Genomic DNA, 243,793 nt, shown 5'->3' with positions numbered 1-243,793 from the left:
GGAGCAGGGTTGTCTCCTCCTGATGCCTGACACCCGACATCCTCATGGGAGCATGGCATGTTCTAAAGAAAAATGCTGTGCAGCTCTGAAGGTTCTGGAATCTCTTTTGAACATAGGTAGTGTCCCAACTAGCTTTTTATCAAAAAGAAAAATGTGAGAGTATATAAATATGTGAATGCCTTCAAGACATTTTTCAGCTTAAGGTATCAGGGGTTCTTCACAAAATATCAATACAAGGTATTCTAGAAGATGAAATTGAATGGCTTTCTCCTGTAATCCTTCTTGGAACCACCATAAGTGCCCTAAATGACAACAAATTACTTGTGCTTTCAAACACATTGGGCAATTAAAAATTGCTTGCAACTCTAAGGCACTGTCACACACTACAAAGGAAGTTTGCATAATCTCCTCTTGAAAGATTTTAAAAGAAAGTATTACTGTTTCTTTTTAGTGATTGTTCAGATGTATCTTTAGATGAAGGGGGACCTTCTGTAGTGTTTCAAAGTCCTTCCTTACTCAGGAAGCCCATGTTTAAACAATATATCTACAAGTTGTGTCATGAAGAGATCAGTCTTCATCGTCTTCCCTTTTTTTAAACAGTAAAGTCTACAATAGTTAGACTACTCATTGTTCTATCACATTCTAGACTTTTCTATTTACATACTTTTTTTTCCCATGCCTTTCTCTACATCTCTGCCCCTTAAAATGCTACTAATTCTTCAAAATGCAGTGACCGACCTCTTAACTACACTTCTCCCAACAACAAAAACAAAATTAAAAAACCATTAACAACGATTTTTCCTAAATCTTGAAGCATTTGGCTTGGACATTTTAATGAAATTTATTAGAACATTATCTAAATAGTTATCTTTCCTCAGATTTAGTCTTTTCTTAATTTAGGGCCCTTCAAGGCAGATAATTTTAAATTTCTCACAAATGCTTAACAAATGTCATTAAAATAGATACTGACAAACTATGTATTTCCAACATTGGGAATTCAGAATAAAACTTTTGTCAAGTCTCATGAAATAAATATAATCTGATTTTATGATGAGTCAGAAATAAACAATTTGACAATTTCATGGGTTAACTAATAAAACGACAAAAAATTACCAAAACACATTGTAAGTCTATAGCAGATAAAGAGATAACTAGTGATTTTGTTGATCACTTCATAAAAGTTCTAAAGGATGCTGGTTAATATGGTGGGAGGTTGGTTAATTTCCTAAATGCTTTCTGTCTTCTACCCAATGTTTAAGATTCTAATGTTGTACTTCATTATCACTTACTTTTTCTAACAGTTATGCAAGTTATGATTGTGCTGTGTTAGTAAATTTCTTTCCAAGGAGAACTAGATAGAATTTTAGACCTTAAAGATATTTAAATTTTGTGTCTGAAGCAATACCATACACAATTGTTAGACTTTATCACTGTATAAAAATGTACAGTGGTTTATTGACATGTACATTCCAATGTTTACAGCTGCAAGATAATGAGGCACACTCAGTATTGCACTTCATTAAAATTTCAGGCTCAAACTTAACCTAGAAGTTTAAATGAAATTGCATTTGTAATTTAGTAATTCTTATAGAGGACAAACATTGATATCTTTATATACAGTGTGATACTTATTACATTTATATGCTGTCCTAACACAATTTTTTTTTTTTTAAATAACAGTCTAGGAAATAAACCAGAATATTCCTCTTTTTATCCCCACCCGTGATGCAATTGTACAGGATTACAAAAAGGCAGTATACAATAAACAATGATTATTTTTCTTTTTTGCTTGAAAGCCAGCATCATTCTTAGTCCATGGGCATGGCGATTCTTTTATATCAATTATCTATACATGTCCAATGCTTCACAGGCCAATGACGGTAGTGGCCACATGCAAACACCTCACAAGTTTGATGTCTTGGCTCAAAAAAAATAAACCGAAATAATGAGGAAACTTTCCATAGCAAGAATTATGTACATGGTATTTGGCATCCTTCTTGCACTGCGAATGGTTCATTTTCATGGATGTAAAAATGGTCCCGTCCTTATCCTGAGCAGAGTTTAAACTTCACCACATCCGCTGGGGATGAAGGCAACTTTCTCTCTATCGACAAAGGAATCTGAGTGTTTTAAAAAGTGTGAGCATTTCTGCAGACTCCACAGCCCAGAGCAAACTCCTCCCCAGTGGGCGGGTGAGCAACATGGAGTGGGCATTCAGTTCCTTCTAACTGTTTGCCTTTGGGACCTGTATAAATTTTGAAGGAGGCAAAAGAATATAATTTAAAAATATGTAATCACATAAACCTAATATAAATAAAAATCACTGATAAGTTATTGATAAAAATAATGACTAATGGCTATGCAAATATAAAATTAAAATTTATTCTTCTAACCAAAAAAGTAAAAATGTTCACCATAAAAAACTCAACATACCAGATATATATGTAGAAGAAGGGGACATGACCCCTTACCCATAACATCCTGCCTGAAGATAACCACTAGGAGCTAAAGATCTTTTTCTATGAATAAATGAAGCAAACAGCAATAAACAAAAATGGTCACAAAAATCCCTCAAATTAGTCAGGCAGAAAGTTTTTCTGGATTAGAAAAATATGGAGACTTTTGTATAGAATGTTTTTCTCCAGGTAAAAACAAATTTAAGTGTAAATAAGCCATGTTACCTTTCCATCTTCTTTTTAGAAAAGGCCCACTTTGGTAAAATGGGAAGACTGATTATTAGTGTTCTTTTGAAAAGTAGATAGGAGGGAGATTAGTACAAAAATAAAAATCGATCAGCTTAAAATATGAGCAGTAAAATACATGAAGGAATAATCTAGAAGAAACGCTTTGGGAAAGATAAATTTGTACATAATAAATAAACCAGGCTTAAAATATACACAAAATTGTAGCTTTCTATTCTTTAAAAGACTTGTTATGCCAGCGTGCTTCATGATTTGTGTTTATTATTATTTAAAAAGGGTTTTTAGTTCTTCTGCAAGCGAGGAGCTTCACCATGTAGGAACAGGCGGGGCTGAGCCCTGAACGCAGAGTTCCTGTTAACAGCACAGGAGGAACGGAACAAAGTGTTAATTTCCCACAGCAAGTTTCCAAAATAATAAATGTAAATTTTGATTTTGTTTGAGAGAAAAATATAAGACTGAATGGAATGAGTGTATCCATATCGATGGGGAATGTGGACTCGTTTAATTTACCTCTTCTAGGTTTAAAAACTGCTCTGACATAAAAGGAAAACAAGAGTGGAAAAGGCCAGTGTTTATGAAGCTCTTAGCCTGGCACAGTATACTCTATACATGTTAGTTATTATTACTAACGCTGAACAACAGCAAACTGTGGCTTGATCTAGAGAATAAAAAGTAAATTCCATATAAGAGGGAGACCAAGGCACGAAGGAGACCAAGACAGCCAGTGGTCTCCGAGGGAGGTGTTCGTGGCTAACTTCTGCTAATAGCCTCAAGAGCGGCAGTTGGTGCTGCTGCAAACAAAAGCAAGGCATGTGACCTCAGGAAGGGTCAAGATGGGAGGACCCCAGAAGCTTATTAAAAAGGTAATTATGTTAAAAATTGCAAAGTAGATCAGTATCTCCCACCGCAAATCGCACTGCACATTGATACGGTGGGGAAGAGTGGGCAGAAGGGGGCGACACGCAGTGGCAGACTCAGCTCAGGTCCACGACACCATCAACGGTGGGGCTCCTGCACACCGCGGCCTTTGTGTTCTTTCAGGGAAAAGGAAAAGGGGGTTATTTATTCAACAGGTATTTACTGAGCAACTGTCATGTTAGGTGCTTGGGATGTAAAGGTGAATAGTGCATGGCTCTATCTTCATAGAGTTCATAATCTAACGTGATGGTAAAAAATAATAAGAATAAATACAAAAGAAAAATCACCTACAGTCGTTTGAGTGCCTACTATTGAGGAACTATTTTAGTATATCAACCTACTTTATCCGCTAATGGTCAGGGAGGCAGAAAATATTATCCCCATTTTGCGGATAAGGCAAAGTTAACTTAATTTTCTGATTTATAAACCCTTCATCTTTAAAATAGTCACAGCAATTACTAACTCACAGGGTGCTGTGAAGATTAAGTATCCTTGCACCAAGGTGGTCATCAATAAATGTTTTAGAAAGAAAGGGACAGAGAGAGGGATTATCGCCTTCAAGTTCTTAATCTGGACTCTTGTTTTCAACCACATATTAAAAATTAAAATTAATGGGCTGATAGTGGTTAGAGAATCGACCCGTCTTTCTAAGGAAACTGCATGGCCACCTTCCTTGCTGATTCCACTGCGATATCTCCTTTAATTCTCTTCCAGTTCTCCAAATGAATGGATGAGTTAGAGGAATGTATGGAGCTAGGGGGGCACACCTCGATATAAGTGTATGATCTTAGGCAAAGTATTTAGACACTCTGGGCCTTAATTTTCCATGTGTGAATGTGGGGGATAATACTATCTACCTTTTAGGTTGTAAAAATTAGGTAAGAAAATACATGTGAAAATGCCCAGAATCAAGTTGGTTCCTTCCTGCTGCCATCTCCCTAACTCCTTGGCTGCTGCATTACTGTGATTCACAATTATTTAAAGGGGTAAGTCCTTTTTGGTGGCTGACCTGGATGATAGCGTGATTATGAGAAAGCCTGGTTTGGCCTGGCCCCTCCTCCTTCCCTCAGTGACCACCCCGCCACTGTGTTGTCTGCAACACTTGTTTCATTACCAGCTAAATTCCTTATTGTTTTTAGTGTTTTTTGTTTGTTTGTTTGTTTGTGTGTGTATTTTTTTTTTTTTAATGTAGAAGAACCTTTTTTTCATTGAGTAAAATTTAGATTTTCCCTGATGACCTTGCTCATTACCCTTAAACTTTCTCAACCAGAAGCTGGTTAGCTATCTCCCAAGCTCCTCTATGTCATAAGGACAGGAGACAAGACTGACTTTCCTGGTTCCCATTTATTTCCAGGCCACTCACCTACAACTTTCATTCAGTAACCCCTCTCCCTTGAAGTTCAAATGACCTACAGCACTGTCTGCCCCCTTTTCACTCTCTTCATTTGCTCATCTCCTTCCTCTTGCTAATGATGGCTTATAGCTCTATTCTGGCCATTATCCTAAACATTCTCACATTATTTCGACCTTGTTTCTTTCAATGGCCACTACTTCTATTTAAAAAAAATTTTTTAGAGGTGTAACACTGTAACAATTTTTATGGGACAGGAACAAATAGCAAAAAGTAGTCATACTTAAAAAAAAGATTTATCTTATCTTTGTTTTTGAACAGGTATCCCAAATAGTTTAAAAAATAAAATGTTAAAAAATTATATACAATGAGATGTCACAGCCCCCCTTTTCTACCCCATCTTCCTTGTTTCCCCCAATAGTTAGCCAACTTTATTAATTTCTTATCTACCTTTCCAGTATTTTTCATGCAAATATAAACAAATACAAATATATAATTCATTTTCTCCTTTCTTACAGAGGCAGCATTCTATATACATTCTTACATAATTTGATTTTTCATTTAATACTATCTCCTACAGATTTTTTTTATATCAGTACACAGAAATTCCATCCTCGGTCATCTTTTAATTAAAATTTTTATTTATATTAATTTTGTGCATAGAGCACATTGGTTATACATTTACATAGTGTGTGAAGTGATCCCCCATTGCTCTAGCACCCATCTGGCTCATCACAATACCATTGAGTATATTCTCCATTCTGTACTCTACTATTTTGTAACTATGAATTTGTATTTCTTCATTCCTTCACCTTTTTCATCCAGTCTCCCAACCCTCTCCCCTCTGGCAATCAGTAGATTACCTTCTGTATCTGTAAGTCTGTTTTCACTCAGTTTGTTTCTTTCATTCCTTATATTCCTCATATAAGTGAAATCATATGGTATTTATCTTTCTCTGACTTATTTTAGTCAGCATACTATCCTCTAGGTACATCCATACATATCCTTGCAAATGGTAGGACTTAACTTTTTACGAATTAGTGTTTTGGTTTTCTTTGGATAAATACCCAGAAGAGCAATTGCTGGGTCTAAGGTAGTTCTATTTTTAATTTTTTGAGGAACCTCCAAACTGTTTTCCATAGTGGCTGTACTATATTTCAATCCCACCAACAGCGTATGACGATTCTTCTCTTTTTACCGATGTGTATTACTTGGTGTTTAATCATCCCCTTACTGTATACTTGTATTGTTATGACAAGCAATGCTGCAGTGAAAAACCTTATACATTTTCCCTTGTTTATTTTCTTCACATATGTAGGTCTATCCCCAGAAGTGGGATTCTTGAAGGGTAAATGCATTTGCAATTTTGAGAGGCACCATAGGGTGCTACCATTTGCACTTTGATAAGCAATGGATGAGTGTGTGTTTCCTAGCTTTAACATCGTATATTGAGGTGTATGTACTTCTATATGTATTTTCACTCATTTCAGATATATCTATATAAAATTCTCCTCTATGGTCACATTTACCTCTCCTTCCACTTCTCTCACTTACATTAAGCCACCTCGTTGTGATCACCAGACTTCCGAGCTTTATCAATTTTTCAGTCTCTTTTTGGTTTCATCTTGACTTTTTCTCAGCCTGACCTCCATAGACAATTATTTCTCCGGTATTCTCAGTGGCTTCCTTAATTCCTATGGCTTTCTGATGCTCACTACACTAACAATTCCCAGCCATTCTAGAGTAAACCACCTGTCCATTTTATAGTACTGGCTCCAGGCTTAAAAAAAAAAACCAACCACAAAATCCCTTTTAATAGTTCTATTATTCATTTATAATTTCAGACTTCACGTGGCCCATTAGTACTGAACAGCAATCCTTTCATTAAGCCTTAGCTGACTTCCTTCTCATTCTCCAGGCAATTGCTCCATCACAGCTCCTAACGCTTCACCATGGGGATCTTACTTTCTACTTTGTTCAAAGTTCACAAGAGCCTAGGATCCTCTTGGATTCTTTAGGATAGTGTGAACTGGGTTTCTGCCACTTGAAACAAAGCATTCTCATATAATTATGGACTAAGGCTAAATACCATAGATATCATAATTGTATTTAAAAATATTAAACACATACCTGCAGGACAGTGTGGTAGTTCTTCTTTAGGAATGCTAGTCATTCTTTGAAAATCATCATGACAAGCATTACAAAAATGTGTTGTTCCGAAACAGAAAAAGACAGCCACTGAACAGCAGTAGCGACATTTATATTCCAAGAAGTCTGTGCCATGTTTTGGACACATCTAGAGCAAAAGAAAAGAGATGGATACAAGATTATAGTGAGTCTATTTCAATTATACTTAAGCTAGTCACATATGTAGCTCAGTGATTTGTATTTAAGAGTATAAAAAGCTCTTAAAAAGTTAATGATACACGCATTTAAAAAATAATGGATAAAAATGTGGCTTTGCCCAAAAGATCTTGACAAAGTACCAAGTTCTAACCCTAGCTTCATCATAACTAATCTTACATAATAAGCTACCACTTTCCCTGTGAATTCTTCCTTGCCAGCCATTTAAAAAAGTTAATATTTCGTCTCTCAATTTCATAGATGTATTATGAAGATTTGATTGAAAAAAGGAAAATCTAAATGTGTGACTGCAGGTTTAAGAAAATGAAACAAGCATTCCATTTTTTTTTGTTGTTGTAATTGTGAAAGGAATTATTTTTTCTACCTCTTTTTCTGTCAATTCATTATTAGGATACAGCAACACTATGGAGTTTTGAACACTGATTTTGTATCCGGTTCACTTATTAATTGTTGAAATGGAGTGGTTATTTTATGGAAGAGAAAATTATAAAATGGAAATCCCATCCAAAAGAAATAATATATATGAAATAATTTAGAATGCGGTACATCAGAAAACACTAGGGTAAAAACTTGCTAGGCCATTCTCACCATACTGATGATATTTAAAACAGACAGACAGACAGACAAACAAACAAGTTTAATATAATAATTCCTTTCTAATTCTAAACTGTCTCTTCTAATAAAATGTGCTACCCACCTGAGCCCTGGACACGTCAGAACAGGCACCACAAATGAGCTCTCTGGGATCATAGTCATCTCCCTGTCCAGCCTCAGCATCGCAGCGAGCTTCACCACCAAAATATGCCTAGGGAGAAAGAGCATTTAGACGACAGCAAGAAAAGAAAAGAAAAAAAAAAAACCTCTGCCATGGGAGATGTAATTTGGGCACAGTGAAAATAAGATCAATACCATTGTTTATTAAACACTCCTTTGCAATGCCAAGTGGGATGATGCCCCTATAGCTGCCTGTAGGGCAGATCAGGGTAAGAAATAAAGCTGCTGTCCTTCGATTGGAATAGATTCACACAAACACTACTATCAAAGCAAAATAACAAAAGAATGCATAATATTCAAAATAAATGTCAAAAATGGGATATTAAGTAGTAAAGAGAAACTGCTTTTTCAGGGCAAGGTTTAAATAGTTTTTCGTCATTTTGAAATAGTAAATAACGTATTACTTTCTAGTGCTTTGAAAAATATGCTTAGAAATTCCAAAATTTTAATACTGTAGGAAAATATGCCTAGAGTATTAGTATAGAATTATAATCCTCATACTAATAGGACAGAAAAAAATCATTTTAATCATACAAAAATTTATTAAAAGAAAATTTTATAATTCTGTTCAGAATATTGCTTAAAGCTATACTATATGCAAGAACTCAACAGAATCTAATACAGATACCTGAATAAATGAAATTATCATAACATATGATTTTTCTGAATTTGCTCTGGGCACAAAATAAATGAGGCCAATTATAATTGGAATAATCTACATGTAAATGTCCCATAGCCAGGAAGTTATTTCCATAACTGAGGATAAACAAGATGATTCAATATAAATCTATTATTTGTACTGGAAAAACAGGTCAAAAAACAGGCTCCATTGATACAGAGGTTATTAATGGTCATCTACCAACTAAATTTGGCCTGTGAAGTATTTCATTTGTCTTGGGGCCTATTCCAGTTGTTTTATTTTTCTAGGTTCCCTGCTTGGCCTCATGAACATTTGACTGCCATCCCGTGGTGACACAATATTAATTTATGATATTTAGTACATTAAATACACAGAAATGATATTTTATTATTTGTAACAATACAATTCACAAACATACACAGCTGGTCTTTCCTTGCACATATGTACAGTCGTTTGCCTTTTTAGCTATCGTCTACCTGTTTAGCCTTCCATTCATTATCTATATTTTCTTTTTGTTACACTGGGAGACTATGCAACTTTCACTCATTGATTCCTTCATTCATTTATTCATTTTCTAATTAACTTAGTGTCTAAAAAGTGCCCAATACTAGAGACAGAGAAATGAAAAAACATAGTGTTTATCCTCATGGGACTTATCAAGTGGGGCAGAGAGAGAGAAGTGAACTGGTAATCATAATGCAGAATAATGAGTGCTATGATGGATGTATGCAGGATATCAAAATCGCGTGGTGGGGGTGATGCAGAGTCATGGGCACATTTCAGAGGAGGTGGCACCTAACTAAATCTGAAAGTATAATCTGACAGATTTGGCTCTGCACCTGAGCATAATGAGTGGGTGGCAGGTGAGAGTAAAATACAGAGTAAAACACAGAGGTAGAGAAGAGCGTTTCATGAAGAGAAATTGCCTAAGTAATGACACAGAGGTTCTGTAAGTGTGCGCATATGGCCAAGTTTTGAGAATTGCAAGTTGTTCATTAATTTGTAGCATGGAGTGCAAATGGGAGCTTACTGGGAGATGAGGCTGGAGAGTAAGAGGGCTACAGGATTATAAGCAGTACAATGACAAAATCGGATTTGAGATCCAGAAATATTAACCTACAAGTAGCAGTGTAAGTGTAAAGGAAGACATGGAGGGAGTAGGGGCTCCACAAACAGAGCTCAGGAAGAAGGCTGCTGTAACTACCAAATAAAATGATTAGGGTTGCTGAAGACATTATATATATATATATATATATATATATATATATATATATATATATATATATATATATACCTCAAGAGAGATTTTGAGACAGAATTGACAGGACTTAGTAAATAAAGAAATAAAGACTGGAGATTGAAAGAGTCAAAGTTGAGAAACATAATGCTGGACATTTAGACTTTGAAGTATCTGTGAGAAATCCAAATGTCTTGAAGGCAGCTGGATATTTGTATCTAAAAATAAAAAATGTTGGATGGTCAGCATGGTATAGGTGGTAGGCAAAGGCATGGGTGTACGGGGGGTCACCAAAGGGAAGGAGGTTATTATTAGGCAAGACAGGAATGCTGGAGAAACAAATATGTAAGGGGTAGGGGAATGAAAAAGGAACCCATGAGGGAGTTATAGATAAATAGCCAGAACAGAAGGAGGATATCATAAATAAAAGGTTGTCCTGGAAGCCAAGGAAGAACTTAAGGGGGAAACAGTCAAGAATCAAGAGAATATTTTTCAAGAACCAGTGGATTTGGCAAAGAAGAGGTTACTGTTGATGGGAAACTGCTTGTGTACAGAAATATTTCATGTTTTGGAAATAGTCTGTATGAGTTAAAAAAAATCTAAAAACAAGTAAATAAATCCGACTTGAAACACAGTACCAAGTTTTCTCGTTTTTAACTTCAGATGTAAGATGTAAGAAAAATTGGACATCGTTATACAATTCAACTTCTTAATCACATAGGTGATCTCTAGTTCTTAAATATTCTTAGGATAATTTATAACATACCTTTCTGCATTTGTAGCAAACATAATATGCGTATCTGTTCATGGCATAACCAGCTGGGTCATTATAAAATCTCACACCAGGAGTGGTGATAGCTTCACTCTTATGTAGACCTTCGTACTCCAATCTCATTAATGCTTTTCTTCTGACATCCTCATAAAGTTCTTTTATTGGATCCAGCAGGTCTTTTAATACTATATGATTTATCTTGTTCTGAAATTTTAAAAAATGAACATTCTTTAACAGAATCATCATTTATTAATTCAACAAACTGTGTGCACCAAGGTGCCACACTATGCTAAGAAGTAATCAAACATTTTAAAAAATAAAATGCCATTTAAAAATAATCTTGTAATGTCCTCACAAGCTCACGTTTTCCCAAGAGCAGAGAAAATGGTGGAAAGTGGGGTACAGAATATCAAAAAATTTCATTTTATTAGCTTCGTATTCCTGAGTATGGAATATATCTCCTACTGCTGTTCTGGGAATAAAAGGTTACCTTGCTGCCACAAATAAGACATACTCCTGTGTGTGTGTGTGCACATGCTAGTGCACAATATCAGGTGGTGGAAATGAGTAGATAGTATTTTCTATACAACGTTCATGTATCATTTCTTAAATATAACCTTTTTTGTGGTACTATAGGAGACAAGAAAAGTAAATACAATTTTTTGATTGTTCCTCAGTCTAAGCAATCAATGATTGTGCTAAGTCTTTCCACAATAAACCCGTGATTCTAGTCTACAAATCTGAAGATAAGAGGGAGAACTAAATAGAAAAAAAAAGAATAGAAAAGGCAACTGTCAATTACATTCTTAAATAAAGGGTTTTTTTTGGTTAATCATTATTAGCTCACCAAAATAACTTGCTACTTTACTTCTTACTGTCTTTGTAGAGATGTGTCAAAAAATTTCTCCTTATTTTATCTGGGCTCTAAAGGAATCTGGCCTAATGGCACTGAAAATTCAGATTTCACTTTTTAATTGCAAATATCAGTATCTACATACACCATAGACTTGTTGTTTTTGGTAGTCACCTATTGTAATATTACATGATCTGAACTCTAAGGGGTTCTGAAAGTACCTTTAATGCATGATGATATTTAAATGAATTTTATGATGCAATACTTAATTTAACTAGCTTTCAACTGTCAGTTACTATTTTGAAATGCATTGTAATAGAGATACCTATAATATTTTCAGATACCACCTAGATAAGGAGAGCAGGAACTGATGAGGGCTGTTGGTAAAAAGTAGACTGGGAAGGCAGATGTTTATTCTGAAAAATGAAAGATAAAGAGAAAGATGAAAGACGAAAGATGATTCTTTCCATACCTTGCAGATGGGACAAGATATAAATCCAAATGTTATCCTTGGACCAAGCCATCTGTTTTCCAAAACTCGTCGACAGCACTGTAAGTGGAATACGTGACTACAGTCGAGCTTAAATAAAGAAAAGAGAAGGAAATAAGCAAATGTAATAATGATAGAAACTGGCAGATTATTCAAATGAAAGGTACTACTTAAAGCAGGTATGAGAAAAATCAAGAAATTTAGTATGACGAAATTTCAGTACTTTTCTACTACTAATGGAGCATTATTAACTAGGTCTTCAGCTTCTAATTTTTTGCCATTATGTTTAATGTTACCTTACAGGGAGTAAACTGGGTTAGGGAAAATGCAAAATCACTCAGTTTGTAGCTCCCCAAAAGCAGAGGAAACTACTGACTTAAAGCTTTAAGACTGATTTTTGAGGACATTATCTTGGAATTACAAGAACTGGAAATAAAAATAAACAAGTAAAAGTTAAATAAGTATTTAGCAAAGAGTAACATCTATAATATTACTAATATTATAGATATATGTATATATTATAAAGACGTATGTATCATTGTATCATTCGGCATAGGTCAGTTACATAATGTTATAAAATGCCATTCTGGATTTTGAAAATTAAGAAAAGTAGCTCCTGGATAATCTAATTATTTTTCTTCCCTTATGAAAATTTTATACATTCTATTGATTATATGGGCTCACATAAATCACAAATTAAAGCTAAATACACAAAACGGAAACAGAACATAAGAGACAGAATTTCTTTTTAATAGACTGGTAGGTCTTAATGGGACATTTTCTCCCAATGATAATCTAGATACATTTGATACTTTAAAAACTGAAACAACCTGAATGGCAGGTGCTGCCGAGAGTGCTTCAGTGAAACATATCATGCACATGTCATCAGCATCTTGCTTCAGTGTTGTGGCATTTTTATCACAGCCGTGTAGACAGGGCAGACAATGCTCTTCGTTCTTAACACCTCCACATGGATGGCCACAAGGATGCGTCTTACTACAGGCTATCTTAGCATATTCCTGTTAAATTACAATGGCACACAAAATATCAAAAAAGCACACGTCCTGGTATTATATCTATTATATTAATTTTCCAAGATATTTAACCACATGAAATAACAACAAAGTGATTTTTGTTCTTTGTTTCAATTAACTTAGTTTGAACTATGAAAAAATTCTATTTTTCTTTTAATGTGGTTTTTAAAAATTTCACTCCACATAAAGGGAATGCTGATAAAAAAGTAAATTACAATTTTAATCTATTTATTATCATGCATAGCCATCAAGCAAAAAAATTCCTGACATGCAATCTCTCAATCACTACCCACCCCCTTGCCAAAATAAGGATTAAAAAATATATAGGTATTTTTCATCATCTAGGTACTATCCAAATACTTGTTAACTAAATTGAAGAACCAAAAATATCTGGATAGCATGGAATGTATATAGATGTCAGTACTAACGAACTTTCAGATACATAAAGTTTCTTTTAGGGGAATAAATAAACAAAATATGTAAGAGGCAAAGGAAATACGGTCCATAGATTTTTAACTGTTTCTAGTACAAAAGCAAATGTTAAATATATGTGATGATGGTAGTTTGGAAACAGACAAAAAGAGCCTGGTTTGGGCTTGAGAGCTTTGTCTGATCTACTGTCCAGCTTTAATAAAGCATTTAACTCCCGACATGAGTAAAACACTAATTTAGTGACGCCGAGGTTGTACTCTTCTTTACGTGAAGGCGTCATGTGGGAATACGTGCTATCCTTTCTGAAATACTCACCTGGCAATCTGCATCAGAACAAACACTGCCGACAGCAGATAACTCTGTCCCACTCCTGGAACCACAGAAGCGGCATGCTTCTGAGCTACTTGTGGTGGGTTTGCCTAGGTTCAAGGAGGAAAAGAGAAAACTTCTTAAGAATGTTTTCTACTTATTTTCCTATAACTAATTAAAAACAAATAAACAAACAAGGAAACCAGGTTTGCATCAGTTGCCATCACTGGGAAATCAGCCCAGCAGTTTTACAACTGAAGGGCTGTAAGCTGCCCTAATTTCAAAGTAAACAATTGCACCAAAAAAGGGATGAGAGACTAATGACCTATCTAAAGCCAAATGAATTATTAACTGATTTACTTATCCTTTTTCACTAAAAAGAAATAGACTAGACTTCCAGTCAAGATAACAGGTTGAGCAGATATGGCAAGGCCCCCACTACAAAAGCACAATATCACATAAAATATCACAACAAAAATTAAATAAAAATACAGAGAAGAAAAGGAAAGCTTTAAGTACCTTTCCACAGACAATATAAAAAGGCATAGGAGAAAACCTCATCAGAAAATATAAAACTTGAAAAAGAAAATTCCCACCCAAGGAACTAGAGATAACAAAGCAATCTGAAAAAGGAATTTAAATGTTTTAAATAGTTAAAGAAAGAACTGAATACATAAGAACAAGGACAGGAAAATACAAAACAAGAACAGGAAGATTTGAAAATACAGATGAAGCTCATTTTTAAATAGAGAAAAATACTAAATATAATAGTAATACATTGAATTCAGCAATATTTACAGAAAATGGTTTTCTAAAAGAATAATTTGTATCATGAATATATATTATTAATGTTAGATACAGCATGGGCAGATTTTAGGAGAAAATCAACCATGAGAAAAAAGACTATGCACTTGTAGCATGAAAAGCTACTCACATTTAGAGTTAAATCTGTTCAGGTTTATACTTAACTCCAACATCAGAAATTTGGGTCAGACAAATATCAGACTACAGAGGTGCTAAAAATTGAGAATTTGTAAGATTTAATGTAACTCTAAGCTAGGAATATACCAGACTTACTCGAGAAAAAAAATCAAAATGAAAACTACATATTTTGGAGATAAAAATGACTTGGTTACACAGATGGTTAGTGACAAAATAGGTTTCCTGACTTTTAGTCTGATGTTCTTTCTGCCATAGAACATTGTCTAGTAAATATAATAATGTAGACAGTGATCAGTGATGTCCTAACCACTTACCAGAATACATTCAGAATTATTCACATTAAATAATTAAAATAACTGACATCAAGTTTAATCGTAATCAGTAGGCATTGCTCAGTCTTAAGTCCTTTTTTACCTGTGTGTTCTCGGAATTCCACCATTGCTTTCATTGTTTTAGAATCTGCTAGCGCCATCAACCAGAACAATTTGGTTCGACCACAACCTTCATGAAGGTCAACCTTTATAGCTTCTTCTTCTTCTTTGAAGACCTACAGTATTATTAAAGAAAAGGGAAACTATCACTCTGAAAGGAGAGCATTAAATTTAATTATTCAATAATAATGGTTTTTATCTTTATGACAGCCCTCTCTCTATAAGTGTAGAAACTAAGTCTTAGAGAGGTTCAATGACTTGCTTTATTTACACAGTTGATAAGTGCGACAGCTGGGAACCCCACCAAGGTCTCTGAATCCAAAGTCCATTTTTTTCCCATTACACCAAGTCTCCTTCTCATATTTATTTCAAAATTTAGTGAATATACTTTATGTTTCAGATGCTGTTCTGTGCGTAAAGACAGAAGTCTTCACCTGTCTTTGATGAGTTTTGGTTCGCCGATGAAGATGAAGGAATCTGTCACAGTCAGTACATAAATTTCCACATACATTGCATAATATGATTGCTGCAGTTTCACCATCATCATGGTTATCACACATAGGCTAAAATGAGACATTTCCACAGGTTGCATTAGATTAACAAGAAAGCCTCAATAATCATATAAATTGAATGTAATTTATTTACAACAATAAGAGACAGTTATTCCGAAGTCTATTAAGAATTTAGCATTGAACATTAAACAGAATTAGTATACTTAACTATAAAAATCCCTCAAAACTCCCAATTCAATAAAATAAACATGTATACTTCACTTAGTGACTGAAGAATACGTCTTCATTATATTCAAATATTCTGTATGCTAAATGAACAATTATTCATTTTTGAAACTTGAACATTAATAATAAAATGTTAAAAGAGCCTATATAAAATCTTCTAGAGAATGCAGGGATACCTATCAAACCTACTTTAATTACATTTGTGAATAAATGGTATGCCATATTGCCTCTCTTCCTGGTTTATTTCCTACTTATCTTAAGACTGATTACATTTTTAGTACAAAATCTAGATACAGAATCAAAGTCTGGCTAATAACAAATTTTGATATGATGTAAACACAGCTCAGAGAAGAGGAAAGCTCTTTTATATAATTAAAACCACTAATATATTATAAAGAGGGGACCCTTGTGTGATGAACTGGGACAATGTGACGATTTTTCAAGAGTTCCACTAATTGCGTATTTTGACTTGCAGCATACTTTTTAAAGCTAAGCTAGAACTGATTATAAAGAAAAAAGAAGATAATTCTACACAAATCTGATCTTACCATTTGTTTCTGTTGGCCATCCTTTCCCATCCATCTCCCTGAGGAAAGACGATCTACATGGTCCTGATCGAGGACGCACAGGGATGCTAGAGCAAGCCAGAGCTGTTGGAAGGAAAAGCTGTTAACACTACTGAGTTTCTAGGAAAGACATATACAAAATCGTGACTGACACATGCAAACAGTTCAGTAAATTGACAGCTGGATTTAAAACTTTGTACATACCCAGTGATACCAAAATTTTCCTGATGTGGTACCAAGCACCAGGCTCACTGCTGTATGTGCCATGCACATAGTACTCACTCAATATTTACTCAATAAGTGTTGCTCTGATGGGCCATTCTACTTTCTCTCTGATATACATCCCTAATGGCCTAGCACCATGCTTGGTGCACTTTGCCAGAAATAAGTAAATGTCTAACAAACTTTAGAAAATTGTCCTAAAAACAGTTGAAAACTTTGAAGCTTAAAGGGTAAGCTTTGGTTTTACAAAAAATGATATATTTCTTCATTACTGAAAAATATATTTAACTGTCACAACTCTAAGGAGCATACGTGAATATGCTGGAAATGAAAAGAGAGGGAAAAATAGGAAAAAAAAAAAGACCAGAAAAAGAAAAAAATAAAAATACAGAAGGAAAAAGGGGAGTGCAGAATGAAAGAAAAGAATGCATTCATGGTGGGAAAAGGTTCCTGTGAAAATAATTACTTCAAATGTCACACTCACTAATGACAGCATAAATTGGCTTTTTCTGTGCTAGGAAAATATAATTTATCTTCTTTCTCAGACCTCTTGGGATTAACTTAAGCAATTTCCACGAGAGTTTATGAGATTCTGCTCTGTCCTGCCCTGGGCACAAAACTTTTGGTTTTTAAAAGATGTGAAAATCCAGTAAGGATGCAACAGGGCTCTACTTTAGGAAAAGTGGGCCATAGCAAGGGAGTAGGAAGGAGCCTGTCCTCCAAAGACCTTCAGTCTATCACAGGATAGTGCTCACAGACTCCAAGAGATTAAATTTACTGTGAAGCTCCAGTAAATACACCATTAGAAAGACAATACACTGATGTTAAAGGCAATTTTGACTCTTCTAACAGGTATATCTTTAGCTTCCTAAACAATAACAAAAACAAGTGATAAAGAACACATAACAGGGGACAGTAATAACCACTATGCTTAATTCATAATTCTAAAAAGCCTTTCATGCTTTTTCAATAAATAAAATACTTGGTAAAAAAAAATGTGGATCAAGCTGACTTATTGATTCAAATTCATTCAGACCTAGTACTGAAAAAGAACATGCAATGATACAGACCAAATGAAAAACTTACCCTAGTTGTTGCAATACATCTCACTGGAGATCGAAATTCTTCCTCCATCTTGGTCAGGGCGATGATAGTTTCTGCAATGGCATTTTTTGTCACTCGGGACCAAGCTTCTGACAGATGACCCTATTGAGCAGGATGATAATTTAATAAGCAACCAGAAATGTATAATCATAGTAGTAAATTCTATTTTCTTAAATAACATCACTCACCGAAAAGGAAAGATTTAGTGAAATTTTAGATCAAGGGGCATACTTTTGAAATAAAAATCCTTCTCAATCCTATGAAAAATTCAACTTCTAATCACTATTTTGATGAGTCAAAAGAAAAGTAAAAAAATTTAGGTTCTCAATACTCCTTTTTTATTGAGTTGAAAGGAATTTCCTTTTACATTGAGATAAAAGCATAAAAGAAATACTAAGGTGTCTATGCTTGAGAAATTCTGATTATGAAACCTTGTTACTTAATACGAATATTATATAGCTAACCTAATTGCTTTAGATGAGTGTTACTGAAGCCCAAGAGTACAAACGGGTTCAAATTGAAACTACCTTAATTTGCTAACTTGATTTTTATTGAACATCAACCCTTTATTACTATAGAATGTAGATGTTCTTAAACCTTTTTCCTAAATATTTTCATCCAATGAACGTACTGAGAAAGCCTATTTGAGAACTGGAAAAAATTCTCTGTTTCTCTGACTGAGGAAATGTCCATGGTGCTGGGAATAGTGGTAGGGCTTCATGTTTCCAGAACATCTCCCCCCTTCTCATAGCCGCATACAATCAATCTTTTAAGAAGCAGCTCAAATTCTCCCTTCTCCTACTCTTCCTCTCAGGAACCTATAATCCACAGTATCTTGCCCTCCTTAGGCTGGACTCCTGGAAGGAATGGAATGAGAGGAAAGCAACACTATGGAGCACCCAATAAGGCTAGCCACTCTGATAAAAAATTGCCTTTCTTCCACACTCCCTGGAAAGCCAACACCTAGAGACAGTGGTATAGGACATTAATAAAGAGAAGTAAGGCTTTATAAACCATGAGAACTGAGGAGGATGAGAAACATCCTTTGGGGAACTCCTTTTTTCCTTTCGGTTTTTAAACTCAGGCTATTTTTTAGGGTTCGAAGAATATATACTCATTATTTTTTAAGCTTTTAAGTCTTGGAAGACTTAAAGTAAATTAATGGGGAAGCTTGAAATAAACACAGTTTAGACGAAGGACAAATTTATCACTAAATGAAAAGATAAATGGTGTAATAGTTAACCTACCAAACAAAGCCTTAAGTAAGCAAAGTAACACTAATGCACGTCCATCGATTCAGCAGAATAAGCTCCTTGTTTTGTTAATCACATTTCTATTGCACTTCATTGACATTAATGCTCAAGAGGATGGGAACTTACTGCTGCCATGTCCTTAATAAGTTTAATGATGATCTCTGAGATCTGGGTAGGAGTTGAACCCTTCATCCACCAGTGACTTTCACCTCGTCGAATATAACTACAAAAAAAGGTCAGCATATGCAAACTAATCAGTGATAGTTACAAATGAATAAGATGAAACTGCTATTTCAGCAAGTAGCATTTTAATTTTTAAATGAGTCAATCAACTGAAGCATTTTAAAAGAAAATCAAACATTATCCATTATTTATCTTTTCAACCTCAAGAGAGTAACAATTCTGATATCTGCTTCTTTTGAAATACTTCTGTTTCTATACTATCTTTGTATGCATCTTCTAGAACGGTGCTATTCAAAGTATATCTGTAGACCATAAACTATTTGTTACTAGCCTACAGAGTGATAACAAAGAGCTTTCAAAAGAATATGTCAACTACATCACTGAGAAAACTACTGTTTAGTTCAGTTGAAATTGTTTCTCCCCTAGCAATAATAGTCTAGATGGTGTTATTTGCTTAATATTGTGAATTGTCTCTTTTACTAGCATTATCTCAAATGTCTCTAATTTTTTGAAGTTACACACAATTCTGTAACAAATATCTTTGTATATATATCTCTGAGCACATGTATGAACTTTTTTGAGGGAAATAGTTGTAGAAGTAGAATTGGTAGTCAAAGGATATAGGTATTTTAAATGTAGTGAAAATGTATCAAACTGACGTCCAAAAACACTGTAGCAAGTTACACTTGATATCATTAAAAAAAATGCCTATATCTTCACAATGCTGCCAGTGCACAGATATTTTTCTATTGTTGTAATCTACATTTCTCTGATAACCAGTGAATTTGTTTACCGGCATTTGTAATTTTTCTTCTCTGAACTAACTTTTCTTGTCATATATTTTTCTCTATCACTTGTTTTTTTTTAAATTGACTTGTCATTCTTCTAATATTATGTGTAACAATTCGTTGTCTACTATATAGATGTTAAATATTTTTTTCAAGTCAGTTGCATAAAACATTTTAATAATACGGTCTATCAGCTAATTTTCATTTTTAGGTAGTCAAATCTGTGAACCCTTTCCTTTCTGACTTCTGGGTTCTGTGTTTTGCTTAAGGAGGTCTTCTCAAATCGAAAGTTACAAAAATATTCTTCTATAATTTGTCCTAGTAAAGTTTAAAAAGAAATATATATATGTATTATACATACATATATAGATACACATACGTGTATCTACATACGTGTATCTATATATGTATATGTGTATATATATATGCATATGTATGTATATATACAAATATGTGTGTATATGTATATATATGTATGTTTATATAAAAAGCTTTAATTGATTTCAAGTTTATTTTTGTTTATGGTATGAGGTAAGGGATTACAATTTTTTTTTTCTGATTCAAATTGACATTTATTATATACAGCATTCTTTTCTACATATGGGTCAAATGTTTATGGATTCTATTTGGTAAATAAGCAAACAAGGTGGAATTTGAAATCCTGTCTTAATTCTCCAAAGAGTCACTCATTCTGTTCTACTTTTGTACCAAAATAGCTACAATGACCAACCTGGAATTGAAAATCATTGGGAGGGTAACTGTGGTAACTCCTTTGCCCACGGTAGTCCCAGCTGTTCCTGTGATGGTGGTTCCTTTGGCTTTTAGCTGTACTGTGAGTGCTTTGGCAATGCATCCTAGAAACATGTCCAAGATACCGAGCTTATTCCAATCTCCTTTCTCTGTTGAATGAATGATATCACTGATATCTGCTGGAGGGAGGGATTTCACTCCTATGATGCTGGCCAGACGGTTAGGGGTTACTTCAGGCAAAACTCGTCTTAGTAAAGAGGTTACCTAATAAAAAAAATAAAAGGGAAGAATTCCATTTAAAGATCGGTATTTTAAAGTTTTCATTAAAAAAAAAAAAAAAGGAATCTACCTGCCATTCTATGACTTCAAAAGCTTTGAGAAGAACAGAAATATAATTTATTTTTAATTTCTTAAGTGGTAATTACTACTTTAGGGCAGCAAGACAAAAAAGTCTTTTATTTGGTTAAGATTAAAAGAAATTACATTATATATTTCAGGGCAAAAGGACAATCAATAGCCAGAATACTCTACTGTGACAGCACATTAATAAAATAAATTTCCTCTTCCACAGTCTCATTAAGATGAGTCAGAATAAAAAACATGGAGTTAAAATACAATCCAAAAACCAAGACATAACAAAATAAAATAAAAGCTTATATTTAAGGCCTTACACTTTACTAGTTTAACTTTCTTAATGATGTTTCAAGTAAAAAAGTAAGCCAAAAGGTAAGTGGCATGACCCATCAGTCACCTGTCTCTGGACTCGAGGTGATGCTGTGTGGAGAAGGGAGAAGAGATCCTGGAGCAGAGTTAGCTGCTGAGCCAGGTACTGCCGGCCCACGTTAGAGCCACTCAATGCTAAAACCATAGAAAGCAGCTCAAAGCAGTATGCGTCAGAGGAGGCATCTTCATCATTGGGCTGAGAATTGGCATTTTCTTTACTTGAGATGGCATGTTCCCATTCTTCACGAACTCTGGTGGCTTCCATGCGAATAGCCTGGACTATGTGAGCACAAACCTATTTAAAGGCAACGCAGGCAACAAAAAGAAAATGTAAAAGCATACTTGTAAGTCTGATTTACTACTCCTAGTTAAAAAAAAATGCAAGAATATCTGTTGTTACTCAGTTAATTCTCCATAACACCCTTCTCTCAACTCATCTTAAAAAACAATTAAGGAAAACCAGGGGAAGCATCATTAAAAATCTGAATATTTAAATCGACTACTATGTAGAAACTCCTTAAATACAAGTTACCAATGCCCCTACCTATGGTTTAAGACATCAACCAAAAAAAAAAAAAAAAAATCATATTTTCTCACTTCTAAGGCACATTTTCCCCCACATTATAACATTTCTATTCATAATGTGCTTTCTAATTGATGTCATTCACAATTTAATTAGCAGCAACTATTTCTTTTTAGTGATATGTAAAATAACAGCACATTTTACAAGTGGTAGAGTCTATGATTCAATAAATTTCTCCAAAAGGTAAAGCACAAATAAATTCATATTATTTACTTAAAAAGATTCAGTGGTGTTAAAAGTTAAAATAATGGGCTAATTTAAAACTAATATTTCATTTGACTTTTGAAGGGCTAATTTTAGTTATGTAGGCATTCTATTATAGGAACAATGTAGCACTACTCCCCCACCTTCTTATAATTAAAAATATTAACACTAGTTTAGGTAACATTATAATCGTTCAGCAAAATAAACCAACCAATAACAAAGACAAAAAGTGAGAAAAGAAACACAGGAGATATAAATGAATCTGATATAGCTGGAGACTTGACACTAAAATTAAACAATCTACCTGAAAATAAAAAATAAAAAAGAGCAGTAAGGTAAGAAAGTTAACACTCATAACAAATCTTTAAAGTGATGCAGGTATCCCAACATACTCCTTCCTAGAAAAAGGCAGAACCTATAAAAGAGTCAGCATAAAAAAGCTTCTTCAAATTTTTGAAAACACTTTGTACCATAAAAACAAACAAAAACTGATGAAGATAACGAAATCGCTATTAACCAACCTGTTTTTGTAAGTTAGTTAGTTTACTCCTGCTGAATATGATTCCAACCATATGTTCTTTCAGGTCAGCATCTGATGTTGCCTTTACATAGAAAAAGGAAAAAAGAAAAGAAGCAGGCTCTTTGAATAAAATTCATACATGACATTTTAAAGTATCAAATATTAACAAGTGGGACTACATCAAACTGAAAAGCTCTGTACAGCAAAGGAAACCATCAACAAAATGAAAAGGCAGCCTAATGAATGGGAGAAGATATGTGCAAATCATATATCCGATAAGAGGCTAATATCAAAAACATATAAAGAATTCATTCAACGCAACGGGAAAAAGCAAACAATCTGATTAAAAAATAGGTATAAGATCTGAATAGACGTTTTTCCAAAGAAGACATACAGACAGATGGCCAACTGGTACATGAAAAGGTGGGTGCTCTACATTATTAATCATCAGGGGAATGCAGATCAAAACCACACTGAGATATCACCTTGTATCTGTTAGAATGGCTACTATTAAGAAGGCTAGAAATAACGAGTGTAGGTGAGGATGTTGAGGAAAGGGAACTCTCATGCACTGCTGATGAAAATGTAAACTGGTACTGCCACCATGGAAAACAGTATGTAGGTTTCTCAAAAATTTAAAAATGGAACTACCAGATGATCCAGTAATCCCACTCTTGAGTTTTTTTTTTTCAAAGAAATATATATGTATATACTTGTGGAATATTATTCAGCCATGAAATAGAATGAAATCTTGCTATTTCCAATAGCATGGATAGACCTAGAGAGTATTATGGTAAGGGAAATAAATTCGAGAAGAAAAACAAATACTGAATTATTGCTTATATGTGAAATCTTTAAAAAATTATATATATTATATATATACCTAAACATACATATAAAATAAAGCTCATAGATAAAGAGAACAGATTGGTAGTTGCCAAGGCTGGAAGGAGGGTGGGAAAAATGGAGGAACTGTTCTTGTTTATTTTGTGTTTAAATAAATTGAAAAAAAAAAGTATTCTGAGAAATAATTATGCAGGTATTTTAATAAGGCGAATGGATTTTAAATTGAGATCAATAACACTAAGAAGCTATGATTGGGTAGAAGAGGAGATAAAACACTTATATAAATAAATATAACAGTAGAGAAACCATGAAGAGATGTCTAGAAATTACTCTGAAGGTTAGCCGAGGGAAAACGGCTTTCGTTTGAGAGAAAGCATACAGAAGGTTCATGGAGATGACAGTATTTTTAAGCTGGGCTATGAAGGACAGAGAAAATGGAGAAAGGAGAAGATATCTGATGGTGCACAGCCCAGTAAAAGATTAAGCTAATTTTGCAAATGCTAACATTTGAATACAAAAGCCCAAAGTATACAGATAATTTTGTTAACATACTAGATAGATCACAGATGAATAATGAATTTGACAGTTCCTTTATCTTCTTTCTAACTAAAGTAGAAATATTAACTGTACATAACCTAATATCACACATCTATTAAAATACATAGCAACACGTGAACTATTTCAATGAACAAACGTAAAAAAATTGTAAGGGAAAAGAAATATTTTTAGAATACAAATAAATACATTGTATACTTTTTCCTCTCCTTCAGGTGATGACAATAGTGCTTTTTCCTCTTGTTCTGGTGTAGGTTCAGCATCTCCAGAGATGAGCTTTCCAAATACCTGATGAAGACAGGGATGTGAGAAGGAATTAACGGCAGAAATTACCATTGTGAAAGTTAGAGGACTCGTTGGCTGATTCTGCAGGCTTTACAATATTACCATGTTATTCTTGCTATACACCACTACTTTTCAGAAGTATGAATGAAACACTGAAGGTTAGGGCTATGAAAGGAAGAAAAAAATGGGCCACATCTTTAATTAGAGATTAGAGTTAGCAATATCTAATAAGTTCTACAAAATATTATTCTCTTGATGCTACTATTGAAATAATATATCCTGTGCGAAGATGTGTAAGAAGGGCACTCACTTGAGATGTAATAAGTCTGAATACTCGCAGAGTCTCAGCTTCGCAGTTCCTCTGCTGGGCCATGCTGGCTGAAATTTGGCCAGCAATTTTTGTGCTTTCGCCATCTTTCCAGCCTAAGACCTTGACTTGTCGAACTCTTAGTGTATTTTCTGGGCCCTTTAATTCAATTTTGATAATGTGATTATCCCCTCCTGGAAGTTCACTTGTTACCCAACCAATGTGCCTGGAATCCAGATCAACCTGGCAGAGTAGAAAAGAGACAGAAATCTGATACAGCTCTATCACTATTTATCACTGTTCTAAACTTAGCACTCATAACGACAAGCTCAAATAACAAATAATTGTACAGAGAGTAAAGTTTACTAGGTAATTTCATACTGATTATCTCATTTTAACTTGGTGAGGATAAGTAATACTTTATTAGCTATTAAACAGATGAAGAAAATGAGGTTAATACAGGTTGAAGGATGCAGATCTGACTACTATATGCTTCCAGGCACCAGTTACAAAAGTGAAACCCTTACAAACAATTTATGTGACTGTACTTTACCCACACTGACTATAAGTACACTTACCAGATTAGCGATGAGGTTCTGTCTTGTGCATTTTTACATAAAGTACCAGTTAAAGATAATCATTTTTGATGTGTAGTTATTTAATATGTTTTATCTTTTAAGAAAAATTATGTAATATATAACTTTACATTTGTGAATCCCTATTTTACTGTATTTCATTGGGAATGTAACTTTTTTCAAAGGTTATATTTCAATGAACTGTGAAATGGTTTTTGACACTATACATTTGATAAAATGAAAATTGCTCTTATAGCGTTTGATGTTCAAGAAATGATCCAAGATGTCTATATCATTTATATAGACATCTAAATCGATATTATTTTAATTGATAATGTTAACTTTCTAAAAAAGACTATTAAGCATAAACACTATTTCACAGAAAAAGATTATTTCCCCAAATTCTTTAACAATTTAAACCAAATTTGTTTAATTCAAAAATCACAATTCATTCTTTCAATAAGATTTGAAAAAACACCCCAAAAAACAAAACAAATAAGTACTCAATATTGATGGGACAAAGTAGCTACAGAAGAACAGTTTTGATAAAGTTTCATTAGCACCAGTGAGTTATACAGAATCTCAGAACACGCCCAGATGGAATCTAACTTTTTCTAGAGCTGGTCTGTGAACTGACTTGTAATCTGGACGTTTGTTGCAGGACTGTAAGTGATAGGTTTTTAGGATAGAGAACAACCTACATATTAACCTGAAGTGTAAGTGAATTAAGGTGTTAATTATTAACTGGATCTGTTTTGACAAATTTTAAGGTATCTAGAATCTTTGTAGGGAAGCAGGAGGCACAGAATAACTGCTCACGGCTAGAGAACACTTAGGGCCATAATGGACCACCTGTCAATTGAGTATTTTTTAAATATATGATTTCCTATAATACTTTGGTAGCATGACAAAATTAGAATTCAACAGTGGAGACTGAGAAGAAATTTCTCCCTAGGTAACAAAACATTCAATGACAAAATTTTAATTACCTGCTTTATTCTGCACAAATCTTCTACTGCTTTGCCAGTTAAGAAGGTCATCGAGGTAACTTTATTCTAAAAGAGACAATTTAAAATAGTTATTATGCCATATTCCTGTTCTAGAACTTAAAATGTTTTTTTTAACAGCCTATGAAGATTACATCAACCTTCTGCCTCTCTTTAACGGTCCTTCCTAACTGATCTCGCTCCATCTGCCTAACCAACCATAGTACCTATGACTCTACTCTTATTCAAACTCCATTTCAGCCTTTCTTCATGGGCTCTGAGGGAACAGCCTGGCACTCTCTCTTTTCATCAAAAGTCTAAACATTTTATTTCTCTGTCACAAAGTCTTTCAGGAACTCTACCTGTTCCTCATGTCCCACTCTCATTGCTATATTCTCATTGCTTTGGAAGTAAAAGGAAGGAAAGTAATTAGCTTAATCGACAAATGTCACAAAGCACCCAGACTCGACTCAGAGAAGGATATGTGAGACTGATGAGTTCAATTCCTTCGAGATCCTTGACAAACTAGGGAAGAAATATTAACACACAAAGGAAATATCAAACAGTATACGTTCAATACTTTTAAGCACTGAAAAGAGTCATGCTAATATTAGAGCCATAGACCTTAAGGCTGAGTAAATTTTATGCAAGGTACATCGAGAAATAGATTAACATTAGTTCCTTGGAGAGCTTCATACTTTAAGTGCTGTAGACTGTTCTCAGTTTACCATTTGCAAGGATATGTGTGGATGTACCTAGAGGATATTATGCTGACTAAAATAAGTCAGAGAAAGATAAATACCATATGATTTCACTTATATGAGGCAAAATTTTCAAATTGATTAGAATCATTATTCTGAGGAAGAGCATGTCCTGGTTTAAATGTACCATGAATCAAAGATAACTTTGTCCTAAGCAGTGAGTTCTAGCCAGAAAAATGTTTTGATTTATTACACTCGATTTTCTGGTAAAATATTTGTACCAATTAATACTCTTGGTCATGAGGAGAAGATAATAAGCTCATGATATATTAGCTAAGCCCCTTTTTCTTATTCAACACCAGGGCAGAACTGAATCTGCACTGATGGACAGGAGTTGCGGGTGGCTATGGATGGCAAGGAGCACTCTGCAGACTGGACTTCTGTGGTCACGTTCCGTGTCCAGGTTATCTGGGATCCAATATCACCTCTATTATTCTTCCTGGGAAAGGAAATATGTGAATGGGATGGCAACGGCTTGGCAAAAGTCCAAAGTGATCTAGTCATACTATATCTGCTAGCAAGCCACATCCATTCTGAGGGAAAAAATTCCAAGAAGTATCCTTCCCTAATGGGGGTGGAAGCATGGGGGTTTGGCAGTGGTGCTTTCTTCCTGGTTCTTAATACTCAAGTAAATAAGACTCTTTTTCCTTTGTTTAGTGTTATTTCAAAAAGCCCTTAATTCATTTGAAATGTGGATAGGCTAGGGCTAGGAGAATATAAACTATGATTACCTAGGTTAGTTGAAGAACTCCCTTCACTCTCCCTACGATGGTTGAGGGTGAGGATTAGAAACTGAAAGCTAATTATAGTATAGATCAAAGTGTATTAAGTGCCATCAAAGTAATACAAAAAACAGCCCAGAGAAGGGAAAGAGAAATTTTTATAGAGGAGGTATTGTGAAAGGATTTCTCTGCCGGGTCATACAGAGATATGGGGAGAATATGACAGGCAGAGTTTAAGAGGATGACTTCCAGGCCAAGAGAATAGTTTGAACAAGGGCAAGGAGGCAGATAATTATAGAGTAGACATTTCTTTTGCTTAGCTGTAGCCATGATATATTTGTAATCATACCTCTTTTTTAGAATTACTTATTTGGGAAATATAAAACTGCAGTTTGGTTGGTGAAGTTCCAATGAAAACCTTTTTTGCTAAACTCAGAAATGGGAGTGCACGATTACTAACGGCCTGAAGAGAACTGCTGAGGTACAAATTAAGTTTCCTTTCTTACCCCAAGATCTCGGGAATTGTCTACATGAACAGATACGTAGCGGGCGTTGATTCCTTTTACACAGTTGATGGTGATGTTCTTAGTTTTGTTTTTATCTTCATCTCCTGATTCCCAAAAGGTTTCTGTGGAACCGTCTGTCAAACTTCCAATCATGGCAGGTCGACTTGAAGTTTTTATGTCAACAATGCTGGTTAAGTCCTTTAAGCACATTACTATGCATAATTCCTACCAGAAACAAATAAAAGTAATTATAATACTCAAATGGAAATCTCCCATAATAAAACAAACATGAGATAAGAAAAGAATCAAATTGTTTATGGGTAGCTTTCAGCTTCTCCTTCAATACATTGTTGATTATTAACAGGATAATACAGGGTAAGTGTGAGATGACTGACCTGATTCATAGCTTCAAAGCCAGACTGTATACTGATGCTAAAACTCTCTTCACTATCGCCATCATCTGATTTTGACAGAATATTGTTAATGTGATGAAACACGTTGCTCTGATGGAGGAACTGGTGATCAGACTGCTTGAATTTCAGACTCCAGCATCTAAAAATGCATAAGCAATAGCAATATTTTAAATAATTCTTTTCTAAGAATTTCAAAGGCATTCCTGTAAAAAAGTACTCTGTAGCTAATATTTAAAAAAACCTTAATGATCTAGATAAAAAAAGAAACTGAAAAAATTCAGGGAACAGAATCATTGCTACTGGACTTCTTTTTTTTTTGAATAATAAAGGTAATTTCTTTGGAACAAGGTAAGCTCTAAGCAAAGTTCACTCATTTTAAATATAGAAAAATTAAATACATGAAGATCAAGGCTATGAAAGTAAAAAAGGTAATAAATCAGTTTTGTAGACAAGTGTTACCCCTAACTATAACAGCCTCTCAAATTTATCAGTCTCATGGTTTCATACGAATTTATCAGAGATAACATATCTTATATTTCAAAAATCTTGTGAGGAGGAAACAAAATCTTCCCTCTGCTGGACTTATCATTAGGGATGTGGGTCACCAAAATCACTCCACCAACCTATTCCTTACAAAGATCAACAGAAAATTTATGTATATGTGTAGTTTCTAGTATGTGGATCTAATAATAAAGTAAAGTTCACAGTGTACAAGAAATGTTAAAATCTCAGCAGGTTTGGACTCAAAAGGAGGTGATGCCACTTAGGGTAGTTTTAGGATTGGCTACACATAACTAGGCACCATTTTTCTTAAGACTCTTTTCAATTCAAAATTCTATTTTGATTTCTGTTTTTGAGATTTCATTCTTCCTCTCCCTTTTTGTGATTTTAGAGTCTACACTTCAGCAGCGCTCAGACAAGTGATTTGGGTTAGGGGAGAGGGAAAGGGAGGAAAATTGGTACAGACTGTGGACGTTTAGAGCACTAAGAAGTATATTATCCACATTTTACCATTTTACACAGGGACAAACAGGTGTGAGCTAAGAGGAACAATGCTGAATTATGGCAGTAGTGAGGGAAGCACTGTTCACTTAACATAGGGATTCTTTATATCTTTTGAATTAAAGAGGACTTCCAAGCATTTTGAGTTTTGAATACTCCATAAAATCGCTTCTCCAATGTACCTAGAATACTTAGATATAAAATTACCTTAGGGCCATTTGCTGTAATGAACTGCCACTGGGGAGAGACATCATGAGATCGGAAATAGTTTGAAGCAGGCGGTGAAACGTATGTGGTAAAGGATGAGCAGCTTCACCTGCGATCACTATGTCTGAGAGCGGATGTTCACATACTCTTGTATCTTTCTCCTAAGACAGAAATTGAAAACAAATTGATCGGTCTGTGTGCAGAAAGAAATTTAACCTACAAAAGAATCTATGTATACTTAAAAGTGTTATGTATACTTTCAAAATAATTGTGTAACAGAAATGTAAACAGTAAAACCAAACCATGCCTTAACTAATTACGTATATATTGTTTTTAGGGAAAAAATGGTAAGGGCACGCAAATAAAATCACCAAACAAAAGAATATCACATGTAAGTATCCATTCTAGTGTATTTACAAATAAATCTATTAGCAGGGTGAATGTATGCGTGTATGCAGAAATGAGCCACTCCTCTCATTTGAGCCTGACTCAAACTGTTAAGCCAAAATGCTGTGAGCCAATAAACAGCTGTTTCGTTCAAGTTTTGGGGTGGTTAGTTATGAAGAAAAAGATAGTGGCTGTAGGTGTGTGACAATCTCCCATTGTAACGGTGGATTTTTTCTATTTTCCTTGCAGTTGTCAATTTTTACTTATTTGTTAAGGTTCTATTTTTAGGTACATACTAGGACAGAATTAATCTTTTATTATTTTGTAGAAAGCATCTTTACCCTCCTAATAATTTCTTTTAAAGTATATTTTCCCTGATGTTAAAATAGCTGTACCAACTTTATTTTGGTTGGTATTTATCCAATGTATGTTTTTCTTACCTTCTATTTTTAATCTTTCTGTATAATTATGTTTTAGGTGTGATGCGTATAAAAAACATCTAGCTTTTTTTTTTCAAATTTTATCGATTCTGATAGTTTTTGTCTTTTAAATAGATATTTAGTCCTCTAATTTTATTCCACATATGGCAATGATGAGGGCCACAAATCATATAGTTACAGAAGTAAATATGGAGTTTCTAGTGTCTCGGTTCAATGTTTTTCCATTATGCAGGCTATCTCCAATAAGATAGAAGTCTCTTCTAAACAAACACATGTGAATACACAACCCTACACTATTTTTACTCTTTGCTATCCTACAGCAGTGTTGTCTAGTAGACTGATCTATGAATAATGCTGCCCTGTTTACCTGTCTTGTTTTGTACTGTATCTTCTAGTTGATTGCTTCATGACAATAATGCTTAGTGAGAAATCAGAACTGACTGCCAGCATTTTTGCTAAAGAGAAAACATTCACTAAATATAGTTAATATGCTGCTCACAGCATTGAAATTTAATTCTTGTCCTTAGGTTATATAATCTGTGCATGACTTCATGCAAATTATTGTACTATCTGAAGGTGGTTCTTCTCTTCTTTAAAAATATGAACAATTAAGAAAACAAAAATCTCACTCACTTGTTCTGTACTTTCTTTATTCGTTTTATTTTCCTCATCCTCTTCTTCCTCTGGTTCCACTGGAGCGGGAGTCAAAGATGCCACAAAATGCCACAGAATATCATGGAGAGAAGTTGTTTGGATGACATTACACAGAAGCCAGTTGAAAGCCTGAATAAATAACAGTTAAATGAGTCCAAGATAAAAAGAAAATATAAGAGTAAAAAATGCAGGTTTTTTCTTACTCAGAAACATAGTACCTCCATGGACTAAGTGTTTCAAGGAAAGATACTAGGAAGTCTGACCTTCATTTCACTGAAAGCACACTGAACTTGAAACAGTCACTAACTTTGGTCCTAATTTTAAAAATCAAAGTAATAAGAAAAATGATACTAATGAAATTCAATACTAAAATACTTTTTTGAACCATTTTTTGTTTCAAAAATGTTTTAATACTAATTTACTTAAGCACTTTTTTCCAACTTGCATTTAGGATCAACATAAAAGGTTTCTCAAGCTCTACACAAGCTACCACTACTTTAATGTAGTTGTATTATTCCCATCAACGAAGCGGGAGGTTATTTATCATATTTATGATAAAGAAAAAGGTTTACTATATACAAGTCTATGACACACAGCAATCCTATCACTTCCAGAGAAGAGACGCAGACAAGTTATATTATTCAATGTAATTCATCCCTTTGCAGGGTTAGTCTAACTGAAATGACATTACTATTACAAAAAGCTTTTGTAAAAAATAATATCAGGATTCAAATAAAGCAATATAGAAATAAATTTCTTTCTAATGCTTAAATATGGAAGTCTAAATTCATTTATATTCCTAAACTCAAGAGTTTAATTTTGATGTGAACACTTGATATTTTTTTAACTTGTCGCAATTTGTTTGGTAGAAGCGACATCATTAAACAGAATCATCATATGATTTGTATGCTCAATGAATCAATAACCCCAATAATGTATTCGTACCTCCATAGCAAAAACTCGACAAGCAGATTTCCTTAAGGCCTGTTTCATTGCTATTTCAAGACCTTCTAGATCATGATGCTGTATAACAAAAGCTAAAACTGGCCACTGGAAATTTCGTTCTCCTTTGGAAAGAGAGCTGTGCGCTGAGATTAGCCGGGAAAGCTCAGGAGATGGATGTCTCAGGAGAGAAGAACCAACTTCTATTAAAAAAAAAAAAAAAAGTATTAATTTTCATAGGCAATATATATGATTATTTAAGATGTTATTTAAATGTAACAGTATCTGGCTTATTCGCTTTAGAGCCTTTGGTATTTTGTTGTTGTTGTTTTGCATGTGACATAAATCATAATAACTTTAATTTTTACTGAGGCACAGAAAGATTAGATTTCCTAAAGTCATACAGCTATTAAGTTGTAGAGATGGGTTTTGAATCCAGGACTGATCCTGGATTCAAATATATCTCATCCCTACCATTTTCTAAAGGACTAATTTAGAACAAAGGTGTCTCAACAGAGCTCAAAAATATTTGTTAAATGAACCTATAAATCATTGGAGGATGCTCAGTATTTTCCTTGAAGACTGTCTATAAGATACAAAATCAGCTACCTATAAATACTAGGTAAGATCTTCATTTTAATAAGTGATCTTCTCTTCAGTTTCTTTCTTTAGTCTTGAGACAGAATCCACCAGCCCCAATTGGGGGCTGCAGATACTGGTTGGTCCAAATTATCTGACTCTTTTACTGATTAAGAGCTATTTAAATCTCTGAATGTTAACATCTATTTAGAGTAGTAATGGCTGTAAGAGTTAGAAAATTCTACTGGGAGTGAGAAGATAATTGTGAAAGTGTAAGTCATTAGAACTGCTGGTTCACTGAGGCTTAGAGAAAGGGATAATGGCAGCAACATTTGGGTTACACACCTAACAGGTAAGATTTTAAATATCTGTTCTTGAATGACCACTAAATGATCTCTGGGTGTCTTTTCCAACTGAGATGCAAAATTCAGAGAATAACAGCTATGTCACATAGAAGAAATGTCTACCACGAATTAAAATGAATCTATTTCTTTCCCTTCAAAAATAGAATTTAAAAAATATCTGTAAGTAAAATCACTTGGATCATTCAATCTTCCTTTTAATCTTTATATTTACCAGTGTCTCCGCTGTTAACTCTTCTTCTAGGAATGGCTTTAACTCGTGCTGGCAAAATGGAGTGCTGCTTATCATACTCAGAAGCGACAACTGAGTATGATCTTTGGAAGACAGTTCTCTTTGCGAGATCAGTGTCAGTTATGGGACTAGTTTCCAAACTGCAGATAAAACAAGAAGAACAGATAGGAAAAGTAAATGAAGTGAAACTGTATTTAGTTTATAATGCTACAGACAAATATGTGAAACTTTTCATGTAGAAAAACAGAAATTCAAAGCCAACTTGACATTCTCTCAAATACGGTTAACATTTTAATTGATTTTCGATCTGTATCTTAAAACTTTCGGTTTTCATAAATCTGCTTTGCATTTTAAATGAAAAAAAAGGGGGGGGGGTACCAAAAGCTCGAAGCTCCTGTCAGAATCAAAAGCACTGGTTAAAGCCATGTGTCATGACATTCAGGAAAAACAGGCGATGAAAGAACTGAACAGAAAGAAAATGCACATGTAAGTACAGAACGCTAATAAAATGGAAAGTGAAACGATTCAGTTTTCTTTGGTACTTGAGTGTTCTATTAGGGTTCTCATTCCTGGGACGTGCTGCCCAAAGTGTGTTGAGAGGTAACAAACTGACTTTCAGCATTAGAGTTAAATTATACTTACAGTCTATATAAGAATCCAGTGATTTTCATTCAGGTTTACATAAACTAACAATTTTCCTATTGACTACAGCGATATTAAAAAAGAAACACTTAAAACGTTAGGAGGATGGTTATATAACATCCTTCATTAAAGTGTTTTATAAAAAAGAGAAATACCTTCTCTTACTTTTTCTCTAAGACAAATTTGCAAACTATTCTTTTAATGTATTCTTTCAGCTGTTGCCTCATTCCAAATTGGGAAATTTTTGCTCACCTTGAATTCTGGAGTTGTTTCTTTTCCATCATTCAAGACAGGTTTGAATCCTATGGCCCTCAGTAAAGCTGATATATTCGCTAGTGTATAACTCCCTATTTTCTTTAGTCATCACCTCTCTAAGTTATGTACATTCTTGTTTGAATATATCATGAACATTATACACAAATGACTGGGTAAGTGTGCCTGGATGTCGGTTTGGGCTGTTTAGTTCCCAAATGACCAGAATATAGGGATATGTTAATTTAATTCACTTTCTGTATAGTGGTACTATAAAGCAGAAGATATTTGTTCTGCTTTCAGAGGAAGTTGATCAACTTAAAAAAAAAATGTTATACAACCTAAAAAATAATGAATAGTTCCTATACAAATGACTATGTTTGTGAAAAACTCAAGCAACAAAAGAAACCCCAAAGGAAGCAAAGACGACCATCATTAACTCAACCTCTGCTACCCTGGGCTAGATAATTCCTTGTTGTGGGGGCTGTCTTGTAGACTGCAGGATGTTTAGTAACATCCTTGGCCTCTAACCACTAGGATGCCCATTGAACTAGACCAGTTGTGAAAAACAAAAATGTTTTCAAACATTGCCAGATGTCACCTGGGAGGCAAAAATCATCGCCTGCCTCCCACCCCCATTGGAGACCAGATTTAATGGCTTCCTTATCCATCACCTTTTACAATAGCCTGAGTTTGCCAAGACTTCTAAGAATAGCTCAAAGGTGCTCCATTCCCTTATTTATTGGATGCCTTAGAATGTTTCAACCTGGTTGAATATAAAATGCTTGGGTCATAATTTCTTTTATTTAGAATTTTGTGAAAATTACACTTACACGTACGGTGTAATTTTATTAATCAATTGATCTGATTAATCCATAAATAGGTTCTAATGTCCCCAAGATCTTTTCTATTTGTCTAACTGGTTGGGTAAAACTTCTAAGCTAGTATTTTCTTGCTTTTGGAGCTTAAGAGATATTGTTTCATTTTTTTTTTTTTTCATTTCAAGTTGTTATAGGAAAGTCTGAAGTCAGTCTAACTTTTTCCTTTTGTAAGATGATGTGTTTTTCTCTGCACAGATACTTGAAAAAAAATTTTTCCCCTTTGTAGTTTCAATAACTTAAGCTATTTCTTACATGCACCTGTTATGAAAATTTCCTTTTAATCTGGAAATTCCATACTTTATTACTTTGGAACATTTCTTATTGTGGAAAATTATATTAAATAATTTCTTTTTATATTATATTTGTTGGTTTTTCTATTTCACTGAACAGCTATCCCTATGTTGGACTATCCTATTTTCATACTTATTATCGTGGCTCTAATTGCTATAATCTTTTTGTCCTTTTTCTCTTCATTCTTATCTCAAACTTTTCCTTCATGTCAATAATTCAATTTACTATTCTAAACATTATAAATTTATTATTCTTATAATGGTGTTGATTTGGTCTTCAGCCTGTCCTCTGCAATGTATCTTTTTCCCTCATTCTGCTTTTTATCTCATTCTAGCATTTGAGCTTTTGTTTTATTAAACTTATGTAATTATCGAGTTTTTCAGTACTACAGAATACTTAGGGAAATTTTCTTTTTATTTTCCTTGAGAGAGTTTTCTTCAAACTGGCTTCTTCATCTGACTTGCATGTCATACTATTTTCATTTTGCTAATGCTTAAAGTAGGCAGCTCTTTTTGATCTTCTATTTGTTCTAATAAAGTATGGGTGGGTTTCTCTAGATTTCCTCTCCCACAATATTTGACGCTTGTTTTATTTCCCTCCCAGAGAAAAACTGGAGACTTTACTGAATATTCTGTACCAGGAACCATTCCACCTAGTTGAATGTGTATCATGGCAGTATTCCCTGTGGCCGTGGATTGTTGATCTGCTTCAGTGTGCAGATGCGGAAAACAGGGTTCCCCAGGCGGTGTCCAACTTCTGTGACGCTAGTGATGATAGCAGGGGTCCCTACACTAGAGGATTCTACCTTGACTATGACATTCTATGAAACGCAGAATATTCTGTGATAGTTTTCATTTTACTATCTTTACCTAAAAGTTTAAGCCACTTGATTTTGATTGTGAGAGTTAAAAATAACTTGACATTATATTTATCAGTCTAGTCTCAAAATGGTTTCTAACTCTTAAAAAAAAAGTCTCCTTTAGAGACAATTTATTACTTTTAAAGATATAAAAGGCTGTACTATATTCTTTGGAGAAAATTTCAAGAGTAGCTCCAAAAAAATACTCTGATGAATAATCCACATAGTTGGGGGGAAAAGTTATAAGTATTTTCACTGGAAAAATATTCATTTGGATATATAGGTTCTCTTATACTAGTATATAATTGTAACTGTATAGTATTAACAGCATGGCATATCTTAATAAGCAAGATCTTTCTTCTTTCAGCAAATGACTTCCTTTCCAATGATATGTTCAGTTATTCATGAATGAAATCTTTATACTATTCTAAACTTCGCCTTTTCATTATCCAAGTTAGTCAATAAGTCAAATTGATTTTCCCTACAAAACATTTCTTTTTTCCAGCCTTTTTTCATAATCATTGTCAACGTAATCCAATTCTACACAGCTAACCAAAATCTTTGACTAAATTTATCAGATCCTTAACTGACTTCTAGGACTCTCTTTGCATTTTTATCATGTCATTCCTCCTCTAAAAAATCTCAGTAGTACCCTCCTTCCCTCTGAATTAAATTTACACACTTCTATTTAGTTTTCAAGGAGCTCTTTACTTTGATACTACCAAATGTAAGTGTGAGGGTGGGAGAGAGTGTAGAAGACGACCATAAGCAATAATCCAAGATCACGTTTATTTTCAATGTTACTTCTTCTATGAAACCTCTAAGCAAGCCTCAAAGTGATCCTTCTCTAGTCTGATTTACTACAGCACTAAATAACATAATATCATATAATAGAATGTTTTATCATCACTTCATTATTTGGTCTTTTCTCTCCAACCAGTCTGCCTCTGCAATCAAGGACGTTACTTCATTTATGTATGTACACTTTTTCTTACTGCTCTAATAGCTAGCAGAACTGACCCAATGTCCTTTCTGAGATGGAAGGATGTACAAAAGAACTTCTAGAGCATTTTTTTCCAGCTCAAAGTCTTTCTTCTCCTAAACACTGGCTATTCTACAGACAGGAGAGAACTCAGATACCTTGGTGGCATAGACTTCATATTGCTCTCTGGCTCTTCAAACACATTAGGACTTGCATCAGGAGTCACTGATATGTATGGGGCAGGAACAGATGTTGAACGTAGATATCTCATTTCATCCTGGAATAGGTTGTCATCTTGATAGCCTACAAAATTTTCATGGTGATGCCTGCATTAAATCAAACCAAATAAGTTAAGGTATAATTCCATTTTTAATTTCCTTTGTGAAAGTAAAAGCTGCACATGTAAATCTATAAGGGTGCAGTATTAAAATATCATGATGTAAGCAGGAGGACATAAAAGTCTGACAATTTTACATGTAGATATTCCAGGCATCACAGACATTTTAAATTGAAAGTAAAGCTCATTTTCTATCCTTTTGAGAGTTTTCTATCTTCCAGTGTTTTGGTGGATGACCTTGACAACTATTTAGGTGCCTAAACTAAAATATCTCAACCATGACCAGTTACTCAGGCCCCTGAATACTAGGTTTCCTCTACCAACCATTCTCTCTTATCTATCATCACTGCCTTGGGTTAGGCTCATGTTTCTTGCATGGACCACTGATATATAGGTAGTCACTTTTTTGATAGGAACATATAGAGGAGCCAAATTTGAGAAAGATTATAGCTATATGATTTGTTCCATGAGGTGGAGGAGTGTCCATTTTCCAGAGAGCTAAATATATAAAATACATAATTATTGTGTGCCAGCATTTTTATATTTTACAATTTGATTCTTTCCTTTTCAAACCGGGACAAAGAGTTGTTAACCTAAGTCTATCAAATGGTCTGACTAAAGCTAAAGATTTGTTGAATTAAGCATAGCTGATTTTCACCTCAGTTGTAAACGTATTTAGTTTCACATTTTCATTTCTGTTTCCCAATCATTTCAATAAAATAGTAAGTACAAACATAAAAACAAACAAACAAACAAACAAACACTACGTAACTCCACTATACAAAGCAGACAATATTGCCAAAATGGCGAGTCATGCCAGCAGGCAGTATTTAGAAATCTTCATTTGTCAGCTGTAGAAAAAAATCTGAATTTCTATGACATATTGTTTTAGAGTGTCACTTTTTAATGTATAAAAGTGCAGTTTTTAGCACCCAAGTCCAATATAGGAAAATAGCATACTATTAACAGACTTCTCTCCATCTTCACTTATACCCTTTTATTCAGTTCCCACATGCGTAGCTGAGTGACCACCTACACGCAAGCCAGTTCATAGATTTCCCTGTTTAAAATTATTCCATTGTTTTCTCAACGGGATAAAATCCAACCTTCGCATGGGCGACAGGGCTCTGCATTACACAGTCTTGGGTAACCACTTCTGGTGGAATTTCATATATTCCTCCCAGTAGCCAATGCTTTAACAAGCCTGTGATTCCTAACGTGTGTAATGCTATTTTATCGCCTGTGTCTTCATACACGTGATTTACTCTGTCAGGAACTGCTTTCCTCCCATTACCTGCTTGGTCAACTTCTTTTTATCTTTCAGGACTCTAGGAAAGTATCGGCTCTTCTGGGGAACTTTTCCTGACTTCCTTGGGAAGATGCAGAAACTCTCCATCTTTTATGCTCTGACAACATCCTGTACATACTTCTATTATCGTACTCATCACATAACATTTAAATATTTCATTTACATGTCTGTCTTCCCACTAGTGTGAGAACACAGAGAAGACAGGATTTTATTATAATCATCTTGGTGTCTTCAAGGTCTAGCACAAAGTTGGTAACCAGTTGGTATTCATTTAAATGCCACAGAATGAATAATTTTAGAAAATGAAGTCTTTTTCCACTTTAGCATATCCTGCTATTAACAGAATGAAGTCAGTATACCAAAGAGTAAAAGACAGCTAAAGTCTTACTTTCTAAGACATATATTGTATTAATAATAATAATAATACAAATTGACATAGTATTTACAGGTTTTTTAAAAAATAATACCTACTACCACAAAGTGTACCCTACCAGTCAATGTTGGTCAAGGCAACTCAGAAAACGAACTCCTGGAGTCTCCTTATTGGGCACAATACGTACTACAGCATGGGTATTCAGAGTATAATATTAGTTAATCAATGATAGCTGTTAATCCAAAGTGATTAAATAAAACGAGCAATTTATGTTACCTAGCTAAGGTCTGCAGGTAGAGACAGGGCATTTTCACGGGAAGATCCTCAGAGATGCCCTCTTTCACGCTGGGAAGCTGGGACTGGAATGGCTTTGCAGGATGGTAACACAGAATGCTCGGCTCCGCCGCGCTGCTCAAAGACAGCAGGAACAGGGCGTTTGCTTTAATCACCTGGTGAGCTTCCATAGTGGGCAAGGCACGAGGTGTCTTGACTTGCATCGGCTTCCTCCTAGATTGTTTGACCTGGCAAAGAAAAATTTGTAGTGATCTTTTCCTATTCAAGTTCTTAAGTTCTTAATCTAAGTATATTGAGTTTCTAATAAAAGTTATTAAACACTTGTAGAACCATTTAAAAATAAATGATTACCAAAAATGACATTCACTTCATGCTTCTCTTGAAATGAATGAAACTATACTGAATAAAAACTATATTCCTTTTCTTTCCTTGGGAAAATTAAAAACCTGACCAGTAAAATCGAAATGTAACTATTTTTAAAAAAGAGTAAATAATCTGTGTGGGTGCGTATAAATTCTGCAGTAAGCTTTAGTTAGGTGTGCTACTAGTGTAAGTGATCTTGAGATTCCACGAGACTTATAACATGATTAGTGATTAAGAAAAAGAAAGAGGAGATAAAGAGTAGAAAATGAAAAGAAAAGAGAAAGAGAGAGTTAAGACAGAGGAAAGTGAAGAGGGAAAGCTGCATATATGCGCAGAGTAGTAAAAATGAAGAATTAAACAATAAACGTTTGTCAATACGGCACATGTGCCATAGGTCAGCTGTTCTGTGTTATTCCAAGATATAACTTATTTTTGTAATAAAAACAGCTGGCCTAGTACAAATATCAAATTTGTATATTATTCCTGTTATAAAGCTGATCTTTAATATCAGCTCTGTGGAGTCAGAATATGATCATAAAAAGAAACTTTTATAAAGTTTATTCTTGTCATTAACGGTGTAGCCAGATTAAAAATACCTTTTCCCTCGCGGCAGCCTGTTTTTCACGGAGGTATTTTTCTCTACAGCGATCACATACCAGGTACCAGGTGCTTCCTCCTATGCCACCGTCACCACAGTTTCCAGCCCATCCTCCACAAAAATGCCCAATGCTATTGTAACCTTGTCCGCCAGCATACCGGCCACAACCTTGAAACAAGAACAAAAACAAATACTCAATACTTTAAGTGTCCTTAGTCATCTGATCATTGCCACTTACACATTAATGACAGATTTACCTTCTCAAAGTAAGCAAAATCTTGAAGCAAGTATTTTTTTTTTTTCCCCCTTTCTGGCTATTAACCATATCAGAAAAATAGCATGCTTTACTAAAAAGTAATCAAATGATGCCTAAAATACTCCACACAGGCAGATGAAAGGAGATGTAAGAAGTGGGGACATTTAGATTTATTTTAGTATGTCAATAAAATTAAACAAAATAAGTATAAAATGTTCTGTAAGAATGATGTATTTTAAGGAATCATATTTTCTAAAAGCTCTTAGTATAATATATAACAGAGAAAAAAATTAACCAAACTTATACTAGGTGAATTTTGGAATGCTAAGCAAGTGTTACAGAAATCCTTACATTTATCTCAAACACAATTTTGTGATGAAACAGTTACTATCACTTCTATTGGAAAATGCCCAAAGAAATAAGTTCTCTTACTTTGCAATTTTGGCCAGGAAAACACTAAAATCAAAGGAGACCTAATATTGAGATCTTTCCTGAGCATATAGACATGTCGTTATTTCTACTCTGTGAGACACCTTAATAGCATCTTTTGGATAACACATAAAACATTGAAAAAATAATCAATATTTAAGAATGTAATCCATTTAGATAAAATAGTACTAAATTGCCTTACCGCCATATTAGCAGAATTTCTTTACCTATTTTTCATAAAAACCTATATTGACAATGCACTTTAAAAGTTACATCATAAGATACTATAAATTCTTCACAAGTTTCCCTGTTTTTTAACATAATTTAGACAACAGCTCAAGTCAGAAGTTACGTAGTTCATTTTTTTACAAACACTACTCATATATATATATATCCAATAATATCATTTACCTGGGTGAGCTTGCCTCATGTGATATGTCACTGGGTATGGATGTGACTCCCCACACAGCTCACAGATGGTGTCTTTCTCTGGGCCTCCTACTGCCAGCTGGGCCATCTCACCAAATAAATTACCCCTGGGCCGAACTTCTGCCTTTTCTTTTTTCTTTTTCTCTTTTTTGGACTTCTTATTCTCTTTTTCACACTCTTTCTTTTTAAGGACTGCACAAGAACCAGGACTTGGAAAAATCATATTCTGGGAAGCTGCTTTGATAGTAGCCAAAGAGATGTCTTCCCAAAAAGCCACTAAGTGTTGTAAAGTTAGGGGAAGAGGAGATTTAGATTTCATTGGGTGATGCATGGACATTTCAAAAGTGGCCTCGGTTTTCCCATCCTCACATTTCTCATGCAGAGGAGGTTCCTTAAGCATAGACAACACCTTATTCTTGTTGATACTACCCATTTTAGATATATCTGGTCCATGAGGTGCAATATTAAACATATTCAGTGCAGATGATATTTCCAGTGAGTGTCTATTTTTTAATTTGGTTTCCTTTTCTTCCGTAGGCTGTTGACTGTTTAAACTACTTCTTATAGGAGCATGTTCTTTAGAAAGTTCAGGATTAAATTTTAAGAAAGAAGAACAAGCCATTGCATCGTGTACTATGCCTTCATGCCACAGGAAAGAGGCAAAGACCGCTCTGGCACACTCAGCCACGGAGGGGGACATGGCTTGCTTGGCTGGCTCGACAGGTTTGGATCCATCTCCTTTGAAGAGAAAGCTAGATTTTTCCTTTTTGGGCCTGGTGTGCCTGTTAGCACATTTTCGACTTATTTTGGGGGATGCTCTTATGTCCTGTTCATCTTTCAGTGGGGCTTTTCCTATGCTGAAATGGACTTTATTGGAACCCTCGTCCACGCTCTTAAATTCACTGCTGTCGTCACAGGCACTATCTGTTAGACTGTTTGTTTTTAAAGTACTTGAGGTGCAGACTTCCACCACCTCACTGTGCAGGTTTTCCTGCACCACATGGGGAGAAGGAGCCCTATTTTCGGATCCGGGTGACTCTTTTGAATCCTTTGGTACTGGTTTTGGTTTCGGTGATGTTGATCGTCCCCTTAATGGTTCTGTGAGGGGCATTTTCTTCTTGCGGAGGGTGTCTGGATCAAGTGTGTAAGAGTCTGATTTGGAACGTTCTCGAGGAGGATCAAGTTTTGCCTTAACAGGAGCAGTGCTTTTCTGAGGTAGATTTTTATCATGCGGTGAGGAGGAGCGTGGAGAACTAGCACCCGATGGGCTAGACCTGTTGTTGGTTGGGAGAGTCTTTGGCTTAGGAGAAGATGACCGAGAACCTGGTCCTGGGGATTCAGCTCTGAGGCTAGAAGACATCCGCCCATCAGATTTCAGGGTCTGCAAGGTGTTATGGTTGGGTGACAGTGACCTACTATGAGAATCTGACCTCAGCTTTGCAGCATCAGATTTCAACATGAGGGATTCACTAGCGGATAAACCCTCCGTCCCCCTTGGCTTCTTCTGATCAGCTGTAGTCCGGCTCATACGTCCATCAGGTTTAAGTGATCTGCTGTGTTTGGAGGACAGTTCTGATTTTCCTGATGTAGAAACTGGTCTAGAAGACGTCGAGATAATTCCTCGGTCACCTGTATGATCCATTTCATAGTAAAATTTGTTAATAAAATTATAACTTATGGATAATTCAGTCACAAAACACTGAAATATAAAATATAGCTAAAAATTTGAGGTTGCTTGTCACAGATAAAAACATTTGAAGAATAAAGGGGAAAAAGGAAATATTTCTCATAAAATTTCTACTACTACACAACTCTTTCCACCAAAAACAATCTTCATGGATGTAAAATAGACAACAAATAGTACCTATGCACCAGTGTGGTTATCTGTCATATGTGAACCTCGGCCTTAGTACAATAATTAACGAGAAATTAAATTTAGTGATAGACTAGAAAGAAAAGAACGTACCTAAATTTTTTGGAATAAAAAACTATGAAAACCTGAATTTTTAAATATAAAGTATATTTCCAGTTAAATGATACCTCACTTCCTTAATAAGGTAATAGTGCAGAATCTTGTTGAATTAGGAAACCTAATTTATAAATAGATACGTTTATCATTTTCAAGTATGCAAATAAATACAATTAGTCTAATAACGAGCTGCTTAAAAAACACTCTATTCGAATGACTGGTTTAGAATAATTTGTAAATAAATACGAATGCCCAAAGGTTATTATTTAATTACATGAAATTCAGGCAGTCTATTTTAATAAACAGATTCTATTCTAAAAGATTATTTAGTTCACTCTCTTAGCTGTTAGAACTCAAGCTTGGTCCCCTTGGAAAAAAGAGGATCCTCAGAATTAGTAGTGTAAGTCTGAATTGTGGGGGTCTTGAAATAGAAAAATAATAAAGATGGAAAAAGTATTCTACCTCTTTTGGAGCCAAAACACTAGATATTTCTGCATGAACAACTTCTTTTTTTCCTTTTTTCTTTTTCTTTTTTGTATCCAGACCCTCATTCAGTGTCTCCCCTTCTTATTATTTCATACTTTGCTTTGAGCCAGGTCGCCTTTGTCTCCAGTAAATAGTATAATCTACAGCATTACCTTCCCTCCCTAAGATAAAACTACTCTTAGTGCAAGTGTTATTAGTCAGTTCTTGGGAAAAAAGCAATCTGATTAGACTAATTCATGTCGTATGAAAAATTGAAAATCCATAAAGCTTGCTAGAAGTATTTATATATTTCTAAAAAGGGTACCTAGTAAATTGAGATGCATCTGTTGGCTAACCAGGTATTTCTTTTTTTATTTTTGGAAAAGAGATGTGAATAAATTTGAATAACATTATGATCTAGCTTGCTTGTGTGTGTGTGTATGCACACAAACACACTTGTGTGTCTGTAGTCACACTCTGATTATCTATAGGTCAAGACAGTACTGCCAGAGAATCTGCTCTCCTAAGGGAAGGTCCATGAGCACTGGAATTTTTGTCTATTACTCTTCACTGATGTAATGTCAAAAACGGGTCCTGGGATATAGTAAATGTTCAATAAATATCTGTTGAATGAGTAAACGTATTCTTATTTTCTTAATGTTCTTAATGTTTTTATCTCTTGCTAGTCTCAAATCTTGATTCTCCTCAAAACCACTTTTTCCAATCATGTTTCCCTTCAAGGCCACAGGGTAGAGGAGACAGTAGCCATTGTTGTTTAAGGGTCAGAAACTTGCAAGTTGAGTAATTCTGTAGTAAAATAACAAAGTATGGCAAATGGCCAATTTAAGGCATGCTGGTGAACTGAATATTTCTTTTAACTGCAACATGCCAGTGTTTAGAATAATTACCCTCATTCTTTGGATGAACAGAACTACTAAATATAATGCACTTCCATTTCTTGCAATTCCTTATTGTTCTATCATGGATTTCATTTATTTTATATGTTTTCTATTTATAAAAGCAGTTAAAGAGACTGGGAAATAGGAGAAAAGAGGTGAAACGGATCACAATGTAGAAAAAGATCACAAATACCGTTTTGATAGAGCACAAATGAAAAGATGTTACGATCTCGACAAGTGCTCTCAAGTTGCATAAAAGCAGTTTAAGAAATTGCTGCCCATCTTTTCGCCTAGTAATAGATCCATAGAGCAAAATTTATTTAAAAATATATTGAATTTGGTAGAATTAAACATCAGCCTTGTCCTTTCCACTGCTTTTGAGTGTGTGAAGTTTGGATTACTGGTTATTTTGTTACTGATCTGATAGCTCGATATGACTTCACCATCGCATTTATCTAGCGAGCTGAACCATACATAATGGTGAATCTAGACAAATAAGTAGTATTTTATATCTGTAACACCTCTCTCTAAAATATCAATTCGTGAATTGAAGATTTGCTTTTTAAATTAATGATGTGCAATGACCCATAAATAAAATCTCTGTGATTGGTTGAACAATGGAATCTTTCAAATATCAAGAGCACCACTTGTCATATGGTAGCAAAAGCATTAGAGAGCATTGGAGAGTGTCGGTGTTTGTATACCTTACTGCTACACTTTGGTAGAGGTGAATATTTTAAGATCTGTAAGTGGTGATAGTTGGATTCTAAGTGTGTGATAGTGGTAACCCATTGGAGTACAGGTGGATAAAAAATGTAGAATTATTTCTTTCTGAGACTTACTTATCATATTAGAATTAAATTCTTTTGAAGAATTTACTTTAATGTTTTTTAAAAGGAGTATGTCAAGTTTGTTCAGTGTGGTAAATCTATATGATAACTGATGTTTATCTTCTTCATTTGGATCTCTAAAGTTCTGAGATATGTTGTAAGTATTACTAACAATTGTCATGTAGTGGTTGTTTGAAATATCAATAAACATAAACACTTTGTTAAAAATCTTCAGATCATACATAATACTTTCGCATTCATTGCTTAATTTAGTTTAATGATTATATTTATCATAAATAAGTTTAAGTAATAGTGACAAAATATTTTCTAAATATTTTGAAAAAAAGTGAATCGAATAGAAATTTAACACATATAAATAAATTAGCAAACGTATGAAATATTAAGTGTTTATTCATTACTGACCTGCATAATTGTTTTCATTCCAAAACTGTAAATCAAGTTATATGATATCGCACTACAAAGTACCATAATACTATACTGTAATATGATATGCCATAATATAGAGTATATATCAGGTTATATAATACAACATACTAAGAGATCATATTCTATAATATTATTTATTATACTATCATATAGTATCACTGTCAACTATACATAGAAGTAAAACTGTTTTACTCATTTCTAAGAAAAAAGAAAATTAATAATTACTTAAAAAACTTATGCAGTACATTAGCCACTATTATGCAATGTTTTGATAAAATTTTCTTAAAATACAGGATTTTAAAAGTTTAAATATTAAGACAATATGTGAGTAGGTATGTAAAGTATTTTAAAAGACTAAAAGTGTATTTTTAAATTGTCTAAAATTTTATCAGTTGTCAATATAGTTTAAACATTATTAAGTTTAAAATTTTTAAACTATATGATTAAGAAAATGCTATAAGAAGATTCATGACAGACAGGGCAGGTATGTATGTATGTATGTGTGTGTGTATGTGTGTGTGTGTATATATACATATACACACACACATACATACATAGATACAGACACATACACACACATACACACACACTCACACAAACCCTGATAACTAAGTTAAAAAGAAAACTTTAAACTAATTATCAAAGTATTTCTCATAAAAAACTAAAATAGGAAAATAATTTTCACATTAACAGAAAAATAAGTTTAAGATTAACCTGTCATATAAGATAGTATATTCTTATGGATCACAATGTGCTTTATTACTTATATACATATCATCTTGTTTTGATGATAATGATTTTATAACTCCCCAAAGTTGTAAAATTATAAAAAACTCCCCATTTATTTCTATATACTATCTATTTTATTTTTTAAGACCTCATATAAGGTTTAAAATTAAGGGCAATATTTAGCCAACAGCTGTGGTAAACATGTATATCAAGATAATCAGTACTATAATAGTGAACAGATATATCACAAATTATCCCAATATATAAAAATTTAAATAAAATGCTAAACTTTAATATTAAAAATGGAATGGGATGAAAATGAGTGAAGCGAACTAAAACTTCTTTACTGAAACCTCCTACGTTCATTAAGAATGGCCCATCCATGGATGCACACATACCCACCCTTCAGTTTGTGAGACAGAGATGAGAGAGCAGAGGCAGGCCCAGCTACACCATAATTTTTGTATATGCGCTCACGAGAAGCAAGGCTGCGAGATGAAGATTCTACAGTGGAAAACATTGGCAAAGAAGCAGCACAGATTCAATAGAAAAAAAACGTAGCAGAGAACACAAGCAGAAACAAAGCATTTCAAATGGTATGTGCGACTATTAACTGTTCTTAAAAAGTTTATATTCTGCTAAATTTTTCAACAAATTCATATTTCTCTAAAATTAAAACTGAAAACAAAGGTCAAATTAATTAATTTGGATTAATAAAGATAGCTCCAAATGTGTTACCTTTAAAGTTAAGTAAGGCTCAAAGTTCTGATAAGTCAAATTGGAACATTTCTTTTTAGATTATTACTTCTTCGGACTTGATTTTCTTTAGTTTGGTTCTCATTTACTTATAAATAGAAGTTTATAAATAAAAAAAAATTCTTTTTGGTAAATATTAAGAGATAAATGTTACTTACAGTTTAACCTACTGTCACATGGTTTTCTGTATGGACACATGACTATCAATTTTCCAGTATGTATCTCAGAATGGACCCAAGATGCATTTATGGTTGATTACTATTGAGTCCATCTTCAGTGAAAAAAATGTAAGTACTTATCTCAGTAATCTTATTACTGAAATACCTAACTTGTTTATAAAGTTTCAAAACACAAACAAAGCAAGTTTATGTCACTGAGAATGTTAGACACATTTGTGATTTACCATGCAAAAAAAGAAATATTTAAACAATTTACCTTTTTGAAAAGGAATAATAAAATCTTTAAAGTGCAGTCTTTTAAAATCAGTATTCTAAAAAAAATCTAAATATTAAAGAAATCCATCTTATTTAAAAATTTTAACTTATGGCAGTTAAAATAAATGCAATTAATGAGCTAAAATAAATTCAAGGAATGAGATAACTTTAATATTTTTAAGTAAAAAACTGAAAACAATAGACTTATCTCAGAACAAAAGTAAAAGTTGACTAATTTATTATTGTGGCCAAGATTAAAGGTAAACTAAGGTAAACTACTCATAAAGCAAAAAGTCATTCCGTGTAAGGTACTGAGTATCATACATCAAATAGTATTCTAGGCATTGAGAATAAAATGGTGAACAGAAATAAAGTCCCTGCTCTTATGGAGCTTATCTGCAGGTGGAAGAAGAAATGAACAAATAAAGTATATACTTGATCAAGTGGTGATAAACTTGGGAGTCATAAGCATGTGGCGCTGGGTAACTTTCCATGCCTGGATAACACCACTTAGGGAGTGAGGTCTAGAAGACGGCAAAGCCGTGGGACACTCCTACGACTACAGAAAAGAGGAGGATGTAGAGAAGGGAATGGAAATGAACAGTAGATGAGGTAGGAAATACCTAGCAGGCAAAGGAAGGTGTTTCAAGAAAGAAAGAGGTCCAGTCTGTCAAACACTGCCGATAGATGAAGTAAAATGAGATCTTAGAATTGACAACTGAACTTTGCAAAACAAGTCAAAGACTAATTAGAGCAATTTCTGTTGATATGGACAACTGCAGGGATACCTTGCAGTGGATTCAAGAGAGGATGACAGGAATAGATGGACAGATGTGACATACATGAAATTCAATCATCATCATATAGGTTAAAAAAAAATTAAATTTTTAAAATTTTTGGGCATCATTCTTTCTGATGCTCTTTAAATATCACATAATACATAGTCTATAACTCTCATTAAAAATATCAGTTAGGAGGGTGACAGCTTTTAATTCAATGGGAATTCAAAGCGCCAATGTAAGAATACAGTCATGGCTTGGTTGCTAAAATCTATGAAGAATGGGTTTTGCAGGAAGATACAAAGCAGGAAATCAGAATACTATCTTAATTGGAACCATCTATAAACATAATATGTTAAACTACAAGGATACTTGTAGGGTAAGATGTTAGAGGTTTAAGGACAAACTCCTGGAAAAGGTTTTGAAGCCAATATGTTACAAAGTCTAGAGAGACTGGATTCCTAGGTATGATTCAGAATAAACAATAAAAAATTTTTAAAAGTCTAAAAAGGTTATTGCTAAATTCCTAAAGAAATTAAGCTGTGACTACAGACTATACTTGTGCTATGCATTTTAACTTTTACAAAATTTGTTCATGATTAAAGATACTTTGATACAGTTAACTTTTTAAAAGATTTATATTTTCAATTTAAAAAGGGAAACAACCCTTAGGAGTTATGTTGATAGCTATACAGTATCGCAGCATAATAGATATATCCATAATTCTAGCAAATGCACCAGGAGAAAAACAGAATCATGTGAATGCTAAAAGAACTAAAGACATGGAATAAGACCTGAAAATTATTTACATAATGTTAGTATACTAAGTGAATTATAAAAGGATAAAAGCTAGAATAAAATTTCTTTTTCTTTTTGTAATTTCTAACTTAAGGATAAAATAAAAATAAGCTTTTCCTTAAAATCTGCTTTTTGTTTTATTGGTATTAGGTAAGCATTCCATCTTTCAAAATAAAGCCAGAAAATTGGACATCATTCTAGACTGGGTTCCACAGTGATTAGCACGTCCCGTGCATTTTACTGCCTAAGTATTTCTAAACATGTTCTCTTTTCCTATATTCCCACTGTTATTTACCTTAGATTAAGCTCTACTCAGCTTTTCTCTGGACTCCCTGCCTCTAACATTCTCCCTTTCTCTAGGACCTTTTAAATAATATTTTCAGCTGTCTTTCACAAATGTAAAACTGATCATATCACCCTTTTGTTTAAAATTCTGTAGAACTATATATTTCCTTCATCTGCTGCCTTCATTTGATTCACTTTCCTTACAGGATAAAGACTAAACTACTAAGTATGGTTTATAATACTCTTCATGATCTGGCCCCAGCTTCTCTGGTGTAAAGAAACTGCCATTCGGGGACTAACACTCTGAGCTACAAATATATGAAGTTTATTAACTGAATCACTGTTCTCTAATGATCAAATGAGCTGATTCATATGAAGTCATTAAAATGATGCCTGTCATATGATAAAAGTATTAGCTATTACTATTTCATATCTTTTCTTCTTTCCTCAAGTTATCAACACACTCTCCACATACATGCTAACTCTGGGCTGCTGCTGATGGCTCCCTTTTTTACTGAGAAAAACAAACAAACAAAAGAACATTTTCAAACTCCTAACACTATACTTCTTTTTTCTCCTGTTACGATGGATAAATTATTTGTGCTTCTACTTAGCCAACCGTTCCACTTTGCACTAGATCTCATCCCCTCTCCTATGTGAGAATATTGTTCCAGTAAATCTTTCTCCAGCATCATCAATTTTTCTCTATTGGATTATTCTCTTTAGAACACAGCCTTGATGTTATTTTTTTTCCCCCCTCAATAAAAAACAAATAAAACAAAAACCTCTCCAGATCTCACATCTTTTCTTTGGGTTTCACTTTGTTTTTTCTTTCCCTTTATAGTAAATCTTGACAGATTTATCTATACTCATTGTTTCCAATTCTCTTTCCCTTTTTCTCTAGAACCACTCTAATCAAGCTTAGCATCTCACTCTATTGAAGTTGCTCTTATCAACCAATGACACATTGCTAAATCTGATGGTCTATTCTCAATTCTAACTTTATTTGACCCTCTAGTGACATTTGATAGAGCTTATAATTGTCTTCTTTACTTGGCTTCCAGAAATACCACAGTCACTTGGTTTTCTTCTTATCTCTATGTCCATTTCTCAGTCTCTCTTGCTGATTTCTTCTAGTCCCTCCCATCTGTAAACACTAGAGTGCCCCCCAGGGCTCAGTCTTTAGGCTTCCTCTTTTCTATCTAGACCTACTTTCCTCCAACTTTAATCCACCTTATGGCTTTAAACAGCACTTATATATAACAATCTTAAATTATTCTGCTATAAGCCAATGGACTCCCAATTTATATCCTGAATTCCAGGGTCATAGATCCTTCTCAATTTGATATCTCTACTGAATTACACGGAATCTCAAACTTAACATATCTGGGATAGGTTGTTTGCAAACATGGCTACAATTATTCCTATCCATGTATTCAGGCACCTTTACAGAAATTTTATTTAAGAAGTGAAGTCTATTTCTCCATAGGTTCACCTTATGTCTCACTTTGACCAAGAGACGGTGGCAGATGTAACACGCTGTGTTAATTTTGGTCTAAGCCTCAAAAGATTGAGCATCTCTTGCTTAGATTCCAGCAATGTCCACACCAACAAACCCAGGTTAGCATGCTTAATGATGAGACACTTGGCTCAATCACTCCTTTCATGCCAACCAATGCCCAGCCAACCTCCTGAGGTAAAAATGCTTAGCTGACGTACAGATGCAGGAAAGAAATCAGACAAGACCAAAAGAATGACCTAGCTGAGCTCAGTCTATTCTGCCAAACCGCAGAATTGTGAGCTAAATAGTGTTCATTTTAAGTAGTAAGTTTTGATGTGGTTTGGTATGCAACAGTAGCCTACCAATATAATGTCCAAAATTTAGCCTTTGTTATTGCTCGCCAAACCTAGTTCTCCAGGAGTCCTCACAGTAAATGAAAATTAGTCTTCCAAACGCCTAGGCAAAAAAACTTAGATTCACCCTTTACTATTCCGACTTTCTCATTGCCTATTCAATCTGTAAGCAAATCCTGTTGATTCTCCTTCAAATTGTATCCAGTATTACACAATTTACTACTACCTCTCTGGCTACTACTCTGGCAAAGCCACCATCATTTCTCACCTGGATTACTGCAAAAGCCTCCCAAAGTGGACTATTTGCATGACTAGGGACCAGCGCTTAGAATGCTGTGACACATGGGTGGTGCCCAATAAACCTTTGTTGATTCCATGGGTCTCTGTAACTAGTTCCTGTTATTCTCACAGTGGGAAAACTCTTATAATGTTCTTCCCCTCCCCTATTATTGCCTGATAAATTCCTAAGTCCTTCAGATTCTGATTAGGGGCTACCTCTTTTTAAACTACCTTCTCCTAGCTGAGCCAGGAGTTTTTCCTCCTATAGCTCTCTTGTATCCCGTGAATATTGCTCCTGCAGCACTTAAGGCAATGTCATCATTTTTTTCCCCCATTCCTTAATTTTTTTTTTTAAACATGCTGCCTTGTACAATATTCCAAAACCCCCTCAAGATTAGTGATGATATTTTCTTTACCTATTGGTCGCTATTACCTAGCATAGATTCTTAATAAAAGCAGGTGAACAGATGATGGAAGACTGAATAACCCATCTGAAGAAAGATAGTAATGAAGGGTGGAATAAATGTAGTAGCCAATAAGGAAAAGGGGGCAGAGGAAGAGATAAAAAGTCAAATTTAGTCAGGAGGAAGCAAACAGATGTCCTAGGAGATCTTCTCTTAAACAGCAGCACTGTCTTTGGTTTGAATTCCTAGAGAGAGATGGATGGTTGATGGAGAAAATGCTGGTGATGAGGCAGAGGAAGATGGGCCAACATTTCATACCACAGGGAAGAGGCAAAGCTGAGTGAAGATAAATTCCGGCCCATTACTAAAAAGATAAGGATTTATAGGGATGCTAGAGATGTTAGAGCCAAAACTAAACAAATATATTGGCTGTTATGACAGATGCTATAGATTCGAGTGTGAAAAATTTAATTGAACTTGAATATTTGAATAAGAGCTGACCCTGATTTCACAAAATCTTTGTTGAAAATCGGCACATTTATCTTTAAAAAATTATAAAAAGGAAAAGGATCTTAGAAATCTGCTTAATGTCACAAAACCAGTGGGAGAAAGAACAGAGACTACAAAATACAGGGCTCCTAAATTAAGTGTTCGTCTAGGCCACGCCTTCACATCAGGCAAGGATACAAAGGAACAGATTCTGTGGTGCGCCTATAATCCCAGACAGATATGATCTCTAAGTCGAAACCTCCCTTGTCCTTTTTGAAATTCCTTCCTGCAACTCATTCCACAGAGAACAGACTGCTCTCTCTGAGACTGGTTTCTTCCAGTCTTCCCTGGAGCATGAGAGATAAGTGCTTATATCAAAAGTCAATAATGAGACTAACAGATAACATTTATTGGGCACTCCATTTTATGGATGAAGTAAAAAAGGCTCAGATGTGTCAAGTAACCACTAAAGCTAGTAAGTGGCTGGAGGAGAACTCAAAACAAAATCTTTGTATCACTACATCTCTATAAGCTAAGGAAATTCATATATGTACATATGTGTGTGTGTGTGTGTGTGTGTGTATAAACACACGCACCCTCAAATGTAAATAAATATGCATGTAGATACTCAGGTGGACTCTTTTGTCACATTTAGCAAGTTTTTTATTTCATTTAAGAATGTGAGATTACAGGTAAAATAGAAAAATCCTTGTTGCAAGGTTACCTACAGTTCTCATATCTGGGCTTGAAAGTATGATATATTATGACATATATTACATGTTACATGTTTAAAATCTCTGGGAAGAGAATAAATTATCTTAATGCTTTATTAAACATCTTTCTGCCCCCACAAATTATACTATTTAGCCTCTTGGACAGTAGGTAAAAAATGCTTATGTTAAACACAGTCATTTGAAATACAGATTTTTGGTTAGAAGATCTTGCTCAGAATTCAATCAACATATTAGACATCATATCATCACATTATATGTTATAACTGTTTTTTAAAAAATTACTATTGAAATATTCTTTCTTTTTTTCTTTGAGGATGTACTCTGAGAAAATCCTGGAATAGCTATCATAAGATAACAAGAAACATCTTTAATTTTAGGTATGTATGGTCAATAAATATTCCTAGAATGTCTATGATTTGTAAAGACACTGTTGGGACTATGGGGAAAAAAATGATGCTTTTAAAAGAAATGAGGAAAGATAATAAATAATGCAATATTCTTAAAAGAAAGCAGGGGTAGATGTTTTCTACCTCAGCCCACCAGAATCTTATTGCCAAACTGCTTACGAAGTCTAAAAACTACATAAATACTTTTGAAGTAAAAGAAAAAATTATAGAATAAAGAAAAAATCTATATACACATTTCACTCTCTCTCATGTCTGTGCACACATACACACATGGTAAGACAAAGAAAATTTGTAACTTTTATTTCTGTAATTATTCTATTTCACTAAATAACAGGTGAAATGCTTTGTGTGTATATATAGGTATGTGTGCATTTATAATAAAATAATTTTGCTAATTAAGAAATTACCAAATTAATTTAATGTTCCAGATTATTTCAAATTATAGAGATCAGTGAAAAAACTATGCTTCAGGGACAAAAAAAAACCCTAAAGAGTTACTGGTAAAAATGTGAGAAATGCTAGATAAAGCTGACATGAGGGGCAGTTTAACCGTGTCCCTGCTCTTCTACTTAGCTGAGAACTTGAGCTGTGGCATTCAGGAAAATTTTGCCTTTCAAACCGAGCTACTTTCTTAAAATTAAAGTATAAAGGGAAAAAGCACCAGTCCAAATAAAGCTAATACTCTAGATGCTAGAACAAAATGTAAGCAGAAATTTAAATATATACACATATTAAAGAACAGATTTTACATTATCAGTAGATAAAGTTGAATATTTATAATCATGGCCTTTGTACTCAGAACTGGCCTTATGTTCTGGATCTACAATCTTACAATGTATATTTCTAGGGCAAATTATTGATCTTCTTTAAACTGTTTCCTTATCTGTAGATTGGAGACATTATCTCAAATGAAGATGTACTAGAGTGCTTAAGGTACAGTGTTTAGTACCTTTTGGTGATAAGCAGCATAAGCAAAAATTAACAAAAATGGTCTTTTATACATGATTATTTTAATATCACGAAAGTATAAAATGAAAATAAATCTCATTTTACTAATTAATAAAGGAAATTCAGTATGCATAATCCACCTTCTAAGCAAGATAAAATGCCGGTGGGATGGATGGCAGCGAAGTTTAGGAAAAGAAAATTTACTCAGGTAGCCTGTCACATTCAACTTTCCTAATAAGATATGATTAATATAATTCGAATTTACTTCCAAAATATTAAAACTACTTTTAGATTCTACAGGTTTTTTAGTTATGCTAAAAATTAAGACTTCTGGTTTCTGGAATTTGGAAGTCAAACTTCAGTTATATTCTGCTGAGAATAACAGGTCTGTAAAAAGATCCAGGTAATTCCCATTATTACAGTACAGGCAGGCAATGATTCAGAAAATTGGTAATTGATATTTTTCTAAGTCATGATTTCAAATTTGCTCTGAGATGGTGGTAAAGGAAGCGGTGGTACTGATAACACTTAGACGCAATATGCATAAAGCTATACTGACACAATGCCAGTTGGAAACTTATTAATCTTTCAAAGACAAATCTGATTTATCATGGTCTTTATGTATTGCTTTGAAATATTTCATTAAATAATTTGGTAAAATGAAAACAGTAATTACACTTGTTTTTGAGAAGGCTGGTAATGAACCTTTAGGTCAAACAAAAGGGTCCCTATTCCTTAGTTCTCTTGTCTGCTGTCACTGTCCTGGTACACGTTAACAGAGTAACTGACAAAAAACCAGTAATTTCTGTTTAAAAAGTTTCATACATAATATGAATTTTCTGCCTGATTATGACTTTTTTCCTTTTTGTTTTTTCCTTGTATTTATCTGTAAGACTTCCTGCAACCTGGGTTCATCTAAATGTAAAAAATCTGTTGCTCCATAAAATTTGTAAACTAAGACTTCACTTCTCTTTCATTCTTCCACAATTCTTATCAAGGAAGGAAGAAACTATTTCACACACATGACACTATTACGTTTCCTTGAAATTCTTTTAAGTGACAATGAAGTGAATATCACATACGAATAGAGATGATGATTAGCTAGAAGTTGATGCTACTTATATTTCCAAACTAATTAATTTCATTAATTGAACTTGCCTGATGTATATTACAAATCTAGAAAAGTTTATACTCTTGTGTACTCTTTACCTAAGGTAGATAATTATATTACAGTGAATAACATCATTTGCTAACTATATTCGACCCTGGTTCCTAATAAAAACTAAATGAGCTAGAAATCTCTTAAGTAATCCTAATAAAAGTCATCAAAATAATTTTGTAGAAAAATAACTTAGACCTCAGTGTGAATGTACTTTATTAAAGGAAAGAGGTCATGTATTTGAATCCAAATAATGGGAATGTAAGCTGATACGTCCATAAAACATGTCATTCGCTGAGCACATTTTTATATTGGATGGTCAACATGTAAACTGAAGGCCAAGAAGAGCATATGGTTGTCATATTGCAAGGAGCTTTGAGAATTTTAAGTAGGAGCCTCAGGCTATTAAGAAAATGAATACTCAGTTAAGTGTAATTTCTTCGGGTCTATTTTCCATATTGTGAATTACTATCATGGATAAAGGGGTACAGCAATCCAAGGAAGCAGGACTGGAATCAAACGATCCGTTTAATGTATTAAGTATTAGAATAACAACAAAAATGTAAAAAGAGAAGAAACAACAACTTGAGAAAATCTGGAAAATTAAGTTGGTAGATATTTTATGGTGACGAAATTCACTTAACAGAAACAAACCTGCCCAGAACATCTCTCCTCCTCCACCTACTAGTGTAGTGAAATAGGTTTATTCTCTGGGGCATCTCTGAGCAACAAAAATCCAGTGTAAAACAATGAAAGTCACCCCTATAACGAATGCTTACCATAATCGTGCATATTATAAATGAAAATTTTAAATCAAATGTTTTTCTTAACATGTTTTATAGTATAATTTGCTAATACAGGAACTAGAATAGAAAGCATAAGTCATATTTTATTAACTACACTTAAAAAAAGTGTGACGAAAAACAAATGTCTTAGCTGCAGAACGTCTTGCTCAGAATAGCTTAAATGTTTCAAAAATGTGGGGAGGGATAACATCATTAAATAAAACCAGTCTGGTGAGTTGATAAATAATTAGTAACTGATAAACAACTCAACGAAGCTTCAGAAATGGCTTGATGAGGCAGGTAAGACTGACAGACTTACTCTGAAGCTGAGGCTGCTGGAAGGAAAGGGGCTGTCCGAACACAAATGGGCTGTGGACTAGGGAAGTGGGAGGTTTTGCAGCTTGATCAAAGATGGAAGGAGCTGGGAGATTGGGCCGTGACTGAATTGAATTCAATATGGCACTCAGTTGGTCACCTGCAGTGGGCAAAACAGTCAAAACTACAACTTGTTATTAATTAACATCCAAAATGGCAAAGTAAATGGTGCTTTATGACATTCAGATAAAGTTAAACACTAAATAAAACTATGCCAAATCAGAAATGTGTGGAAGTTGGTGATCATTATCTTCAAATTAGGGACTAAACGTTGCATCTTGTTTTAATAATGGAAGCACCCAACAATCTTATATAACAGCCCAAATCCGTTTGAATTCATTTACAAAATCTAGCAGCAGCATGGGAGAATAGAGTCTATGAAGAATCTATGATATGTTGATTCGATATCATGCAAGTATAAATGAAGATCTAAGTAAACAATGTCTTCTACATAGTACCTGACAGTAACTAATACCACCCTGCCTCATATGCAGTATGCTTCATGCAGAAAAATAAGCAAATAATGTGAGCGGTCTTTTTTATGAAGAAGGCAAAGTATATGTATTAACTTAGCAATATATTTACATTAGTTATAAATTAATATTTTCTTTAACATTGTTACCATGAAAGCAATTGTACATTTTTAAAAGCATGAATTCTTTTGGTTAAATGTATAGTATAAAAATCTGTAAGACACAGAAGATAAAAAGGAATATGAGCTACCAATTTGAATAGTATCTCAAATATAAATTCAGACTTTTTTTTCTTAAAATTAAATACAAAGGACATTCACAGAAAAATATTCTTTTAAATATGAAATACAATGGGACAGATGACAGCTCCTCACTTATGAGGAGATATATATATATATATCTATACTAGTTTAAATGATGCCAAAGAGGGAAAAAAAGCATATCCAGACATATGTACAAACTGAAAAAACAGTACCTTTCTAGCCATATTACTTAAATATAATAAAAATTCATAAATGAAAATTTCAAATGAGGCACTAACAAGGAATAGATTTATATCGAAAGAAATGTGTACACAAAAAACACATCTTTACTTTAAAAAAATTAATGCTACAGTTACAGAAAGGATTTTAGCTAAAGAATTTTATAAAATGGTTTTAAAGAAAAAGAATTTTTGCAAAAAATAATTTCTTGACCTTGGATAGTATGAAGAATTAGGGAAAAAGGGAACTATTGTTAAAGATAAGATAAATAAAGATTAAATATATTTAATCAGATTAAAGTCTCTTAATATTTTTTGTTCCATATAAATATTTTAAAAGCCTATTAATAAGTACATGCTATTTTTGAGCAATGGTAGCAAAATCACACTTTAAAAAAATAATACACTGTTATTTTCATTTAATAACGTGGTTTCAGCAATGTTTGTATCTCTTGAAAGCTGATTTTTATGATGTTTTAATAAATTATATTTTAAAGACCGATTCAAAGCAAGAGCCACCAGAATATATACATTTTAGAAACTGAAAACATACAATTTGAATTAAACATGCTTTAAAACAGATTATTATAGAAGTATACTAGTGTAAGTAAACACTGAGATTTTAAGGACTAACAATGGTAGAGAGAAAGGGACATGAAAAAAAATGCCACCAAGAATTTATCCTACTTAAGTATGACATTCTAACTTAAGTTAGCTGAAATCTGAGCTACCATTTCGAAATGAGCGAGCATATAGTATCCAAACCTGTAGGACAGATCAACACAATAAAGTAGAAAGAGTCCAAAAGAAATCTTGTGGCTAGGCTTCCTTAATAAAAATACTTTGTGGAAATAAAGATATCAAAGAGAAAGCAGTTTTATTTTAAATTGAATATTTCCTCTATATTAATGTAATTTTATATTTTGTAGACTATTTCACCTGCTTTGCAAGTCAGGTATGACACTGCATTTATTTCTTGAAATCAAATCCTGTGAATTAGTTTAACATTTAAAGTAAAATTAGTTCCATGTAGACTATCTTCTTCCTCCTACTCATCATCCAACTGTGTGCTATCTGCTTACAACATGGCTGATTCGGAAGGATCAGGTTCATAGGAGAGAACATGAAATGTGTCCGAATTTTTACACACAAATAACATTTTGGGTGAAATTCAGGTATAAATTATTTCAAAGCAACAAAATTTGGACTGTCCATGATGCTGGTGTCTTCTATTAACACAGCCAAAAAAGTTGTATACATTTTATACCAACATGGCCTAGGGTTTTTGGTTTTCTTTTACAACTTTCTAGCTTCATTATACATACCAAAACCACAGATTTCATGTCATGTAATTCTAAATTGACTAAGATAACTTGGTTATACATTAAAAGCCACACAAATTTAATAAAGCTCATGTGTAATATTACTTAAAAATATTACTTAAACATCTTGATTTTAAAGGAATCACTTTGGTAAGTTCTTTTTTGCTCATTAACATTCCTCCTAATAAGTAGATAATACAAAAAAAGTTCATTTGTTAGATATAATGACACTGAATATGATGTGAATTCAAAATGTGTCATTAAAATAGGAATAAATAAGCAAGAATTCCTATAAACTTAAGCTTAAACTGGTAAAAGCCACAATATAAAAGGAATACCTTCATAAACATTTTGACTGTTTTATAGGAATAAACTTTAATAAAATTTTGTGGGTAGACAGTAAAAAATATGGGTAGAAGATCAGGTAATAAAAATATTAAAGTTAGGTAAGTAAAAGACTACTTTTAAACACCTACCTTTATTATTTCCGAGTCCATAATCAAATCCTTGGGCACTGCAACTTGCCCCTTTGTTAAAAGTCTGTACTGAGAAAGGGCTTGGAGGAGGAGTTTGAGAATTTTGATCCAGAAGAACTTGTTCTACAATAAAAGGCACAGCTATGAAATTAGTTTCTTATATGCTTTCCCTATTCATAGAATAAAGAAAAAATTAGAAAGATTTTCATGATGGTCAGATTTTAAACTAATCTCACATTTAGATTTGCTAAGTTTACCAATTAGGTCAATGACACTGACAAAATATATGACAAATCTTTGTTTTCGATAATCAGATACACAGTGAAATTTAGAAGTGGGATACAGTCTTATGGAGTCAATTTACTTTCATTGTGGCAGGTTATGTCACTGAATGTATACTAATTATTTCTGGACCAGGAACTCATATTCGTAACAAATTTATACAAAACAAAAATAGATACTGTATAAGCCAAATATCAAAATATTTTATGCATTAGTATTCAAATGGAAAAATAGTTTTCCAAATGTCTAAAGTACATGGTACCAAAATAAATGTTCACTTCTAAAATACTTTAAGTCCTGAATGTGAAAATATGGATAATTAAAAAGTATAAAGGTGATAAACCATGTTCTGTGTCAGGGCTATTAACACATGCTGAAGTCAGCAAATTTATCAGAATTCTTAATTCAAGAAAGAAATGCCAGTATTTTATCTAGTTTACAAATGGCAAGAAAGCAACATATAAATTGGACTCTGTTAATCTCTGATCAAGTGTCTATGAAGTATCTCTAAGAGTTTATCTGATATAATACTAAAACCACTAATAGCATAATTAAATAGTCATACTAATGCCAGTTAAAAAAAGGCAAAATCTACTACATGAAAGGTAAAGAGAAAAAAGTGCCTAGGACATTAAAATAACATTATGAAAATGAAAAGTTTAAGCATTTTTAAAAGTTAGTATCCCTTTAAACAGAAAATGGAACTAGAAGAACATGGTGGAGTATTTTCTTCCACCTGAAAATGAGAATTCTGCTGTGCCAGTATTATAGTCTAACCCTTACGAACATTCCTGGACTTTTCCCATTGAACCAATCACAGTACTTCCCTTAGGCAATGCTCTTCAGTATAAGATATTTCAGCAGTGGACTATTTCTTCTGGAAAATACCCATGAACAGTCATCTGAACAGAAAAGACAGCATTGCTGTCATCCTCTAGATTCAGAACAGTCTGGCACCAAGTGCAAAGTCTGTTTTGACTACAGCAGTTAACTTTGCTTACTTGCTTTATCTATGAACATCAAAGACGAATAAAGAATTTTTACAAAGAGGAATGCTTTCACTTTACTTATACTACTTTATTAAATAAATGACTATACTGCCAAATCCTCTTAATTCCGTATTAAATAGTTACATAGTAATGCTAATTAGCAGACTATTTGAATACTACATCAAATAATTTTAGTGGTTTTAAGGCACTAACTTATCATCTCTTTCCTTATTACCCCAAGTTTTATATTAAAAAAAATTAGGACTCACATTATGACCACATACATCTCTCTCTCACACACACATGTATATATATGTTAAAAGAACAAAGGATTAAGTGATTACACTATTTGTTCATTTGTCTTTTATATAGAACTTATAAAGTATCCTCATTTTGAAAATGAGAAAACTGAGGCGCAGAGATATTAGGTAAACTGGCCGAGGTCACATAATTGAAAAGCTGTAGAGCTGGCATTTGTACCCTGGCAATCCAACTCGAGCCCACTCTTACACATTATACATCGCCAGTTAAAGTGACTATTAAGCTAAAAGGCCCTTTGATAGTCAGTCACCCAAACCATTCTCACATTATTTAACTATGTAATATATAAAGCTGATCTTACTTTAATAAGTAGTTTCACTTATGTGTAAATATTCTTATATAATGAAAACATTTAAGAATTCATGAATATGTAGTAAGTATATTTTAACACATAGTTAATATATTGTAAATGGGAAGGTTATTTTGCAAAATGTCTGATTTACACCAAATGAAGTTTTTTTCTTTTTCAAGACATAATGAAGAATAGTTCTACCATCTCAGAACATCATTTCATGACCATGTCACCTTTGACTAAGAAAGCGAATCTATAAAGATAAGGGAGGTAGGAGGTTCTCAAATTGTTTTCAATGGATTTTTGACGCAGTGCAGTGTGGTACGATGGAATGGGCCCTTATTTTGCAATGCAAATGAAGGTTCTGGCTCATCTTATATCTGCCATGTATCCAATTGTATAACCAAAGGCAAGTAATTTTAAATTCTATGAGCTTTAGTTGCCTTACCTGTAAAATGAAGATTATATAACCCATCTCAAAGGCTTACTTTGGGGAAAAAGGGAGAATGTTTTATGTATAATGTTAATATATCTACATGTACTCTGTTATTCCTGCAAGTTTCAAAACTTTCTTGAATATATTTATACTTATGGTCATATTACCTATTGGATAATGAGTATTATAAGTTTATTCTTTTTTGGATAAAGAAGCATGTCCAGTTGCTTATCTGACATTATCCTGTAATTTGGGGATTTGGTAGAAAAGTCTATGGTTGATTTATGTATTCATTTGATGTCCTAATATTTTTGTGACTCAGCTTATAGTTACGAAATTTAGTGAGCAACCAGTATGTGCCAAAACAGCTTCAGAATTAGGAATACAAAGATAAAAACCTGGTGCCTGTCCACAATGGACTCACAGTCCGAGAATTAAAAAACAAAAATTAACTTGAATGTAATATCATCACATTGTTCTAGTGGTGAATACAGTTCTTTAGGGCATACAGGGAATTCTTAACTCTGTCAAGGTCAGTCACATGAAGTTCCACTCGGGTGATGATGGGTCTGAACTCTGAAGAGTGACTTTGATACCAGGAGAATAGAGACAGGGGGAAAAATATGGAGAATCTTTTATTAAATGAGTTCACTGCTGAAAAAGGTAAAATGAAGTTTAAAGCTGAAATTCTAACAACAAAACAGAAAATCCCCCAAAAGATGCTATGCATTTATTCAATGCTTCTTTCCTGAGACAAAATTCAATCGCATAATATTGCCTGGGAGAAGTACTATGATTGATTGTAGTTAGAAAATGGAACTTCCATTTAGTGGTAGAAAGGGTAAAAAATTCAGTCCTGGACTGGCACAGAGGAATAATCATAGAAATTTATATGAATGAAATAAAAAGCATGTTTTACAAACAGGAATTCAAATGTTTCACATTTTAACTCTCTTTTTCGATGTGCATTTGTGTATTTCACAAATTTCAACGAGTGCAAGATTTTGTAACACTTAGTTTTGCTTTTGCTTAAAAAATACACAAAGTGCTTTATAATAAAATAAATACAATGCATTTTAAACTTCTGCATTTCAAAAGTTAATTGAAATAAATCACAAATTTAAGCCAACTTGCCATCTTCATGTCGGAGGTACTGGTTTCCGCCTCTGTCTCTAGCTAAGGACCATGCCTCTCCTTCATCACTCTCACAGAACTCTACCATGCTGTTCTTATCCAGCTGCACCCATGTACCTTCAGAATTGGTTACCTAGTACATAACGAAAAGCATGATTGATTGGCTTTATTCTTTCAGGGCACTCAGGCTGAAAACCAGCAAAAGTTTAAGAGTTTGAAGTGTAATCATTCCAATAAATATTTACCATGAAATTAGTTTCTGAAATTAAGACCACAGCCTGAGGTAAGACAGAAATCAACATAAAGTTCTGTGAAATACTGCTTATTTATGATTTCAGTTAAAATAATTTTTAAGGCACATGGATAATTCCTAATAATTTTAAACATTACCCAAAGACACATGGCTCTTTTTTTTTCCTTTTTTGCACCTATAATGTCATAACACTGCTTACTTTATTATTTAGCTTGGTAGTACCTACAATGCAACTTGAAAATGACCCTGACACTGAGAAATAGCATGACACACTACATCTTCAAGCTCATCAGCTGAGGCAAATGCCACAGTTGACAAAAGAGTAATTTTATTTGCTCAGGACTTCAGTGAGGCACATGAACAGGAACAAAGAAATGAAACCCTCTGTATATGTCACATCTCCATATCAATCCACAGCAAACATTCTGAAGTGCTGTTAATCCATGACAGTGTAGCACATTTGTAGTAATAAAAAGATATATACAAATACCAAACATTTATATACACAATACATATCATTTTGTTTATATATATATAGTTTTCACAAGGATATTATGAGAATAAAATTATTAGAAAAGAAGCAGAGAAAAATTACATTAGTATTTTCAATATGAATAAAGACAAAGAACATTAACTTTTAAAAACCTGCGATGGAAATGGCAACCTTTGGAAGAAAGAGATGCTTTGGTTGTATTATATTAAAAATGAAAGTCTTAGAAGTCATGAAGCTACAAGAATCCATACCTCTCCCACTGCTTTGACTTTGTTTCCCAGAACTAACATTCCAATTGGGATACCTCTAAGGTTGGGGCAGCTTCTGATGTTGTGGCCGGAAGGTCCCGTCTTTACTACCTTGTACATGCCTGGCCCTCCTCGCATGAACGGCATGTCTTGTTCTTGCATTGTTGCTTCCTGTGGGCAGCAGGAGTTTATTTCTTTGAAAAAGTCATCAGTATTAGTTTTAGGTTCCTGAAAATTTGAATAGGAAAACAAAATAAACAAAATACAATCTATGATCACTTTCGACATCTTCCTATTAATAGCTTTTACACAAATTCTACAATACTGTCAATTAAGAAAGAAAATACATATTCAAAGATAAGTATGAGTCAAAACAACTGTTGAAGAACTGTTCAGTTTTTCAATGCTGAATAATAATTAAAGTCGAAGAGAAGAAAATATAATAGGACAGCAATTGAATCTTGGGCTTTTGCCCACCACAATTTTAAAAATACAGTAGTACTTGATTTTACTTTTACTTTTTAATGAAATATTTAACAGCAGGAGTAACAGCAATAATTTACTATGTGAACCACAACTGAATAATTTTGAATCATTATTAATGCACTACTGTATGTTGATATGCATTAAAAAGCCTAAATCTTCATTTCCTTCTACTTTTGTCTGTAATAATTATTTATAAATATAGAAAATAGGTGCGAAGACTCTGGAGACTTATTGATAAACAGATAAAAATGATGAAGGAATATGCATAAAATACAGCTACACCTTAATATGTACTAGTTATGAATGAAATAAGAATGTTTATAAGATTTTAATAGCTCATGCTTTCTTAATCTAGCACAAATAAAATGTCATTATTAAGCAGTGATATATTAATGCTATTGGCAGAAAAAGGTGATTATACTCTTAGCAGAGAGGAGAGGGTAACATTAAAGATGGATTTTTACATATATATTTTGATATAAAAGAGAGTTCTAAAATGAAAGAAAACGCCCTAAATTTTCTGTTGAATCTTAATGCTGTGATAAAATTGTTTATGTGAATGCAATGCAGAAAAATAATAACTTTCCCATATTTGCTCTTCTTCCCAACTAAATATAAAGTTCCACACTAGGAGTTCTTCCATTGTCATTATTACTCCTTTAAAACAGACTGACACTGAATTTTTAAATACAGTAACCTGTACTCTACAAATTGCTTTATAGTCAAATAGAGTAAAAGATAAGTATAATGGGTCACTTTTTCAAATATTAGGTTTAAATTAGTATTTAATAATGTTAGAATAAAAAGGAGAAAAAACGTTATACAAGATAAAATATTACTGAATAGCTCTATCCCTATAAATAGTCTTATATAGGAGGAATGTAAACATATCTATTACACAGTAGGAAATTAAAAATAATATCCTGAGGTTAAAAAAATGTTTTTTCAAGAAATCTTTTTTCCTGTGACTCTAATTCAATGTGGTTGGTCAGGGAAAATTTTAGAGCTACTATTAACATTCACACAATATTTTGTAAATTTCATAGTCGTGATCAATAAGTGTCAATTTTTACTTATACAAATGTGCACTATAAACAATATTTATTTTCACTTACTGTAATTATCATACTGTGTTTATCTGAAATTCTTTAGCTATAATTGGCAATTTAATATAAATGAGAATTTTAAATACTTAAAAAACGTACACTTGATTTACAATCTAAAATAACCTTAAAAAAATCCATTTAATATACCCATGGATGTACACTTGTAAAAACTTACATACGTGACTTTAGGAATACAAAGTGGACTCAAAATAAAGATGGAGGGCAGGGTCTAAACTTTAAATTGTGCTACTACACTCACAAGGTTTTCGGTAAATATTTTTAAATGTCCAATTGTGAATGATCAATTTTAGTAATTACATTATGCTATTTCATAGTTGGGAGATGCAAGTTAGTCCTTATTACAATTGATTTTTTAATAAAATTACATGGTTTGATGTCAAAAATCACAAGCAAATATTAATAGATTTAGCAAAAAAATGTCGTTAGTCTTTAAGGATAAGTCTAGAGCATTTAATAATTAAGTATAACAATATTTCCAATTTTTGATCATTCGGGGTAACACTGAGAGGTAAATTTTGGCGAAAACCAGTAATAACTGCAGGTTATTCACTGAAAGGCAGTACATGAGTTTTATCAAAATATTTAATATTTTATTGAATAAACTATTAAAATTAAAAAATGTAAAACAAAGCCTATGTTTTATACTAAACAGTGCAGAAAGAACTGATAGACATGAAATCAGGACTGAGCCGTTCATTCTCAAGCAATCCTAAAATACATGTTTTATTCAATACAGAAATGTAAGGCCTGGCACCAGCACACGGAAGTGACAGATTACAATGTGTTTTTTTTCTCCCTGCATTCCTGCCCCATTCTCAGATGAACATTCAAAAGGGCATTGTGGAAGAAGAGATAAAAAACTGAAGGGCCATAAGGTCGGGACTCTCCCACCTAAATAAGCTAGTTCAGAAAACGTTAGACTTGGGTGTAAATGCTGGAGAAGCTAGCCATAAAATTAAACCTATCGAATTGGAAGTCACATAAAGGTTTAACTTAAACTAATAATATATTCATTGGCAGAAGTAGTTAACTGGAAAAGGATTACAGGGGAAACACAACTGCAGCACTTTTTATAGATTTTTGGTTAAAAAAATTATTAATCTTAAGCAAAAGTTTCAAAGGATATAATGTAAATTTGTTATACATGCTGAAATACCTGAATAATGTATGATTGTTCCTTACAATTAACTCACCTGGGGGAAAAAAGCTTTGGAAGTCCATGAAAATACGTCCAAATCCCTGACTCCTTGGCTAGCATTAAAGATATTCTGAGCAACAAAGTTTAAGAAAGAAAAATATCAACATAGAAAGGGAACAGGATATCAGCTGCAGAAGATGCGTTCACAGTAAAGACACTGCTCTGTGCTCTAGCACCAGCACCGAGACTGAAGCCACCTGAGTAAACCACACATCAAGGAAATTCTGATAAATAAGTTTTTGTCAGAAGCTCTCCATGGATATAGTGTGTCATGCCATTTACTACAATTAAGAGCCAGACATTGATTTAAAGCTTAAGACAATCAATGCAAGAAGGAAACCTTAAAACTCCTTTAACTGACAACGTATCTATTCCAATACAACCTAGATTTGTTTTATGACAGAAAACAGTCTGTGGTTTTATAAAGAAAATATGAATAATAGAGATTGTATAGATAGTGTGACTATTATGAATAATAATGGCATGTAGTATATGTGACTAGTTATTACTTTTTAAAATTATAAAAAGAAAAAAATCAAAAAGTAAAAAAAGAAATTCTAAGTAATTTTTCAATTTTCCTCTCTTCTACGAATGGGAAAAAATCATTTGGAAATGTTACTGAAAGCTGTTAGCAAATTTGTTTAGAAAGCATACAGAAAAACATACAATCTGAATCTTTTATCAAAAGACAGGCTTAGTTTTCTCCATTTCAAAGTTTAGGAAATAAACAGCATTTGGTCACTATGGTAAAGTCTAAAAATATTTTGTTAAAGAACAACCAATTCACAGCAGCATGGACCTAGAAAAATCAACATTTTCACAAAATGTCATAATAAAAATTTAAATGATACACGTTTTACACAAATATATCATGCTATTGAATATATTTATCTGATCTAAAATTAAAATCTTTCCAGTGAGTAGTAATCACACAATTTTACTGCTTATGTACATACTGTAATAAATGGTTATTTTGTACAAAAAAGAAGATATTCGAATGTTACTAAAAGCTGTCATCATCCAAGATTTCAACACAAAAAGAAACAACAAAATTCCCAACCAATTATAAGCCATTTTAGATGACCTTCTATTCTTTAGTTCTGTATTTTCCTCATATATATGTGTATAGACAGATGTAGACACAAACCCATATACATACATATATGCTAATTCATAAATATAAGACATATAAAAGCCAGGAAAAACGAGTTTCCAATTAATATGCCTGCAAATAAATGTAAAACAAAACAATACCCAAAACAGAACCTCCCTCCACATTTAAAAATGAATAGAGGATAGGGTCTTTTCCCTGTAGTTAAGTGGAAACTTGTTGCAAAGCATTTTGAAGGGTTCTGGGGAAAAAAGATGTCCTTATTGGTCCATCCATGTATACAAGAATTTGTGCAATAATTTCTCATTATTATTTCATAGATTAATATAGATTTACATATAATTGTGTATATATGTATACGTGTAATACATTTATATATGTATGTGTGTATATGTATATGTATGGTATATACATATACCCACAAATACATATATCTACAAAAATCTATATCATTTTATCCTCAAAGACTATTTTACAGGCAAAAATGTTCTGTCAAGAAAATTAGAAAACTAAAGCATACTAAAAACATAACTAAATTAATGAATACCAAATTGCAACTCTAAGCTGATAATCTTTCAAGGCACAGAAGAAATCAAATAAGTGAGTAACTTTCATGGTGAAAATACATGACCAAACATGCCAAAAGCTCATGCAAAAAATAATGATAATTCTTTCATTGTGCTAGATAAGCACAGAGTTTAGAATTGTCATTTTTAAAATGAAAAAGCTAAAATATCCAGGAAAACTAAACATAGCATATACACAATCACAATGTTATTGTAATTGCCTAAATCTCATTCTGTTTAAGAAATTTAAATACCAAGCTAAAGTGTGAAAAGAAGCTTTTCATAGCCATCTAGGACAGCACATGTACTAACGGGAAATTAATAAGTAAAAATTTAGTATTTACTAAGATTTAAAAAACAGGCTATGTATACACATATACATAAATCTATTAATAAAACCAAACCAAGAAATCTGGGGTATGTTAAAGCTGTGACTACCAGGCATCATTGGGTATCTCAAAAGAATAAAATTGGACATAAAATGCAGGAAACACTTGCTAATTTTAATAATTACCCTAATTACCAAATGATATTTTCTCTTTATCTCTCCATCAAATCTTTGGGGCCCCACAATTTGGAAAAATCGAGCTACTTTCTACACGTGAACAGTAAGCAATCAGCCAAGGTAGGTAAGAAGTGGTTTGTGTAAATGCACTGAAATGTTTGGAGATTCAAGTTGCTTTTGCAAGAATTCAGACAATATGGACATTAAAAAGGTACCTTAGAACATTTCCAATGAGGCACCATCTACTATCCTTGATACACACTTTCTCCACCATTCAGCCTCATTCACAATGTTGGAAGAACTGATTTTTGATGAAGTATCCACAGAATTGTGCCTTTCCTATCCTAGAAGTAAACTTGTTTTTCCAAAAAATGTAGGCTCTATTCCAGGCTGTCAAATGTCTCCTGTGTCATCTGTATAACTAATCCTCTCTTTATTTACTTATATTTTCCCTGATGAATGAAACATTCTACTAGTTTACATTTTGTAGTTTCCAAATCTTTGGAATTTTAATTTAAAATAAACATTTCCCGGGTATGCTTTCTCAGACTGACCCATGTCACCTTCAACATGTATCATGGTATTCATCCTCATTCAACCCCTAAAGTTATAAATATTCATATTTATTTAACTTGGGCATTCTAGCCGTAGTAATACAATTTTTATAGGTATATTCACTTTATCTTTTTATAATTTTATTAACCCTTATCTTTCCACTAGATTAAGGTAGAAAAACCTAAAAGCATGGCTTTAATCACATCAACTGGGGTTCCGAACCAGCTCCACTACTTCTGCTTGCGATCTTGGGAGATAAGCTATCTTTTGTCATTGGAAGAATAATGATAAAATACTTAACATCATCACAGAGTCACCCTGAGAATTATGTGAGAGAATTAAAGTAAGGAGCATAAATGTGTTAGAAATTATTTTAAGCAGCATGATCAAACCAAATTCCTGGAAGAAAATTAGTATTCGACAATGTTGAAAGCCTATCATGAACAAAATGTAATTAACACTTTGGAAGAAACAAATAAGAGTAAGAAGCGATCCTTAATGCTTCCTTTCCCTTAAGAAGCTTAACAACAGAAATAAGAAGTATATAATTACAAGTGGGCTGAAGGCAAAATAAAAACCCACCTGAACATAGGGTAGTTGGAGAAAGAAGTAAGCCTTCTCTACTTTCACACAGTGCTATCTGAGAAGGCAGAGGGAAACCTAATTTTCCCAGTACTTTTTTTGCTATCCCCAATTCTTTGCTTCACTCATATCGACTATTTATCAGTTCCCAAACACAGTATGCTGCCATAATTTTGGACATTTGATCCTGTCTAGAAATTCCTTTACTTTTTCCTGGTAACTTTTCTTCAAGATGTCCTCATATGTCACCCTCTAAGTGAAGCCATTCTGTAACTTATCACAAGGCAACTTAATTATTTGAACAGAGTATGTCTATCACTTTATATAGTGAGTACCTGGAGAGCAAGACCTGTACTTCATCTTATCTCCCGTGTATCCCTCCCCTCTGCTCTCCACCCAACATCTACTCCCCAGCTTAGTATCTGGTACATAAGAACTCAGTAAATATTTGTTACATGAACAGTTAATAAATAATAGCTACAGAATTACTGGGAAGTACAGAGAAGAGAAATGTTAAGAGAAATTTTTAATCCTAGTCAACAAGGAAAATATTTTAAAAGTTAGGGGAAAAAATGGAAGAAAAGGCATTCTAGACAAATGAAACAACACAAAGACTGTAAGATGTGAAATTGAACATAGTGTTCTAAGAAGGGAAAGAAATCCTAATAGACCATGAGAACCTCACAAAAAAGGATCTGTATCCTTCATATTTATTCATATTCTTTCCATTAATTTAAAAATATTTTAAAAAATATAGTCATAATATGAATGTCTAATGCTATTTAATCTCTAAACTAGAGCATTACTAAAGCGCTAAAACAGAGTTAAAGTCTAAGTTAGGATGCCGTTATTTCTTAGTAATGATGTTTAAATAGAACTGTTGCTAGGCAGGCCAAAATTTAACTAACATACAAGAGTTCTATAATATGATTAAATAAACAAGACGGTGCAACAAAAATCACTTAAAGCTCATTCTAAACACAATTATTGATGGTAATCTTTTTTTTCGAGTAGTTCATCAGCAGCAGCGTTCAAATTGCATATTTCCGCCCCCACTCTGCCGAACAGTTTACTTGGGACAGAATCCAAATCAGGTTCACACATTGATGTGAAAGAAAAATTGTTTTAACCAGAAAAGGTTGAAGAGGTAGATGTAAACATCACCGAAGGTAACTTTTCAGTACTTTTGGATCTTAAGTTAGTGCCATTGGTTCTTGGTTATTTCTAATTTTATTTCAAATCTCTCAGCTTTTTTTTTTTTTCATTTAGCAGTATTTTACAATTATAAGCCATAATTATAGTTGATTTAGTCACAAATAGACTAAAGTAAAAAAGGGAGAATAGGTATAAAGTGTCTTTTCCAGTAGTAAATGTACCAACAGGTGCAAAGAAATAAGTAGCAAGATGCATTTATTTAGCTGTATTCGTCGTTCCTTTAGAGCATGAGATGGAATTATTATTCCTTCTATGAAAATGTCATTATTCCCTCTCCGTCCTACCATGTTGAGCCCTCCAGACTAAGGTACTCATTGGCTCTGACTCTGTGTGGGTCCTCCTTTAACACCCACACTGAAGCAACTTTATATCAGATCTGTTTGGGGCCAAAATCAAATATTCTACTTTATCACACAAACTGCCTATATCCTTCCAGCTCTTTAACCATAGTGCACCTACTATATTGTTCTAGGATTTTATTAAGTCCTCCAAGTTTCCTGGACCCTCCATTTGCCCTTCTGCATTTCTAATTTAGGCTGGATCCCAGGTAGTAACCTCATCTGCTCTTCCAACAGCATCTGAAATTCCTTTTTGCCCCTAATTTTTTGTCATAACAGCCCAGAAAATTCCAGTTAATGCTACAATCTGCTTTCTTGGCTCCTTTAATTCTGGACATGTAGGGCTATGGGAGGAAGAGTGTCTAGAAAGGATCTATCCAGTGGTCTCACTGGGTCCTTGGTGGCCCCAAAATGTCAAATAAGTAGTTTTTTGTTAGGTGCTCCCTTCTATTTCTATAAACATATTTCCAATTTTTTACATTTCTAAACCCTCTAACTTAACTCATTTATTTCAGTCTCAACTGATGGCTTTCCTGTCTTCTTTTTATGGAAATATGGTCTCCTTCAACCTCTTCCCTTTCTCCCTCCATCCCTAAAAACTTATCAACTGTCATACATATCTCCTCTTCCTTCACAGAAATGACTCTCCAAATGTGACCTTAATTCCATTTTTTCCTCCTTTTTCAATCTTTGAATTTCTTATCTACATCTTTAATTTATCCCTTTCCTACTGTTTCTTTTAATTTATTAAAATTTCAAGTCACTACCATCCTTAAAACGAAGGAACCAGAAAATCCTCAGACTTAATGATACCAGACACTGAGTTATTTATATTAAAATAGAACTCATGTCATTCTTAAACATGAAAAAAGGCTAGAAAATACCAAAAGCTAGTTCATCTTACTTTCTATCTCCAATATTCTGCATCTAGATTTTTCCAATAAGTCAGTGATAACCTCCTCATTCATGTTTCAGTGAAAACCCAACAAGTATCTGTATGGTTCTCTCCTATCTTTTTACTGCCCTTCTCTCTCTGGCCTCAAGAAGACTGCTACAAATCGTGTCTTAGATGAGGTTGAAAAGCATCAAATAACAGAATATCGATGCTGATTCAGAATTCAACACACAGCACTTATTGCTCTTATTTCTTTTATTTTCTTACTTTATCTGTGTGAGTATCTTCCTCTCACAAAAGTGTCTCCTCAAATGAACAAAGGAATTAGGAAAAAAATAAATTAGAGTCGGGGAGGTGGTCAAGATAATATAATGCCTTACTAGGGACTTAATATACACAAAAGTATAAATTGGTGAAAACTTAAAAATAAACTGTATTATTTCATTTAAAATAAAATTTTCATAATCCTGAGGAATAGTTGGTTATTATAATAAAAGAATGGTTTCAAACCATGTAAAGCCAACTTTTTAGCCATAGATGATAAAGGATTATTACTTCTCTTTCAGAGTAATACCTCTTTTGCAGATGGTCAAAATCCTTTTCATTTTTACCTACAGATACAAATCTGAGAAAAATTTTAAAAGATCTGATTTAAAATTTTATATTTTAATTATAGATTTGTCACTGTTTAGTTTACCCTAAGTAGAGCAGTGTGCCAACATTCTCCAAACTTTTTTTCAGCATATACCTATTAGTAAAAAATATATGCATATATCTTTCCCCACTGTACTATCATACATACAACATATACAAAAGAATATTAAAAAGTGAGGTCAATAAATATAAAAAGAAGTTCCCTTACTTTCTTTCCCCAAAAATCATCCTGTATAATTGCAACTTAGGAGATCCTTACTCTGGACTATCATGGAGAAAAACAAATAATATATTGAATGGTTTGATATAATAAGCTAACTTATACACTGATTTTTAAGAAATTAAACTGTTTAAAACACTGTTTTTTTTTTTAAATAAAATTTTCACAGTGCTGTTTATTGGCAGTGTCATAAAAAATGCATACATGTGATGATGATGAAAAAAAGAAAAATCATACTTTTCTGTTTAAATTATAAAAAGAGTTGTGGGTTACTATCACATTAAGTGATGTAGCAATCTCGTGAACACTGGCTTTAAGTATTTTACTGCATTAGTCAAGAGGATCAGATTCTCTCAAACAGTAGGATTCAGCTTCAATTAGAACACTGTAGCACCACAGGTCTAAAAATCTGCCTTATTTTAACTTAATATTATTATAAACCGAGAAAAGAAAAGATTCACGCTTAGACAAGACACAGAGAAATAATTACAAAATGCCAACATAACAAACAAATGTTATACAAGTTTTTGAATGTGTAAGAAATCTGAATTTATAAATTTTAGTTTGGAATTCATTCCAAACAGTAGTGTGAATAAGAAAGGAAAAGGAAACACACAACTCTACCTCTTTGAAAGGAATTCGCTAGACTAGTTTTCATTTGCTACTTTCTGCCTACGATGGATCATAAGTATTAAGGGCCTCAGCCTTGCCAAACTCCACCTTCATTACACAGAAGCTCACAAGAAGTCGAGCACTTATAAAGTAAAAATACTTTAGTTGTGGTTTACCTCAGAACTGAAAAGCCTTAATTAAAGAAAGCCGTGTAATGAGGACAGAGTGTACCTATAATGCTTGTTAAAACCGCCTTTTACTTACGTCAACAGGGACCAGGAGACTCTTGCCAAGATGTTGATTAAAAGACAGGCACCAGGCTTCAGTGTAACCATTCATGTTAGGAACATACTTCTTTATGGTCTCATCATTCAGTCTCAGCCATACACCATCATCATTGTGGATCTATGGAAATAAGCAACAAAAACAAGCCATGCCCTCTTATAACTCCTATGAGGCTTATGAGGGCTGAAAGGCTACAGAGCAAGCAAATAATGGTGGACATGGAGATTAAACATCTAGTTTTTGCAGAAGGTAAGTATGAGAGGACCTTTAAGGAAAAAGCAGCAAGGAATGCCAAGCAATATTATAAATCACATGTTGAGACTGTAAAAACAATATCATTTAGGAGTAAAAGCTCAAAGAAATCACATTTTAAGATAAACAACTTAAACATAAAATCAGATGTTTCCCAAGAGAACATAACTCTTCCTTCCCCTCAATTTTGATAAGTTATTTGGTTGTATAATTAGAAAAATATACTGTTAATGTTAAAGCAATACAGTAAGATACATTTTAAAACAAACAATATTTTAAAAATTTAAGGAACACCATAGCCATTTTTAGTGTGTACTTGTACAGGTTCTGACTACTGTGTTAACTGAGTTCCTTTCATGTTAAAAATATAATCGTAATTACTTTATTGATTAAAAAAATAAATGAAATATTTGAAACTCAATAAACACATTTTGCCAAACAATTTTTCAAACACTACCCAAACTGCTTAAAACATATTCTAAGAGAAAATTTAGTAACCTTATTATCGTGCAACACAAAAACTTCCTGTCCAAAATTTATTACCAAATATTTCTTTACAAATTACCTCATCAATAAAAGTGATAGTTCCATTAACTTTCACTATGCCTATCTGCTCACTCTGCAGGGAAGGGTGGCTACGGATACGGAGCCCTGCACTGTCCTTGGCCACAAATTTTCGAACCTGAGAAAGGCAAAGATAGACAGGGAAAATCATGCAACAGAGATCTTACGAATCATAAGAGATAAAACTAAATAGATTTGAAAGTATTATTAATTATGAGAAAGTTTCCAAAATTATTTATAGCTGGTTTCGCTGTGTAAATAACAGTTGCTTATTTATAACAATAGAACTTTTAGAAGTATTAAAATGTACATTACTTTTAAAAATTAGGCAATTATTTATATATTTATAATTTGCTCTCTAAATTTTGAAAACATGATACAAAGGAGAAAAAAGCTACTTTTTTCTTTTTAGAAAGGCATAATATAAATTCTTTACCAATATTTCCTTTTTAATAAATTTACCAAAATTCCTCTACTTACTCTTTAGATGTTAGGAAATTCATGTTTCTTAGCAGCATAAGACACTTCAACCTTGTTAACTTCATACACTTAATTTTAGTAGACTTTTTCTTAGTTGTAAATTTTCAGTAACAGAAAGTACACAAAGCCTATAAATTACTATAGCATTATACCAAAAAGCCAAAAAGTACAGGTTCTATAATTTAGAAATGACTAGATTACAATGAACTACTCTTCAAATTTATTTAGGGATATTTAGAATTCAAACACCGACATCAAGTAAAATACTAAATGTTTGATGGCCACCTTAAAGCATTCATCAATGAAGAAAGTTAGTAAGTCTCTGACCAATTTGGGTTCTGATTTCATTCTAGCCTAACCTTATTTGGTTGAGGTTCAGTCTTTGGTTTGACCAGTTGAGTCCCTGGTGGTATCATCCCTTTTGGTGGGTCTTTTACCTTTACTTCTAGGCCAGCATCTGTAAGAAAAGGAAGGGAACTGTAACATTTGAGAATACAAGGGAGGGAAGATCCTTATATACATTAACAGCTATTTTAAACAAAACAATATCTGAATTCTGTCTTTTCAAGGTGATTGACTTTTATAGCTAAAAAAGAGAAATATTTGAAAAATGACCCTGAGATTCCAAATGGGTGCCTTAGGAGTTCAAGAAAAAAGGGCGGGGCTCACATTATTTATCTGGAACATACAAAATAAAAATAATAAAAAAAGAAACCTTTGTATGACTAAACATATCTCCCATCATCCATACCAACCATCTCTATGACTAACAGGCAAAAACAGCATGGCAGTTTAAAGCTGGGGCTCTCATATTAGATTGTCTTGTTTTTTCCCATGCTTGTCACTATTTGTTTGACTCTCTGTGCCTCAATTTTTTCATCTACAAAATGTTACTGAGAATAGCACCTATCTCACTGGGCTGTTGTGAGAATGAAACGATTTAAAATGTATAAGGTGCATATATAACACAATGTTGGACATAATATTAAGTGCCCAATAAATGTTAGCTATTATTATAATTATTCTGATGAATTATTATCTGTTCTTGCCTTTGGTCAAGCAAGGTCCCAGCTGACATTTGGTCTGACATTCTGGTCACCTTGGGAGAAAGGTGACTTAGAAAGGTAGGGAATAAAATGGATGATTCCAAGTAAATATGAATGTTTTTCTTCAGTGTCATTAGAAAAAAACAAATCTAAGTGGATTTTTCATATCTACTTTGTTATCAATTTCTTTCACCTATTAGTGAAGATGAAGCTTTTCTGAACTGTCTGCTTTTGATTCTTGTAATTTGTACCTCTTGCATGTTGGTACTTATATAATTTTGTTTGCCTATTTTATCTCCCAACCATCAATAAATTGTTAACATAATTGTCTTACCCAGAATAATGTTTGCTCATAAGCAACAAAACTTTCCTGAACTAAAGGCTTTATGGATATGTTGAGATAAAGGATAGTGTAGCAAAGGCTGAACACAATAGGTCTCTGGAATGATACAGATATATTTACTATATCTCACTCTACACAGATACGTTAATGTCTATTCTACACAGCTGCATCAATGTGAAGTACCTCTTTACTGTCACTGTAAAAACAAACTATTTACACCAGAGTTTCCCAAAGGGTATTTTGGTGGACTGTTAATTGTTTTACTTATATCTCTACCCTGTCTCCCTCTTCCCCATATACAAAAGTCTCATGTAAGGATTAACAAAGTTAGACAAGATTTGTAATTTTAGGATTCCTCAGAATCCCTAATATGTTAATGTGAATTGTATAAATGTTTAAGATGAGACTACCATATACTAGGTTTTCTAAATCTACCCAATCATAGGAACTCTTTTTATTGAGAAACATCAGGAAAGACAGTGTCACAAGGACTTCATATTGATAAACACTTTAATACCGTATTGTTCTACTGTTGTTCTGTTATATGAATAGTTTTAAAATCATAAAAAAAGATTAATGTCTAAAGGAAAAGCAGTATACTTGTCAAAATTAGTGGTGGATGAAAAAAATTCATTCATTCAACACTGAGCTAGACTAGGAGATTCAAAGATAAGTGAAATGGTCTCTGCTCACAGCCAGGAAAGGAAGAAGGATGTACCATGAGGGGGGATGAGTTATACATAGTTATACAGCATCATGGAGGAGATCATTCCTGACCAGTTGCCTTAGAGAGTGGAGGGAAGGAGTCATGAGGGCTGTAATGACACCACAAATTATTATAAAATTTTAAGACCTTATGAATGTACTAAGTCAGTGCTCACTATAAAAGAGGAAATGAGGTCCCAAATAAGTTATGAAACCTGTCCATGTCTATGATACAAGTTAAAGGGCAAACTAAAACAGAAAGATGATTCTGATTCTAGTTCTTTGTAATAACTCATAATAAAAAAAAAATACCTATTTCAATGCCATCAATGGTAACATGAATAGTATAGAGTCCAATAGCTCCTGGAGTCCAGTTTGCACAGTAAGTGCCATCATTATTGACACGGATCAGCATATTCTCACTGGGTCTAGAAAGAAATAAGATGAATATTTACTTTTGGTTAAACAGCTGACAACATCACTAAGATATAGCAACAAAAATTTAATTTCTGATTGTATTACTACAATAAATGGCAATCCTACTGCTCTGCCAACATAGCATGTTTTCCTGCTCTCCACAATGACTAAATTTCATTTTTACTTACTCACTTGAAATCTCCCATCAACCCCTTTCCTCACTCTCAGCTAATCATGACATCACTTTCTTCAGTGAGAAACTGAAGCAAGAGATACAACCTCAAAATCGCAATCAAATAAACCTACTTTCCTCTACGTTACAATGGAAGAAATATCCTGGGTCTTTGATTCAAAGCCGGCCCCTCCATTTGTGCAGTGAATCTCATTCCTCAGCACTTCTGTGCTGCAATTACCTTGCCTTCTCTCATTCATTGTCCATTTCTCCCATTTTACTGAGTCATTTATATTTTTTCTTCTTTTATTTAATAAATTTATTGGAATGACATTAGTTAATAAAATTATACAGGTTTCAAGTGTATAATTCTATAATACATCATTTGTATATTCCCATTAATATCAAAAGTTAAATTTCTTTCCATCACCACGTACTTAACTCCCTTTACCCTTGCCTACCTCTATCCTTCCCCTCTTCCCTTTGGTAACCACTAAGCTGTTTTCCATGTCCATGAGTCTCTGTTTGTCTTGTTCATTTGTTACTTTCAGATTTATATACCATATATAAGTGAAATCATATGGTTCTCAACTTTTTCTATCTGATTTATTTCACTTAGCATGATAATATCAAGATTCATCCATACTGTTGAATGAAACTAGACTGCTATCTGTCACTATACACCAAAATAAACTCAAATAGATCAAAGACTAAACTATAAGATCTGAAACAATAAATTGCATAGAAGAAAACATAGGCACTAAACTCATAGACCTTGGATTTAGAGAGGATTTTATGAATTTGACCTCAAAGGCAAGGGAAGGAAAAGCAAAAGAAACTGAATGGTGCTGTATCAAAGTAGAAATCTTCTGCATAGCAAAAGAAACTGTCGAATAGGTAAAGAGGTAATGACTGAATAGGAGAACATATTTGTAAACAATATAGGCCTCCTATAAGGGCCTAATATCCAAAATATTCAAAGAACTGATACAACTCAACAATAAAAGAAAATCCAATTAAAAATGGGTAGAGGACCTGAGCAGATACTTCTTTCCAGAAGACATACAAATGGCTAATAGACATATGAAAAGGTGCTCAATTTCACTAGCTACTAGGAAAATTAAAATTAAAATCACAATGAGCTACCACCTCACACCTGTTAGAATGGCTATTATCAACAGGACAAGTAATAAATGCTGGAGAGGATGCAGAGAAAAAGGAATCCCCATACACTGCTGGTGGGACTGCAAATTGGTAAAGCTGCTATGGAAAACAGTATGGAGGTTCCTCAAAAACCTAAGAATTGATCTACCATATGATCCAGCAATCCATCTTCTGGGTATTAACCCCAAAGACTTGAAAAGCTGTATCAGAAAAGATATTTGCACACCGATGTTCGTAGCAGCATTATTCACAGTGGCCTGGACATGGAAGCAACCGAGGTGTTCTATGATAGATGACTGGCTAAAGAAGCTGTGGTATATATAGTCAATGGAATAATACTCAGCCATAAGAAAAGATGAAATATTGTCATTTCTATTTCTACTTGATCTCTATACAAACTTGGGAATTTCCCAATACCTCCTCTTGATATTACAGCCCTTTCAAATAAGGCCTCATATCTCTTTTCCCATTAATATCAAAATTTAGCTAAAGAATTATCTATAATCACAGTCCCCATTTCTTCATTTCCAATTCTCTTTCACAACTTATTCTAACTAGGCTTTTGTTTCCAACAGATCATTGCAATTACTTATATCAGTCATCAATGACTACTGCATCCCAAAATTCAATCGTTTTTTCTTCGTCCTCAGCAACCTCTGACACTTGATAGCTGACAACTCCGACACTCTTGAAATGACTTCTTTTTCCTTCTCCAACATTCTCCTGGTTTTCCTCTGATCTCACGGGCCACTCTTAGTGTGTAGCTGGCTCTTCCTCTTCTGACTACTCTTTAACTGTGGAATGCCCCAGGATCTGGGTCTAGGTTTTCTTTTTCTCTCTGAATAGCATCTCTCTAGTTGAGCATTCATCTATTCTTCAGTTTTAAATACCATCTCTATATAAATGACCCCAAATTCATTTCTCCCCTGAATTTCAAACTGATTATTTCCAGTTGCCCCATAAATATCCCGACATAGATAACTAGGAGGCATCTGGGCATTTCAACTTTAATAAATCCAAAGGAGAATTCTTATTTTCCACTCACCCCAGCACCCAACAAAACAGAACAGAAAAACACCTGCTTGTTTCTCAGGATTTTGATCCTTGTAAAAATCATGATAATCTATAACAGGGGCTAGCAGCATTTTCTGTAATGATATTTTAGTCTACTGCACCAGCCTGTCACAACTAATTACTACACTGTAGTGGGAAAGAAGCCACAGACAATACATAACCTAATGAGCTAGGCTGTGTTCTAATATAACTTTATTTACAAAAACAGGCCCGCATCAGTCTGCAGGTCAAAGTTGGCCAAACCCTATATTGCCATGTACTATACTCTGTACTGCTGCTACAATCATTCTTGATTCTTCTCTTTCTTTCACCTCTTTATTTCTATTCTAGCAGCAAGGCTATTTGTTTTACCTTCTAAGTATATTCCAAACTCATCTACTTCTTCATTTCTACTGCTAACTCTCTTCTACTCCTAGTCCAAGCAATTTAATAGTTGAACTCATCCCTCTGTTCCCACTCTTGCTCCCCTGTAATTCATTCTTGAGAACAGCCAGACTGATATTTTAAAACTATAAATCAGATTATATCACTCACCTGCTTAAAGTCATAGGAACATGTTAATTTCTAGTAAGTCATGTGATGTGTGTGATACGATGAAATGTATAAGTAATTATTCTTTTTCAGAATAACTTTGGAGCTTTTTCTAAATTCCATGGAGGTAGTTTCTCTAAAGTATAATCCACCTAATAATTTTTTCTAAGCATCTATTTAAAAAAGTACTTCTCCTAACCAGAAAATAAAATAGTAAGTCAAAAAATCTGCTTAATTCCAAAATTAACAGAATTACTCAGAGGCTGAAAATTAAGACCTCATAATCAAAAGAACACTGAAATCACTCTGCAATTCATTAGGTGAAGGAGAGAGGGAAGCAAAAACAGGGGGGAAAAACCCACAAACTAACCAACCCTAAACAAGCCAATTTATGTTTTAGGTAACAGTTATTCTTTCTCTAGTACCTTAGTACTAGGTAACATACAGTTGAATATACATACATTCTAACTATAAATCTACATATTATTAAATTTGTGATAAATTTTATTGGAAATTTTTTAAAAATGGTGTAAAATATTCATTTATGAAAAATAAAGTTGAAATATAGGATGCAAGTAGCTGACAACACGTTTTGGACATGCTTCGAGGAAATAATCCTTACCTCTTAGGAGTTGGTGATGCAAAACGCAGTTCTTCAAATGAGTAATTTTCATAAACCTTTAAGAAAAGAAACCAGTAGCAATCACAAAATTATTAGAAACATCCTTAATTAATGCTGTGAAACATTCAATAAACAGTGCTGCAACAAATGGTTACCCATGTAGGAGGAAAAGAGAAAACTAAATTACCTACATCACATCACTTACAAAAATAAGTTCTAGGTATGTCAAAGACCCAAATGTAACAAATAATGCCAGAGACAGATTTATAAGAAATTTGACAACAGTAAAAATTTAAATTTCTCCAAAACAAAGACACTGTAGAGAAAAGGCAAAGATAAGCTTTCACCTGGAAGAAGGAATCTCCAAGTCACATAGCCAAAATGAGAAATGAATCCATAATATATAAGGAATAAATCCTCACAAGAGAGAGAAACAATACAAAAGAAAAGGAAGTAAAGACAAGTCACTGAAGGAAAAATCTGAAAGGTTAATAAATATTTAAAAAGTTATTCAACTAGACTGGGAACCAAAGAAATGCAAATTACAACAATAAAATACTTGCATTGCAGTAATCAAAATACGCTGATAAGAACCAAACACTGATGAGAACATTAAGGATCTAACACTTTGATATACTGCGGTGAAAATGGAGGTTTTGGCAATATTAATATAGCTGAAGACATGAATGCCCTACAATCTAGCAATGCCACTTCTAGATATATACTTAGAGAAAAACACTTGCTCATGCACAAAAGACATATAGAAGGATCTTTATTTCAGTACAGTTTATAATAGTGAAAAAACCAGAAACAACCTAAAGTGTCATCAATAAGTGAATGAACAAATTATGGAATAGTAATACATTGGAATACTTAATTTAAAGCAGTTAAAATGAATGAACTACAACTCTATGGTTAAACCTCAAAAATAAGGTTGAGTAAAACACTAGCAAAATGATATGTGCATATGATACATTTTTATAAACTTTTGTAAAACATATAAAACAATTCTAAATATACTGCTTATAGAAATATCTGTATTCGGTGAAATATAAAAATATATCTGGAGAGTGGTGGCCTCTGGACAGGGAATGGGACTGGATCTGGGGAAGGGTTTAGTGGGCTGCAATTACACCTGTAACAACACGTCTCAACAACAATAATGAAAAGATCTGCAGAAAATTATGGTGAAATGTAAAGACAAAAATGGACTATAGAAGGGGTTGGCTGCATAGTGTAGTGGTTAGCACATCTGCTTTGCATGCAGAAGGTCCTGAGTTCACATCTCAAGTGGAGCCACATACCGTACCCCAGGTGCGCCAGGCCCCAGGGTACACTCAGGGAGAGTGTGGGAGGGGACGCCCTGCCTTCAGAGGTCCAAGTCTTAAGGGGAAACAGCAACATCCATGGGTCAGGGGTGGAAGCGCAGTGGGGGTGGAATTAAAGAGGGAGGAAGATGGACTGTAGGTACAGGAAACTAACTTGTCACATTATTCCTGATATTTTTATATTCCTGACACTACCACATTTACCATTGTCTTTAAAGGTTATGGTAGAGTTTACAACTGCTCAATTACTTCTAACTTGTACTCCACTTAGCAAAGAGAAGCATGCGCACACACATACACACACCACACACACATACGCACTCACCACTCATAAATCCCCTTCCTTTTCCCCACCCTTTCTATTTTCACGAAAGCGATTTAGCTGCCTTCACCTACTAAAAAGTTACACATAAGAAAAATGTAATTTAAGGTTAAGTCTAACAAAATTACAAAGGTGTTAACAGCAGGAAAACCCAGGATTCCAGATTCCCAGTACAACGTGTTTTCCACTTCCACTTTCCCTCTAATACAGATTCTTATATTTAATAATATAAGAATAGATTAGGTCTCACTTTTCCATCTTCCACAGTGCTTGGCTCACTACTGGGTAGCACAAAGCACCTGTGAATGGTGGATATAAGAAAATACTCTTTCCTGAAACATGAATTCATATCTCAAGAAGACAGTTTGGTAATGGCGTTCTGCAAATGCTCTAATCCTGGGTGACTCAGAACATTCTTGAAGTACTGCACTTACCTATGGTAACTAGATTTTCAAAAGAAATTATACAAATGGAAGCATGTTCATAGGAAACTAAAAGAATAATTAGGGAGGTAAGGATGCCAGGAACTAAACTCCTTAAATAAAAATTGAAATGAATGAGAATGTTCAGCTTTAAATTCTTTAATAGTCACAGGACAATTCATCCAAATCGGCTTTTCGAGTTCTTCATTAACCTCCATAATCTTCATTTTATTTTAGCCACTCATACCGAAAGTCATAAACCTAGGACATTGCTCAGAACTGTAACGGTCTACTCAGTCTTCTGCCCCAGCAATCCCCATTACATCAATTTTTAGATTTCTAGTTCTTCTCACCCCAACTTTCTTTCTCTGAATTTTCTATCTTCCTTTCCAAAACAACAAGGTTCCACACTGCTCTTTAACCATCGAATGCTCAACCCCTTTCTTTCACTATGTATCTGTTGTACTATCTAGCAAAACCTCAATATTGAATCAATCCAAATGACTGTCTTATCCATGTTCATATGATTCACACTTTACTGTATTATCTTCAATTTCAACTGATTCTTCGAGAATGTCTGAAAAATCTTTTTGAACAGTTCTCCTTAATTCTCCACAATGACTGTTTCGTGTTTTCCCCTTTGTTTCAAAATCGTGACCCTAATATTCATCACTCCCAGCTCCAAACTAAAGCATACAATTTCTACTATAAATAATCCTTTTAGCTGCACAGCCTATAAACTCACTGGCATCCATATTATTTTCTTTCCCCTTTCCTGATACAGTGAAAGAGAAAATCCTCCTCCTATTTAAGGCAATTTTTCCACCTGAGCTCTAGATGTTAATTTTAACTCTAAGACTATCTTCACAGATGGTTTCCCTCAACTATCTCCTTATCAGTATTAAAACATGTAAATCTTTTCTATATTCAATGCCAAACTCGAAAGCCTTCATTCAATTCCATGTCTTGTTTCTTTTTATAACCAAACATCTTGAAAGACTTAATCTACACTCATTTTGTCGTTAGCTATTTCCCTTCCTTTTCATTAATCTACTGTGCCTCAAATTATCCCTACCAACACCACTGGTACCGCCTTAGACAAGCTATTTAATCTCTCTGTACTTCAGTTTGCACATATGTAAAATGGGAATAAAAACAGAATTTATATGGTTGTTGTGTGGTTTAAATCAGTTACTATATGTGAAGTGGTGGTAATGTGACAAGTAAGCTCTGGTCCTAGTTTATATCTTATCTCTTTGGCTAGTATTCTTGTCAATGTTTGTTTTTTTCCTTTTCCTTTCCTTCTTTCTTTTTTCTTTCTCTTATCTATCCTGTAAATCAATGTTTCTCAAAGTCTAGGTTTTGAACTTGAATTGCCCTGCATATTAGTTTTATATGCAAATTCTTGAATCTCTAGATCAAATGAGTGTAACTCTTTTGAGGACTGAAAAATCTCCTTTTTATATGAGTGTTCCAGGTGATTCTGATACAGACAAAAGTTTGTGATTTTTTTTAAAATTTATTTTTATTATTATTATTTTTGATGCAGTAAAAAATTTGAGGCTCACTGATATTGGTGTTTCTCAGGATCCTGTCCTAGAACCTTTCTCTTTACTCAAGGAAGTAGATATCTATTTTCATAAGTAATTCAAGTGCTGATTATTCTCACATTCTTTTCTTGAGGTCACACTGTGATCACTTTCAGGTTTCTCACTAAAATATATCATATGGATATTTTAGAGATATCTAAAACTCATCACATCCAAAACTATTATCCTCCTCAACCAAAATCTGCCCGTCCTCCAACATTATCAATCTCACTATTCAAACTCAAAATGTAAACATCTTTTATTTTCTCTTTACTCCATCCCCATTAGCCTCCAAGCCCTACTTAGCATAAACAGCTCTTGAACTATTCTGACAACTCCTTAGTCCAAGGTATCAGCATATCTCACCAGTCTAAGGCAAAAATCAACAGTCTCCTAAAGAGATTTAAACTAAACCACATCTCTTGATCATCTGCCCAATTACATTTTCCATATCCCACCATGATCTTTATAAAACAAAAATCTAATTGTGCCATTCCTCTAAATAAATGAATGCCTTGAATGGCTCACCACTTCACTCTGATAATGGCAAAATTCCTAACTTCTGCTTCAATAATGACCATCTCAATAATTTAGACTAAAATTGGTCTCTGAATATTACTAAAAGAGGTGGACGAAATATACATTTTTAAATTTGCCTAACAGCATCAGAAAGTTAAAAAGCCTGAAGTTAGAAACCAAAAGAGATGAGCCTGGCATTAGAGAGAACCCTCAAATTGAAAAGGGCTTAGGTAACCCCAAACCTCTGAAGGGCTATGTCCCAAGAGGCGTGGTAAACTGAAGAGATAAGTACTTTTTCAGAAACTCAAATCTAGTTTTCAACCCTCTCAATGTCTGACTGGATTAACTTGATTCATCATTGGTAGCTCCTCTAGACATCTTCCGAAACAGGTGAAAATCCTGTTGGAGGAAAATAACATCATCCTAAAAAAACATGTTGCATGTACAGCTCTTTAGACCTATAATATTGTGTCTGAATTTGATTCACTGAAATATTTGTTAAATGAATGAATGTTGAAAAATAAATTTTTTTTCTGATAAGTAAAACAAATTACCTTCATCATTGTTATGGCAATATAGCGAGCCTCCTTCACTATCATGGGTTCATATGAAACGTCCAGCTTTGGTGATGCTAGTCCACCAAAAGTCATGTCAGTATTAGAAGATACAGCCGTCACCGCAGGACTGCCAGGAATCCTTTGAGGTTTCTTTACTTGCTCTTGTTGTAAAGATGTTTTTTTCTGAGAAACAGGAACGGCTTTCACTTCCACCTAAACATGATATTATAAGAACCAAATATTTTTATTACATAATTGTCCATTACACAGCAAAAGAAGCAACTTTCAATTATGGATTCCCAGTTCTATAATTTTATTGTTGGTTTACTTTGGGCATTCCATTCAAAGGCTTATTTCACAGCGCCAGAATGACCCTGAGGTGGTTTCGCAATAAGGATCTTGAGCACAGTGTAAAAGAGAGGTCTTGTTTTTTGGAATAAGTAATCACAGATATCAAAACATATAATAAAAATAAATGCCACCATTAATAAACTACAGGAACGAACAGTATAATGAGCCTATGATAAATTCTTGCAGGGACTAACATTAAATTATTTTATCAGGTAACTCAAGTATAAATACTTTCCCACAATCTCCACATATTTTGAAGTCCTAATCTCAATTTTAACTATTCTGCAGAAGAAAATGTACTCTATTGATAAGTTTTAAAAATTAACACATAATAAATCTTCTATCTAAAGCCTAAAGATATTTATTTATTCTAGTGCATAAAGAGGATGATTAGACAGCCCTGTCATCAACAAAACCTAGTTGATGTATGCAGTCTAATTAAGCTTTCTAGTTCAATTTCTCCAACAATAAAATGAAGATATCTTTCTGTAGAGATGCAAAGAACAGATTTGCTAAGGCATGTTAGAATACTGAAAGTATAAACTATTTTACCAACAATACTCAGAAATACCTTCCAATAATTATAATGAAACACATTATTGCTGTTTGTATGTTTGTTAAGCATTTGCAAAAATCACCTGATTCCTAGATAACCTCAAAGTTACCATTTAAATACCACTTTAGCTCTTATCAAGTATCATTATTCTGAGGTTCAAAGTTTTTCTCTTCCTATCAGACACTATGTTTGTGGTTGGCAAACAAAGCTAAGAATTAACAATAAGATCTTTACAGAAATAGTAGGAGAAACACAAATGAAAGTAAAAGTATTACTTAAATAATCCAGGGGCATCCCAGAACTGTATAGTGTCTTTAATGTTTATTGTTCTTATTAATGCCATTCTAGGGAGTCAGTCATTTGAGACTCTTCTTACTGCCTACATAAAATTAAATGCAGCTGGAAAATATGTGCCATTAAATACTCAGAATCTTTTTTAGTTGGAGTTAAGAGACAGATCAGTATTTGACCTGATATAATGCCCTAAAAATATTAAAACCTATCTTATATATTTCCAACACAGAATTTTAAAGATATGTAGTAAAATTCTTCAACTCATGTACACTGCCACTATTTTTATACATACTATTTTGGTTTAATCTTTATTTAAACAACTATATTTAAGTAAATTAACATTAAAAATATAGTTGCCTATATACTATGAACCTTCAAGTAAATCACTGAATAATTAAATATACTGAGTATTGAGGCATTATAGAATGATAACTACTCTGCTTTCTTTTACAGTGTTTCTTTAAAATTTCTTTGCTATTCTTTTATTTCCTACGTGACTGTCTTTTTTTACTAAATAAGATTGCCTTGGAAAATCAATTTATAAGTTAAAAAAATAACAGTACCACTTGCTACTTAAAAAGCATTTTGGATCTCACTAAAATATTAGCTGCAAACCAACTTTTATGTTTCAAATAACTGGCTATTATTACATAAAGATACTTCAACAAATTTTGATAAGTCTAAAATGCTCCTAAAACTTCATGTGCTATTAGGCTGAAAATAAAGATTAAGTCTGTTTCCAGCTTATATGATAATATGATATTAATAAATTAAACATCAACAAATCGCATTTCCTAAATAATATTTTTAGGACTTTCTTAGATATGGTTTCTAAATTAGAGATAAATATGATATGAATTTTGAGCATAATTAGGTTAGTGTAAAGGAGGACAGAGTGGGAGAAGCAAAATATATAGGAGAAGAAGAGGAATTATAGAAAGACAGATCATGTGGACAAAAAAAAGAAACCAAAGAGGAGGAGAGCAAAATAAAGCATAATGTCTGACTTTGAAATGTAAGATATAAACAAACCAAATATCAAAATGGAGTAAGAGACAGCAAAATATAAAGAGGAGGAAACATAAGAAAATACAACTAAAGAAATATTATAAGCATTACACTAAGAACCTTAAAAAGAAATATTATGCTGACCTGATAAATGGTTATTACAATGTAGTCACATAAATAAGAAACATATTGTGGCTTCAAAGATTGGATTTAACAACTGACTACACACACCTGAGTGAGAAATTCATCAGTGAATAATACATTAGCCCCTCAACATATTAATATGTATCCCATTATGATAAAAATTCTGTCTGCAGAGCCTTTTTTTTTTTTTTTTTTTTTTTTATATCACTACCAGGATTACTTTATGCTCTATTCAATTTTTTCTTATAATTTATTTTTTTTTGCATTCCACAGAGTAATTCATAGAGGGCATGAAATCACTTGGATGAGACATAATCTTCCTTAAAAAAGAGAGAAGTGAAAATACTATAGTGTATGATAGAGAAGCAAAAATATCATACTATGTAAATGTATTATATATATTTTATGGAATTAAAAGTATATACTATTCCATCCTATATATGTATGTTTGGGTCATGACTGAAATCCTTACCGTGGGCCATGGCCAAAACTTTGAAAGCTACTGGTAGTGCTCACTTAGATAGCACATATACTGAAAGCCACTGGTACAGACAGATTTTTGTTTAATATCAGGGTCAGATACTCTTCCATACAATTTTACTTATTGGTCTTAAGACATGTGAACTATATATGTTTCTTGCCTTTTCTAACTATGAGTCAGGTAAAAGGTTTCATTGGCATTGTGCGTCTTCATGCTATAAATCAAAGAATGTACCAAGTAGTTGAAACCGTTCTACTAAAAGTAATTCTGAAGTAAAATTAGTTGCTCTATAAGTAAAAAGGATTTTGTGGCTTAATTGACTCTTAGCTCAAACAATCAAATTTCTTTGTAATACAGTTTTGAGGGGTGAGGCAGCTGGGATTACCTATACAAATTTTCATTCAATATTTTTTTTCCAGAAATATAACAAATTTTAAATGAGAAATTTACATTAATAGGTTATATCACAAAAGAACTAAATTTCATGTTAAAATATTCTCAAAAATGTCATTATTAATGTCTCAGGGACGAGATATACAAAGAACTATATTTATTAACACATCACCTGTAAGGATTTCCATTAGTCATTCTTTTATAACACAAGTTCATTTATTACTAATATTTGATAAATATCATTATTATATTTAAATATTGTTTCAATAGTACCAAATGCAAAATGTATTTGATTCTTTGAAAAGATACATACAAAATTTTAAAATGTATTCTTTTATTAGTTTATTTAATCACTACGTATGGAGGGCCTTTCCTCTATCGGCTTAGCACTCTTTCTGCGGACACTTTCCTATCCTTCCTTTGCATCACCAAGGCACCTAGTGAAATGTAAAAAACAAACAAAAACATAGAGCTTGGAAAACTGGATACTACTCAACACAGACAAATCACTTAAACAATTTTTTGGCTTCCTCCATTACATATATGTAAAGAGGGTATTGGAAATGGACTCCAGGCACTTGCCATTTCTAAAATTTCATTATTCACAATAGCCATGCATAGATGTCTACTAATTTCATGTCGATATAATTACCTTCATATTGGGAACATGTACCACATCCCCATACTGGTCTTTTGTTTGAACAGTTATGGTGGTAGGCCAACCACAGCGAATATCATCCTTGTTCAAGATCAAAGATGTTTTCTGAGGATCAGCATAGGAATCTGGCTGAAGCCACCTACCAGTAATAAAAGAAACAAGCACACAAAAAACTAAACATTCATCAACATTGCCACTGATTAAGTCAAATTAGTAAAACATGCATCAAACAAAATGATAAATCAATATCTTCATTTCTATTTCAGAGATAATCACAACTGTCTTCCTTGGAAGTAATTTGTTAATGATAGTTTCATTATAAAATATGCCAAGCATATGAGATTTCTGAGGTTTACAAATAAAATAGAAATAATTTTAAAATCAGAAAATGAAATTTTAACTATGACTGATTTAAAATAACCAAGGCAATGAATTTAGGCTGAGTATAATTTGAAGTGCCTAGGACACTTATTCTTACTGAGGGAGGTCCACCTTAACTTGTCAGCCCGAAAGCCTGGGCAAGAGCAGCTTCTCTATAAAAGCAGGGACAAAAATGGCATTCTGCTTCCTTGAGGAGTTAGGTTAAAGCTGTCCTGTCCATTTTCTCTTTACACAATTTCTCAACTTCCTTTTTTTCTTTCTTCTTCTTCTTCTTCTTTTCTTTTCTTCTTCTTCTTCTTCTTCTTCTTCTTTTTTTTTTTTTTTTTACCAATTTTGCCGACTTGCTATACTTTGTGAAGCCATTCCTGAATTCATTCCATTATCAATATTCAAGTTGTGAGGAGATAAGTACCTCTGTCACGTGTAAAAATGTCCACAAATACAGTAGTAAGACTGACTTAAAAGATTTTCTATTCTTCTCCAATCATCATTTTGGTTTTTTAAAACTAAAGAACAACCTCTATATTTTTAAAATTAAAACTAGGAAGAAGTTAGATTCCTACATTTACTAGAAAAATCACACAAGTCAGCATATTTTTTTATCTTAAAAAAAAAGCAACAAAATAAATGAGAACTCTACAACCTCAAATGATCCGACTTAAATTCTAAATTTATATTTGTATTAACCGTAGATTTGAAAAAACTCATTATTAAAACAAAATATAGCAATATATTTAGGAATTTAGATATTAAATATTACTACTCAGTATACAGACTTCTCAATTATACCATGTTCCACATCTTTTTTTAAATCAAAGTTAATCTAGGACACTTTAAAATAATCGACTAACAAGCATCATATATTTTTAAAATATTTTGAAATATTAAGTACCATTTTATACTTCAGCAAGTTCAAAACCAGATTATTTTAGGCAGCATTTTTAATATTCCGATAGATTCCCCTTTCATTTCTCTTCAGAAATGAAGGCTGAGGCAAACCCTGAGAGAAAGCAACTGTTGTACTCAGAAAGCCTTACCTTGCAAGCCTTCCACCACTTGATCCTGGAACACAAGCAATAAAATCATCCAGGAAGGACTGTTCATTGCTTTGGATCTGAAGTGGTAAGTTTCCTTCCAGCGCTTCTAATATAGTTGGTGAATGAGAAAGAGCTAAACCCTTTCCAAGAATACCAGAATGGGTTTTGCACACCTGTTGGATAATAGAGAATATTTATGTATTTTAAAATATAAAGCTTTAATTACATGAATTTTATAACGTGCACACAACTTTTGATAGGCTCTTTTGGAGAAATCATTTTCTCCCCATACCCCAGTGTTCCTTTAGCTTATAAAGTAGACAACTTCCAGGAGAAAAAACTATGGGAAAATAAATACTTCTATAGTCTTTCCTCTCATAAGAATAAGGGACTTTTCAAATCCACATGCTGCTGCAAACGGTGCACACACCCCACGCCCCACCCCCACACACTCTAGCCCTCTACATGTTACACCCCCATTTGTCAGGGCCAGGGCTCCCTTCTGTAGGCAGCTGTGGAGCCCCACCTCTTTCTGTGTCTCCATTATTGGAAGCTATCATGGGTAGGTGCGTCTGCGCTCATGGGTGGTGGGGGTACGGGGTACCAAGGTCTTGACTTGGGCAAAAAGTAGATGGAAGCTTGATTGTTGTGGCTGCACATAAACTGCATCAGCCTATCTAAGCCTGGTTAATGTTAGGAAAAAGAAGCAGATACAACTGAAATTTTAGTCCTCACCTATCTGACAAGCATGCCTACATTTTGGAAAGACCTGCTTTAAATGTTGAAACTAGAAACTTTTTAATGATTATAAGATAAATTTTAAAACAAAATATTTTTCATAGAAAAGGATTATAGTTCCAGTACTATCAAGTTTATACCACAGTAACTTCTGCATTCCCCAAGTTATATAATTTCAAAAATCATGATTTTTGAAATCAAACAAACTTGAATTTGAATCCTGGCTTTGGACAAATGATTGCTGCATGCTCTTCAGCTAACAACTTACAGACCTTCCTGAATCTGTAAAATGTATAAACTGGTGATCAAATGAAGTTGTTTGGGTTATTTTAAAATTTAAGTTAAATAACACTCATAAAATACACGCTACATTGCCTAACAAGTCTTAGGTGTTTAATATGTGTTAGACCACAACGACTACTTGACATAACAAAACAAAAATGGGCAATTTGGAGGAACATTTTTTTTTCCTTAAAAGGTAGCACAATAAAGATCTCTTTAATCTGGCCTAAATGACATCTTGTAAACCATAATTGCTGTAATGATGAATAATATATGAATTCTTTGATGGTTCTCCTTAACTAAAAAGTTATCTGACACATATTGTTTATTAAATGTTTGAATTAATTTTTATTTTTGTATTGTAAGGTATAGATTTTTCTTTTAAAACAAAAACAAAAGCTGGTGGGTTTTTAAAATTCAGAAATTTCTTAACATTATTGAGGACACCGTGGCTCCCTATGATTACACATATGATCAAGATCATGGACTTTGTCACTAAACTTTCAGAGGTCAAATTCTAGCCCATTTGCTTACTAGCTATGTGATTCTGGGTAAGTCACTTAAGTTTTCCTTGCCTCAGTTTCCTTATCTGTAAATAGAGATAAGAGTCTCTAATTGACAGGGTTGCTATAAGGACTAAATGATTTAAAAATATTCCAAGTGTTTGAAATAGTACCTGATAAAGTTAAATAAGTGGTTTTTTAAAATTATTAATTGACAATTATTAATAATCAATTTATCTCAGGAAATACAATATAAACCACTTCTTGTAGATATTAGAAGACCTAGATACTAGCCTCTATCTCCCAATTAACTGAATTCTTAGACAAGTCACATAACTTCTCTAAACTTCACTTATTGGTAAGATACAAGAGATAATACCTACCTCAAAGTGTGATTGCAAAAATAGGTTATATTAAAGATATTGTAAATTAGAGTGCTCTATAGATATTATTTAAATTACTACTAAAATCTTTCCCCTCTTTTTTTCAAACTGGTCAATAACTTTCAAGATCCATTCTACATGCCCACAGGTCTGCAAAGCTTTCCCCTACCCCTTTGGCACTTGAGAGCTGTTCTTTCTCCCATAGGATACACGTCTCATTCCAGAGTTAACACACACCACGCAGCGCAGCAAGGACTCACATGTGTGTCTCCCATCAATGGGAGAAATGATAAACTATTTATCTTTATAACCACCAGTGAACAGAATGAAGTATTTAATGAATGAGTCCTATTTCCAAAAAAAATTAAGGTTGATCTGAGTGAATACACTGCTTTTAAATTAATGTACAAAGTTTATCCTTACAATGTTTGGGACAATACCTGTAATGCAGCCTCTTCAAGAATTTCAAGATCTTCCTCTAATTCATTACCTGTTGTGTAAATAAAAGTTTTACTAAAATATATTATACTTAATTTAACTTTCTAGTCTTTTGCATCCTTTTACCTTTTTCACAATTCTGATATTTCAGATTGAAAAGAACTATTATCATTCAGGATAAATCTCAGTGGTTTATAATTTAAAATGTAATTACATTTTCAATATGAATATAAGCTTTAAGTCTCAAGACAATACTCAAAATATATTGTTCGAGTAATGTGCAAAAGCTTTATACTATATTTATGCATTTAAATGTAAAATTTTGAGTATTCTTTATTTTTTACAAAAAAAAAATAAGGAAACTGGTTATTCAGAATCTGAGCCTTTGTATTTTGGTTATCATACAGAAGAGCTATACCTTTCCTAAACACAAGTAACTGGCAGAAAAACCTAAGGTAGTGACTATATCCTCAATCATTTTCTCCTTTATGGCTTAATACAGAACACATTTTATTTATTAAATTTTCTTTGATAGCTTAATTTACAAAATATCACCTCTAAAGTAATACATGTTCAAGGGAAATATTCAAATTATACTGAAGGACAGAATAAATACTTCTGCCATCGCTTTCCACCCAAACATAAAGTGTCAACAGTTTCTTATGTATTGTTCTAGAAACTTTGTGTACAAATAATAAATGTGTGTGTATGTCAACATAATGCACATATGTGCACATACATATATATTTATACATAAGATAATGTTTGTAAAAATGGGGCCCTCTTCTGCAACTCGCTTTTCTCAGTTAATATATTTTGGACATTTTTTATGGTCATGACATTGAGGGCTAATAGTTTTGTTGTTTTTAAACAGTCACATACATTCCCACTGTACAGATAGATGTACCATTACTTCTTTAACCAGTTTCCAACTGATAGGCATTTTGGTTACTTCCCATTTTTACAATCACAAGCACTGTTATATTAATCTATCTTACAACATGTATTTTTTGAGCACTTGTGCAAGTATGTATATAAAAATGGCTACATCAAGAGGTATATGAATACAAAATTTGAAGTTATTGACATATTTCCTTCAAAGAGGTTGTACTAATTTACCTATACAATTAGAATATAAGATGTCTCATTTTCTCATATATGTCAACATTAAGTAGGTGCAAGGGAACTAGGAAGGACAAAAGGTAGCAGGAGGAAGAAAGAGAATAAAAAAGAAGAGCAGAGAAAGAGAGATAGGAAGAAAGAAAGGATCAAGTGGGAAGGGTAGTCTCAAAAGGAAGAAATACAGATAAACTTTCAGGGGTGAACATTGGGGAAATATAAACATAATGCTTTTTATTACCAAATATTGTGGAAATAAAATGTTAAACTATAGTTAAATGTCATTAAATTGGTAAATATTTTTAAATTCACTTTCTTCTCTGCTATCTTGATTATGAATCAACTTACATATCCGCCACTTTGCATCACAAAAAGAGATACAGTTTCTGCCACTGCCTCATTTCTCTGTTCTGTTTCACAGGAAAACTCTTCCAGTTACCTTTTTTCAGCCTCACTCTCCTTCCTGACTTTCTATTCTCTCACTCTGATCTCAAAGGCCTTATATTTCTCTCACTTTACTGATGTATTTCTTATTGCGTATATAAATAACCAAGTTTTTAGATCCAGTGAAAGATTTTAACTGACTTCTCAGCAGCATTCGAAATCCCACGAATACCCACTCTCCTGGTTTCACCCTGCCTCACTGGCTTGCTGCTCCCGCACAGTCTTTTTCCAGTTTTTTCCTCCTATTTTGTCCAGCTTTGAAATTTTGGCAAGCCTCAGCCTTGATCCTGGGCTCTTCTCTTTCTCATTTGCATTCTCTTTCTAGCTCATCTTTCATATGGTCCCATGTGTTTAAATATCAATTATGTTCAAATGACATTTCTATTGACTCATTCCCTGAGCTCCAGACAATGGGTTCTAGTTTTCCAATTGGTATGTCCACTAGAACATTTAAAAATATCTCAAACTTTTGGTTTAATACTATACATTCAGTGCTTAACCCAAATAAATGCCTGGCACATAGCAAGTATATGAACGAAGAAGGGTGTTTGTGTGCATATGTATGTGTGAACACACATTCTTCAGTCTCCATTTAAAAAATCCCAAACTACCAGGATATTAAGCAGTTATTGCTCATGAGTGTATGTGACTATGGGATTCATTTTGCTATTTTTTAAAAGTAATATATAATAAATGTACTATAATAAATATATTCTATTCTTAATTTTTTTTTTTAAATCGTAAACAAACAGCTAATATTTACCCGGACTTACCAATAGGAAGTGCTAGGTCCTTTTTCATCAAAGCTGCTGCACAAACCCCACCAAGATTAGCTAATTCTTTTTCCAAATGAATGACTCCCTGTATAATTGCAAAAAAATATTAACTGCTTTAAAAAATGTTTGAAAGATAATGTGGATTATCAACGAATGTTGCTTGCACTCAAGCAAAACTTTTGAAACTAGAAGAAAACATAGTTAAATTAAGAGTGGAAGAGATTCGGGAGGATCACTCTATAAATTATACAAATGTCTAATCGCTATGCTGTACACGTGAAACTACTATTTAAAAAAAAAAAAAGTGGAAGATACTTAATATTACGTCTCATGCTGGTTGTAAGGTTCGGGCCCACAGGTACACTGTCCAAAGAATTTTTCATTTGTTTCTTTGAGGAGATATGATTAGTTTTTCCCTTGATTTTGCTTTTGTTGTATGTTTTGAAATAGTCAGAAGAGTTATTAGGTTGGTCCCACTGTGAAATCAAGTTCTATTATTTACTCAGAAAGGTACAGCGACCTGCGCAGGGTTGGAACTAAGTCTTCAAAGGCTGGGTCATGTTGCACAGACTCAATTCTCCTCACATGTTAAAAGTAGTAAAAACAGATGACTATACACAATTAAAGTACAAAATATTTTAAATTAAATACTCTAGCTTAAAATAAATTCGACTCTTAAGTAAAGAAAGCAAATAAATTTAAGTCAATAGTAGCCCTTAGAAACACAATATTCCGTAACAGAATGAGAGGATAATTCATTCTTACCTCATCAGGTCCAGGGCTAAACTCATATCCAATTGCAAAGCATTTGAAACCAAAGAAAGAAGCTTTGTCATCTTTCACATAATCTGATGCAGTCTCCAATGAGAAAAGGGCCTCATTTCCTAAGGAAAAAAACAAACATTGAATTTGAAATCTTGAAACGACTTTATGTTTTATCCATCTCAAGATAGGTAGCAATAGAAATCAAATATTAAAAAAAAAAAAAACCCTAGCCTTTGCAGGGAGGGTTCCCGTCTACTTGAACAAAACTGCGCTAAAAATGCTAGAAAACAATGGAACCATCCCAAATGGACTGTTTTTTTTTTCTTTATGATCAAATTCTCCTTAATAAAATGTCCTACATTTAAGTTACATGAGCGATCATTTTTAAATTTTCTGTCAATTACTGAAGTGACCTAGGTTAACCTTTTCTGTCTCAGAGCGAGCAATCCTTTACCCTGGCATTTAGCTTTGTCTGATCTCTTCACAAATAAACAAAGCAGGATGACTGGAAGAAAAACTTTCTGAATTCAAACTGGCTATTAGTTTGGGGGATCACAAGTGTAGTTATGGTTAATTGGTTGAAAACAGAACACTCTACATATAGTTTTAAATACTTAAACTTTTTTTAAAGGAAAATACCGGGAGCAGCAATAAAAGTGCAGTGTGCTCTCTGTTTCTGTCTCTGTCTCTCTCCCTGTTTCTCTCTTTCTCTCATGCACACACGCACACATCCTCAAGCAGGACTGAAAATAGTAGTTTTAAACAACAACCCAGTAGGTTAGGTGGTTCATCAATTCTCATGAAAAGAAGGAATCCTTAGCAAGGTCTCAAGATTTAGAACTTATTGGGAAAATAAAAGATCTAATACAGTTTTTCTATAGTTTGGTCCCAACTATACAGATCACCACTCCTCAATATTAACTCTGTTTTGGTCAAGCTACTCTTTTTTCACAAGCTCCTCAAAACATTCTCTCTTCTAAAACTTGGTCATGAGACACCACCCCTTGCCCAGTAAGTCTTCTTTACTTCTCAACTGCAACCCAGATACACAGTAGGTCTTAAAGAAATCCTTCTAAAACTTACAACATTTTCAATGATGTATTCCTACCAAATATATGTATCATAAATGCATATATTTTACCATATAAAACAGAAGAGAAAAAATTACTTACCTGGTAACACTAAAACCATAGTAGGCCAACCAGAAGATCCAGAAAATTTCTTTAATTCTATCCAGGAATTAAGATTTTCATGAATAGATGTCAATTTTGGTCCATATCCTGAATTTTGAAGAGTTCTGACAGGAATCAATAAACGAAGGACATCTTCTGACTGTGCAGTACCACACTGAGGGTCAAACTCGATTGTCATCCACCGTACACATTCTGGAAATGTTACCTGAGGTCACCAGGCAAGAGGACACTTGCATTTGTTAAGAAGAATTAGATTTTTACTTTTTGTCTGTCTTAGAAACCGAAAGAACATCATCCTGCAAAGACGAGGCTTTCAATATATTTGTAAAATAAATTTTAACTAAGGAACTAAGAGTCATTTAAATATGATCAGAAATCAGGTTATTAATGTCCAACGTCATTTGTTCCTATACTCCACTTGCAATACCTACTGCTTTCTATTTAATATTTAGTTGATATTGCATTAAAAATATTTGTAAGTACACATTTATATCATTGGAACGAATACTACAAAAGCTGCTTAATTGCCACAAACATTCAGCTATCTGATTTTCTTGTGGAAAAGTTTATTATATAGTAAATTTTCCATTTCGGTAAGTACACACTTAAGGAATATATAGGTAGGTCACTTAAAACATAATTTAATAGGTAAAAAAATATAAAGATATATTGATGGAAAGTTAATAAATGACTAAAATTTAAGGCTTTAGTCACTTTTAGGCTATCCACCATTCATAGTATCTGTTACAAATGCTTCTTTTCATTAGCAAAAAAACTTCACATGAAAATAATAATAAACACACACACACACATGAAAAAAACCTAGATTTTTGTTTTTCTAACCTGAAGTTTTATTGTATATGAGTTTATGAAGTCATATAATTACATGTATCTATAAGGCCATTTTTAAGCTTCTGTCACCATTGTCACAGAGCAAATTCTGTCGTGGTAGGAGAATAAGAGTTAAGCAGGTCCTTGTCAAATAGTAAACTATGAATTGGTTGTAGGATATGATACGAACCTTTAGAAATTTATTAAGCATGATATTAATCTAAAAAATTATCTAGGACAGAGACAAAAATTTTTAGTAAGGAATAGTTAAAATTCTCCATTTAAATGAAAGGTTCATTCAACCTTGTTCATAATAACACAAGTATAAATTAACACTAAACTGATAAAGTAATCGGGGGGATCATTTCATAAACTATATAAATGTTTAACCAATGTACTATATACTTGAAAGTAGTAATAAAACAAAATAAAATGCTTTAAAAAAAATCTAAATTGAGATACCATTTTTCCCAATAGATGGGCAAATGGCCCAAAATTTTACCACATACTCTGCTGGGGAGGCTGTGAGAAAACAAACGCTCTCACTCACTGTTGGTGAGGATACAAAATGGTATCCTTTCTACGGAGGGAATTTCTCAATATCTAGTAAAACTACATATGCCTTCACCCTCTGAATCAGCAATCCCATACCTATGAAGCACCAGGCTCCTCATTCTATATTTGTTTAATTAGCAATCTCACTTGTAGGAATTTAGTTTGAATATATGCTTCCAACAATATGGGGGGAAGAGGGGAAGGAACCTGACCAAAATACGCATAAAGTTATTCATTAAAAAAAAAAAAATGTGAAATACTGAAAGTACTCTAAATGCTCGCATAACACAAAATTGACTGGATAGAGTAGGATATACCTTCACTGTGGAGTACAATGCAGTTGCAAAAAAAAAAAAAAAGGAAGATTACGTCTTTAAATGGATATGGAGAGATTTCATTGTTAAATTTAAGAAGCAAAGTACAAAACAGTACAGTGTACTACCTTTTCTAAATAAAGGAAAATAAGACTACTACCTCCCTTGCCCTCTTCTCTACCTACCTATCTCTCTCTCCTGCCTTGATTTTTTCAAAAAGGAACATAGGAAGAATATGCCAGGATACTTGCTGGAGTAAGTGAGAAGCAGAAAAGGAAAGGGAATGAATTTATAATTCTAAGTATATTATTCTATATAATTTTATTTGTGGAACCATGGTAATATTTTACATATTTAAAAAGATTGAATCAAGTAGGACAGGAAAAAACTCATAAAATTGAGTATAAATAAACAAATTAAGTCTAACTTTACATTAAAGTTATATATGTATATATGCACATATACACAAAAAGAATTATTCTAACTTTTGAATATTGTACTTAGATCATATATAATGTCAGGGGAATTTATTTTAAAGACAAATATGCAAAAAGTCATTAATTTTACTTAATAGTTTTATTGTTAATAGTGACATATATTAATAAAATAGATGTAGATTAGAACTACTAAGGAGTGCTCAAAAACAAATGAAAACACAGTAAAAGGACATAAAATCCACCCTGAATGAACTTTCACTTGCCAAAGCAAAATTTGAGCATCAAAATGAATAATGACAGCAAGGGATTATAACATTAAGTCCATATTAACATAAACACATACAACGTATGGATAATTTTTTTAAAGTAGAAGGGATGGGAAAACCCTCCTTTATAAGAGAACACTAGCTGGAAGGCATAATAGAATTAGAAAGCCACTATTTTGTTACCACTATAGTAATAACTGATTTGGGTAACAATAACCAATGGACGCTAAAATAACTGGGTGAAAATTTGTTGGGGAACAGTATTGTTTACACAGTCTCTAGATGTCTACCCATAAACAATTGCAAAGGAAAAAAAAAGATGCTTTTTTTGGTGGTGATATTTGCCAGCTATCTTATTAATCAAGTGACTAAGAGCCTCCAGATGAAATTTACTGTGGAGGATACACCACTACTCATGTGTTGCTGCCCACAGTGTGTAACCCGAGTCTAATCATTAGGAAATGATCAATCAAATCCAAATAAAAGGATGTTTTTACAAAACCACTGACTGTATTCTTCAAAAATTCCCATGTCATAAAAGAGCAAGAAAGGCCGAGGAACTGTTTCAGATTAAAGGAGATAAGAGACCTGAAAAGTAAATCTAAAAATCTAATGTATGAGTCTGAGTGTTTCCCAGAACACAGTTTTAAAATATGCTATAAGAGCCACTTTTGGGACAACTTGTAAACTGTTTAGCTTATAACATAATATACTACTACTACTTTTTAAGATACTAATACTACATTGATGTTTGATCACTGTATTGTGGTTATACAGAAAACTTCACTGTTCTTAGGAGGAGTTGTGATGTTTGCAACTTATTCTTAAATGGTTCAGTAATAAATACAAACAAACGAATATATATAAATAAATACAACAAAGGTGGCAAAATGTTACCTGAAGAAGCTAAGTGAAACATATATGGGTGTTCATTGTACAAATCTTGTTACTTTTTTCTACAGGTTTGAAAATTTTTGAAATAAAAAAATTGAAATACATGAGCAATACTTACACTAAAAGAAACAATGAAAGGATAAACTACGAAATTACAATAACATAAAATGTTACCTATGACAAGAAAGGGAGGGAACGGAGTGAGGGGATAGAGGTAAAAGCCAGACTTCTTTGACTATACTAGTTTGTTTTACAGATTTGACTTAGTACTATGCAATTACTTAAATTATTATAAAGCAAAACAAGATTTTAAAAGCAATTCCTAAAAAATCAAAAGTAGAATAAATGATGCCAAAAGTATATTTAATTAGTGGCATAACTGCACAGAGGGGGACTATTCCAACTTCCTTTGTAACACAGTGACTGACCATACCCACTTCCTTTAAAACACAGTCATTTCTCTATATATCCTAGTTGGGACATACCCAAAAGACAACATACATATGCACAAAATACACAACACATGCACACACATACAGAAAATGAATAACTGATTTTCTAATTCTATTATTTCCACGTGTCATCGATAACAGGGATTCTAGAAGCAGAAGAAAAGAGAGTCATGTGTAACATACTGCAGTCCTTATTTTGAATTAGTAACATCAGTACAAACTCATGAAGTATTTTGCATTAAAAAAATATACACATAAATACACCGACATAAATATATACACTCACATATATAAATACATATACACATATATAAAAATAGCATGTGTGTGTGTGTGTATAAATATATGAGTGATTATATGTGAGTGTATTTACTAGTTCTTGGCACTATAAAATATCTAGAAATAATGACCAACACAGGAGAAATGAGCATCCTCAGTACCAGATGCTGGCTTTAAAATACCCATTACCATTAAAAGGAACTGGGGCGCTTTGAAAAAAATGGCTGGTTTTAGGTCTGAGGCAGGAAAATGTGTAAGATGAACCTGGAAAATCTTATTATACCAGAAAGCCAGGATGCTACGAATGACCACAGAGGTGTGTCTAAAGGACACAGGAGGCAAGCTGAAGAGTCTCCTGTCCTACAAGGACACAAGATCCAGTTTCTTATATAAAACTCAAGGAAACAGAAAAGACATAACCCATCAAATTAGATGGATCTTATTTGGATTCTAATTCAAACAATTAAAAACATTAAAATTTCATTTAGATTGTACTTCAAACGATTAAAAGTTTGCATATTTGATTATATAAAGGAATTATTAGGGGTTTTTTTGGTGTGATAATAATCTTATTATTTTTTATAGGTCCTTATATTTTAGAGATACATGAAAAATCATCCACAAATGTGCTTTAAAACAACATAGGAGGGAACAAAATGGGTGGGGAACAAATGAAACAGGTATGACCAAGATTTGATAACTGCTGAATCTGGAATGATGGATAAATGTACTGGTTTTTCCTTTTACATATTTGCCATATTCTAAAATAAGAAGTTGAATATTTTATAAGCACACAGAACTTAAACTTTTAATTAAATTCATAAAGCTGATCTCAATTTACATGATACAGTTTAAAGAGGAATAGGATTTTTTATGCCCTATAATATATTTAAAAATGTTTTAATGTAGTTTTTACATTACGTATAATAGAGTACTTTAATGTCTACGTTGGGTATGCAAATTTTCAGAGTTCAGGCTGTGGTACAAATATCAGTTCAAAAGTATGATTTTTAAGTTTTAATGGTTATATCCACTACTATTACAATACATAATATGCAGTTTGGCATTGTATACTGCACTGTACTTATAAAAAGATAAGAGAACAACTCTCATAAACCCTACAAAACTATACTCTTTAATGATAAAAAACTGTCTTAAACCCTTCTGCGTATCTGACAATGGCCTAACTACCTTCTATAAAAGAAGTTACATTTCTGAGCTTGAGGCTCAGTATCCTTTAAGATATCATTATAGAACATCGAACCAATTTTAAATTTAAACTTTCCCTAGGAACTGGTGCCTACCTTGTAGTGCATCACACATGCAGGTTTATAGGGGTGCTCACTCTCTATGACAGCATAATGATTAGAGGTTGTACAAGCAGAGAGGCCTTGCTCAGGCTGGTTTCCTGTGGTGCTATCTGTTGACTGGTTAGGATTGAATGCAGGGGGCGCATACTTCTGATTCAAAATGGCAACTGAGGGAAGCAACTGTTGAACAAGACCAAAGACTTCTACAGCCACCTAGTGTAGAGAAAATGATTAAATGAGATAATAAATGTAAGAGTTGTTTTAAAATTATTAATTACTATAATTGTTAATTATCTTTATTATTAAGAATTTCCAACTAGAGTTTCTTCTGGCTAAGTTTTTGTTTAAGAGAAATTTGTTCTTTGGGAAAAAAAGATTTAGCTTAGATGTCTTAGCTGTTATATGAAAATAACCTAGTTTGTATTTTTAAATACTTTGCCCTTTTGTGATATGCATTAAACTACATTTTATTCAATAATTATGCCAAAGTATCAATAATTTATGATTTCTTCCTTATCTTGAATACTTTGCAATTTTGAAATACTCTAAACCTTTTACATTGCTATTTATTCAAAATGAAGAAAATGTGGCATAAATCTCAAATTAAAAAAAAATTAACTTAAGCTTTCTTTATATATCATAACTCTAAATTATATTTCCCATTCCCAAATTCTTCAAATGTAAAACCAATAAGTAAACACAGTAATCCAGTAATATAATAAAACAGAGAGGTTTAACTAATGACTTCTACCATTTAATGTGTCTCTGTTGTTACCTGTAACCAGGTGCCTCAAAGATTAAAGTATTTTTCAAGGAAGAATACAAAATCTAAAAACTGACATTAAAAAAAAAAGATTCAAAGTTATAGAATTAAATTACACACCTTGGGAATAGCAGCAGCTACTGGTCCTATGTAGGCTATAATAAGGGGAAGCAGCATGGAAAACAGACTGGAAGAGCTAAGCAGTTCTGGAATGTCGTCAGCTAAAAAAGGCATTAAAACTACAGTTAGAGGTCATTTCATTATAATGACGTATGCTATACTAAACTATATTCTATTATCTTGAGCAAAATTATGGTTGGCATTGATTGAATGCTTACAAAGTACCTGAACTAACTAAGGGCTTTATTTACATGTGTTATCTCATTTAATCAATGAGAAACTTTTTTCCTATCCACTTTTTAGAAGGGGAAATCAAGGCACTTGGTGTTTAAGTACCTTGTCCCAAATCGTCCACCTGTACAATGATAGAGCCAGGATTAGAACCTACAGTAACAGTCATGATTTTAAACCAGTAGTCTTGGGGTCACATGTGGCTATATGTGTGACATCAGGCAAATTACTTAATTTGTACGTGTCTCGGTATACATCTGAAAAGAGGATAATAACAGAGTACTTCCCTCACTGGATGTTGTGAAGGTTAACATACATAAAACACTTAGAACAACGCCTGCATATAACGAGCACTCCAAAAATGTTTGCCATTATTAGGCTATCATGCTTTCTATTTTTCCAAGGAAAGCACTTTGCTGATGGATGTTTTAATCATTTATCCATGAATATGGAGCTGGAAAGATAAGTTGAGTCTAGATAGTGAAGATCTTTATGTTAAAGGCCAATCAATTAAATCCCAATACTTGTTTCTAGATCTCCTGTTGCCTCAGCATAGACTGGACACTTTTTTAAAAAGTACAGTTTCTTAGTCTAGCCTAAACCCCTAGTTTGGATGGGCCAAATATTCTTAATTTTATAAGTGTCCCTGGAGAATATTACATACAACTAGGCTTAGGAACGAATGTTATACATCAGTAAGGTGGGATGAGTCACAGTGAATGTTTTTGTAAACAGCTGTAACTCTGCTGCCAGAGTGGAGGGTGACTGAATAACTCAAAAGGGAATGGGGAAAAGGCAGTTGTGAGCTTATCAGCGTGTTATCCATCCATGAGAAAGGGGATACGCGCTCACACCACAGCAGCTCGAACTACGAGAACAGATGGGCGAACACAAGCTGGAGAGTTTCCAGTGGAAGAACTCAACTTAAAAACCTGAATTAGGGGGAATGTTTAGAGTTATCCAGACCTTTGGGTAAATGGTGATACCATTACTGGAAACAGTACATATAGGAAGAAAAATATGTCTAAAGGAGAAAACAAAATGCTTTTTGACTACTGAAAGGATAAAGGAGACTTTGTTTAATCAAGTTTTTCTCTTACTAGGTTAACTAATGCTTTTAAACATTCTAAAAAAGTCTACATTACAATATGACTAATTATAGTAGAGTATGGCTAATCCTAAATGAATGTATTTGTACGTGTGGTCCTATAATGAATACAACATTCTGGAATTCTACAAGATGGTTCCTCTTCAGGAACTCTGAGCATAATTAATTTAAAATATGACTATAAAGAAAGTAAAAGTCTTACCATCCACAGCTAGAGCTCTGTGCAAGAGGTCTTTTGCAGCTCGAACAACGGTGCTTACCACAGAGAGAGCTCTGCTACAGTTTTTATCTTCCTCATTGGCTTTACTCAGAAGTTGGGACTGTAAATCTCCATCAAATTCACTCCTATAACGTGAGTGACACATGAGATTATTTTACATGGTAGGTACAATGTGATCCAACTCTAGGAACTGAGTCTAGTTCACAGCTCCTCATTTCAAATTTTAAAAAATTAAAGTTTAAAAAGTAAATATATAATTATATAATGTCAAGGAGTAATAGGGCCTCAATAAGAACAAAAGCAGGATAAGGGAATGAAGTTATTTTAAATAAGATCAAGGAGACTCTATCTTAAAACTGATATTAAACAAAAGCCCTGAATACTTTCTTTCTCAGACTTTTTTAAAAAAAAAAGTCTGAGAAAGTATTCAGGCAAAAGGAACAGTAAGATAAAGGTTCGGACAGGTACAAGATGGGTGAGTTCAAGGAACGAAAGGAGAATGAAAAGTGACAAGGTGGTAAAAGTAAACAGGAGTCAGAACATGTGAAATTTGTACACCACAGTAACGACTATATATTTCATACTGGAATGGGAAGGGAAGGTATGAGAGGGTTTAGCCCAAGCGCAGAACCCGACATGATTTACATTTCTATAAGAACATTCTGGCTGTGCTGTGCAGAACTGACTGTAGGAGGGCAATGTGAAAGGAGGGAGACTGGTCTAGGGGCTATTACAGTTAACCAGGTAGGAGTAGTGTGGGCCCGGACTAGACTGTTAATTATGAGAGTGGTATAAAAGGTCAGATCTAGGACATTTTAAAAGTACAGCTGTCGGGACTTGATGGACTAAATGTAAAGTATGAAGAAGTGAAGAATGCCTCCCAGGTGCTTGGATGTAACCACAGATGGGGAAGACTACTCTGGACACATTAAACTAATATGTCTGTAAGTCAACTACCTAGAGCAGCCTTAAAGTGGATGTGTGGTACAGTAGGTAAGAATAGATCATTCAGTTTCCTGCCTACGAACCCCAGGACCATAAATCACTACAAGTGTGCCTTTAGGTAAGTGGTTTAACCACTCTGTCTTGGCTCCCTCAACTGTAAAGCAGAAAAAGGAATGAAAAGTGCCTACCCTCATGGGGATACCATGAGAACGAGTTGAGATGACACTGATAAAGCACTTAGAGCACTACGTGGCATACAGTAAGTGCTCAGTGCACATTCAATATTGTCATCATCTCTTATTATTTTCACTCAAATAAAGATATCAAAGAGGGACCTGGATATTCAGTCAAGGGCTCAGAGGAGATGAAAGCTAGAGATATAAACTTAGGAGCCATCAGAGTAGGATGGTAAAGTTAAGAGATTCTAATCTTTTTAAATTTAATTTTTAATTGAAGCTAAGGTTATTTATTTTAAAGCTTGGTGAAAAGTATCGAGAGATCTAAAACACTGTATTTTGTAGAAGTTATAAAGTCTGGAGAGCAGACACTTTTAAGGGGCTCTCCAGCTTTTTGAAATATATAACTCTTCCCTGGTGTACTATATGGTTTTTAATCTATGCTTTGAGAAAGAAAATAATATTTGTTTAATGTAGTGCTATTCCGCTACGTAACAGAAAAAGTTTTCATGACTGGGGTAAAAGGACTAGAAAGCTTTTGTATCTCCGCAGCAATATGCTCCTCTGTAGCTATTTAATGCCTATTATTTTTCTATTCTATTTCACATGGAGAAAGGAGGCAGAAAATCTACATCTAGGTAAACTGTTCTGTGTTAACTACCTAGGCAGTGTCCCTAGATTGTTTATGAAGGAAAGAGAGGAAGGCCAGCCTCTGAAAGTGATGTGCAACTTCAATGATTGATGCTCAATCAGGTTGAGGACAAATATGGTGATTGACAGTCACTGCTCCCTAGGATTACATGAGTTGCCAAAAGAAAAATTCAGACTCAGTGAGAAATGTATAGTTAAGTTTTTAACCCCAAATTATTATCATTTTTTATTTTCCACTGTTTACACAAGAAATGGTTACTGTTAAAGATATTATAGGAAATACATCATTATATATTTGAGAGCCCCAAAGACTAAATTCACAGAACAAAATATTCTGCAAACTGAACGAGAGGATCGAGGCAATACTAGTACTTGGGTAGAGTTAACTGACTGTCAATTTAAGGTATTTTTCAGAAAAAAAAGAGAATACATTCCATTTAAATTTAAAACTGCAGATTATAAACTATAAAAATGATAACAAATAGCATATATGCCCAGTATATAAAAGTTTCAAAGATATTATAAAAATAATGGCAAAAGAAACATCTTAAAGCAGTCACCTTTATAGTAAAACTGAATTTACATAATGAGAACTTTTTAAATAAATTAGTACAAGTACTACGTGCAAGAAAGGTAGATTAGAATTTATTTATTACTACCCATACAGCATTTTTTTTTTTTTTACCTTGGTAGTGAATTGGGTATGCTCTACCACATTAAAACAGTTCCTGCTCTCTCTACACACACCTACCTATAGTAGAGTATCTGTGGAATCTGTCCTCTGGTTTGATTTGTGCCATTACTACTCAAACTGCATGTGCTGAATGTAAACGTCACACCATCAGGGCACTGCACTGTGGTCATTCCTCCATCTCCGTTGGCTGTACGGCTTCCATAGTTTCTCAAGCGCACAGCATATTTAACATTTTCCTTCACAATAATGATGTAAAACATGTTTATATTTATTCATAATATACAGAAGATATACAAAAAGAACTCTGCAATAAACTGGGCAAATATATTGAGTGCTGTCATCTACATAGCTGACTTGGTTAAATGAGTTTTTAACGAATCAAACACTATCATGAACACTTATTCATTATTTAACAGAAACTGTCCAAACTAATGCGATTTAATTAAATTAATCCTTAAAATGACTTCATGAGGTAAGTACTGTTATTATTCCTATTTACAGATGAGGAATCTGAGACACAGAGAAATTAAGTAACTTGCCTGAAGTCACAAAGCTAACAAGTGATAGAACTAGGATTTGAATACGGGCATCATGACTCTAGTTCCTGCTCTTACAACACTGTAAGGAGCATCGGTCATAATAAAAGATTTATAAAACATTATAAGGTAATAGTTTTCTTTGATGAGTTTAACTTTTGGAATAATTTTAAAGGTAAAAACTAATGGTGAGTCCATCATATTTTTATTTTTAAGATATAATCAGAGACAGAAATAGGTAGACATGGGGAAAAAAATCCATAAGAAAAAATTGTCCAAAATATGATGTGCTATACATAGAAAATGTGAGATACAGATATTAGTGCCTTATGATTCATGATATAAACTTCATCACAGTGAAGGTTTTGATTTTTTTTTCTTTTTTTTTGGTATCTAAATTCTTTTTGATAAAGTTTCTGGTAAACTTACCTTATCTAAAATTCTGCTCTATAATGAAATTATAATTGAATTCGGAGTTACTCTATTAATAATTACTTTAACATTAATTAAAATTTGTTTTGCTAAACAGTTATTTACTGCTAGATGATTAAGTTATATAAACTAATATTTTTTACATGAGTTTTGGCACATTAAGAGAAGGATGGACGGGAACTAATTCTTATTTAGTTTCCATGCTGTGCTAAGTATTGAGGTTAGTACTTTATTCCATTATTTAATTTAATCTGAACAACACTACAATGTAGGTTTTATCCTTCCGAAACTACAGGTAAGTCTCAGACCTGATAAATGATGACATGTCCATGTCTTAGAGCCAGTATGTGAAAGAGCGGATATTTGGAGGTAGGTCGGTTTGACTCCAAAATCTAACAAGACTTTTTGCTATACCAGACTTTAAGAGATTTTTTGTGAAAATGGAATATAAAATAGTACAATAACAGGAATATAGTATGTAATCTATAAACATTTAAAGCACCACATAAAGGGATAGTTTTCACTATTTTTGAAGTAAACTACATAATAATACTTCTCATTTACAAAAGAAACATATTAGTAAAATTACCTTTAAAGGAACAACTTTGTCAAGTCTGATTTCAGCTATATCACTGGGTGAATCATCTGTTGTATAGGTTCCTTTGACTAATTCTAGAGATGTCCATCTATGAGAATGGGTTGAATCTCCTGCATGTTCACTCTAATTAAAACCAAAACAAAATCCACCATACTCTTTATGATATAAACAAGAACGTGTCGATTATTGTTTTAAAGTAGTTGATTTTCTTGCATATAAAAGTTAGCTATTAGCATTTCCATTATTTATTTATTTTTGGTATTCTATAAACATTCATGTTTATCTGATTTCCTGAGGAGTCTCTTATAGCTAAATCATATAAGTGGACTTTTCTCATCTGATGCCTTCAAACAATTCTCACTTCTTCACAAAAAGAGTGCTATATATGTAATTATAGAACCTAATGAAGTAGGGAAATAATTTAAATTAATTGTTCAAAAGAGTCAAATAAGATAGATTGTTATTTATGAGGAATAATTAACTTTCTGTACCATTTTAATAGAACTTGGTGAAAACTCAGGTACTTTAAGTAATTTAGAGAATATAGTAAATATAGTTAAATCAATCAATCATTAAAACACCATCTTTACTAAGAATCATCCATTAGCCCTCTATGACAAAATTGTTTAACCACAGATACAGGTAATAATATCAGCCTAAATACTGTTTTTGTGTCTTGAAAACTTATATTAACAAACAAAAAAAAAAATTTACTCAAGATTGAAATTGGAAGGTTAACTATAAAATGTCTAGTCTTTTTTTTTTTTTTTTTAAACTTCCCTGGCAGTGTAAAAAAAATGAGGTAAGAGCGATCTAAGATGTCTCACAATTTATCAGGCAGAATCGCTCCCTTTCATTTTCTTTAATGTTGCCCATCTACAACTGATCTGCTAAACCCTCAAAGTTTGGATTATCATACTACAATATTAAGTTCCAACACACATCCCGCACAGCAACATGAACACTGTAGGAATGGTACTTACATCATCAACCAACACCTCTAATTCATATTCATGAATTCCACCACCTCCATAGACAGAAAAACCAACCACAACTATTCCAGGTTTGTCCACTGAAAAACAAATTGCATCAGGGGACCCATTCCCAGTGTTCCAACTTCTTCCCTGACTTGTTTTTGTGAATCGGTTAGCGCTGGCTTTAACAGAGTGGAGAGAATTAAGTCCATCAATCTGTGAAAGACAAAAGCAATTATATCAGTAGTCTTACCTGAGTATTAATAACATACCTTTAACAAAACTACCCAAAGGTTTCTAAGAAGTTCAACAGAGTAACCTACATTTAATGAATAAGTTTAAACCTTTGTAAGGTACATTCTATTAAGAGATTAACCAGCAATAAAACCAGATTTTATCATTCCAAATTCACAAATGATTATCATGTGAAGCATTCTTCTTTTAGTCACAGTAAACTATACATTTCACTTTATTTATAGTGTTAGCACTATAAGTTATCAGTCATACCATATGCATGAATTATCATTCTGAAAAGAGATACTAAAAATTTCCTAGACATTCTATAGACCAAGGTTTTAAACTATGTTACACAGAGCTCTAGGAATTCAAGTATTCAAGAAAGAGGTGGATTCAGATTCCCCTCTTCTGTCAGACCATCCGTCTTCTTATCTGTGAATTTTTAAGTAAGACTTCATTTGCAGAATATGTTGTCTTAGGGATTAATACCACTAATATATACAGTGATACTATAACTTTGCATTCAATATTTTTGAAGACACACACACACAAATATTATCTCACTAATTACAGACTCTCATTAGAGAGGATCAGAGAACTTATTTTGGTTTGAAACCACTCTTTTTAATTACAGAGCCTGCTGCTGATCTATGTTGGCTGTAGAAATTTAGAAGAACTACAAGAGGAAAAAAATTGGAAGTTTATGATTCTAGTGAAAATTACAAACTGCTCTGGGAAAGAAAGAAATATGGGCATCTAAGACAGGACCTTTGGGAACTCCCAACGTTGTATATTAGGCACCTGTAATTTGGGGTTTTCCTTTTCACTAGAAAGGTGAGTTCACTGGGGATAAGCAGATAATGACATTCTGAGGGGGACCTATGCACTACTGACTTTTTCTTTCAGGATCTAGTACAGAAGGTAAGCAAGCACATTACAGACTGAATGAATAAATAAAAAAATAATAATAACATTTCTGACAAGGGCTTCATTAGCCTTCGAGGCCAAAGCATACCAAGAAATAGAGGAAGTGCTTCCCAGAGGGAGATACTAAAATCTGCTCAGGTGCACGTGATCATTCAGAAACCCTAAGGCTTAACTGTCACTATGAATCAATAATCAGTGTTGACTGGATAGGTTAATTCGGAATAGATTCTAAAATTTATAACTAAGAAAAAGCAAAGACTAGGAATTACAAAAGTAAAATAGAGGAAAAAAGGTTCCTTTGTAAGAAATTTGAGACCTGGGTCCACTGAGTATATGCTAGTTATTAAATATTCATTTGAATGCTACAAGATATTTCATATTATAATATGATTTTCAAAATCAATGTACTGTCTGCTTTTGGGGAAAAAAATAGAAACATTTGCCAAAGTCAGCCAAAATGTTTTAGACAAATCATAAAACAGATTGAGTAGGGCAATAAAACAGTGAAATATAACACCACTTTACAAAATGTTATGGCACTTAAAATGTTTCAAAATGGGTTTCTTAAACATAATAATATTTTAAAACAATGTGATAATGCCTGTACAACAATGTGAATGTACTTAATGTCACTGAACTGTAGACATAAAAATAGGTAGAACAGTACATTTTCTGTTATCTATATTTTACTACAATTAAGGAAACTTTGTGATAGAAGGGAGATAAAAATTCTTATTCCCATTTTACATACGTCTTTGTCTAGGGTCAATCAAATGGGCGAAGCTAAGGTTTGAACCTCTTCCTCTTTTCCATACCATATGCTCAGCAGTCCTACTTCTATCACCCATCACCCAGCAACGCCAACTGTTTGCTTCCTTTGGGACATAGCACTGGGGTTGTGCAATGGGGCGGCTAAGAGAAAAATGTATATACTTTGTATTACTGTGACATCCTGAATAAACTCATGAGGGAGAGGAAGCAGATAAGAGTAGAGGTAAAAGGAAGAGGAAAACAAATGGCTTAGCCTAACAGTATTTTTTAAGTAAAAGAAAAATACTTTGGGATTGAAATCAGTTTCTATGAAGTCAAAATATATGAAAAAGAAACTACGTAGAAAATTTAAACATGTGCGTATTATCCAATCCCCAAATAGAACACTACCTCAGATCCCAGGGCTGACGCCGTCAGTTCACTGACAATACTGGCCAGTAACCCGCAGGTATTGGAGACCAGGTGGGAGGAGAAGAGCTCATTTTCCCTCCTCAGGCTGTTCCTGACTGGGAGCACAACGATGACCAGCATTTTCTCCAGAACTTCACGGAAGCTTGTCATCCCTGAGATATTCTCTTCACTCTGTGATACATGAAAATAAACAATTCTAAGATACTGCTTTATTTTCCTTCACGTGAGCACTCAAGTGCAAAATCCTGTCCTTCTAGATAGATGACACCCTTAAAGTTCAGACGTGAGTCTACGTCTCTAAATCTATATAGCTGTATATGGAGTCATTTTATCTACTTTTTACTTAGAAGTCCTTTTTGAATTATTAAGTCTGTGTATCATAAAAGTACCATACATTTACAGGGTATATGTGTCTATTAGTTTTCCACTTACTCTTTTAACTTATCATAACAATTTCTTTTGACAAATAAAACTCTTCCCTTTTAAAAAGCTTTTTCTATAGGACAAGATTCCAATCTGCGATTTCTGGTACATTAAGAGGTAAAGCAACTATGAAATATTGTAGTCTGTATAAATCTATTTTCTAATAAAAGCTTTCTGTACATACATGAAATAAAAATATAAACTTCTACTATAACTATTTCTATAAAATTTTACAACTTCAATGTAAAATTCAATGTATTTAATTTCATAAGTGAACAAAGGAAAGTTCCAACCCCTACCAATGAAAAAACTGCAAGAGAAATTACAGAATCCCATTAAAGTCCACTGAGAAAATACTTTTTTTCAGAAAAAAGGAAAAAGATGATTGATTTTGATTGTTATCCAGCATGAACATTTTTTCTCTCCTTTACTATCCTTGATATCTCTTAACCCACTGTGGACAGAGAGTAAAATGCATCAATTTCATCAAGGGACCAAGATTTATTGTGGACTAGGAACGGAGCAATTTGGATCTAGTTCCAGTTTTGTCATAGTGACTCAACTTCTTCATCTGTCAAATCAGGGGAATGATTTGCTATGATTCAACCATCAAAATTACCTCGGGGCCTCCTGAGCAAGCAAGTTCTCCCACAATACTTATATTCTACACTGCTTTACAAGTTATATATATAGCAGAATCAACAGATTTCATAAAGTTATAAAATATCAGGGTGGAAAAGGGTCATAAAGTTAAATCATTCTCCCAAAGAAAAATCAAATATGTAAATGAACATACTTTTAACCCATTAGAAAAAAATTAAGTAACTTTTCAGTTATAACCATTGTAAGCATTATTATGAATCATTCTCAATGTTATCCTTAATATACAATTTTAGGCCAAAAAAATAAGTCACTTAGAGATAATCTCCCATCTTTAAGTTATTCTATTCTATTATTATTTGAATAAGACTACTATAACATTTTAATCAGTTCCTTATGTAATCAGTTTTCCAGGCTTTAAAACTTTTGATAAAACTCAACCCACAATAGTCCTCCATAATTAAGTCTTATAGAGCTGTATTTGGAAGATTAGTAGTGGAGTATATTTATTTGGTAGAGTGTATTATTATGCCTACTTAGTATCTAATTAGTAATTGAAAAGATTAATATAAGATTCCCATATAATCTTACTATGAAGTTAATAGTGTCAATATGCTTTTGTTGAAAGACTAAAAAAAAAAATTAGCACATCACTGGCCACTCAAATTTCAGAAAAAGGTCATCGTATTAACTTGTGGTGGGAATGCAAACTGACACTAGCTTTCTGCAGGGCATTTTGCCAGTTTGTGACATAGTCGTAACATGCTTCTCCTTCACTTAAGAGTTTTTCCACTCCTAAAGGTTTATCCTGGAAAAAAATCAGCATGAATATACATAAAAATCCAGTCCATATTGAAAATAACAGTATTGTTTAAAATACTGAAATATGAGAAATATAAATATATATATATTATACTAAACTCAATTGGTAGAATATCCATTAAAAAGGGTAGAAATAAACTAACCAGGATCTATCTAATAGAATATTCAGACATACAAATATACAATTATTATTAATAATCAGCAAATGTTTGCTCTTTAAAATTGTTTTTTAAAATATCATTAAGTTTTACTGTATTTTTAAAGAAATACACAGCAACGTAAAGGAAATTCCTAAAGAAAAATACAGATCACCCATAACTTTATCGGCAAAGCATTATTTTCATTTCTCAGTATTCTCTTCTAAAATGTGTATTATTTACATATTACAAACTATATATGCCTTTTGCATATATATTTACAGTCACTCATTACAATATATTCATACTTTTGTTTCTGGTTTTTTAATTTAAAAATATCTGCCTTAATATTAGAAAGCTATTTTTAATGGCTAAATCAGATTCTATCAAAATAGTATATCTAAATTCAACAATTTCACTTAATGATGTACAGTTACACCTCTAATTAGGTTTCTAATTTTTCCTTTTAATAAAACACACATATATCTTAGGTTTTCAAATTGTTTCTTCAAAAAATTTCCTTTGCAAATCCTCATCACATGTAATACTGAATTGACAATTTATCTTGTAAAAATATCTTCTATATATCACCAATTTAAGAGCTGTATTTATCATTTCACTCATTTTTCTCAATTAGTACTTATATTCCCAGCAAATAGTAAATGCGCAATTAATATTTGCTGAAAGATGAAAAGTAAAAGATTATTAACACTAATTACATAATGTCTTAAACCGTCTATAAGTTTAGTAGGCTTCCAGCATAAGAAATCCATTTTTCCTATTTTTTTTTTTTTTTTTACAAATAAGTTTATAACTTCAATAGAACTTTCATTCACATTTAATTATGAGTAAGGTTAAAAATTTTTTCCATGCTGGTTCACTCTAAAGTCCTTCTTATATTTACTTTCATTGTTACTACTGAGATCTTACAAAGGTATTATAGTAACTGGAAATTTTCTTTCCATTCTGTTATTAGAGTTTTTTACTTCCATTTGTCAAAATTTTTCTCTCGATTTTTCTGTTGTTTTGGTCAACAGCAAATTGCGAGTATACAATAATTAGGATAATTTTTTCTATTTTGTACTCCTTTTTTAACTTTTGTTTTAAAAATTAATTCTCATCAACTTGGGAGTAATTATACATGGTTTTCATGTATATCTGAGTTAATTCTTCATGTTTCTATGACTATTGCTTTATAATGCTTATTTTAATGTACCAAAATGTTAACAGAAAATCTTTAAAAGTTATTTATTTCCTTAAAATTCAATCTTGGCAATCTAAAATATTATATTAGAATGTAAGAGTTTGCTTATAGTATCTGCAACTTTCAAATGATTCAGCCAAAAATAAATACATAGGAATTCATTACATAACTGTTAGAACGCTTATGTATAGGTAAACATGAGAATTTTTTTCTTAATTTTAGCTCTTCTTGTGAAATATGTACTCATTTTGTAAACATATCTACTAATTTAGAAGAATAAGCATCAAGCTAAATATGCCTCCGTTGACAGTGTTATAAAAGATATTTCAGAAGAAGACCTACCTGGCTGAGTTTTTCCATGTGTGCTACCAAAAGGGGAAAACGGTGAACTAGTGTTGAGTCGTTCTCTGTGCTAACTTGTTTAACGATTGATCGTAGCAGTACTTCTCCATCATATGCAATAGGGAAGATAGAAGTCAGTTTAACAGAAGTGTGACACAGAGCTGACATGACAGCGGCAAGCAGGCGACTACTTGATGTCTTGAAGTTTGCTTCTTGGATATCCTTTTAAAAATAAAAATACATACCCCATCAAAGAAATACTGTATCAGTATAATCCAAGTTTCTGGATACATAAAAGGTAAACACGCTTTTAAGTCATACCAAACTTTTCTAGCATTCAGTCATTGTAAGTGTCTTATTAAAGGACCAATATTTCATCAGTATCTTTAAACATATATAAGTTATTTATTCGATGAAGGTGGAAAATTATCAAATATGGCCAAGGAAAATTCGCCTCCTGTCCTCTAGTAAATGAGTTTATATATTCCTATATCCTCAGAATCAGTCATCTCCAGCATTTATTCTCAAAGAAAGTCATCAGAAAGGCCCTGATCAGTATACATATAAGGCATTTCCAGTACAAAGCACTGAAACCATTTTCCTCAAATAATAAATAACTTACAAAGTAATTGTGTGCTACTATACCATTTCACTAATGTTAATGTTATTATGCTACTATAATATTTCACTGTCACAAAATTATGTCATCACACTGCAGTTTATTCAAAAAGATTAAGGCAACTCTAACTTATTTTCTTGAAGAGTATTGAGCAATACATAATATTTTCAACTAACATTTTACAAACTTAAATTACCTGATCCAAACAATTTAACAGATCACAAAGGCAAGCCCACTGTAAGGCAGGGGTTGGGTAGAAAGAATGAAAACAGGCAGTAAAGGTATTATGGCACTCTTGAAGGACAGCTTCCAGGAGACTCAGGGGTTGACTAAGATACCCTTGAGGATCATTATCCAACTTCACCATGCAGTGATCCACTCCTTCTGATAAAATTTTTCTTAACAAAGTTCTGGTTTTTCCAATGCATTCTGCTAATTTGCTAGTTTCTTCTACAACTGCTTTTCCTGCAGCTTTGAGAGACACAAAGCAGATTGCTAATTAAATAGAATAATAAATATGCATGAAAACATTCAATATCATTCAAGTAATTTCCTATACAGCTAAAAATCACAAATACTCATAACCTAGAAAGGAAACAATTTAGCGATTATGTGTGATGCAAAATTATTTTTTTTAAAACCTAAATAGAAAAAGAAACAAAACGCTGGTTTCAATATGTAAATCTAAATCAGTTGTTCAAAATATTTCTATTTGACAGAATCTGTTTAAAATAACACTTTGTTAGAGTACTTCATTTTAGCCTAACATGAGATTTTTTTTTTTTATCTGAATGACATATAATGTATTTTTATTCTTGATAAGTCAATACATAAGCATCACGGCAAGTTTTAATCTGCTCAATTAAGGAGCAGGTTAAAGGAAGCTGGAATCTTAAACTCTTGGTTATCCCTATGTAAATCTTTTTAATTTGCACACATTTTCTCCCAAAAGTCAATTTAAATAACGCATCATACCTGAAACTGGGTAAATTTCACAGGTATAGACACGCAATAACCTCAGACAGCAGGTGCCTACAAAGCGCAGTCTCTCCAAATCCAGAAGCGTGGCTGTGAACTGGAATCCTTTTAATCCTCTAAGTTCTTCAACTCCTAAGACTAAGGTGGTCCAGCTCCAGTGAAGAATACTCAACAAAGACTCAAAACATTCCTAATTCAGAATATGACGAAACGGAAAGTAATTAGTTCAAGTGATACAACAGGTTGAATCAAATGAAAAGATGACATTCAACTTCAAAACTTGATCTTGAAATTTTTTACTGTTTTGGCAGCCCAAATAATAGGAATTTTATTAGTTCGTTCATTAAATTACCATTAGGAGCACCTTTGAAACTTGACAAAAATGGTAACATAGTTAGGCTTCTACAAAAAAAGTTTTCAATATTTACTTAAAAAAATGTTTTTAAGTTTCCCTGCTACAAATTTATCTAGTTTATCATAGAAGAAAAAAAAAATGAAAAACATATAAATATATGTCTACCTAAAAGGAAAATTAAACTCTACATTGTCACTGTGTAGATAAACCAAAAGTATTTTAAACATTTGAGTAACTTTTGAATATAATATTTTAGTATTAGATATTAGCAATGATATCAAAGAACTTATTTTATATCTACATATTAAATTTTAGAATATAAACTATAGCTAACACTTGATAAGTTAATAAAACATAAAAATTGACTAGAAAGATACTAAAAATTCTTATCTGGATTTTTAAAAATTCTACAATATTAATGTAAGGAGATGAGCATCCATTGTAGTTCTAGTTGGTCTGCAGGTTTTATCATGCTTACATGATGACAGATAGCTACTAGATGAATATCAAAGCAAATCACTTATTTCCTCATCCCTATCAAATTCCAGTCCTCTGGTGTAGTAATACCAAGAATAAGAGTTTATACCTTAACTTTTTAAAGGAATGATTGAATAAGTTTCTTATATCAAGATTAAAATGACCTAATGACCACAAAACCACTTAGATATAAACAAAAGAATTACTAAGCACAGAAAAAAAGAGATGACTGAAAAAGACACAACACAGTCAAAAATACTTATTTGTATCAATAGATATCAAACTGATCTTAATACTAAAAGGATCTAAGGTGCCAGGAAACCAAAATTCTTGTAGTCTATTATTCAAAACACACTCTTTATAAACTGCCATAGCTCTTTTGGAAGGTCAATTTGAGATAATATATCAAATTTTAAATGAGCATACTTTAGTAGTACATAAGAAAATAAGCAATCAGAGACATATGTATGGATAGAATAGTAAAACATTAGAAACAAACAGTCCTTTAATAGGAAAAGAGTCAAAGAAATCAGAGTACAGCTCATTCCACAGTGTTTCCTTTTACCATTAATGAGATGTATAGGAGCTTAACTCTTGTTTATATCAATTAGCCTATGGGTAAAAGTGGTTTTGTTATATGTTGTTTTGCTTAAAGGCACAGAACCTATAGACAACATTAAGTGGAGACTTACTGTATAACTATTCTATGGGATACAATACAAATGTTAGAAAAGATTGAAATAGAATCAAATGTATTAACATGGACTATGTCTACGGTGTATACTATGAAATTTTCAAAAAGGAAGATGCAAAACTTTAAGTATGATCAAACAAAAACGAGAAGGTTGGATAGCATACTATATATACAGACTAGTAAATGTGTGTGTGTATAAAAAATAGTCTGGAAGTATATATGTCAAAATGTAAATAGTAGTTATATACAGTGATAACAGGGTGATGGGAAAAGAACTTTCATGTACTTTTAGTATAGTTTTTTTTCTTCCTACTCTACCCTAGTCCCACCAGGGACGTGTATTAATTTTGTGGTTTAAAAAAATGAATAAGATTTGTTTAACGAGTAAGATAAAAAAGAAAAATTTTCCCTTTGCATTTTACCAACACAACAGACTACCAGTTATATTAATAAATCGCATTCAAAGGGAGAAAAAAATGGCATAGATGATAGAGACTCTGTTCATCCCTCTGGGGACCAAATCAAAGTTGTGATGGAAACATGGAGCAAGCAGCAAGGAAAAATCTCCTGGGATCTAGATGAACAAGCTGTACAACTACAGAGAAATCCAAGAAAGTACCCTGCAATGGCAGAAGGTAGGATGGGGCAAGGATACTGCGCTGCCTGGTCCCAAGTGGCTGAGTGAGATGGAGGCTATGGCAGCAGCAGACGCCTCTTAAAGGGGCTGTGTCCGCGAGCAGATTTTCGCGGTGACGAACCTGCTAGCTTTCAGCACCAGTGCTCGTTCAGCAGCGCGCAGGGGGCACCAGGGACTTACAGGGAGATAATGTCGGAGTGAGCGCCAAGGTGAGACTCGCTAGGTACAGAACTGCGGGTGGTATCCATTGTTCCCTGTTGAGCCCTCCTCCCTACCAATGCAGCAGACACAGAATTGTCATAGCTGTGGCGTCATTAAACTGGATAACAGAGGTCACTCTGCCCAGAGGATTCCCTGAAACCCTGCCTCCCCCAACTCGGGCCCTACCCAAGCCACATCCAGGTGTATCCTCAGCGAGTCAGGTGCACCTTGCTGAGCAGCGCCTACACTCACACTGGAGGCAGCTGGCCTCAATTTCTGGTGTGGCCTTTTTAGGCAACTATAGGCAGAACATCTGTGGATTGCTTGCTGAATCTTAACAGGTGGCCCCAGAAGGGTAGAGGCTTGGGCTAAGTTTGGCCTGCAGCTGAACCCCTCTCAGGACTGTGCCACTGGGCACCTACTTCACAAATCCACACTAATAAGACCAGGAGACTTGGGACCTTTGCTTAGTACATAGAAACAGACACGGAAAGACAGCCAAAATGGGAAGACAAAGAAGCAGAAACCATATGACAGAACAGAACAGAGATCCAGATATAATGAAGTCAAATAATCTAACAGATGCAGAGTTCAAAACACTGGTTATAAAGATGCTCCATAAACTTTTGGAAAATGTATAGAACTCTAACAAGGAGATTAAAATGGAGATAGAGATTATAAGAGGTAACCAGTCTGAAATGGAGAACACATTATCTGAGATGAGAAGTATATTAAATAGAATAAACAAAGTGAATAAAGAAGAGGATCACCTGCCTTATCTAGAGGACAGGAAAGTCAATTAGGACACTCAAACAGAATGGCAAGAAAAAAGATGCTGAGACTATAAAGATGATTTAAGGAGGATATGGGACACTATTAAGGCTCCAAATATCTGTCTGATCGGCATAAGTGAAGAAAATCAAGATGTTGAACTACTGATTTAAGAAATAATGATAGAAAGCTTCCCTAACTCAGTGAAGGAAATGGACATAAAACCTCAGGAAATTCAGAGTATTCCAAAAATCAGGGATCCAGAGAGGCCTATACCAAGACACATCGTAATTAAAATGCCAAAGGTTAAATACGAAGAAAGAATATTAAAAGCAGCAAGAGAAAAACAAATAATTACCTACAAGGGAACACCCATAAGACTGGCAGCTGATTTCTCAAAAGATACTATGCAGGACAGAAGGGCTTGGCAAAAAATATTCAAAAGGATGAAGACCTATGATATGCAACCAAGAATAATTCATCCAGCAAAGCTATCATTTAAAGTTGAAGGACAGATAGAGCTTCCCAGACAAAAATAAGCTAAAGGAATTTATCACCACCAAGCCAGAATTACAGGAAATGTTGGAGGGACTTCTTTAAGAAGAAAAAACATGCATCAAAAACAGGAATAAAAATTGGTAATAACTACATTCCTATCAATAAGTACTTTAAAGGGAAAAGAATTAAGTGCTGCAACCAAGGGATGGAGTGGCTAATAGGATATGAAAACAAGACCCCTACATATGAATTGGAAGGGAATGGAGAAAGATATCGCTGTGATAAAACTAGAAGGTATTTAAATCAGATAGAGAATGATTAACACTATGATCTCACTGATATGCAGAATTTAAGGGATAAAAAGAACAAACTGCACAAAAACAGACTCACAAAAATAGTGGACAATCTGGTGACGGACAGAGGGGAGGGGAGTTTGGGGGGCTGGAAGAATGAGGTGAAGGGTTAAAGAAGTACAAGTTAGTAGCTGATGGATGGTCACAGGGATGGAAAGCACAGCATAAGGAATGCATTTAGCATTAATATATCAACTAGGTGGAGGGTCAGGAGAGGGAGGGAGCAATTGGGGGGATCATTTTACTAACTACATAGATGTCTAACCAATGTATACTTGAAACTAATAAACATAAAAATAAATAAATAGATCACATTCATATTATATCTTACAAATAAAAAATTTTTATGTCCCTTATCTCATTAAAAATTCATAATGATGTAGTTTATTTAGATAAGCTGCATAAGAATCCTCAACAAATAAATGAAAAAATAAGACTTTCTGAGCAGACATACCATGATATTTCAATGACATCATGCTGACTTTCCATTCTACACAGGTAAGCCCAATAGCACCTGTATCTTTAAATGTAAAACAGTGATGGCCAAATAGTTCAATAAACTCCCTCATTAGATATGCGACACTTCTATTTTCTTAAGCATTAAAGTAAGACTTTTCGGTCAAAACCATCCTTAACTTTTCCTTCACTTTTTAACTCCTACAGCATATGCAGTAATACATGATTTATTAGAAAATCTACAGTTATTTCAGAAATAGCAGGCATGTTAAAATCAATCACGATTTCTATCTTTTCATTATTTAAAGTGCATATTCTTTGTCCTGGGATGTCAACACTAATACAAAAACAAATCTGAGTTCATAAAGCTATGCTGAGATAAACTTCTGGAAGAGTGGCAAAATGCTAAACATCAAAATGAAACTGAGCACTGGATAGAAAAGCTGAAATTTTTTTAAAAAAAGCTTACCACTGAGACAGTTCTTGCAAAAGATCTCTTTAAAATGTGCACAGGTTCGCTGGTTTGCTGTTTGCCTTTTGAAGCACTGCCATCGCTGGTTGGAAGTCTGAAGGTAACAGACATACATACATTTATGTTGGAAAGTCCAATGACATTTTTCTTTCCAAAATATATATTTTTGCAATAGTGAAATAATCAAGTTATACATTTAAATATTTTTGTTAGGTAAAATGCCAGTGTGGGGGTTTTTAGAAACATTTTCCAATGCTAAACCAGATTTTTAAGCACATCGGCATTCATTTCATCTTTTAAATCACAGCTTTGTAAGACTGGGTAGTAGAGAATCTCTTCTTTTACTAGACAACAGATATAACTTATGTCCTCTAGTAATGGTACTATTAAATTCCACTATTTAAAAGTTATTCACCAAATGTATCCAGGAGTAGTCCAAGCAACTTGTTATGTTCACAGTGCTACATATCACAAACACTATAACAGAGCATGAAAACAAAAGTCCCTTCTTGGGAAAGTGAGGTTTACACTATCCAGATTCTCAAAGTGATTTCTAGAAAGGAAGATACAGGGAACCCAGAATCACTATTCTAGAGATAGCTCCTTAGATCTTTACTACGTTATTAGTAAGTTACTTACAAAATTAGTGAAGTAAAAGCGACATCTTTTAGTGAGGGTTTATATCTATTTGCATGCTTTATTCTAAAAATTATTGCAGTAATCCTTTAGAAGTAAATGGACACACACATAGGCATATGCTTCCATATATCTCAACTACCATAAAGTAATTAAAATTCTTAAATGATAAAAATAGGATATTATCACACAAAGCAAGCTATTATTTGATATTTCAATTACAGGTGGAAATTTTTCAGCAGTAAGGGATTTTCTAATTCATTCCATCACAAGATGAACAAGAGACATAAGACTGCAGCAAATCAATCGTGCTTACATCCAAAGTCCCCATCTAACACCCCAATTTCATTTCTCTAAGAAAAATTTTATTAGTTTATAATATTCTGAAATTGGTTTAAAAAATCAATAGACAAGTTAAAAATGTATGTCATTAAAATATTGTTATTGTCATAATATAATCTGAGTCATGATGTAAAAAATGTTTAAAAGTATACAAAACATTAACTGTTTTTGTCAAATGTAGCTATATTTCTACTAGTATATTAGAATTTGCTGAATGCTTCAAATAATTTCTCCTTTTTATACCATGTTTTATAGTGACCCTAGTTCATTATAGGAAAAGAATAAACCTTATTAACTATAAATATGCTAAATACCTGTATAATAATTGAGGTATCTGACCAGCGTTAACATCTGTACCATTATTTGATTTCTTTGAACTCTTAAATTGGAAAACAACCCTAAGAAGAGAAAAAATAACAATGATACCAAAACCTACATAGTTCAGGATTTATTGAAGGAAATAAGTAATTTAACAACCATGTTTTCAAATCTTATGTTAATGATAGATTAATTCTTTAAGGAAAAAAAATTCAAATAAAAAGATATTGCTCTGAATTTAGTTCTAATTCTGAATAGGGTAATCAGTAGAATGAAGGAATTGAACCTAATCGGGAACTACTAGCCAAGTAGCTGTGCTGCCTCCTTCTTAGCCCCTCCAGCTCTACTTTAACCAGAGCGGTACGCTTTTAACAAAATATTTCAACTTACAAACAGTTTAAAATCTGCTCAGCTAGATACTTTGTGAGCGTCAGCTTCAAAACGCTATGATATTTCAAGGGTTAAATGAACTGCATGCGGGAACCGTACAGCTCAGCACTGAAGCAGTCTCCACAGTTCCAACATGTAGACTTACAGCAAGTTTAAAAGGTACACACAGCAGGAGCTTTTCTAAGCATTCTACTTGAACATTCGGCGATGTGGAATTCACTTCGTAAATTTGTCTGTTCTTTTATTGGTCAGCTCTGTTATGAGTTGAACAAAACTATCTGAAATATACTATTATATAACTTTACCCATTTCAAACAGTTTATGCTCAAGAATAATAAAAAATAAATTGAATTTCTTGTATAAATGATGCTCCTTTCAAACACGTGAATCAGAGTAGCGAGTATAAAGAAGTTTGGTATTAGAGTCAAGAGGCTTAGGACCAGATTTTGTTTGGCCACATAGTAACTATGGAATTTGAAGCAAAACCATTTCACCTTTTGTCTCTCTATTCCTCTGAGTGTAAAATGGGGCTAATAATTGCTTCATGAAGTTGTTGAGGGCATCAAATGAGATAATATATATGAAAGTATTTCATAAACTGAAAAGCACTCTATACATGAAATTTAAACAGTAAATTTCCCCAACATTTTATTAAAACTATACCATTTTATACTGCTGAAGCTTTGCAATTTAAAAATTGTTTTCATAAGCACTGTCAAATTTTATAGCAACTACATATTTTTTTTTTATGGTTTCTAGACTCCTCACTATCCTTGTCACAATAAGCTTTTAAACAATGTAATACCCAAAATACATACAAATACTGCCTGATAAAGGGCAAAAAACTGCAGTCCGACTATCTCCCTGTTCTGTCTAGACTTTAATTTGGTATGAGATTATATAAATTTAATTTTTAGCAATCACATTATGGTCTAGCCTTACTAAAATTTGTCCTACTAATAGACCTCTGAACTTTCTAAACAACATTCCACTAACAAATTGAGAGTTTTTTAAGTAACACTTAAATATTTTGCTTACCCATCATCTGTGGTAATAGAAGCTTGTCCATGAGATCCACAGTCACTGCTGGGTCCTGACACTCGAGCCCATGCTACATACCACCATCCAGCTTGCAGGAGAACTGGTTCATCAAACATCATTGCATATTTTTCTCTGAAAGTAAATTTAGTGAGTCAAAGACAATGCCTTTGTACTTATTTTAAAATAAATGTTACATATTTATTTTAAAAAATCCTTTATAAACAAAACATGAAATTCACTGTATTCTAAAATTCTAGTCAAATGATGTTAAAACCCCTCTAACTGAAAAAGCCAACACAAGAACATAAATAATAGTTACTTGTGTTATGGTGATGGCATTACATTTTATCCTCCTCCCTTTTGAATTATAAAACTTGCTTAAATGCTATAAAACTTTCAGATTAAAATAAGACCAAAAATTTTTAAATTGTTGTTTTTAAAAAAAAAAACATGCCAGTTTTGTTGGAAAATGAAATTTTTAATTTTAGTTTTCAAGTTCATTTATTCGACTAAAGTGTTTGAGAGGCAGCGTGTTAAGAAAACGGCCCTGGAGTCAGATGGCTGATTCAAGGCCTGGACTTGTGACTTGCTAGCTTCCTGACCTTAGGCAAGTTAAGGCATCCTCTCTGTAACTCAGTTCCTTCATCTGAAAATAGGGACAGAAATAATGTCTAGCTCTTTGGGTCCTTCTGAGGATTGAGTTAATTCAGATAAAGTGTTTGGAATTCCATCTGTCACACAATGACTACATGACAAAAGTTCACTAAATTAGAAAGAGAGAAAAGAAATGTATATAAATAAAGCATCTGATAAAGACATACACAAGTTACAAAGTTCTAAGTAACAGAGTAGAAGGAATGTGTATTGATTGTAACTGGGATAGAAGAATAAAGAGGAAAGAGAAGAATGTCGTGAATGGATCTGCAGAGTTATGAAAGTACAAAGTAGGATCTGAAAATGGCAAGGTGTCAGATTAAAGCATCAAACAGATCTATAAGAGTATCAGGTGAAAAGTTAAAAGATGCTGTGAAAGATTATGGAAGTCCCTTAATGCCGGCTTTCGGATTCTGGGCTTTGTTAGTAGTCAAACGAAGACAATCTAGATTCTCTATATATTATATTTTTGACTCATTATCATATGCTCAGAAATAAATGCTGAATGACAATGGCATATTAAGGTTTTGTTAAAAATAAATCAATCCTTTAACTTTCCTGAAACTTCTCTAATCTTTGTCTGTCTATAACATAAAAAATTACTAAAAAAGTATCTCCTGATATTAGTTAATGCCTAAAGTAAAGAAAGTCGAAGATTTTTTTAGGTTTACTCTTTTGTTCTCAAAAGAATTTATCTGTGAAAAGCAAACTCAATGCCTTACTACCATTTCCAGAAGAATATAAATTTTAACTAATGAATATTACACAGGTTTTCTTAACATAGTTCTCTTCTCATTTGAAAGTCCAGTGTACTATATTATTAAGCTCAGTTTATTTTTCTCATCATAACATTCCTTGATTCAAATCACTAGCCTGTCATAACACAGTGCTGAGATAATTCTTAGGATTACAAGGAGAGGACAGATAAAATCTAAGTCTCTTCTTACTTAATGAACTTCATAAATAAACATCCTGATTCTGGTAACCTAAGAGGTTCAGTAGAACCGGCCACCTCCCCAGGTGTGTAATAATCAAGTCTACACAAAAGGCATGGTGTTAAAGAGTATACAGGTGATCTGAATGGTGGCCCACCATGACTATCTGGCAATGCATACACAATGCTACAGGAAGAAAGTGATTGTATCACACCACTAGAACACTAACATATTAGGTGTTTTCTAACTGATATATGAAAATAAAAATGCACAAAATACATGTACATAGTATTTCCATCTTATCTTCAATATAGAAATAGCCAATTTATCTCGTGAAATACAAATATGAAAGATATTAGTTTTAATGCAGCACTGTTAAAAGTAATACATTATCTAATATATAATTTAGTTTCTCAAGTGTCTGATCACAGTAGAGTATTTAAAACTTCTTTTTAAAGTTATATTTATTGATTCATAATAAAATTTTCACACTAAGAATGTAGGGATTACACTGAATAATAAAGAAATCTTTACCTAGCAGCACAGTCATAAGCCAACACATCAGTCTCTGCAAGAAGGTCTCCATCAGTTTCATGATCTCCTCCATCAGGACCCAACTCAAACAGCTGGGGAAAGGAGAAAAACATATTGTGCCCAACTGTTCAGTCATGTAAATCTGCTGAATAATATGTTTATAATTTAGTGGGTATCTGATAAATGCTGGACACTAGAGAATGTAAAAAAATCAGAGCACCTGCTTTTTTAATGTTATTAAGCAAAATATATTAGCATATATATTTAAATCAAGAAACACACACGATATCTAATGGTCTATATTAATCTCAGTTTTCCTTCTTTACATATTTATCGATTTACATCAAGTGCTCCAAGAGGGTCTGTGCTAAACGGAAACACCTGAGGGAGGCGAGGGGCTTCGACCAAAGCATTTACCTAAGTGAAGTAGAATCTTGCTTCAACACTTACTAGTTGTGAGATCCTAGGGCCCAGTCTCCTCATCTATAAAAAAGATGTGCCTATTTCATGGTAATTGTGAGAATTAAATGAAATATTACTGCGGAACACTTGGAAAACACCCAGCAAAAAAGGGTAGAAAAATGCTAGCTAGAGAGAGGAATAACAGATGACAAAGATGTTTAAAAAATAGGTTAAAAAAAATAGTTCAAAATAATATGGCATTGAAAAAGAAGATGAAGAGTATGAAAAAAAATGGTTGTAAAAGTGAAGGATCACACAGTCTGCGTAAAGGAAAAAAGAGAAGATGTTAAAATGGAAAAGGTTATGAAATTAAGTGCAAATAAAGGAAAATTATGAGGAAATCATCTTTTTTAAAAAACGGACTAATATTTTTAAAAATCCCTTATTTCTCCGTAGGATTAGCGGGTGAACTATAAAAGGGGCAGGTAAAACACCAAGAAGGGAAAGAGGCATTAAAATTTACTTGACAATTACTGTGCTTCTTGTCTCAATGTGTAGCTATGTGCTAATGATCTTAAATTGATCTCCAGCTCAGATCTTATTTTCCACAGTCACTGGATTCCCCCAGTAGCTCAATCCCACTAGCTCTAAAAGTGACTCATTTCTCTCGCCTCCTGCCTGCTCTGTCTGATTAATATTTGACACTATCATTCACCTAATCATTCAGATAAAAGACCTGGAAAAATCCTTTTATCCGTATCTCTCTACCATCACTATTATCCTATTGCTGGAACCAAAGCTTGTCAATGCACCCACATTCACTGCTACTAGCTGGAATAGTTCAATAACAACTGATTTGTCTTATCTCCATTCTCTCCTTGCTCTAACCCAAATTCTACAAAGTTGAGGGGCTTTTTGTTTTTAATGTTTTAAAATGAATATCTGATCAGAATGCTTTCTGAATCTAAAACTATTTAATAGTTTTTCATTTCCTTTTTTTTGCAGCAAGATATAAAGGTCCTTAGTGATTTGCCCGTAACCTGGCTCCCTTGCTTACATTTAACAAATATGCTGTGTACTAGGCACAGTTCTAAGAACTGGGCGTACAGGGGTGAATGATGCAAACAAGCAAACAAAAATGCAAACTCCTGGGAGTAAGTTTGTGATAAAGGAGAGGATTTACAGTTTTAAATAGACTCACCAAGGAGTCAAGAACTGAAAACGAACCACATAGTAAGTGTGGACCACACAGGGACTGAAGTGAAGAGCTGTGGTGAGAGGGAACAAATGGCAAAGGCAAAGGTCCTGAGGTGTGACTACGCCCCTGGCACGTTTAAGGAACAAAAGCCAGAGGTATGGCTGGGCTCCTGTGCGGCAACTTGCACAACACGAGGTGAGAACAGTGACTGCAGTCAGTTCTGACGGTGTTTTGTAAGCTCACGTAAAGGCTTCGGCTTTTATTCTAATACAGGAAGACACTATGGGAATCTGACCAGAGGAGTGGCATCCTCTGGTGCGTATTTAGGAAAATTACTCTGCTGTCTTGAGAAAAGAATGAAGGAAGTAAAGACAGAAACAGGACACAATCTGGGAGGCTACTGTAATAAGTCCAGTGAGAATGACTGTGGTGTGGACTGACTTGCTACCAGGGGCAGTTTTTAGAAGTAGTCAGATCCTGGCTTTGTTTTCAAAGTACAGCCAATATCTGCTGCTGTGGGATATGAAATAAAGAGAGAAATCAGGGATGACTCCAAGATTTTGGGCCTGAGAGACTGGAAGAACTGAAGTTAACTATACTGAGTCAGTTAACTAGGATGGGGAGGAACGGGAGAACAGCAGGTTTAGAGAGATCGACAGAAACCTAGTTTCGAATGTGTTATATCTGAAACGCCTATTAGCTATCCAAGAGGAGATGCAAAGTAGGTAGTTGTATATATGACTTTGGAGGTCTATAAGTTTGAGAGTTACCAGAGAAAAAATACTTAAAGTCATAAGGCTGGATCACTATTGGGGTAAGTACACTTTAAAAAGATGTCCAAGACTGTGTTCTAGCACTCCAACACTTATAGGTAAGGAAGATGATGAACAACCATCAGGAGACTAAGAAAAGCAGTCAGTGGAACAGGCGTAAAATGAAGAGCTTGATTGGATTAAATCTCATTGAGTGTTAATAAAGATGAGGGCTGACACTTGACCACTGGTTTTAGTAATAAAGAAGTCATTGGTGTCTTTTACAAGAGAAGTTTCAGCTGAGTGACTTGAACCTCATTAGAATGGGTTCAAGAAGGAATGGGAAGAAAGGGAATGCAAACAAAAGTATAGAAAGCTAAGAATATGCATGGGAGATCAGCTAGGTGGTTAGTCCAAGCAAGTAGCTTTGCCTAGGGCAGTGATGGAAGAGCCCCTTTAGGGGGAAGAAAGAGATGGAGGAGGAGCTACCAAGAAAGACAGCTAGGTTTCCGGCTTAGGTAACAAGCATATGGTGGTTATACTATTCAAGAGAGGGATCAGTGGAAGACACAACCAGATCCTGGAGGATGAGTATGACTTTAGCTGTGATAGAAAGACTGACAACTGGTGTGCCTTTAAAACATTTACACAGAAATGGGTCAAAGAAAAAGTCTTAGCTGGAGATATAAATTTGGGCATCATGAAATGTTGATGGCTACTGAAACTCTGGACTTAGAAGAGAATGCATAGGAGAAAATAGTGAAAAAGAGGTCTAGAGTTGGTCCTAGAAGAACTCTCACATTGAGTGGCCAGGTCGAAGAAGACAAATCTACAAAGGAAACAGAGGAAACAACCAGAGATATGAAAACAAACCAAAAAAATAAAGAAGAGGCTTACTACTAGAAATAAATGTATACCTTAAAGACGTGAAGAAAGAAAAATAAAGATGCCTATTGAATAACTAAATACAAAGGTAAGGTCATTTCCAGGGAATGAGAAGAGTAAAGCACGATTTGGAATTTGAAAAAGAAAAATAAGGCCAATATAAAAACAACATATATAGAATAATTCTATATCTACTAAAGATTAAGGTCCACTATGATTTTCAATATTATTAAACAAAACAAAACAAAAAAACCCTCTCAGGGCCGGGAACAAAATATATCTTAATGACTTTGCTTCTCTTATCTTAATTTTGAATCAAGACATCCTAAAATAACCATTTCAAAGCAAGTGCTTTGAAGTGAGCCAAAACTAAAACTGTTTTTCTTATTATTGACATATATGTTACAGGTATCCTTAATTATTATTTCATCCCTATTTTTTATATAATTCCAGTAACTTTAAATTTTTACTTTCTTCGTTTTTATACTACCTGAATATTTTAGCACATGTATTCTAAATATAACCAGAAACGAGGAACTGTTTTTTGACATTTGTCAGTCTGGCTGGAACTCTTTGTGTAGTGTCCTCAAAAACCATCATCATTATAAGTGAGTTTTATCATGTTAATATGATTTTTAGATATTACTGAGAGAACTGAGAAAATATTTCCTGAACAGATAGCATTTAATTGAGAATTTTTTTATGATGCCTGCTATCAAAATTAAGGTACAAACTATAGTTTTCTCTTTTACTTTAAGAGCGAAATCAGATAATTTGAGAAGTAGAATATTCAAGCTGTTAACAAATTTTCAAAGAATGAGCATACACTTTGCTTAGAGTGATTGTCAGCCTGCTTTCTGAGATGAACCAGCATGGCGAACTTATGATGCTTGATCACTGAGTTTGGAACTAGCCTGTACACTCACTCTACCTCTCACTTCAGCCCTGGTCCCCACCCTTAGCGTGATCATATCTTATTTACAAAGTATTTGGCATTAAAAATGCTAAAATCTTTGAAAGCTACATCAAAGCAGCAAGACAATTATTTCTCCTGTCATTTTTAGGCTACAAAAAAGTAGACACATGAAAAGTAGACCACTAGTTCAACACAAAGGACTGAGATTGACTGCTGAAGTCCTTTCGGTCTAAAATTATTGAAAAATCATTTTCCATTTATTTGCTCCTTTCTTACTTAACTTTTGATTTTTAATAAGTTAATGACTTAATATTACTGTATTAAATTTTAGCAATGTTTCCTCAAGTCCTTTTTTTTTAAAAAAGGATTTATTATTATTATTATTTATGCCTACAGCACCTGGTCTTCCTGGGTGGTCTCCCACCCAAGTACTAACCAAGCCAGATCCTGCTTAGCTTCCAAGATCAGACATCGGGCTTATTCAGGGCAGCATGGCCATAGACTGTGGCTCCACTGGGGCATAAACCCAGGACTTTCTGTGTGTAAAGCAGACATGCCAACCGCTACACTATGGAACCACATCCCTCAAGTCTTTTTTTAAAAGGAAGCATTGTGTAAAGTAATAAACAAAGTCGAAACCAACATTTTCAAACAAAATGGGCAATAACGTCGATAAAGTGCTTACCTTAATTTTAGCAGTATATTCTCCTCTACCTCCAAACAGTCCAAGACCACCAAGTAAAATATCAGTGTCAGCACTAAAACGTATAGCTTCTACTGAATGAGCAGAGTAACCCCAGCCCCCTCCATGACCTAAAAAAAAACCCAAATGATAATCTGATTTAGAATATTCATATGTATTTCAGTTAGAAGATAATATTTCCTAAATGTTAGTATACATACTTTCAAATCTGTTCACTACACTATAATCTTCTTTGGAATAAACCTTCATTACGGCTTGAGTCTCCTCCTCTGTACTTGCAACACCCATTTTCAAATCTTGCATAGTTGCCAAGGTATCCAGACAACCTGGAAAAAAACCAAGAACTTAAACTCCTTGAAATTAAAATTTCTCATAATACTGATGATATGAGATGTTGTAGAGGGAATGTGCTCAACAAATATATTCTGCACTTTAAACATTTCATAGACAAATACAACCAAATAGAACTCTGGGTAATTATCATAGGTGAACATATACTATATGACAATATTTTTCACAAAACTGTATCTCTGAAGTTGGAATCATTTAATCTTTGAGTCCTTACAAGGGTCTTCCTTTAATGAAACTCTCTGAATTACTTTAGTTTGATTCTTAAAGTACTACTTGAGGAAGACACAATAGCCTGAGATAACCTTAAGCTGATGCTAGTTTTGGATGTTTCTAATGGTTACCAGATGAAATTTGTGAAAAAAGAAATAATTAGTTATGCTCTAGTAATTATGTTTAATAATATGATTGGAAATTCTACATAAACATAAGGTTTATTTTAAGGTTTATTTTAAAGGCAATAAAATAAGTAGTTATGTGAATTGGTATAAATTTCCAGCAACAGAATATATATATAAAAAAATGTATTTTAAAGGCAATAAAATAAGTAGTTATGTGAATTGGTATAAATTTCCAGCAACAGAATATATATATAAAAAAATGTATATCTCAAATTAAATAAAAGTGAAGTGGATATGTTGTGGAAAACTGTGTTATGTAAAAAGAGATAGAAGAAGTATGTATAAAATTCATATAATATTTTATAGAATTTATTTTAAAATAAAGTATACAAACTAAATGTTATAATTACACATTTGAATATTCAATCTACATCTTTAAAGTTCATATAGTTGAGTTAAGCAAAAACATTATCTTTAAAGAGCAACCTATTTGGAAAATTATATTCAAGGCTGCTTCATATTTGGGTATTTATGAATCTTTCGTGATGTTGGTAAAAGTCTGATGTATTATTTTCTCTAGGATAAATCTCTTAGAGGATTTAACTTATTTTGCAACTAGCAGATTACTGTTTACCAAATATGACAGAATATATACAAATTTAAATATTCTTAAAACATATTCAGCACACATTGATGAAAATTAGCTATAACTGTCTAATCACCAAATAGCAGCGCTACCTAGGATGTGCAAAGCTGCATGAGATCGGGTGGTGAGAGCCCTTGATCCCGTCGGTAATGCAAGTTCGGGGCTTAGAATGCTGCATCTGGACTGCATGTCTGTTGCAGAAGGAAGTCTGGCATCAGCAACCACCGCATTGTAACACCACAGTTCTCTAGTATTTGGTCGAAACCTTTCAAGAAAGAGGATAATTACATTGCCTCAATACATGGTGTCATTAAAAAAATTTTCAAAGCTATAATTGATGATACAAAGAGAATAACTTGGCCAGCTTAAACAGGACACAATGTAGCTCATTATTTTCCATATCCGAACAAAACATATAAATAACTTAGGTTACTTATAAGTAAAATAATTTAACAAAATAGTAATATAGATCACAATAGATCATGAATAACAGCATCAATATGCTTAACAATCTGATGTTTACACATAGGTATGAAGCTTATGTACAACAAAAATTCCATTTAAAAAGTTTAAAGACAAAGGACAGCTCAAAATAAAATCTGTGAAACATACATATGAGGAAAAATAACAATATCCACAATGTATAAGAGCTCTTGCAAGCCAGTAAGAGACAATCCAATACCAAAGTGGGCAGGAGACACAGAATGCTGTTCTTAGAAAGGAAGCAATAAAGGTAAAGCATCAATAAAAACTATAAGGAGCCCACAATGCCATCCTGTCATAATCTCATTCTTTATGTCTTTCATAACAAGAATCTCAAAAAGCTGTCTCTACTTCTTTTCTTCTTTTATTCTATTAATTCTTTTTGGAAAAACCGTGCTTAATATAAAGTACATACAAAAAAATAGGAACAAAATATTTTCAAAATAAGGTATAGAAAATAAAGGCACAATGTACACTAATAGAGAGAACATTATCTTTTAAGTACCTGCTGTCTCTCTCTCTACTCAATTCCTTTCCTTTTCCTTTCAAAAGTCACAATTATCTTGAATTTTTAAGCTATCATTCTCTTGCTTTATCTATGACTTTTCATGTTTGCACCAAGATAGTATATTACTTAAGCTTCATGTTTTTAACTGTATACGAATAGGATGCGTACTTTATGCATTCTTCTATGGCTTGCTTTCTTCGAACAATAGACTATTCCTCAAATGTATTTATACTGTGGCATTTGGCTGTAAATTCATTCATTTCAATTTGTAGAATATTAGCTCATGTGAATTTATTACAACTATTTGTCTATTCTATTATTGATAGCAAAAAAAAAAAAAGAAAACCACTCAATTTTCCATTACAAAAAAAATGCTGCTGTTGATGATTTTATATAAAGCTCCTAAAGCACAACAGGTATAAGATTATACAGGAAGAATAAGTTCTCATTTTCACAGCTAGTATATCTACATAGAAAACACTGATCCAATTGAAAATTTGATTCATGTTAAGATGTACCTGGCATTTTAGATTAGTTTAGAAATAATGGTCTTCTCAATTAATGGAGTTTGATAATCCAAATTTACTAAATATAAAAGCACTTAAATCCAGCGATCCCACTTCTGTGTATATACTCAAAAGAACTGAAAAGCAGGATCTTGAAGACAAATTTGCACACCCATGTTGATAGCAGCATTATTCTCAATAGCCAAGAGGTGGAAGCAACACAAACATCCACGAATGGGCGAATGGATAAACTGAATGTGGTAAACACAGAGTGGAATATTATTCAAACTTTAAAAGGACGGAAATCCTGTCACAGGCTACAATGTGGATGAACCTTGAGGACATTATACTTTAAGTGAAATAAGTCAGTTATGAAAAGACAAATACTGTATGATTTTACTTATATGAGCTATATATCTACAGTAGTCAAATTCATAAAAACAGAAAGTAGAATGATGATTGCCAAGGGCTGGAGGGAGGGAGGAATGGGAAACTGTTCTTCAGACATAAAGTTTCAGTTTTACGAGATGAAAATCTTCTTGAGATACATTGTACAACAACTGAATATATTTTACATTACTAAACTATATGCTTAAAAATGTTAAGATGACAAATTTCATGTTATGTTTTTACCACAATTTAGGAATTTTAAATTATTTTTTTTAAAAACACTTAATACTTGGCAGAATAAGTTCTATGAAAGTAGATGCTATAATTAGTAATAATATTATTGTACTATTGCATTTGAGAAGTTCTATTAATCTAACTCTTTTTCTTTTGCAGGTGATCATTGTTTTCCTCTGGTTGCTTTAAAAATTTTTCTCTTTGTCTTTAATGTTCTATTATTTCACTACAATGTCTCTTGATCATAGATAATGAAAACATATAGTTTCTAATATATGTGGATTTAAATCTCTTTTTGGTCCTGGGAAATTCTTAGGCATTATGGCTTCAAATATTCCTTCTCTGCTTTTTTCTCTAATCTCTAATATTTCCTTTTTGGATGTCTATTAGACTTTCTCATTACATTCTTCCAATCTCCTTTATATATATATTTTTTATATTTTTGTCTTCCTGTAGTATTCTGGGTAATTTCCTTACATGTGTCTTTCACCTGTTCAAATCTCATCTGTCTATGCATTTGTTTCAAAAATTATTCTTCATTTATGGGAACTCTGCTTGGTTATTTTCCAAATATGCCTCACTTTGAGATGCTTGCTTAATTTTGAGATTGAATCTTTTATTTAAACATTTTGTACATAGTTAACATACTCTGTCTGAAATTCAAAGATCTGAAATTGATTTTGTTGCTTATTCTTTCGTTGAATTTCACTAACAGTGATATTCCTTATATGTTTATCAATCTTAGAATTTGAGCTCTTATTTGATTTAATCTTGTTAAAAACCTACGGGCTAAATAGTGGGATTTTTCTTGAAAGATTATTTGTACTTGCCTTCTGCTGCAGACAAAGGCGCATTACCTATTTGACCCCATTTTAGCATCCTTCCAAGGGCAGAAGCTTAATCTGAGTCTCAGAATCAGTTCCATCTCCTTCACATTGCAGCTGACATAATACTTATTTTCCAAACTGCAGTGCTGGTATCAGCATCTACCCTCAGCAAAATCCTGTGTCTATAGTGTTGACTGCTAAACTGCTCAAGGGTCACATTATGGAGGTTATGATTTTTATTTTTACACTGGTTTTCTTTGAGGTGGAAGTGACGGACTGGGGCAGAATTATATTAGTGATGTTTTGGTTGAGTGACAAGCAATGTATAAAATATAAACTTAAACAAACACAGGGCTTTTCAAAGTGTTTACTTCAACTCTTTAAACCAGACCAATATAGTCTGAACATTCTTCTCAAGTTGCAAATGACTTCTCAGTAGCCAAATCTAATGGAATTTTTTGTCATCTATTCAGTCAAGTCCTTGACAGTGAACACACCTTCTTTTCTCAACCCAGTCCCTCCTGACGTCTCTATCAGCACACCCTCCTGGCTTTTTCTCATAGTTCGGTGGCTATTTCATCTAGTCTCCTAAGTAGTTCTTCTTCTCCCACCCACCTTCTACATTTTAGAAGGGCTCAGGGCTTGGTTCAGAGCTCTCTCTTCACCCTAAATTCTCTGCCTAGGTGATCTCATTCAATACCATAGCTATAAATACAGCTATGCAATAAAAATTCTCAATTTATATCCCTAGTCCAAATGAGTCCTTTGAACTTGATTCACTTACCTAATGGCCTACTTAATATCTTCACTTAGGTCCCAAAGTTAACATTAAAAACAGAAGTCCTGACAAGCCTGTTCTCTCTGTCTTTCCTGGCTCAGCTTGGGAACCCCCCTTAACTGCTTCCTTTCCTTAACCTCCAACATGAGCAATTCCTATTTGGTTCTACTCCAAAATATAGGCTGCGAACTGCTTCTCTTCATCTTCCCCAGGCCTAGTTTCAAGCCACAATCTCTCCCTTGTGCTGATGCAATAACCTCCTATATTTACTCTTGCTTTCTTTCAATCCATTTTCCACAAAATAAGTATAGTCTCTTAATGTTACTTTCCAACTTAAATCCTGCAAAGCCTTCATATTTTTGAAGTCTTTAAATTCCTTAATCTGCCCTACAAAGTGCTATGCACCCTGGCCCTGCCTACCCCTCCAATTTTATTTCATGCCCCTCACTATGCTTTGACCACAATGACTTTCTTCAAACTCCTAAAACACTGTCAAGTTCTTGCTCGCATCAGGGCATGTGGGCCTGCTGAGCTCTTCTCGCTTGGAAAACTTTTCCTAGCTCTTCAAATGCTTGGTTCTTTTTTATACTTAAAGGTCTCAACTTGTAGTGTCTCTACTGTATGGAAAATAGGCCATAGCCGTTATTCTCGATCATAGCACCCTCTTTTTCCTTAATGCCGCTGAGCAAGACCTACAAAGTATATTATTTATTCACTTTTATGTAGTCTACAACTCCACTAAAAAAAAAATGACTTCCATAAGCGCAGGGGCACTGTCAATCTTATTCACTTTGTATCAATCTTTATTTACTGAATAATTAAATTGCAAAAAGTTTTTAAATAACAATATTATTTACTGATGCTTATAGTATGGAGAAATATGAATTCACATATGCACCTGGCGAGAGAGTACTGAAGGGCAATTTGGCAATTTATATAAAATCTTATGAGTCTACCTTTTGACTCACCATTTCCACTTCTTGAAAGCTATCTTACAGAAATATGTTCATGTGGATACAAAACTGTGTGTATGAACATGTGTGTTCACTGCAGTGTCAAAGGTAATACCAAAACATTAAAAACGTAATCTAAAACGTTCACGAATAGGGAAACAGTTAAGTATATTTTAGTATATCCAGACTAAAGAATTCTATATAGGTTTAATAAGAAAACAGTTCCTTAGGTACTGACCAGGAAAGATTTACGAATTGTTGTTTAGATTTTAAAATATTCTTATTTATATAAAAACAGAATTACATGTTTTTTAAAAGGTCAAACAATATAAATCAAACTTGATACTTGTGACTCACAGAGAAGATTAGTGGAAACTGATATTGGGGAAGAATAAGATTTGAACAGAACCACAAAATTTTTTCTGTATATATTTTTGCTTTGCTTAAAAAACAAATAAACAAACAAAAAATCATATTCATGTGTTGTCTGTGTAAATTTTGAAGTAGGAAAAAAATTGCTATTCTTAACATTTGCTCTTTCTAGGTGTAAGTTTCTAATTATTCAGAAGTTAGCTGTTAAGAATAGAAAAGGAAGCAGACTCAGGCAGGAAGGAAAGTCAAAGTAAGCTAATACTGAATTGGCAATGTCTATGACTGCTGTAAAATCCAAGTACCCTACTGAAAAACACAAAGGATACAAAACAGCTAGAAGTCAGGACAAGGAAATAAAACTCTGATCCTGATTAAAGGATAATACCTTCCAGCTGTTTTTACTGAAACACAGACGATTGTCCTTCGTCTTTTAATCTCTGTTTTGGAACAAGTTGGTAAATGATCAGCGCCTGGCAAGGCATTTGAGTCATCTGTCCCGATGTTACCACATGTGAAGACGACAAGGTTCAACTAACTGAATATCACACTTCTGAATTCTGTTAGGACTCCAGGAAAATGGCTCTAGTCATTAGAATCTTAGTCTCCTACTGTTACCTCTAATTTAGAGAATGCATTTCTAATTTAATGAATGTATCAAGAAACAAATTCCACACTATCAATTATTGTTTTTAATGCAAATTTACTTCGTTTAAAAAAAAAAACACATAAAGATAACAGAAAGTAAAACATCAGTTTAAACAAGGGTCCCGACCAGACCTTACTCTTTGGCAACGATGTCTCTTCTATACTGACTTCTAATCAAGTAAGTAAGTGAGGACAAATCTATCCTTACACCATTCACCTCTCTACCTGCTCCACCTCCTCTACTCTATCCCACTATGACCACTCTAATTTGGTTCTTAGTACCTCATGTCTTCATAAAAATTACTACAAGATGACCTACCTCTAGCGTCCTGTTGTCTAATCCATACTGTTTAATGCTGCTAGGGAGATCTAAAAGCAAAATTCAACTCAATTATGGCCTCTAGGACTCCTAACAAAATGCCCGAATGAGTTTAAGCTGGGAAGCACTATAATGCAGGTCTCAGAATTGATAGAAAACAGCCAGTCTAAAGACTTGGCTGGCTGACAAATGGATGCAGGCTTGAGCAGAAGAAGAAAGATGGAGAAAATCTCTTCTGTCTCCTCACCCCTACCACTTCAACCTTTCAGCTTATCTGAATCCCTGCTTGCCAAGAGGGGTGAAAAACAGGTAAGTCCTCTAATGAGCCCCTCCGGTAATGACGGGATATATCTCCTATTAGTATTCAAAGCTAGAAATGCTGAGAAGGCTAACTCTTTTCTTTACTCATTTTGTATGTAAAGCACCATAACAAAATTTAAGCAAATATAATTTCTTGGGTCTCTTATGTACCTGTATCCATCTCTACATTTTTATAATTTCTAGAGTTTAATAACATTACACATTTTTGAACCAATATAGGATTTTTTTTTTTTATGTGCATTCCTGAAGGGTGAGCTCATTTATCTTATTTATGCTGCATTGTCTTTGGCACGATTTCTTCCTCAGAACTGGTAATAATTAGATATTTATGTCAACAAGAAATGAAATGAATTCTTTATAATATAGATAGGCTTGCTGACAGACTAAAATTAATTAATAATAAAACTCTTGAGAGTAAAACTGCCACTTATAATAGCAGCAACAAACACTTCTACGGCGCCTAGTGTATGCCTCTGCTCCAAGCTCTCCAATCCTCATAACAATCTAGCATGTAAATGAGAGAAGTAGGGCACCAAGAGTCAGAGTAACTTCAAGGGCATGCAGAAACCAGACTGTGGAGCTGGGATAAACCTAGGCAGTCTGGCTCAGAACGCTTGCTCTTAACCACTACAGCGTACTGTAAGGGTCTCCGTAAATCACTACAAAAAAATGTAGTTATATCAAACAGGGGAGTCCTCATATGTGAAAAGTCTTTCCATACATAAATTTTATAAGTACCGCATAATGTGATCAAAATTTATTTACTACTCTATTTAATAAAGAGACGCTTACCTCCAAATGACATCATACACAGGATCCAGACACACACCAAATCCTTGCAGATCTTCCTGTTCAGAGTCATTAAAAGTTTTACAACTCCCGTCCACTTTATTTATCAGAAGACATTTAAATGGAGGAGGTTCTGATATAGAAGCGGGTACCAAGCCTTGAGAAAAATATTTACATACTTTAAAGATGCATTGTCTTTTACATTCCCCTAACTTATAAAGTAAATATTACTTATTAACTAAGTATTATTATTACCTCCATTTATAAATGAAGAAACTGAGACTTAAGGAGTTTAAGTAACTAAAAATCTTTAAATAGCAGAATTAGGACTAAAACCTCAGGCTGTCTAAATCCGCAACACATGCTATTAATTTCAGTGCTATACCACTCTATCATATAATTAATGATATTATGGACATGAGTATGGATTGATACCATGCTCTTACTGAAACTTAAGTTTGATTTACATAATCTTCCAAAAAATTTGTTTCTATCATTTATTAACAAGAACCGATACAAAAAAATTCCTCCTTTCAATTAAGTTTTACCTTATTACAATTTAGCTCATATTTCCACCACTAACTTATATATACTCTGGTTTCTAGATCTCCCAATTATTCCATTCTTCTAGCATGGAGAATATAAACAGACACTTAAAAGCTTCTGTTAAATTTCTTGAACTAGGAAACAAAAAGCTACAAGACTACATCTCATAATCTGGAAAGATGAACCATTTATTAATAATCAAGACAAAGATTTTTGGTGGAGATATCTGTTTGTTTGGGGTATTACCTATTATGTGTTTACTGGCAAAAATTTCTGATGTAGCAAGCACATGAGAATTAATAAGTGCTTCATCAATTCGTAAGAAAGTCTGGTCGCCACTTGCACCTATCCAGGTAGCTTTTCTTCCATATTTTGATCCAATGTTAGGCATGGGAGCTGGTTTTGCATTCCAATATGGCACATCCAGAATTGGCCTGCCCAGCTGTCCTTTCTAAAAGATTAAATGAACCATATTAACAATACTACTGGATAAACAATTTACAATTTTTTTACAAAGGAGACAGCAGACAAAAATAGCTCTATGAGACATTATTCTTCATCACTTCCTAAAAATTAAAAAAAGAATGAGATATCTCTATGAATTGATATGGAATGATATAGTAAAGTGAAAAGAGAGAAGTACAGAAGAGCATAAATAAAATACCACCTTTTGAAAAATAAAGCGGGGAAAATAATTATACATATTATGCGTGTGTATATATACATATACATATGTACACATACATATTTTTATCTCTCAGTATAGATCTAAAGATGTGTGTCTGTGTGCTTATTTATCTATTAATCTTTGCTAGAAGAAACACAGGAAGAGTAAACTAGAAAATAATGATGTTCTTTACCTACAAGCATGGAGTAAAGGGGTTGGGGAAATAGGGATGCCAGGAGTATGGGAAGAAATGACATTTTATGAAACATACTGTTTTTATACAACTGCATATTGGACTGGAACTAGAGGTATCACTGTGGACTTATGATTTCTAAAGAGCACATATGTGTATATGCACATATATGTGTACTGGGAATACAAAGACACCTATAGCAATGAATCAGCTAGTGTTCAGATACTGCCTACTACTATTCCCCAGCAAAAGGAACCCAGATTCCCGGAGAAATGGCTGATTGTTAAGACTGATACAGAACAGGTTCGAAGTAAGCGTGGATCATCTTGTTACATGAGAAAGTAAGCCAGCTTGAAAGGGCTCCTACTGGCCATGTCTGAGACAATTTAAGCATCCAAATAAGGATAGTAATAAAGAGAATACCAATTCACTTCCCTATACTGATAATAAAAAGAGAAAAACAAATAAGAAAAAGCCTCTTGATTACAGTAAAATGCAAAAGGCTGACTGGTGAATGAATGGAGAGGGTGTGCTAGAGTTAAAAAATTATCATTTGCAACCATTATAAAGACTGTTTCAGGAAAGAATAATCAATGGATGTTAAATCTAGATGGAAATTTTGATAGGAAGCAGGTATCTTAAAACTGTCTTCAAAATGCCACCCCCTAGACTGGTTACTAGTTTCAAGGGAAAAAATACTAACTATGCACTAACTATGCAGTAGAGAAATCTGACAACATTTGACCAGGTGATCAAAATTGACATCACTAGTGAGGGGCAGTGGCATTTTGTGCCTCCAGATGTGATGACCTGAAAAGAATACATCACTTACATAGTATTTTGGCCTGGAATGCACAACCCAAGTCTAAACATAAGAAAATATCAGAGAAACAAAAATGAGGAACATTTTATTTTCTTAAAAAAGTATCATATTCTTCAAATATGTCAATGTCATAGCCAACTAAAGTATTTAGGAGCCAAGGGTCATAATGTATGCAAATTATTCTTAAAAGATTCAGGGAGAAAAAAAAGTATATATGTGTGTATACACACACACATACACACACACACAGTATGTGAGTGAGAAAGACAGGATGTATGTGTAAATGATAAAGCAAATAGATCAAAATGTTAATAATAGGTGAATCTGGTCCAAGAGTATATAGGCATTCTATATACTACTCTTATTTTTTGCAACCTTTCTATAAATAAGTTTTCAAATGACAGAATTAACTTTACTGAATGCTTAAAGGACTTTGATCTAGAATAAACATGTCCAATTCTAACGTATCTGTTAAATTCTTAGGCTAAATTACAGAAGAAAATTATTTTAAAATAATGTCATTCAGGTTTTGTGTATATTGAGGGTGGAGACAGGAAATATGCATATACGATCATTAAAATACAAGAATTGCACTAAAACCAGAAAAAAATCGCTAACGTATTACATAAATTATAAGGCAATGGTACAATGCAATATTATCAATGCTTAAAAAATCCTTACAGAAAAACTTCCAAATGTGAAGACCTGTCCATCCATTAACAGTACTGCCGTATGGTTGCTGCCTGCAGTAACTTGAGTGCTAGGGCCTGGCAATGCTTGAACAAGAGTGGGACATCCCCTAGGTTAAAAAAAATAAAATAAATAAAAAAGAATTAAGTCAATGTTTTACAAGACCCAACTGACATAAAAAACAATAAAAAAAACAATGCAATAATAAGAAGAGATAGTAGGCACTAATAAGAATATTCAGTAAATACTTATTTAGGTGCTATGTGCCTGCCTCCATTCTAGGTGCTTCATATGCAAAGATGGGAAAGACATAATCACTGACCTTAACCAAACTATTATTTTTTTTCCCTAAATTTACTACTCTAAATATAAACACATAATTTAAATTTTACTGAAAGACTGGTGTTAACCTCTGTTTTAAAAGGAAAAAAAATTTTAAACATTACAGTGACTGGCATGTTAGACATCTCTAGAAATATTTGTTGGATGAAATAATTATGTGATGGTTTACCAGGAATCCAAGAACTATATGAAACAATTAATTTTATGTCCTCTTTTCTGCCTTCTTTTACTGGGCTATAATTTTAGGTTCTGACACAGTAGTTAATGAATCTGAATATGGTCTCATGAGGCACAGCAGCAATGGCTAAAAGTTTAAGCTCTAGAGCTAGACTGCCTGGGTGTGAATCCTGGGTGTGAATCCTGGGTGTGAACTCTGGCTCCACCACGTAATAGCAATGTGACTATAACTTTGAATAAGTTACTCATTATTTTTGCATTTCAGTTTTCTATAACACATAAGATAATAACAAACAGTATCTAACCCATAAGACAAAATTGTTCATATTTTCTTATGAACAACAAAGAAGTTCATATATGTCAAGCACTTGGATCAGTGTCTGGTATACAATTAACACTCAATAAATAGGTACTACTATGATAAATAACATCTTTGTGTCCATCATTGTATCACTTTATTTACCATTTATTAACGAGTTTTATTAATTGTTATATGTAATTATACTAACCATCATTATTGAAAGAGTTCACACATAATTGGAGAATTATTTTTGAGACAATGTTACTGTGATATTTTGAATTTTTAAAAATTGCCTAAAATATATTTTTATTAATTTTTCAGGCTGCAATGAAAAATTAATTAAAAGGGGCAAAACTAGTAGCTGGAAGCCTAGTCAAGCAAATTTCACAATAACTGGATAAGTTATGATGAAGGCACAAACTAGGAACAGTGGATTGAAAGGAATGAATGAACTTGACAGCTATGTAAAGAAGAGAACTGACCAGACTTGGCAAATGATTGATATGGGGCAAAGAAGGTCATCTGTTTAAGCAAAGATCAATGGTGGTAACATTTACTTAGCTATGAGAATGAATGAGATCTACGAAGACAATCAGAGGGAGAAAAGAAGAGATCCTAGTTTTCATTCTGAGTCTCTTCTAACACTTTCAGTATGGACAGAGAAAGAAAAGATGGTAGAAATTTTGGACATACCAAAGAGGAAGAATAAATCCTGGGAAATGTCATTAGAAGAGAAGGTTTCAAGAAACTGCAAATAACTGACATTCCAAATGCTCTAGAGAGATATACAAGTGACCACTCAATTTAGCAAGAATGATTTAGCGAGAACATCTCTTTGGTAGGAGTGCAGGCACAACACTGTAGCAGATAAGAAGTTAGCAGTGGGGTCAGAGACTATGCAAAATCCCTTCAAAAATCTCAACAGGAAAGAGAAAAAAAAAAGAGGAGAAAGGACAGCTAAAGGGAAAATAAACCTGAAGGAGAGGCTTTGTTTTTTTAAGATGAAAGAGATTTGGGGAAGTTTAAAAGAATGAGTAAAGGCAAAGGCTAAAGATACAGGCTGCAGAGACAAGAAACAGAACTTGATACCTAAGAAAAAGGTAGACAGGCTTCACAGCATGGAGAAGAACAGGTCCCTCTTTTGATATTAAAAGGAAAAAGGAGCAAAGAAGTAGAATAAATGCAGGTAGGTTTGTTGAGTTGGTAGGCTGAACAATTTCCCACCTAATGGTCTTTATTTTTGTTGTGATGTGAAAAGAGGTCATGTGCTGAGAGGGAAAAGGAACTGGGTGAGCAGAGAATTTGAGGATTACAAAAAAGTATGATGGAAAATGGAACAAATAAACACCTAGATCAGTGTTAAACTCTGATCCAAATGACTTCTAGGAAGTCTGTAAGTGGGCTTCAGGAGATCTGTGAACCTCCTAAATTGTAAGCCAACTTTTCTGGATATATTCTTGTATCTATTTTTTCAGATTTCATATCTTTCATCTAAGTCTCAAAAGGTCTTAGACCAGATAGTCGACATTACAAAACAGGAGGATTACCACCCATTATAGTGGGATTAGTTGAATCTGGAAGCCATACAACAATCTACATGTGTGGTAATTTATTTATTTTTTTTCGAAAGTTTAAGTTAGACATGGAAAATATTGGTAGACTGATTCATGCTTGAAGTTAGGCCATGCCCTAGCATCAAGACCAAGAGGTTGAGAAAATGAGGATACTGGTCAGAGTACAGGGAAAGAGAATAAGTAGCAATCTCTAACTTGGGTAGGACATAAAGTGAAAAGAGTGAAAGAGTAAAAAAGTAGAGGGCGAGAGGGAATGAAGTACTGATCAAGTCAAAGGCCAAGTAAAGCTAAATAACAGATGAAGGAATTATTATCGGATCATGGGTTGTTTAAACTTAAGAATTTAGAGTTGCTAGATCCAGGATGGCTCCTGGGAACAACCACCATGAATGTGGAAGTTGATTAGATATGAGGATGTCAAACAAGTATATTGCACGAAGCCATTTACAGGGATACTTAAGTCACTCAAGTGTGATTAGACTCAGAGTGAGAAAATACTATAAAGCAGATACTAAATTTTCAAAGAATGAAAAGCAGTGATTGAAAGGTAGGTAATAAAAGGGGAGGAGAGCAGACTGGCAGGCCTCAAAAGAGCAGTATTATTATTATTTTTATTTTGAGAATGGAGTAATAAGGCACAGTGAAATAAGTGGCTCTCAAAGTTGAGGTGAAAGGAATTTTGGCAAATGAACAATTGCCACTTCAAAAGGCTGTATGGTGAACTAATGCCCTCACAGAAATGTCCAATACAACTCAAAGAATCAAAGGGGAAAGTCCCATAAGTGTTTACTTGTCTGATCTTTACACAGCGCTTCCACATAAAATGTATCACTGATTATCAAAATAACTCTATGGGTAGATCTGAACGGCTTAAAGATTTCTCCCAAGAGTTGGTGGCAGGTCTTCTAATACAATCTTTGAACTCTTTCCATGACACTAGTGAGCCCATTTATCAAATTATTTGGAAAACATAGGAAGAAAACAAAAATGTGTGTATGCATGTGTGCATGCCAGACACTTTACAGAAACTATATTAATTCTTCAACAATATTTAAACTAAAGCTTCGTAAATTATGGTCACATAGTTGTAAGAGATGAAGCAAAGATTTAAACCCTGTCTTGTTCCAGACACAATGGTATAGCAGGATTGTATAGCAAGAAAAAAATGAAATTCAGAAACATAAGAATTAGCAAAAATCTATTGGAAAAAAGGAGAATAAAAGCATTAAACTATATGGTCTCTTTCCCAACATCCAGGTTTTAAGTGTATTGTAAACAGTAAAAGAATTTGAAATCTGGAAATTTAGGAGCATATTGAACAAAATAAACAAAAAGGAGGGTTGGTGGACTCATGTCACAAGTGAATGTGTAAAAGCCCTCAAGCTTTTGACATTCACTTTTAAAAGCAGCAATAGTAACAGCGAACCTTTATTGAGCACTTATTATGGGCTACACCCTGTGTTAAGTAAATAACATGCAGCATCTCACCAAATTTTCACAACAACTGTTAGTGGAAAAATATATTTACATTTGATAGAGAAAGAAACTGAGACACAGGAAAGTTAAGTAACTTAGCCAGGGTTATAGGGGTACCAAGTGATAGAATCAGGACCCAAACTAGAGACTGAACTAAGTTAGTCTGGCAAGACAACATATTACACAAAGAGAATATCAATAACATTTTTCTATCTTTATCATCATGCACACTATAATATTTATCTCACAATAATCACTCATCATTAATATTTGCTATACAATAAATTCCAGTTAAAAGCACTTGATTACTAGAAACTTTTTAAAAATACCCTCTAGCTACACACTTTATTTCAAGTAACTACCTATCAATCTTTTACTTTGTGGTAGTTAATGTGTATGCTATAGGGTCTTTGTTATTTCTGGGATTATTCCTCCATATAAGCGGGCAATTCCCTCTGAATTCAAAACATGGTTCATGACTCCTGTCTTCCAAGTCCCAACAGATCCAGACAAACGGGGTCACTTGAGTGGTTATAGCAGAAACGGTTTTAACTAATTTTGTTTAATCCATCGGGCATATATTCAAAGTCTTCCAGTTACAACTCGACCAATGGAACTAGGAGTGAAAATTTACATGTTGGAAAATAACAACTTTAGGAAGTTAAAGCAAATCCCACCAGAGTTTAATTGTCTTAAGAAACCCTAATATTTTATTTTCAACGTTAAAAAATATATTTCATGAAAATGATCAAATCAAACCATTGAACATACTCAGAAGATTGCTATCCAGCACTGCCCTTGCTGTCTCCAATACCACTCCTCAACCTAAACACATTTCTCTCAGAAGTTCTAGATATAGAATCCAGACATGGTATTTCTGAAGTTCCTCAAGTAATTCCGGCATGCAGCTAGGATTAAGAATCACTGGCCTTTATGACATAAATGGCATAATTCCATCCCTGCCACAGTAATGGAATGGTTTCAAAAAGTGAAAATACCAGATTTTATTTAGCTATTAGAATAATTCATTTTATGTGAATAAGAAACCTTCAAGGTCCAGTTGATTCTATGATGACAAAGGAAAATAAGGCAGAGTGAAAAGACAAAAGAAAGTAGTTTCTTATGGCAAACTGAATTAATGAATCAAGTCCGGCCTGAAGCTGCCCTATCTATCTCTAGACTTGATAGATAAGCCTTGTTTCAATGGTGGGCAGCTACACACGTGGACTGCTCAGATCTTCAAGACAACCTGCTGCAGGGAGCATAGTTGACTGAGCCTCAGATGCTGTTCCTCTGGGTCTGCGAGGCCATTCTTTCCCTGGGATGGCAAGAGCCTATGACTAAGCACGGTAAATGTATTACTACTACAGCCCATCGTGCCCCATTTGGGACTCTCCCAAAGGCAACCTTGGCTTGAGGACACCCCACTGGCCTGGCTGAAACTCACTCAGAACTGCACTAGAATCCAGACTTTTCCTACTCCATCTTTCTTTCTTTTCATAGGGATCAGACCTACCTTGTGTCTGAAAGGTTTCCCTGCCAATTTCTGCTCTTTTCCCTTTTATCTTTCATACAAGTTTTTTCCCAATAAATCCTTTCACATCTAATCCTGTCTTATATCTTCTTGGAAGACCTGAACTAACAAAGATGGATTTTCTATACTTTTGACCAAAAGCACTCTCATTATATTAAACAGGACATGGATTCAACTGCTATAATAAAAGTAAAGTAATAAAAAATTTAAACAAGATAAAAGTTTATTTCTCTCTCAGGTAAGTGTCCAACTGCAAGGAGCTGATGTGGCAGTTCCATGATGTCAAGGCCCCAGGCTATTTGTACCTTGTAGCTCTGCCATTCTCAATACACAGTTTCCAACTTATGACCACTATGATGACTTCTCCAGTTCCTGCCACTATGTATGGAGCCCAGGCAGCAAGGTAGGAAGGGAGAGGGGAAATGAAAGTATACTCCCCTTCCTTACAGTGTACCCCCTTAGAGCATGATTCCAAAGCTGCACACATCTCTTTAGTTCGCATGGCCTTATCCTGCTGCAATGGAGACAAGAAAATGAAGTCTTTCACTACATGGACATGTCACCAACTGAAACTCTACTACCAAATGAACAGGGAAGAATAGACACTAGAGAATGTCTAGTGATCTCCACCACAATTAGTTCTTCACTATTCTGGATAAATCAAAACAGTTTCTTTGAGAGACCATTATGTTTTGTTTGAAAATTATTCAACAGCTTCTATGACCTCATGTTAATTTTAGATCAAAATTTCAAAACAGACAACATCAAGGACTATGAATGAATCCACCACTGAATTTTTTAAAATGCATTTTGGGGATATTCTTTGTCTTTTCTATTGCCATGAACAACCTTTAAAAAGATAATAATTAAGAATATAGTAAGATTTTGTGATACTCATAACCACTCATTCTAAATGTATAAAATGTAAACCAACTTTTCTCCTGAAATTACAAAATCATCTATGCCTGTAAAAACACTCAACCAAAAAAATCAACAACTACCAATAATTTGCAGGTCACACTGGGTAAAACAGTGGCACAAATACTATTTTAAGCACAGAAATATATATATTTCAGGGGGGGAAAAAGAAAGCAAAAAAATATAGAAAAAAGAAAAAAAGAACCCAGTTTCTTCCAACAAGTTAGAGTACCTGGAATTGACATCACCATGTCCCAGCTGCCCATGCTGGCCGTATCCAAATGTATAGACATCTCCATTTTCCATTAAAACCACTGAAACCAAAATACAGAGCTTTAATTTTTTGTTATATGTATTTTATGTTTCTATTATGGTATACTAAAAGTAGTGTAATTTTTGCTCTTTAAAACTTATAGAGCAATTAAAAATAGAAAACTGAAGCGCAAATTTATATTTAATGAGAAATAAATATAATTTTAGTTCTATAAAATATTTTTATAGGATATGAAAATGCACAGTTTTTCATTATGCATACTTTAAAATCCATATAAATGCCATTTAATTACATTTATATTAAATGAAACATTGGTTTCGGTCAAGAGTAAAATTTTAATAATAATGAGTAACTCCATATAAAATATTGTTCTCTCAAATCTAGGATAATTCTATAGATAGTAGAGAGATTTGAGCTCTGCACAACTATGTACATCAATGAAATGTGAAAACTTTAATATCTGTCAATGTTTTATCAAATAAGAAAATATATTTAACATCAAAGAATTTAACAATTTTTATTTTCATAAAGGTTGAATACTACAACTTAAACTATATAACCCAAATGCAATACTTTACTAAGAATTTAATTTTTTACATTAAAAAAATAAATTTGTTGATGCACATTTCTCATTGAACAGTAACAAAATATGGGACCATTTGTAAAAATCAAAGAATTCTGGAGTTCAGAGAGATTTCAGGGATTATATCATCTTCAGGATTTTCCTGAAGTGAATTACAATATAAGCCCATTAGAAGACAGACTAGAAGTCAGATCTCTAGACAAGTACCTATTCCATCATGCCATAGTTTTTAAAGGGATTTTGTAATAAATACAAAGCTTTTATAAAATTGAAAGATACTGCAGCACTATAGCCTTTAACAATTAACTAAACCACATTTATCTAAACTAAACAAATAAATGGTTTAGCACAATTGTAAAAATGCAGTTATACCCTAAAGTTCCAGCTGCTACCTGAATGGTGAAATCCACAGCTGACTTGTACTGCCCGGAGCTCACAGTCAAATCGCACAGAGCCTGGTGGATATGTTGTGATTTTGCTGGCATCCTTTTCTCCTCGTTCTCCACTTCCATCTGTAAGTGTTATAATTTGTAATTAAGTCATTATTCATCTTTGAAATAAAATTTTAAATAAGTTTACTATGGAAGAACAAAGAGAAAAATGTTAAAAGGAACAAGCAAGAAGAATCTGCAGCTGTTAGAAGTGATAGATCAAGAATCTACCTGCAAAGAAGCAATTTTGAAAAGATATACTACATACTTCTGTTTGCAAATATCACTAAATCAATAAAAACAGTGATAAGATCTGGTTATGAATAAAACCTATTAAGCTAATCAGTAATATAAACAGGTCATTAATAGAAACAAAATTCTAAATGTAACAATTTATATGGGAAAATTTAGTTTGCACAAAAAAATAACTGCATGCAAAGTCATTTAACAATTATTTTAAACTTAGTGATATTGTTAGTACTAGTCGTTTAAAAAAATTCCTACTTGGCTCACAAATGACTTAGACTTCCCAAACACATCTTAGAAAGGCTACTCTGTTCACCAGTATTGCTAAACTCAATGAAACTTTAAAAAATTTTAAAACACCAAATAGCTTTATCCAATATATTGTAATTCAATGGATTAATCTCATTCATCTCCCACGTCCCACCTTGCTCCTCAGCCATTCTGCTTTGTGGTCTTCTGGTCCCCAACCACTAACTACTCTCAACCAAACTTTTCTTTTTTCACTCCTTCTTTCCTCTTCCTTTCTTAAAATTTCCTCCCTTACGCTTGCTTTAGGCCTTCCCTGGTTTCTACATTTGGCTTGAATATTCCGGCATTCTAGGCATAAAATAAAAGCGCACATTCCAGAATATAAAACTTTTATTTGGAATGTGCAAATAAAAGAGGCAATTTACTTTTCCTAATCTACAACTATACATCATTAAAATATGACCTCTAGATCATCAAGATTCAAATTCCTTGCACGTGGAATAATGTAAATCTAGAAGGAATTTCAAAGGTCAGCTAGTCCAAGCCACTCTCTTGTGGCGTAGCAACTCTATGTACGTGTGTATAATATGAAGATACACATGTAGATCTACAGACATACCTATTAATTCTGCATTTTCATTGCCCACTTTAGAATGATAAGCAGAATAACATCAAATTATTTCATGTTCACATTATCCTTTCTTTTGCATCTAATATTTCTAATCTTTAGTAATATCCAGGTAAGACAAAATTGGCCTAAATTATGACATAACTTTCTATAGCTAAATGACTATTGTTTTGAAAAGCTTTAAACTCCTTATAACACTAGGACAGTAAAACCTCACTAATTCGGAATAACGTGGAATGAGTTGTCCTATACGACTTACTGAAAAGGTCTTTATCATAGAACATTTAGGTAAAAATTCAGTTTTATTACCTTTAAGCAGTACAGACTACAGATTAAAATAAATGCTACAATAAATAAAAGGTGGTTACCTACATTATAATTCAAAATAGGCCTATATTACATAAAAATGTACCATAAACATGAAAGTCCTTTAACATACAAGAATTAATTGCTGGACCCAGAGGTTGAAGGCACGTTGAAGGAATCCTTCATTTCTTGAGCCCTTGGTTTGAAAAGCTAGTGATTTTAGACAGGTTTCCCCTTATAAGTATGACCCTGAAAATTCAGAGGAAGAAATTATTTTGAATTTTTACTCAAAAAAGATCACAAATACTGCATCATAAATTCTGAATTAGTGAGAGGTTTTACTATAATAGGATAAAAATGATTCCTCTTCTGCTAAATTATCTAATGTGGGTTTGCTAAATTAAAGCTGCAAGAATAAATGGGCTACAAAAAAAAAAAGAAAATCAGAATATTTGGTTTCATTCCACCCAAAACGAAATATACTCTTAGTTCAAAGACTCCTCATCTTAAAAGGCAGTGGAATGGTTAAATACAAACAAGGGCCTATATAGAAGAGAATAAGCAGCTTCCAAACACTGTACAAATAAGATGACAGATGTGTAGAAATTTCACAGCTTTATCTCAATTGGTAAAAATATCTAATTATTCAAACCAAATCTGGTTTAACATAGAAAACAAATGATGTTCATGATTTGGCCAGACTTAACTAAATTCAATATTACAAGTATCTTTCCATGTTATATAAATGGATTGATGCCTAGTTAGAATCTTTTACTTTGAATTTGCCCTCTCTCTTGAATTAGAGATTAAATATAGATACAAATCCCACAATAGAGATATAGCATCAGGGAAGGAGGAAAAAAAAAAAAAAGTCTAGTAATTTACTGATTAAAACCATGGTAATTAAAAGAATTGTAACTAGTATTTAAAAGTAAAAATAACTAGAAACATTTGTTCAAGTTCATCTAAACAAACCTGTATCTATGTAATTTTTTGATTATTATAAATGGTGAAAATATTATTATTACAAGTAAAAATAGGACTAAGTTTCTTGATCATTATCAGCAGCCATGGCAGAATTTAAAAAATATATATATATCTGTATCTGGTATTTGAAGACAATTAAAAAATCAAGTACAATTCTAATCATTTAGAAATTTACAAAAATCAAAGAAAACAAGGTACCTAACGAGTAGCCAAAAATTTAGTGTAAATTCCAAGAATTGGCAAGTGAAATGCAGGAAGATTAATTCTGCTCGAGCCTACTACTCAGTAAAGTGCTAATGAGCAGCAATAAAACTAACCTCAGATTTGTAGGAAAAATAATCTGAATATTCTTAAAAATGGCCATATAGATATGAACATATCTATATTTTCCCTAACATAAATATGTTCACACATATGTGATATTGAAACTATATAGGTATAAAGTTTGAGAGATAGTAAAGTATTGTGTATGTATATATGTGTGTGTGTGTGTGTGTGTGTGTGTGTTTATACATATTTGTGTATACACAAAGAGGATTGGGTATCTAAAAAACTTCTTAATTTTTATTTAAATCTACACTTTTTTGAGTAATCTTATGGCTGTGCATTTCACAAAAAGTATCACAGAACAGAGTGAGTACCTTAAGCAAAATCACTGAAATAAACAGCAAATCAGTAGCAACTACAATTTGCTAAATACTTGCTCTGTGCTAAACATTGCAAATTTAAATAGCACAGTGGGTAAGTGCTTTTGGGCACTAAACTCCAACAGAGCTGGAATGGAATCCTGGCTCTACTATTAACTGTAGGACAACTGGACACTGGACTTTGTAAAAGTCTTAGCCTTCTCAGCTATTAAAATAGCAATAACGGTACATTACCTCACAAGGTTCTTATGAAGTGAAACAACAAGAAAAGTGCTCAATAAATAATCACTATTGTTGCTTTCTTTAATCAATAGGTATTGTTATTCAAATTTGCAGCTATAAAAATCAAAGCTCAGAGGAATTAATAAGTAACCAGCCCAAAGGAATAAATGGTAGAGCAGTTTTGAAGTTTGATGGAAAATAAGACTTATGCATTTTACCATCACCAAATGTCTGACATCTTAAATCTTTTGTAAAAATAAACTAATTACACATTCAAGAAATCTCAAATGCTGTACTTTTAAAATGATTCTATAAGAGAAAGGAATTCAATTCAAAGAATTAAAGCCAGTATTATTAGAGGATTTCTATTTGCAAGAATATATAAATGTACTTATAAACATCCACATCTATATCTTAATTTAATCCTCATATTAACATAATCAGTTAGGAATTATCATTCTTATTTTTATTTTTAAAATAAAAAAACTAAAGTCAAAGAAATTAAGAAATTTATGAATGGCCACATAGTTCTAGTAAATGACAAATTTAGGATTAAAACTGAGGCCTAATTCTGAAGGCATAACATTGCCAACACACCACACCATTTCTAAACAGAAAACAGGTATCAGAATCACACAGATGTTTATCAGTATACTTCTGGGTTTTCATATCAGTCACTTCAAGATAGATTTAGAGTAATTCAAATGTTCCTAATTAGCAACACTGTATTAAAATCTTTTTCTATGTAAGGCACTGAACAGCTGAAACAAAATGTTAACTCAGATATCTGATTGAAATATAGTTTCTGGTTACATTTTAAAAATAACTTACTGTATGTTATATGAACTATATATTTATTGATTCAGCCTTAAGTACTCTATTTTGCCTCTAGTCAAAATTTGCCTGTATAGGACGTACTCCATGACATTCTCTGAATTTTCTCCAATCTGCCAGAAGCTCTCCAACTTTCCATCTTAGAGCTCACTCCTGTTAACAATAAATCCAGTTCTCACCCTCCACACACCCCCATGAAAAAGGCACAATCTAGAAAATTTTAACTGTTATCATCCTACAATTTGTACCACCACCATAAGTAAATGTAAAGCATAACACAGCAATTAAAATAATGAATATCTCAGTGGAAGACAAACAGGGTAAGAAAAAAAGAGAAAAAATATACATAGGAAAAAAATATGTATTAAAAGACACTATATGTAGCAACAGTAAAAAGCAGTGAATGGTGAGATGATTAAATGACAGGGACAGTGAATGTAAAGGGGGCAGGGAGAATTTGTGGGTCCACAGGAATTAGTATGTGGTAAATTAATACTCTATATCAAATAGGGCACCATTACTTACACTTTAAATTTAAATTTTGGTGGTAAAGAGATGAAACTGTTTCATTGAATAAAACCATACAATCTTTTTTTTTTTTTTAACCTGTAATACTATAAAATAAGTCCTTCCAAACAGGTTGCTACAAATATTCAGTCTTGTTATAAAATAACCCTGTGGCAGACAAGGTAAAAGTGAGGCTAGCTATTGTTGAGTGATTTCTATCGTTAATCATTGTGACATTATAAAAAGTCTGTAAGATTTGTCTCCATTTAGCATTTCATTTTAAAATTCTGAGGAAAAAATAAAGATGTTTGTCTACAAGATATCAATATGAAGCCCATATTGCTTAATTCTAAAGCAAATAAACAGCATTTAAAGAGAGTAAAATGCCAGATGGCAGTCATCTAAGAAAAGATAATAAAGCATAAAAATAGAAAGCAATAATTACTCTTTTCACCTTCACTTAACATTATTAAATTTGAAAAGAAATGGAAAACAAGAAGGTATACTGTAAAACGCCTTCTTAAAGTTAACAAAAAAGTGAAATAAACTTGATAGTCATTGACAAATAGTACAACTTTTCAGCATGTTCTTTCTCCTCAGGCTATATAATAATGACAGAAGCAAAGTAGAAGAATTAGGGTTGTGCATTTTCCCAGAGACAAAATTCAAATGAGTGGAAGAAATTGGGAAAGTATCCCACCTAGTTGATAAGGAAGACCAAATACCTTTGTGCTTGTCCCGTTTATGCTTTAGCTGTGCTGGATGGGATCTGAGTCTGGCTAGAGCCTGTTCTCGATGGTTCATAAAAATAGGACCAGCAAATACAAGGGGGCCTGAGGAGAAACATTTTGTATGTGCATAGAAAAGCTCACAAAATGAAAACACTACAATGAACAAAAATAATTCAAACTAAAAAGCATGGAAATTTATTCTTTACTGTTTTGGACATCATACTTTTCTCCCGATAAACCCTCCACCCCCAACCAAAACCTATTCACCATTCCACATACAAATTTTAATATCTTAAATATCTTTAATATCTTATATAGTCAGATTCTATTTTTTATACTTATAAAATTATCAGGTAGTTACTAGTAGCCTCAAATAAATAATCAGAAAGTATAATTAGAATAAAATATTTTCTCTTACAAATTTTATTTTACAAATATTTTTAACACCATACATTCATACTCATTAACCATTTACGAAAAACAAATACCTTACCTAAATACAAATACCAAAAACCAACTAATTTTTTAAATTAATGATTAAATTTAAATAAGGTCTTCAAGATTTAATACCCATATCAGTCTTGCTACAAAACCAAGATAAATGTTATTAACTACATTCTGTCATTGAGGCCAGAAAACAAAATAGCCAAAAACAAAACAAATACAAAAATTACTGTGATCTGATAGAACCACATATACATACGTATATATAGAAAATCACTGTTTTATAAAGACAGAATTGTAGTTCTATTTGATTTGATTTTCTAAAAATGATAAATCTAACTTTTCTTTAACCACTTACACAAAATCAGAATAAGAATAAACAGCTTCCCATTTATGCTGAAGAAGGGACTCTAAACCCAGTAACATTTATGGAACATTAACCGTCTCTCAAAAAATCATTTCTTTCTGAAGCATTATGAACGTATATATACATACACAAATATATACTCACATAGATTACAGTTATTTCCACTTGCATAGTATTCAAGGAAAAAAAATGTATGGCCAAATTAATTTCAATAACATTTAAAAACTGCTTTTTCTCATTATCATTTAGCTTGAAAAGAAACTTTAAATTATACCTTAAAGTTTCATTTCTTTTCGTATAGAACAGAACTATAGCTTCCTTGAGTTTTAATAATATTGAAAATGCCTGCAAATTCCAAAACACTCCAAATTTGATAATGAAGTTATTGGTATTTGAAAACTGACAGTATACGAGCACTAAATATTTTTAATTAAATTAAGTTTCTTTGTGATTCCCTACATATCTTCAGCTATAATTATTTTTTCTAACAATGGAACAAAACGGAACAAAATGAAACTGTTGTCCTGTTATAAAATCAAACAAATGTCAAATTAAATACCAAAGTACCCTTCATCACACAGTACAAAATTAGTAGAAAAAGTATATTTTAATTATGTCTCTAGATATATATAAAAATACAAGCAGCACCAATTCTATTAAAATCCAAGAATAACATTCTATCATTACTATGGATAGAAATGTGTTAATTTAATGTTAGAATTAAATATTATTTCCTAGTAATACAGTACCAATTATTTTTAAGCTAAGAATATATAAGCCAAGCTCCATTTTTTATAATGTAAAAATGGGAGATATAATTTGAATATCAACAAAATATCTTATTTCTTCAAAATGCATTAATTTTTAATTATTTACTAAAGCAGATAATATAAATCACTAAAAAAACAAGACACTTTCCAACTACACAAAAGAATTGCAAATATTACAATAACAATAAGTTGTATTACCATTTTCTTATCTCTGTGGTCTGCTTGGGATATTTCTTCCCATAAACACAGTACACCCATAATATTCATATTTATCTAGCTTGTCAATAAATTCAATCTTATCGGTCTTTTGATATATAAATCTAGAAGGCCCATGGGCAATTACACTTAAAAAGTATACCATCCGAGATCAATTTAAATCACCATTTATAATACTAGGCTATCAAGTTCTAAAATACTCTGTATCCCATGGACTAAAATAATTTTTCTTACAAACATGATATAGTCATTCATTTATTTACCAAACATTTTTATTATTTTTAATGTAATAAGACACTAGGTGTCATGGATATAATGACAAAGACACAGATCTCATTGGAATTCAGTCTACCAAGAAAGACAGAAATAAAAACAAAGAATAACAATATGTTGCGATAAACGTTATAAAGGAAATCAATATACAGTATATCCTAAATGATGAAAAGTGATCAAAAAAAATTTGGGTAAAACAGAAAAGTATCAAAGAATGAGAAAAAGTTTGTCAAGAGAGGAGGAAAAGAAGAGAGGACATTAAAGGTAAAAGGAATAGAATTTATAAAAGCATGAGGATAGGATGTTAAACAACAATTTGTATACTCATTAAAAACACACAGAGCTGAAATGGATGGAATATAGGGTTACAAAGCAGAAAGTGGTAGGAAATGAGTTTGGAGATGTATAGAAAAAACAAGTAAGTAATTATCTTCCTATACCATGAAACTTCATTGTAGAGGTGATGAGAAGTCTATGAAATGTTTTCAATTAGTCAACAAAGACATATTAAGTACTGACCAATTTCAGACACCATGCTCGGTCCTTGGATAAACAAGCCACCATCTTTGCTTCAAGAAGCTCACAGTCTAATGGGGGGTAGGAAGAATTTACACACATCTCAATAAGAAATTATGACAGTGTGCTATGATAAAATTAAGCACACTGGAGGGGCAGCTAGCAAGCCTTGAGGATGGGAGAGTAAGAAATTTCATCATACAAACATAGGAAAAAAACACACAAGCTGAGATCTAATAAAAAAAAGTATAAAGTACTATGAAGTTTCAGAGATATAGGAAAAAAATGTTTAGAGACAGGGAATAGGAAGAAGAGTAATAAAGAGATGAAGTTGCAGAGATAAAATGTGTAATTCACTCTGAAAACTATGAATAGTTTTTTGGTTTTAAACAGAAAAGTGCTTTTAGAAAAAAAACATTCTGCATTTCAGAAAAACTATTCTGGACAGAAAGTGGACAACAGCTTAGAAGAAGATAAAATTGAGGGTAAGACCATTTATAGGATCATTTTGCTGTAATTCAGACAAAGAACAGAAGTAGACTGAGCTAAGGGAAGGAACAACAGTGGCATTCGAAAGAAGGAGACGATTCAAAAGTTTTAATAATTTTTCTAATAGAATTAAGAAAGTAGAATTACCATAACTTGTTGGTTTATTTGGTTTAGAGGGAGGAGGACTGAATGAAACAGGAGAGTGAAAGTAAAGATTTAGATATTCAAAAGCTTCCTCATTCACGTGTAGACAATAGGTTTTCAGAGAACATCCACAGGCAGGTAGGCCGAAAGGGGTGACTGGAAAAAGTGGCAGTGTGAAATAGAACAAGCTTTCCAGAAAAGTTATTGATGATACATTTCAAGAATCTAAAAATTATCAGTATGCTTTGGCCCAGAAATTATACCTTGAGAAATCTATCCTAAGGAAAACTTTGAAGTAGATATATTTTTAATTTCAGATCAAAGGTGTTACTATAACCTTACTGTATCCAAACTTAAAAATCCAAATAGGAGAATAATGAATACCTATGATATATCCATTCAATGGAATATTTGGCCATTAAAATGAGATTTATGAAAAATTTTCACAGAAAATGCTTTTGTGTTATTTAAATTAGCGAAGAGATAACATTGCTAATTGTTTTGCAAAAATGTCACCCTCATACATTAGTCTGGAGAAGCTAAATTCCTATAATATTTTAAAAACAATTTAAAATATCTATTAAAATTTAAAACAAACATTCTCTGGCCCAGATATTTTATTTCTGGGAAGCCCTACTATATACATAAAAACTCCAATACATATGGCTTCAAGTTTAAGAATATTTATTATATCAAAACTCCCAAAAGCCTGAAAATAACCAAATGCCCATCAACAAAGTAACGGTTAAATAAACTGTAGTATAGCCATATTATCATATGCTAGGTAGCTATTAAATAGAATATGGTAGATCCATATTGACTGACCTAGTGTATGTTCTTCGTGTTGTATTGTAAAATGAGAAAATGATGTTATAAAGTACTGTATATATAATGCCACTTTTTAAAATAAACATATGCTTATACTTTCACATGTGTAGAATGGATTAAGACGTGGAAGTATACCCATTGGACTAGACCTCATTTCTCTGGTAGAGGAAAATGTGAAGGCAAGGAAAAAAACACAGCCAAAGTATAAAAATGTATATACTGTAACATTAAACAAATATAGAAAATATAAAATTCAATCAGTGATATAACTGGAGTAGTTAAATTCCAAGGTAAAGTATCCCCAGTAAAAGTTAAGAAGTCAGGATTTGAACCAGAGTCTAACTTCAGAGCCCATGCTCTTAACCACCATGCTACACAGCTACACTAACCATATAACTTATTATTCAAATGAGATTTTGAGGGAACTATTAAGAAATATGCCCAGACGGTAGGCATAAAATGGGACTGTCCCAGGCAAACTAAAACAAAAGGTCACCCCATCTACATCTCACTATTATAAAACTTGGATTTTACATTTAGGGTGAAAAGAAAGAAGAAAAAGTAACCAACATTATTTGAGCTTAGTTTTCCTTATAATAAAGAGCCGAGAAGGAATATAAAGATAAGATCATTGATACGATCCCCTGATGGCTTGAGAGTTATACTGAAAAATTCTATTTCACTTATAAACTTAATACAAGTCTCACAGAATTTATACATTGATCAATCCTGTGTAATCTAAAAAACAAATTAAAGTTATCACAAATGTCACTGAAATAAAATCTGTAAATGAATACTACTGGTACCTAAGAATATATATTTAAGAAAAATATGTAGAAGATTAATATCATAAAAAATTAAAAATAAAGTTCCAAATTTATCAAAAAACAGTAATAAGACTGCTTTTAGGGGTTTCAATAGCACGTTCCATTATAGAGACTTTGTGTCATAAACAGCAAATAAATGACATGAATCTGCCTAAGGCTGACTGAGTAAATCTTTAATGAGAGAGTAAAGTCCTAAATTCTGATCAACTCTGAAACGACACAAACTTGGTAAATAAGATGAGAAAGCTAAATTAAGTAAAATAATTTAACTTAACATAATTATGAAGTTCTGAAATTTCATCATAAGTAAAAGCCAAATTACTAATGAGCATAATTACTAAAATATTACTAAACTGTTAGTATCTAAAAAGTAACAAACATAGGCCAAGAAAAAAAAAGACAAGAATGTGTGGCAGTTGGAACACTAAAAATATATCTATTCCTCATGGTGACAAAACAAGACTAATAATCCTCTCTAGCACGGTGCCAAACAAAAGCCCTATGACACTGAGCATGGGACTCAAATCTGTATCCAGGACCCTGAGGCAGAAATGTTGCTTCACTAGACCCACTTGATTCTGATAGCAGCAGTCCATGGAACACACTGTGAACACTACTGTCCTAGAGCAGTGGTTCTCACTGGGCTTGTTCAGACACAGTTTGCTAGGTCTCATTCCCCAATTTCTGATTCAGTTAAGTCTGGGGTGGAGCCTGAGAACAGGCAATTGTAACGAGCGCCCAAGTGATGCTGTTCCCTTTGAGACCACTTTGAAAACCTCTGTCTAAAAATAATGAAAAGTAAAGTATAGTACCTGTAAGGGACTCCTCCATCCAATTAAAATAAACATATTTTTTAAAATGTGAAGGTAAAATGTAAATGCCTCTGAACCAATCTATATTTTTAAATAAATAATGGCTTCAGTTTTAAAACATAACTCTTATTTTGTTTATAAAGTAATGTGAATATACTGAAGAGCATTTAGAAAAAAAATTGTAAAGAAAAAAACTCATTTCTCAAGAAAATTCACTATTATTATTTTGGCTTTTATAATTCTAGTTTATTCCCCTATGCAATCGTGTACATTTTGTTTTCTTATAAAAACTTGTTTTCTTATAAAATTGCTTGTAAAGAAGTGTTGAGGCAGAAAATAAAGATTATAAAAGTATCGTATTGTGGTATTGTTTGATAGTAAAACAATTTTCCAAAGTCACTGAATAAGAATCTGAAGTTTGACTTTTAAAAATTGATATAATTGGAATTCTTATTTAAAAGTATTTGTACAAAATAAACTTTGCAAGTAGGCTTCCCTTTGCACAGTATAATGTTAACTGAAACGCATGCATATTGGAACTATGTCCTCACTGCATGATTCCACAGTAACCCTAGTGACTGTGCAAAGCAAGGACATGGTTCTAATATGCCCAAATTTTGGTACCATGAAAAATTAAGGTCCATAATGAAGATTCTAACCCATCAAGGAAAGATGTATTTACTACACATTCTGTTTTAACATAAATGAAAGATGATATGTGTCAGAAAGCTCAACCAAAATATAAGACGATTTTTGTGCACCAATAATCTGAATAAATTTTCAATATACTGACTGCAGATGAAATTAATGTGTCACAAAATACACACCAACTGCCTGGAACCTAAGACTATATTTGTAAGGTCAGAAATACTTTCTATAAATATTTAATTAAAATTTTTAACCTTTAAAAGGTTAGAGTTTATGTTTTAAAGGTCCATGACACATTTTAAAATAAATGGAAAAAGAATATTCTGCAATCACAAAGTTTTGTTGAATAAAATGCATAATCAATGTCCTTTTACTTCTGATATGCAGAAATATATTATGGCTAGAGAAGAACAGTTTTTTATAGAAAGAGAAAAAATTAACAAGGTATAGAGTATTAGGCAAGTGATTATGTCATCATAAGGATTTGCTATATACTTTGGCTGAAACATAAGAAATTGCTGAGTTTGGTAGGTCAATTCATATGATTCAACCTAGTATTTTCAAAAAAAAGGAAAAAACAGGTACTAAAAAGGTACACTAAAATTAACTTTAAGCAAATCATATAATTAACATAAAGGAATTATCACTCAATTACCATATGTCTTAAATAACCAGAACTTAAATTTTACCCTATTTTCTACTTAACATTTAATGTCAATTTCCCCATATATTTATACATTATTCTCATTAAAATAACCTTTAAAGGCAATAAGTTCATGTAAACAAAGCCAAACTAAATGCAAATATTCACTGTATCAATTAATCAACACTGCTTATTAGTAAAGAACAATCCTCAAGTTCCAAACATGTTTTACAAATTAAATTTAATAAAAAACAAAATTTACCACATGTGCTATATATTTTGCTATTTATTTTATATTAAAAAAAGGATGCTTAGAAAAAATTGTAATGATTGTTTAATGGGTTATAGGTTCTATCTCATGCATCAAACATCATGTCATTTCTAATAAATATTTAAAATATACAATATCAGTAAATATTTCTAATCAAGATTTTGTCTAAAAGAGGAATAAAATCACAGATCTCTGCCTTAATTCAACAACGAAGATTCTATTAGGCAAAAACAGAAGTCTTACTACATATAAATATTACTAAAAATTACTAAAAATGCTTATATTTATCTCTGCTTGTTGGATAGATACTAAAATACCTATTAAAATCACCATTAAATGTATTTTTAGGATGAGAAATGATCATTAACAATGAGGAAAAGATAAATGGTAAATCTACCTTTGCAATTAAAACCTGCAAACTCTCCAACTTACCATTCTTGTATATAACCAGAATAAGCTTTTTAAAAAAAAAAAAAAAAAAGACACATAAAAGCATAATTATGCACTGGATTATAACAAAGAGTGGTAGGACTATGCCCAAATGATAATGATTATAAATGACTAAGAAAACAAAATACAATACTATACTAAACTAATTTGTTTATGGTTACATAGATGAGTACAAAATCTGCGTGAAGAATACATTCTTAGAATTCATGTGTATTAATTAAGTTTTTCGCGCCTGGCAAGTGGCACAAAAATTCTTAATATGGTTGACTTACATGATAAATACTCTACTGAATTAAATATATGTTATCAACACAATCGCAAATACCCTGAATATTTTCACATTATTTTCATGAGTTACTAGAATATTACTAATTTTAATTTCTATTTCTTACCAAATCAGCCTATTCTGTAAACTTTTCAGAGATCTCAGTATAGGGTAACAAAATGGATTTTCATATACTTTCTGCAGCTACTTCTTACCTCTTCCTTCTTCTAATCTGTGTCTCCTGATTACTCGCTGCCGTTTCTCTTCTTGTCGTAACTGAAGGTGTTCTTCAATGTTAACCCCAGGTACTGGGACAGCTGGATGGATGATTGACAAAAAAACATATACAGATATGTGTGTGTGTGTCTGTGTGTGCACCACACACACACATGTGTATATACACATATATAACAGATATGAGAACTATATGATATTCAAGAAAGTAAAAGTTAACAAAAATACTGTCTAAAACACAAATGATTTTTACAGCAATAATCTTAGCAAAAAAAAAAAAAAATCTCATTCCTTAATTAATGACATACTATTAGTTTCCATACAAGCAGTACTGCATAATTAACTATTAATTTAATTTTCTAACATATATCTAATAGAAATTGTTTAAACTATCCAAATTACCAAGTTTAGTAGAATCAAGCAAATTACCTAACAGAAGATCTAAAGGTATCATCTCTTTCACCGCATCAAGAATTCCTCTTTGTCTTGCCTCTTGGCCATCCAACTCTCTTGCGCAAGCCTTACAACAGCCACACACAGCACAGCCAGATTCTCCAGAACCACAACCACAGATCCTAAAAAAAAAGAAAAAGAAAAAAGAATTTACTGAAATCCTTCTACTCTTTCCTTAAAACTCTTTTCTATAACATCTTTTCTGCATTTCTGAGATTAAGTTAAATGAAATCATGATCAGGATGTGTCGATTTTTAAGAAAAGGTATGAACAGATAAATAATTGAAAACAAGAGTTTATTAAGCTCCTCAGAGGCATAGCTGGTATATTTCTACAGAAGATAACTTATTCTGCTATCTTCAAAGATTCTATTAACAAATATTTTTAAAGTGAAGCACCGGTAGCTTTACTAGTAAGTAGTCTGGATGCTTTGATTGATACACGAACACACAACCAACCAGACATTTCTATCTAATAGATAAGTGAAGGGAGGTATGGGCAGCCTTCAATGAGTGAGCCCAGCTTGTCAGCTTCTCACATTATGACTCTTTTCTCCTCCCTCTCCTTTATATGCTATCATCTCCCATTTACTCCTTTCACTACACCTAACCTGTTATTTTTCCTCTTTGTCCTTTTCATATCAGTTGTGAAATAAGAGTGTGGCATTTGATTACAACATAAACAAGACAAGAACACTACCAGAAATTGGTAAGAGGGTCAGTGAACAACTATCTTAGCCAGACATTTTATAGATGTAAAAATTGTAGCTTTAACATTATTTGCTGAATCAGTCTTTAAAAACTTTTGACAGCTTTGTTGAGCTTCCAGTTATCCAGATTTGCAGAAGTACAAGATGAAAGGTCTACCTGGCAGCAGTTTTGGAAGACAGCGAGGTGCCCTGTGAAATTCCTGGTTCTTAAGCGTAAGCATTACTGACAGTTTGGAGGGTCACTGACTACAACAGTAAAAACTGACACAATTAATATGCCTGGCTAATTATCTGTGGGCACTGTTTAGAAAATAATGTTTAATTCTAAATTTAACCTAAGCTATATAGTCACAACTTTATAATAACTGAAGTCATTTTTAATAGTGCTTAGTATCCTGGCACATATTCTTATGCTGACTTTATTTACATATTCATTTCTGCTTCATTATTCAAGAAATTATTGGACTTGGCTAGGTAATATCCATTTAGGTCAATAAATAATTATTGGAAACTAACAGCAAATTAGGGAAAAGCATATAAAGAAGGATAAGTAATTTCAGGAAGAACCAGAGAATTATAAATTTATTTATAATGTCATAAATAAATTTATAAATAAATTTATTTATGACATTTATCATTTGCTTAAGTTCTGAGATTGGGGACACTTAATTTTAAAGGAAATAGCCTGAGAGGGATCCAGGAAGATAAATTTTAACTTTTTGTAGAAGAAATATTATCCTTTGATAAAGAGGGACAAAATATTTTTTCATAGGCTAAAAATGAAAATAAAATATATTATTTAAAAATCCTAATATTTCAATAGCCTAAAAGAAAAGGTCTGTTATATATGATCTAATTCACTGTTAGGACTAGTGTAAACCAGGGAATATACTCATAGGAGATTCAGAAATTATCTGAGAAGAAATACTTGACGACTAAAAAGTTGTCAAATAGGGAGGTCAGAGGTGGCGGGAGGGGTGGGGAAGGGCTGTTCTCACTTTGGGCTTTTCTTCACAAGATACCTCTTACTTTCCATAGTTAGCTAATTATCATAACTAAGCTAATCTTACAAAGAATAGATCTATCATAATACAAGATCGATCATAATCAATCTGATATCACAAAGGATACTCACTATGTTATACTGGCTATAAATGGCAACGCAAAAATAAGAATTAAAATTCTCCCCACATTCTAGGGAAAAGACTGTATTCTGATTCTGCCAAACTCACATATCATCTTTAAAAATGACAATATAGAACTGCCCCCAAAAAGTGGTCCAACAAAGAGTAAAAAGAATGATGATAACAGGTATAATGCAACTTTAGAAGTAACAGTTTCTAGAACTCCTAAAATTGAGAAAGGTAAATTTAATTTAAAAGAAAATTATATATATCCCTAATCAAGTATTCTCCATGATAGTTGACAACCCTACTCAGAAAACATTCTGTTCAACAAAAATGAACAGAATTCAACAAAAATGAAAGCACAATCCAAGCTTTGAAAAAGTTTACAACCTGTTTTTAAATAATGTTTAAATTAATAAAATGAAAGAAAAGCAACTTAAATAAAAATGACACCAAACTAGAAATCACTATAATAGAGAACGATTACAAAAATTATAAGTATAAGCCAATATGCCTTTAAGACACAACACAGTAGAATACTCTGGGAAAATTTGGAAAGAAATATGTTCTGCACATTTTCTACAAATATTTTATTTCCTCAGTATCAATCGTTTTCTTACCCTCCCGGAACTCTGTCTGGACGCCCACTACTGACGCAGCTGGCTCCATAGCCCGTACAGTCTCCACAGACAGTGCACACCATGCACTGCTCCAGCTTCCATTTATGCATGCCTGGCGGACACATCATGGACTTCTCATCTTTTTCATCTAGTTCTTCTTCCAGGTCTTCATCCATTGCTGTGGCCATATTTTCAACTCCAAATCCTATTTGACAGATCAATTTATAATTTTTATGTAGATTACTTCTCATGTCTAAAAAACTGATAATTATATTTCCCAATTAAAAATCTGTTAATCCAAGTGAATATGCAAAGGAATGCTAGAATTTAAGAGCAATGAAAATAAAATTTAGGGACCACTAATAAATGCTCTATTTCCTTTCTTGCAAAAAGAACCAGGGGCAGCAGGAACATCTCTTAGTTATAACTTTCTGTCAATCACACTTTTAATTTTTTTCTGATTTAAGTCTCTCTTTTCCATATTCACAGTCAACACTTTTGTTCAACAGACTGAAGTCCTCTAACCACACTCTAAGCTAAGAGTCCCTCCACTCCAGAACATCCTCTGCTAACAATCAGCTACTTAAAACTTACTTGATCCTATAACTTGACAATTTACAAAGCTTCAATGTCTTTCCAAGGTTTTTAAAAGAACAGAACTCCTCAGCAAGATACAGTCACACAATGGCTTCCAATTTTTTCCAATCTCATTTCCTCCATGCAAACTACACTCTACCTGAACCTAAATATCCTCTGCTTTCTAAACATCCTGTGTACTTTCACATGTTCTGGGCCTTTACTCATTTCTGCTTTATCTGCATGATTCTACCTCATTTATCAAATGCCTTTTCCTACCTCATCTACCACAGAAAATCCTTTTCACCCTTCAACAACTCAGCTTAGAACTCATTTCCGATGAAAGCACTTACCACTTCTTCCAGAGTCACTACCTTCTAAAAACCTGTTTACACCTCAATTATTACTTATTTTTGTTATAATTCCTTCAACCCTTTTTTTTTTTAATTATGATTGAACACCTACTATGCCCCAGGTATTTCACCTTAAGGCAGAATCAGCAAAATTTTTCATAAAGGGCCATATTGTTAATAACAGAGGCTTTGTGGGCCACATAAGTCTCTGTCATATTTTTAAAAGTAACCCTTTACAAATGTAAAATCCATTTTTACCTTGGAGGGCCATATAGAACCAGGCTACTCAGCAGATATGGCATCAGCTTATGATTTGTAGACATCTGCTCTAAGCACTGAGGACTATGATAATGAGCTGCTATAAAGCTTATAGCTTAGTGAGAAAGATCCATAATCAAATAGCCATACAGAACAGTATAAATATACAACTATAACAGGATTATGAAGGAACATACAGTGCTATGAGAGCATATAATGAAAGAGAAAATCTGTGGGAATCAAGAAATTATTTTTTATGTTTGTCTTTCCTACTAGACTTAGACCCTCAAAGCCAAGGTTATAGCTTGCTCACTTTATCCCTTATTTTAGTCATCCTATTACCACATATACTTATAACAGACTCAGTATAGGTTTTTCTACTCAAGAAATACACTCATAGAATATACGGCTTTTTTATTTTATTTTCGCCACTTCTAAGCGATGGACAGGCTAGAAAATTAGATAATCAAGTACTAGATAACTATGTATGCCTAGAGTTAGAATAAAGCAATCCCGAAGAAGGCCTAAATGACTGTATGTTAAATAACAACAATAGTTAAAATATATTGAATATTTATTTGTACCTAGGTCCACATATGTTACCCATTTAACCACCCCAACAGTACTGTTACTATTATCCTCAAATTAGTCTTCAAATTCAAAGCAATCCCAATCACAAATGCCAAGTAGAAAAACTGACTCTAATTCTTATAGGGAAAAAAGGCCCCAACCTGACTACATAAAGTAAAAATTTATTAAAAAAAAAAAATGAAAAATTTGCCATCAAAATTTAAAAATTATATGCAACAAATGAAACATAAATAAATATAAAAGATACACACGAGTTAGTCAAAGATATTTGTAACACATACAACATAAAAAAACTCCTACAAGTCAATGAGAAAAAGGCAAGCAAAACAAGAAAAGTTTTAAAATACAGTCTAAATCACTACTTATAACCAAGGGAATGCAAATTAAAATAAATATGAGACCCAGCAATTCTACTCCTAGTTATATACCTCAGTTATATACCACTGACATTTACTAGAAATGTTATAACATTATTCATAATAAACAAAACTAGAAACTACTCAAATGTTCACAATCCCAGAAAAAATTTTAAAACTGTAGTATATTCACATGATTTAATACTATAATTACACAAAAATGAAAATGAACAATCTATAACTAACTGTAACAACATGGATGAATCTCACAGATATAAAGCTGAGTGAAAAGAAACCAGACATTAAGTGTTCAAACTACATTATTACATTTATAAAGTCCAAAAGTATGCAAAAGTAACATAGGGTATCAACTGGAAAGGACAGTAACTGGAGAGGAACATAAAGGGGGGTTTCCTGGGGTGCTGATTACATGAATGTGTTCAGTTTGTGAAAATTCATGGAGATGTATACTTATGATATGTACATCTTTCTGCATACATGTTATACTTCAATATAAAAAAACTGCAATGAAATACAATGTTATAGCCCTTACACCGACAAAATCAGAGTCTGTCCATTTCAACTATATGAGTGATGTGGAGAATCAAACTCTACTGGTAAGAGTATAAATTGGTACGACTTCTTCCAAGAAAAATCTAGCAAAGCTGAAATCTACAAAACAGCAATTTCACGAGAGGGTGTCTCACACGTTTGCCAGAAAATATGTATAAAGATTTTTAAATTATAATAGTGAAATATTAGAAATAAACTCTTCTCTTAGCAGGAAAATGGATAAACTGTGGTATAGTAGTGGCATGGTGTTTTTACACAGCAGTTAACTTGAATCATCTAGATTTATATGTACCATCATGGACATACTTCAACCATAACAGTGAGACATATTTTTTTGCAGAAAAATATGAGTAACAGATTAGCACTTTGTTTAACTTTTATGCTTAAAATATATGTGTGATATGTTGTACATATAAAATATATAAGAACAAGTAAAAATATAGGAACATGACTGAAATCAATTAAAGTCATGATTGTGGTTAGTTCTGGAGAGAGAGAGAGTATATTAATAAGCCTTAGAAGGAGAACACAGGACACTAGAATCTTATCAATAATTTTTTTCACTGAAAAATAATAAGATATGGTGGTAGATACACTTTTAAAAAAATATTTTAATATCATTTTCAATACTTTTCCTGTTTTCTAAAAGAAACTTTAAAAAATGCCTTTATGTTCTTTATGGCTCTGCAATCTGTATTCATTATAACTTACACTACTTGCCTGCTTTCTAATTCGATATTTAATAACAGTGAATTCTACTAAGTAAAAAATCTTTTTAACAATTTTATTTCAATTATTACAAAATTTGCACTGAGTCCATTATATAGGTGTAAATGTATGTCAAAGTTTCACCAAAGTTTCAAAATAACTTCATTCACTTCAGAACTCTTATAAAACATAAGTTGAATATATAAGTAAAAAACTAAACCAGTTCTCTCTTCTTTGCCTAGTAGGCATTATCCAAAACTATGGTTCACTAGTTTAGAAAGAAGAAAAAAGGTTTCCATTTTAAAATAATCCATGTCTTTTCTTCTGTTTTTTTTTTTTTTAAATCAGTACTGCTATAACAGACTTGCTCTTATAAAAACTAAAGTATTTTAAATATACAATTACATAAAGAAAGAAAAAAACAGTGGGCTCTTGATGTCCTGATGAACTTGTTTTTGCTAATTTATACAAATATTAATCCTGAAACTCATTTGTACCGAAATGCAGTTCAATGCTTAGTTCTAATAATGCTTAGTTCCTATTCTCAAGCCCACACAAAATTAAAAACAGAAAACCAGAAACTGGAATGAAGGCTTTAGGATAACACTGATAGCAGGTGACATAAAAATTGAGAGCAAGAATGAAGCAGACACAACTATTCAAAAATAATACCACAACAAGACTGGATAAATCTCTCACTTCCTTTCAATAGCCTGAGTAGGCACAGAATACAGTGAATAAGGGGCACCTACAATTTAGATCTTGATAAAGGATCAAGTATTCTTAAGGATCATTCTTAGTTGTCACGAACTGATTATATTAGAGGTAAGCAAATGCTGTTAGATAGGAAGATAATAATTTGCCACACAGACTGCTGCCAATAATGTTTAAAACTGAAAATATGGTATGAAAAGCTAATAACAAAGAGTCTGAAAAGTGTACTTTTCTAGAATAATTTAGTCACCAAAAATACTAAAGCAAAAAGGTTTTATAATATTTTATGTGAAGTTAAGGAAAACATACAAGTAAACAAGCTCATTTGCTCAGAAATTAAAAGTCTAGGTTATATCTGATTATTCCAGTGATATACTGTCAAATAAATAAAAAATTCAGTGGTTTTCCTAATTTGTAAGTACGAAATCAAAAATCCACTTGTTTTGAAAAGAGTAAGATTCTTTGCCACGTGGTTCTGAAAAACTAATGAAAAAACAACACACAGTTTAACGGCCATACATTCAATACCTACCTTTCCCGCCCTGGCTCATGGCGCCCGTGTCTCGCCCACACTGTCCTTTATTATTGACACCAAATGTCCAAACTTCTCCATTCTTCATTAAAACACAAGTGTGAGCTTTGCCCATAGCCACCTGAGTTACAAAATGGCCCTTCAAGTCTGTTACCAAACCTATGGGAAAGATACGACTTTGGTAAGAAACAACAAAAAAAGCCTTTCTGAGACCAATAAATCATCAATAATGTAAAAGGACTACCTCAATACAGAACTTTTTATTTCTAGGATAAAATAACCCACTCAAATGGGAAATAAGTGGTCAAAAGACTGGCAGAGTATCAGTAAAATAATTCTGTAATGAAGCTCCAAAATCTTAAAATGTTAGCATCCAACTTGGAACAAATCTTTAATGTGGCATTAGCTCAAGCTAGCTTCTTCTGAATACTTCCTCTAAGTGGTAACACCTCTCAACATTTCTCAGAAGGGTGACTAGTTCTCAAACTTTCCTGGTCCAAGAACAAAGGAGCCCGAAAATCATGTGCTTTACCTGCTTTGACCTGACTCAGCAAAACAAAGTAAAACATTTGCCGGAATATACTGATATAACATTTTTGTAGAAACCTGTGAGATTTTCCAAAGTAGTATTTTTCAATCCTTTTTAACATACAATGCTTTCTTCCACAATCCAAAGTATAGCTAGTTCCTAAACTTGACTAGCTGAACAAGTTTCAATCAGCCCTAGCCAAGAAGATTTTAGCAAGCAATAATTATACTGAATATTATTTTTAAACTCTACATGAGCCCTCCTCAAAATTTTGATTCACTCTGACACTGAGGCCAACTGAGCATCGAAATATTATCACATTAAGCCAACTCACATACTGAGTACAGTTCAATATATAATTGCTATAAATGTACAATATATGTCATTTCCTCAGCATGAGACAATCATTTAAACTTCCAATTGGAAACGTCATTAATTCTAGTTTCATTTTTACAAGAAAATTCATAGGCTTTACGTATTTACCTCATATAAAAACCTTCCAAATGGGTTGCCTCAATCATTATACTCATTTCTAAGTGCCAGAAAGAAAACCTAGCAACCAAATATGATCAGAGTTTATAAATATAAAACTCTTTCTTTGGCTAGCCCTATGCTTCGTAATCGCTATTTAAACTTTTGGTTTCTCTGTCACTCAGTCACTTAAGTAGTTCTGAAGACCCCACCACGTGCAAGACACTGTGCTGGGCACTGAGGATATAGTAAACATGAGATTCCCTTTCTAACTTCCTAACAGAAGAATATAAATAATTCATCGAGCATAAATCAGCTACTTTATGAAAATCATTTCCCTAGTGAACTACAAGGAAGCTGTCACATGAGCATCTAACTGGGTCTAGGGAAAGCTTTCCAGAGAATGTACAGCTAAAGTAGAGCTGCACTAGCCAAGTAAGCCCCATAATTAGCTCTGCATGAAACTAGTGACAGTAGTCTCCACAATAAGACAGGAAAGAAATGTGAAAAACGTAGAGAAGTCATGCTACGAATGTTCATTGTCTAGACATATCTTTGCAACACATAATGTCTAGTACTGGACTTTCTTTACATAACAGTGAAATGTTTAACTTACTTGAGCTATCGGAGTAAATGGCATCTTTTCCAAACATGTATAGCTCTCCATCTTTAGAAATAACAGAACTACTTCCATTATTGCAGGCTGTATACACGACGATCTTCCCTTCCATCTTAATTATCTTTTTAGGTTTATAAGGTTTTGACTGTCGTCTGCTCTTAGCTTAAACAAAATTAAATTAAATTAAATTAAGGCATCTATGCACAAATAAAAACAATAGTTTGTATATAGAGCCCAAGAAAAAAACATTATTTGCATTTATGATACATTCATTCATTCATTCTCACAAAGACCTGGGCTTCCCAACATGTCAATTAAAATGAGTAAATATGAAAGCTTCATCTGGTTAATTAATATTCCGGCTATCACTGTCACCAATTTTCTAACAAACTTCCAGGAGCCCAATCTCTAAATTAGCTATTTACATTATCAACACTATTCCATATTCGTGAGTGTGTGTGTGTGTGTGTGTATGTATGTAAATATATAATCCATTTTTCTCTCAACCTCTACCTCACATGTATTCTTATGCTAGAACCTGAAAAGTAAAATCCTTTCTTCATTCATTCAACACATACGTATTAAGTAGATATAGCTAGTTGATAAGAAATTGTAATGAAGAAAAATATACTCATGAAGGGAGAGTGAATAAATTTAAATGTGGATGATTCAGGTAGTCCCTACTCTCAAAAACTAAATCTCTAGCATGGCAAAAGATAGGAAATATTGACCTTCTATTCCTTTAGTGCATCCCAGTTCTTGCATACTTTTCAGAATAAAAACATACTGCTGTGCTAGGTATAACTCTGGAACTTAAAATACCATTATAATTTTTCACATAACATGATTTACATCATATATATAGTAACTATGTTATCTGGTACTCAAGCAAAGAAAGAACAATGTTCTTGCATACTAGAAGGAAAAACTGGCTGTGCTGAAGTTTCCGAAATTTGCTAAAACACTTCGTGGCTATTTTATGGGATTTCTAATTGCATAAGATGCTACCCCATTGTGCTACAATGTATAAAGTGTATGAGAAGTTACAAAAAAAAAAACAACCCACAATATTTTGAGGAAGACTTAATAGAAGTATAAGAAATATGAGATATAAACAAATACTTTATTTTTCATTGCTAAGGAATGTTTGCTTTCATCATAGAGAAATAACACCAAGAACAGTGATCCATAATTGACATCATTACATAAGGTTCCATAAGGTTTACTTCATTCTGAAATAGATATTCCTTCCAAAATTTTAAGTTACCTAAAATAGCATATTGGAATAAATAAGTTTTAAAAATAATACCAACTGATAAAACAGATGACTAGCCACTTATCCATAAAGCATATAAAAATCCATGAATATGAACTCTAGAATGAAATCAGCAATCACGGTTCTTAAATGAACAGTACACCATCACCATTAACTGAATATGCCCCATACAGTAAAATCCTCTATTAACTTAGTGAGGTTAATGTTGTTGGAACTGATATACCTTACGTGAATAAGTTCCACACTATTTTTACTGAATATCCCGTAGGTCAGTCAACTTACTTGATTCTCCATCTTCTCCTTTACTTGCAGATCCAGTAAAGAATATGCTTCCATCTTCTGCAACTAAAAGGGCATGAGAGCCATCGTGTCCAACTGAGAAGTGCACGATCTTTGGAGATTTTGTAATTGGTAGCTCAACCCATTTTCCTGCTGAAGGACCACCCTGTTTGATTCCAAGACTCTGGTATTTGCCAGTATAATATATCTTATAGATTTAAAAACAATAAAAAGAAAAAAAAGAAAAGGAAAAAGGAATTATGTGCCTTTTGGAGAAGAACACCAGATTTCACATGAGAAAAAAACAAAACAACTTTCATATTTTATTGAAAAACAAAAATAACAAGAATTCAAACTCTTTTTCAATACTATTTGACCTTTGTGAGCTGAGGAGAGAAACAGACATATTTCTTAAAAGGCAGATTTCATAATAGTTCTTTTCCATATCTATTCAGAACACATATAATCTTTCATCTTTTAATCTTATTAGATATTTTATAAGTATCCTGAATAGGTATGAAAAAATATACTTCATAATCATAAATATAGTCAAAACTCACAATAGTAGGGAATTCATAAAATTCTCATTTCATTTTCTCCAATGCAAAAAGCCCTACAAATATACTGTATTTGCCTAGTAATTTTAATTTTCAGAATTCTTTTAATTACCTCACTTTATTCTCATACCCACTATATAAGAAATAAGCTTCCATTTCTACAGATTGATCTCTACAACCCATAACCTATTTACACATGGTCCTATTACCCCTAACTTACAGTCTGTATATCTCTACTCATTTACAGAAATTTGCAGTAGATGTCTTACTCATTAAAATAAACATAAAATATAAATTCACCCCAACTCAAAAAATTACACAAGTCAAAGCAAATACTTGTAAATGATGTAACATTTTATAAAGTTTTACTCTTAAAGGTCAATTTTCTTTCATATTTCAATGTGAATAAAATTTTACCATGTAGACACAATTTAAATCATAATTTAAAATTATTTTGTTTAAATATAGGAATTATGTAAACTCAAAAAATGATGATGCCACCTATCTCTTACAGCAGAGAATGTTAATTTTTAATCCTAAAAGGGTAATTTACCTTTCCATTTGCAGTTTTCATTAGTGCAAACTCTCGTCCTGCACCAAGAATTGCTGACTCCTCATCAAATCCTGTACCTGATAATACAAGACAGATAAATTCTATTATTTTTTAATATGAATAATTTCAAGCACAACTTCTACCATTTTGAGTAATTAAAAAGTCAATTCAATTAATATCACTTAAAAATAAGGATGACAAAATGTCACATGCCTGATTGAAAAATATATAAACAATAGGTATACGATGCCAAGGAAAGATAAGATTACATTAGCTTCTTAATTTGTTCCAAATTAGTGTCAGATTAATTTAATAGAAAAAAATTTTTAAGGCAATGTCAACAATATCCCTTGAATGAATGAATGAATGACAAAATTTTGTTGGGCATCTATTAGGTATCAGGCATTACAGAATCCATGAACTGAATGACAAAATTTTGTTGGGCATCTATTAGGTATCAGGCATTACAGAATCCATGAACTTTATTCTATTTGATCCTCACAACTATATTGCCTGGTTTACAAATGAACAAATGTAAAGCTTGGTGAGGTGGATTCAGACCCTGAGTCATTTGGGCTTGAATAATGCCACGCAAATATTTGAATTAAGGTACTTCATATTCTCCGTTCCATCCTTTTTACAATAGAACATTTCATGTAGCTATTTCACAATTCTGAATACGCATGTGTCCATATACATACACAACTCTTATGCATATTTTGAAATTGTAAAGATATAGTAAGTAATTATATATAGCATATTTTGTCCAATTATACAAATTACTAATTAGTTTATGGGCATTTTAAATTTAAAAACTATAATTTAAATTATATTTTTCTATGAGAGAATCACAAAAATAAGTAAAATATGCAAAGTAAATCACTAATGTCAAGTTTATTAAATGTAATGAGATAGTCAAAAAAGGTGGGTCTTGCAAAGAATCTCATAAGTTAAAAAATGGCACCATTAAACCTGCAATAGCATGGCAAACCAAAATTTAGACCCTCGTGGAAACTAGTGATCCTAATTACTACTATGACACTACAAGAGTAAAGTCCATCAAGTCTGAGAAATACTCTGTGATTGTTTGTATTTCTGTATCCAAATGGATGATTATTAATCAGTTTGTTAGGCCAATTACCATCTTCATAATCTATGGGATTATTCTATGGCTAACCTGAAAATCTGTGCAAATCAAAATTAAAGGTATCAGTGAGAGAACTATATATATAATTGTGGTAACATTTACAACAGAAGTTTTCAACATTTTAAATAATGGAATAAAGATAGAGTATATAAACTAATGTTGTCCATGAGTGTTACCTATCTATAATTCGCATCAAATATAAGCTTATTTTCCTTTGCTCTACTCAAAATGAAAATGGAAATTAGTCCTTTCCTTAAAATGGTGCTCACACAGCATATCCTGTTTAAAAGCCACATTTCCTAGTTATTTATAGATATTAATTCATAAATGTGCATTATAGTAACAGACAGCAAAATAGCTGCTAAAATATAAACTATACTGCAGAAAACACAATGCTAGCTTCAAAAGACTAAAGAATCTGAAAATTAAAATATGGAAGAGAGATTTATTTGGCAATCTTACTTATAATGTGCAAGTCCTTTTCCAGATCAAATAGTGAGATGCCACAGGCATGTAAGCATTTTCTGGCCAGTTTAAGTTGTAATTCTTGTTGTAGCACAGGTTCAGTGCTTGTGGCAAATATTCTGACAACAAAGCCATCCTGAAACAAAACATCCACAGTATTATGTTGTGTGAATTGGTCTTTTAAGACTCTATATCCTTCTAATAAAATCCATTCATGAGAAAGAGATTTCATTTATACCTGCTCCTCATAATTCAGAGTACTTACATCTCTTGAAGCAGCTATCTGATTAATATATTCTCCATCAGTGAATAAAATATTTTGACCTTCACTGTGGCAATCTGTGCAATAAGAAAAAAAGTAATTATATTATAATATACATAAGTACATCATTAAAATGACTTTCCTCCTCTGCTGACGTCAGAATGAGAGTTCTCCACGCAATAAGGATAAACTTAAACTCAAGGGAGACTGTGCTTTTTAATAAAGAATTACATATTAACAGAAACTAAATAATTCAACTAATACTTATTACATTTAATGCTTACATTTATAAATCTTCCATAATCAAGGAACTCAGAGCCCACCTAATTTCAAAAAAATTAGTACTAAATAAAGTCTGATAATAAACATGCACCACAATGAACAAACTATGTTGGTTATAATCATTTCAATACAATCACATGCGATGTAGGCAACACTCTACCTCAGACATACATCACAGTCATTAGTGTCACAGAAAAATACAGATAGACCTAAAGCTTCTGTATTTGAGTCTATGGTGTCCAACTACAGATATCCCTTGCTTTATAAAATAGAATTGGTTGTACAGTTTCCACTTAGAAGTTTAACCTTTATTCCCAGCATTTTTAGCATTTAGAATGCTACACAGTCTTTAAATGTTCATCCTTCACAGAACAGACAAATCCCTGCTTAGGTAGTTATTTTTGTCTGAAAGTGCTCATATATTTTGGCTGTCATGCCCCATTTTATCAATATTGTATATATCTGTGGAACAGTGCACTATATACATTGATCAAAAGCAAGTACAATGTTAACAAGGGATACCAGTATTACAGAAGGACCACTTGGACATGTGTTAGTGGTTGCTACTAAACAACATGAAACTACAAGCAAAATCAACATCTAAGTATAAACTATCCTTTTGGAAAAACATATGCTCAGCAAGCAAGTAAAAAGCACACACTTTCCAAAATAACTGCAGAGAACTAGGATGAATCTCTCCATTAATTACAATACCAAAAAAAATTTCATTTCTATTTGCACCTGAATCAACAAAACATAAAAGTCTGTTTTTGGAATGCAGTAACGGAACCCACCCAAATAAGCTGGATTACTCTATATCTTTGCCCAGGAGCTTCATACTAGCATACTTCCTTATTATAAATATGCAAAACACAGGCAGACCCTTACCAAATAGAGAATTCAGTGATCACAAACTGGAAATAGAAACTGGGAGACAAGGCCCACTGGTAGCCCAAGAGACTTGGTAATCAAAGAGAGGAGAAATCGAAAGAAAGAGTTCCTAGTCCACTGTACAGAATACAAAGAGGCGCAAGAAAGATGCTTCTCAAGCTCTAAGCAGTAAGATTTTAAACTAAAAAGCAAAGAAGAAAAACTCATTATAATTTCAGATAAATGCAGGTGTGAGGAGTGAAGCGGCGCATGAAGAGTAGCAAAAACCCTCATGATCTGAGGCAACCTGTCACCAGACATGGGAGAGTAAATGACATAAGGATACGATATAAAAAGTGTGCCAACATATAAAGGCTAAAATGACAATTAATAGGGGGAAAAGCATGTTTTAAGTTCATCAATTATCGGTTGAAAACAACTTATTTATAAACTAGACTGTAAGACAAGTTGGAACATGAAGCTCAAGGAATCACTAGATTTATGTCAATTTTAAACATGGCAATCACTACCATCTATAAACCTGACAACTTATTTCTGCTCCTTCTTGAAGGGAAAACTATAGGGCAGAGATGCCCCTCGTTAGGGCGAAAAAAAGGTAATACTGAAGAAATTGCAGTCCAGGTCAAAGAAATAGAAAAATGATAACAGGCTTCTTCAGGCTTGAGGGCGCATCTTCCTGCTGCGTGATTTCAGAAAGATTTTCTTTATCTTTTCTTTATCCATCAGGTAGTGTTACAAGACAGCATCTTCAGGAAACTATCAAGCAACATCTTCCAGTTCAGAAGACATCCAACATAGGACTATCCTCCCAAAGTTTGGTATATTCTTCACCATGAATATGGTACATATTTATAAAGCACAGAGAGCCACACTTGGGACTGTTAAAAGTCGTATTTCATATGTTAAATGATATAGAGGGATTTAAACTGAATAAGGACATTAACAATTCATTTTTTTTTATCATGGTGGAATAAACACAACAGCTATAAGTAGACCATTTGAAAATGGTCTTCTCAGTAACAATCTCTATTAAATGATGAGGGTTTCTCAGAAGTAAATCCTTTATATTAGTATCTATCTGTTGTGGGGCTGGGTTAAGGATTTTCTTCCAGGGTATTACCATAAAATGACTTGCACAAAAAGCCATAGGATGGCTCTTTACAATATAATACATATGTCAAAAAATTGGAAGAAACTTCTATTCCAATATAGAAATCAATTAAAATATAACATTAAAATTATATTGTGGAAGATTAATGATCTGGAATATATTAAAGATATAAGAAAATCCAAAGACCTTACAATAGAGATAATACATTTGCCCAGTACTCCAAGGAATTTAAGATCCACTGCCTCAGAATTTAGATATCATAGTGTTTTGAGTGATATATATATAGCCTCAAAATTAGAGCAAAGTGGTCTGTGCCCAAAGTGCCTTATTAGAGAGTACTATTAAAAAGTATAAATGATGGAATTTTTAAAAATTCCTGATCCACCCTGAAATTTTTGTCTCTGAAAACTTTTTAACATAAAGAAGAAAACCCGAAGTGCATTGTTGTTAAAATAAAAATAAACAGAAGGTTCTTTATACCAGGTTATATGACAGCCAGAGTCCAAGTTTTATTAAGAGCAACAAAATAACATCACCCCGCTAAATTCAGCAGCTCAAACAGTCTTGGTGGGGTGAAGGTGGGGGATTAGGCTGCAGATGGGCAAAAATTTTAAGTCACATATTAAAATACTTTATGCTATATTTCTGATGTCTGTTTTCCTCACATGCATTAACTTTATATGGATTACAAAATGATTTACATGTCAAGATTTTAACTTATTTGTAAGCAAGCACTATTCCTTGCTAATCATTCTGTATATGACTAAATGGCCTAACATGCACATCTCTTAAACTGACTGTAAAGAAAACAAATGACAAGGTGAGCAACATACCTGGCAACATTACAGTACCATCTTGTTCCAGTGTTTCAGGGCTTATTCTTATGGCTGTCATGCTGTGGTTATTCACATCTCTATACAATAAGTAACCCTGATAACAACAAAAAATTTTACTGTTATGTATTAAAATATTTTCCATTACCAACTCAGCAGAAAGAGTAGCCAAGTCTATATCACAGTTTTTTGAGGTACAATAATACATCAATATTGAGGTTTAAAATAAAGATTAAAAATATAAGAATATGAGTAAACTTTAATAAGAGGAAGAATTAAATGCCACTGGATATCAATTAACCTATTGTATTCTCAGATATACATATGACACAACACACATTTGGTTCTAAATTATTATGTCACTTGCTAAGTAAATAACAGAAATGACCACTGTTACTTTAACAAATATTTTAAGAAAAAAATAACTGAAATTTTTATGTTAATATTTTTAAATAAACAGAGTAGTGGTTTAGATGGAATAACAGACCACTGAACATATTTCTGTAATAATGTATTTTCCATGGCATTATTTCTTAGATAAAATACAGCAGTGGCAAATAAAAATTCAATGAAACCAGATTAAGTTTGAGAGACAATTACTGAGAAACTGACATATATAATTTTAATTTCAAAATCTCCCCAATAGTTGATATAGTAGGCTTATTTTTCATATAACAACAATAATTTACTTAATTTTCAAAATGCTTTCAAGAATCTTTTACTATTTGATGCTGACAACAAATTGAGCTGGGCAAAGGACATCTTTATTCTACGACTTGCCACAAGGAAACTCATCTTCACTTCTCAGGAAGGGACAGTATAGAAATAAACACTGGCTCCTTTGTTCATTTGCTGCTCTCCATAGGAAGAGGAGTGAGGTATCTGATGGCTGACATTCATTTGGAAACATTAGTCAGGTGATGAGATCACAACATTAAGAAAGCGACATAGGCCCAGCTCTGTTCTCTCTTTGGTGATAGTCTGCATGATCCTCCACGCAGGTAGTCATTGGAAAGCCACACACACACTATTCCCAGAAAGTATCGATCTAGATGTAGAATAATGAAGTATATGGCAAGAAGCTCTAATTTGGTCTCATCACAGCTAAAGTCCCGATTCAGATTTGCTAACAATAAAGGTAGTCTTCAATTCTCATCTAGAGGCTCACTTAAACAAGAAGTCCAATGGATGACATTTTTATTCCCATTTTACAGCTAAATCACAGAGGATCAAATAAGTTAAGTGAGTTGTTCAAAGTCACACAGCTAGAAAAAAGCAGAGCCAGAACTAAAAGTAAACTTCTTAGGCATTCTAAGCCAGTGTTCTTTATACTACAGCATACCACTGTTATAACCATAATATTAAAAATACACCATATCTGTTTAAATAGAGTGATATTTACTGATTAAACAAGAATGAACCACATGTTTTAAAAGATGAAAAAGAAAAGTTTGGTTTCTCATGGATATTCTCCTACCTGAGCATACCCTAACCAAGACTTTTTTTCTTTTCTGTTTCTGATGCGAGATGTAGAATTATATATATGGCCCTGCAAAATAACAAAAGTTAGTCTATCAAGTTTCATGATTAATAATCAATGAAAAATAACACGAATGAATGAATGACATTTAATGCATGTTTTCATTATTATTTTCAAAGAAATACTGTTATATCAAAATTAAATAGTACTCTAAAAATTAAGCCAGAAACAGAACAAATTCAGTGCAGATGTAACTTCCTCTATGATTAAGAACTGTAAGAAATCATATTACCCTAACTGTTCCACTGTATCCAGAGCCTATTTTATATAATCCATCTTTGCATAACAGGTAAAGAAAAAATCCATCATTCTGAAGTAGACACTGATCATCTTCATCAACAGATATTTCTTTTAATGGCCACTTGTGCATTAAAGCCGCTTTCTTAATGCCATTGCTAAACCAGTCCTGAATTTGAATTTTTCCCACCAACACTGCCTGTACGCTTCTCTGTAGTGAATTTAGAATCGTTGGCACCTATCCAAAAGGGAAGAAAAAAACAAAAAGACATGGTTACATGTCACCAAAACAAAACAGACAAAATAAAAATACTTTAGTCATATAACATCATTTATAAGAAAATAAATTGTTATAATTGCATCAAATGGAATAAAATACCTAGGAATAAATTTAACCAAGGAGTAGAGTAGAAAGACCTGTAATCTAAAACTATTAAGACATTGATAAAAAAAACTGAATACAACGAATGGAAAGACATACTATGCTCATGGATTAGAAGAATTAATATTGTTAAAATGTTCATATTACCCAAAGCAATCTACAGATTCAGTACAATCACTATCAAAATATCAATGGCATTTTTAACAGAACTAGAACCAATTCCTAAAATTTCCAGTATTTTTCTTCAATTTTGCTTCTCCATTATGCCTAATACCCACTAACATCAACAATTTTCCATGATGTGAAAACGTAATTATGTTAACTATGTATTCATTCGGCATTCACTTAACCAATATGAGACTTGCTAAGTATCTGGAATTATAAATGAGTCTTCAACAGCCACCAGCATGGGACCAACACAATGATACTGGAGGAATCTATATTCCTCATCTTTTGCCTCTCTTTCACCATCCAAGGAAGAGTGCCACACATATGACTACAGGGCCAGACCCCAGGGCACTGTGCTCGGCCACAGTTCTGCTTGGCATTGTCCACCATACTAGCTGTTAGCCACATGTGACTACTGAAATCTCAAAATGCAGTTAGTGTGACCTGAGATCTGTTTTAAATTAAAATACACACTGGATTTTAAGACTTTGTATAAACATAAGCATATAGAATCTTATTAATAATTTTATATTGATTACATGTTGAAAATTTATTTTCTTTCACCCTTTTAATGTGACTTAATAAAAAGATTTTAATTGCATATGTGGATTACATTATATTTCTATTAGACAGCACTGTTCTAGAGGGTAGAGCTTTCAAAGGGATAAGTGACCCACACTAAATTTAACAGTTTCATTGGAGGACCCCACCCCCCAACAAATGTCTGCATCTGTGGGCCTTTTTTCACTCTTTCTCCAAAGTTTTTTTCCCTAGAAGCTATAGCAAGCCTCACTGGTAGTATTCTGGAACTTAGTGAGGATTAAGACATTTCATCATCAATATTAAGACTTTTGATTAATTTCCATTTTCAGCCTGCCTCCTCACTTCTGCTCTCGAATGTGCTTGGTTTCCCCTTGCCTCTCCGGTTCAATTTCTTTAGACAGCAAACATGTCTCTTAAAGGTATGAGAGAAGGACAGCTGGTTCAGTTTGGGAAACGTAAAGAAACGGCTCTGGGTTCCTCTACCTTTCATTATACAGATTTCCGATCAAATTGTAGCTTTTTCCCTACCACCATTTTCTAGGTAACTGTTATTTCCAATTCTGAATCCTATCTGGAGTTTTAAGTGAAAATCAACTTACTAGGTATGGGCATTAGCCTCATGAGGACCTTACGTCTAAGCTTTCCCCAATTTTGACCTTCCAAAAATGTGTCACATTTTTAAAAGTTTATGCTTTAAAAATTTCCTTAATTTTAATCTTAGTGGAGACTGCAGAGGGAGCAGAAATTAGCATACATCTTCAATATGGTTATTTCTTTCTTTGAGAAAATCCAGTACTACAAGAAGTCTCAGATATACCCCTTGTTCTTTCCTATTGATTTTCTCTCCCCAACACAAGGGCAGGGCCTAAGGGATTTATTCTGATAAACTGTACTTCCTTAATCTGAGGATTCCATGTCATTTACCAATTCTGGAAAACCAGCCTGTACTTCAAGTACTGCCTTTCCACAAATCTATCCCTGCCTTGTGGGGCTCACCAAACTGACGCTGGACTTTCCATTCCCATCAATGTTTCTTACTATCTTTTGTACTTTTTTCCCTTGTCTCTCTACGCTGCATTCTGAAGAATTTTCTTCCTCTATATCTGTTAACTTTTTCTATCTTCGACTATATTATCTACTGGTTAACTCAGCCTTTAAGTTTCTAATTGTAATTATTTGGTTTTTCATTTCCAGGAGTTTAATTTAGTTTGTTTTCTGATGTGTTTGATTACTTTTTATATTCTTATTCCTTAATACTTTTGGATACTTATACTACTTTAAATATATTAAATATATATACATGCATGTGTATTTTATATCCTATATCAAATAATTTCAACATACAAAGATTCGCGGGATTATTTATACAAGCTCTCAATGTCGTTGCTTTTCAATGTGCTTTTTGTTTGTTTGTGAGCTTAGATGCACTAGTATTTTGTCTATGGGAAGCTTTTGAATTCTGGAGTTCATGCCTCCAGAGAGATTTCAATGTCCTCCAATAAAACCCCTCCCAGTACTAGCATACCTACCCTACTTTACACTCTCAGCTTAAGCATTTTAGAACAAGACAGGCTAAATATGCATTTGGATCTCACACAAGTTGAGACGCTAGAGTTACACATTCTAAGGGAAGATGATTCTCCCTCCACGCACAGCCCGGTCAAGAGAGTTTTATGAAGTCGACAGATGAAATTGGGCCAAATCGTGAACACTGTAAGGTGAGTTAAAATAATGGGTTTTAATGTGATATCTGGGCTGAAGTTGGGGAGGCAGTATTGAGGTAGGTCTAAAGAGAACCTCAGTTATTGATTCAAGAGAACTAGTAGTTCTGTGTACCCTAGTATTTGAAAATAATATTTATTGTAGTCAGACAGATATGCATTCAAGCCCTGTCTCTGCTACTTGACAGCCATCTATACTATAACCACACTAATTTCTTTCAATCTTGAAAATTCCTTTCTTACACTTACCTCCATGCCTTAGCACACAGACACCAAGAACATTCTCTCTCCACATCCCAACATCAACACCTCCTCCCTAAGGGCTGGTTCATTCCAACCACTTGTTTAGATCTCACCTCATATCCTTTGGGTTAATCTACACAAAAATAAATCACTATGGATGCCTAATAAGCTTATGTTTATGGTCACTATATTTCTGAAATTTGGTATACTGGATCTAAATGTTTGTTGTTTTACTAAAATTTAAGAAATATTAGTATATTTTAAGCATATATTTAAATAAAAATTTTGCCAAAGCCTCAAAGCACAGCTGCAGAACATAGTTTGAAATCCACTGCAGGGAGGAACTTCAAAATAATTAAAGATCATAAAAAGGGAAAAGAAGATTTCGGGCAGGGCAGAAAGAGGGAAAAAGAATAAGAATAGAAAACTAGGGTGAGGGGATTGCTCCTGTTTTACAAGGAGAGTTCACTATCGCTGAGCAAGTCACAGACAATGACCCATTCACTCCTTTTGTCATCTTTGGCCTAATAACAAAATTGAAGCAGCTCTTCTATGATTCTAGAGACTGTCCAAGGGGTCAGAGAAGAGCACATACCAAAGGGTTAAAACTATAACAGAACAGTCCAAAAGAATTAAATCAAGTTTACCTATAAGTAGGATATTTCCCACCACTAACAACAATAAAGAATTTATTCCACAAATAGTAAAAGCTTAAAATGTTATATGTGAAGCTGAGGTTGCTCAGAAACAAATCATTTCATGAAAAACTATAATCAACCAATCATAAATATAGTAGAATGATGTCACACACATCCTTTTCTTTCACCACAGAAAAGATGTTTAGAAACTATGAAGGAATTCCATATGTGAAAATTCAGGGCAAGATGGGAAGTTGGGGAGGGCAGAGAGCAAGACAATGCAGAGAAAGATGAGGCTATGGTGCTGACACCAAGCTAAGCTAACGATCTGAGTTTTTACCTATTTCTTTTTATTACTTTTAATGTGCTATAGAGTTAAACACACATGTAGCTTAGCTCAAATGCTATCGATTATTTTTATATCATCATTGGACAGATCAACTATAATACTGAGCAAGACAAAGCAGGGAATTCCTGCTCCCAGAAATTAAGATGATACTGTAATTTGGTACCTTATAACTTTCTAAGAAGCTATAAATATAAAATACTTGAAAAAAAAAAAAAAAAAGAAATACCTGAATAGTTTGGCAAGCATGGCTGCCATTGTTGGTGAGGATAGCAGAGATGGCCTGAAGTGTCCTTCCTGTTTCTCCCCAGGAAGCCACCAGACTAAAGAGGCAAGCACAGGAAAGTGCTGTCAGAGACTGTCCCGTGCTGTCATTCATTCCAGTACTTCGAACAGTGATTTCCAAAAGCAGCTGGAAGAGAGACTCTGTGGAGAAAATAGAACTCAATTATATTCACTTGACATACAAAACATGATATGTGTATATTTTAAAAATATTTTTAAATATTTTTAATATTTTTTTAATATTTTATTTTTACCTTGCCTCATTATAAAAAATATTGGAGGCAACTTGAATATTTCTTTTGCATTAGTTCCTTTCTAGTTACCCTTTCCTCCCGAAAGTTAGAATATTTATATAAAAAAGGCCTTAGAGAACATTTAGTTCAACTCCTCGTTTTTGTAAATAAAGAAATGAAATCTATCAAAGGTCATTCAAAAGAAACCGTCCTGGAGGTATTCGCATATGTAAGAAATATCCTATTAAGTACTCATTGCACTTAGTCTACCTCTTAGACTGGAAAGAATGCGAGCTTCTTAAAACATTAAGTGTCCAGAAAATTATTTATTTACTTGCAAAACAACAACAGAATACATAAAACATATGCTATAATTTGTTTTAATATAAAATTGAATTTATTGCTAACATAAAGGCAATCAGTTCACACCAAGAGAGGGAAAATGTAATTTATTTTATACTCTAGAAAAACCTCCAAGTCAATAGGAAAGATATCCTCCTTCTTCAATAAATAATGCAATTAATACGCAGAGAAGTTAAAAGATTTTCCCTAAATCCTAAAGCCACTTAATGGCAAAGATGAAAAAATAACACATGAATGTTCTACCGCCATCAGAAGTTGCCCTGAGCAATTCAGCTCAAGATTGATTCAAAATTTCTGGATATCTCTTCTGTAGAAGGGAAGGAGGATTTGAAAGTCCTTAAAGAGTGAGTATACAGAGACAGAGTAAAAAAAGAAAAAGAAAAGAAAGAGAAAATTTGAGAAAGAGAAAAATAGGGGAAGGAGGAAAGCAAGAGAAAGAGAAGTAATGTGTTAAAATTCTCTGAAAACTACAGGCCTGTCGCAGGGGTTTTTTTGGTGTTTGTTTGTTTGTTTGTTTGCTTGTTTTAACTCACAGAAACCTAGGCTTCCTCTATCTTAATCCTCATCACCCACACCTAATCCCTAATTAAATTATGTCAATCTTGCTTCCTAATTGATTCCTCCACTTTATCTTCCCAGTTCATGCTTTCACCACCTCTTAAATGCACTACTAAAATGTGTTCATCATTTATTTGGCTCCTACGATTCAGTTTAGCCCCCCTCACAGCCAGAGAACTTGTGAACCAAAATCTGGTTTTCTACTTAATATCCATTTGCTCCTTTGTTCGATACCTTCCTGCCCCTCTTCCTTCTTTCTACTCTCTCCCTTTTTTACTTGTCTGAACATCCTTCAGTCTTTCCTCTTTTCCATCTAACCTTTCCTCCACCTTTCCCTCCAATTATCCTTCCTCTCCATCCTTTCATTTATCCTTCTGTTTGTACATCCTTCCTTCCATCATTGTCCTTCTGCCTATTCGTCTTTTAATTTGGAATATTTACCAAATTCTTCCTGTACATCAGGAACTATTCTGAGTTAGGGGAGTACACTGGCAAATAAGACAAAGAATGTCTCTGCCGTCAAGAGTTAGATTCAAGTGTAAGAAAACAGTAAAAGTGCTTTAAAATAAAGAATTTTTTTTAAGCATAAGAACATAGAAGGTAACTTCCCATTCCTCCTAAAACAATAACCAGACTCCTTTAACATGGCCTAGAAAGCTCCACATGATCTAGTCCCTACCTCCTTCCACACCTATGGCAAAGCCCTCCTTCCCTCACTCTCCACATGCTAGCACGGTATTTTTCCTTCCTATCTCTGAGTCTTACTGCATACTGTCCCTTCTGCCTTGAAACTTAGTTAACTCCTTTCTACTCACCCTTCAAATCTTAAATGTCACATCTCAGGGAAGCCTGTTATAGACTCTCAGAATTCCCTCCACCTTCCCTCATCCTATCTATCTACATTTGCAATCATACATGAATCCAATTGTCTGATGCTAAGTCCCATAATAAAGGCAACAGTGCCTGAATTGATGACCCCTGAATTATATGCTCTTAGCACAGAACGTAGGAGGTGCTATTACATTTGAGTACCTGAGAACATATATCCTAACCTTAAAGTGAACAGAAAGATAGATATACGAGAATTTTTAACTAAACAATCTGTAAACCTAAATCCATTTGCAAAGAGAAGAAGCTTTGTGTATAATCATCATCAAGCTATTCCAATAGTGATGCATATGTACATATATTTATGAACAACATGAAGGATACCAAAGTGTAAAAAAAAGTATTACTAATGTGATTATATTAGGTCGAATGAAAAAAGCAGAGACAGATACAATAGAAATTTAATTTTAAAGAACCAAATTACTTACATCTTTGAGCTAAGCAAAATAAAAAGTATAAAATGACGATAAATCCCTCAACAGAAAAATAAGTCAAAGCAGTGAAGAGATCAGAAGGAAACACTGAAAGGATAGAAGAGAGAACAAAGACCACAGGAGCGCTTAAACTGTATACAAGAAAACACAAAACAAATTAATCGGGCAGAAGTTTTGATAGACAGAAGATGATGAAGCTAAAGCACATATTATTTCAAAACACAATATTAAGACAAGATCTATTTTGTAAAGAATTAAGGAAAGGGAGTATTTATATATAGACTGGATACAGAAGAAAGTATATAGAAGACAACAGAATGGTAGCTCTAGGAGGAAAGAAATGATTAGCATGTTGTTCACAGTAAGGAACAGGATACACAAGTTTTAGTGGGTATTTTAACTATTTCAATTACTTGTTAACTGACAAACCAGAGTTAAAAATAACTTGGGGAAAAAAAAATCTTAAATAAAATTAATTAAAATCTTCCACAAAATGCCATGAGACCAAGTACTGCATCAGCGTGCCACAACAGTAACACGATCACTGGTACTACGGTAACAACAACCAACAGGAATAACAGCTTTTATTTGGTAGCAGCATTTAAAAACATGGGGTGGGGGTTGTTGGTTTAAAAAATCCTCAGCTTATTTCATAGCCAGCTCCCCTTCTCCACCAAAACAACAACAAAAATCAAACACAAAAACTAGTCACCATATATAACCAAAAAAGAACAATCTGACATGTAATTAGGTTCTCACGTGTGAGTCTAATAAAATCCAAATAGCCGAGTAGAGAAAAAAGATGAAACTCTAGTCCAAACCAGCAGTATGGTCCCCAGACTAGAAGCATCAGCAGCACAACTTATTCCAAATGCGAATTCTTGGGCCACAACCCAAAATTTAGTTTGAGTCAGAAAATCCACAGGTAGGGCCTATGTGACTTTGATACAACCTAATGCTTGAGATTCAGAAAAATCTAGACCCTTTGAAGGCCCATGGTCAGCATCCAAGAAAATTAGATAATTTCAAAATTATGCCTTCATCTCTATTCCTTAAGAGCTCCTCACTTGCTTATAGGATTATGTTTGTTCCTAGGTCACAAAAGGTTGGTATTCATAAAATTCAAATACACTTTACAAAAAGCAGAGATTTTTACTTAATGGAAGTTGCTACTAATTCAGAAGCTTTATAACAAAAAGAGATTTTTATTGATAAAGAATATAAAAGAAAGCCCTCTTTGTTTAGAAACTTATGGTGCTGTTTGGGTTGATAGCACTTGTTCCCTTTTTCCTCCCTTTTTAACTATCCAGAGTAACATAAAAGCTCAGAGAAAGTCAGTGTTAGCTATTTAGGCCAAAGGTTTAATAAGAACGATTTAAGTTAATAGTGACTCTAAGGCTGCGGGATATTTCTGGGTACCAAAGGCTTATGTTTTGCTTTTTCCCCATCATCACAATAATCAAAAAAATGTCTGTCCATGAACTAACTCTAACTCTTGAACCATAACCATAACTCCAGTAAAATATAGTGATATAACTTAAAATTTATATCCCTGCTATTTCAGTACCATAATCAAACAAAATCTGCAGCACAGGCTGCTCTATGTGCTTCATTAGAGAAGCTGTTTACACTAAACGCTTCGTTCAACGCCCCTAAGTGCTTACCTAGGACCTCAGGTGGCTCTGACTGGAGGCCTTCTGGCTGCTGACCCTGAAGCACGTTAAGCAGGGCTTGGAGACTCCTGAGGCACAGCGATGGATGAGAAAATCGCGTCTCCTTGATCAATTCAAAAACTTCACAAAGTCCAACTTCAATGATCTATTTACGATGAAAAACAAAATTATAACATAACATATAAGCTAATACACTTCCCAGTTTAACAGGTACAGCTTAGTTCCACAGCAAATGATTAATGCTGCAATATTTAAAAGGCAAAAAGAAACAAATTGGAAAAAAAAAAAAAAGACCCAGAATGTTTAACTTCAAAATTTATAAAACCATCCAGTTCCATGGAAGGTTAAAAATAGTGGCACTGTTTAAAAAGTAGTTTTAGCATAATGAGGCCATTATAAAATATCATGAAAATTGTTTGTAACAATGAACTAGATCCTAGATAGCATTCACTCAAAAAATAAAGTAAACTAAATTCTATTAATTTCCAAAGTTCATCTGGCTGTACTCAAGCAAAAATCAGCATTCTTTTCTTAAGTCATACTAATTGTTACTTTTAACTAGAGAAAAAAAGGCAACAGAGCACACATGGTGAAAAGATTAAAGGAGAAGCTTTTCATTTTAGCCTCTCCTATAATGGTATGATCATCATATTATTATTTACAAATGGTATCTCTTCTTCTGTAGGATTTAAAAGAATGAAAAGAATTAAAACTGCCTGCTAAAAGATCACTGCTACTTTAATTATCTTAGCATTTCTTAACAAGGCGAAGAAAAATTTTATTCAGTATCTAGCAAAAGATAACTAAATCTGTAACTAAAGGTTCAGAGAGAAATGTGACAAACTGGATAAGGACACACCTTCAGAAGACTGATATAAAAATAAACAATGAAATTCCATTTCTCAGGCAATGCCGATATTTTGAGAACAATATGTGTAAGATCTTTTCAGGAAGTATTATTTGGAGAAGTACCATAAAAAGTTAAAGCATGACTAGTAGAAATACATCAAGGCATTAATTCTATTGGACATAACGATTGAAGAATATTCTGTCGAGATTTGTGCATTAATTCATATACATCAATATTTCTTAAGCACTTATTTTTTGAAACTCACTACAGGAGATATAAAGATATATTAGACCTGTCCTCTAGAGTTTATCTTTATAAACTAATAAGGTAAATGAACCTTGTACATAATTCTTACCTAGCTGAGACCTCTGTTATAAAGTATTTATTATGTTATAGTGTAACTGACTGCTTTTATTTTCACAACTAAACTGTGGTCTCCTTAAGAACAAGGAACATGTCTTAACTAGCTTAATATCTCCCATCACTAGCCCAGTACCTGGCACCCGATAAGCACACAATAAATACTTGTTTAATTACTCTCTCAGTTGTGTGTTAAAAACCACTGCAACTCAGAAATGTATTTTCCAGACAAGGGTCAATCTCATAGGCAAGTCAGTTGCAGTTCTGGTTTATCATTTTCAAGGTTTCTGAAAAATACAAATATGACTAAGAAGTCAAAGTAACTAATAAGACTATCTTTAGAGAAATTATCTAAAATCCTAGCAGACTTGGTTATAACTAAGATTACAAAAAAATGTTTGTACTGAGTTTCAATTGATTAAATACACTGATGAAAAATTTCCATTTGAAACAGTTTCCTGGAATAGATTAGAAAATAAAAACATGCTGTCCAAGTTTTCCATCTCCTTGTGTACTTACAGGAAACAAACCTGAAGTCAAAGCTCTCATGAGAACAAAACATAAGAGTTCTATTCTCAGGCCAATGGGAGATTATTATATCCTATCTGTCTTTAAGACTGTTTATACTACAACCACCAATCCTGACTTCTCATTACTCAAAGAAGATTCTCACAGATAACATTTTTGACTAGGATTTGTTTATATAAGTAATATTCCTATAGTAACAGAGAAAGTATTCCTATAGTAACAGAGAAGGTTCCTGAGTTGTCTCTCTGGTAAATTTAAGGTGTAATATTAAACAGAACAATAGGCAACTCAGGTAAGCTGCCTAGGAACTGAGCACTAGCTGATTTTGGTGAGACATACCCATCAAACGTTAGTCATGAAGATCATGAGAGAGGATTACCTCTCTGCCTAAGGTAACCACTGTCAATTCTTACTAATCATCTGTATCTTAGTTCACTGCAGATATTTCTAAGAGGGAAACTAATTCATTTCTAGAGTAGTAATACATATTCAATATGCAACAAAATAAAGCTCAACCTTAAGTTTTCCAATTATTTACTTTTGAATTATTGAACAGAGAACAAAACATGTTATATGTTTTTTTCTGAGGTCTGGTTGAGAGTATTTTACCATATGCATGAACTTGGAAACTGAATTTCACACTTTGAAGCCTATAAGTCACTGAGAATACACTATACTTCCTCCTCCTTCAATATTCGGAAGGAAGAGTATAAGAAATCAATATACTACTTCAAATACAGCATGACTTCATTTGTACAGAAATATATTTTTAATGTGTGTATATAAAAATGTTCATAGTAAGTATTTTTTGGTTAATGGGATTTTAAAAATGATTTCTAATTTTTAATTCATATTTCCTCTATTAAAAATGTTTTGCATTTTTCAAATTATCTATGGTAAATATGTACTGCCTTTCTAATTAGTAAATTAATAAACGTAACTTTTAAATAGAATAGTTCATTATAATCAGACAACACACTAAACTTTAATACTTTCAATGATAAACGATAACTAACCACTTAACAAATGGTCTTCTACTTATCTTATTTACTAAATTTTACCTTTACTGCTGCCTCCAAATAATTAAATTCTGAAGGCTCTCTAGTATATCTGAAAGAACACAAAACCCAAATAACTACCTGGCCAGTCCAATGTCACTGCTGGGAAAAGTGAGATAAAATTATACTTAGCCAAAGAAAAATGACCTAATGAATCTTTCGAGCTTTAATTTGCTCTCCTCAAATCATATCTTTCCAAAGGTGACTTTATGGCTTTACTAACTAGTGTGAACATAAGCGTTTAACTACATCACATTTAGATTTAATAATAATTAACTATTTTCCATTAGAAATTGTATCTTGTTCCATTACCAAGTCCTAAAGTCAGTTCTAATACTTCCAAAATACATTTTTAAAAACTCAAGAAGAGATCAAAAGTAGATTTATAAATTACTATAGAGTAACATATACTGTCTTTTTAATTTTTTTGTTTAAAGTAAATATCTGGTAGAGACATTTACACGTAATGAATAAAAATCTAGAGGGCAGAGGATGGGAGGAGGCGGCAAAGGCAGCAGAGAAGGAGGAAGCTAATTTAGTTTTAGACAATGTTACTCATTCCACCTCCCCCATCCCAACTCTAACAGAATTTTTTCAACTTCTGCCACCACAGTGTGATAACTAGCAAATCTATATTTCTAGCTAGGACCTTTCTTTTGAACTTCCAGCTATGATCTTATGAATTTCAACCCTACACAGTGTATATACTATATACCTCACAGCTACCTCAAACTCAGTATGGTCAGAACTAAACTTAATAATCACAAAACAAAGCACTATTTCTCTTTCGGTTCTCCCTTTCAATAAGTGGAATCACTCTCCAGAAACTTTAGAAATATGTTTAGATTCCACCTTCTCATTCAGCCTTTAAATCCAACTAATTATCAGTTCCTAGCAATTCCGCCGCCTTAACATTTCTTGTATGTCCAACGCTGCCACTACCCTAATTCCAACCTTCATTAATACTTTCTAGACAACTGAACTAACTCCCTAACTGGTCCCTCTGCTTTTATTTCACTACCCTCTCCTAGGTTTGTCTTACAAACATCCGAGTAACTTTACCAAAACACAAATCTGACCAAACAGTTTTGCTTAAAATCTTCAATAATTCTAATTTACAAGACAAAATCTGAAAATGGTTACATGACACATAAGACCCTTCCTAAATGAGCTCCTGCTCTCTGCGTCTTGCGCTACTCAGTTGCTGTACTCTAACCGAAACACAACGGCGGTCCTTTTCTAATGATGCCGTTCCCTGCGAATGCATCTTCGGTCAGTGTTCCGCCCTCACTCCCCTGTGTGCGCCACTATAGCTAGCGCACCCCTATCAATTCTTAAGGCACGACATATGCCTGCTGACCCTAGTAGACACTACTTTCTTAGTGGTAGGGACTGTGTCTCATCATTTTGTTCATAATATATGATGTGATAGCTGCTATAAATGAAAAAATAATTTACTGAATTAAAAATTAAATACATGAGTCTACATAGGCCTACCCTTTTTAACAAAATATGTGGCATGCCTAAACTCAACTTAAGACTGGGTGGGAAGTATGAATGAATCCTAAATATTACCATTAAAAAATTATGTGGCTATAAAATTTGGACTTATTTAGAGAATCTGGAAATTAGAAAATGAAAGACAGTTTGAGCTGTGTAAAAACTGTGTTTGGGGTAAAAAATGATACAGAAGCATTTAGGTTGTGGGGGTGGGGGTGGGGAGAAAGTCTTTTTTAAAAATGTCAATGATTAGTGATCCACAAAAAATAAAAAACAAAGAAACATGACGAACAAGGTCTACACAAGAGTCAAATTCAATTTAACTTTTAAAATCCAAAAAGGGTAAAAACTGTCAAAATGATACTTTGACAACAAATAAAAACTGCTATAATTATGTGAGAGAAAAAAAGAGAGAAAGAAACCTCAAATGAGGAGAAGCAAAGCAACAGTCACATACGCAGGAGGAGCAAGAGAGGAACAACGAAGAAAAGGAAGGAACCGACCCATAAAGAGCAGCATTTGGAGCAGAGGCCCAGAAAGAATCAATGGAAGACGCCGGCATTTCTCAGCTGCCCTCGAATTCCCATCACCTCAAACCCTAAAGACCTCATCATCGCTTCTTCTGTGTCAGTCCTTCAGCTTTGCAAATGGCTGCCCAAAACACCACCTGAACGTTTCACTCCCCACCCCTGTCCTAACCCATAGCGTTCAGATTGTCTTTACATAAAGACAGCTCATCACTTCCTCTCTTGTTCATTGCATGATCTCACTGATTGTCCAGAAGTTTCCCTTCCTTGGATATAAAGTATTTCTTAATAAATTGAAGAGTTCTTTAAAAAGTAATTTAAATTCATTTGCATCTACACATTTTCTTGTTTGCACCTAACCTGATACTTACAACTATCATTTATTGAGCAGGCATGCATTAGACATATATTAACTCGCGGAATCCTCATTATGACCCTGCGAACAGATATTATCCCCATTTCATAAATGTCAAAACTGTGGCACAGAGAGGTCAGATAACTTCCCCAGCTACAAAGAACTAGTATTTTTAATGATGAGTGTGAAAAAGGCAGCTGCATTCCACTATTGATGTTTTAGTCGGTATACTCTTTTTGCTGATGGGTCAGTAATGAAAAACTCATGAATAATTACTTGGGCTATCTGATTTTCTTTAATTTTCTTTGAAAGATCCCTTTTTGACTCTGCATCTTTTGATACTGTTAATGCTAAAAAAATGTTGTCTTAAGAATACCTAATATTTTATTTCTCTAATACTCATCAAAACCATTCAAAGAATCAGTTGCTCTTGACTGTGCAATATCCTTTAATTTAAACTACAGTTTACTGTTCAAAGTCAACATACCTGTGTGAAAGATTTCTCTGGATTCTTATTTTCCTTACCGGTACTGAACTTAAGCGGGGTGATTACTACAGTATAGTGTGACTCACCCACATGTGCAACAGAACCCTTACCAAAAATATACTACATAAGTCCTACAGCCTCACGTCGTAACTTAACAACATATTTTCCCTCAACCTCCCCTAAGTATAAGAAATCGATTTGGAGACCATGATCTCTACCTGGAGGGGCTCACATGGAAAAGATGAAGCAGTCTGTTTCAAGTTGAAGAAGCTAGTAGAGAAGGTGCAGTTAAGGACACTGGAGAGAAAGTGACTAAGAGAAGGAGACGGGTGCCAAAGGGAGGAGATAAGGACATTTGAAGATGGTTGATCAAAAGGCTGAGGAAGATCACAAAACCTCTAATACCCTGTGAAACAGGAAGCAAGTCATCTACTGAGAACATGGTGAGAAGAATCTGACAGCAATGATCAAGGACGGAGGTGCACTTAGGAATAGCCACCATGAAATACGTAAAATAAATTAGATCAGGAACATAAGGCCTATCTTAGCTGCTATTTCCAAAGAATAAAAAATACATATATTTACATGATATCTCACGCATATCTGTAAAGACGTTTTCAAGACAGTTTTAAGGTATTAATTTAGTAAAAAGGCAATATACATGAATCATTTGTGAAAAAAAATCATGTTTACATGTCTATGTTTAGAAAAAGCAATATAATAAATCATTTATGAGAAAGGTACCATTTCCCAGCTTTCTTTCCATGGCTCTTAAAATGTTATATTTTCACCTATTATTTTGTTAGAAATACTAACTATACCTACTGTATAGAAAAAGCCTATCTTAGCTGCTATTTCCAAAGAATAAAAAATACATATATTTACATGATATCTCACGCATATCTGTAAAGATGTTTTCAAGACAGTTTTAAGGTATTAATTTAGTAAAAAGGCAATATACATGAATCATTTGTGAAAAAAATCATGTTTACATGTCTATGTTTAGAAAAAGCAATATAATAAATCATTTATGAGAAAGGTACCATTTTTAAAATGTTATATTTTCACCTATTATTTTGTTAGAAATACTAACTATACCTACTGTATAGAAAAAATATAAAATAACATTATAGTCTTGAATAGAACAGAGTACCTTAAGAACCGTTTGCTCTACTACAATACATGTTTCTATAATATCAATTAACTTACATGCACCTGGTGAAAACGAGAATGCTATTACGACAATGTAGAAGTTTTGTTGGTTCATATGTAATTTTTTCCTAGGCAAAGGGAGTCAGAATAGCAAGAGTATAACCTTAGGTAGAAAAGGCAAAAGCTCTTAGCTCAGCTGCTGCACAGCCAGGAGCCCTTCTAGTTCTATTTCAAGAAAAATAAAAATGTATAGCTGTACCTAGAGCTCCCTCCCTGGACGGGAGCATCCCCAGCTTTCTTTCCATGGCTCTTGGCTTGTGGTAGCTTGCACTTCCTACTTCCTCTCAGGTCCACGTTAATGGAAGCCTGCAGACTCAGTGCTCCACTTCCATCAGCAATGGCTCAATGCTTTCGAGCCACCAATTCCACTCTACTACTTTTAAGCATTTTTAATAGGCCCCCATTACAGACTCCAACCCACTGATCTCCCTGCCTGGGCTTTCCAAGAACTCCCCATTGAGTTACTAATTATTGACTTTGTTAGTACTCCAGTAATAAAATGCACAGAGTTTTCCTGGTCTGCTCCAAATCCGTTTTTACTCATAAGCCATGGTATTTTTAGTGTACAATTTTATAAAAAGCAAGCTATTTTAGCAATACAACTATATGTCTTACATAAAACTCCCATAGGTTATCTAACCTACCTTTGGAAGCTTGATAGGGGGCTCTTTGGATTCTTCCTCTTCATCACTATCTGATTCTCCACTCTGCACAGAGTTCTTAGATGCAGCTGCCACTGAGGTTTCCTTTTTCTGCCACTCCAGAACACAATGGCGTACATTGCAATAAATATTGAATGCAGAAGGATTGCTATGTAGTTTGATATCTGGTATGATTACTGTATTCTCCAAGTTTTCAGACTGAAATAGAAGATATAATATTTTAATATCATATTTCTTTCCATCATCAATTCTCCTTTTAAATAAAAAATGAAAGATTAGAATTAGACATGCTTGCAGAAGTCACGTAATTGGCAAAGCCAAGACAATCTAAGTCTACTGACTCAACTTGTAGTACCCTTTCTACTATACTTCACAACTTTCTGAGTAACACAGTAACAACCAACTTGACAAGGGCTGGAAAGGGGCAGGCAAAGAACTTAACAGGAATATCCTTTTATCCCACGATAGGAATAGAGAGAGCCAGCATGGCTTAACTGCTGTAATATCAAAGGATATTTATTTGGTGCTTTTCAAACGTACACCAGATGTACTATAGAGTCTTAATGACATACTATAAATGTTGAATTATATGTTGTAATTTATTTTTTAAAAGAAGCAGATATACTAAAAGTAGACAGAAGAATGTAAACAGAAATTAGGACTAAAAAGAAAAACTCTTAATTTTAGTCAATTCTTCTAATTTTATTCTCATTCAAATAATAGTAATGCTAAGAAAACTGCCGATTATATACATAAGCTTTCCTAAAGCTCTTTCTTAGCTATTGGTCTTGACAAATACTAAAAATTACATGCTTGGTAATTGAATTGTTAAAAGTAAATAGTCAATTTGTTTTGTCTCAACATTTTACTCATCAGACGGCAACCACAATTCTGATATCAGCATTTATATCATAAATACATATAGAGTTGGTTTAAAATATCCTACAAATGCAAGTTCCAACAATTACAGTATGTCCAAGAATTAGTCAAAATAAATAAAAATGAAATCTCAAGTACCAAAGACACTTGGTCTCAAATTCTACCTTCCTTCCATAAATAATTAAAGGGAAAAAATGGAATACTTCTTACATAAAAAATGTACTAAAGTTAATTTACATTTAATGTAAATATATCTTCTAGAGACATTAAAAACAAGCAAATATTAGTGATCCATATCTAAAAATATATAAAAAAGATAAAACCTAATGATCAACCCCAAAACAAGGTTGCCACAACATTGGAAAAGCAGTATAATTCTCTATACCAACAAAAATAAGGAAAAAAGACATGATACTGTACTATAAATGGAAAAAGCATTTAACACAAATCAAATACCTATCCATGATTTTTTTTTAAGTATAAGTAAATTAGAAATACAAGAGAATTTCCAAAACTTGATAAAGGATATCTATGAAATACCCACAGCTAATGTAGTAGAAGACAATGCTTATACCCTAAGATTGCAAACAAGGCAAAGATATCTATTCTCAGCCATTGGATTTGACATTGTACTAGAAATGCTAATGCAATAAGCTAAGAAAAAGAAATAAAAAGTATATTTAGAAAGAAGTATCTTCTTGGTATAGCCACTATGGAAAACAATATGGAGGTTCTTCAAAACATTAAGAATAGAATTATCATATGACCCGGCAATCCCTCTTCTAGGTATTTACCCCCAAAATTTGAAAACATTTATTCATAAAGTTATATGCACCCTGATGCTCATTGCAGCATTATTCACAGCGGCCAAGACATGGAAACAACCGAAGTATCCATCAATAGATGACTGGATAAGGAAGATGTGGCACATATATATACAATGGAACATTACTCGACCATAAGAAATGATGAAATACTGCCATTTGCAACAACATGGATGGATCTTGAGATTATCATGCCGAGCAAAATAAATGAGGCAGAAACAGTTGAGAGCCATATGATTTCACTCATGTGGGATATAAAACTGAAAGCAACAAACAAGACAAACAAGACTCATAGACACAGACAACAGTGTAGTGGTCACCAGAGGGAAAGGAGATTGGGGCTGGAGGTAGATAACAGTAAAGGGGGTCAAATATTTGGTGGCAGAAGGAAATTTAACATTGGGTAGTGAACACACAATGCTATATACATATGACGTATTACTGAATTATACACTTGAGACCTATATAATTTTATTAACCAATGTCATCTCAATAAATTCGATAAAAGAAAAAAACCATAAGAACAAAATTTTTTTTTAAAAAAAAAGAAAGAAGTACCTTCTAGATAGCAATGCCTTTATTTGCAGAAGACATGTAAAGAATCATAAGTCTGGAAAAAAACCACTGGAAATGATGTGTGAACTTAGGATACCAGATTGATATATAAAAACATGTAATATATATATACTAGGAGTGAACAATTAAAAATATAATTGTATATCTTTTTAAGTAGACCTGTCACTTAAAAAGATATACAGAGGCAAATAAACACATGAAAAAAAGTTCAATATCATGAGCTATTAGGAAAATGTAAATTAAAATAAAATGAGATATATATAGTACACACCTATTAGACTGGCTAGAATAAAAAAGTGACACCACCAAACGCAGGAGAGGATGTGGAGATGCTGGCTCTCTCATACACCACTGATGAGAATGGAAAATGATAAAGCTATTTTGGAAAAAAGTATGGCAGTTTCTTACAAAATTGAGTATGTGCTTACAATCCAGCAATTGCACTCTTGCACATTTATACAAGTAAAATGAAAATTTATGTTCATATAAAAACCAACATATGACTATTCATAACTTTATTCAAAATAACCAAAAACTGGAGACAATGCAGATATTCTTTAATGGGTGAACGGTTAAACTGTTGTATACGGGTACCATGGAATGATTCCTGAGCAATAAAAATGTACAAACTACTGACACGTGCAATGACTTGGATGAATCATAAGAGAATTATGCTAACTGGAAAAAACTAATCCCAAAAGGATACATACTGCATTTTTTCAGTTTCATGACATTCTTGAAAATGACAAAACTATGGAGATGGGGAACAGATTTGTGGTTGCCAGAGGCTAGTGAGAGTGAGGTTGGGAGATGTTTGTGGCTTTATGAGTAGCACAAATGATCCTTGTGATGAAACTGTTCTACATATTTGACCACAGTAGTGGATCACAAAGACCCACATATGTGATAAAACTGCATAGGACTAAATGCACACACACACACATACAAACACACACATATATGTAAATAAAACTGGTGAGATCTGAATAAGATCAGTAGATTAAATAAATACCGAGTTTCTGATTGTGATGTACTATGTATCATATGACATGACATACTGTGTGTTTACTATGCAATACTCTACCAATGACAGAAAATGAGTAAAGGGTATACAGCAGCTCTCTGTATTATTTCTCACAACTGCATTCACATAATAATGATTACAAAATTAAAAAAAAAAAAAACTTCTAAATAATAGTATTTACAAAAACATCAAATAATTACAGTTAAATTTAATAAAATTATGTGCAAACTATCCACTAAAAATTAAAATGTTGCTGAAATTAAAGAAGTTTTAAATAAAAGGCTAGATAAACCATGTTCATTGATTAGAAGGCTCAATATCATTAAAATGGCAATCCTTCCCCAAATCTATAAATTCGATGCAATCCCAATAAAAATTCCAGAGGGTTTTTATAGTGTAAATTAAGAAACGGGCTTTAAAGTTATATAGAAATATAAAGGATTAAAAGAAATTAATGCAATTATTTTTAAAAGACCAAAGTTGGAAAACATATGACCTTATTTCAAAACTACTGTAATAAAGACAGTAAGGAATTGGTATAAAGATATATAAATCAATGGAAAAAAAGCAAATTCCAGAAATAGGCCCAAACAAATATGGTCAACCAATTTTTTACAAAGATGACAACACAATTCAAAAGAAAAAGGAAGTATTTTTGTCAAATAATTGGATCAACTGCATACCAATGTGGGAAAGAAATGAATGTCAACCCTTATCTCATACCATATATAAAAACTAACTTGAAATGGATCTAAATAGACCTATATATAACAGCTAAGCCTATAAAATCTGTGCAGTCTTGGGGCAAAGATTTCTTAGAACACAAAATGTATTAATAAGAAAAAAATCAATTAACTAGATTTGTAAAACCTAAAAACTTCTGCTCTTCTAAAGCCTTTGTGAAAAAAACAGAACACCAAGCCACAGAACAGAATTACCTGCAATACAGATACCTGACAAAAGACTTGTATCTAGAATATATAAAGAACTCTGATGATTCAATAATAACAAGACAATTATGAAAGGAGGAGGCAAGATCTGAACAGACACTAAACAACAGAAAGATATAAACGGCCAAGGCACATGAAAAGATATTTACATCATTAGTCATTAGAGAAAAGCAAGTTAAAACCATAGTGAGATACTCCTGTATACCTATTAGAATGACTAAAATTTTAAAAGTTAACAATACCATGTGTTTACAAAGATGTAAAGCAAGTGGATTTCTCATACAATAGTGTTACAACAGTAAAATGGAATAATCATTCTGAAAACAGTTTTCACGGTTTCTTTAAAAGTTAAAACATTCATCTACCATCTTACCGGTGAGGAAAGAGTTAACACTGCAGGTATGATTACTTATTCCTTATATTTCTCCAAGGGAACCATGACTGATCCTAGGCCAACCTTTGGGAATGTGGTCTTTAGGGTTTTCTTTATGTTAGTAATTGATGATTTTGTTATATACATCATGAGAAATGGATCATGCATGCTGGTTTGTCCGACTGCTTTGCACAAACATCAAGGTTGATGAAGTGTACCTGAATTTCACTCATCACGGATGGCTGCATAGCAGGATATGTGACTAGACCCCCATACAAGACCAAAGACTCATATGAGTTTTCCTGGGCAGAAACATTCTAAACATATCCCTGAAGTTCACTGCCTGAGAGAGAGCATCTCTTGTGTGCTCAGAAAAGAACTAAAAAGCCTGTACCATAACTCTCTAGACACCTCCAATACAGTTCTTTTTCCTGCTGTCTACTATGTACCTTTTGCTATACTAAATCTTAGTCATTAGTATAAACTGCTCTGAGTCTTATGAGTCTTCTGGCAATTCATCAATGGAAACAACATGTAATCATTTTACTCCTTGGTATTGACCCCCCCCAAAAAAACAAAAACATATATCCACATAAAGTCTAGTACACAAATGTTAACATAATCATTATCTGCAATGGCCCAAAACTGGAAACATGTAAATGTCATCAAGTGAATGGATTAACAAGTCAGGATAGGTCCATACAATAAGATCTAATCAACAAAAAAATGGAATGAACTATTAATATGTATAAGTACGTGGACACAATTCAGAATCATTATGCTGAGAGAAGAAGCCAGATACAAAAGAGTACACACTGTATGATCACATTTATGTGAAATTCTAGAAAATGAAAACCAATCTATAATGACAGAAAGTACGTCTGTGGTTGCCTAGAGCCAGAGCTGTAGGAAGAGATGGAATGCAGCAGAGGATGAGAAAACCCTTGGGGATGATGGAATTTTCTGAACTTTGACTGTATCTTTCAAAACTCACAGAACTGTACACTTTAAATTTCTGTCTCAGGTTCTGCTATTAAAGATCATGACCTAAAACAGACACATTTTGTAGCAAGATGTTGAGGAACTTTCTTATGTAACAGATTTGATTTCTCCTGTAAGAAACTGAAGTCATTTCCTGGAGAGTAGGATATATCAGAAGTTTGAGGAGAGCGGCAAAGGTTTGAAAGAGTCACAGGATTTGAAAGTGAGAGAACTATTTGACCAGAAAAATAAGAAGACAGTCTGGTTATGGAAGGTCCATTTGAGACTGGTGATGATGAGCGTATGAACTCTTGTCTAGCTCCCTTTAGCAGCATATGGTACTCATCGTCAAGGAAAGAAAAAACAGTTGGATTCGTACAGGATTGAGTTTTGTAGGTTGAGTGCAACAAATACATATGCGAGAAACCTGTAAATTTCTTACCTCACGTGGCAAAAGGGACCCTGTAGATATGATTAAATCTTGAAACGAGGAGATTATTTCAGACTATCTGGTGGGGGGGGCAATGTAATCACAAAGGTCCTTATAAATGAGAAAGGGTGGCAGGGCGGTCAGAGAAAGAGAAAGTGTTAGTGATGAGGCATGAGAAGACTCATCCGATCACTGCTGGCTTTGAGGATGGGATGGGGCACAACCCAAGGAATACAGGCAGCCTCTTGAAGCTGGAAAAGACAAAGAAAATGAATTCTCTCCTAGAGCCTCCAGAAGAAATACAGCCTTCCTAACATCTTGATTTCAGCCCAGTGGGAATGTTTTGGACTTCAGACTTCCAGAACTGTAAGATAATTGATGTTGTTTTAAGTCATCAAAGTCTGTGTAATTTGTAAAGCAGCCATAGGGAACTAATACAGTAGATTAAGCACGAGTTTGTCTAAAAAGACTGTGGTATCTAAGTTGGAGAAGGAGGAAATTAAAGGAGATGGCTAATGTCTGAGGGATAAATGATGGTAACAAAGGAGACAAAGTAGTACAGCTAATGGCTTTTTTTTTTTTTTTTTTTTTCTGAAAAGAAATGCTTGTTTAAAATGTATGGTTAAAAGAAAAAGGCCCATTGGCATTTTAAAAATAACTTTTTTAAAAGAAGGTGGATGAAAAATAGTCCAAACACAGTAGTAAAGGGCAAGAAGACTAACAACACCATTTTACTATACTTATCATGAGCAGGAAATGTTTCTTATGCCTCTTTCTATCCCGATGCCTAGTGTAACTTCTACCATAGTCAGCATGCAATTAATGTTTGAGGAATAAGGGAAGGAGTTTTTTGTTTTTGTTTTTGTTTTTTTTTAATACCACTGTTATCACAAGCTACTTCCAAAAAGCAGAAATAAAATCTGAGCCCCAAACAAGAAAGCTGAATTACTAAAGGTACTAGGGTAGAGACAGAACTGAAGAGAACAAAAGAACTTAACTTCTCTTCTCTTCTTGGATATCATATGCCACCACTTTTAAGAAAGTCAACAAATGAAACCTTAGAAAAACTCAAAAAGATTTTCAAGATTCCCATATTCTGACTTCTACATGACACTAAAAAGTAGGAAAGGAGTAGAGGTTAGAAATTTGAATGACTGTATTTGTTAAAGGTTTTTCCATCTGAAGTATATTAAAATGTTCACCGCTTCCCTCTTCTATCCCAAAAGCAGAAGTAGGAAGAGGTGATACAGTGAACATATATTATTTATCTGTCCACCAAGCAGCATTTTCCTCAGGTTAAAGACAGCTCTCCCATTCCACATGGCCTGCTCATCAAGGTGCTCACGTATCATCCGGCACACAGTCACAGGCCAAAGTAAATGATACAGGTCAATCGAAAATCATACCCAAGACCTCCTGCTAGAACCAGTGGAAGGGTTGTCTCTTGCTCCAAGAAAATGAATTTGGAGCTGCCAGCAGCCTTAGTTCTCAGCCACAGGCAAGACATAAAGATATAGATTTGATGACATTATTTAATCCCTGGATCTAGTTGTGTGTCAAGATAAAGTCATCAAATAAATTCCATCCCTTATCCTTTTGTTTATTTATTTTATTTTATTTTTGTTTACTACTTTAAAGTAGCTTTTTCTCAGTTACAATAACAAGAACACTAATTTAAAAGGGCAGGAAACAATTGTCTCTAGAACATAAACATGATATACAACAGGCCAAGTTAAGCTATTGTTTCTTTAGCCAAAAGTGGAACTGTTCAGAAATCGTAGTTATGACTCCTCTCTTCCTCCTGCCTAAGCTCCTTAGCACTATTTAAAAGAGACTCTTTGATAGAAAGTGGAATCTGGTCCGTGGAAATGTTTAAGAAAAAACTAGAAGGATTTTATAGAAAAGATTTCTCCATTAGGTGGAAAATGAGATCCTTGATCTCTAAGGTTCAATATAATTCAAATATTCTATACCGCATTTTCCTTTGCACAGCCAATCAGAGTTGAAAGAAGCTCAGAACACTATAAATGCACCAAGATTTTCCCTAATTCATAACACATGCGCAGGCATGTGATCAACCCAAATCCAAGTCCCAACTCACAAGCCAATTTTGCTCAGTTTCTAGTACAGGTAGTAAGAGTGAAAAAAGAGAAGAGAAATAGATATGTTCCCCCAAAGGACTGATCAAAAATAACAAGAATCAACAATAAACTTCAAGAGACTAAAATGTCAGCATCCAGATATTAACTTCCAGGCTACTGGTCAAGAAATGTCCTAAATATGAAAATAAAGAATGTAACTAAATAATAATGGGCTTCTAAAAAATTACTTTAGTGTACAGAAGTAAAATGGTTTGCTGATTAGATTCATACCTTTTTAATCTTGGCATTTTGATTCAAACTACTATATGAAAAAGTCATTATTCCCTATAAATTCCAACAGTTTTACCTTGCTTCTTGTCTTCACTTTTGATTTGCTCTTCTGTTTTCTTTTCAACTTCTTCTTATTTAAAATTTTCTTATTCCTAAAAATGTAAAAAAGTAGGAAAAAAATTATGAAAGTTCATATTAGGACATACAAAGTTATTAAAAATAGGTACTTCCAGAGTAGACACTGGAATATTTATGCAAACTTTCTACAAAATAATATATTCTACGTATACAAACAAGGTACTACCATATAATGTAGCTACTGAGATAACACAATTCTGGATACCTAAGAAATACACATTAAATAACTTTAAAAATTGAATTCTACAAATACTTTTATAAAGTTAAAAAAAAATTTAAAGGTATCAAATGAAAGTCTTTAAACTTTATTCAACAGTGAAGATGCTAATAAATCCCAACTATGGTCCCTTCCCCGAAAAATCTGCTCTGTATAGTAGTGAGAGCTGAAGTGTACAAGGGGTTAGGAGTCCATTTTTACTGACTTACTATATGAAAACCCCAACTCAAATACTTCTGATATACAGCAGCCAATTTTCCATTACCTCCCAGCCCTATGGCCGAATTCTTATTTAAGCAAAGGGAAGCACCTAAATGACTTTGAGAAAGAGAAAAAAAAATATGTGGCAAATAAAGAGAATTATAGTGGATGAAGGCAGTCAAGGAAAACATTGTATTTTCTTTTAATATTTTTTTATATCTATCATGCTGAAGTATACACTGCTAGGTACTAAAGATACAAGATGAAAAAGACAGTTTTTGCCCTTAAGGAGCTCAGAGATTTGGATGTAAAGCATAGTTTAATGATCTAGCAAGAGCATGTTATTGACATAGCAAAGGCAAAAAAAAAAAAAAAAAAGTGAAGGAAGTAGAGAAGAGGAGGTGGTGGAGGAGGAAGAGACTCTAGATGCTGCAGAGGTCAAGTCCTTAACACTTGGTAACTAATTTAGTGACCCCAAAAAAGTTGTAACTCTAGCTCACTTGGAGATAGAGATGCCAGTAACAAAAAGAGAGACATCAAAGAGAATGAGTTTGTGAAATGAAAAACTGGGTTCAATTTTGAAAATGTTTGACTTCAAGAGACTAAACTGTCAACAAGATAGATGTGAACAAGCATATGAAAATTTTGTCCTTGACACGTCCTTCAGCTTTATTCCATAACCAAATAATCACAAAATATTGTCAGTTATACCTTGAAAACAGTTTTTCAATCTGTCTACATCACCTCTACTGCTGCTACAATAGTATCTAAATTACCATCGCCTTCTGCCTGGACCACTGCAAAAGCTTCTTAATTCATTTCTGCACATCTACATCTGCCCCTCTTCAATCCATTCTTAACTTAAGAACCCAAGTCAACTTTTTAAAACACAAATTTGAGTAGGTAATTCCCCAACTTAAAACTCTATTAATGTCTCGATTCCGTCAATGTGAAGTCCAAAAGCACTCACATGGTTTAAAAGACCCTCTATCAAAATCTGACCTCTGCCAGTCTCTCCTGCCTCATTTTATACCCATCTCCACTTGTTCATCCTCCTCCAACCATAAGTATATCCTTTCAACTGTCTGAATCTGCTAAGCCCTTTAGAGCCTTTCACAAAGGTTCTCCCTCTGCCTGGAATTCTCTCCCACATCTTCTCCTGCTACCACTATTCACCTTTGAGGTTCCAGTATAAGTGTCACTTACTCAGGAATGTCCAGACTGGGTTAGTTTCTCTAAAATACACTGGCATTTCATCGTATATTTGTGTTTCATGTGTAATCTACAACTAATCACATATGGGATTATTTAATGCATCATTTCCTCACCAAGCTGTATGCTCCAAGAGTGTAGAGGCCATGTCTTTCTTGTTCACTGCTCTAGCCTCTTTGCCCAGAAAAAAGCCTGGAACAAAGTCCTCAATATTATCATGAGAAAAAGAGAAAGTAGGAGGAAGGAGAGAAGAGGAGCAGAAAAGAAGCAAGTTTGGCCTTACTCAAAAAGTGAAATAAGCAGATGAAGGACAGATCCACAGATACACCAATATATTAAAGGATATCTAGCCAGAAACGTCTATTAAGGAGTTAGCTATAGGATTATTTTAGCAGATTTTGGTGCAAAGGAAGTAATGGAAACCATGTAGGTGGATGCAATTTCCCCAGGATAGCATACCACAAAAGTAAAGAGAGTGGTGAATAGTTATCAAATGCTACACATGAACAGATACACCTGCTTATACAATCAATTCAACTATGAGTGATGTGAGATCACGAAAAATGTCTATTTCAGCTCTGTACTTTCAGTACTTGAATCAGTGTCTGACACATCTGATGACTATCAGATGAACAAACTAATTAATGAAAAGCATGAGTATTTTTCATATATGGTTTAGGAAACCAACCTCTCTTTATATTAAAATTTACTTAAGTAAAATCAGTGACTTGAGCAATTGGAGAAATTGCTAAAAGGTTAGCCCATTTATACAATTTAGAAAAACATCAAGGTTCACTCAAAAACAAACCAGAGAAATATATAAATCCAAATTAAGATGAATTTCCTAAAGCCTAGTCATCCCAGACTTAAATTTTCACAAGTATACACCAATACTTTTGTCTGCTTTGTTAAATAAACGTCTTTAAAGTTCAAACGACTTTATATGCATTCCTAAAATACTTCTTTCTATGGATTTGGGATCTAATTAGTTATAACAATTTAAATGAATCTGAACCTACCAATTCTTGAAGCATCAGCTTTCTTCAAATCCCTACAGATTTTATTGAATTTTTTGTTGATCTGGCTAGTTTTAGAAGTAGATGGTTATCCAAAAAAAGCCAGTAATAAATTTAGAAGTATATAAAGAAAATTTATAGTCAACATTAGAAAATGAAAATGCTATTTGTTAGTAATATCTCATTATATGGCTGCATTTGAGAACTAAATTAAACTTTTCAAAATATCTGAGGATGAATAGATGAAATAAAAGAAAGATTCTAAAAACAGGTCTTACACATCAACAACTCACATTGGAATTTCTGATGATTTAGTACTTTAAATCCTATATTAAATAGGAGCTTAATGAAGAATGTCTGGAATTGATTCTGTAAGATTTTTAGTTTTTTCATACTCAAGAAAACAAACCCACTACCCATGAGATTTAAAAGAATTATGGGTGGTAATGAAAGGCAAATACTATTAATGTGTTTTAAATATTTATTTTAAAATATTTACTTTAAAATCCTAAAGAAGAAATATTCTTAATAGCTACCACTGTTTAAGGAAAACCAAATATTTCCACAATGAGAATAAATTAATTTTGCAAGTTGTTCCATGATATAGATCATTAGTTTCTCTAGCAGCTTATTACTGAGCCTGTTTTCTAACAAAACAAAAATTAGTCGTAATTTAATTTAAAAACCTCTCTCACTCTGAATCTGTTTCATCATTTGTAAAATAACAAGATTAAGGAGATTATCTCTCAGGTTCTTTTTAACTCTAAAATGCTAAGATGTTATAAGTCCAAATTCAAAGAACTGCAGGAATAAAAGGTTTTCAATCTTTTGTTTAATTTTCTTTAGTAATGAGAAATGAAAAATTCCTGAGTCTATGGTCTGAGGCAGGAATAGGCCTTTTTTTCCCCCTCTAAAGGAACAGACAGTAAATATTTTACACTTTGTAGGCCATATGATCTCTGTTACAACTACTCAACCATTATAGCATAAAAGCAGCCATAGACAAAACACACAAACAAATGACTGGACACAAATTTGAATTTCATATAATTTTCATGTGCCAAAAATTTTTTCATTTTTTTTTTTTAACTTTTAAAAAAATGTAAAAACCATTCTTAGTTCACAGACCATACAAAAATAGAAATTGTGCCAATTTGGTCTGTGGACTCTAGTTTGTTGCCTTAGTCCAGAGCCATATCAGAAAGAAAATATATAACTATTAGTATGCAACACAGATAAAACTATCTAAAACATTACTATGCCTACACAAATAAGCACTCTAAAGTTGTTTGCCTTTTCTTTTTGCAAAGATAAACTTCTGACGTCCACTTCCCTACAGTAAGATAGTAGACAGGAGCAAGCCGTGGCTCTTCCTTCAAAACCTAGACTAACATAAGAAAGTTGTGGAAGCAATTAAGAACTAGATGAATTAAAATCCAGAGATGGATGAGTACTTCCAAAGTGAGCCCAGACCACTGGCATTTTCTTCCATGTGGGTATCTACAGAATTTAGATGCAAGTGAATATTAAGCTTGGCTTAAACAGAGGAATTCTACTAAAGGAAATCAGAAACTACTCCACATAGGTTGGAATGACTGGAAATCTAGAAAAGCCTCAAATATGTGGCCAGTTTCCCCAGTGGTACATCTGCTTAGTCATGGGGCACTAAGGAAGGACAGGGAGGCCAAGCGGACAGAACATGGTCAATTTCCCATAGTTTCTCAGTGTTTAAAAGGCAGACTGGCAGTGGAGGGAGAAGTCTACTTAATCCCTGATCAGAATGAGATAGTCAACATCTTACCCAATCTAACACAGAAAAGAGCAAACCTTTCTGGAATAAAATAACTTAATCTGAAAGAAAATAACTTTCTTTTACACACAATATTAGGTACACAATAAACATATAAGAAACATCCGAATAAGCAAATTAATGTAACAGATAATCAAGAGAAAACCAGACAATTAGGCAAACTTGAGATAACCCAAATATTGAAGTTAGAAGTCAAGGACTTGAAACAGATGCAATGATTGAAAAAAAAAAATGGATGAAATGATGTGATTTTAAACCAAATCTTTTTTTTTAAGCCAAGTAGATTTTCTAAAAAATAAATATCTGAAATTAAGACCTTGTCAGATGATTTTAAGAACAGACGAGACCAGAGGAAAACATAATTCATGGACTTGCTGACAGGCCAAGAGAAAATACCCAAACTCAAGCAGAGAGAAAAGAATGAGATGAACAAAACAGCGAAAATAAGATGTGGGACGCCATCAAATGGTCTCATATTCATGTATTTGTAATCCAAGACAGAGAGAGAGAAAAAGGATGAGACAATAGCAAAGTGTGAAGAGATAATTTAAATAACTGTTCTACAAAAGTGAGGAAACACATCAACTCAGAGAGTCAAGAAGCTCAGAGAACTCTTAACTAGGACAATGCAACAAGAAAACCATACCTAAAACACCAAATGCTAAAAATAGTCAAATTGTTGAAAAACTGAATAAAGACAAAATCTTAAAAACAGCCAGAGGAAAAAAGATACACTCGAAAGAATAAGATTGACTGCTTCCATTTTCGGTATTGAAAAGTGCTGGGGTTGGAGGGAATGTAGCAACCTAGAATTATATACCTATCAAAATTATCCTTTAAAAATGAAGACAAAAATAGAGATATTTTTAGACTCACAAAAGCTGGCATAATTCATTGTCAATATACCAACACTCCAAGAAATACAAAAGGTAGGTCTTCCTTTAATAATTGTTATCTCAAACTTTTAAATAAAAGTACACAGACTAAACTGTAAAAAGCCTAGAGAAGCTATATCTGGAACATATTCACCGGCCTCCCCCCAAAAATTGATGTGGCTATACCAATATATGACAAAGTAATTTTTAAAGTATTATGAGATGAGCAGAGCATTTCATAATGCTAAAAAGGAGTTCAAAGAAAAATAAACTATGTGTCAAAGAGCTACACAAAGTTACAATGGAAATTAGAAAATATTTTTAATTAAATTAAAATGAAATATAACATATCGAAACTTATGGAAGGTGGCCAAAGTAGTGCTTAGGGGAAATTTATAGTTTTTTGTAAATACGTAAGTGCATATAAAGAAAAAGGAAATTTGAAAGTAAATAATATAGATTTACAACTTAGAAAGAAAACAGCAAATTAAATATTAAGAATATAAATGCAAATTAAGAGTAGATACCAATGAAATAGAGAGCAGATATTCAACAGAGAAAATAAAGGAGCCAAAACTGGTTCTCCGAAAAGATTAATAAATGAAATCAACCTCTACCAAGATCGGTCAGGAAAAAAATAAAACTGCAAATTACCCATATGAGAAATAAGAATGAGGATATCACTACAGATCGGCCCATAAATTTCACAACTTAAATAAGATGGACAAATTCCTTGAAAAACATAACTTTCCAACACTAAACTGGAAAAAAATATATAATATCTGAATAGACATATCTGTTAAAGAAGTTGAGCCTTTAATCAAAACCTTCCCACAAAGAAAACTCTAAACTCAGATGTTTTTGCCAGTAAATTCTTCTAAACACAGAGAATTTGCTGGTACATTCTTTCAAACAATACCAATCTTAGACTAACTATTCCCATGAACATAAAAAGAAGAAACATTTCCCAAATCATTTTCTAAAGCTAACATAATTCTGATACCAAAACCTGAAAAGAGTATTTCAAAATAAGAAAATTTCAGGCCAATAGGTCTTATGAACATAGACGCAAAAATACTAGAGAGCCAAAAAGAAGAAACGACTCAAATGTTCATCAATTGATGAATGAACAAACTGTGGTACATTCATATCATGAAATATTATTCAGCCATAAAGATGAATGAAGTAGACATATGCTATAATATGGATGAACTCCAAAATCATTATGCTAAGTAAAACCAAAAAGTCTCCAAAGGTCACAAATTGTGCAATCCAGTTTATATGAAATGTCCAGATAGACAAATACAGATGGAAACAAAAAGCTGGTAAGTGGTTGCTAGGAGCTAGTGGAAAGGAAAAGGGTCACGGTCACAAGTGACTACTAATGGGTGTGGGATTTATTTTCTGTGGTGAAGAAAAATCTTCTGGCTGCACTATTTTGTGAATATACTAAAAACCACTGAGTTGTATACTTTTAAAAGTATATTTTATGGTATGTGAATTATATTTTAATTTTCAAAACTAGGAGAAAAAGCCACTGATCTAAAAATAATTTCAATGTCCAGCAACATATAAAAAAAAGGAAACAGATAAAATATAAAATCCAATTGATGTAATTCAAAACAACACCAGAATAAGGGGGAAAATATGATCATTTCAACAGAAGCAGAAAAAGTATTTCATAAAACTCCATGATTTGTGATTATATGCCTCAGTAAGCTAGAAAAAAAATTACTAAATCTAATAAGGATGATCTACAATAAAACCTACAGCTAACAATTGACTTTATACTCAATGATAAAAATTTATATACTTCCACTAAGTATAGGAAAAAAGCACATCGCCGCTTCTATTTAATACTGTATTCAAAGTCAGTAAGTCAAGTAAAAAAAATAAAAGTCATAATTGTTGAAATGAAAAAGTATTTTTATTTGTAGGTATAATAACAATTTATGGAAAATGCAAAATAACCCACAAATAAGGAATTAATAAGTGAATTATCAATACCACATACAACACCATTGTTTTAATCAACTAATTTATAAAATACTGAATGTAACTGAAGCTTTTCTATAGAAGCTAGACTTATTTCTCCCATGTAATTAATGTAATGATACTCTCATCATTGTGTTCAAGCATCACTGCATAAATTAGGGAGAAACAGTGTCTGATTACTAAGTAGAAACTTTTATTTACTTAACCTAGCTTGATAATTAGTAACAAAAAAAGAGATTTTTAACATTTCAAGGGAAAAATGAAAACAGATTCCCTATATATAGCTTCAGCGTCTTGACCTTATTTGGAAGTCTTCACTTTCGGATAGAGCATGGAGGTAAGAAATATAAATAAAGCTACCTTGGTAGTGGGCAGAGCAGTATAAGAAAAAGAAAAAGAGGGTAGGGAAGAGGATGGGAGCAGAGAGTGAGAGGAGAATCTCTGAAAAGTTATGAATTTAGACCGTGCTTCATGAAAGTTTATCCCCTCAGGTACACACAGCCTGAATAGAGGAGGAAAACTCAAGTAATGAAGCAACTGTAAAACTTTCTGAAGACAATCTACTCATCCCAGGCTCCAAAAAGCCACCACAAGGGTAATGGGAGTTAGCAGTCAAATGACCAGGGACACAAAGAACCAAGATAAGACACCATGGGTGAGAACTAACAGAAACAGACAACGGAAAGACACCCAGATTTCAGACACAACTCTGCTTATCAAATCAAAAGAAATAAAAGACTACCTTTAAAATATCTGTAGGCATGGGTAATATAGCACATGTGAAAAATGAATCAAGCTTCTAGATATGAAAAATATAATAACTGAAACTAAAGACAGAACAGATGTGTTTACAGTACACTAAGCACAGGTAATCAGAGAATTGAAGAGGTCAGGGAAAAATCTAGAATTCAGCAGAGCAAGATAAAAAAAAAGTTTGAAAATATGTCCCTGAGACCTGTTCCATCCCTGAAACCGCCTCCTTCAACTCCTCCCGTCCCAAAAGAGACAGCCCTTACCTTATCCAAGCATACCCTTCCTCTCATGCACTGGACCCCATCTCATTCGCCATCCTCAGGATTTGGCTCAGCCGCTTACATCCTCTCTTTGTTCACTCTTAAATCTTTCTTTTTTCCTATGGCTTCTAACCTGAGAGTCCTGCTGGCCTCCTCCAAATGAGAAAAAAGGTAAATGATTCTCTATTCCTCTTCATCACTAAATCTCAAGGAAAAATGGTCTCGAAATTTTTTGGTCCCTCACTAACCAAAATCCTACAACTGTATGAGACTCCTCAACACCACAATCTTTCTTGTTGGCAACTGAATTCCCTGTCTTCTAAATGAACCCTATTTCAGTGTTCCTTCCACCTTTGATGATGATTCCTTTTCAGTCTTCTTTATTTTCTTTCTTTTCCTCTCCTTTAAACCTGTAGTACATATATTACTCCTTATCAGAGTTATCTGTTCATATTCTGTATTTCTATATTGGTAATATAAGAACCTTGTTTTCAAGAAACTTTAACAGTCCTAAAGAATAACTGCTATTGAGAGTTCATAAACATCATCAGAATGATGGTCTAGAGCCAGCTATGTTCTCTGACAATAAAGTTATATCTTTCATGAAAATATAAAACCTTTCTAGCTACTTCAAATCCCACTCATAAGGCTCACAGCACTTAACTGCTAAAATGGGGACACCCTTTACTTTCCTTAACCAACCTTGAACTGATCGCAGTGAGGGCCTTACTCCATTAATTATCCCCATTCTTTTGTTTTTCGTTCATTATTCCTGCCCTTTCCCTCAGTCTACTAGGTTAAGAATGCAGAATTTACACACACATGGCCTAGGTTCAAATGCAGGCTCTGTCATTTATTAGCTCGGTGATCTTGGGAAAGTTACTTAACCTCTGTGTCTTTTAGTTGTCTCATTTGTAAAACAAGACAAAAATAGTACCTCTCCCATTGGATTATAAGGCGTTTAGAGTTATGATAGGTATTTAGTGAATGCTAAACAAATTTCATTATTACCATGCTAAAGTAAAATGTCTCACTTGGTTTGGAATTCCCTAGAAGCAGACTTGATTCAAGGATTCAAGTACAAACAGTTGCTTTGAGAGGTGATCCAGGAAAAACGATGGCAGAGAGAATCAGAAGAGAGATAGGGAAGAGATGGCAGTCATGAAAGAGTGCATTACTAAGCCAGTTACCCCGAGATGGACAACTACAACATGACCCTACGGGAGAACTCTGGTAGATGGTGCAGAACATGGCTCACTTATCTCAGCTGAAGGATGAGAAAAAATGAGGTATTTATCCACCAACTCCTCACCTATCACTGGTGGAAAACCTTTCTGAAGGTATTAACTCAGGCGTTTCTGACTTGACTTGCATAGAGTAAGTCTCTGGCCAGTAAGAAAGCTCTCAGGCAGGAAGCCATAGATATAATTGGCAGTATGGGGATGAATGCGAAAGGGCTATGACAAGGACACTAAGAACATCTGAGCATCTCTTATCTGAAACAGAAATTCATTGTTTGTCTCCTTCCTCTGTCCCTCTTTCCCTTTAAACGCTAGCTTCTAAATACTCTACTCCTTTCTTCATCTAACATCAATTCACTTTCCCACTGAAATGTGATTTCTCCCTGCCTTCCGGGGGTGGGGGGGAAGGTGGGAGTGAGTGGGTGTTATTTCATTATGATCCCGTAATGCTAATTTCAAGATGATGTCTCAGACTGCTGTTTAGCTGATGTACAGAAAAAGAGGTAGTTTGTAAGTGACAGTATATTCACCAGGAGGCTTTGAATATACTGAACATAATGTATTTGAGACAGAATGGAGAGACTGCCAGTACATTTTTCAAAATACAAGTCTAAAGGTTAAGGGAAAGGTTTTAGCTTTAAACCACAGACCAGGGAATTAAAAACATTCACGTAATAATTGAAATCACGGGACTGACAGAAATAACTAAGAAAGAATATTTAAAGAGAAGGGTACCAGGAATGGACTCTTGAGAAACTAGCTCTTCCTATTACACCTAACAATCTTCCTTCACTTCTAACAGCAAAATGTCTCTCAAATCCATTCTATTTCATCTGTTCCTATTGCCTTTTCCCCAGATTCATTATCACATGTCAGAACTACTGCAAGATGTTTCTTTAATGGTAGGCCTGCTTTGGGAATCTGAGCCTCTTTATCCTCTCCGATGTTACCAGAGATATTTTTATTAATTGCAAGTTTAACAGTCACTACTGTTCTCAACTAAAGCAATACCTGGACCATAATAACCTGATCCTAATATAGCTTTCTAATCTCTTCTATACTTTTATTCTCTTTCACCCAGTTCCCCACACTTTGGTTATTGCCAATCTTTGTGTTTTGCAATTCTTAGGTTTTTACCCTTAAACTCACAATGTAGCTCCAGCAAATATCACTGTCTACCTCAGGAGTCGGCAAACTACAGCCTGTAGTCCAAATCTAGCCTGCCACCTATTTTTGTAAATATCGGAACACAGCCATGCTCATCTGTTTACATGTTGTCTATAGCAGCTTTCAAGCTGTAACAATAGATTTGACTAGTTGCAACAGAGACCATAGTGCCTGAAAGGCCTAAAGTATTTACTATCTGGCCCTTTACAGAATAAATTTGCTGACCTTTCATCCATATCAGGCAGACTCATATGTGTAATAACTGGATTCCCAAAAGGAAATAAGGGAGACTGAGTTTGAAATAATATTTGAGGAAATAATGGCTAAAATGTGCCAAATTAAACAAAAATTCGTATCACATAATCTAAGAAGTTCAATGAATACCAAACACAGGATACACACACACACACATGCACACACAACATATTTAGGTAGGGTACAGTCAAATTACTAAAAATCAAAGATAAAGAGAAAAATCTTTAAAGCAGCCAAAGAAGGAATTTTGGTTCCAGGACAATGGCATAAACCCAAATACAGCCTATCTTTCCTGCTGTTTATAACTAAAAACTGTGGACAAAATGTGGACAAAATACAAAAAGAAAAAAAAAGAGAAATCAAGCAAGACAGAAAGACAGAAAGATAAAAAGAATTACTGGAGGACTCTGAAATGCAAACAAAAGCAGGTTGTAGATGGAAGTCAAATTTAGAAAAGTGACCCCAAAGAGAGTGAGTTTTCCCAGTTGCTTTCCTTTTTTTCCCCCTTTCTCAAACAGCTTTGCCCTAAGGCCAGGAAGCAATCACTGCATACAGAGCAACAACTCAGAAATCAAAACTCTAAGAGAAACCCCATTTTTCTGGCCACAGGTATTGGGGAAAAGAGCCCCTGCCGCTGGAGAAAATAGAGGAAATCCTGGAAAGGAGAGAGAGAGAAAAAAAGATTCCCTGATTCTGTCTATTAACCAACAAGTCTTGAGCTTACTCTGGGGCTACACAGGTATGGGAAAGACCCACACCAACACAGCAAAGGCGCTGAGAATTGAACTGAGATTTTCAACTACCACCCACAAAAGGCAAGACCAAAGGTGCCAGCTGAACTTAAATGTGTTGAGAGTCTGCTAAAAGAAACAACAAAGACCAGCATTCTCCAGATAATTATGAATATAATTATAAACGCCCAATATAACATTCACGTTGTCCAAGATACAATTCAAAAGTCTCACAATAAGAAAGAAAAAATGTGATTAATTTCAAAGAAAAAGAAAAAAAAAATAGGTTCCAACCCTGAGATGATCCAGATGGTGTAATTATCCAACAATACCCTTAAAGCAACTACTATAAGAAAGCTCTATAAAGTAAAGACAAACACACTTGAATGAATGAAAAAAAGTTCTCAGAAGACAAAAAGAAATTATTTTTAAAAAGAATCAAATATAAATTTTGAAACTGAACAATACAATATGTGAAATAAATAAAAATCACTTGATCTAAATAAAAGAATGAAGATGAGAGAGAAAAAAGTCTGTGAACTTGAAAATGGGTCAATAAAATTCATCCAATCTGAAGAACAAAGAGAGAAAAGTTTGACAAAAGGTAAAATCAACAGCCAGAGACTTATGAGACAATCTCAAGTTTTACCATAATTGTCACTGAAATCTTGGAAGGGAAAAGGAAAGAAACTAGGAATATTTTAAGACAATGACAGAAAGCATTGCAAATTTGGTAAAAGACAAATTTCCAGATTCAAGAAGATGAGCATTCTCTGAAGAGGATAAACTAGAAGAAAATAATGACTAGACACATCAAATCAAACTGTTGAAAACCAAAAAAACACAAAGAAAATATTGTGAAAGCAGACAGAGAAAAATGACATAAATAGAAGGGAATCAGATTCAAATTACCAAGTTACTCATCAGAGATCATAATGGTGAAAAGACAGTGGAACATCATTAAAATGCTAAAAAGAAACGCAAGTGTCACTCAGAATTCTATGTCCACTTGAAATAGCCTTTAAGAATGAAAGTAAAATAAAGACATTCTCAGATGAAGAAAAACAGTTTATCCTCAGAAAACTGCTTTACAAAAAATGCTAAAGTGAGTACTTTAGGCTGAAAAGAAATGTAGCATCTTCAGGAATGAAGAACAACAGAAATAATAAATATGTAAGTAAACATAAAATACTACTTTTTTCCTTTTTCTTTAAATTATATATGATGTTGACAGCAAAAACTATAATACTACATGCTGAGTTTTTCAAAGTATGCAGCCATAACACATTTGACAACTATAACATAAAGTCTGGAGGAAAGGGGAGGTAGAAGAAGGAAAAAACAATCTGTATGATTGGAGGGTTTCTTTACTTTAAATGAAAAAGTACAACAGTAACTCTAAGTAGGCTGTAAAAAGTTATGTATATAAATTATGTAATCTTTAGAGCATTAGAAACAAAAAGATAAAGCTAAAAAGGCCAACAGACATATTAAAGTGTAATACTAAAATATAATCCAAAAGAGGGCAGAACAAGAAGAGATGAACAAAAAAAAAAAAAAAAAGAGAGAGAGGGAAACAGAAGACAATAGAATGGTAGACCCGAAGTCAACAATATTAATTAATTACATTAAATATTAATGGTCTAAACTCTCCAAACAAAAGGCAAAGATTGACAAAGTGTATTAAAAAATCAACAACAAAAAAAGCAAAATCTTCCACATGCTGCCCAAAGGAGAGAAACTTTAAATTTAAAAATGAGGAAAGATCTAAAATAAACAGATGGGAAAAACTTACCCTGCCAACAGTATAAGCATAAGAGGGCTGGAGAGGTCATTTTGACATCAGACAAAATAAGTTTAAGACAAAGATTATTACTGCAGATCAAAGAGAGATGTGTCATATCAAATTAAAAGAAAAAAACACCAGTATGTTTTAGTATATGTGCTGCCAAAGCAAGCACCAGAACATTTTAATAGTTATAAATGTATGTGTACCTAACAGCAGAGTCACAAAGTCCAAGAAGCAAAACTGACAAAATCAAAAGGACAAATACAAATCCACAGTTAGAGTGGAATATTTTTAATACCTCTCTCCCAGCAACTGATAGACCCACACAAAAAATTAGTACAGACATAAAAGAGCCAAATAATAGTAACAACCAGCTATAACTATTGATATTTACAGAACTCTACATGCAAAAATGGCAAAACACACATTCTGTTCAAGTGTAAAATGGTAGTCACCAAGGCAGACCATACTGTGGGAAGATGAAACAAACTTCACTAAATTTTAAAAGATAAATCATACAAAATGTGCTTTATAAAGTAATCACAATAATATATATGTATAAGAAAACCTCAAATATCTGAAGGTTAAATAATTTTCTAAATAATGCATAGATCAAAGCTGAAATTTTAAAAAGAAAATATTTTAAGATAAATAATAAAGGAAAAATAGAGTATCAAACTTTGTGAGATGCATCCCAGGTTTTGGCACCAAAAAAAAAAAAAAAAAAAATTGTGGGATATAAATAAAGTAATGCTTAGATAAAAAAAAAAAATTCATAGCTTTAAATACTTATGTTAGAAGGAAAATCTGAAATCAATGACCTCATATTCTACCTTAAGAAACTAGAAAAAATAGCAAAGCTAACTCAAAGTAGGTAGAAGTAGTAAATTATGAGAGAAAGAAACAACAAAATAAAAAGAAATAGATAAGAGAAATTAAACAAAGCCAAAAGTTGGCTCCTTAAATTAATAAGCTGACAAACTTTTAGCTAGGCAGATGAAAAAGAGAAAACCCCAACATAGGGAATGAAACAAATTATCAGCACAGATCCCACAGATATTAAAGGACAAGAAAAGACTGTTATGAACAACCTGATGCCAAAAATTTCAACAATTTAAATGATATGATGAAATGGGCAAAACTCTCTCCCCTCCTCCTCCCAAAAATACAAGTTACCAAAATTGATATGAGAAATAACAAAAAATTTGAATATCCTCATATCTATTAAAGAAACTGAATCTGTCAAAAGTTTTCCTAAAAGGCAATTCCAGGACCAGATGGTGTCCCCGGCCAATTCTATCAAATATTCAAGAAAAAATAAGACCAATCTCATGAAAATTTTTAAAAAATACAGAAGAAGGGATTACTGTCCAACTTGTTTTATAAAACAAGGATAACTGTAATACTAAAACCTGACAAAGACATTACCAAAAAAAAATTTACAGACCAATATCTCTCATGAAAATACACCCGAAAATATTAGCAAATCAAATATAACAATATACCACAAAAGAGGTTTTACCACAGGAAATGCAAGGCTGACAACATTCAGAAATTAATTTATTTTCTTTTATTCTCTTTATATACGATCATTTCAAAAAACGCAAAAAATGCACTTGACAAAATTCAATGCATTTTTATGAAAAAACTATCAGCAAAGCAGGAATAGTAAAGAACTTCTAACTTTCTCAATTGGTGAAGGCCATCAAAACACTTACAGCTAATGTCATATTTAATACTGAAAGACTGAAAGACAAATTTGTAAATGTTTCCCCAAGATTAGGAACAAGGAAGGACACAACTTTCGCTTCTATTCAGCACTGCTATAGAAATTCTTGTAATTAAAATAAAGGTGGGGAGAATATGTGTGAGGGAGGGGGAGGTTAATCTGGAGGTCAGAAAGAATATTACACAGAACATCCCAAAGAATCTACAAAACAATTATTACAATTAATCCACAGCATTCACTATAGTCCACCAATTATATCATACTATTAGGATTCACTTGCTTCAAATAAAGCTCCTCCAGAATTCTAGTTAGTTTCATTTCCTGGAGAAACTTTCCAGAGGAAGTAAAGCAGGACAAGCTACAGTTCCCTCAACCTACACTGACTTCAGATAGTTTCAAGGCCAAAACTTAGTCACAACCTCTTCTCTGCTAGCCATTCTGGATTCCCTTCACCTCTGCTAGCATTTCTGCTGATCGAGGTGGCTGATCTCAAAAGGTGGTTGTCAGACCTTTTCCATGTCCATTTGCCACCGAAATTGAACAAGGAAGCACCAAGAGACACCTAGTATATATCTTCTATGCACCAAACCACCATGATCCACTGTGGAGCAGCTGCCCTAACTCTATCAGATAATTAGGTACATTAGCCCTGTCAAAATGGTGATTCCTGTCCTTGGAAAAGAAGTGCCAAGTCTCAGCAGTAGCAGTGTAAAGTGTAAAAGGACTCTTGTAGGGTCTTCTGTTGGAAATGATTCCCTTCTCAGAACAAGGACTTTTTAATTCCTGGTGCTCAGAGCTACAAGGATGGAAGCACAAATTCTCCAATGGAACAAAGACCACTCCTAGTACAATTATCTTGGATAAGATTCCTCAGGAAATAGACTCTGAAATGGTGATTTGCACACCAGAAGTTTATTGAAGAATGAATGCCCTCTTGAATCAACAATGGAGGAGAGTGAAGAAAGTAAGACTGAACAGAGAAAGGAGTCAAATTGCAAAGGGAGCTCTGAAGTTGGGATGGATCTTCAAAGTTGCCCTGCTTAGAGGCCAAGGACCAGGTATTTATAGTCCCACACAGTCTAGGCACTGGATGCAGGCTGGCACAGAAAGAAGCATGACTCTTAGGGAAGCAGCTTCGTTGGCTCAAAGCAATGCCTGGAGAAGGACTCAGTGGCAATAAGTTTAGCGGCCAATATTTACAACAGTAAGGGGAACTTGTACCTGAACATAGGGATCTGGGTGGTGAACCACAGCACCTGCCATACCACTATTGGACTATTACACCAATTTGGCTAATGATGAGAATTAAGAATTTACCCTGCTTTCTTAAGAGTAACTACAGTTCATCACCAGTTGATCAGGGAAAACTCTTCTTTGCAGAAGAGCACCAGCTAATAAATATAGAATAACAGAATTATGAAAGTCAGCATTTTGAAAACCCTAATGAAATTGACTCAGATAAGGATTATTAAAGGATGCTAAAACCATTAGGTAAAATATGTACACAGTGTGCAAGTTATTACCCATGATTACTTGCATATTGCAAAAGGAAATTTACAGAAAAGAGATCTAATGGGTAACACTTGGGTACCATCTTATCCAAGTAACTAGACTGAGCATTATTAAACAGTGAGACAATCTGAAAACTCTGGATGGCCTCAGCCAACCTCTGGATAGGATGCAAGATGCGGTCAGTACTCAGGAGTATATACAAAATATGACTGCTTAAAATTTTTAACCAACACCTAATGAGGCTTTAAAACCTAACTTCCATTTACAGGAAATATGAGGTGGGAAGACATAGAGATAAACAATATCTAGTGAGGTCCTGTCCTTTAGAAGCAAGATTTATAAGACATTCTAGAAAAGGTAAAGTATCAGTGACAGAAAACTGATCTGTGGTAGCCAGTGGCTAGGAGTAGGGCAAGGGAATTAATTGAAGAAACTTTTTGGAATGATGTAAATGTTCTATACTTGACTGTGGTGATGGTTCTAATGCCCTTCAAATGAACACTTTAAGATGAGTGAATTTATTACATACATATAAACCTTGATTAATCTGACCCCTCTTCTAAAAACCTGGATATTTATTCTATTTTTTGAATTAAAAAGTGAGACTATTCTGTTGATTTTTAAACAAATACCTTAAAATGTAAAAGTATTTTTAAATTAACATTTTTATTTTCTTTTTAAGCCCAAAGGCAAGGTTTTATCTTGAGGAAGAGACTAATTCATTTCAGGTTTCTACCCACCAATATTCCCAGAGGGCAGTTTTTGCCTTAACATGTGTTCACATAGGATTCCACAGATGTTATAGCTATGTGAAGCAAATTACTACCTATCTACAAATATAGATATATGTACACGGATTCGATCCCACATCACTCTAAAACACTCCTACAATAATGTCTCTTCATAGCTCAAAACCATCAATGTCTAGTGAATAAAAACTAATTCTTATCTTGCTGTTCAAGCTTCCCTACCCTCTGGCCAAAGCCCCCACTACTCTACATAACACCTACATCCTAGCTCTAACAGAATTCTTACCATTACTTACACACAAACTGCACTTTCTTACTCACTACTTGATCACGCTTTTTTGCCAGCCCACAACGCCACCCCTTTGTCATAACAGGCTCTGCAGTGATTTCATTTAACACTGTTATCAGTACCTGCCTTTGTATTTTTTACCCCCATCCTGACAATAAACGGAAGTGTTAAAACTCTGTCTTATAAATTTTTATAGCGCCAAAGGTTAGCACCAAGTAGTGATCCCTGATTCTCTGTTGGATCAATTGACTACTTAACCTCTTACAACCCAAATCCCATGCATCTGAAGGATGGGCTCAAATATCATTTTTAACAACAAAGAGATAAAACAGCTGAAAGAACTAAGTGGGTTTAGACTGCAGAAGACAAGCAATTCCCACTTTTTAACTACAATCTCCTGTTATTTCTACTAACACTGCTCTACCACTCCAGCCCCGGTATCCTGACTCGTTACCTCCTACCCTTCAGTTCTGTTCTGGCGTCACTTTCCTTCTTATCACATTGTCAATCAATGTCACCAAAAACCTTCACTTTCTTTTCTTCTTTAACCCTCAATCACTCTTCAACTTTGAATCAACTCAACTAGCAGTTTTTTCCATTTCTCTTTCTAGTGGAAAAATTTACAATATCATGATTGGAATTTTAAATATGTGCTTTTAATCATCATCAACATCATCATCATAATAACAGAACAGCAACAGCTAACTTTAATGAGTATTTAACATATACAGCAGGTACAATGTCCCTTCAATAATCCAATGAGATTATAACTAAAGAAATAAAATACTAATTAACTTGCCCAATTAACAACAACAACAAAGAAGTAGAACTGGAATTTGAACTAAGGCAGTCTGCCTCGAGAGAAGATTTAGCCACTGGGCTATATATGGTTCTTTCCAAGTGCAATGTTATATTGTCATTCACAAAGAGAAATGATCAAACATTCCTTTGCTCATTTCCTGTCCAATCCCTTTCCTCAAGTAATGTTCCAATTTTGACTGTTTCATTCTTACAAAAAATATGTTTATTCAGTCACTGAATAAATGAAATAGTTATCCCCACATCTGACAATCATTGCGTGCAAAAATAAAAGCGAGACATGATCCTTGCCTTCTCTTTAAGTCTGCAAACTCCATCTGACCCCTCATTCTCAGCAGAAATCCATAACTAATATTTAATAGCACTTAATGTACCAAACACTTGACATATTTAGATACATTTAACCTACAAAAACAGTCCTCATTATTATCTCCATTATACATATAAGAAAACTGAGGCATAAACGAAAGCAAAATAAACAAGTGGGACTACGACAAACTCAAAAGCTTCTGCACAACAAAGGAAACCATCGACAAAATGAATGGGAGAAAATATTTGCAAATTATACATCTGATAAAGAGCTAATATACATATATATAAATACTCGTAGACTCAACACCACCACCAATACAATCCAATTAAAGAATTCCAAACAAGATATACAGGCGCATGAAAAGGTGTTCAACATCACTAATCATCAGGAAAATGCAAATCAAAACCATAATGAGATATCACTTTACATCTGGTAGAATGGCTATTATCAAAAAAGACAAAGCGATAAGGAGTGTTGGTGAGATGGTGGAGAAAAGGAAACCCTTGTGCACTGCTGGTGGGAATGTAAATTGGAGGGTTCTCAAAAAACTAAAAATAGAACCACTACATGATCCAGCAACTCCAATTCTGGGTATTTCTCCAAAGGAAATGAAATACTAACTCAAAAAGCCATCTGCACCACCCACCCCAGGTTTGCAGTATGACAACTGCAAAGATATGGAAGCAACTTTGGTTGCATTATCCAATGGATGACTGGATAAAGAAAATGTAGTGTGTATGTATGTGTATGTATACACATACATACACATATATACACAATGGAGTATTATTCAGCCACAAAAAAACAAATCTTGCCATCTGCAACACCACAGATAGATCGTGAGGGCATGATGCTAAGTGAAATAATTCAGACAGAGAAAAACAAATACCATATGACTTCAATTATATGTGAAATCTAAAAAACAAAACACAAATTCATACATACAGAGAACAAACTGGCAGTTGCTAGAGGAGGGGGGTGGGCATTAGGCAAAATGGATAAAGATGATCAAAAGGCACAAGTTTCCAGTTATAAAATAAATAAGTCATGGGGATGAAATGTACAGCATGGTGACTATAATAATACAGTATTATACATTTGAAAGGGCTGAGAATAAATCTTAAAAGTTATCATGAGAAAAATACTTTGTAACTGTGTTGTGATGAATGTTAACCAGACTTATTGTGATGATCATTTCAAGGTATATACAAAAATAAAATTATTATGTTGCATATTTGAAACTAATATAATGTTATATGTCAATTATATCTCAATTTTGAAAAATAAAAATAAAAAAACTGAGGCACCGAAGGTTACAGAGCTAAAGAGTGGCAGAATCAAGATTTAAAACCAGTGGAACTTCAGAGTCCAAGATTTGAACCACTTCACTGAAATGCCATTAGTCATTAACTCCATTAGGCTTGCATCTCTCAACTTCTCTACTGTATGCCTAAAACATAATCCATGGTAATTAATTCATTCAACACTGACTGATAATTCACCTTGTATTTGTTCCTTGAACACAACAAAGTTGTTCTCATCTCAGAGCCTTTACAATTTCCTAAAAGACTCTTCCTCTAGATCTGCCTTATTACAATTCAACTTAAATGTCAACTCTCAAAAAGACCTGTCCTGCCTACCCTACCTAAAACAGCCTCGTCCCACTACAAATTGCCTATGACATGAAATTGGTTTTATTTTCTTCATAGCTACTTAATGCTACCTGATATTATCAGCTGTTTATTTCTCCCCACTAGAGTGGAAGTTCCAAGAGAATGGAGACCATGTCTAACTTGCTCACTGCTACATCTTCTGCACCTAAAACAGTCCCTGGCTTGCAGCAGACACTTGATATTTACAGAATGGATGCAAATATTATGCTAGATATAGGATTACCAAAATAAATAGGATTTAATTCCTACCCTCAATAAACTTCTAGTCTTTATGTTTACAAATACTTACCTCCTCCCCTTCTATATTAAAGAACAGTTCCTAACTTTTTCCAAAGCTAACCTCCCTCTCCACCTGTCATCTTAAAACAGTCCCTGAGATCTCCCTTGACCTCTCCCCCATCATTTATCTCCCTCTCACATCTTTAATTTCCCTCCACTTGCTAAATGTTTCCTACCTACCCTCCCATACTTGAATATCCTTCCCTCAACCCTGCGTCTCCCCATTCCCTCAACATCTCTCACTGACTTCTCCCCCACATCTCTCTACTGTGACCACTTCCTCAAAAGTCATCAGTGACCTGGAAAGTGTTCTCACTTTCATCAGCATTTAACACTGCTGATGACTTTCAATCATCCACTTTCTTAGGACCAGATGGGCTACTACCTCATGGTTCTCTTCTTAACAGTTTTGTCTTTTTTCAGCTTCCTTCATAGTCCTCTTTCTCTCATACTTTTAAATGTGATGCTTACTAGAGCTTCATCTTTTATTCTTGCTCAATTCTATCTCTGAAAGATCTAATCTGCTGCTTTAACTCAACTAATGCCCCTATATAAATAATATCATTCATTCAGAACCTAAATCCCAGATCCACTTTCCCCATATTTAATAAAAAATGTGATTGAATTCTTAAGCATAGTCTTATAAAGAAGAGTTGCAAGCTAAGACTTAGGAAAAATAACGTGAATAATAATAAATAATATTCTGAAGAAGCAATAGAAGGCAATATTGTACAACTAAGGCTGGTTTTCTTGAGTACTTCTTGAAATACCTGAACTAATTCTTCATTAATTTTAATTGACAGCTTGTACAAAAAGTGGCTCCAAAATTAAAAATCATTCATAAATTTTACATGTGGTTAATCTATATCACTTTTGTCTAAAACTGTTAATTCTAGATCCACAGAAATTGTATTATTACAAAAGTATAGTAGTAAAAAGTTAAAATCGAATATACCAGTCACAAATTATTGATTGCATAAGTCTGGAAACAACATACAAAGTAAATACAAATTCTTTGAGAGGGCTTTGTAAAGATGTACCTACAGTGCCATCATTTAGAGACTTATGGCTCAAAATTATACCTAATGATCAGAGCAAACTGTCTAATGAGGTTTCGTGCTATTTTAAAAAAACATGAGCAAAAAACCGACTTGTGCCATTGTGGCCTTGGGCCTAGACAGCAAAAGGTAATTACACATATTTATATCCATATGATAAAACTATTCATGTGCCTAATCTTGTAAACAATTACAGACATGAGAAGACTTTTATCCAGAAAAAATGTGAACAAAGCTCCACCTTTACAACTCTCTGCAATAGATAAGAGCCACAATACATACTGGTATAATTCCAAATACCTGGCTTAAATTAAAGCCTACTCCCTTTCATAATGGTTGAAAATAACACCTGGTTATTGAATAATGAACTGTACATCCAATAAATACAGTAAATGCTGTAATATGTAACAAAATCCTACTATGCTTTCTCCATTTTCTCATGTATTGCAAAAAGCTATGAGAAAAAAGATGATGCCAACTCCTAATTACCACTGTTAAAGCCAAGCTGGTGAAACGAGTCAGTCACCATCCTTCAGGGTGTGTGGCATGTAAAGGCATGAAAAAAATAACCAAAACACACACACACACACACACACACACACACACACACAGAAGAGCCCTAAGCAAAAAGACACCCATATGTTAAGAAAAAGAAAATGAAAGTGATTTAACATCTCCTACATCAAGGAAGCTGAAGGTTCAGTGAGCCTAGGAAGAGATCTAGGAGCTACTCAAATTTTCTAGTTGGTGGCAGTTAAACACTATACTAGCTGTCATATTTTGAAGTTCTTCCGTGTTCCTCCTTTTCTCACAAAAGCCCCTCTACTCTAAAGCCTATAACTGACAGAGGAAATAAAACACATGATGAAGGGAAACGGCTGATGGGACTTCAGAGCACGAGCAGCTGAAACCACATTTCCAGAAGACTAAAGTATCCAGTTATCAAAGTTTAACTCAAAAATCTGTATCAGACACCTTTCATATCTACATAATCTCCATCTGCATCCCTTTGGTATAATTCTCGTAAATTGAAACCCCATAACTTATCTGACAGACTAACGAGTTTTCATTATGTGTGCCTCTTTATATATAGACACACACACACATATATATGTATGAGACACTACCCTTAACCTGTACCATTGCTCCCCTAATTGCAAAGCAGGTTTTTTTTGTTTTTTTTTAAGTGAGGTGGAAAGGGGAGAATGGAATGTCATGGGGAGTGAGGGGTGAGAAATACGTGTAAATACCATTGCGGCAGAGACGCTGGAAACGCCACTTCCCTCATCACTCTTGAAAATTCTCCTCGTTGTTACCCTTACCCCATCCCTCCTCCTTCCTCAACAATACACACACGAGTCATAAACGACCCGCACCATCACCTCTTCTATCACACACTACCCTCCCATCCACGCTGACCCCCCGCTACAAAGACAGACGCACATACCTAGAGCAGAAACTGCTGCCACCGCACCCACCTAGCTCAAGTGCTTCTACCACCCAGCATCAAGCGCTTGCTCAAAGACAGCTCAGTAAATACGTATGTGTACACACACACACACGCACACGCACACACACACACACACGCACACGCACACGCAAGCACATGCTGCATGTGGCGCAAGGAAGGACACCCGGAGACGCACCTGGAGGCCGAGTGTCCAGCGCTGCTGCCCCCCTGGTCCCTGTCACTGAGCGCAGCCGTGTAAATCCTCCGGTAGCGGTCGGCCAGGGCCCGGCCTGACAGCAGCAGCTGGTAGTGACCCCGAGAGTCCGCGGCCGGCAGCCCCAGCCCCAGCCCCGCAGCAGCCACGGAGCCCTCGGGAACCGGTATGAACAGCGCCCCCGGCGCCGGGGAGGAAGAGATGGTGGCGGCTGGGAAGAATCCGTCTCCGCCGGGCCCCGAGGAGGCGGCGGCGGGGGAGGCAGTCGCTGCGCACATCATCATCCTCGCCACCGCTACCTCGTCCCCGCGGGCCGGGCAGGCAGACACGCGCGCGCACACACACAGCCCTTTTCCAACGACGACGGCTCCGGCGGTGGCCTCTCGCTCCCACAGCAGGGAGACTACAAAGACAGCGACCTTCTCCTCCTTCTCCTCCTCTTCCTCCTCCCCCCCGCACCGCCCTCGCCGCTATTAGGGCCGCTCATCTAACCCCGCCACCTCGCGAGTGTAAGGAGTAGGCGGTGCCGCCGCTGCAGCCGCCGCCACCGCTGCCACCGCCGGGGCTACCCGCAATGGGAAGCTGCCGGCCGCACTGGGCATGCGCCACTCCTCGCACATGCTCAGTAACGGCGGCCCCGCTCCGTCCCCACCCCCTCTCCGCCACCACTCCCTCGGCTTCGGGGCTTTGGGTGTGGGGCGGCTGTGCCGTACGGAATCTGAAATAAATCCACTTCGGATTTTACTAACAGCTTGAGGAAGAGTAAGGAAAGTGCTAGGCTGGCTGTCAACACGGGCATTCCGCTTCAGGTAATGGATTCCCTTCAGGTGGGAGAGCCGGAACGTGAAAGAAAGAGGGACTGTACCCACCGCCGGAGGATGAACTTACTCCTGCTAGTTTTCCCCCACGTGTGTGCTGCTGCCAACAGGAAGATTTGGCGAGAACGGTTAACCAGTGCTGCTGGTTAATTCAGAATTCAAGGCAGGGACGTCCCTTCGGTGATCTTATTTTGTTTTTGTTTTTGTTTTTTGGGTTTTTTTGTGTGTTATTAGGATTTAAGTCTGTTTAAAACAGCTTTTACTTACAAAGGACAGGTAGTAATTTAGTGCATTTTTTTTTCTGTGCAGATAGAATTCATGGAGATGAAAGTATTCACAAGCCAGAGTCGTTCCTAAATTCTTGTTCTCAACATTTACATCAGAGCCAAATCTTAACCCAATAATACTTTTCTTAAATATTCTTTTATTGACTCTACACTCACCCTAAAAGTGCAGTCTTATCTCTTGACAGTGGTCACTTAATGGCTTGTCTTTTTCTGCCCATACTTAACATTACTAAAGATAATTCTTGACAATGACCTGAAACTATAAATATGGCTATGTCTGTATAGCATTTGGAAATGTCATATCTAACCAAAGATCTTATGATCTATAAAAACCTAACATTTACTGAGTCCTCTCTTCCAAACTGTTTACTTCAAGTAAATGTTCTAGAAATATACATGCCAATGTACCCTGATTCCTATTTTATCCTTTTAACTCTCAATTTGAATCATGTAAATTTATACTTGACAAAATCATTAAGTCATATCATCCCACTACTAGATCCTTTATCTACTTACTATCTCTTATGTTTGTACCTCTTCTTTGACAGTCGTTATCGAAAAAAGAAAAAAAGAAAAAAATCTTGAGAAATGGGAAAGTAAATTAATTCTAGTTGGGGGTCAGAAGTGCTGAAGAAGTGCATTTGATCTGGGGCTTTAAATGATAGATGGATGATTTAAAAAAAAAAAGTGGGGTAATGAAAGCATCGGAGCAAAGTGCAGCCATGAGGAATCATAGTATTTTAGTACAATGAGTGGCCCTGTTAAACAATTTTTGTACTTGTCTTCTTTCTTCAACTATTTTATAAGCTCCTTGAAAGCTTTCTATTCATCTTTGTGTCTTCTTCAGCCCCTACTTGAGAACCTTGCACATAGTTAAGTATCTAACAAGTATTTGCTAGGCTGAACTCCTGTCCTGATGTTTCAGTGCAGTTACAATCCTAGGTTGAGAGCAAAGACACAAGTATGGAGGCGACTAAAGGCTGGTGGAGTTAAAGGCCTGGCCAGGTAGGAGCTGCTGCAAAGGCTCGTTATTGTTGAGAGTCAAGGCGGTAGCCAAAGGCTCTGATAAACTAGGAGTTGGCCCTTGACTCTGCTACTTGTACATCTTTGAGCAAGTTTTGTCCTCTGAATAATGGTCAAAATAATACTACATGAGATTATGGGTGGGCTTCAAGCATGTAGGATGGCCACCTTGGCACATGTCTTTTTGCAAACGGTAACACAGAACATTCTAGACTTTGTCATAGGGATAGGCATGGTATCTGTGTCTGTTGCCCCATTACATTCCCTAAGCAGGAGGGAAATATTTATTGGTTGAATAAAGGGATGAATGAATGATGCCTGCACAGAGAAACATTTCCAGCTTACACTTTGGTGGTCCCACGTGCCGTCGTTGCCCATTTACATTTTCTAGTGAGGAGTGACCTCAGGGGCTGCCCTGGTCTCAAGTTCTTCCCTCCCCTTCCTAAATTTCACTTCAGTCTTCGGTACCCTTCAGTCCCAGACAGGCCCATCCTGAGCCTTCTGGGCACACCCAAAACCTGGTAACAGGATAATTTCCTAAGGAACCCGTTGTCAATGAGCAGCGCAACTAGGCGTGCGCAGAGTCGCACACATGCTCACTTAAGTATCCGAGGGTGGCGTTTCTGTTGCGGTTGGCAGCGTTTCCTTCCACGGCAGCGGCAGTGGCCTCTCTGACAAAATTGATAGCCAGTGCAGCGTTTTCTCTCCTCCTCCTCTTCCTGCCCCTCCGCACTGTGCCCTCCCGATCACTGCAACTGCTACAGCTACCGCCTTGGCAGCTGGGCACCTGGGAAGGCTCCCCTGGGGTGGCGGGGAATGGGGCGCATGTCGGGAAGGAAAGGACGTTTGGAGTAACTCTTAATTCCACTGTCAAGGGGACATGAAGGGGAGGGTGGTCTCCAAGGCAAGTCGCGAAGGTCGCCTGAACTGTCACTGCTGACGGGAGACGTGGGTTTCTCGGAATGTGCAAAGCAAGCGTCCCCTCCCGCCAGTCCTGCGCGCACAACTACTAAATGCCTTACACTGCCTAGTTTTGGGGGGTTTTGTAGGGGGGGAGGATGGAGTAGTCTCGTTATTCAAAGAAATATGCAAAATGACAATATCGAGGGCTTTGCTTTTGTTTTTCTAGCCCCACTGAGTGCGGCTCCTGTACTTTCCGCGCTGCCATCTTAGCTTTATCTTTGGCCAGGCTGGGCGTGTGCGTGCGTTTGTGCCGGGAGGGAGGGCTAGAGGCGTTGGGGAGAGTGGAAGGAGCACTGAGCGGGTTGGGTGTCAGAATTGGCTAGACAGGAGGAGTTCAGGACACAATCGCCCTCAATAACATTGAACTAAGGCGAATCCAGATTTTAATTATTTTATTAGGGAAATGCGTGCAATATTTTGTAGTCTTTGTGGTCGATAGCATGCTCATTTCTCAAAAGCATCTCTCGTTTATAATCATATAAGACTATGGCTTCATCTTTCGTTGGTATGCTCAAAGATTTTGTCACTCTTTACACTGGAAATTGCAAACCTGAAACTATAATTTTTTGGGCTCTTTACAGAGTTACATTTTTTGTACTCTATTTCTTTAATGTTATTTTTTGTTACGGTTTTTTTTTTTTTTTAAAGCCACCAACACTGATGTATTAAAAACAGGAAGAAATTGTAAAGTGTATGTAAAGGGCAATGATTGATGTCGTTAGTTTCATTTTAAAGGTTAATATTGTACTAATGCTTCAAGACTACAAATACAGGAAGCATGTATGTTACCAGGAACATCAAAACTGCTGTTAATGCTTTGGTCAGGAGTCTGAGTTTGTTTCCCAGATTTGTACAATAATGTATTGGAGCATTTAAAAACAAAATTGGTAGTTGAGAGCATTTTAAAACAAAGTTGGCAGCTGAGAACAATTTGGAAGAAAAAATGTTTAAGCTTGAAGAGTGAAGAAATGCTTCACTCTTTAGTGATCTTTGCTTTTTAAGGACCATAGGATTCTACATCCTTGACAAATATGACCATATTGCACTTTAAAAGGACATATATTTCATCTGATATATTTAATACTCCAAACTGAAGAGAAAAAATCAATATGGCAATTGAAATTCCTTTGAATAAAAATTACATGTTGGATTCCCTAGATATCTTGACCTCTTGCTTTAAATGACTATATTTTTAGAGCTTTGGAAGATTTAGTAATTTGTAGGCATGGGGAGTTAATGCTTTTTTTATTTTTACTCATATTAGTTTTAAAAGATACAAATTACATATTTCAGTTTTCTTACAAATATAAATTTAGATTCTAGGGGACCCGACTTATATATGCACTTTTTTATCCCTGAAAAATTATGCTAAAATATTAGTAAGTGAGGATATTTTTTGAAGTAAGTGAATTCAATACTATATATTTCAACCTAAATCACATTTTTAAAAACCTCATCTTTGTGATGCATTTTAGGTAGACCAAAGGAAGCTTTTACAACTGATATAGAAAGTCATAAAATATAACTCTTTGAAATAGAGTTATACCACAGCATTTAACCTTGGAAATTTCCTTATGGTTTCAGTATAGTGAGTTAGGATTTTAACATTTTGACACGTAATAGTCAAAACATTTTATTTTCTTCTCAAGTGGCTGGTGGCTATGGTATACTTCTGAGGTAGAAAATTATAAATCCTTCATGGCTCACATTCTCTGATAATTTATCTGTAATTAACATCAAAATCTTAGCCCCACCTAGTTCAACTTCCTGTTTTGATCAATATTTCTACTTTCATATTTTGAAAGTAAAAAGGAATCAGTTTACTAGTTCTTCATAAAAAATTCTCTTAAAAATAGTTTGTCTTCCCCACCCTCCTTTTAATGTCAGGTTTGCCTTCAAACTGGGCCAGAAGCTATTTTAAAAGTTTTTAGAACATATAAATCATGAACTTTTTAGGAAAAGTTCATACTTTTCCTAAATCAATTTGTAATAAGTGACAGTATTTTCTTAGTTCAGGCAGAATATTATCTGTATGATGTCAAATGTTGGGAACTGGGTTAATTACTTATGTGGTGGAGCAAAGACAAGACTGCTTCCAGAGAAAAACTAAGGCTTTCTTACAAGGACTCCTACAGTCCATCTCTGTGTGTGGGTAGGATGGTGTGCCAGTAATTTGCTTGTTTGCTCTTGAGTCCCGTCCTCTCTATTTCCCTGCTCTGCTCTGTACAGCAGGGGAATGAGCCCTGCAAACTACATTTTTCCAAGCCCCCTTGCCAGCTAACTTCAAGTTAGGTGCCACCTGTGGGGTGGGATGGGAGATTGGAAAGTGGAAAGGGGGACAAACCATGCCTCTCCCAACCCCTACTCCTGTTTGCTTCTCTTTCTGTTTTGGGCAATTTCTCCTCTGTGGTTCCAGCTCCTGCTGGGCACCTTCTCCCTCCTTGTTCCAGCTCTAGGCAGGTAACCTCTGTTGTGGAACCAGTTCTCACTGGGAAGTCCTAGCTCCTAGAATCTGGTAACAGCATCTCCTCCTTTGGTCTCTCCAGCTCTAGGGATTGTAATATCAGCTTCCTGCTGATATTAATCCTTGTTTGACTTCTCAGCTCCTTTAACACTGGAGCAATAGTTCCCCATATGTATTCAATTCCCTCTCTTAATGACCTGGCATGCACTTGTCTGTTTTACTGTTTGGGCCATGAGTGATACAGACAGTCTTCCACCCAAATAATAAACATTCTCAGCCAAATGATGATATTCTATCATCTTTCACCTGGTCTTTAAAGTTTATGAATCTGACCTCCATCAGCAAAACAGAAGCCTGCTTTGAAAACGATGTTTATTGACTCTTGCACCCATTCCAAATCCCCTTCTTCCTTGTCTGCCTCTACTCTAAAGAGCGGAAGAAGTGAAATATTCTCTCTGTGATCCTATCCTGCTTCTAGGGTTGGCTTTGGGACACAATTTAGGACAGCAAGATGGAGGGAAATCTGCTGGTACTGCTTCTGTCTCTCTTTCCATCTTAAAGATCAACAGGCTGGTGTTTATAGCCATGAGACAGGAGGTCTGAGATTAAAGGTCAAGAGCATCACTGACTTGGCCTTGACATTGTAGAGCCATTGAACAAAGTTTCAATTTTATTTTCATGCAAGAAAAAAAACACTCCAAGTTGTCTCTGCGACTATTATGTCTTAGAGACTGTTATGGACATATTCTGTTACTTGTAGCTAAAATGTTCTTAGCTGATATATCAATCCCAACAGTTTTTCAAAGAGTACACTGTTTTATATCATGCCTTTGGGTTTATTAAAGTTCTATAGTAATATACCTCCCAGATCTGAGGCATTTATTTCCCCAGCTGCTGGAACTATTGACTGCTGGCTGCTCACAGCTAAGCCCCTTCCCATAAATTGCTTTGAGCCTTTGAGAACTATCTCACCCAAAGTTCCACCCCTCCCCAAGGGGAGCCCACATCAAATAACTTATCTGTGTGGTGTACAAAAGAACCTGGCTCTCTGACCTTAATTCACGATGACTCAGAAGAGCCATCCTAGCTCCAGAACTCCCCTTGGAATTAGCTAAGGCCTTTGTTGCAACTGCATAGCAGACTGATCCTGCTTTTCTCACTCATTCACTGGGAGTATTATTGATAGCTCTCCACAGTATACTTCCTGCAGGCAAGTCTCCATCCCTGAGTGTGTGTACCAGGGTACCTGACTTAAATAAGTTGGTATGGGGAGTGGTCTGAAGAAGTGGGCTCAAACATGCGTTTCTGGAGCTTAATGATTCACTGGTCAGTTGACAATTAGGACTCTATCTGTGGTAGTTTCCAAGGTGACCCCATGACATCCATCTCCTAATGTTCCTACCCTTGTATATATTTCTCCTCTTAAATGTGAGTAGGACCTGAAAATACCTCCTAAGCAATAAAATATGGCAAAAGTGGCAGCTTTGTGTGATTAAGTTACATAACGTCACTCCCATCTTGCTGGGACACTCTTCTTTGCAGACTTTGAAGAAGCAAGCTGCCATGTTGTGAACCATCACGTGGAGAGGTACACATGGCAATGAATCGATGGTGGCCTCTGGCCAACAGCCAATAAAGACCGAGTCCCTCAGCCTAGCAGCCTACAAGAAACTAAATTCTGCCCAAAACCATATATGTTTGGAAGTGGTTCCTTTCCCAGTTGAGTCTCAGATAAGACTCTAACCCATTTGATACTTTGACTTCGGCCTTGCAGAGAGGATAGGACCAAGCCAAGCCTAGTCTTATAATGCATAGAAACTGTCAGATAATAAGTCCGTGTCATATTAAGCTACTAAGTTTGTGATAATATTGTGCAGCAATAGAAAACTAATAGACTATCATCGATGAAAGATGGAGCATTGATAGTCCTGATGTGTGATTGTGCAATCACTGATATTTCACTGCAGGTGAACTGAGATGGGATACTTGCAGATGGAAATGCACTTGTAGGTGCAATAGCTCAAGCTTTTGAGAAGTTCGAGGCAAGTGTTAATTTTAAAGATGTTGAACTGTATTACTCTTGCTGAATGCTATAGATGCACTGGAGAAAAACAATGAAATGCTGAAAGTTAGGGTTCCAGTGGTCTGAGGCATGCTAGACATCTTCCACAAAGTAAAGATTAAGATATCACATCTTGCACTTCCTACAGCAAAGGAAGGACAACACCTGCTAGGCTTCTCTGGGTTCTGCAAGTAAAATATTTACTTGAGAATATTGCCCTGATGAATATCTTGAATGACACAGATGGCTACCAACTTTTAAGTGGTGCCCAGAGCAGGAAAGGGTTCTGCATTATCTGAACTGTGGGGTAAGCTCCTCTGCTTCTTGGACCATACAACACTATAGACCTATGATATTAGGTGTATCAGTGTTGGGGAAAGATGCTGTGGAATGAATGAGAAGTTTCAATGGGACGATCACAAGGAAAAGTCCAAGGGTTCTGGAGCAAGGCAAAAAAAAAAAAAAAAAAATCTTAGCAAAAAAGTATCATACACAATTGAAAAATGACTCCTGGTAGATTATTTGGGCTCTGATAGAGACAGAGCACCTCACTATAAGATGTCAAATGGCTAGAACTGTCCACTGGAATCTGAATTTTGTCAGACCTACCAATTCATAAGATCTGTTGAACCTAGAAAAAAATCTGTGGTGAGATGGAAATGATATACACAGGAAATGATATACACAGGATTAGGCACAAAATGCAGAGCACAAGCAAGCTGCATTAATGCGTAGCCAGACTACTATGTCATCGACCACTATTGCACTTGTACCTGCCTCTTAGATCAGATATATAACCGTACGATTGACTGTAGAGAAGAAAAAAAGGCTGAGCTTGGATCAAGCATGGGTTGATTTTGCAAATAAGTACAAGTTGAAATGAACTGCTGCTACACTATGATCTGATAGACATTGATGAGGCAAAATCTCCAGTGGTTCAAACTTCATGCATTACACATGGCCATCCATTTTGCACATAAAGAGATGTGGCCTGAATTAAGGATATGTAAGAATTATGGGCAGTGGTAAATGGCTTGGATTTTTGGCAAGGGCCTGGAAGTAGAAAGATTGGACATTTAGGGAGAATAAAATCTGTGGAAGAGGCATGTGAATGGACCTATGAGAATGAGCACAAATTCTAGTAACTATCTTTGAGTCACATGGTAATGCCCATCAGTTAACATGGACCATGAAAGAGACAGTAAATGACCACAAGGGGGATGATCCCCACCAGTTGACATCAGCTAGCCTCTGCCTTTGTCCACCCAGTGAGAGCACAGAGGGTGACTGCACAAAGCAGACATAGTGCAGAGATGGAGGCTCTGTGTAGTGGCAAGTTCGGAGGTTGTGCATGGAACTTGCAGCGAGGGCTCTCACTGAACAATGCTGATCTAGCTACTACTGCTGAAAGCACATCCTGGCAGCAAGAGAGAACAACACTAAGCCCTCAATACGGCACGATCCCTCAAGGAGAACAACCAGCTACTTGCTGGATAGTACATTCTACCCTGGAAGGGCCAGTGATTCATCTTGGCTAGAATTGATACATATTCTGCTATGAATTTGCCCTTTTGGTCTACATTGGCCAGAATTATTACTGAAGGTTTACAGAGTTCTGTTTCACAGGTATGGGATCCTAAAAAACATTGTCTGAGACTAAGGGGCCCACTTCATAGTAAAATATATATGGCGGCAGGTACATGTCTGTGGTAGACTGAAAAACGACCCCGCTCCAAAGCTATCCACAGAAATCGTGAATATATGACCTTACATGGAAAAATGGGCTTTGCAAATGTGATTAAGTTAAGGATCTTTAAATGGGGAGAGCATCCTAGATTATCCAGGTGGGCTCAGGGTAATCACAAGAGTTCTTATAAAAGGGAGTCAGGAAGGTCAGAGTAGGCAATGTGATAGTGGAAGCAGAGTCTGCGTCGATATGTCAGATGCAAGAAGAAGGAGATTTGAAGATGCTGTGCTGCTGGCTTTGATGGTGGAGGAAGGACCATCAGCTAGGAAATACAGATGGCCTCTAAAAGGGGGAAAAGGCAAGGAAAGGAAGGCTTCCCTAGTTTCTCGTGAAGAAATAGAGCCCTACTAACATCTTGATTTTAGGACTTCTGACCACCAGAAATATAAGTTAGTAAATATGATTTGTTTTAACCCAGTAAATTTGTTATAGCAGCAAATGAAAACTAATATGATTCCCATTGGATACACTTATTCCTATAACATAGAATGCCACTCAGAACCTGCTGTTGATAGAATTGAAGGTGTAGTTGGGGTACAAACTACACATAATACACTTTAAATTAATAGCTATTACATGGTGCTGGGTCCCCAGAGTAGATGTAGAAGTGGTCCTCCTCCCAGAATCCCTTAGAGAATATGTGATTTCTGTTCTGCTCAGGCTCCATAGCTCTAGAGCTCCTGGTTTCCCAAATGTCTAATGCTTTCACCAGAGGACACAATAAGAGCCCCATTGGACTTTAAATCATGATTGCTCTGAGTCACTTCAGACTCCTCAGGCCAAGAAATTAGCTGACCAAGAAAGGAGTCTCTATGCAGGCCAGAGTAACTGACCCCTATCCTCAGAAGTAGATAAA

The 243,793-nt window shown here is 33.9% G+C and overlaps 1 protein-coding gene across 12 annotated transcripts; it reads right to left on the bottom strand.

Moving 5' to 3' along the window:
* Positions 1 to 1,417: 1,417 nt before the first annotated feature.
* Positions 1,418 to 234,157, bottom strand: MYCBP2 (MYC binding protein 2). Of its 12 annotated transcripts, none has more exons than XM_016149321.2 (85): positions 233,556 to 234,134; positions 209,905 to 209,980; positions 201,402 to 201,617; positions 193,872 to 194,025; positions 189,676 to 189,872; positions 185,401 to 185,643; positions 185,106 to 185,177; positions 183,629 to 183,725; positions 180,515 to 180,588; positions 180,247 to 180,385; positions 178,638 to 178,714; positions 177,531 to 177,735; positions 175,970 to 176,134; positions 174,354 to 174,512; positions 169,693 to 169,897; positions 167,213 to 167,358; positions 166,765 to 166,866; positions 158,581 to 158,688; positions 153,191 to 153,310; positions 152,174 to 152,255; positions 145,611 to 145,728; positions 143,493 to 143,697; positions 142,704 to 142,857; positions 135,668 to 135,840; positions 134,441 to 134,566; positions 134,223 to 134,350; positions 129,385 to 129,476; positions 127,259 to 127,393; positions 125,827 to 125,910; positions 124,532 to 124,628; positions 119,618 to 119,810; positions 118,839 to 119,113; positions 118,024 to 118,245; positions 114,475 to 114,666; positions 112,159 to 112,365; positions 111,167 to 111,298; positions 109,667 to 109,845; positions 107,126 to 107,268; positions 105,585 to 105,685; positions 104,696 to 104,914; positions 99,343 to 99,568; positions 98,171 to 98,289; positions 97,403 to 97,490; positions 95,069 to 95,118; positions 92,723 to 92,895; positions 91,299 to 91,443; positions 87,417 to 87,632; positions 82,683 to 82,738; positions 79,015 to 79,130; positions 76,968 to 77,065; positions 76,130 to 76,246; positions 75,292 to 75,432; positions 67,770 to 67,844; positions 64,967 to 65,191; positions 63,970 to 64,102; positions 60,516 to 60,638; positions 57,708 to 57,887; positions 41,921 to 43,567; positions 40,823 to 40,992; positions 39,846 to 40,090; positions 37,709 to 37,876; positions 33,626 to 33,783; positions 32,474 to 32,673; positions 31,508 to 31,657; positions 30,048 to 30,208; positions 28,821 to 28,977; positions 28,426 to 28,650; positions 26,440 to 26,505; positions 24,879 to 25,118; positions 24,473 to 24,571; positions 22,884 to 22,964; positions 21,604 to 21,870; positions 20,833 to 21,116; positions 19,258 to 19,354; positions 17,861 to 17,980; positions 16,535 to 16,636; positions 15,684 to 15,812; positions 15,233 to 15,365; positions 13,883 to 13,986; positions 12,932 to 13,120; positions 12,084 to 12,191; positions 10,753 to 10,962; positions 8,033 to 8,140; positions 7,102 to 7,267; positions 1,418 to 2,245 (listed from the first exon to the last, which is right to left on the bottom strand). In XM_016149321.2, exons 1-85 carry the CDS (start codon positions 233,855 to 233,857, stop codon positions 2,130 to 2,132), a joined length of 14,295 nt encoding a protein of 4,764 aa, XP_016004807.1. In that variant the 5' UTR covers positions 233,858 to 234,134; the 3' UTR covers positions 1,418 to 2,129. The 12 variants fall into 12 exon arrangements, with proteins under 12 accessions (XP_016004807.1, XP_016004808.1, XP_016004809.1 ...); XM_016149322.2 differs by having other exon boundaries at positions 24,482 to 24,571; XM_016149323.2 differs by having other exon boundaries at positions 57,708 to 57,863; positions 233,556 to 234,133.
* Positions 234,158 to 243,793: the final 9,636 nt, after the last annotated feature.

Source organism: Rousettus aegyptiacus, unplaced genomic scaffold, assembly GCF_014176215.1.
Source record: "Rousettus aegyptiacus isolate mRouAeg1 unplaced genomic scaffold, mRouAeg1.p scaffold_m13_p_11, whole genome shotgun sequence".
NCBI lineage: Eukaryota > Metazoa > Chordata > Mammalia > Chiroptera > Pteropodidae > Rousettus > Rousettus aegyptiacus.
This window is presented reverse-complemented; position numbering and strand designations above follow the sequence as displayed.

Bases quoted from the DNA above. Each gene is read 5' to 3' on its own strand.
- MYCBP2 (XM_016149321.2), bottom strand. From the start codon at position 233,857: ATGATGATGTGCGCAGCGACTGCCTCCCCCGCCGCCGCCTCCTCGGGG. The intron at 183,726-185,105 runs GTAGGAGAATAT...TGTTGTTATCAG, and splicing joins CTTGGTTAGGGTATGCTCAG to GGTTACTTATTGTATAGAGA. The intron at 127,394-129,384 runs GTAAAGATTTCT...ATTTACTTTCAG, and splicing joins GCTTATGACTGTGCTGCTAG to AGAAAAATATGCAATGATGT.